The 287,089-nt window shown below is 43.1% G+C and overlaps 6 protein-coding genes across 17 annotated transcripts in view; 4 read left to right on the top strand and 2 right to left on the bottom strand.

Annotated features, from left to right (window-relative positions):
- PATJ (PATJ crumbs cell polarity complex component) overlaps window positions 1-89,820 on the top strand; it is a 141,759-nt gene extending 51,939 nt beyond the window's left edge. Inside the window, exons 24-47 of the mRNA XM_032192027.1 lie at window positions 75-231; window positions 1,312-1,383; window positions 2,251-2,428; window positions 3,324-3,434; window positions 4,528-4,605; window positions 7,591-7,705; window positions 30,903-31,099; window positions 38,601-38,692; window positions 47,388-47,460; window positions 50,808-50,900; window positions 55,293-55,364; window positions 55,822-55,939; window positions 56,523-56,656; window positions 69,188-69,271; window positions 71,213-71,406; window positions 73,183-73,330; window positions 74,528-74,614; window positions 77,319-77,436; window positions 78,868-78,908; window positions 79,187-79,309; window positions 80,388-80,492; window positions 83,639-83,742; window positions 85,386-85,509; window positions 87,220-89,820. Of these exons, the coding sequence (XP_032047918.1) occupies window positions 75-231; window positions 1,312-1,383; window positions 2,251-2,428; window positions 3,324-3,434; window positions 4,528-4,605; window positions 7,591-7,705; window positions 30,903-31,099; window positions 38,601-38,692; window positions 47,388-47,460; window positions 50,808-50,900; window positions 55,293-55,364; window positions 55,822-55,939; window positions 56,523-56,656; window positions 69,188-69,271; window positions 71,213-71,406; window positions 73,183-73,330; window positions 74,528-74,614; window positions 77,319-77,436; window positions 78,868-78,908; window positions 79,187-79,309; window positions 80,388-80,492; window positions 83,639-83,742; window positions 85,386-85,509; window positions 87,220-87,366 (2,765 nt within the window). The 3' untranslated portion in view covers window positions 87,367-89,820. The remainder of the gene's footprint in view (window positions 1-74; window positions 232-1,311; window positions 1,384-2,250; window positions 2,429-3,323; window positions 3,435-4,527; window positions 4,606-7,590; window positions 7,706-30,902; window positions 31,100-38,600; window positions 38,693-47,387; window positions 47,461-50,807; window positions 50,901-55,292; window positions 55,365-55,821; window positions 55,940-56,522; window positions 56,657-69,187; window positions 69,272-71,212; window positions 71,407-73,182; window positions 73,331-74,527; window positions 74,615-77,318; window positions 77,437-78,867; window positions 78,909-79,186; window positions 79,310-80,387; window positions 80,493-83,638; window positions 83,743-85,385; window positions 85,510-87,219) is intronic.
- A 4,392-nt stretch (window positions 89,821-94,212) lies between these two features.
- Window positions 94,213-112,863, bottom strand: KANK4 (KN motif and ankyrin repeat domains 4). Of its 6 annotated transcripts, none has more exons than XM_032192755.1 (10): window positions 112,803-112,863; window positions 105,494-105,576; window positions 103,292-105,202; window positions 102,242-102,353; window positions 100,649-100,879; window positions 99,973-100,060; window positions 98,810-99,029; window positions 96,926-97,068; window positions 95,585-95,785; window positions 94,213-95,413 (listed from the first exon to the last, which is right to left on the bottom strand). In XM_032192755.1, the coding sequence occupies exons 2-10, from the start codon at window positions 105,507-105,509 to the stop codon at window positions 95,315-95,317; spliced, it is 3,021 nt and encodes a 1,006-aa protein (XP_032048646.1). In that variant the 5' UTR covers window positions 105,510-105,576; window positions 112,803-112,863; the 3' UTR covers window positions 94,213-95,314. The 6 variants fall into 6 exon arrangements, with proteins under 6 accessions (XP_032048646.1, XP_032048648.1, XP_032048650.1 ...); XM_032192757.1 differs by lacking the exon at window positions 112,803-112,863 and adding an exon at window positions 110,307-110,727; XM_032192759.1 differs by lacking the exon at window positions 112,803-112,863 and adding an exon at window positions 108,561-108,582.
- Window positions 112,864-121,609: 8,746 nt separating this feature from the next.
- USP1 (ubiquitin specific peptidase 1) lies at window positions 121,610-133,793 on the top strand. The gene is made up of 9 exons (XM_032192070.1): window positions 121,610-121,629; window positions 121,782-121,973; window positions 122,761-122,884; window positions 123,243-123,350; window positions 123,708-123,868; window positions 124,390-125,108; window positions 126,232-126,402; window positions 127,320-127,521; window positions 132,193-133,793. Exons 2-9 carry the CDS (start codon window positions 121,804-121,806, stop codon window positions 132,923-132,925), a joined length of 2,388 nt encoding a protein of 795 aa, XP_032047961.1. The 5' UTR covers window positions 121,610-121,629; window positions 121,782-121,803; the 3' UTR covers window positions 132,926-133,793.
- A 2,940-nt stretch (window positions 133,794-136,733) lies between these two features.
- On the bottom strand, window positions 136,734-234,597 carry DOCK7 (dedicator of cytokinesis 7). Of its 6 annotated transcripts, XM_032191918.1 has the most exons (50): window positions 234,464-234,597; window positions 226,343-226,448; window positions 212,387-212,562; window positions 212,124-212,192; window positions 209,335-209,464; window positions 209,016-209,228; window positions 208,522-208,607; window positions 206,152-206,218; window positions 204,777-204,926; window positions 202,784-202,864; window positions 201,038-201,203; window positions 200,230-200,372; window positions 198,308-198,401; window positions 196,539-196,701; window positions 181,332-181,449; window positions 180,395-180,465; window positions 179,417-179,555; window positions 179,138-179,239; window positions 178,755-178,841; window positions 177,737-177,968; window positions 176,267-176,431; window positions 174,841-175,010; window positions 170,978-171,070; window positions 169,668-169,757; window positions 168,585-168,680; window positions 168,320-168,460; window positions 168,031-168,144; window positions 167,352-167,522; window positions 166,149-166,288; window positions 162,336-162,505; window positions 161,384-161,538; window positions 160,307-160,489; window positions 159,704-159,839; window positions 158,468-158,564; window positions 155,943-156,039; window positions 155,323-155,457; window positions 154,431-154,583; window positions 153,514-153,672; window positions 153,146-153,246; window positions 151,951-152,143; window positions 151,256-151,399; window positions 150,158-150,289; window positions 149,083-149,097; window positions 144,130-144,255; window positions 143,062-143,151; window positions 142,118-142,354; window positions 141,199-141,342; window positions 140,222-140,328; window positions 138,988-139,155; window positions 136,734-137,493 (listed from the first exon to the last, which is right to left on the bottom strand). In XM_032191918.1, exons 1-50 carry the CDS (start codon window positions 234,499-234,501, stop codon window positions 137,451-137,453), a joined length of 6,396 nt encoding a protein of 2,131 aa, XP_032047809.1. In that variant the 5' UTR covers window positions 234,502-234,597; the 3' UTR covers window positions 136,734-137,450. The 6 variants fall into 6 exon arrangements, with proteins under 6 accessions (XP_032047809.1, XP_032047810.1, XP_032047811.1 ...); XM_032191919.1 differs by lacking the exon at window positions 149,083-149,097 and having other exon boundaries at window positions 144,130-144,264; XM_032191920.1 differs by lacking the exon at window positions 170,978-171,070.
- On the top strand, window positions 186,249-194,385 carry ANGPTL3 (angiopoietin like 3). Its single transcript, XM_032191924.1, has 7 exons — window positions 186,249-186,746; window positions 187,740-187,850; window positions 188,714-188,831; window positions 189,520-189,633; window positions 190,734-190,829; window positions 192,601-192,873; window positions 194,204-194,385. Exons 1-7 carry the CDS (start codon window positions 186,249-186,251, stop codon window positions 194,383-194,385), a joined length of 1,392 nt encoding a protein of 463 aa, XP_032047815.1.
- A 7,052-nt stretch (window positions 234,598-241,649) lies between the features above and the next one.
- ATG4C (autophagy related 4C cysteine peptidase) lies at window positions 241,650-267,325 on the top strand. Of its 2 annotated transcripts, XM_032192496.1 has the most exons (13): window positions 241,650-241,714; window positions 242,076-242,154; window positions 244,020-244,155; window positions 244,778-244,908; window positions 245,927-246,010; window positions 246,675-246,908; window positions 249,638-249,968; window positions 251,927-251,997; window positions 253,480-253,616; window positions 257,811-257,889; window positions 258,551-258,627; window positions 262,885-263,004; window positions 267,115-267,325. In XM_032192496.1, exons 4-13 carry the CDS (start codon window positions 244,833-244,835, stop codon window positions 267,283-267,285), a joined length of 1,380 nt encoding a protein of 459 aa, XP_032048387.1. In that variant the 5' UTR covers window positions 241,650-241,714; window positions 242,076-242,154; window positions 244,020-244,155; window positions 244,778-244,832; the 3' UTR covers window positions 267,286-267,325. The 2 variants fall into 2 exon arrangements, with proteins under 2 accessions (XP_032048387.1, XP_032048386.1); XM_032192495.1 differs by lacking the exon at window positions 244,020-244,155.
- The last annotated feature ends 19,764 nt before the right edge of the window (window positions 267,326-287,089 follow it).

Below are 287,089 nucleotides of genomic sequence, written 5' to 3'. Positions count from 1 at the left end.
TTATTTCTGAAGGTGACAAGAAGATGCAGAGACAGAGGAAGCAAAAGTTTACATCCACACCTTTACTTCTTCAGGTACGAAGCTTTGGATCGACTCTAAAGTAACTGAGCTTGCCGTTGACCTAGAAGCTATTGAAAAGGAAGAACTAAAAGGGGAGGATTTTGTTTTCACCAGCAACCAGCAATCTGGGAGAGTTACCACATTAGCTCAGCCTAGAAGAGCATCATACAGGTATGGAGAAACACTTCTGTTTTCAGATGATTTTCACTTAATACTCGTAACTTTTTTCCTTCTTTGCTTAATTGACTAATTGTTGAAATCTTTGTGCTGCTCTGATATGTACTTTGGTAGGGGCCAGTTCTGTGACTTACAACCTTGCTGAATTCTTACTTTCCATGTTTCTTCCTGAGTACTGGGCCACCTAACCCACAGAGAGGAGAAGCCAGAACAGATGAGACTTGGAGGAGAGGGATGTAGCTTGCACTAGCAGTATTGGTCTTTACTTCTTAAAGAGTTTCCCTTTAGTTCCTTGCTATATCTCCATCCTCTTGCTTTTTCTTTCCCTCTCTTCTTTAGGGAAGAGCAGTTCAGCTATGACCATCAGGCCTGTGCTGGAAAGGTTTAATCTTGCCAGTGCTGCTGGGAAGCCTTGAGCTGGCACTGGTCACAGACAGTTGCCACACCTTTAAATTGTCCCCTGCTTCCCCCACTAGTTTTGGGTGAGTGGGTCTACAGGACAACACTCAGGTCTACCAAAAATAAGTGCAAGCATGGATTGTTTCAACCTTTCTGTGGGGACATGCAATTTGATACTCCCATTCCTCTGCCATGAAGAGATGAGTCATATGTAGTATAAAAGTTTAATTATACCCTGTTCTGGGGTGCTTAATGGAACGCCCAGGATCTGTTCTCTCAGTTGCATCACACTAAGATTTCTGGTAAGCTAGACTGGCTTTATCATGTTTATATCCTTCTGTAAGCATCACAGCATATTAATCAGAAAATAAATGTTAACTGCCTGAATAGCCATTCAGAATAAGGTACAGCAGTGGAAGTGTGTATATCGCAGAACAGCTAATAAATTCGGCCTGCCCATCATGTTTATTTCTGGTGCATTCCTGAAGTACATTTAAACCTAAATACAAAAATTCCTGTCTAGTCTGTTGACTGTGCACATTTGATTTAAACTGGACACTCTGAAAAGGCGTTGCTGTCACACTGCCAGATACAAAATATGCAAGGAATTGTGACCTGGCATAGTTGATGCTTTTTTTTTTTTTTTTATTCCCTCTTCCCTCTGCCCCCAATTAGTGAACTGCCTGAGAGAGAAGAAGGAGAAGGAGAAGAAACTCCAAACTTCAGCCACTGGGGACCACCACGGACGTATGTTGATATGTTTACATTATTTTTCCCCATTTACCTTATGTCTTTATTTCTGAGCCTGATTATTTCTTATATTTTTTTTTCTCTTCCCTCTTCTCTCAGTAACTCAGGGTACTTGTGTACCTTGGGCTTTCATAGATACAGTGGATTTTTAACAGATGTTCAACAGAATTATACCTTCTATTTATAGAGCTGACTTGGGAAAGTTTGGTGGGTTTATATTGTGGATGTTCTGCAAATTCATGTTCATTCAGTACCTACTAGGTGTGAACCTGTGCATAATGCTGCTGTTTCCTTTTCCATGGGTTCTCTGCTGAACTTTGAGGCATAATCTGAATTGTCATCCAGCTCTTACCACGTTCTCATTGTATTGTTAACATTTTTAGGTAAATTGACTTTATGGTCCTAAGTACTGTATTAAACAAATTCTGCTTTAGCTGATGAATATGCAAATAATACTCAGAAGCCAGTGTTCAGAAAGTTGCATGAAGCTTTGTTTATTTTATCATTTGTTTAGCATACCACTTGCAGTTTTTGCCATTTCCAGTCAATTTCCTTAAACTGAAGGAGGCTGAGTTTGTTCACTTGAAGACCTGGCTGTTTTACCCTGACTTTCTCTAAACTGAAAGCCTATTAGAAGCACAGTGGGCATGGACTGGCAACAGGTTTTTTTTCTTTTTTGTGGGGTGAAGACTACTTGAGGGTAAAAAGCCACCTCTGCTGAGAGCATTCTTAGGCTTCTGGCTTCATCCCTTTGCTCTATTAAACAGAATTGAAAGACCAAAAGCTTACATTTATTTAACGCTTTGCATTTAGTAGCTTAAGAAACTGTTTCAAGCTGTTAGACTTCTGTGCATATTTTTTCAGTGTTGAGATCTTCAGAGACCCACACGTGTCTCTTGGAATCAGTATTGTTGGTGGACAAACCGTCATAAAGCGCCTGAAGAATGGAGAGGAACTTAAAGGGATCTTTATCAAACAAGTTTTGGAAGACAGCCCAGCAGGAAGAACGAGGGCTTTAAAAACTGGAGATAAAATACTTGAGGTAAATGCAGATAGACCTACCTTTTCAATTTAAGAAATAAAGTTTGTCTCGGCTTTGGGAGAATGGAGGGAAGAACAAAATACTGCCACCATTTATGTGAAGTATTGATGACAATGCATTTCGAAAACCAAAAATATATATATCCGTACTGTCATCTTTTCTTTTTTAAACGTCAAGCTGTGGAGGTCTTTTAACATTCTTCTGTATATTTAAGAAAAGATAGCTATTTGATGGGGAAATGAGAAGGGGAAAAAAACCTTCTTATATAAATGAATAATAAGTAATAATTTATGCCCTGACTTGTTGGCCTAAATTACAAATATAGAAGTGCATACTGAAATTTGGGCTGTTATTTTGTCTGATAATTTGGGGTAGTTAACAATCTGGTTAACCACAGTTTAAGGGAAAATCCTGAGTATGGGAAGTGGCTTAGGTGTGAATGGCATTATTGCCTTGGGGAGCCCAGATTCAGACGTATTCATTTGGAGAAAAATAAGTGAAAATCAGCACAGCCAGAGATGACAGTCGGGAATGCCATTTTTGTATGTGCTTCAGGGTTGTATGTGATGTTTTGAAAAATTGTTTCAAAACGGATTTAGTTCACAAACAAGTAGAATCTGAAAGAGTTGTACTATACCCAGCATTCTGCGAGAGTCTTACTCATTATGTTTTTGTCTAGAATTACTTTGCGAAACATATGGCCATCTTTATTATGAATAAATTCTAAGCAGTATGCTTTTCCTTGAAGTATCATGGAAAAATCTTTCAAAAATAATTTCTGTTGACTGATTTTGGTACCTTCCTCATATACACTAACCTGTGAATGTTTGTGGTCCCTTGTAAAGGCTCGGTGCAAAAGACAAGCTACCTAATGAAAATAAACAATATTTTTTAGGTTTCTGGGATAGACCTACAGAATGCCACACACGAGGAAGCAGTAGAAGCTATCAAGAATGCGGGAAATCCTGTTGTGTTTGTAGTTCAGAGTTTGTCTAACTTACCAAAAGTGAGTTTATTCCTATTTTTTATTCCAAAAATTAATAAATGTGTATTATGCGTCTTCTTTTAAACTTGGATAAATTTCTTTTTGCAAAATCTGTCAATTTTTATGTCTATCCCTTCTGTCAGAGTTTCTGCTTATAGACCATATGATTACTTATCTGGCCCGATTCAAAACCATGTTCTTCTGATGTAAGTTGGGTAGAGATAAATTTGTTGACTAGGTGTTAATTCGGTTCTCCCATCTGTGCAATTGATTCTGGCCGTGTGCTTTCATTTGTTTGTATTTCATCATCTAAAAATATAGTCTGTTATCCAAATGAACAAAAGCGTGATGAAAAGTAGCCAGATTCCCTCTAGCAGCTCCATGTAAAATGTACCATCCGAGAAACCTCAAGCAGTGCTTTCAGAGCAAGTTAAATTTCAAGAGATGTCGGTGTCTCCTCATCTTCAAGGCTAAGGCAAGAAACCTCTTAAAGTCTGTCTAAGAAAAAGCACACAATTCTATATGCCTTGAAGTATATACAAAAAAAAAAATAAATACAAGACTTCTATATACTTTTGATATAATAAGAGCTATTACTTGGGTATTTTGGTGGAACTTAATCTATGTGCATGCCACCAGCTGTAATCAAACTACCCTAAATATTTCCCCTTGTAAGAATAAAGAACAGCAGGGAGGAATATTATGGAGTGGCTAAATGTTTTCTTTTATAATGTGTCTATGTGCATGGACACTGGTCTCTGTTTTCTGACGCCCTGGGCAAACATATTAATCAGCTCTGAATAATTAATGACTGATATTTTAAGAACTGACTCCAAACTGAGGTTTATATCAAGTGTGTGCATTCATATTGTTGACTTCAGAGTAATGCTTAATTGAATAGAGAGATGGGGCTAGGTATCAAACAGTGAGCACTAAAAAAACAGAGCATGTTTATAACTTCAGTAAAAGCATGTAACTCAAAACTGTACTGCAATGTACTTCTACATGGGACAAAATGAAGTGCACTGGATAGAGCTTTATTGGTGTCATTACCTTAGATGTTTGTTTTGCAACTGTAATGCTAATTGTATATAATACATACATTGTTTTTCAGGTGGTTTCTGCTGTACAGCCTAAGGGAATCAAAGTCAGCAAAGATCAGGATGCAAACAAAGAAAATAAGAGTGAAAAGGTATTTATTTCATTTAATGCCAAATTTTACGAAATAACAAGCGTTGTAACTGTATGATGAGCCCCAGTGAAGACTGAAGTGAAATTTGAAGTGCTTTGTTGAAATATCTTTGATTCAAGTACCGTTTGCCAAATTTCTGCCAAATGGAAGGCAGGTTTCTGATTAATGTTCTGTGGTCTCCCCTGGTGCTGAAACCCTGCACTTATTACAGCTCTTCGTTGGCATTTTTCTGGAAGTACCTGTCTTGCTCCATAGGGAAGCAAATTGATTCTCCTTGTGCAGTGGAAATAGAGAAATAATAACATGTAACAAATAATATCCTTAATGTGAGGCTGCCTGAAATTCAGTAAAATCATGTTATAGGATAATTAAATCAGCTAGGTCTCTTATGTTTCCTATTGCTGTGTAAAACAAGGAAATGACCAAGTGATCTGTAGCTGGCCTGCTAATTGTGAAGCAATTACTGCACAGGAACTTTTGAAAAACCTCACAGCAAATTTTTTAAAAAGGAAAAAAATATGTTTAATATAAACCACAGTTTTAGTCACTAGAAAAAGGGGAAAGAATATCTTTTAATTCCCAGCCAGGTTGCTCTAGTGGCCTAAGTATTTTCCTCGATGCCTTGTTCCTGGGAACTGTGCTTACGAGTGTAGGTCAGGTACAACTTTGAGGGTATCTGGACTGGAGGAGCAGAGACAGAGTTAGTGTGGATGATAACTTTTGCTTGGTGTGGTTTAAATGTCAGCTATGAATATGGTGAAGTTTTGGTTTGATCCAACTCCGTGTAGTGTTCGCTGTACAACCGAGAAGGCCCTCGGTCTCTGAAAGCGTTTTTAGGTCTTGTTTCAGATCCTGTCAGATATGGATGCTGTGAGGCTCAGTTATTCCAAAAAATCAAGAAAGGTGTTGAAGTTGTGCTTTCATGCCAGTGAATAACACTTATAATGAAGCAGTTACGGTCCCTTTTTCATGGTTTTATTGTTTGTATTTCTAATCTGAGAAATGCTCATGCACTTGCCATGCATTGCCTTTAATCTCTAGGACTACAGCGTGTCACTTTCTGTAGCGTTTGGAGGTTAAAGAGGGAACCTAATCTTTTTCAGACCTTTTTCGTCTACTGGTCCTGTAAACTGGTGGGTGGAATATAGAAGACTTTCATTGCCTACATACATAGCTCCTTTTTAGCTTTGAACATTAATTCACAAAGCAGTCACACTGTGCTGCAGTAAGGGCATCTCTGAGTTGGAAAGATTTGCTATTAGTGGATTACTAGTCTGCTTCCCTATGGGAAATCACTGATATTTCCAGTCCTGTCTTCAAAGTGGCACAAAAGAATTGGGTTTGAAAGCGACCATATCGAGCTGAAAAAACTGCCTGTTCCTGTGTGATGAGTTATCTTTTCAATACTGAAGGTTTTTCTACTTAAACACTTAAAACAATTGAGCTTCTTATCGACAGATACTGAAGTTATTTTGCTGTTTGGCTGTTTTAAGCTGTGCTTTTGCCTTTGTGTTGGAAGGAGCTGTGCTAATTCAAAACCACGGTGTAACAAGGTGCTACAGCACAATTTATACACCTGGGTTTTCAGTGGGTAAGAGAAGCTTGACTTTCTGAGCCATAGCAAGCTAATGGATAAGCTTGGGTGTCTTGTGTAATTTCACACGGATTTTCTACCAAACGTTTAAGGTCTTACAAAGACAAAGGGTCAAATTTTAGACTCTCTGTTGTTACTAAATTGCAGCGATACTGGTTTATCATAGGCAGCTGGAAGCAGGGCTGCAGGTTTTCCATCTTTACCTGCTGGTAACACAGAACAGGAGCCCTCGGAGATTTCTTGGGCCTTCTGGATTTCGTACAGTTCTGCCTCTACTGGGATCAAACAAAAAGCAGGCAGCTTGTTTGGTGTATTGTGTACTTAGGGGAAACAGCTGTCATGTCTCCAAGTGCTCTTACTATACACTTTAACTACCATTGGCTAGAAATCATTTCATTTATTAATGTTATGCTGCCTTCAGTGCAGCATTTTTCTGTAATGCTTTTTTTTTAAACCAATGGGACGATGCCAGTCTTAGGATCTCAGAAAATGTACTATGCAGCTGGTATTGCAGCTGGCTACTTGTACAGAATAGTGTAAGTTTAGGCTCAGGATTTTAGAAATCTATATGCAGGTTTAGCTTTCGTCGTACACGATGGAAAATTTGATTGTAGGCTTGGTGTTTGGGTGCTGAGATGTAATTCCTGGCTATAGCAGAAATTTATCACGGCGTTCTGGCTGCCCTAATGGCGTAACGTACTCGGTGTTCCCTTTCTAAAGTGCATCCTGCTATTAGTAGTGGGGTTGCATGGGATACACTTGAATGTAATTTAGTGAAACCGTATAGCAAACTAAGGCACTCTCCTGTTACCCTGAGCTATAAAAACACTTGTTCAGGCGAACAAGCGGCTGTTTTCATTAGATTCTGAGCCTATTCCTTACGCCTGTTATGCGCCGCTATATGCATCATTATCGGAGCTGCCTGTATTTATGTGAGGTAATAGAATTTTATTGTAAGTTATAATTCAAATTATGTTTTAAATTTTAGCCAAAATGGAGGTGAAATATGTCTGAATATTCTTGTAGCTGCATTGAGTTCTTGCTTTGTATTTAAAAGTTTGTTGACTGCAAACGGTACGGGGATATTTTGTTGTCAAGCATCTCTAATGAAAAATGGGGTATAAATTAATGTTTATTTTTAACCCTTGATTAATGCTCATACTTTCATGTTTATGGTACACAAGTGTTTTGTCAACAACTGTGCATGCATGTCTGTATTTTCTTTCTTCGGGTTCAGTGTCTCTTCTTGTTCTGATTTCTTGCACAGAAAGGATATCCTGCAGATTTTAGCTTTGTAATTAAGTGCTGTGTATGTACACATGTAGCTAGGGCTTTTTTTCTTGTGCACGGAGGATGCAAAGCATGTAATTACTTTATTTTGAATCCATTAGAGAAAGCATGGGGCTCCACCTCCGATGAAATTGCCACCTCCTTATAGAGCACGTGAAAGACTGCCCTCAGAGGAAGCTAACGTGGATGAAGAGGAGGAAGAGCCTTCTGCAGAGAGTGAGTAGTGCTGCCATCGTTACGTCAGGTTATGTTTGTGGGACACAGTTGGATTATGTGATAAACATATCTGCCGTTTTCTGCTTGTGTTATGGAAGTGGTGCTGTGTGGCAATAAGCTCTAATCCTCAAACCTGTTCTTACCAAGGGCTACTGATTGTAACTTAGATGGTCTTCTCTTACCAGCCAGGCTCCTATAGCTCCCTTCTGTAACGAGATGTAATCTGTTTTGTCTCAAAGTTTCTAGGTGAGGTCTAGAGGGCTTGCTTTGGCAGTGCTGTCAGCAGAGGAAGTCAAAAGTTATGCTTTACCATTGGAATTGGGGTGGCAGTTGAGCAGGCCTAGGTTGAGAACCACAGGTGCGTAGTCCTCACCCTAAAAAGTTGCAGTTGATTTCTGGCATTGCTGTTCATATTAAATATTTGCCTTTAAAAAGAAAATTTTGCTAATTTGTTGATTCAGTGCTGTTCAGAGAGAAACTCCAATTTTTGTAGTGTCTTTTATGGGAAAGGTTCTGCAGCTCTTCAGCCTGTTTTATTTATGCAGGGAATCGCAATGATTATCACTCTGCAATCATTTAGGGACCTAAAAAGTAGGATGTAGTGCAATTTGAAGCTTCCCACAGCATGACTGAGATTCCAGGATACTACTTTGTTAATTCCAACGCTGGATAAATGGGATATTATTATCCATAGCTTGTCTTCCAATAAAATATTTAGGGATATTAAAGTTGCAGTTAGGAATCCTAAATTAGTTTTTAATGAGTCACTTTGATTTTTTGATTATTTTTTTTACACACTATTGTACTAAAACAGCATACGTGCTTGTTGTTTTTTGTTGTTGTTGTTTGTTTGTTTGTATGTTTTTTCAACTGTGATGTTGCTCCTCATCTTGCGCCTTGGAGTGTTATTTGCCCTAGTATGGGCAAGACAAAGCTGAGGGACGCTGTGGTCGCTTTTGACCTTGAAGCAACTGTGGCTCCCACTCAGAGTGGGATTTCTTCTTCCTTGCTGGCAGTGGTGTGCCATTGAAGCAGAGATGATTAATGAGATTGGTTAGTTTGTCGCTCTTAAGGTCTTATTGGTGGGGATGAAAAAGATTTTGAAATGTATTTCTCACGGAAACTGTGATGAGGGCACAGAAGCAGGGTTTTCATCTCAGCGTCTGTTAATTTAAGGGAAAGTTGGTAGTTCTTGGACAACTGAGATTTTTCCAGAATGTTTTTACTGAGTTTGCCATCTTATCTGTTTGCTGTATGTAAGTTAGTTACCTCAAGAAGGTATTTTTGTATTTTGGGGGGTGATAGTCACAAGGAGCATTTCACTACAAACTCAGTGAATGTCAGATTAAATGTATCCTGTACTTCCAAACCAACTCTGTTTCTAAAACACCAATTGTAGCAAACTGATTTCAGCTTATTAATTATTTATAATTCCCAGTTAAGGATTATATTTGATAACTAGCCTCATACCCAGTTATGTAATTAGGATCTTCCTCTGTCAGTGTGCCTGACAGACCTAAGTTAATACTTTGCACAGAAGTAATTTCTTATTAATGGGCTTGATCATTTTTAGCTGTTCTGCAGTTCCTAATGATCTTGCCAGCTGAGACCAACAGCTGAAAAGGTAAAGCTACTGATACTAAATTCATCAATCTTAGCAGATTTGGCAGCAGCAAGCAGGTCTGTTCAGATGACTCTCCTTCTCTCTACCTTTTTTACTCACTGAAGTTGAATGTTTTGCCATAACTGTCTTAGCCATGAATCCTGGAAAACCAAGATATGCATTTACCACTTTATTCTTCCCCATCTAATTCTGTTTTTTGAAAATAAAAATCAGACTATGGAGTCTTAAACTGAATTTGTACCTCAACCTTTTAAGCATGTTAGAAACGACCTAATTGTGCTTAACAATGGTATTAAGCATCTTGGCAGCTGGGGAATGAGTTTTACAGAGTCTGTTTTCTGTGATCACTTGAAGTCCTCTCTCTAAGTTCCAGTACAGTGGTATTTATGTGATCGACTTAACGTTGTTGAATTTTATCCAGATTTTTGAGCACCGTTCCCAGAAATCTCAGTCCAGGCCTGTACCTGCCCTTTTAACAATGTCTATTTGTTATTTAACATTTTCATACTGGTCCATTCCTTACCCATTTAATCTACTAGCTCTACTGTTTTTGTACATTTAACTAATTATTTACTGAGCTTCACTGAACAATAGTTGAATTACATTTCTTGTTTTCTGTATTTAGAAGATTCAGGTATCTTAAAAGGCGTAAGTGTTGTCTCAGGTAAATTCACATCATAGTCCCTCCTTCCTTCGTTTACTTTCTGCAGTTCTCAGTCTGTGCCAATAGTGTAGAAGGTCTTAGGAGGCATTTTGAGGTGGGACAGCTGTTAAAGCTATGTACTCTGATTGCTCTCCTCGTGGATATTTTATTTTTAGCATTCTTATTAATGTAACTTCAGAGTTGTGAACCTACTCATCAATTTCCTTCATACTCTGGAAGTAGTTCACTTGGTATACTTGATGGTTTTTTTCCTTGCTTGTCATTTGTTCCATCCCATCCTCCCATCTTTTGCCTCATGCTCTTCATCATTCCCCATATTGAAAACGAAAACAAATCACTTAAGTCGTCCTGCCATAACAGAGGAAATTTTTCTTTCCTTTCTGTCCTGTCCATATGGCATCGCAGTCTCCGTGTTTTGTCTGTTTTCTCTTTAAGGTGTCTGAATAACCTTTTGGTATTGATTTAATTTCCCCTGTGGGATCTAAATCCACTTGCCTTTTGGCAGTGCTCCCTTTTACTTCTGCTTTTCCAGCACTGAAACTGTAGCATTCATTGCTGACTTGTAGCAGTTATTTCTTGTAAATGTTCTGCCTTTTCATTTCAGAGGAGGTTTTTGATCCAAATAGGGTGAATCCTTGCTGGATATAGAACTTCTGCATAGTTCTTGGTTTAGAGAAACCCCATACATCCTCCATGTTTCTGTGATTTAATTGCTGAACCCTGTTAACTTTGCAAAGGAGGTCCAGCATTTTATTTATTTATTTTCAAATGTCTTCTTGTATCCAAGGCCCTTAGCTTCAGACCTGCTTCACCTTACATTTCAGATTAATGTAAGCCACCATTACCTCCAAGATCATTACAAGTTCCCAAATAGTGTTTTGCCAGATTTTGAGGGCAAGTTGAAAATACCATTTCCTCTTGTTCTGTTATTTTTCTTTCTAGTGATGCTGTTGAATCTTTGTCAGCATTCAGCTCCAACTGTGTAGTGTGCTTCTTGTTTACTTTTTCCTTTGACTATGCTGTATTGAAGTGTTAACTGGAAGCCTTAAAACAGTTTTGTAAAACTTGAAGCATGTCAGCAGGAATGGTAGTTACATTGATAATAGCTGGAGAAGGAAGACCAAACTTACAGGACTTGTAGAATAATTTGTTTTATTGCTTTCTTATTTAACTCTTGGTCAGATCAGTTTATTAATTCTTAATCCTGCTGCTGCAAAAAAAAAAAAAAAAGACTTCAAAATGCTTCGTCCTATAGACCCGGAAATATTACAGTGTAAGTTCAGAGTTTTTTCCTCCCCATATTAGAAAGTCCATAAGGAAGAGTTAATAACTGTTAATAAGAGTTAATAACAGAGGTTATTTTGGAGGACGTCACTTTCCAAGAAGATTTTTTTTTAAGGTTTCCGAAACCTTAAAAACATCACGTTTTGAATAGGATTAAAAAAAATGAAAACAAGTAAAAGGAGGGAAGAGCACACAAAGAAGCTATTTGTACTGGCAAGCAGCTGTGCTCCAGGCTGTGTCAATAGGCAGGGGTGTGTTTTCCTTCGGTGGCGGATGGCTGTAGGTGTGCGCTAAGGCTCTGCTAATAGACTAATGTGCACCCTGGTGTGGCTTATTGCAGTAATGAGGGGTTAGTTGTAAAAAGAAGTGGAGGAAATGGATGGGCAGAGGAGTTGGTAATGGAATGTTTTGTAAGCTTGTCTTTGGGGCATTCCTAACTGTACACTTTAGATATTTTTTTGTGATAGAGTTGAAGCAATCATAGGTAAAGACCTTAAGAATATATAGAAAACTAAAGAGACATCTGCTGAAAGAACTTAGCCCCCTTAATTTCTATAGATATTTTATTTTTTGGTAAAACTCCTTGTCTAGTTAAGAGACTGAGATTGATCTGGTTGGTTTCAAATAAGTTTAAAATAATAAAAATAGATAAAAATTTGTGAAAGGTGACTTAGATAATGGACTAGATGCTTCTATGCTCAGACTTCCTGTCTGCAGGGATATTTAACTGTATCTAATAAGGGGGTAATAATGCCCCCCTCCTTCTATTTTGTCTGTAGATAATGCAAAAATCAATGAAGCTGTAAGAAAGCATAATGATTAATCTTCTTAAAATGCTTTTGAGGAATGGTGGCTTCTCTACCAAAAGAAGAGATTTTAAAACTTCTCTAGTGTTTTGACCCTGCATTTCCCATCGTGATAAATCTGTGGCTGCTTAGGGTGGAACGGGTGAGTGCGTGTGGGAGTTGGTTCACACAAACCCTCTGCCCATTGCCCACTTGGGGTTGGGTTGGCGTTAGAGAGCACATGGGTATGGCAGCAGAGCACCCTCACCATTCAGACCCGAGGCTTTTAGCAGCTTGCATAGGGTCACAGATGTCCGTACTCCAGCGTGAGGATGAGGGCTTTCATTAAAAACAACAGGTAAAGTGCAATAGAGCTCAGCTGAGATGTGACAGAGGGTATGGTCAAGTATGTGGGGTGTGAAAATATGACCTCAGGAAGTCTCTGTGTCCTGTTGTGGGTGAAGATGACAAAGCTATCATTGTCACTTCAGAAAAACACCAGAGTTATTAACAGTAACTAAATAAAAACAAAGAAACATTCATAAATCAATTTAAGTCTTGAGAATCTGACATTATGTAAAGCAGTGCTACAACAGAGGAGAAGCAATTTTGAATTTCATTTTAATTTTGGGGGGAGGGTGAAGAAAACAACCCCAAACCTGGGATCTTCAGGTGAGGCAGCTTGTGTAGCCAAACACTGCCTCTCCAATAGATGTCACTGCAATCAACAGCAAATAGAGATGATGTTCAAAGAGCAAGATGTAGCCTGGAAAAATGCTTCAAGCATTAAGAAAATAAAATACTGAAAACATGATAATTAAAATTTTTAATTTTCTGAAATCTAGAAACAAGGATATTTAGTACAGTGCATTTCCAAAGATCATGCAAGAGCCAGGATTTGACAAATAAAGCGGTAACATTTTTTTTTGCTTCGTGTTAATCTCTGTTTAATATGACTCTGTACTGCTAATCTTCTTTCCCCATACTTATTCTGACCCATAATTAGATAAAATATTGAAATTTTGTTACCAGCCCTAATGTAGCATCCAGAAAGGTTTTGCATTCCAGGCAGACTTGCAAGCCGTTGTGCCACATGAGGATAGATCACAGCGTTGGTGTCACTGTAGTTAGAGGTTGGGGGTTAGTTTGGGCTTTTGTTATTTGGCTCTTTCTATTTATTTTTTTTTTAACTCTGTTTGTGAATCACATACACAGTTTTCAGCATCTGATGAAGTATTGCAAAAGGAAATTACATTTTTGATGAATTAATAGTAAAATTGCAGCTGGGACTTCTTGTATTTTTTTTTTTTTTTTACTGTGTGCTTGTACATAATGCACTGAACAGATGGCTTTGTGTGTGCTGTGATACATATTCTAAAGAAAGGACAATGAACTTTAAAAATGAACAAATTAATGGTATTAACAAAATAACTATTAGAGTATTTTGAGTTGTTTAAATGTACCATTTGGCACAGAGAATTAGTAAGGATTTCCCCAAATGAATAAGTACGTTTATAAATTGAGAGAGATTTTTATCTTTTTGTAATTACTAAATGAGGGATTTTGCTTCTCTTCAATATTTTGGTTCAACAGACTCATTGTTGTAAAACTGATACTGCTTATTCAGAGTTGCAGCAAAATGCAAGTTATGATGAAGTTTGAATTTTTCTTGTGCTTCTAATAACAGATTGGTTTTGTTTTCTGACACGTTAAAAAACAACAACAACAACAAAAATTCATGAATGCATATCAGTGTTGGGAAACTGCAAGATTTGCAGCGTTGGAAAACAACACATTTAGTGAAGCCATTTGACTGAGAAATTCTTTTTTTTTTTAACCCCTGTATTTGCATGAAAAGGATGCTTGGATAAATAATGTTCATTAACTGTTACTTTGCCGTGCAGTGGGTCATTAAGCGTGATAGTACCTGCAGCGAGCAGTGACATAAACAAACGTTTGAGGTGACTCGTGTTTGGGGACAGAGATGTAATTCGAATGCTAGCAGAGCAAGGCAGTGCACAAACAGCAGCCGTAGAGCATCAGTGGGTCAGATGTGGGAAACCAGGGAGCTGCTTCTCCCTGCATACTTTCATAGGCAGCTTTCATCTGCTGGCAGATGTAACTGTTAGCTTGTGGGTAGCTTGAAATTAATATAATTGATGGCATCTCATAATAGAAACAGACAGACGGTTTGCCCTTAAGGAGAGAAAAATCTCAGAAAAATAGGCCCAAGGTCGTCAGAAGAAAGACAAGCACTGAGTCTGTGTATGATGAGGATTTGAGCTGCTTACAGCATTGAATGTTTGTCAGGAATGCAGATATCTTGAAGTACATGCTGGTACAGCAATGGTACAAGGGGGTTTCCCAGGTAAGGATTCGGATCTATCTCTATATTGTATTTGTTTCCAGCAAGTCATTTTAAGCATTTTTAGTGATATTTTAGAACTAGTGAAGTGCTGGAGATTAGAAAATAATAGCACAGATCTTATTATTTTTTTTTCCTCAGTTTAAAGCATGGACATTTAGCATGATTAGAATACTGAATGCATTTAATGTCTTTAAAATATTTTGTCTTGTGTTTCCTTATAAATCACTGTTTCATTGTAGGTGGGTGTTCAACATTGTTATATACAAAACTGATGCACGCACGCCAGTGCTTAAAGTATAAGAATTCCTAGCATTAAATTTCTTGCTATATAGAATAATCTACTCTTCCATAACTGTTATTGTAATGTAGAGACAGATGGCTGAATTTTCTTCACTTTGCTTGTTAAGAATGTGTTAGGTAAATGTTTTTAGACTAAAATAAAAAGCTGCTGGGGAATCTAAACTGAATATTCAGCATTTTCTTAGTATAAGGAGGCAAAACAAGAATAAAGCAATGTGATAGTAAACAAATGAGCTATTTGCAATGAAGGATAATCTAATCTTTAAATATTGCCTTAGATTGCATTTGTTCTTAGGTATGATCTTTTCTACCAACACAAGCCAGGTATCCAGAGAATAGCATTAAAATGCTAGGCATGAAATATACTGATTTGATGTTTTAAGGTTATTAAATTGTTTCAGGCTTGGTGCAGGTAGCTTATGTTTTTGGGGGTCTTTGATCTTATGCAGGTGTTACAGATAAGCAATTTCATGTAACTCCCATCATAGATGGAAGATGATGTCTGTGGTATAAATCTGCATACACAAGTATCACTGTACAAACTTGCTAAGAGAGGATAATAATACAGGTAGATGTTTATATTACTCTCATTGAAGAACAATATCACTGCAATGACTTGCAACTAAAGATATATAAACAAGAATGCAAATATTTAAAGAAATAAATGAAAGACAAATACTAGCCCATAAAAGGTGGTTATGTGTTTATCTTCTTGAACGTCTGGTTTTGAGATAGGAAGATATCTTTCATCATTACCATCATAAATTATGTTGCTCCACTGCACAAAAAAAAAAAAAAAAACCTTCTGCTTATGCATCATGTCTTGTCCAGACTAGCAAAGAATGGCTTTTAGTTGGAATACAGAATAGATTATTTGCATAATAGCTCTGCTCCAAAATGGTCTGTTTGGTTTAAACAGTAACTCCTCCAAATATGTAGTGGAAGCAAGCCTCTAACAGAAGGGGAAGTAAAAATGTGAAATGACAATAATTTTATTCCTTACAGATGTTACTTAATTTTCTGCAATATTATACTAATTGAGACAGCTGTCCAGAATAACTTCTTTAACTGTTTGAGAAAGTTGAAGTTTTTTTCCTCCTCAGTCTTAAGTCTTGATTCTCTCTTATTCGACACAGTGGCTTAGGGGCTAGTCATCAATTTACCTTCTGCTTTGTACAGATATATAATTGCTCTTTATCAGACTAGCTGGCATTTAAAGAGCGATCCAGAATATTTATCTGTAGGTATGCTAGCTATAGTACACCACAAGACTACCAAACTGTTTCATGGCATGTTGTAGCTACATGCATGTTGAAAACCACTTGCAAGCTAATGACGTGAGGAAGGATACACACACACATATGCACATGCGTGGGTGTGCATGAAAGCCTTTGATATCTGCATCAGATGAACATCTCTATTTTATTAGCAAATTCGAAATATTTCTGCTATATTGAAATTAGAAGAGATGTTGTGGTGATGGGCTAAAGGGCAGGTAGTTCTTCCTGCTATCCCAGAAGCAATAATGAGACTTTTATTAGTAGTATATTTACAGGCATGTCTGTTTGCCTTGTCAGTGTTTAGAGATCGCAGCTTGAGCTCTTCAGTCTCTGTCTCATAACAAAAAGTTATTAGGGGCAATGTTAAAGCATCGATCTTTTGGGAATCATCAAGGAAGCAACAGCTTTCTGTTGCTGTGAATGTAAAAAGTGCGTGTCTGCTGAGAGGAGGTCTGAGGAGCAAAGCCCTCCGAAGCTGAGGACCCAAGGCTGTGCTGGCATCCCTCTGCAGAGAGCTGTGTGTGTGGGCAGCATCTGCGGCTGCTGGCTCCTGTTCTGCATGGGCCTGCTGGTGCTTGTTGGCAGTGAGGGGTGAGTGCCTCCATCGAGACAACCATCGATCCCGTTGTGCGCTGATAGGTGCCTACACACAAGGAGCCCGATCTGCCTGTGTGCAGTTTACCTTTGGAAAGCATTTCCAATGGGCAGGTGGCACATCAGTCTCTGACCAGTGGCTTCTTGGTGCTGTGTGCTCCCTGCTCTCCCACTGCCCTGGATCTGTAACCAGCCAGTGCCAGGATCCACAGCTGTAATTCAAGATCCAGGAGCAGAGTCAGCCTTGGCATCATATGCTGGGGTCGTTTTGAAGAAGGTAAGGGAGAAGGGGGAGCATGGTGGAGCAATGGGATTTGTTGGGTAGAGCATGCAACAGGAGAATAGGGCAGGTAAGGGGACTGTTTGGGTCTTCGTCTGGGGGAAGGACGAGGCTGAAGTGTGGAGGAGGACCCCAGTCTTCTGCACATCTTTGTGTGCACAGAGTCCAGCAGAGAGCCAGCAGCTGCTGCTATTCCTAAGAGCAGTGCCTGAGCAAACTGAATTTGGGAATTGTTGTTCAGGTAATGAGAGTAGTACTGCCAGGTGACAGAGCTACGGGTGGATTACATAGCTGGTAAACCTTGACTTCCTCATACCATTTTGTGGTTTTTCTGTAGATACCAGATGCTTTCAACTTTTTTTTGTTTAATGCCTTAGGTATTTTCAGAGTTTTTTTGTATCACTTACCTGAAAACCAAGTGCATTTGCTATCACGTATATATAAATATGTCTTTTATCTGAAAATTCAGAACCATAAGCTTAAGCTGTGTTATTTGACCTGTCAGTGTTAAATTTATGTATTATACTGAACCAGGTGCTCTGTAAAGTGGGGTGGGAAGTTGCCGTTTCCATGGCATGATGATCCTGGGAATATTGTGAGATATTGAACCTAAGTCTCATATCTGTAACACTTGGTTGCTTAGGGTGGAACCACATACTGGAATTAGGAGTAATTTGGAGGGAAATGCCTTAGTGTGTAGGCACAAGGCATTCGTTTGTGTGTGCACGTGGCATTTAGTTGTGCCTATTTACAATCTGCTTGCGCGAACAGAGAGTTTTTACTCCATCCAACAATTCCTCAAGATATTATACTGTGTTTTCTATCCCTCACAGTGTTTTGGCAGTAAACAGCAAGCAGTAGCACTTGCTGTACCTTAAAACAACACCTGAGTGTATATCCCATAGTGCTGCGGCCTGCAGCTGGCCTGGCAGGGCCCTGAGGGCCTGACCTGCGGGGCCGCGCAGCCACAGCCATTGCTGGGCAGGAGCAGGGAGCAGATCCTGAGGAGATCCCTCAGCCCCTGCCACTTGGCCCTTCAGACCTGGGTGTCTGCTCTGTGCTGGATTGTAAACCTTACTGCATACTGTGTTCTGAACCAACAAGTATGTTTCTTTCAGGTGTTCGGCAATAAACTCAATTTGAAACCACGCAGAAGTCTGCCTGTGATTTCCTCCATTTTGTAACCTGTTATCCTCTTAGGGATATGACAGGTTATTTGGGGATTATCACAGTATCATTTTGTTGTGTATCGTTACTGTATTTGAATAGGCAATGCAGCAATTTTACAGCGAGACCTCATTTCGGGATTGAGTTGTTAGGTGCGGAAGATGTGATTTTTGAAACACTGCTTTTCAAGGGAAGAAATCCATTAGGTGAACAGCCTGACAGAGTGGCGAGCAGTCAGCGAGGTGTCATTGAAGGGGCGAGAGAAGAGTAGGAGGGAAAGAAATGAGATGAGACCAGGACTTGATGGACGAGGGAGTAAGTAGAGCTGTATGCAAGGATGAGCACGGGCAGCTTATGAGCGAGGGCCAAGAATGCCATTGAAAGGGATTTTATGAGGAATGGGGAGCGCAGCAAGGCCTGTCGGCCACAGAATGATGCAGTCATGCTTTTGTGCATGCAGGAGGCACGTTGTGGCGTTGTAAATGGGACGGACTCGCACAGTGACACACGGCAGGGAGACAGCCTCCTCCAAGGGCTGAGCCAGCAGCAGCTGCCGGCAGCGCAGGCGGATGGCTCTTGGCGTCGGAGCAAACCGAAGGGCTAACCCTTTTGGCACCCCTTGCTGGGTCGTTACAGCAGCCAGTCGGTACATCTGCTCTGGCCCTTCCTCCCTGTCCCTGGAGAGCTGTGTCGGCAGATCCCTCCTTTTCCAGCTCAGCTGCTGCCTGCCCCCTGCACGGAGGGGTTGAGGATGGGGTACCCATTGGGTGCTCTCTGTGCTGCCTGCAGTGAGGAGTTGAGTGTGGAGTTGTGAAGAGTTTAACGAGTACTTCTGTGAGTACTGCAGCTAATGAAGTTGGATTCCTACGGATTTGTGTCTCCTGCTCGACTGACTTGGGTGTCAAGGAAGGTGTGAGCTCTGATTTAAGCTTTTCCTGCAACTGGAGCATTTCTAAGGGCTTTCTCTCATGTGAATTCTTTGGTGCTTTAATAAAGTGTGATCTCACACTGAAGCCTTTCCCTCAGTCAGGGAATTTATCAGCATTCTCTCCTCTGCACAGCTGCCTATTTTCATGAACCTTTTATAGTACCTTTGAGACCTCTAGTCCACCGTCAGACTTGCATCAAATTGGCCAGCAGGTTCAAAAGTTTTGGGGCAGGAGCTTGGATGCACAAGGTGTGATTGCAGAAGTTTCCTTTCTAGAGGAAAGCGGAATAAAATGATTTACCATCTTAGAATTTAACTTAATGTAAATTAAGGGATTAAAATATAAGGAATAAACACTGGAACATAACCCCTGGACCGCAGTTGGGTAGACCTTGTGTCTGTTCTAGCTTGGTTAGTCTGTTGGATGTCTTGGTTGGCCATGTGTGGTAAGATACACAAAGCATCTTGACCCATCTGGAGCATCATGCCACAGGCTCTGGAGGTTAGGTGGCCATTTAAATTTTAAAAATAAATAAAAGGCAGGATCCATGGAGTTCCAGCTTACCTGAAAGACACTGTTTATTCATGAGGACCAAGATTTGGAAGCCTCTGGATCATCCCTTTTAAAGGCTAAATTCATGCAAATGAAAAAAACAGTTGAATATAAGCTAAAAAACAAACAAAAAAAAAAAAACAAAACAAAACAAACAAAAAAAAACAGTAAAAACTACCATACCCCAGTCTTATTTTTCCTTTTTTTTTTTTCTTTTTTTTTTTTTTTTTAACTCTCTCTCTGAGTTGATTTCCTCCTCCAGTCAGAGTGGAAAAAGTAAGTCTATTTAATATGGTCAAGTTTATCCGTTTAGCTCTTCTCCTTTGGATAAATCCTTGGAGGTGGATTTCTTTTTTCTTTTTCTAGAAGGAAAAAAAATGTGCTTGGCATACTGACATATTGCAAGCATTTTTAAAATACATCATCAATTTCATGATTATAATTACTCTTATTTAAAAATGCCCAAGACTTAATGCATTAACATCTTTATTTCATTAAATACATTAAAGTGAAGCTATTTTTTACCTAATGGCATATTTTGATACTGAAAAAAAATTACTGTTAAAATAGTCTGTTCACTTGTTTGCAATTTTATTTTTATTCTGCAGAGAAGTGAATGCCGTGCTCAAAATTGCTTATGTGAAATGTGGTATAAGCAGAGATGCCTGCTAATCCTTCACTTCGTTTTACTCTTTGAGAAACAGAAAATAGGTCTGTCGCACTCTGTCCTTTGGAGAGATTAAAAAAGTCAGAATAGAATTTCCAATACAAAATATTCTCTTATTTAATCAAGTTATTAAGTTGTATGATGTCATAAGTGTAGCTTAAACCTGATTAACTGCTTGGATAGACTCTCAAGACAGCTGATTAACTAAGATGTATGGTTTGTTTGTGGAGAGCATACAACTTTTAGGATTTCACAATGATTTTAAATAGTGTTTTTTGTGTGGTGAGGAATTGTTTATCTATTCATCTGCCCAGGTCCCCTCACCTTTACCTTGTCACCCTCCTTTAATGTTTTGTTATTTCTCAGGCTGAAGCTCCACCACATGATGTGATATGACTGCAGACAAAAAGGGGGATCGCTGTGTGCATGTCCCCACTCCAGTTGTTTAAGGTGTTGGGGTGATTGTTGCCCTTCCCTTCCTCAGCCTGTTCAGCCAACTCATCCAGCAGAAACCTGTGCTGCCATTAAGCAGGACTGGTTTTCTGGTGGGTTAGTGACCTGCACTCTCTCAGCCCTCCTGAAACAGGAGAGGAGAGAGGGTTTGTGTTCAAGGTGGGAGCACAGCCAGGCACCAACGCTTGCTTTTGGCCAAGCCTTGTAGTTCTGTGGCTGGCTCAGGAAGGGGATCCTGTGGAGTAAGATCACTCACCCCGGGAGAGTTGAGATGGGTATTAAAAATCTCGTTTAGAAACGTGGAAGTAGGTAAGTAGGTCCCTGTCTTTGTATGCCTCTCCTGGACTTGAAGCTTTATGTAAGGAGCCAGTAGCTGCCAGCTGCTGGCTATGCCATCAGCTCATGTCTCTGTTTCACTTGGAGTGCTGTGATGAATGCAGTAGGCATCACGAGCAGGATATATGCATCGTAGCTGAAGACAGGAAAGATACAGTAGAATAATTATTAGTGGGTAATTTTGCTTACAGAAAAGGTTTTAGAGTGAAGTTATGGCTGTGCAGTTGTTTTGTTCTAAGGTACATAAATCAGAAGTCTCCAGCACGGTCAGGTGTTGCAGTCATTTTCCTTCTTTATTCTGCATTTTACCTTGGCAATCAAAGGCAAGCCGTGACATTGGGGAACTCTACATTATGCTTAAAAGACAAACAAAAACTCTGAGCATTCCTTGGTGTTGCAAAAAGCTAGAAAAGGTGACTCAAGTGCAGTTTGATAGCTCAAAGACCCAGGACCTAGAACCGACCCAGGGTTACTCTTCTGAAGTGTTTGGGCTCTGTGGGGGTACTGCATGACGTGGGGAGGTGTGGGGTGGGCTGTGCCTCTACTGCTTATCGAACACGTTGCTTCCTGGCTGCATACCCAGAAGTGTGCAGTGATGGGACGGACATGGAGCACATCAAAATGCAGTGCAGGGCTGGCTTTAAGTAGCTGAGAGCTCTCAGAAAGAAAGGGGAATGGGAGACCATAGTTTCAGTGTCCTTTGCAAAACCAGGGGATCCTAAAAGTCATCTGATAGCTTGGGAGTGTTTGAGCAGCTGTAATCAGTTCGGTGGAAGACTGACAGTGTGTGAGCCTAGCAAAATGCTGTTTCTTAATAGCTCCCTGAATCATGGAAATGGAGAAGACAAATAATACTAAGCAGTGTTGTGGGGACGGTCGGATCTGCTTGTCTGCTCTGTCTGCAAGTACTCCCTATCCCATTAAGTCCTCTCAAAGCTGGATATGCATCTTATTAATATTAAGCTGCTTTTTATTTAAATTGTATTTGAACTAGTTTTCTGCTTTCAGACGTACATTGTAAGTCTTCAATAGCAACTTCCATAAAGATCTGAGCATACTCTAATCAATTAACATAACCTAAATGACAAAAGTGCATATTTGGGAAATGTATGCATTCACCCAGAGAATTAGGAGAAATCTGGACCCGGAGTTGCCTGTAAGAAGCCAGCTCTTGACTTTTTCTTCAGCTGCCTGAAACAAAGACCTATTCTCTCCACAGCTTATTCAGCTAATTCAGTGGGAATAAAAATAGCTTATCGAACCCGAACAAATTGTTAGAAGCTGGAAAAGGATATTTTTCTTTTCAAGTCCGTGAATAAAAACCGAGAGTGTGAAGTTGAGAGTTGTCAGTTTGAAAATTATGGAAGTGTTTGTGGCCGCGGCGTGATGGCAGAACCTCCTCTGAGGTCCCTGCGCGGCGCTTTTCGTTAACTAGGTGTCGGTGAAGGCCCAAAGACAGACAGAAGGAAATCTTTGACAAAGTGGGAATTGGACCATTTAAAAATGTTTTTTATCACCGTGGAACCTTTGGTGCAAATCGGTCTCTGCTGTGGGCAACAATGCATTTGTTTAATGCTCCAATTTTAAATGACTATTTATTTTATTAAAAAAAAAAAATCTTATTAGTCAAAGTTGGCATATTTGAATGTAATATTTTTATTACAAAGCTGTTTCTTGTGTTTTAATTGCATTCTAATTCCTGTCCAAATACAAATGGTGTATTTCACTAGGAAATGTATATACTGTAAAAGAAATGTTGTTCAAAATATCTGACGTACGTGATAAATATTGAGCATCAACAGATGTATATTAAGTTGTGTTTCCTTAAGTGCTCGTGTAGTATTTTATCTCCATAGTTGGCATACAGAAGGCACAGACTATGTAAATACCATCTTTTGTCACAGATAAATGTATTTTTAGTGGTAAATAACCAGTAGTAATCATTATTTAGCAAAAGAACTGAAAACTTTAAAAAGAAAACAAAATACTAAACAGGGTTAAAACTTACTGTTAAGATCCCTGCATTAAATCACATCTCAAATAGCTGATTTTATCTGCCTTCCCTGGGCCTTCTCCCTGTTCAGGCTCTCTTTTCTATCACGTGGCCGTGTGGGTATTTTCCATGGCTTTACCCTGCTGGATGACTCATCCGACTTTAATCTTTTCTAATCATTGTCACAGCATATTTTAAAAATTGCTATACAAACAGATTTAGACTACTGTGGTGTGGTTTTTTTATATATATAAATTTAATTTAGCCTGTGTCAAGTCTGTTACCTAGCATTGCTGCCTTGCCAGGCCGTGCTTCCCCAGCAGAGCAAGCGATCGTGTCAGGGTCATCCCTCTCCAGCCTGCTCTTTTCCCAGCCAGGTCTTTCTTTATTTTTTTCTCCCTCTGTCCTTTTTCCTAGGATCAGTTTTCAGCCAGTTCAGCGAGTGGGTGGTATTGTGGCTTGTTATTGCAACAGCTTTTACAGAAGCTTTATGTTTTTTGGTCTACATTTCACCAGTAGTGTCAATTCCTCTGAAGGAAGCTCTTCCTTTAAGTCCAAAAGTTTCATTTTTTTTTTTTTTTTTATCCTGTCCACCTTTAGATGGAGGAGGTTCAGGATCCCATTGCAGATTCACAGATTCAGAGTGAATCACTGTGCAAGAGATGTCTCATTGCCTTCTGAGAGGTGTTCCCTGTGCTCCCTTTCCAGTTACTTACAGCTGGGAAAGTGGGGGCTCGGCCCATGGGAGCCTTCGTTAGGTAACAAACTTCCAGGTTTTGACCACAGTCTGATGCTGTTCGCTTTAATGAGACTTGGTGCAGAAAGATTCCGAGATAATGACTGTGCTGGTCTTTTTGTGGGAACATCATTATTTAAAGATGAAACACTGTCAGGTCGAGTTACTCTGTTGCTGTCAGGGGAGGAAGAATTTAAATTTCACAATATTAATTTGTTAATGTGGAGACCAAGCAGAAAAGCAGTGGATTAGAGCTCTCCCAGTATTCCTTGTTCAGACTCACACACACTTGATCTTCCTTCTAACGAGAAGCAGCTTTCAGATGCAGGTGTAGAGGAGAACGGACCGCACAACGTGAGCAGCAGCAAAATGGGAGCCAAGCAACGTGAGCAGGAGCCAAACAGAAAGCCTGCTCCTACTAAAAAGTTGCTTAGAAAAGAGATCTTTATCCAAGTTGTGAGTATTTTTCCAAAACTCCATTGTAAAATGGGTCATTGAAACATCCTCTGTCACAGCCTCTGTGTATCTCATTGTCTGAGCACGTCGTGCACCCTTCCAGGTCACCCTGACAATCGGGTGCAACAGCCACAGTGCAGAGGCCAGAAGAATTTCAAATTTCCTTGAGACTGAGCAGATGGGAATCAGAATTTGAGTCTTCTGACACTGCTACCACGTGCTGGCTTCCCAGAGAGCTGTGTTAGGTCAGCCTCAGCTCTCCTCGAGCCCACCGGCTCCAACAACCGAACCTTATCTCCGGGCTGCTCTGTGCCATCACCGCTGGCTCAGCTGACAGCCCTGGTATTTTGGTCTTAGATGACTGATGGCACAACATAACACAGTGTGATATTACACAGAAGAGTATTTTTCTCTGGGATTTCTTCAGCTACCTCCTCAACAGCCTAGAAATGGGGTCTACGTCGGCTGTCTTTTGAGGCTGTACCGTGGTTTAAGGCTGTAATAAGATGAAAATGTCTACACCTTTCGTGGGCCCGAGCGTCAGCTGTGACGTGATCTATTTCTATGCATAACTATTTGCATGCTCAAAGAGGGTTTTATCAAAGGGAAAATGTCTTTGTTGCTGTTTGACTGCATGTAATCAACCGGTGGCAGTAGGAAGCTCAAGCAGCTACTCGTTCTGCGCATCTCCTAGCCAGATAAAAACGTTTCTCAGACACGAGGAGTAGGCAAGAAACATGCGGGCAGCTTTTGCCAGCCTTTTCTAGCACAGTCTGTGAGGTGGTGGCATCGTCAGCTGGAGCTCAGCAGTCAGCGCTCCGCGGGAGTGACTGATTGCTGGATCACAGCACCCAGAGGAGGTCACTTCTGAGTAAACCCGAGCGCTTTGATGAGGGTTAATGCATAATTTGAAAGGCAAATGAGTGGAAGTATTGTGTGCAGGGGAGAGGAGATTCCCTTATAATCAGCGGTTATTAGCATCAGGATGTTGTGTTCAGCATGCTTTCGCTAAATCTTCTTTTAAGTGTTGAGGATCTCACATCAGTCTGAATAGACTCGTCACGTCCTTCTCATCTAATTAAAACCGCCGAAAAAGATGCAGCATCCCTTCCTCCCTGCTCAGAGAACTTAAGTGCTGTGTAAAGAAACCGTGGCTTCTAGAAGGAAGCTTTGGGCCTGAAATGGGGGAAAAGTAGCTGGCAGAAGTCTGTCTGTTCAAAATAAGGTGGTGATGCAGGTCCGTGGTGTTACGGGCTGCAGCTGGCCTGTTTCTTCAGGCAGGGCTCAATGCCTCTTTAGATATCCTGTTCTCTAGGGTGTGATGGTTCCTTGGTTGTAGGAAGAAAGAAATAATGATTAGATAACTGCTTCTAAATGCCACCTGCTCCTGGGAACAAAACAAAATGGTATTTGAAGTGGATTATGGAGATTCTCATTACACCCTTGTTCCTGGATTAGTCAGAGATTACTAGGAGAAACTTCTACCTTCTCGTGTAGGAAGGGTGATGTGAGGGACAAGTAGGATTTAAGGAAAGCATTGGAGGAGACAGGAACTTTTGGTGAGCCGCAAAGCAGTGCAAGCATTTGTGTGGCACGAGAGGAGCAAACCCAGATGGGAACCTGAGCTGACGGCAGCGATCAGAGGTACCAAATAACTGCCTGAATCCCTTCACACACAAATGGAAAGAGGCAGCCTTCAAGCGAGGGTAAGGATACTGGTTTGGGAGAGTGTAACTTGTTTTTTGCTTGTGCTTGGGTGGGTTGCATTTGTAAGGGTAGGAAGCCCATGCTAGCTGCTCATTTAGAGAAGGCTTAGCCAGCGGGGCACCTAATGCACGCTCCCTCCCCTGTATGTTTAAGCTGCTGAGCTTTGGGATACAAAGGGAACCCCACAGCTGCCCCATCCCACCCCCAGGTGCTCCCTGCCCACCTGGCTGCAGATAAGAGCACCCCCAAAGGTACGAGCTCCAGCAGTCGCCATCCTCTCCTCTCCTCCCCCCAGGGAGGGGGACGGGGCATAGCAAGAGTCTGGCTCTTCCATTTAGGGTTGCCAGCGTTGAATACAACTGCCCTATTTTTCTCTCGTGTGCTGGTCACTGAGAGAAGAATGCAAATTAAGTTACGGAATTTAAGAAAGCATTGCAGAAATCATCTTCCCTCTATCGGTTTAAAGCTTATGAAAACAGACAAGTGCATCGCTTCTGAGATAAGGTTTGGAGAACTGCTTGCCTCCTCAGAGCTGAATGGAGAGCTAGCGGGAAGATTAAAACAATCAGCTTATTATATTATTAGTAGTGGGAGAATTCTAAACCCCACTTGTTCAATTACGGTCCCTTAAATATGCTTATTTGGGTTCTTGTAAATTGTAATCAGTAAATTAGACACGCTGCCCTCGCAGCTCCAGGGTTAGCTTTCAAGGGACTTCCCACTTAAAAAAAAAATAAAAAAATAAAAAATGTTTAGAGTGAAATCAAGAAGGGAATTAGTTGTTTGATATGCAAGGATGGCTCCGCGTGGGGGATGCCGGCTGCATCCTGATAGCTATCTGCCGAAGGCAAAGCCGCGCTGCTGGTGCTGCAGCGCTGCTGGCCCAGCAGAGGAGTCTCGGAAATGCACAGGCTGTGCCCGTGCCGTGTGCCACGCAATGGGAACGGGAGCTAACAACGTGGCAGTGAACACGGGCTGATAAATGGGGCCGTCATCGAGTCTCCAGAAGCCAGCCGACGTTGCTAATAGTTGTCTGAGGCGGCGCAAGAGGAATGGAAAATCCTCGCTGTCGCCTCCTACACGCAAACATCAGCTGTCCGTAATTTCTGTAGTGTTTTGCCTCTCCCCCCTCTCTTTTTGTTTTGTGTCAACAGTTTTAATCAGTTTTAATATCAGGCATTCGATCCCAACACCAGTCAGATGGCCGAGTCCAGGGCTTGTTCTGCCCTCTTCTTACTTTCCTGGGCGGGCTGATTGCATCGTGCGGAGACAGCCTTCAAAGAGAAATCCCTCTTCCCTTTCAGCTCCTTGAACGGGAGGTTTCAGCAGGTGTGGGAAGCGGGCTCCTCGGCCTTTTGCAAGTGTTTTGTGTGGCTTTGCAATGCAAAGAGCCTCTGGTCTTCCTGGCAAGCGACGTGTTTCTTCAGTGCAGATAAATTGTGTGTTTGTAGCAATGCTACATCAAGCGAGCTCAATGTCCTGACCATATCTTCCCCATTTATTTCCCTTATCTCTCTTTAATATAATAGGGGTAGCGGCTGAGGCAGGGAAACATACGCAGCAGCATAATAGTACATTGTCTGAGAGCAGTTGTCTTCCATTTCCAGGGTTTCTCTTCTGAAATGCAATTGTCTGCTAATGTCACCGGGAAACGCGACTGCAGGAGCAATGGCTGGAGTGCATGCCTCTGCTTTTGGCTCACGCTGCATCCGTACAGTATTTTTAAAAGCAACTGGCTACAACCTTGGCTAATTAAATGCCGCTGACGAGCTGTGTTTGCAGAAGTTGTGGTAGGCACGTTGTCACCGAGCGGGGAAACTGCTCCGCAGCGCCAGCACAAAACGCGCCGCGTCCCACGGGCACGGCAGTAACAACCGAATTACAATTGCCTCGTGTAAAGGATCTGGTAATGAAGGCAGATAATGGAATTCTTCGCCAAAGCAGATGCTAACTGGCTCCCCGATGCTAGGCAGGGAACTGGAAAGTGAGACCAGCTGGGGGCAGAGGGAACAGCTGAAAAAGGCATTAAAAAGGAGACGCCTTGGATCCGCGTTTGTTTAAGCAGTAAATACTTGTTTAAAAGAACCTTATAAGATTCTTATTAAGAGGCAAACTGAGAATAGGATTACACCCTTACAGGAAGGCAGCGGGATGCCCAGAGGAAAGCCGTGTGTGGATCGGAGGAGGGAGGTACCGGCAGCAGCAGGAACAGCGCCTTGCCTTGCCGCTCGCACCGCCAGGCGGGCGGCCGAGGACAGCCCTGGGAAGTGTGTGATTGTGGGAGGTGGCGCTTGTGCCAGCCACAACCTTCTGCTGCTCCGGGAGGAGACGGCGTGCCGCCTAGGGGAGCCCTGGTTTTAAGGGTAGGGCATAGGGCGGGCTCCTCTCGTCCCTCAGTGTGTGAACGCGCACATGGCTGCAGCTCCTGTGGCTGCACGCGCTGGTCGTGCCCTCCTGCCCCGCTGGAAGAGGTTTGCTTGCAGCATTGCCTTGGCTGTTCACATAATTGCGTCATAAATTAATGTGATGATTCAATGAAGGGCTTCGTACAGGCAGAGGTTTCCCTCTAAGTATGGATTGTCCAAACAAAAACACGTGGTGGGGCAACCCTTTTAAAAAAAATAAAATAAAAATGAGGCTGTGTTGCACCCTAGGAATGGCCCCACCTGCTGATTTTTGGAGGGCTAAAACTTCCTCTTCGTTTCAGCCCAAGCTGGAACAGGAACGCACGTGTACTGCTCAACAGCAGGCGCTTTTCCCACGTGAGAAGAGCAGCAGGAGGAAGCTTTGCAGAGCTCACAGACTTCCAGGTGCCGAGGTCGCTGTCTGCGGGTTGGGGCTGGAGCGAGGGGTCTGTGTGCGGTGCTACTGCACTGCTCCTGGCCTCAGGCTCATGTGGGGCAATTTCAGGGAGTTTTTCTGACAAACAAGAAGCATCTTTTGAAGCAGTCCCTCAAGATGTGCTGCTTCATCTGCACAGCGTTGAAGCGTGCATCTTCTCCTTTTCTCATCTTTTCTGATGCACTCTAACAGGTTCGGTTTGCTGTCAGCTTGTGCTAGGCAGAAAATGATGGTCTTCAAGCCTGGACTTCATTTAATGGGAAAAAAAAAGAACATTAAAACCCTGGTGCTGTATGAAACGTGCACAGCTGTGGTGCTGCTGGCGCCTGCCCTACCTCCAGGAGCAGCACTTCCAGGACCTTCCCCGCTTGCTGCTTTTTGGCAGGAGGCGTCCCGCATACCAAGCAGAAAAATCACACTTCCCAAATTCAAGTAGCAAATCACACCGCTAATTACTTTTTGACCCCATTAGTTAGGAAATATATTACAGGGCCGCGCAGCTACACGGGTTGCCATTTAATGCAGTTCTGTGAACTTTTGGCATGTAATTGATAGTAACGAGCAAGGTTTCTAATTTGTCATGATATCCTGAGTTTGTGCAGACCTCTGCAGGGCTTTACAAGCTCAGCTCTCCGGGGAAAGCGTCTAGCCCTTAATATAACCCTCCCAAGCTTTTAGGCTCAGGCTCCAGGCCACCAGGGGTTTGGGACAAGGCAGGGAAACGCCAGCCTGGAAATACAGCAAGGGGAAAGCTGGTTGCTGCCCTGACTGTGGGTTTTACCCTTGGGTGCCTCTGGGGCTGGAGATAGAGGCTGCTTGGGTGCCCCTGCCAAATCGTGAGGGGCTGCTGGGGCTGGGGAAGGACCTTGGAGAAGGGCCAGGGCTGGCGCTGTCACCCTGGCAGCCTGCATCTGCTTCGTCCAGTCCTTCCAGCCCTCTTTATTCACTTTTTGGTGCTTCCCTCTCACCTTCCCCAGCTCCTTTCCCCTTTTCTTTGTTGTCATGGAAACACACTACGGTGGTTTAAATCGTGCTATCGAAACACACTTCCCGTGGTGGAATGGTAATAGCTAATATTGATCTAGCTGCTGCTGACTCAGGGCTATGGCTGAGCATGTAATATCTCCTCTCGCTCTTCTTAATGCATAATGCAGCAGTTTCCTTCACCTTGGGCTCTGCGCTGAAGGTGATACCCAGGCCCAGCAATGCCCTGCGATCTGCTGTTTTAAGATGTGGCCCAGCTGTGGTGGTGGGTGCAGCTGGTGTTACAGAGCTGGCTGCAAAAACCACAGAGGACAAACAGAGAGCAAAAAATACCCTTGCTGCATTTGACCCTTGTAAGCCAGAGTTACAGATGTCCACATGCCGGCGGTGAAAAGACAGTCAGATTAAACTGTCAGTGTGCTCTGTTCCACTGATGTGCAGTGTGCTCCAAATAACTTTGTGAGTATATTGCATTCTGTCACAGAAACGCTTGAAACGTAGATGAAAGACAAATAACGACCTTAATATCAAGTGAAGCTGCCTTTAAAGCCATAATCATTCACCTGCATTGTCACTGACATCTGCACAGCAGCACGTAAGGCTAAGTGGAGCATCATAACTGTATTCCTGAAGCACCAGAAAGAAGCAAAATAAAAGATTTTATCTCGAGATGTGGATTTGCAGTATGTTTGTAATGTAGGCTTTTCCATTTCCTACAACAGGTAGTTAACCAGCTCCAACTTTATGAAGGTTTTTGTAAGGTGAGATTGGGGTACCTCTAGAATTCCCTTGTTTACCCTCTTTTCAAAACATTTCTGTTTTAGAAACAGTCTATTTAATACATAATTAAAATAATGCCGTTCTCACGCGGACACAATTTGCAGCTGATACTGCATTTTGATCCTTTAGTGCTACAGGGACAACCGGATGGCTTCCTGCTGTCCAGGGATGCCCAGGGTAAAGATGCATCACTGAGAGCAGTGTCCTGTCTCTTTTTGTGGCCTTAGCTGTTTGGAAAGCGAGTGGAGGGAATGCAGGGGTTAGGTACAACACGTCACCTTGGATTCTCTGCTGCAATTACCTCTGTTAATAAAGTCTAGATTCTGTGAATTCGTCTATCTCTAGCATCTTTGTGTGTCTGTGAGCATCTGCACGTAGATTATCTTGTATCACAACTCATTTTATGTTTCTTTGTAGAAAAAATCAGGCAAAGATATGCAGATCTACCGGGAGAGTTGCACATTATTGAGCTTGAGAAAGACAAAAATGGGCTTGGACTGAGCCTTGCTGGCAACAAGGACCGATCTCGTATGAGCATCTTTGTGGTTGGGATCAATCCAGACGGACCTGCGGGACGAGATGGGAGGATGCATATTGGCGATGAGCTTCTAGAGGTGAGTGTCTTCCCTAACTACTAAATAAGGATCATATGGAGAGAGGGAGAGGCATATGTGAGGCCATCAACTGAACCTTAAATAAAGCCTTCAAGTGGAATTGGGTGACTGAGGCAAGGAACTGCACTGATTTATGCCAACTGAGAACTTGCCCTTTGGCAGGTAAATGTGTTTTCAGTGAAACAAAAATCATCGGCCTGTGAAAACTAATGTCTTGTCAGTGAGGTCTGCGCTCTCAGCATGTTCACAAGCTATGCTCAGGGAGGGACTGTTGAAAGGCAGGAAGGGAATAGTAAATCTGTCCTTGTAGCCTGTATGTGGTTTTGCAGGGAAATTCACACCTTACATTAAGAAAGAAAAAAAGCTAAACCCCCTCAAAGTTACCATATGTGTTTTTACAGATGATAGGGATATCCCCCATCCTGAAAATAAAAGCTCATGCTGTAATCTGTTTTGATTTGTTGTAACTTAAAATACTTATTTTCTTTAGTCGTGTCTGGCACAAATTCGCCGACAAGGGAAAAGAGCTCATCAGCAAGCAGAGTATTTTGTCTTCTCTTTTTCTGCTTTCTCCTTGCTTCACCTTCGGATAGCAAACACACATTTCCTGCACTTCATCTGATTTTTGGCTGCTGCCAAATGCCACTTTTCTGCAGTACCTGCAGCGGTTCCCCATGTCATGATTGCTTCAGCAGTTTAAAAAATCAGCCGTCCCTGGGGATCTTTCCTTTAGAAAGAAGCTTTCACAGAAGAGCAGGAATACAGCGACCTACCGCTCTCCATGGGTGGTGATTTTTGATCTTTCAGCAACTCGCTGTGGCATCAGAGAACCAACTATTTTCTCATGTTTCTTGACTTGAGAAAAAGCAATTTGACTGCCTGGGGATACCTTGGGAGTACTCAGAATTTTCTAAGCATTTGTCATTGTCTAACAGTTCTATAATTACAGGTTTTCAATGCACGTGGTACAAGAAAGGTTTGTTTTTGCTAGAATAACAGCACCATCTGAAGCTTATTATTTTCTTCTTAAGTGTGATAAATGGTATGAAGGTCTATACCTTGCTGAAGTCGTGTAGGTAAATGACTTTTTCCTTCAAATTTGTTTCCTTTCCCTGGCACCAGATTCTAATGGTAGAAAAAAAAAAGATAAATTGTTGAGTATTGGCATATACCAGTTGAAAGGATCTGTGGGACTGTTTTTCTGTATGTCATAGGCCAGGTAGTTAAAGAGAAACTTGAAAGGACCTTTTGTATTGGTACGCTTCCCTACAAAGAGGGATTCACAGAGGTTTTCTTGTATCTCATGAGTAATTCCTTGTGGTGATTGTTTGATCTAACGCTAAACGTTGCTGTACGTGAAGCATCTGTGATTAATCACAGGTATCTCAAGGCTTGGGGTTTACATGCATGCGCTGTGTTATGAGCAGCAGTTTCAAAAATGTTGCGTTGCCCGAATTCCTCCCCCTGTCAAGTCGGAGATAAAGTGGTTTTTCCTTCAGTGGAAGAGAAGTGATGTTTGTTATCTCAAAAACGCAATATTTCAAATAAACTGCAGTTCAAAGGGCCTTCAGTAACTACCTCTTGTGTTTACCTTTGCAGTCAAATTAAAGGTGTGTCACGAGCGGGCAGAGGTGTGAGTGCTTCTGAAAGGATGTGGTGATCTCATGCCGGTCCCCAGTGAGCTTGTATCCCGTGTCAAAACATCCTGCATTACAAAGGAGCGGGCTGTGTATTAGTCATGTACAGATGTCTTATGTTCACACCAGCGGTCAATTATTCAGAGCTCTGTTTTTTGCCTTTTGAAAGCATTTCGGTGTTGGATGTGAGCAGCACTGAGATGGAACTAATGGGCATGTACGCTGGCAGGTTTGTTCAGTAAGCAGGAGGTTCAGTATCCATTTCAGTAACCATCAGGAATCCCCGTGTCTGAGAAATATGCAGGTCATGGAGGTAGGAATATGACTTCGTGTTTCTTCCCTGCCAGTCGTGTAGGGGTCGGGGCAGTCGGCTGGCTTCACTTCCAGAGGCAGTTAGAGCATCAAAGGCTGCTGGAGGAGCACTAACAGCAAACTTAAAGCGTTCAGGAAGTGACAGGGTCCAGATTGTTTGTTTTTTGTTTTTCTGCTTAAAGACTTAAAATTGGACTGTTAGTACAAAAGCGCTTGTCTTCCATGGAACCCTCACCTCATTCATGGCCCTGGACAGTCTGGTACTGAGGAAGGAGCCTCTGGTCCTTTGGATGGTGCTGCCCTGCAGGTAAGGTTTCCATCACTCTGCCTGCAGGCTAAGCTGCTGCTCATTGCCCACTAATAAAAAAAACTTGAAGCCATTATCCTCGGTGTTCTCATCAGTTTGTCAGCAGATAGACCACCCTCAATTCTCTTCTCACTGAAAGTTTTAAATGTGTTTGCATCTGCAACTTTGCTCATCAGTTTTGAATATGTGAACATATCAGCAAGGGAAGGATCCACATCTTAAAAAAGCATCTAGAGTGACTCCTGTTGGCCAGTGTTGCTCCGTGAAAGCAGCAGACGCTGTTGCAGCACGTGCAGGTTATTCCTCTCGGCTGCTGGGGGAAGGTTAACAGGTACCTGTATGGATCTTATCTATTTTTTTTCTTTGAACTGGAGTTTGACTGAACTTAGCTGAAGGTTATGGGATGGTGCCAAACCGCCTCTGCTCCTTATTCATGAAATCCTCTGTCACTGAACTAAAGAAATATTATCTCACTTTTAGCTTCTGCAAACAAGCCTAGTCTTTTAGGGGCATGATCCTGACTCATTTTCAAAGTCAGTCTGGCCTATATATTGGGTGAAATGCAGGTCAAAATAATAATAATAAAAAAAAAGGCACATGATCTCCCTTTTTTATTTTTTAATAAGTCTTCAGTGATGTATTTTGGATGGATGAGTGGCTGGAGAGAGCAGCCATTGGAAGGAGAAGGTCCTTTCATCTTGCTCTCATACCCTTCATGGAGGAAAAGTATTTGGGGCAGAATTTGGTCCCTGCACAGAAGGATGTATTTTTACCATGGCACAAGCTCTGCTTTTCTGTTCTGTTTCCAAGTAAAGAAGCCATCTGTGGTGTTCCTGCCTGGCAGTCATGCTGTTCTAGTGCAGGTGTCTGCACTGCTTCGTGTCTTATTACTCCAGGCTCCGTCCTGCCGCTGACAGTGCCCAGCATGGCCCGGGGCACGGCCCCGTGGTGCTGGACCCGTGCTGCTCCTGAGCACTGCATGGCTCTGTCCTTCTGGTACGTTTTGTGCACACTGACTAATCCCCCTATTATTATTATTATTGTTTTTGCTCCGTAAGGGAGCCGACTGGTCTATTAACGGAGTGAGCTGTTCAGAGCCCTGCTGGGCTGAGTTACCCACGCTGGGATCTTCTGCCGGCTGTCCCTGCTTCTCGCTGGAAGATAGAAAGGAGCTGCTCTTCTGTTTTGTTATTTTTTTTTGCACAAGGAGGCCACATCACTTCTTGAAGGATTGAAAGAGCCTTCACAGTCCAGCAGCAGCGTGCGAGTTCCCCGACGTCCCTCCCGGGCAGCGAGAGGCAGTTCGTGCTCCTGCTTTTTGTCGTACCCCAGTGCTGGGGCCCTTCGTGCTAAACGTGGCTTTACTGGGATTTTGTTTGAGACTCTTAGGGAAATAGAAGTGATGCTATAATAACATACCAGATAAGTCAGTATTCTGCCCAAGTAAATGAACGGCTCAGCCAAAATCACGTCACGTCTGTCTTAAAATTGGGGGAATTAGTGCTTTGCGCTCGGTTCTTGTTGGGGCATTATTGTTTTTGTCCTCTTCCAAGATTATGACTCTGGATTAGGCAAGTAGCATTATCCCTCCAGCACAACAATGACTAGAAAGAAGGGTTTCCACGTGAAAAAAAATCATCTTAAATGATTAATCCCAGTAGTGATAATTGTTTTTTAATTCCTACTTTCAGCACAATGCTCATTTTTCATGTACTTAGTATAAAGCTTAGCAATTAAGGTTAGACAGCAGGAGGCTGTCCTTACACCATCGTTCTGTCCATCCAGCTGAGGCAATGTTTGAGCCTGTGCTGGGTGAGAAATCTGGGCAGGAAAGAAGAATTTGCATTCAAATTAATTATTTTATTTTTCTTCTGTTTTCCTGTGTCTTATTACTTTGGGTTTTGGTGCTTTTTGTGGGTTTTCAGTTTATGCAATTTGATCAAAAACTTCTGGAAACATTTCCTGTTGTTTCAGAGATTCTGATTAAATCTCAAAATGTTACAGTTCCTGTGATTAGAAGACAACTTATGCGTTGTTACAAAAAATAGTTGTAGAAAGCTGTGTCACTCCTTTGAGGTACCATCTGACTTAATTTTCATAAAAATCAGATGATGCTAATTTTATGGATTTCCATTATTGCCCCATTGTTTAAAAAATAAAAAGTTTATTTTGGAAATTATCCAAATTTAACATTTTTCTTCTGCAAATTAAAGTTTGAGAAACAAACAATCCTTTTTAATGTTTTTCTCTTAATGAAATCTCAATTCCTAAATTGACTTTGTACTTTCTGGTGTTTTAGTGTGTGTAAAACTGTGAAACAAAACTTTTGTATGTGAAGGCAACAATAAGTTTGGCATTGTGGGATAAAATTTGCAATAAGGCAGTGTTGAGTTGTATCAAGTATCCAACTTAAGTGTGCTGACCTGGCCTCACACCTCACTTTTATCTTTCTCTTTGCTCTCTTGTCTTTCTGAGATGTTTTACAAAGAGGCACTCAAAGAAGAGTTGAGGCTGGCATAGGTCCTTTTGTTTCTTTTGTTTGGTCAAAGCTTTGTTTTGCTTTTCCAATCTTTAACGAGAGAAGTAAAGTCCAGATTTATAGGTTTTGACTCCTGGAGTACTATGGGGTTAATGTGACATATTCCTTTATTTAATCTGAAAGATTTCGAATGGCATTGCTTACGAAATCCTAAATGTTCTTTGTTGGTTTATATAAGTAGGCTTTCGTGCTTTGCTCATCACTGTGGTATCTGAAGCCAAAGTAACATTAATTTACTTTGCAAAAGAAAGTAACCTTTTTTAAAAAAAAATAATAATAATAATAATACTGGCTGTAATAACTATGTGGGACAGTCCAAAATTGTGGAGATATATTACTTTGATTACCCATTCATTTTGGTATAATTAAATAATTATAACTTACAGACCTAGCTCAGAGTTAATTAAATTTTGGACTATTTGATACATCTACCGAAGAGGATTAATTTAGCCAGAGCAAAGACTATAAATTTTCATCTAAGTCTGCTGTTTAGAAAAATTGATGGTAATTTAACTAAATCCAAACAATTTGTAAGGCATCCACTACTCCCAGTGAACAAGTTATTTTTGAACCTAGCGGAATTAAGTCAACAAACATACTGAAAGTTGGAAGTCCGGCCTGAAGCAGAATGCGAGCAGGTATTCAGTTTTGGCACCAGATGGTAAAGTTGCCCTTGATCAGAGAATCACAGAATCATTAAGGTTGGAAGAGACCTCCAAGATCATCTGCTCCAACACCCCCCTACCACCAATGTCACCACCAAACCCTGTCCCCAAGCACCACGTCCAACCTCTCCTTGAACACCCCCAGGGACAGTGACGCCACCACCTCCCTGGGCAACCCATCCCAATGCCTGGCTGCTCTTTCTGAGCAGAAATGTCTCCTCATTTCCAACCTGAACCTCCCATGACACAACTTGAGGCTATTCCCTCTAGTCCTATCACTAGTTATCTGCGCGAAGAGGCCGACCCCCAGCTCCCCACACCTTCCTTTCAGGCAGTTGTAGAGAGCGCTAAGCTCTCCCCCGAGCCTCCTGTTCTCCAGACTGAACAACCCCAGTTTTTCTCTTGTGCTCGTGTTGCCTATTCAACTGATGACCGTGCCAGTTGGTTTTGACCCACTGAGAACTAGAAGGGAGCATCAGCAACCTGCCACTGCAGCCAAACTGTGTGTGTGACACCAGGCTGTAAGGCTTGGGCCAGTTGTTACTTCTTCAGATGAAAAAAATCTTCTCTGAACACAAACCCTAAATCCAATACAAACATTTTCAGCAAGGCGAAGTCCAGGAATCACTGGTAGGTTGTTCCTGGGCTCGATTATCTGTATTGGTTTAAACAGAGCTGTTGTATCAACTGTGAGTGCACATATTATGCTGTAAAGGATGAGTGGGGAAAAAACTTGTAGGGTCTAAATGAAGCTGGCTGCTCCCTTTGGAAGGTCGTGTGAGCAGTCCTGTCCCAGAGAGCTGCATTAGTAGAACCAAGATGCTCTGAGGGAGGGTTTTGACACGTTAAACGGCAGGCTGTTGTGCAGCCTGGGGGCATCTGATGCTCGCTTAGATGCCAGGACACTGCATGAGCTGAACTGTGAACCTCAACTAACATCTCAGCTCCAAATGCCATTCCTTTTGATTTCTTTTTATTCAAAGTTTGATTTTGCCTTGGGTTTGGTAGCAAACACCAGAGCAAGCAGAGGTGTTCATGGGTGCAGGTAAATAATTGCTCTTCCACAGATCATTGTTTTCTTGATGTTTATTCCAGTGGGAATAGTCAACGCTGAAGACAAACCTCGTAGTCCTGCTCCCTGCTGTCATGGGAGGATGCATGCTTTCCTTCACCACCTTTCTGGGTGTCTGGTTCAGAGTTTTAAACTCTTCAAGTCTAAGAGTTTTAAACCTAAAAATCATCAGGGTGTGGCTAATAGACTACTCAAAGGTTTTGTCAGTCTCCTTGACATAATCTTCTTTTTGCCATGGTACTCAGCACAGCTTCCCCTTTAAATTGTTGTGGTATGCCTGGCTGCCTTACGTACTGCGTGTGATCGTCGTGGTTGTAGCTTGTGCAAGCCTAAGCTGAAAAGTGAGCGTCCTCTTGGGGTACCTCTGAGGCAGGGGCAGTAAAAGGGGTGCTGAAGCCCAGAATATTGCAGCCACTGAGGTGCAGCAGGGTGTTAAACAACAGACCTGCCTGTGAAATGCTTTCTATTTTACCCTGCAGGTTATTTTTGTGATAGGTTACTGAGTGTGCTTTTGGTTGGCTTAAGAGTAGGTACTCTATTGATCTCAGAGGTCCTGTTGTGCTTGTTAAGGTCCCACTCACTGAGCGTGCACTGGGAGGCATCAGGCATCGTATTTTCCTTTAACTGAGAAAGGATTTCTGGTACCTACAGACAGAAAATTCCTGGAGCATGTACTGAGCCGTGCTGTTTCCCTCTGAAAACTACGGGATTGTCTTGTACTCAGAAAACATGTCCAAAGTAGTACCTGGTGTTTCTTGCCGTGATTAATTGTTCGAAGCTTCACAGGCAAAGTAATGCGGTATGTCCTGACATTGCCTTCTCTGTCTCATCTCCTTTGCTGTTGATTTTATTTCCTTCAGAGGAATGGAGGAGTCAGCACAATATGGAAGTCTTGGTGGTGTGAATTACAACAAAGCATACATAATTTTGAACTTCATTTACATGAAAATCTCTTTTTTTTTTTAACAGATAAACAATCAGATATTGTATGGAAGAAGTCATCAGAATGCTTCTGCAATAATTAAGACCGCCCCTTCAAAGGTCAAGTTAGTTTTCATACGGTAAGAACAGTTCTCATCAAAACATTTGTTCATAATTTTGCCTATTCTGTTACATATTTACATCTGTAATTTACACATTTAGCCTGTTCTGAAAATGACGGACTCACTCAGTTCTTTGTGGAGTGATATAATCCTTTTCCTTGACTGTTCATCTCAGGACTGCTCAAGAGTTCTTCTTAATGTTTATACACACACACACACGCATATACATAAAAATTCATTTGCTTATTTTGGGGTTACTGCTGAAGGCTTGAGATGACCCTGACTGATAAGGCCTTTCCCCTTCCAGCTTATTACATGTGGGCATCTTTTCTTTTACTCCACGTATGAAAATTTTTAATGATACCTCAATTCATTCACTGTAGTTCAGGAGACGTTACTGTTATGACCCTTGACACGGCGTTGGGAAGAATCTGCCCCTTTCCCAGATTTCGTATTTCCACTAATAAGTTGGAACTTCATAGGTGCCACTGTTCCTGCTGTGACTTCCGTTGGCACTTACAACCATGCCAATTTATTAATGTGGTCTTCTGACCAGCATATACATCATGCCTGATATTGTTTTATATTCTTTGCTCATACTCAGCTTACCTGTGAACAATCTAATAATCTGTGGGTGAATGCATATAAATGTGTACATTTACTCGCATGGCTCTGTCTGGTACAGCACACACAGAAATGATGGAAGAGCAGCATTAGCTCCGTGAAGAATGAGTTGCTATACTTGGCAGCACATAGGATCTGGGGGAGATTAATGGTCTTGCCTGCAGCTCCCGTGTTACTTTTCCCAGCTATTGAAAATTAAATGTCATGTACGACAACTCACTCACCATTACTTAATTGCATGTGGAAAATGTGCCTGGTATGGAGGCTGTGGAGGCAGAAGCAGAATGTATGAAACCAAAACCCAGGGCTCAATTTAGTGCTGCCAGGCAGCACTGAGAGCACGGGCTTCTGGCGATCCTGCCCTGCTGCCCCGAGCACCACAGCTGGCTGCTGAGAACCAGACTCCACGGGGCTGTAACAGTGTGTGCTTGTTAGCTCGAGTCTCCATGGGTATGGAAAGGAATAAAAGCCGTGTGAGTTCTTACCTGTATTTCCCATTTTTCAGGTTATTTATGTAGCAGTGGATTTCAAGGCAAAAAGTTGTCATGATGATCATAATGAGTAGATACTGAAAATACCATTGGATGATTCTCGGCGCTCCCTTTAGGGCTTAAAATCAAAAAGTCTGCTTTATATGCTGATGTTGAGGTTACGAGCTTGTCTTTGCACTTCCAAAGAGAACACATCTCACCCCTGTGCTCTCTGCCGTGCATTGGAGTGCGCTGACAACTGACACGTCTGTTCACTTGATCCAAGCAGCCGTTCAAACCGCAAAGAAAACAAATTCTCCCACCGAGAGAATGTTATCAGCAGCTAGGCCACTGTCTGTAGTGCTGGGAAAAAACAAGTGTTGCTTTCTTTCCGTTTTTTTTGTTTTTGAGATCAACTGCTTTTAGTAAGAGGGGTGTTTCAAAGTGTTACCAAAGCCAGATTAGGATGTTTCTTAAAGGAGAAATTAGAGTAATTTTCCTGTGCAAAATATATTCCATGAGCCCATTCTTCCAGTTCCTACTCTTTAGACATCAAAATCAGTGGATGTGATTGAATGCATGAACCAAAAGGCTGTGCCATGCCCAGAAGTCTTGTGCACAACGCAGTTTAGAAGAAGTTTTTGCTTGCTTTATCAGTTATTTTAAAACTATAATATAAGATGGAGTTACTGAAATGCCACTGCTTCATGCACTGTGGTGCCAGCTCTACTAAATATGAAGAGTTACGGGCATCATGAATCTCCATCCATCTCTTGTGCAATAGCTTTTCCAGCCAAGAACAGAGTGTAGCAGACTGAGAGCTCTCCTGGTATGTTTGCTGCTTGCCTGATCTCACACAGTGCCTCTCGGCTCTCCAACGTAGAAGGAGCAGGGTGCTGTTAACATCTGCTATGCCCTGAAGAAGCAGAGGAGCCAGTTACAACAGAAATACCTCCCTCCTCCTGAGCACCGTTACTGATGCAACCTCCTTGTGCAGGCAGAAGGCTGAGAGCATGTCCTGGAGCATGTGGGAAGGAGAGGACACAACTCCCCCTAGCAAAATAAGGGACACTGCAGGAGGTAATAGGGAATTGGTCTTCATAAGGATGTTCATGTTTTGATTTCAACAGCAAAAGGCCTGAGTTGGTTACGGTTTTCCAGAAACTCATTATTTTACAGCCTAAAAAGTTCCTCTGTGCTTGACTGAGTTGATCTAGGACAAAAAAGCAAAACTGGTGGGACTCTTGGACACTATTAAGTGTCCTCTTTGATATCCTGGGGCCTTGTTTTCTCAAATGAAGGATGCTCGGTGATAAGCATGCTGCTGCTTTGCTTTGAAGCAGGAAACTACATCAAGGTTTTCCTCTTCCTGGTGTTTTGGTTCACGTGCAGGGCAGGGGGATGTTTCCATAAAGTCTTTAATCAGTTACAAAAGAAGCCCAGGAATTCCTGGCCACAAGAAAGAGTTTCTGTGAGATGTGTAATATGGGTCATTAAGTAACTTGGTGTTTTGTGAATTTATTTTGGGGGGTGGAACAGAAAATAGGCGTCCTTCTCAGTCTGTTTTACTTTTTAGTAAAATCCTCACTGATTATCTGCACTATAAATATCTGCTCTTTTTTAATACCCTGGTAGTGTTACAATTTCATTCCCACACTTTCCTGAAATTTTTGCTGATGCGACAGTGCAATATACGCCGTGAGAATCACAGTCCCCTTGTATCTGAAGGTTTCTTGCTCTGCTTCGTGAGCATCTTTTCCTCGACTAAATTGACAATGATTATTTAAAAGAGTTGATCTTGGCTGGTTTCCAAAATATAGGTCTTAACACAGCACCATTTCCCAGTGCTCTCATTAATCACATAAGCTTGTAATAGCATCTAAAAGATTTGCAGTTGTAGTGTCACTTTTTTTTTTTTTTTTTTTTTTTTTTTGGTGCATCTTGCGCTTTGTGGCTTTCTACAGGAACAAATTTGAAACGTTTAACCTGCTTACATGGCTAAGCAGACAAACCAATCACCCAAGCACAGCATGGTCTCCATGAGACAAAATGGCTCAGTCCACGTGTTTCCTCTGACCAGTGCCCAGCATCGTTTTACCTGACCTCCTAGGCTTACAGATGCAACTTCCAAGCTACTATGGCTAATATGTGCTGTAATAATCTGACAAAGAGCTTTGTTTCTTGTAGGAATCTCTATGCCCTAGTTCCCAAAATAGAATGGATTTCGTCCATTGTATTTTTGGTTCATGCATTAAATGTTCATTCTTTTAAGATGCAAAATAAGACACTCGGGTTTTACATTTGTAGGAGAAAATCCAGTTTATATCAGAATGCTCTTATACAGGGAGAATTGTATGATTCAGCACATTCAATGTTTTGTCCATGCTCAATTAACTGCCTTTAATCTGTTTTGGTGCTCCACTGTTGGTATAATAAGCAGATCAAACATAGTTTGAAGGCTTGAATCCAAGTGAATGCTGCTGATTTCAAACCCTCGTCCTGTTGTGCTTAGTTCTTTGATTCATTCGGTATACCTTTTTTTTTCCTTAAAATAAAGTTGTTTTATGCTGCAATAAAACATGAAAAACGCTGTAAGAATACAGTACTGCAGGGTTTTGCCTATTTAAGTAGCATCTGTTGATGGTCCAGAGCCGTTTTCCCACACTGCAGGCATTTGTTCCGTGACCCTCGCTTTCTGATGATGGGATTGCAGCTTCTCAGGGAAGCCCACAAATCTATCAGCTTACCACTCCTTCCCTTTCTAGGGGTAATTGTGAAGACGAATCTCTTGCTGTTTACGGAATCTCCTGTTATTTATGATGACATGCAAGGGAGAGAGATCCCCGCTCGGTCTGAGGATTGGCAACGCGAGGGCAGTGACTGGGTTGGCCCATTCTCGGTGCTGTTTGACGCTCACCATCGCTGCACCTTTGGCACCAAATCTTTGCTCTTTTTTCAGAGCTCTGTAGGTACCATTGTGTACTGCACACCAGTCAGCCTGGGCATTTTCATGCTTTAGAAATAATTTTTGCTTTCTTTTTTTTTTTTTTTCTAGATAACATATTTGCTCGTATTTTAGTAATATAAATTTGTTTTTTAGCTGCTTTAATTGTTTAGGTTCCTCTGTTTGGGAAAACTCAAATAACCTGTGGGATGCCATGTGTGCAAGTTGGAACTTCCCTCTGGTTTTTCATAGCAGATGTGAACAAGTGCACAGTTGAGGAAGTTAAGTAGTTCGGTCTCCTTCAAATCTTTCATCACCTAACCTGCCATTAAAATAAGGAGTTATTCATTTAAAATAGCAAGTGTGCATTTGGATCTCACCTAGCTAAGAGTGAATGGAGAGGAAATGGAAAATAAGAGTGCTCTTCTTTCTAGTGGGAGAGATCTTTTCAAGGCGATGCACAATAGAAAGGTCTTGCCTTGACCTATCTGAAGGAAACACTCAGTGTGGCTTTTCAGCATTCAACTTGCCCGCAGCTCATCTTCTCCAAAGGAGTTTCTGGATGAAAACAAAGATGAGAAAATATGAGATCCTGGACGGATATCATTTTTCTTGGAACCAAGTCGAATGTGCACAATCCAGGTTTTCAATAACCTGCAGGAGTTCGTGCAGCCGGTGGGAGGCCTGAGGTTATGGGGCAAATAGCATTCACTCGCTTGCTCTCCAGATTTCTTCCAACTAAGGTGTCATGCAACTGCGTACAAGTTACTGATTTTTGCCCTGATCCTTGGAATTCTTTGTGCTCCTGAAGAGCATCCCCAACCCCCTACAGAGCTTTTTTGAAGTTTTAGTGTTGACAAACCCTGTAGTTGCCGGTGATTTGGTAAGAGGTTCATCTCCATTCGTTGAGATATCTAAAAGTCACCCGGACCTCTGTGATAAGTGAGCAGTTGTCAGGAGCCTCCAAGAGAGGAACTGAGTTCTTCCCAGCCTAAATGAGGTCATTCAGTGCTTGGATGAATTGCACTTCTGAGTGGGTCTGGGTTTGGAATAGTCCTGTTTTGTCACTGACTATGAAGGAAGTTTGGATGTGAGATGCTCAGCTTTAGACAGGTGATGAATGTCATTCAGCACACTCACCAAGTATTTCCTTGGTATTACATGGCAGAGAGCTGTACCATCACAAATCCGGGAGATGTATGAGTAGTCACAACGGAAAAGAGCAAACGTCCTCGAATGAAGGCAGGGAACCTGGATACAAAAATTGCAGATATGAGACATGGCTGAGCAAATAAAGAAACCTGAGTTTCAGCCTGTAGCTTCTGGTTGTCATCTTTAGAAAGATAACTGTCTGAAACGCTCCACAGACCGCTCCATCCATGTGTGACATTCCTCCGAAGTGCCAGAGACAGCTTCTGATAAGGGCAGCACAGCGCCAGCTTCCCTTCAGCTGTGTGGAATGAATCATCCCTTTAGGTTTATATTTGCATATTGATCTCTTTAGGTTTTTTATATGCCACGTGTTTATGGTAGTTAACCATTAGTCAATAATAACGTCATTTGTCTTTGCTTAAGCCCCAACATCTCCCCCTTCACTGGAGGTGCAGATGTTGGAGCAAAACTTCCCAAGTTCTGCTCGTCAGCCGGTGCAGAAGGACGGGGAGTGTCCAGGGGTCTATTTAGACTAGCAAGGAAGAAAAATGTAGTGAAATATGGCGATTTAATCAAATAAATCTGAAAGCGTATAAGCTTTGCTAAACTTTAAAGGGTCTTTGCCACTTATACATTGCTTTGATCTTGCTTCCCGTGACCTCTTGCAATGAGGACAACTTGTTTCGTCGACGCTGAGCGACGCTGGTGCAAGCAATCAGCACTTAACCTTCAACCAGATCCAATTTTGGTTTTCACTCAAACTCATCCGTAGAGGTTAGAAGCAATAAAAGTACTTGCGGGAGGAGTGAGGAACTCCTTTCCCGTTCGGTTTCTTTGTAGCTGATGAGATACAAACAGCTCCCTGGTACGCAGGCTCGGCAAGGAGGTGCCTTCCACAAACCCGGTGGCGCTGGAGCAAGAGCAGTGGCTTTTTATCCTTCCTGCAGAGAATGGAGGGAAGTGATGGAGCCTCCCTGCCCTATGGATTGTGTCGTGCATGTCTTTGACCCTGCGAGTACCAAGCTGTGTCTTAACTGCGAGGGGCTCAGCCAGGTTAACCTCGAGCGCTGGTAACTGAGGGCAGCTTTCTCGGAGGTGGTTCTGTAGCAGCTATTGGCAAATAAATTGGATGTTCATTTGCAGTTACTGTAATTTGAATATGATGTTCAGGCTTCTAAGCTGTCTGCTCCAGCATCAAAAGAAAATGATTGCTCCTTTTAGTTGTAAATAAATTCATGTTTTAGTTGAGGACACTTATGGAAGTGGAGAGCAGAAAGAGCAATTTATTATTAGATCTGACACTTTAAAATATGTTCCCTCTTTGATTCTGCTTTGAAGCATTCTCTTTTGAAGCAGCATTAAAGTATTCAAATATGTACGAGCCCTAGCAGGGGGAGATTACAAGTTGAGGCATTTCTTAACCTTGTTTTTATTATTATTATTATTGCTCTTTTTTCAAGAGAATAAGTGTAAGGCGTTTTGTTACTGCTTGGAATAAAATTGCCCATCCATTTAAAAATGCATAAAAATGTTATCCCATTGATGGGAGGAAAAAAACATCTTTTTGTGCTAAATAGAAACTGATTTGTATAATTAATTACCTCCCCCCCCCCCCCCTTGTAATGCAGTTCATGAAGCTTATGTCTTGCACTTTGGAATGGTATTTCTTATAAAGGTTTGTACACACCTTATTATTTCCAAGTTTACTCCTAATTGCAAGGTATGCAGCCTGCATTGGAAGCTACACAAGGGTTGTCTTTCACCCTGTTTGTGCTTCGTATAAAACACTGTCAGAAAAATTTCTATGGTCAAGCCAAAATTGCTAAGCTTCAGAGACACCTTAAGTTTGCTGATTTGTTCTTATAGGTTAGACCAGCAATGCAATTAAATTGGTATCTCATGAGAATAAGAGGAGAAAAAACAGCCTTGCCTAATGTGCTTTATGGGGCAAAGCAAACTTGAAAATTGTGAAATGATTATAAAATTCATGTTCTTGGTTCAGTGCATTCCTCAGATTTCTTTCTGTCTCGGCCCTCTGTGCATGTTTCTGTGTAACAGGGCACTCTGGTTCTGCTCATAGCTTCGAGCAGAGCCAGGCAGAGAGGCTGGGAGCAAGCACAAAAATGAGTGGCATAGAACCAATTCCTCGGGATTGTATGGCTGTTTGGTTGAAGATAAGTAAATGAATTCACCAACATTTGCCTGTAGGATTTGTCACGTCAAATGCCTGTGATTGAATTTCCCACACGCTGCTCAGCTGAGAGCTGTTGATTTATGGTGTTGTCTTTCCGCAATCAGGATGTACTGGCTTCAGGTATTTAACTCTTAAGAGATAAAATGAGACTTTTTTAAAAGGCATTTCTGTGAAGTGCTTTTAAGCATGTACTGGTCGAATATTTTATTCTAGAGGTTAGAGGGAAAAGTTGTGCTTGTGTTACAGTAACCTGGAAGGTAGGACCAGAAATCAAACCCTGGAGATGCGCTGCCTGGAAAGTCAGAACTCGAGATGAAAGGCATTGTATTAGCAGAGAGGCAGGATTACTGATTCCTTCTCTGTCCTGTTTTGGCAAGCAGCCTGTGTAGTGTTACTGAATCTTTGGCAAAATAGGGTTTGCATCATGCTCCTGACTTCTGTGTTCAGTGAGAGGTGTTCAACCCGAAGATAAAAAGGCATGCTAGAAAAGCTTCTGAAGCAAATTTTGGAGTCTTTTTTTTTTTATATGCCTCATACTAGCCTTTAAAAATATATATCACTGAAGTCATATTTTACTTGATTCAATTTTACAGAGGCCAAAGAAATGCAGAGCTAATTTCAAGAGCCAAATAATTTAAAAGGCATTTGAGGAAAAACATCAGCAAGACAGAATGCTCTATAATAAGAAAGGCTTTTGGAAGTTAGAGTAATCAAATGTGGACTTAAGAATGAGTTTTAAAGAGGACAGAATAAAAGATGCCATACATGATAAGCAACTTTGGAAAAATAATGCACATGTGCATAGAGGGAATCAGTGTTCATCTTTTTTTTTTTCTCTCCTACTTTTTCTAAAAATTCATTCAAGTTTTTACATTGAATTTTTTACAAAAGACCACTGCAAATATGGACAAAAAAAAAAAAAAAAAAAGCAATCTATTTCATCAAAAGCAGGTTTCATAGTTCAGCAATGTGAATGTTAGACAAGTCTAAATAAGCAGTTAACAAGTATTGACATTATTAGAAGCAGCTAACAAAGTATTAACACATCTGTTGATGTGTAGGGGCCATAAACTCCAACTGCAACCTCTGATAATCCACATTAAATTAGATTTCCAAAGGAGGTAATGTCAAGATCTCCCAGATGAAACTACCGCAGTCCCAGGAAGGGATGTAATCTGCTAGCAGAAAACACAAGCGAAGATGAAGTGCTTTCCTGAGCTCTGACTCCTGATAAGAAGCAATTCTTTTGCCAGTAATAATGTTTTCCTAACGGACAGAAGTTTGGTCATTGTGGTTAACTGTGTAATACATCATTTGTTTGTTTTGCAGAAATGAAGATGCCGTCAATCAGATGGCTGTTACTCCTTTCCCATTGCCTTCCAGCTCCCACTCTTCTATTGAGGTAAGGCTTGTGGGTTGTTGTTCCTTTGGTTTTGCTTTTAATTTGGGGTTGCTAAATTAGGCTGATTGTCATTAGCAGATCATTATAAATTCAAGCATCTTCTGTAATTAAACCCTGAATCATGAAATGCATTGGGTAGGAGTTTGACCTAATAGTTGTCACTTTCACTGTCACTTTTCTTTGTTCTCATCATCACTGGAAGGGCTGGCATGGCACTAATGACAGAGATTAAACAGGTTATTGCTGTACAGGAGGAGAAACAGTTTCTGCATGCAAACTTTGCTGTCTCCTATCCTGCTCCTTTTCCTTCAGGTTAGAGTAGTCATGGTCTTTTGCCTGGAATGTGGATATCCTCCTAGTGAAAATAAACATTTTTCAGAGAAAAGCTCACACCCTCTAAAGTTCACTTCCCCCAGAATATTGTTTGCATGTCTAAACATGGAGTAGGGGTGCCAGCAACTAGCAGTGGTAAGGAGGTCTCTGTATACGTGGCTTCATGACAGCAGCATCTTGGGGCAATCCCAACTTCACTGGGAGCCTTGGCCACAATCTGTCCTGTGCCCTGGCAGTGGTATTGTACGTTCCTGCTCATTTTTTCCTGTAGGAGCAGATGTGAGCTGGTTGGGCAGGGAGCACTCGTATACGGTGTTGTAGCATGCAATCTAATGCAAAATCTTCCTTAGTCCAGTAACGTTACCAATGTTCTTCTTTACTCTGCTTGCTGCCTCAGCCCCAGTGTAGGCTGATTGCTCTCCTGTGCACCATGAATCCCTGCAGTGTCACCACGCTGGTAGCATTTTGACGTCTCAATACAGCATAACTACATTTTCTAGATAAAGCACATGGTTAGCCTTGCTGTTGCTTTTTAATTCTATTTCTATTTGAGCTAGTAAAGCAAAAGACATTTTATAATTCAGTTGGGGTTTGGTCTTGCCTTGAACTGATGCATTCAGGTGCACTAAACTCGTGATACTTCAGTAGGCATCACTGTGATCCTGCAGCACTGGGCCACTCTGGGTAGTGCTGGATGCATTTCCTGGCCGCACACTCACTATTGTTGTCTGGATTATATTGCCACTGCTGGCTGCTTCCCTCCAGGCCTAGCTCTGGTCAAGAGTTGCACTGTACTGGGTGAGAGCTGCTTGTTTTTTGTTTGATCTGAGTCACCTGGGGGCAGTGCTTTCGCTTTTCTTTTTCTCCCCCATCAAAGCGGCACGCTCCAAGTGAAGCTCAGGGATTGCAAATTACTCTACGTATATTTGTGTCTTTGGGTCGTACTAAGCTTTGTTTAGTCACATTTTGGTCTGGGATCAAGTGACCGTAACTAGATTCCACCAGCACATGGAAACCAAAAAGCTCGGTCTCAAGTGCGATGATCGCCTTTCAAGGTAGATGCTTATGGGTTTAGTTTTGTGTTTTATTGGCAAGCCCTTCTTATTTACATTGTGTCTGGTTTTAGAATTAAATGCTGGGTTTCACTTCTAGTCTAGTACCTTTTTATTCCGTAACATAAATGTGACCAAAAGATGTTGTATAGAACTTGACGTTGCTTTCCTTTGTCAGCTATTTGTATGCTTAAAAAAAGGACTGTGCTTTATATTTTGAAATACCAAATAAATATTTAACATTGTGGTGTGTATACTGAACATGAATCTTGTCAGATCGTATTAAATAGCCTAGCTAAAGTAACAGAATATCAGGGAGCCATAGTTACCATATGCTATTGTGTTAATCTTCATCTTATCTTTCTCTCTTCATCAAGGCATTTTAATTTTAATACAGAACATGATAAGCAGCAAATATGCCTTAAAACAAGGTCTTGCTTCATTGCAAGACAGGATAAGGCTATGCTGTGGTGTAATGGTGCGGGCACACCACCAAAAGCAAAGTAATGATTCATTGTGCTAAAAGATTGGTTTGCAAAACGTTTCATTGATCAGAAAGCCACCCCACCATCATCTGTTTAGTTGGGGGAGTGACACGTTCTGCTGCGGTCCTGAACAGAGTAAGCCTTGTAAGGACAGAGGGTGGTTTACTCCTTGTGCAGTGGTCGAGGCATTTGCATGATTATAATTGTGCACTGTGAAGTAAAATGTCTCATGACAATTCAGAAATAATTTTTCTTCTGAAGATCTTAAAAATGGGTTTGTTGTATATAGTTTATCTTGCATTGGAAGAGAAAGCAGCTCCAAAGTTGGATTAAAGGCTCAAATATACCGAAACTACTTAAAGTAAATCAGAACCAATGGATCAAAAATATCAGATTCAGGACCCGGTCAGTTTTAAAAAGGGAAGGAAAATTACCACCTTAGATTTTGCATGTAGCCAAATTAGTGAGAATTTAAACTTTAAATTCTATCTTAATCTTTTCATGAAGATGCCATTTCCTCTCTATCTAAGCTTTATCATTGGTATGGGAAAGATATTTTTTCTTGCCAATACATGCTTCTTAAATACATGCTTCTTATTATATAGAGAAAATAGCAGGAAGTCCTGATCAGAAAAGCTTTTTTACCTAGTATGGTGCTATTTTATGTTCTAAAGGCCGTTTTTGTTTGGAACTCTCTTCAGAAAGGGAGAAACTTGTTATACCTTGGGTGCAGCGTAGGTGTGCAGCACAGGTTCAAAACCAGAGCTCATGTAGGAGGTGGTTCTGGAGCACATCTTGGTGAAAATACTGATGTCATTTGGCCCACCGACATCATTAATTTGTTCTCCAGTAGTTGTACTTGAATGCTGTTTGCAGCGTTGTCGAGTAACGCGCAGACATAATTGAGTCCTGAGGTCCCATTTGCAGTTGAGGTTGGAGGCAGTGCTCCAGTGCTGGCTTCAGCCTGCAGAGCTTGGTGGCCACACACTCTGTCCAGAGGAGCTTTGGCTTGGTGATTCCTCCAGGGCTGATCCATCAGTCCCTCTGCTACCAACCCTCTTGGACTGCATGAAGGAAAACTTGGATTCCTTCTTAATGCATTGAGCATGTGTGAAACTCATCCCCTCTGCGGAAGTCTGGTGGGGGTCCCTTAATCCAAGCTCAACAGTTTGCACACTCGATGTGGTTTGGTCTGGCTTTGAAAATTGACCCAGATCTGCTCCAAAGTGCTAGCTCATGGTATTGGACCACCTCCTGGTACTTGGGGCTGGCTGGAGACTGAGGTCTGTCTTTCAAAACTTGTATCGCTTATTTGTCTCCTGACAGTAGGATGCTTTAATTGTGGATCTTTTTACTTTTTCATGCTGCTACTTGTTTAGAAAAACAAAAGAAAAGGTAAAACTGTCTATTTTTTTTCTTTAGCTGTTATGGGGGATCATAGCTCTGTATAAAAACTGTTATCAATCCTTTCTACCAGGATCATGGTGGCACCGAAACTGCAAGCAGTGAAGAAGACCCAAGCTTGGATGTTGTCATGAAAAGCCTGACTGATGAGGAATCCAATAAAACTGTAAGTGACTTACAGCAACACTTAGTAACAGTCACAGCTTAGAAAATGCCAGCTCATTGGCTTGGTTTGCATTTTAGCTGTGCTTGGGTTGGAGTATTTATGGCATACTTTTGTTGAATAATATCCAGAACATGTAAGAGCAGAATCCAACTTCTTGCTTTACATCTATTTGTTCTCTTCACATGTTTTCATGAATTAAGACCTCAGTATAATTAGTAAAAATACTGAGGTTACGTGTTTTTATGTACCATTTTGTCTTTCTCTTGATCGCTTTCTCAGTTAGAGGATTCAGTTTCTACTCTTGCTATCCATGTGTGACAAACTTCAGAAAAAAAGCATGGTCTGTAAATCATTTTCTTCTTTATATTCATAGCTTCATAAATTCTAAGGCCAAAATGACTATTATCATAATCTAGTCTTGCCTCCTGAATAACATAGCTATAGAGTTACTTTCAGTAATTTCTACATCAAGCCCATAACTTCTGATTTAATGTGTTACTGTCAGTATGCACTGTAATAAATACTGAACTTCTCGTTGATACAAATAGGGTTTTTTGTTTTTTAGTATGTCAGGATCGTGCGTTATCAGAAATCAAAGTCCTTCAGGGTTCAGCTTTAATCTCTTTTTTTTGATTCAGTATTAAAAGTTTGAAATGGAAAACTACTAAACGTGCTGGAGAGTGACTAACCTAGAGGTACATAAAATTTGCTGAGGCAATCTTTTTGCCCAACAGTCCACTCTTTTTTCAAGGAGTGCGTTCACTGAGATTTGCTGTGTGCGCAGTTTGTGTGCAGGCCTCCACAAGGGAAATCTGATACTTGTTTTCCTAATTTTTTTCTCCCTGCTCCATCATGTTTTTTTGCAAATATAAGTTGAATATATATAATGTCCTGTAACTAGTAAATATTTAATTAACGAGTCCATGAACTCTAAGTGTTAGGAAGTAGTACGTGGTATTCAAGCATCAGAATTAACCAAGCATGTAAAATGGATTTGTGTTCCAAATGGGTTACTAAGAAGTTTTAATTATTTGTGTTCATATTTGTTTGCCTTGTTCAGAGTTCTCCCTTGATGGGCTAGAACATAAATGAATCAAGGATTTTCTTGTATTCATTTACGGGTATAATTCACCTTTTCTTCTTGCTGGTCTTGCTCAACTTGGCAAAAAAAGAAAAACAATGGGTTACAAAGTAATGTGAAAAACTTCACAAAAGTGGATAAAAAGATACAAAATATGTTGTAAAGAATGAACTTGATATAGGATATGTGCTGTGCTGCTTTTTGGAAGCTAATAGAGGGAGTATGAATTTAATGCAAAAAATAAAAATGGGAAAAAGAAATGCAGCAATCCAAGATAGGCACGGAGGGAAGACACCAATGGGACAACAGAGGACAGAATATATTGGCAGCATCTTTTCAAATGTGGTGAATCAAGAAGGAAGTGAACTGTTGAGCCAAAGGGTAGCAGTTTCAGTATTTTAGACAGAAAGATAAAAATAAAATCAAAAGATAAAGCGTTGGTGGTAAGAGTGGTTCTATATAAGACAGCAGAAAAGTAAGAGAAGACAAAGGGATGCATTTGTTGAGAGCATCAGGATAGTACTTTATTTATTTTTTTGTTTTGACTGTCTGTACCAGCTTATCTTTCCACTTAATTTTTTCACGTAACAGCAACCAGCTGCTGCAATTTGCCATTTATCTTTGGAATTCAAGCCATGGTGTCCAGCAGGCCCATAACATTATCCCTGCTGAGGTGTAGAGGGGAGGCAACCTGTCCCAGCTCAGTAGTGATACCAGGATATTACTCAGTGGCTATTTGCATAGAGGGAACTTCCTGATTTTTTTCCCATCAGATAAATTGCTGCTGAGAAGTTTAGTAGGAGGTGGAGTTAGAAAAGTATTTGAATGCCTCCAGATCCAACTACTTAGTTCCTCGTGGCTTCAGTTGGGCCAGCCCGCAAAATGGAGGCACAAATAAATGAAAAATGCTAGAGGCTAGCTTCAGAACCTCAGATATTGCTTTCAATCAAGATTTTAAAGTTTCGTGGCAAGTATTTCTAAGGAGTGTATCTTATTTTTGTAAATGCTGATGGAATTTGGTTGTAATCAGTCCCTTCAGTGGATATGGGTCATAGTGGCATTAAGGCTTCAACACTGCAGTGCAAGATATGACAGCTCATTATTTTTAGGAAAAAAGATTTCTGTCTAAAGATTTTTCAATCTTTTAGTGACCGAGGCAAAAGAAAATAATGCCTCGTTTTCCACAGTGTGTTGCTACCAGAGCCTAACACTTACTTCACCATTGTTACTGAATTTCTCAGGCATATGTCAGGAGAAATCAGGAATGTAAAAGTCAACGTGTAAGATCAAGTTCACTGAGTAAATAAAAAGTATGTGCTTATCAGCAGATCTTCTGCAAGTGCATACAGCTCAAAGCACAGACAGGACGGCTCACCAAATGACAGCAGGAATAAAAAAAAAATGAAGTCATTTTGTGTTGCTGATAAATTTGTCAGTCTCTCCCAAGATACTTTTTATTGTCACTTCATCACTTTAAAAAGTAGAAAGTTGTATAATGGACATCATTGTAGACTCGGATGATAAGAGGGGGAAAGAAAACAACTTTATTTCTGGACTGGAGCCAACGGAAGTGTTAGGCAAAGTCTTGCACACTTGTTAGCTGCCACGTCGAGAGGTCCTGGTGGCAGGTTACGGTTTTCTGAGGATGGTTGCTGTCCTGGCCTCTACAAGGTGTTGTTGGAAAAGAATTGATAGATGAGGGCTTTGGGAGAGACTCAGAACTTTTAACTTTACAGAGGTGAAAATGGCTTGAAGAGTCGTTGGATGTGTTCTGAAACACCTCACATCATTAATGTCCTAGCAGTTTGCTGTCCTGTAGGTGGACACTTAATATTATTAGGTGGATACTTAATATTATTATTATTTTATTGTTATTAATAATAAATGCTTAAACTGATGTTAGGTGAGAACAGACTCATTTGAATTATTGACAAAGAGGAGGAGCTTCACAAAAATGCTTCTGGATGTACTTGGGGGAGTTGAATTAAATTAGGCTGTTGGGTCTCAGGCATATGACAAATGCTGAGTGCACAATTCAGTGTTTGAACGCCTGCAAATCTTCTCATTTTATCCAGACACCTCCATCATAGAGAGGACTAAAGGGCTTTAAAGGTGATGTACAATGCTTACGTGATGTGCAGGTTGAAGTTTTAGGCACATATCAGAATGAAAAAGGGAAGTATGAAATTTTTTATTGCTCATCAAAACACTCTCTCTAAGGTGACAAAGCAATCTTCCCACTTCTCCCCAGACACTACTGATAATACAATGAGATCACTTTATCTTATTTTCTTGTTATCCATTTGGATAATAGTTACAGTTGTATGCTTAGAGTAAGAAAAAAATGCAGAAAAAAAAAAAGCCTGGGGGGCTTGGCATGTTTTAATGTAATAAAACTTCAGGAAACAAGGCCAGTATTTTCAAGCTTGGTTACCTAAAATTTGATTTATGTTTTCTTTTGTATGAATTGTCATCTTAATTAGAAATTCTTCTGAGGTGCAGAATATCTCCGTCTTTTGAAGTTGGTACTCAGCTTTTCTGAAAATTAGGCTGTGATCAAAGTGACCTAAGTTTGGTGTAGAGGTTTTAAAAAAAAAGGGGGGGGGGGGAAGGCACTAACTATCTGGAGGCAGTTCTAAGACAAAAATATTCTTTAGTGTATTGGAAAGGTATAGAAAGAAATTAGGATACAAGTGAAGGTCGTGATTGAAGTGCCATTGTTTGAGATGCTTATAATGAGGCTGGGTGATGCATTTTAAGCAGTTAGTTGAAGTGCAAGCAGCGTGCTCAGTGCTGCTGAGGATTACCACAAAAAGAAGGAAGGAGGTGAGAGTAGATGACTTTGAACTTCTTCCAGCTGTAGGCACTATATGGTCTATACCCGTGTGCCAAAAGACAGACACGTGAGTACCTGTCCATTTCAACATAGCACGGGAATTGCTGTCCTGGCCACCCTGGAGAGTGGCCTTCCATCTTCTTTATCACTTCATATTTTTAGGAACTATATAAACAATGTGTGATACTCTTCTCCCAGAAAATCCCTTCCTTAAATTGTACGCATTCAGTAATTCCTGATTATTTCTGTATTCATACTATTTTTTAGTAATTCTAAGTTCTGTTCTAAGTAACTCTAAGTTTTTCTCTAAGTAATTCTAAGTTTTGGATTTCAACTCCGTGCACTAGAAGTGCACTTGTATGATGAAATGTCACAGTGTTTAACCAGACCAGTAATTTCTGATTTTGGAAGATACTTCATTAAAGCTGGTATAACATTTTCAATACATCTCGCTTTCTTTTTTTTGGCCTTTTAGGAAGTGAAATGTAAAACTGACAAACCAGTGTTGGCGGATCAGTCGGAAGCAGAGGAGCAGCTCCCAGAAAATGTTTGTGTATTCTTCTTGACCATTAAGGGGGGCTGGATTTAGTTGAGGGTTGCGTGATTTATGGGAGAGAGGGGCTAACTGGAGAAATACTAAAATAATTTTCTTGGGGGTAAACTTCAAAAATTACTTTATTCTCTTTAAGTATATCAAAATAGTCCTACAGGCTAATGTCAAGGATGTTCTTTGCTCTTTAAAAGAAAAAGAAATTGTTTGGCATGAGAGGCACCACTGAGAAAAGTCCTACTTCCTACACATGATTGCTGGAAGCACAGTTATCCAGACTTTCTGATTTGCTATTTATCTTCAAAGTGAATGTTTTCAGTTCATCACCCATGCTTCTTACGTTTCCTTTCTGTTGACTTAGTAGATTTAGTAGGGTGCACTAATTGACAACTAATGCATAATATGCATTTCTGTGTTTGATAACTGATCTGTTTTGCTTCTGCTTCAATTTTAGGTTCTCAACCAGATCAAGCAATCTAAATCTTCAACAAAAACATCCGTCAACTTGCAGGAGATACCCCTGGTGTCAGCACCTACTTATCTTCCTCCAGACACAGAAGTCACCAGCCGCAGTATGAACCAGTTTCTATTTTTTCAATATTATTGTGTGGATTAAGTACCCTAACCCAGGATGTTTTATTTTTTTTCTGGAGAACTTTTTCTGATATTTTTTTTTACTATGAGCATCCAATGTACTACTTCAATTTACTTTATAAGATGTTTGTACTTTTCTCTCATTTTTATAATTTTTGAGAGCCTGAAGATGTGTTTGCATGCTTCTCATGACTTTTGTGTACAGAGAGCTTTTGCTCCTCTTTTTAATTAAAAATAAAGACAGCAATAAAGGCAATCTGGGACATGACCTTATCTACCCTGAATGGAATACACATTGCCATCATGATCTGAATTGTATAGGTTGTATCTGAATTGAGTCCTACCAGACATTCACTCTATTTACTCCTAGAGCTTTGGAGATGGTCTAATTTAGAGACTTCAGAAGTGACTCAGAGTAATTGTCAAGTTTGGTTTAGATTTGTAAAGATGAAGAGCAAAATAAGAAAGCTTAATTAGTTGCTGTCATATGATTCCTTTTTTATTATTATTATTTTCTCGCGTGACAATGTGACTTATTTCTTTACTTTTTCACATTCCTAGGTGTCTTTCCACCTCTATTGCCTGTGGATCCAGCAACATGTCCTATTGTTCCTGGGCAGGAGATGACTATAGAGATATCCAAGGGTCGGTCAGGGCTTGGACTCAGCATTGTCGGAGGGAAAGACACTCCCCTGGTGAGCTTCTTTTAAACTAATATATTAATGTATCTGATAAAGAATAAGAGGTAAAGAAACAAATTATGCCATTAGTCTGTTACTACCCTACTGTGTTGGTCAGTATGGGGAAGAGAAACCAGAAACCGCAATCTTCAATAACACTTTGATAATTTTGCCTTGTATCACATCAGTCATTTTCTATCGCATTTAAATTGAAAGGTCTGTGTTTCAGAAGTGCTTTCTGCTATGGTCAGAGTTTACAAATATATGTTATGTTTTTAACCAGTGTGAATTAAGAGTTTCATGTAGGTAAGTTACCAGAATGATTAGACTACAAGAGTGTGTCACAGGGGTAGAACTACTTCAGCAAGGTTACACCTACATCTTCAGAATATGTTTAGTAGATATTTAAATAAACTGTGATACATCTCCCAGCCAGTTGAACAGAGGTAAATCAAAGGCAATCTTTTATTGTTTTATGCGTCTTTTAGTTTAATCTGCCCTTGACTATGTTGTTTAAACAAAAATTATTTTCAGCTACTTTAAAATTTATCAGTTCAAGTGTAAACTCAGCAAGTTAATTATGCTAACGCCATTTCTACCTCTGCTGTTGCTGTTTCCACTCCTCTCTACATTTAAGAGATGCTGTACTACAGTATAAGAGAATGTCAGCTTTTTTTTAAATGTCAAATTCAGTTCTTTCATTAAACTAGTCTGTTGCAGAGGTTACTTTATTGCATTCTCCTGAATCCATTGCAGCAGAGATGTAAGGCAACAGAGCCTGCTCTGTTATGTGCAATTGTTCCATTCCCCAAAATATCATGGTTGTTCATCGTTAAACAATAAAGTGCTTTGAGTGTCAGCAGCCAGAGATTTTAAACAGTTGCAATGTAGCAATCTTTTTCCAGACCAAGAAAAAAAGTGGAAGTAATAAGGTGGTTTTATTTTGCAAAGCATAGGCTGTATCTTTTACAGCATTAAAGCTGAAATTGGAAAAGGTTCAGCTTTCTATCCCACTTATCCAAGTCTCTGGATGTGTGGAGTTTGGATGAATTGCTCTGTTTCACATGGAGATAGATCTGAGTTATGCCAAAGGTTAAATCAGCCTGTATGGTTTTCACTCTGTCCAGCCATGCACTGGTTTGTATCTAGTCCTTTTTTCCTCTAGCTTCTCAGTGTTGAGTAAATTCAAATAAGAATTTCAGTATTAGTCATCTCTCTGCTTTTTCATTTAACTGGAATTTGGAAATAAGACATGGCAGTCTGTCAGACACAATCTGGTACATGTCTTTCATGAGATTTTCATATAAATAAATGAAAATTATAAATATCTACTTTACAGAGCAGATGAGAAAAATGCAGAGGATTTTGTTCTTTAAGTTGAGTAAATGGTTTTGGTTAAGTATTGTGATTTCATTACTTTATTCATTAAAGTGTCTTTGTAGGAGTTTATGATCTATGCAGTTGATTGCAGTAACCGTGAAATTCATGGAGGGAGGGAGGTCTGATTTCCAACATTTCTAATCCTTGCATTTTGGACTTACCAAAATGAGTCCCTGTTTCTTGTCATATTTCTTCATCTGCTCATTCAAAGGCAATCGATGTTATTTCATAGGAAACAAGTTACATTTGTGAAACCACAGTCTAATCTAATAATTTACCATGTGCAGAGACCCTCTCTGGGATTCTCCAGAGCTTGCTTGCTTATCCAACCAAAACCGTGCATGCACACTGTTCTCCTTACAGCAGGTAGCCAGGGAAGTGTCTTCAGCTGGTGGGATCAACATCACTCTGTCTTGTAGTAGTGACCTCCCTCAAATTATTCCCAAATTATTTTGATGCTTTTTTTCACCATGTATGCAAAAAGAAAAGAAAAAGAAATAAAAAAGGGAAAAAGAAAGAAAGAAAGAAAAAACTTTAGTAAAGATCTGAAATAGTTTACATAACAGAATGGAGAGAAGTAGAAGAAGATGCTACTCAATGCCTGTCTTTTGGGATTTCTTAGAGTAGAGGACAAAAGAAATTACATACATACCTGGAACTGAGTGATGTATTTTTTCTTACTCTTCTTCATTTGTTCTTAACTCTGATATAGATGGGCATCTGTTATATTTCAGAAATGGCAAAATAAATTGACTTACAGCTTCACTGCCTATGCATGTATTATGCCCAGGTGTCATAGAAGTTTATCACTTCCAAAGGGCTGGTCGTGGCAGAAACTGAGTATCCATGAGCCACTGTTTTCTCCAGTGTGGTGAAGTTATATTAATTAAGCTGTAATAGTTATTAGTTAAGTTAAGCTGTGATTGGTTTCAGCAGTTTTGTGTTTGTTTGTTTTTCTGAGATTTTTTTTTATTTATTTTTCAAGCTGTTTTTGAAATGAGAGTTGTCAAATCCAAGTCAGAGGAATGGGAATAGAGCCACTCGTAGCTTATTTCTGCAGGCATAAGATAGGGATTTACTGCCTTCCGTGCTCATATAGTTGAGGCAGCACACACAGACCACAGAGGTGAGATGCTGTGATGAGACCATGGAAATGTGCTCCACCAGAGACAGAAAGTCAGAGCAGGAGTAAGTCCATGGGCTTGGTGCCTGTGTGTGCCACATGGCTGCAGAAACTTGTTCTGCCTGGTTGTCCTGTGAGAAAACAAGACACTCACACCTGTGTCTTTGTCCTTTCCTATTGTGCTATTTATTTCATACCTGCAGAGGTGTGCAAGTGACTGCTAAAAGCCAAGGCTTTGAACCCCAGTCCCCAGTAGCCCAGAAGTCATTTATCAGCCCTGGGGACGGAGGGAGGCTGTGGTAATAAAATGCACTTCATCTAAAAATGCTGAACTGGCTGCTGGTAGTCAACACTGACACACAGCAGCAGTTCACATGTGATGGGAGGGCTCATTTCAGAATATTTTGGATTTTTTTTAATTAGTCCCAGCTTTTGGAATAAACTTGGCAGGCTGCTAACGGGACGCTTCCTAATGAAACACGGAGTGTGGCTTATAAATCGTAACCTTGGGAATCCCGTCAGAAATCACCAAGTAAAGGTTGTTCAGGAAGTGGGAAAATGATGTCTTAACCCCCATAAAATGTTTTGTTGTTGTTGTTGTTTTTGAGATGACCATCCCATTAACTTGCAAAACCTTTCGAGTTGCCTGTATTTGCAAGCAAGGATTGTGGCTGCATAATGAGGAGCCAGAGAGCATCAGCTGGAAAGATGTGCTCCTAGAAAAGGCACGGGGAAGAAAGGATTGGCCTGGATAGTTGTCTTCATGTTGCTGGGATCTAGACTGCTGTAGCTCTTAAGCAGTCCTATTTCCTTTTATTCGGAGGGTTGATTTTTTTTTTTTCTTTTCTCCAGTGTCTTTCATTTCACCTTCTCCTGCACCCCGGGGAGAACACAACACATGGCCTCTCCTTTAAAGCAATTAAACTGCGGAGTGGAGCTGGCTGAGGTACAGGGCTTTCAATTTGTGAGAAGATTTGTTTTTTGGTTATAGTCCAATCAAACTTGTAAAAGTAACTCTCAGAGTGGGAATTAAAAAATATAAAAAAAGCAGTGTTTTCAGAAACATCCCAAAATGAGGTTTGGGGGCTCTAACTCCGCTCCCCAGGACACCATCCTGCCCTCCCGCCCCCCTGCTTGCTGAACGACCCTATAAAAGCTCGTCAGCCCCGCCACTGCTAATGGCAGCCATAAACCTGACAGGAGTGTCATTGTCACTCGGCAGCTGCCAGCGCTCCCGGGGCGCCTGCACTGCTCCAGCCGTGGGACGCCCGCCGCTCGGGCCCCATCAACGCAGCAGGGCCTGCCAGAGCATCAGGGGGGCTCCGGGAGCTGGGCAGGGCTCTCCTCGTGCCTGGGCATCCAGCTCCGAGCCCAGGACTCTTGGCTGGACGTGGAGTTGAGCTTTCAGGCGTCAGCAGTCGCGGCAGCCAGCCAGCCTCCATGGCTGGGTGCCCCAGGATGGAGGGGGCAGCCTGGGGCACAGCACCAGTGGCACCGCACCGTGGAGCTCACCATGGAGCTAGGAACCTTTCCTTAGCTATCCCGCTTTTGTTTCGGGGCACTCTGTACAAGTTGTTTCCAGGCAAATGGTTTGGTTTCAAGTACTGGGCTTTTTCCTCTGAAACTCCTTTTCCAGAAGGTTTTGATGAGGTTTTCAGTTTAAATCATCTGATTCCCAGGGTATCAAGGAATTGTTTGAAAAAGTTGTCCGTGTGCTCCTGCAGATGGCGTGTGGGTTTAATTCATCCTAACCCCATCATCACCACACAGTGGGCGAATACTGCAATGTTCAGTCCGGTCAGCAGCTTGCACTGAGCCATTTTATATAAAATAGGATTGCCACTTTACAGGGATCTTAATCTTGGCAGTACCCAGAAAAAAAGCATCACTCTGAGATAAAGACAGCTTGTTGGTAAGGTGGGAGAGCTACTTTGCTCCACCCAAGTAATTTAGTAATGGTCGAGTTGATTACGAGTTGATTACGTGTAGTTTGTGACTCTGTGCTGTCTGGGCGATGAAGGTGCTGGGATGTGCCGGGGGGCATTTGGGGATTTTGGGGTCAGTGGAGGCTGGTGCGTGGATGTTCCCTCTGGGTTGAGTTACAAAACCTCAGGAGGGGAGGAGAGCGCAGGGACTCAGGTGGGGCCTGAAACCACAGCTAAGTGCTGAGGAGGCACCTACAATATAAAAGGAAAAAAAAAAAAAAAAAAAAAAAAAAAAAAAAAAAAAAAGCATTGTAGGAGTGGGCTCCCGTGTATTTTGTATTGAAAATGACAACAAACCTCTTGTGCAGAATTTTTATGCTGGGCTGTCTACTTCGAATTGGATATATAAAAATGTTTTACTTTTGCTTTCAGCTGGCTTTAATAAAAAGCATTTCTAAGGCAATTAACAAACCTTAAGGTACTCCATCTGTAAATTAAAGTGATCCACAAAGCCAGGGAACTGGAAAACTCGAGCAGGGCTCCAAGAAGTAACAGAATATGCCTGCGCTCAGCTCTGACACCGGTTGGTGCAAGAGCTGGTCGCACAGGAGTCAGAGGAAAATCTTTCCTAATCGCCTCTGCTAGCCCAGAAGGCTTTCTGGCTTACAGCATGGCTGGGGGGCTTCGTGGTGGTTGGGATGCAGTTTGACAGCAGCGTATTTAGATTTATTCTGTCAGTCCAGGTGAGTCAGACCTTGCATAAACCCCATCTGTTATGGAGGGGCAAGGGAATAATCAAGAAAACTGTGACTTGGAATTGCAGCTGTTAGGACCCGCTGTTTGCCCCTGGAGCTGTGCGGGCTAATTACCCTGCGAGGATCTCAGCGCTGCCAAAGCCAGGCTGGTGCTAACGCCGAAGCCAAGCGTGCTATCTGTGCTTTGTGCCGTGCTGCACGTTCAGCACACCCGAACGTGAGGGCTGGTGCAGCTCCTGCCTTCCTAAACAAACAGGTTCTCCCTTGGTGGAGCTTTCTCCCACCTCAGTTATATTTAGATTCAGGCAAGAAATAACTCCATCGGTTACAGACAGCTGAGGGCTGAGCAACTTTTTATACGGTCATCAAGTACAGCTAAGGCTGCAACCGTTTTAGTGGAATATGCTTACCTTGTAACTACAAATGAAAAGCAAGCTATTGGCCTCAGGAGGGTTTTAGCAGTATATTGGCTATAGATACAGATGCTGTTAAATCTATTAACAATGAATGGAACAATAGAAGAAAAAATGGTAATAGAAGTCCGAAGTTTTTAATCATGACTTGGGTATTGTAGGGGAAAAGCTTGTGGTTGGGAGGGAAAAACATTCAGTCACTTGTTAAGCATCACCGACGTTTATAAAAGAGAAGGCAACTTAATGACAGTGGTAAACATAGTTAGCTCGAAATTGTGAGGAATTGCTTTGACTCCTGGTTGCATAATGTAAAAATGAAGTTGGTGGATTCATCATAATTCCAAGAGGACATTAGCTCGCAGCAGCATGAAAAAGCAAACGGCTTTGTACATGAGTTATCGCAAATGGGAATTAAAGCAGTAAGTTTTGCAAATCGTATATTTGATAGATCTTTGGCAAAGGTTTCGCTGACTGTATGGCGAGCAACGTCTTGCTTGAAGAAGCTGGTGTCTTCCAGGAGTGTAAATCAACCATAAAATTTAAGCTAACAATATACAAAAGCAGTAGGACATATCAAAATGGACTTCATGGGTATCTTGCTTGCTGGTAGTTGAAACCACCGGCTTTTGGCTTCATGTCTCAAATGCATTCAGGATCTCGTGCATTCTTTATATCCCGTGTTATGCACTGTGCACTGTAAATTTTCATTTTTTTTATTTATTTAATAAAATAATGAGAGTGAGAGAGTTAACATTTTAATATGTAGCTCTGTGTTTTATTATTCCCTCTAAAATGAGCATGTATACTTTTTGAAAAACTTTTGGTTTGCTTTGGCATGTGATTCATAGAAACATAGCTCTTTCTATCATTCTAACTTAAGTCATATATTTTTACACTAAACATCTTATTACCTTAGTTTTATTATTTCAGAATCAAAGGAGAGCTTGCAAATGTCTATGACTGCAGACCGAAGGAATGTTAATGAATAGTGCCATTGAATTTTCAGGTTTGAGCTTTTCTGATCTTAGAGAATATAACTGTAAGCAAAAATATTATGCAAGCCGAATAAAATTTAAATAAATAAGGACCAGATGTAACTATAGGGGCCTATAAAATGTAATACAAATATTATCCACTTCCTTAAAATAAATCTGTATTTTAGTATGAAAAATTATATTCATATTGATGTTGTGGATTAATCTTTTTTATGAAAGTTGGCAAGTGAACACCATCTCTTGCAAGGGCTTGTTCTTAAATGGGAAACAGACCTTTTGTTTTGACCTTGAGTAGAGAAGTTTTTCAGTATCATGCAATGGTAAAGCATTTTTACATTAACACAGTAATACATTTTTACATTATATAGCCTGTTTTATTACAGTAGTGTTTGGCTTGGGATTTTGGGTGCCTGTTAATGGTTTGTGAACGCTAGCAATTGCAAAATATTTGAGTGTTAGAAGGAGGTACATGCAGCATGATGCATTAGGTAAACTTCTGTAAGAAGTCAAGTGATTTGCTTTGAGTTGGCCTTCGTTTTTTGTTGCTGAACTGTTATCTTTTAGGTTCCATTTAGATCTGCAAATGGAAGATCATAACAGAGCTGTTGTAATTTCCTCTGCCTACAAGGAACCAGCAGCTGGATTTATTTTAACTACTGAAAGATTCTTATATGGGACTAATTCTTCAACGAAGCACACTGTGCAACTAGTTGACTTCTACTTTATCTGTGAACCAGCCTGTAAAAACGAAATGACAATTTTACTACTCCGGACAAAGTATTGTAAAAGTTGAAAAGGAAATAACTAATGATATTTTACTTGCCCTGGGAAAGAGATAAGTCTGTAATCCTGCAGTCAGCAAAAAGCCTCGTAGCTTTATTATCTATACTAAACGTTAATTTAGTGTAACGTTTGTGGCTATGTAGGAAATCTGTTGGAAACGTGTAATATTATCTTAGGAAAACACAACTTGTCAAGTAAATCCAAAAACATTTTTTCCTGAATGTTTTTTTTTTATATGCAGCTTACTTTTTTGCTTCCTCAGGAAAGTAATTCTCGCAGAAGGCCTCATTTCTTACACCACATACATTATTATGGTAGCGGTAAGATTGCACCTAACTACAGACCAAATTGTGATATAGCCACTTAAAATTCATATCATTCCAACAGTTTGCTGTCTCCTTTCTATCACTGCTTGACCATATAGGTTCCTCAAAACCTGCTCTCTCTGTGTTCTGACCTGGACATTCAGCATTACCTGTCCATACTGCTCAGAAGAGTCTGTTCAGGGAGGACAGGTACCTCTTCCCCGTGTAATGCTCTCCTGGTCTAGGACAAGTGGCTGGCAATGTCTACAGGTCTAGAGAGAGCCTTGTAGCTGTAGGGGACAGGGCTATGGATCTGGTTTCTACTCCCATGACTGTTCTGGTTTTTGTCTGATGTTTACAACTTTAAAACTCACATCTTGGAAAATGCACTTGGGGATTTTGAAACAACTTATTTCCAACAGAGTACTCAGTGCTGTTTTGTGCTGGTGGCTTTTGCAGTCCTCCGTGTTCGCCTCACTCCTGTGAAGTGCCTTTGATCCTGCCAAAATAATGGCTGGGTGTTGTAGGCTGAAGTAGCACAGCAAAGATGAACTCAAATTTAATATTAGCTCAGTTAAAGGAATAGTTTGATGTGAATGATCTGCAGTAGCTGTTCACTGCTATGGCAAGAAGCCTCTTTACCAGAATTCAGGCCTTTTTCCTTTCAGATGCAGTCAATACCAGGTGTGTGGGGATTTCTCTGTTCCAGTTATTCTGAAATCCCCCCTCTGGCATGCTCCTACGCCTTTTATCAGATGATACAACTTCATCAAAATATCCACAGTGTTTAATGTTGAGCCTTCTTGCTGTCTTATGCCCATTTAATCCCTCTGCTTCCAGCGTTTGCAAATAACATAGTAGTCTAGGGTTTGATTTTCAGTGGAAAAGGGCACCTGCACGGAAAACTGCTGCTTGTCCTTCTGAAGAACAGCTGCATAGAAGAAAATAAACTGGCTCAGATGCTATAAACTTGCAGCAAATATGTGAGCAGTCCCAGCCTAAAGCCAGACAGCTTGTGAGCCTTTCTCAACACTGTTTATAGTCCTGCAGGCTTTTAAGGTTTGCTTGGTCAGTGATTTTCCTGAATAGGCAGCTGACATCGCCACCTTTCTCCCGAAGGTTCAAGTAAGACAGTGCTATGTGGTCATTGCCTGAGGTCTCTGCCTTAGCGGTTCTTGACATTTAAGATAGAGGGATTAAGCTGTCACTCTTAGCAAATGTAATTCTTAATGGGAGCATTTCTATTTGTGCTCTCTGCTGATGGGTGCGTTGATATGCTTCCCCTGCCGGGTCTCTGAAGTTGTTATAAATCAAGCAGAAAAAATATTCACAGTTGGGGTGGAGTTGAGATCCAATTTCCCAAGAGTTCAGGGCTATTCCCCTCCCTTAAAAGAAAACACAATGTAGATCACACTTAGCATGTTTTACAAGCTGTATTTCCCCTACGTAGATTTAGCTAAGCAGTGGCAGACAGCTTCCCTTCTACTTGGACTGAAGTTTTCTTGGTCAGATGTTCACACCTGTGAGCATGGACTTTGTTTAGCATAGAATTGTGCTGGTTTTATGCCCTAGCTTGTATTCTGCATCCTGCCTTCATGGACATGAGATGTTAAACTTTGCATTAATTCCTGATTAATGGTGCCAGACTGATGGAGCAGTCAAAATATACAAAGATGAAAGCTTTAAGTTTTTTAATGTATCTGTAAACCTTATGATGTGTGTGCTTTCAGCAACAAGATATCTTTCTTTAAATAGCTGTGTTCTTGATATGGTGAGCATTTTTATTTTCCCCTTCTGTGCTGATAGTTTTTGTGGACTGCCGTTATCTATACGAAACTAGCAGTGAGAGGAGGTTGTGAGGGATGGGAATGAAAATCTGTCCACAGCCACCATTAATTCACAGCCTGTAGTTGGACATTGACACCACTTTCCCTCCCTCTCTGTTTTATTGATTGACTGTTGGGTGGCTTTTTTTTGAACTATTAAGGACATGACTTCTCAAGATGCTGAGCACAAATCTGAATTTGAAGCTGGTGAGTAGGAGCTGCAGATGTCCAGTAACCGAAACCCATCCTTTAAATAAATGTTCTGTATTGGTTTAGTCGTGATAGATCCCAGGTTGTTTTCTGATGCACTGAGATGAGTGTTACAGCTTAAATCTGTCATTACAGATCGGGGCTTAGTTGTTAGATGGCTGGAATAATACATTAAATCACTTTACTGCATGTTCAAGCTCTTTTTAAAATATAGGTATCAATAAAATATTTAATAATGTCAGTAATTTCTAGTGATTTGTCATGGATGATCAAAACTAATAGGGCCTTACCCAGATCCCACTAGGTTCAATGGAAAAAGATTACTTCTGGGTTAAATTTATATTGAGCCGATGCCAGAAATAACAGAGGTAAGACGTCTTTTGTCACAGTTTATAAGCTAAGGAAGGTAAGACTTATGCTATGGACTATTTTAAAATCTTGAGAGTACATTGCAGGCACATTTCTTCATTCTGCTTTTAATTGATTTGATAAGCCTCTTTCAACTATGCTGCTTCAAAAAAAAGCTCAGAAAACAGTATTTTGGCAGGTCAGATGGATGTTTCCTTCTTCAGAGTAGGCTCAGACTGAACAGGAATGTAACTTTTCATGCCTTATGTATTCTTAGTTCTAGGTCTGGCTTCTAACATGTGCAGGAACTGCAGAGTAGTACTGAATTGTTACCTTTGCAAATCAGTGATGCAGGTTATTCAACTGAAACCACTTGGTAATTCCTGAATCTAAGCCATAAGTATATGTGGTTTTACATTCAGTAATGTGGTACTGGGAGAAGCTGGTAGCTGTTACCAATGGCACATGCAATTTTTTCTTCTGAACCTCTTATTCACCCACTGCCCTCATGTGCCCTACTTGGATGATGCTGTCCTGGCAAGCTGGTCAATATTGTGTGTTATCTTGTTGGTGATTTCTAAATGCCTTCCATTATAAAAGTGTTTAGAAAAGTAAAAGTGAAGCGTGCTATTGAAGTTCTAAAACCAAAGACTCAGCTTTTTCTCAAACTTACCCATGATCAGCCTTAGGTGAAAAAATATACATAAAAATATACATCACTGTCACCGTATTGGCTTCCACCCAGACAAAAGTCTCTTGTGTTGACTAGAGTTACAGGATCAGTTTTAAAACAGCGGTAACAAAAGAGGGGGGAAAAAAAAAAAAAAAGGAAGATCTCAGATGTGTAGCAGAGAAGTTCAGCAGTGCTGAGACGGACGTGAATGTGTTACTTGGTCCCACTGGTAATTGCTGCTCCAGTTATTTCAAGCAAACCCTGTGGTTGCCAACGGTATATTTTTTTAAATCAAACTGTTCTTTTGATTTTCTTAATTACCATGGTACACAGCTCACGGTATTTTGCCTTCATTTATGTAGATTGAAATCTCTCTTTCCCCATCTGGGACGCTTGTATCAGCTGTAATCCATTTGTGATTAAAATCCTTCAGGCTTTTTTCAGTGACTGGTGTACATGTATCAAAGATGAAGCTTATGACAGTGGTGCTGTGCTGCAGCAGCAGCAGAGCGGCTGTAGATACAAGTCCACATCATTAAATAAGGTGTAGTGGGAATGAAAGGGAATAATGCTCTCAGTGTTGTCTTGATCAGAGCGCTAGCTTTAGGGCATCCGCGCTCTCTTTCTGTTCAACATACACCATGTGTGCCGGGGAAGTATCACAAGGCAACATGGGGGAAGCTAACTTGGTGATGAGAGATGTAGTATCTCACAGTGTTTGCAAAACACGAGCGTGCTTTGTTCTGCCACAGCAGCTATTTCCTGCTCCAGGAAGGCTGCGCACAGTGGGCTTGCACCCTGCTCACCTCACAGCCTCCTGTTGCACACACCGCAGAAAGACGCGTGTTTGACTGCTGTGTCAGACTTGACAAAGGGACTTCACAGCCACAGCTTTTTTGTTGGTCGTGTTTGTCTGAGAATGGGTTATCCGATAACCTGAGTAGCTAACCTAATCACAGAGTATTTATCCAGAGCAGTTTTTAAGTTCTTCCTGACATTGGGGATGCCTTTGGAGAGGGCAGCAGCCTGTGCACGGTGCCCATCTCTTTGCGAGTGCTGGTGGTTGTCAGAACCACAGCTGAAGTGCTGTAACAGGATGTTCACCTATTTGTTTCAGGAGGGAAAAAAAAAAAAAAAAAAAAAAAAAAAAAGAACAATGCAAAAGGAAAGCACCAGCAAGAGAACAGTATGTTCTTTGTAATGCTTTTTCTTCAGGGACATCTATTGCTGGCAATAAGATTAAATCACTGAAACCTTCCCTGAAGCTACATCTGCCACTGACTACATTTTCCAACCTCAGTAATAAACTAACATTTGCCATTGTTCGTTTCTTCTGGATTTCATTTCTTACAGATTTAACCAGCACTATTTACCACAAGGCATTCAGCTCTTGCTTAAAGCTGAGTTCTATGCCAAGTCCCTAAAAATATTCATAGCTCCAAAGAATCTGGTTTTAAATAATATCATAAAAAGTAGATGATATTAATACCCCGGTTCACACCGAGTTCAAGTATTGCTGATGCCAATGTATAAAAATGATAGAAGCCCAAGAAGCTCTAGGCGAGCCTACCCTGAAGTGGGGAACAAGATCCTTTTTACCCTATTATTAGCTCTCTGTATTGTGACTGTGGCAGTCATTTTCTTATCAGAAACTCTTAGAAGTGTCTATATATCTATGTGAATGCATTTTCTCCTCATGTGCTGTGCCCTCTTGGTGCAGAGCCATTGATGGGCTGTGGCCTGGTCCAGCACTGCCGGTGCATGGACGGGGCGTTGATGAGGGAACTGACTCAGCCCTCTCTTCCCGCAGGATGCCATCGTGATCCACGAAGTTTATGAAGAAGGGGCAGCAGCCAGAGATGGCAGGCTTTGGGCCGGAGATCAAATCCTTGAGGTAAACGCTTCTCGTCATTGCATGCACTTGCTTGCGTCTTTGTGGTGTAGATTTGTGTTCGGTTCAGCATAGGTTTCCTTCAGCGAAAACAGAGACCCTTTGCAGGAGCTGTACTTGAAGTGGCTTTTCTGCCACTGAGACCATCCTGACAAATTCCCATTTCCTTACATATTCACATAAACTGAAGGGACAAATTGAGAATGTATTAAATTTAATTGAGCACGGCAGTTCTCGAATTACATAGTTCAGCTGTCATGTCCAATAGCTCGGCGTTATTCATCTGTTTAATCTTGCATTCGGAGGCCTTTCGTTCGCTGCGGCCGGAGCTGTGGCATCTGCTCTGCCCGTGCACAAGGCTCGGGGCAGGACGGCGATGGCGGCCACAAGGCCTCAGGGCCGCCGCCATCCGCGGCCATGAGCGCTGCCGGCTCCCTCAGGCCAGGCCTCCTCACGCACGGCACTGCTTTCAGCGAATAAACGTGGTATTCCTGCAGCAAGGATGGAAGTCGAGGTGGGAAGGGGTTAAGAAAGAAGTGCTGGTCTGCAAATGAAACTTGCGTCAGGCAGCGGGTGCGCAGCTGTTTACAGTGCCTCGCTGTCAGATCAGGACAAATTCCCAGCATGGCCATTAAGGCGTTAGTGTGTAGGGTTAGAAAAATAGTGAGGGGCACTTGGGGAGCTGTCTTTACAGCTCTTGCACAGAAAATGTTTTTTTTAGCGTTAAGGCTGACTGTTATTTTCATTTTATAAATAACTGTGTATTAACAGAGTACGATAATTAGCCAGGGGATAAAAATGGGGAAGGTTAATTAATTCTTCACTGGCCAAACAGGAAAGTGCTAATGTTTGTGTGCCATAATATTGTTATTATTTCAGCTTTTAAAAGCTGTACTAATGAAGCAGAAGGATGACTCTGAATGAGTTTCAGATTGGTGTGATAAAGCACACATAGATGCCATGTCAAGGAAACAATACTGAGGCAGTGTATAAATAAATGACTACAGAGTTAGTACAAAAATAAATACAATTACTGTAGATTAGGGTTAATTATCTTAATGCAAAATCAAGTATGATTATAACTTTGCATATTTAGAAATACAGAGAAATATTTCCATTGCCTTAAAACTTATTATTTTATGTAAGTATACTACCATTTTATTGTTATTCAGCTACAGTCCATGCTGCTTCCTAGCCAGACTTGGAAAACATTTATGCGTTGATATTTGAAGAAAAGGGATTTTTGCCCAACAGAGTATGAGCAAACACCTTACAGGGCATCTCTGTGTCAGATATGGCAAAGTTCAGAGATCAGATTTCAAGTTTTGATAGTTTTTTCAGGTACTTAAGCATTCAATCAGAACTTTTTGTTCGATTTGATAATACTGAAACATTTCCAGGTTACTGTAAGACAAATGTAATCAAATGCTACAGGAGTGGTCTTGTGTGCCATCTATTGGAATAAAGCAAAATAACCATTTAACATGTCCTGCCTCAGCTTCACCATGGCCATTTGCTAATGTTTCTGATTCCTGGTGTCGTTGGCTGGACAGCGTTACCTACCCAGGGGAGGAGGAATTCGAGCACTGGTACCTGTAAGGAGGAGTAGAGGCATAGGAAGGTTGAAGGGAGCACGTCATGTGTTGTCTAGTTGTAAGGATGTAAGCGCTGTTCAAGATTCCAGTATTTAAAAAGAAGGACGGAATACCTACAGAACTTATATGCTCCAATGTTTTGATTGTTTGAGTTTAATCTAGACGGTGGCAGAACGCACACAATCTCATTCAGCAGGAAAGCAGACGCTCAGCCCTCTGGAAATCGGAGCACTAAATTAGAGTGCCAAGCGGTGTCAATTTGACAAATTTGTCCTGTCACACAAGGGTAGGATGTGATGAAAGGATCATTCGCATATGTCATTTGGAAAGAAAACACTGATTATTTCAGGTGAACGGGATCGATTTGCGGAACGCCAACCACGAAGAAGCTATCACTGCGCTGAGACAGACGCCTCAGAAGGTGCAATTGGTTGTTTACAGAGATGAAGCTCATTACAAAGATGAAGAAAATTTAGAGATCTTCCATGTAGATATTCAGAAGAAAACAGGCCGGGGACTAGGGCTCAGCATAGCTGGAAAACGGTAAGAGCTTCTCTTTGATCAGACTGCACTACAAATGGGAAATACTTTGCTTTTCGCCATGTGAACAGCTGTAGCCATTAAATGGAGTATGAAATAAAGGAAAAAGTCCATGAGCAACAAGATTTTGTATCTGAGTATCTTCAAGGATGTCATGGGGTTGCGATCCTTACTTCTCTTAACAGAACAACAGCAGACCTGTGTAATAAAGGCTGCTATTCCCTGGGAAAACTCCCAGCCTGTGGCACTGTGTCCCACTTTGTGCGTGCCCAAGTGAGCACATGCAGAACTGGGGAAAACTCTGGTGGCTTAAACAGAGCTGTGGCTGAGCCCTTCTCTGATTTCAACATGGGAAGAAAACATTCCTATTTCAAAATACGAGGATGAACATGGATTCATCTGTTAGATCTATAGCCTGCTCAGTTTCAAAATGACCAGTTCTGGTGGAAGGTAAGAGGCTGGTAAAGATTTAGACCCAAATCATGTAAGACATGTGAGTGACCATACAACACTACAGACAGTGGTTCTGTGAATAGAGAACAGAATCCAAGATGCTGCGGTAGGTAACAGCTGCTTAATAAAATCTGACTTCTTGCTGATATATTTCTAAACCAGTGATATTAGATCATTCAAACTGGAGCACTGATAGATTTAATCTTTCATTGCTAGAAGAGATTTACAGCACGACACAGGCGAGCACTCATTCAGCTCTGGTGGGTACGAATTGTATGGTTGCTCTCCTGCATTGCCAAAAAAATTTATTTTCCCAATTACAAATCATCATGTCGTTATCCTGACTGCGTATGGTCAGTGAAGTTTCCACAGCAGTTTTTTTTTCTTTTACAAGAGTGGTGATGTTTAACCCAGGTGTTGTGAGCAGATTGCAGGTTGGGTAATTAATATAGCTTATGTAAATTACCCTACAGATGGTAATACAGACTCCAGCCCTCCCTCGGCTGCTTCTGTGCAAAACTTCCTGTACTGTTGCTAACTGCTTGCCTTGTGGGGGTTCCCACCTCCAAGGCAACCTCCGATCTGAAGTTGATCTGATGATGGCCAGCGATCAGCCAGTGAAACCTTATGTCCTGCAGGGTGAAGGATCCCAAGCCCGTGCATCTCAGCCCGTACCAGCCCCACAGCGAGCCCTGGTAGCTGGGGCTGGGCACAGATGGGTCCTGCAGCATGGGAAGGGAGCCTCCTGCCGAGGCTGCAGCTTGGGAATCTGCTCACATGCCCCTCGGCTGCCCGACTGCTGCTTTCCAGTTCTCGCAAGCCTCGCTGCAGGCGGACAGCCACAAAGCTGGATTTTCTGCTGCATAACTCAGTCCAAACTTAAAAGTCTTCTCTGCAAACTTCTCTCCGTTTGGGGCCTCCAGGGTTTTAGAGAAGAAACCAAGCTGAACCTTTAGGGGGAATATAAAAAGTAAAGTAAAAAAATCTGAGGCTGCATAATTCAGATCAGGCACATGAGGGGATGGTTTAACTCCATTTTAGTCTGATCCTTGGCTTTTTTATTTATACAAGTGGTATTTTTCATGAATCTTTATGGATTAAGCAAAACTAACAGAAAAAGGGGAAAGACAGCATTAAACGCAGCAAAACATGCCTCAATTTTAAATTTCAGATTTTTTTTACACTCAAAGAGTTGAATGGGGTATAAAACTTGTTCGTGCTCTTCTCACAGGTTTCTTTTAATGTCTCTTAAATGCAAGTAATCTAAATTGGTCTCCCAAAGAATATTGGATTGTGTAATTAGCCATATGCTTCTTGCATTGTTAGAAATGGAAGTGGAGTGTTTATCTCTGACATTGTTAAAGGAGGAGCTGCAGACCTAGACGGAAGATTAATTCAAGGAGATCAGATTTTGTCTGTTAATGGAGAGGATATGAGAAATGCCTCACAAGAGACTGTTGCCACTATACTTAAGGTGAGTACATAATACATTTAAGATATGGAATTGCAGTTACTGACACTGTGCGAGGTAATTATCCTGAAGTGCTATTTACTCATACACAGGACAGCTCAGACTGATTACAAAGACAGGAATTTCATCTGAAATTACTGCGAGAGATTCATTTAAAATCACTTCATGTGTATTTAGAAGTGGAATGGCATGAAATGAGAAAACAAAGACATGTATAATATTTAGACATTTATTTGAAGATGCAACTGTATATTTCATGAGCTAGAAAAATATTTTGAAACCTGAGAGGCATACAAATGAGAGCTGCCCTGAAGTAAAGTGCCTTTGGCTTTGCTGTACTAACCTGCAACTATAAAACTGCAACTTCAATCCGTTTCTGCACAGCTTTTCATCTTGCAGGGGTGGTTGTATACTTTGAAGTTGTGTGGTCTGGGAGAGAATTTGCCTTTTTCCCTTAGAAAGCATGTGGCTGCTGTCTGGGCTTGAGAGGGAGGAGAGGACCCAGGATGCCCCAGCCGCAAATTCCCATTGTCAGCTCCTTCATCAGGGCTGACAACCTGGACCAAGGGTGAAATGAAGGGTGGGAGCGCTGCTGTGGGACCCACGTGTATACAAAACTGTATCTGGAGGCGAGGGCTTTTTCCCTGCCATCACCACCAGTGTTCCTGCATAGGATTCCTTTCTTTCTGGAAAGGGAAGGCTAATTATTTCCTTTTTTTTTTTTTTTTTTTTTAATTTTCCTTTCAGGATTGGTACTTAGCCAAAAGTACCTATTTAAGGATTGGAAATAGGTGATATGAGGGCATAATGTGAAGCTGAGCCCAAATTTGTTAAATTCACCCTTTTCTGTGGCTTTTCCCTCTGAAGTCTGTTTCACGAGTATTGTTTGTGACAGACTTCCGTGGAAGAGTCAGGGGCTTTTTATTTGTTTTAATTGTGTAATTGGCCATCTGCAGTGTGACCTAAGAACCCTTTGCCAGTAGAAACATTCATACTGCCTTCAGCAACCAGGATAAACCCCAATCGGGGGACAGGTACTTCTTATACATCCAAATGAAAGTGTTAATATTTTTAGCATTCAGCACATTGTGGTTTTCTTCCTGGGGTTGTGGTGCTGAATATAAACACAGTTCTCTCCAGGAAAGCATGAAATATTATATGTCTACTTAAATGCTGTACGTTGTGGTTCTTTTTCCCAAGTGTGCCCAAGGCCTAGTGCATCTCGAGCTTGGGAGGTTGCGAGCTGGATCGTGGCTGTCAGCACGGAAAACATCCCAAAACAGTCAGGTTAGTGACAAATTCATATGTATAAAATGAAGCTGTGAAGGGCAAGGAATGGGAACAGTGCACGAGGCTCAGTTCTTCTTCTATCATTTACTGCTGAGGATGTGGAACAAAATACTTTATCACAATAATTTGCGTTGCTCAACTGCAGAAAAAACATCGTGCTGAAATGCTGAATAAGTGGAAGAATTGGTTAATGATTTTTTTGTTTGTTAGTGTCTTCCTGAAACGCATCAGAAATATGTAATATCTTTCTCAAATGATGATGCCCAGAAGTTTTTTCGACCTGCAAAAAGCGCTGAATGCATTTGCTGCAGCTGTTTTGTCAATCAAAATGAGTTAATGAAACTGAACTGTATCTTCGCCTATCTTATGGCAGAACCACATGAGAGCTGCTTTGCTCTCAAAGAAAACACAGAGCAATTTCCTGCTTCACTTGCTTTTTACCTGAAGCGAGGACAACAATTCATTTTTCAATCAGTGCAGGGCTTTCCCCCTCTTCTCTCTTCCCCAATCCACTCAGACATTGATACTATTAGTATTAAAGTCTAAGTACAGCAAGGAGGAGAAGCAAGGCTTAAATGACTTAGAAAACTGTTTTTTAATGGATTTTTCCCTCTGAAGACTGACTGTTTTGCCATGATATTGAAGTTTCAAATGTCCCAGAGAGAGACAAGCTGTGGTTCACAGCAGTGCAATTGCTAGGGAGTGTTTTGCCTGCCCTCTGCACCAGGGCAGCTGCTGGGGACATGGGGGACGTTGCCAGCACGCCTCCCTCTCCTCAGCATGCAGAGGCTGAGCACCAGTGGGATCCAGCCCAGCCTCCACAAATGCTAAGAGAAGGGGCTTAGTTTTGGAAATGGCGAGGAGCAATAGGAGACTTAGGTATGTACTTTAAAGCAGGAATGTTTTTAGGGAAAAAAAACAATCCTAGTGATCAGGTTGGTAGGAGAAGAGGCTTGTCCTTGATTTCGTGCATGAACAATCCAAAAGGGTGCCAAAAAATCATAGTCATGTGGCATGATTTCTTAACTTTATGAAGGCCAGCAGTGATCCGGTCTGCTGTCTGTGTGGGTGAAGTGTCAGGAAGGGCTAAGGAGCCCGTAGCCATGTGGGAACAGCTGTGCTAAGCCCAGCTTTAAAAATAATGCCTAAATATTGTTGGAGAAACATCTGCATTCAGGCAAGGAAAAATGAAGCAACAGAGGAACGTGATACTGATTGCATTAAGTGAAGACAGCGGTCGTGATTATTACTTTTTGGGTTGTTTTATCAACAGTTAGCATAAGCAAGAGCTCTGTAATCAAAAAGTGATAGTTAAAAATGATTGCATATTGCAATGTAAACTCATAGCTGAAGCAAAATGCCAGAATATTTTTCTAGGTAGAAAATAAAATCAAATGCTAATGATGTCATCTCCCTTTCTAGCATTTTGTAGCCTTTTCAGGAACCTGTTCATTTCTGTATTTCTTTTAATACGAGAAGTCTTAGCTGCTGCTCTTAATGCAGAGTCATTGGAGAGCCTGCATCTCTCTGCTCCGAAGTGACTTGGTGATTTTGAAAATGGAATAAATGTTTCTCAGCAAAACAGTTCCAAGAGTTATAAAAATCTTGGCAGATAATACAGCAAATCAGCTTGAATGATTTGCACAACTGTGAGCGATGTGTCAGAAGCTGCTGGCCAAGAGCATCCAGAACTTTTGTCCTCGCTTGGCTTTTTTTTTTTTTTTTTTTGGTCTGGTGCATACCTTTAACAGTAGAAACATAAGCCTCGTGGTGCAGGACAGTGATTTCTTTCACGCACATTGCAAATTGTGTTAAGTGACCCATGAATTGGCAACTAGACGTGGAAATTGTGCTCTGCCTGTTGTTCGTCACTGACAGCTGCACACTGGTCAGTTAGGATGAATGCTGCCAGAGCTTTTGATTCACCGCCTAATGCATTTAGGGGAAGAAAGCTCTGCTGTGCGCCCAGAAGTGTGGAGCAGATCTTTGTTTCGTATAAGCCAGCTTAGTCAAAAAGGTCTGGCTGCAGTGAAACCTGTTGTTCAGACACATTTCCTAAACTGATAACGACGTTTTCTCCGAGGGGGAGCAAGTCTGAAGATAAGGCCAGATACGGAGATAGGGAAAAGCAGTGCTGCAAGGGAGTGGTGCAGAGTTGATAGCGTGCACGAGCAGCTATCTGCCAGCTTGTCCCTCCTGTTGGCAGTAAGACACGGGCGTCCTGTGCTGCATGCACCTCTGTTGTTATTCTGGAAGTGGGGGGGGATCCTGGTTAAATGGTCATGGGGAAGATGCCCACCAGATTTATCAGCAACCATTATTTCCCCTTGTCCTCAAGCTTGGAGAGAAACTGGGAGTAAGCGATGGAGGAGGTTAATCCTTCGTTATGACCTCTAGAGCAGATCACAGAATCGCAGAGTGGTTGAGGTTGGAAGGCACCTCTGGAGGTTTTCTGCCCCCAAAACCCCCAAGAGCCATTCTGTAGTACCACTGAACAACTCTACACGTGCACCCACAACGCAGAGACAGGTTGTGGTAGGCTCCATCAGGGGAAATGAAGCTGGAGGTTTCCACTCGTGTGGCTGATGTGGCATTTCCACTCTGATTTCCCAGAGGACAGCTGCGCCCGTATGTCACAGGAGCTGGTTTGAAGTTCACGTTTGGGTTTGACTCTCAGGTTCTGATTTACGTTTAATTTCAGGCGAGCCAACAGAGTGCCCACAGCCACTTCCACCCCACACTCGCTCCGGTCCTCTCTACCTTGCAGAATTTTGTCAGCACGAAAAGGTCTTCAGCAGATGTCTCTCAGAGAAACTCAGGTATTTTCCGGACAGCCGTCAGAATAGCTGCATGTTGCTTGCACTGTTGCTCTTTTTGTACAAAAGAATACTTGAATACTTGAGTCTGGTTTTCCTACACAGCATCCCAGAAGACGCACCACTGATGTTGTAAGACCCTTAACACTTTCCTGCAGATGACATTGCTTTCATGTCTCATTGTAGAGTAATGGCTCCTCTATTTTAAATGCAGAATTCTTGCACCCTGCTATTCCCCAGCGCCCTTGTCAGAGGCTTAGCACAGGCAAGGTTCTTATAGAATAGTTTTTTTCAGGGAATAAAGCTGCCACCACTTCATTTATATCTGTGTTGCTCTTGAACGTATAAAAGGGTGTTTTGTAAAAAGTCACAATGCCCAGATTGCAATTTGCAGATTTAGCAAGTGCTGAATCTACAACTTGCAGGAACTTGCAGAGGGCCTGCACGTTTGTGTGCTCTGCACTGAGTCAGAAATTTGTAACCTTAGCTTGTGGCTGACCATGGGCAGAAGACGTTTCTTCTGGCTTTTTGCATGCACTGGAGGACACCTGGCTTTTTGGGCAGCCTTCCTTGCACCGTGTTGATGAAGGGCCCTACAGCTCTAACAGTGCACATCTGTGTGTCCTGGCTCAACGTCCCCAAGGCTGCGCTTCCCGTGGTGTCAGACCTTGCAGCACCTCAGCAGTCCTGCCTTGAGCACTCATAACAGATAGCTGCACAAGCACACACGTGGCAGTAAGGAATACTGATATGTGTTAATAAGAATCTTCTAAAAGATTCTTAAAACAAGTTAATTAAAGCTGGAACAATTACGGATTATTCCAGCAGAGCCCAGGACCTGACTACTCCATCAGCTCTTAAGCTATTTAGTCCCAGTCAAATGATTCATTTGCAGTGTCCCTTTTTCTTCATTTTTTTGAATGTTTTGAGTACTTTTAAATGTCCTGTGGCTAGATATATGCCAGCCAGACTTCCTGACTGTCTATTATTTACAAATACGGCACAGATTAGAACAGGAAATCAATGGAACCTCAACAGTCTGAGACCAGCCGTGTGCCCTACCCTTTGTGGTGGGGACACTGATTTATGAATAATAAGGCAATCTTTAATTGAGTGCAATGCACAATAGGGCTTTTCTTCAGGCCAGCAGAGTGCTGCTATTCAAGAGATTGTGGTGAGCAGTGGCTGTGCTACAATGGGTGTCACAGTGGCATCCGTCAGGCAGAGTGATTGCATCCGTATTCATCTCCTGGTGAAACAGCAATCCTGTCCTCCTCACGTGAGCAGTGCTGCCTGATTTGGCACAGGAAGGGCTGTGCTTCTGCTTGGTGATAACTCTGACTAGGCAGCAAGGGACCATTGTCACCTGACAGTGTTATCTCTTAATTATATTATCTCTTAATTACAGAAGCTAATTGTTTGTTTCTTTATTAGTAGGAGCAGATACAGGCCCAAGGACTGTGGAGATAACAAGGGTCAGTGAGTTATTTTCTATCATTTCAAAAAGCTGACACCTTTGACTGAAGTTGTTAATTTTTGTAGTGTTCCTCAGAATTAAACTGCATTTTGTTTGCAGTAGGTTGTCAAATGTATGTCTGTGTAATGGGACCTGTATGTGCATGTCAAACGTAGCTATTTTCACCATATTGCATAAATCAGACGGGTCTGTTATTGCTGTACCCTAAACATTGACCTCTGTAAGCAGGCCCCAGTTAAAAATGTGTTTTTGTTTTGTTTTGTTTTTTTCTTTTAGGGACCAAATGATGCACTTGGTATCAGTATAGCAGGAGGGAAGGGGAGTCCTTTGGGAGATATTCCCATCTTCATTGCTATGATTCAAGCCAGTGGTGTGGCTGCACGTACCCAAAGACTCAGAGTGAGTAGAGGGCTCTTCTCAATACCTTCCATTTCATCTGTTTTGTCTCAGAGAAGGAGCCTCAGGTGCTTCTGCATATGTCCTCACTTTGATAGTGTCTCATAGGCTACTCTGTCTCTGTTTAAAAACAAACACACAAAAAAGCTCTGCCCCTCTCTTCCCCTTTTGATTATATTGCATCTGGGGATAATTGTGATTGCCTACATGGCAAAGATACGTTAAGAGAACGTAAATACATTTGCAGTAGTCTTTGAATGTGTTTGAGCAAAAATAAATAAGCTGGAAGATCTACAGCATATGTTCATCCAGACCCAGGGAGGACAGCAACAAGCTCTCTGGAAGCAGCAGATGCTCTGGAGACTTCAGATTGGGCATTGTTTTGGAGCTCAAACAAGACAAACAACATCAGAAGTTAGTTGTTTGATCTCAAAGGCCTGATAAAGGAATGCAAAAATAAAATGCTTATATCAGATACACAGGATATGCGGGTATTTCTAGGAATGACCACGGTGATCATTTACCAAGTTTGGAGAGCATTTCAGGGAATCATTAATATTGAAGAGAACTTAGTATGCAGTTGCATAGGAAAACTTTGGCCCCTGAGGTTCAGTAGCAAACAGTGCTATATCCATGCTGTGTCTCCAGTAGAAATACACAATAGTGTTAAGTGCCAGGGTCAAAATCATTTTTTTTGTGTAAAGAGAAGTGCCTGCTTTCCTATAGTGCTTTCATCATGTGCCTACATAATCTATGAGAAAAGAACTTGTTCGCACAAATGGCCACAAACCCTTTTTGGATGGGAGAACAGCAGTCAATCTCACCCTCTCTGTTTGCAAATAGAAACAATAAAATACAACCCACCTTTGTTTCTCTGATCACATTGTTATTTAAAAAAAAAATTGTATTGTGCTTGCTCTGAAGAATGGGAAATGATCACTAGCAATGTAGAATTCTCACAAAAGCGATCCTGCAAAAGAGAAGCATGACTGTGCAGTGCCAAGTTCATGAGGAATTTTAAGCATTCTTAATTTTAATTTTCCTTAATGCTAGTAATTTTCCATTACTGTTGTACTTTTAGGTTGGAGATCGGATTGTCAGTATTAATGGGCAACCTTTGGATGGGCTGTCTCATGCAGATGCTGTTAATCTACTAAAGAATGCTTATGGGAGCATTATCCTGCAGGTATGGTGATAAATTGAACATGCAGCTGCATGAGGGTAGATAAATGGCATTCAGGAAAAAAAAATAAACCACTAAGCATCACTGGCACAAGGCATCACAGAATTGCAGGGTGCTTGCTGATGGGAATTACACGGAATGAAAGCAAGAAATAATTTTCATTCAAAAATTATTTATTGCCACTCATACAGGCTGTGAGCATGATTATATAAAAGCGTAACAAAGAGAACAAAGTAACTTGTTGCTACACATGATAAATCAACAAGCTTCCAAGGTTTTTTTCATCTGAAGTTAGCAGGAACAAGAAATTGTGTGTGTGTATGTGTGCGTGCATGCCACTAGACTGTGACCAAACTGTCCACAGTGTTAATTTCCTTGCTCTTGAAAGGGGGAGAAGGAAGAATATTAGCAGCACTTAGTAAGAATGATAGCATCATCATCAAGACAGTGCTGTCTAGAATTAATTACTCTACAGGTAATGAATAATAACACTCAAGAGAGAAGAGTTTATCACTGCCACATTTATATGAAAGGAAGACGTGTTCTACCACTTTGGTTCTAATTGCTGCTTGCTAGTATATCCGTCTTTAGTTTATTTTTATGTTTACATGAAGAAATGGGAAAAATACTCACCAGAGAGAATTCAAAATACTGCTCATTTGCAGAATTATTGTAACAATTGGAAAATAAGCTTAAGACGTACCACTAAAATCTAATCTAATTTTATCATCAACATATTGGACTTGAACACATCTTGAGAAATTTTTGCAGGCTTCTTACTTTCATTACAACTTAAATGTTACTATAAAAAAAAGGCAAAAATGCGAGAGAAGGGGGAAAAAAAAAGAAGAAAAGGAATGATAATAAACTTACTTTTAGACTCGTTTATTCTTTGTTTTGTCTGTCCATGAACTGCTGACCCCCTAAGTGATGAGCCAGTTCCAGAGCAGATGGTGTATTTGTGTAGTTCCATTGAAGTCAGAGGAACTACACAGATACACACCAGCTGAGGATTTTCTGTTAAATTATAGTTATCATATTGTTACTAACGTTGAGTAATTTCACTTTTCATGTCAACAGTATTCCCTGAATAGAAAATGAAAGCTTGCTGCAGAACCCCAAATTGCTAATCTTGAAAGCTGTAATACAGCGTATCCCACCTCATCATGCATTTAAAAATATTCCTGATGAAGCACGCTGTCAGTTGTTCGCTCACATAAACAAAGAGGTTGTTCTAGAAATGTCTTCGCTTTTTGTCACTTGACAGTTTTTCTTCCACATTTTCGCTGTCTGGCTCAAAACGTGTTGAATACTTTTACAGATGATGCAGGGTTTTCTGATCGAAGGGAGTCTTATTTTCCCCTGTTGAGAATCTGCTCTGGCAGGCTGTGTTTTGATCTAGCAGCAGGGAGGTAGCGGAGCAGCCCCGCCGTCAGCGCGGCGATACGGTCAGGTTACAGGCTAACTGCAGGTACTTCTCAATCACCAGGCTGCTTTTTTATTAAAACAATCTAACTGAAATAATCCTATCGCTGCGATAATCATGACTGATGTGTCATTAAGTAATTCTGTTTATTATCGGGTTAGACCACTTCATGGCAAACCGCTCTGAAAGGTCAGATAATTGCGTTCAGTGGTGTGGAAAGGCTTATTATCAGTACGTCCTGGGAAGGATGGTAAAGGAGTTTGCAAATGCTGTTTGCAAATGGGAGATTAGGGTCTCAGGGGAACAATCATCCCTTCCGGCTGTTTTGATGCTTTGGTTTAATTTAATTTCTTTTCTGCAGGTGTAGTAATGAGATAAGGAGAAGCTTTTTTACAAGGTTGTTGAACTCTGATACATTCTTACTGCCAACTGAAGATTTTTGAATACAGATTTATTTTACTCTATTTTATTTAACAAAATATGACAAATACTGGCTGGCACTCTTTCCCCTTCTGCAATGGGAAGGAAAACTTAACGGTGCCTTTGCTCTCGGAGCCAGGTGCAGCTGCCTCCTCTGTGGCCCCTTTCATTAAGGGCATCTGGGATCCTTAGTCCTGGGATGGGAAATTTGCACTAGAACTAAGCTTTTTTCCTAGAAAATGCTACCACCCTCTTGGTTCCAAATGATTAGAGAGAGGGGAATACTGTCATGGCAGAATTGTGAACGTTCATTTAAAATGGGGGATTTATATAATGGATTTATTTTTTTTTTATTTCAGAAAGGTATGTTTCCCTTCAGCCATGTTCCCAGCAAGGAGTGGAAAAAGTCCCTGTTAATTTTGATAAAATAAGGCCACAAATAGCTAGAGAAACTACTGAAAATGAACTTGCTGGGTACTCGTCACTGTCTCTGAACCAAAGCCCTGCACAATAAGCATCAAGCAGAGATGAGCATCTCCTCAGAGTTAGGGATAACCACTGCACGTAGCTGTTAGGAATTGTGTGTTTAGCTGTGAATTCTTAAAATCAAAACACTTCTAAGTGGCTTCCTCAAATGTTTTCCAGAAAAACAACAGAAAACTAGCATACAGTGAAAGCCAAAATCTAGAGTGGGCCTCGACACTGTGTCTTTAATGATCCCCATCAGGCCTGCAATTGGCCTGCGAGCTATTCCCTGGGAGACCAGCTCTGGGACCAGCAGACACAAACTTTGGAGTTCAAGGCACCTCTTTCTCAGTGCATCTCCACCTGGTTCCTATGAAACGTCAACATGGTTGTTTTAAAAAGCCTGAGCAAGCTTGCTGCCTCATATCCCATCTAATGTTGTTAGCTCTATTAATTAGTGTGTCGTGGTAATTCCTGCTGATTTCAGAATGATGCAGGGCCATAACTGGGCAGGTTTTCGAATCGTGTTTGTTGCGTTTAGTTGAAATGCTGGAGAAACTGCAGAGAAGCTGAAACCAAGGATTCATTTCTCCCCCACTCTGCAAACAAATCAATCTGAGGTGTTTCAGGACCTTTGCCTGATAGAGAGCTCCAGAGCAAAGTTTTAACCCCAGAAAAAGGTGGCTATCCATGATTTTTAACACAGTTATTTGAAAGTATTGCATTAGTAGGAAATTTAAGAAAGTAGGGCTTGTATTTGAAATTTGATTGAAAAACGTAAGATGTCTCTCGTACTAAGTGAGCACACACAGCATTTCATTGCCTCCTTTCTGCTTAGGTTGTGGCTGATACCAACATCAGTGCTATTGCGACCCAGCTGGAGAGCATGTCTGTGGGATGCAACCTCAACTCTTCTTCTGAGCATGCTTCTGAAGATCCTGAGTAAGTTTGTAACAGTCTGCATAAGTGAGATGGATTTCTGTGCCTCATACAAGGGAAAAGCCAGGGTGGCGAAGGAGGTCTCTTCCCATTGCTTTTCTCTCTAATTTTCCATCACCTTTAAAATGGTAACTGTGATGTTCTCCAAGCTGATTACGCACCTTTGTCCATCTTTACCTGGTGACGGAAATTGGCTAAGTAAGGACACAAAACGTGTTTCCAAACACTTGCCTTATCTTGTCCTTTCTGATGGTTATGCTGACATGGTAGTTCTGCATTTGTCTGCTGGCCTCTGTGCCTGAGAGGAGTTCTGGTTATAGCAATTCAAAATCATTTGTCATCAGCAGACCAAGACAAGAGATATTTAAAAAAATGGTATTGGAGACAAATCTTTCAAAACATGTCCAAGAACTTTGTCTTTTTTTTAGCTTTACAGTTCTTAAAAAGTCTCACTGAATTTTTTCTACCTATAGCACTTCTGTATGGTGATAGAAGTTAGAGACCAAGCCCTCCCATGGCCACGCATCATTACCCATCACGTGCTTTTTAGGGTGGCTCATAGCATTCCAGTTACCATTTTGAAATTCATTTCATTTTCATTTTGGTTTATTAGCTTCATTATGTTCTTCATTTTCATTCTTTGATTCATTATATTTACTTTAAGAAGCTGAGATGCAAGTTGCTGCCCTACCTCGGGGGATTTTGAGTATAAAACTTGAGCTATTTATGCTGCATTCACTAGTTGTACAACGGGAGGAACTGTTTTTATTGCTGCTCTCAAAGGAGAATTGCTTATTTCACAAAAAGATCTGTATTCTCATTTTAGATCAAAATAGTAAGGAAATTTAAATTTGAAAATAGGAAGCAGAATTAGGTAGGCGCAGGCATTCAGTCTGTCCTAAAGAAATGGCTAGGTACAAGTCTCCATGAGCTGCGCCTTTAATGAGGCAGATGCCAAACAGAATTTGTCCATAATGGTTCTTTCTAAATATGTAGAGATTACTTTTTCATATTTGAGGTAGATACATAGATAGAGCAGTCTGGACTCCACCAAAAACCTTGCGATGCAGACATTAACAGCCACTGCAGGGTCTAAGCAAGGTGCTGAGTGAGGGGCTCTCTGGAATCAGCCCCTGGGGTTACGAGGCACAGGGATGGAGTGCGATGAAAGTTCTCAGAAATCACCCAAAGAGCTTGCAGTAGAGCTGAGACTACAAACACGAGTGTTACTGGCTGCAGCCTCATCCCAGTGAAATCATAAAATCAAATGACTCTGTGAGGAAGCTGCTGCAGTCGCCACTTTCCCAGAGTGAAGATGACAGCCGGGCTGGTAAGAAAGCAAAATTTCCTTTATGTATGCACAGCTACTGCAGATTAGAGAAGCAGCACTCCTGCATGAGAGAGAAGTGCTCTTGGTGAGCTCTTTAAGTATTTTCAAGTATTTTTTAAGGGAGGAGCTGAAGCCTGCGGAACAGCTTGCAAGCTCAGGGCTGTGCAGGAGTGTGTCTGAGCCCAAGGCCGAGAATCCTGCTTGGTGACTGTGTGAAAAACTTGTTGGTAGATAAATATCTCTGTAAGTGTTCCTTCTGCGGAAAGTCCCCAGAGACAGCTGTTGTTATTCTAAGTGATATTTATTGTGTTTTCAGAGCACCTCAGCCTAAGATTATTACTTTGGAGAAAGGCTCTGATGGACTGGGATTTAGTATTGTAGGGGGGTATGGAAGTCCCCATGGAGACCTGCCCATTTATGTCAAGACTATATTTGCCAAGGTATCTCTTTTTGTTTTGTTTTCTCCCTTTTTCTTTATTATCTTTACAAATAAACGTAAGATTTGGCTTGGGTAATATATATGGAGTTGAAAGCAAAATGTACTGTCTAGGTACGCTGATGTGAGTGGCCCCAGAACGCACAGCTGGCTTCTCAGTTTATATTTCACGTTGCTGCTGGCTGAAACAAGACACTTCATCTCAGCAAAATTGGTCTGTGTACTTTGGAAACTTGGGTTTATACGTTAAAATATTTACAGAGCAGTTTTCTATCTGCAAACCTCGGTGCCTTCCAAGCAGTGTGGAGGCATCGTTTTCCTGCTGTCCACGAGAGGAGGCAGTTGCAGAGATGTCGTGTCCTGGAGCTTCAGCTGCAAAGCCCTGTGCTCAGGCGGTCAGATCAGTGAGAAGTACACCATACCACGTGGCTCGATGATGAATTGGCTTCCACATCAGTCCTGGCTTTAGTTATTCTCCCCTGCTTCCAACTTTGCTCTCAAGCCCTCCGTGAGCGCTCCCCTCTCTGCTTGTTTGCTGCCTGAGCTGCTCGCGGTGTGGCTGCCGCAGCTGGTCCTGGCCCTGAACATCAGGGGAGGGCTGCCAGGTACAGCAGTGGCTCCAGCCACCAAGGAACCTGTACTTTGCAGCCTTGTCTCGAGGCAAATTGCCCCAAAATGGCCACAGGTGTGGAGGGTGAGATGCCCCCTTCCTCCCCTCATCCTGCTGCTGTGAATGCTCTCTGCATGTGCCAGCAACATCCTCTCATGGAGCCACGACTGATGTAATTCTGGAAACTGGGGGAAGAAAGTGGGAATTAGGGATAGTTTACATAAAGTGACTTCTCAGTCAGTCACTCAAAATTGTTTGTCCTGTGCCCACTTGCTGTCAGTTGTGCCAGCGTTTCTGACAGGGTAGGTGATATTAAAAAATAAAATTAAATTAAATTAAACCTTCAACCTTGTGTTGAAGTTCAAACCACAGATATCTGGTCTTCTCACAACTTGCACTTATGAGAAGATTCTGTGCCTTTAAATGGATGCTCAGATTTACAGGCTCACAGAGGTGAGCACAGCTGAGAAACCCCCAAATCACAGCTGGGAAACACCGCAGCCACTGATGGGGCCGTGGGACAGAGCCAGACACCACGAGCCAGCCTCTGGGCAGGGCAGGGGCTCAGGATTTGGGCAAAAGAGCTGAGTTCAGAGCTCAGAAGGAGAACAGCCACTTCTAAAGCTCTGTGCAAGCTTCCCAGGACTTTCAGTTGAGCCCAGCTCTGTCTGGGGCTCGGGGCAGTGCCCAGGCTGTTGTCTCGCACGAGCTCTGCATCTCCCTTCCCACATTTTAACCCATTTCTCAGCTCAACACTGACATACTGCTTTAACAAGTGTCTGCATGATCATAAAGGACAGAACCAATCTTTACACTGCGTTGTATGCAGGGACTGAGCTGATTCCCCTTTTCCCCGGGGTGTAATTCCCCCTTGTGCTGCCCCAGAGCAGCAGGGGCTGGGTAAGCAGTGTCAGCAGAGGGCAATGCCCAAGCCTTCCCGCAGATTTGGGCACTGCACAACAACTCTCTCCTTTTTCTGTGTCCCCCGCCCAGCTACGCTGGGATTTCCAGCGCCGCATCCCTCCTCATTTCATCCATCAGCATCAGGAGAGGCGGGAGGGCTCGGTGCTACCAGCCGCTAACGTTTCCTTTTGCCATTTGCAGGGAGCAGCTGCGGACGATGGCAGACTGAAGCGTGGCGATCAGATTTTAGCGGTTAATGGGGAGGCTTTGGAAGGTGTTACTCATGAGCAAGCTGTAGCTATTCTGAAGCGCCAGAAAGGAACTGTGACATTAACGGTGTTATCATGAATGTCATTGCGCTCGCAGAGATAAATACAATTATTTTAGAACATCAGTAGAGCTATAATAATACCGTTCAGCCCTGAGCCGGATGTAAAGCAAACTCTGGCGAAAATTAATCAGTATTCACCCCATTGCCAGAATGGGTAGTGTGCATCTTGAGCTTCATTTAGCCTTCCCCATCGATCAACGTTTTCCCCACCCTCCCTTACTTCTGGTGGCTTTTAAGTTTCCCCTGGACAAGTCTAATTAAGAAACTTCAAAGAATAACATCAGTTTTACGTTCTGCTTCAGTTTATCCCCACCGGTCTGAACCCAGATACAACTGCTGAACCTGGGCTCTGTTCGCACACAAAAGAGAATTTAGATCATCAGCTGATCTCATCTGATGAGCAGAAATAAACGCTGAGTGACTTGTCATCTCACTCATGATTTACTTATGCTAATTGTCCTTTCAAGTATGCCAGAAAACATTAGCAATGTAATTAAATTACCACTGTTCCAAATGATGAAATATCAAATTCTCCTCTGGGAAATTATTTGTGCTCGGCACAGTAAGTCTGATAGTCAAATGTGAACTTCTCATGTTTATCTCTTTGGGTAGGTCTATGGAAGTTAGTCAGAGGTAATTACTGTGATGTGTCAATTTGCAGCCTTTAGCATGAAAAATAAACTAGGGGAGAGGCGATTTTTATTTTTTTTTTTAGGCTTTTAAAACATTTGAGCCTTTTCAGATATTTAAGCAGCATGAACAACAACGTATCTCGTTCTAATTATATTTTTAAAGGAGAAATGTGCTGATACACACCAGGCATGTTGCATACAAAGACAGTTGTTGTTGTGCCAAGTTGCAGCATAATTGTTCATCCTGAAACTTTAATGAAGACAAAAGTTTGCTTAGGCAACGTGATCCAGTAATTCTAGTAATGATGGCGAGCTGCCCCTCTGCACATTGTCTTTAAGGCTAGATGAAGTTAATCCAAACCAGCAAACCATTTCCAGGAGGCTCCTCGGGAACAGATAGCGCAGGAAGAGGCTGTCATGGATCACAGAGGATGGCTCCCTCCTGGGGGTGCCGGAGCTCAGGTTTGGGTATTACCACGTAACACCGGGCAGCCGTGAGCTCCCCTGGGCACAGCATGCTGCAGGGCTTCCCAGCCTTGCCCCCCAGGTGCAGTCGAAGCCCCTGACTTCTGTGCTTTGACCTCAGCCAGGAGAGAGGGCTCTGAATCCTCCAGGAGCCCTCCCGGGGCCCTCTGAGCGCTGGAGGTGGGGTGCAGCAGCCTTCAGATGAAATTCGGTGACTGGGTTACGTGCCGCAGCCCTTCCTGCAGCGATTAGACGGCTGTGGCCTTGGCGATTTAGAAAATGAGTTTGGCAGGCGGATGGATGGCAGTGCCAGCCATTGTGGTTTAATCTGCCCGTGCGGAGGAACAGCGGGGCTTTGGAGGAGGCGGCCCAGGCTGATGCGGGCTATTTGGTGTAATTTATAATGATGATGTAGCTGGGAGAAATGAAAAAAAGGAGGGGGGGGGAGGGATCAAAACTGGCTGTTTGATGTGAAAAATCCTTAGAAATAAATGGAAGGAGAATTCGGAAGCTGTGCTGCAATAACCGAGTAGCCCAGGCTTAGCATTAGAAGCGCAGTTGGTGCGCACGCTGTAGCTGGGTGGCTCCTCCCTGGTTTTGTGGAAAGCACACACTGACGCGGGATGAACCACGAGGAAATAAGCAAGCTGCGATTCGCCCTCGCTGCAGAGGTTTTCCTTAGTTCATTTAAAAGTTTTCCTTCGGAAATCACAAAGTGCATTTAGCCTGCTGGGGCAGTCAGTGGGTGTGGTGTTAATGGTATCGAGCCGAGGAATTCGTAGCAGGCTGCTCTGGGTCGCAGAAGCGTCCGAGGCACGCAGAGGTTGAGGCAGGCAGATGAGATGGGAAGAGGTGCCCTCAGAAACAGCGTGTGGAGTTTATGAACAAAACGTAATGATTCCTCCGATCGTTTTTATAGCCGTTGCATTCCTACCTTAAGATGTTGCTGCGTTTAATCGATGAAGTTTTACATGGCTATTTGTTAGCCTGTTATGCACATCCTGCTCATACTGCACATAACAAATAGGATTTATGGGCTGGGATATTTTGCACTTCTCATTGCTCAGAATGAGATAACATTTTCTGCTTCTTGTAATTTGCACTTTGTGTCTTGAATATATTACTGCCAAAAATCATATTGCAACTAATTGATAAACCAGTGACCATGCGGAGAAGCGTGTGCTGTTGTACAGGACCAAGTTAGATAATTAAATTTGCATTACGCTTGTCTGGGTTGAGGTGTTCTGGTTTGTTTAAAACTTTATTTCTGTGCAAGGGAAAAGCAATTAGACCTCCTGATTGTATGTTTACATATATCACTGAAATAAGACATTTTATGACTTCAAAGATTCTAAATAAATCTCGGTTACCTAAGTAGCTGTGCGTTATTTATTTTTTCTTAATCATTGCAAAATTGTATTGCATGAGATGTCTTTGTTTGCTCGTTATTGCCTTCCTCGGGGAGCAGGAGCTGCTGCAGCTGCAGGAGCGACCAGAGGCAGCGGTGCCAGCCGGGGGCTCCTCGCTCCGGAGCGAGACCCTCACGGGGAGGGAGCCCCCCTGTGTGCGTCTGTGCTCCGTCAGAGGGCTGCTGCTGCCTTGCAGGTGGTAAAGGCTTTGAATAAGGAGAACTTCACAAAAGGTGGCTCACGTGAAAGAGCAAGGGTCCAGTGTGCAGGCAGCAAAACTGGGGGGGAGGAGAGGGGGGTGAAGGCAAAGGCCCAGAGCGACTGGGTTGTGACAGGAGGGCTCAGACTCCACGAGAAGGGTGCCTGCAGCAGGAACATCTCTGCTGTGGGTGTGCTCGCAGCCTTTTGGAGGTGCTACAACACTGCTCGAACTCATCTGTGCTGGTGGTATGCTCTCCTGCCTTGGTCTGAGGACTCCCTTGGCAGAGCCTCTTCTTTTAGCAGGTTCAGTCCCTCCTTTATCAGCATCAAGCACACCCTTAACAGCACCAGGAGCCACCTCAGGGCTGTTTGCATTTCCAGGCCAATCCTTCCAAAAAAAAGAGCAAGTTACATCTCCTGTTAGACTGAGATTTGTCATCCCCCGGGTGAGCTCCCTGCACGCCAGGGCGCGGAGCCTGTCCAGAAACCACCCCGCCTGTGTCAGACTGTGCTGCTGCGTAAGGAATAGCTGAAATGCCTCTAAATTCCCTGTAATTAATCAAAGGGCGATTACCACCCTCGTAGTGTGACACGTAGCGAGCCCGCTGAGGTAACGTGATTACGCTGAGATGGAGCAGTTAATGTACCTTCGCCTGGAAGAGCTGGACTGGATTAATTTAATGTTACACACCTATAAAAAAAGAGTTTTTACAGTTGTGCCGAGCATTGATAAATAATTCCATTATCACTTTTTCCACGGTTTCGTACTTCCACATCCATAATTTAGCTGTATTTACATTCTGTTTCAGCATTGTCGTGGTCGTTGTTTCCCAGCAGCAGAGGGCCTTTTGTTCTCTCAGGCTCGCAGCCCTGCGCTGCCCGCACCTCTTCGGGTTGCGACGCAGCGGAGATGCCCCGGTTCTGCAGCACCCCGGGCTGAAAAGGTTTCAGGAGCACCTCCCCTTCGCCTTCAGCCTCGTCGCAACGGGCCCTGAGCTCGCTGCTCCCTGCACAAATGCAGCAAAGCCAAGGGCTTCGAGCGGTTTGTTCCCGAGTCCTGCACAGGAAGGCGCAGCGGCAGCACGAGCGCTTCTCATCCGTCCCTGGCACCGCGGCCTCTGCTGGAGGTGCTGTGCCTCTGTGAGCGCTGGCTCAAAATTAAAAATTACATCCTTATCAAAGTAATTGTGCCAATTAAAACCACATTTACGGGGGTTATTCCGCTGTGCTTCCCATCCGGGCTGCCCTGGGCTGCCTGCACGCCGGCTGAGCACAGCACAACGCTCTCCGCCGTGCCTGACGAGCTCTCTTCTCTCCCGGCACCAGGACGCAGGGCTGCAGCTGCTGCTAGAGGCTCGCCAGCGAGCTGCCACAAGGAGGAGATAGAACAAAAAAGAAGAGGGCTGCGAAGGCCCAGCGATGGGTTTCTTCTGAAAAAAAATGTGGGTTTTGGGGAGGGCTGCTTGTTTGCACTTTGAGTACGAGGGCTCTCTTCAGTCTCAAAGCTTTCTGGCTTTTTTTTTTTTTCCTTCCTTTTTAGCGCTTAAATGTGCTTAAACATAGAAACTTAGTAAGTTTAGAAGCCAGGTTTGGGATTCTCCTGGCATTCTGGGAGCTGTTTTGCTGCAGGTCCTGGTTTATTTGTGCACGATAAAGCAGGAGCTCCAGCTATATCCCACGGTAAAGCAATAAAAGCCAGAAACTGCATGGATTTGGGGAAGGGAGGGCTGTCTGCTTGTGTTTTGCAGTTTTCTCCAAGCTGCGTTTGGGCTTGAGTGGGGCCAGTGCCAGCAGCCCCTGCCCGCTTTCTTTGCAGGATCCTGCAGCTTTTTCTGCCGGAATGTCACTAGATGGAGCAATTGACAAAATATTTAATTTCCGCTGCCTTCAGCCCCAGGGGGATCCCGCTGGGTGGCCCTGAGCTGCTCCTGGCCTCTCGCTGCGGCAGCGCCTTCCCCTGCAGCAAATAAATCTGCCTGCGCCGAGAGGCTCATCTCCTGCAAATATTAAACCCTAAATTCTCCTGCCAGTCACCGAGCTGCCAAAATCCAGCCTGCTGACCGGGCGCTTTCTGCATGATAAACGGGGAGGTTTGGGTTTTCTCCGGGTGTGGAGGAGGAAGCAGCACCCGGTGGCTGCGCCCCGTGCTCAGCTCGGCCTCGCCGCAGCACCCAGCTGCTGCCCGCAGATGTCGAAGGAGCAGAGCCAAGGCACGGCCCGCAGGCTGCCCAGTAATTTAATTAACGGCACCGAGCCCTGCGTGGGGGTCAGGGTGAGGTGCTGGATGCTCCCCGAGCTGCCTGGGCCCCTTTTGGGGGCTGCCCATGCCAGGAGGGAGGTGGAGAGCTGGCGGGCGCAGCACCAGGAATGAGCTAACCCCTGACAGCAGCCAGCCGCGATGTTTCAGGCAGCCTGGACAATGTTAGCAAATTACTGCGATCGTTTCACCCCCTTCCCTGCAATTTATGGTCTCGAGGCCGTAGCAAGCAGTGGTGGTGCCCCTGCGGGACGGACGGAGCCCAAATCAATCGCAGGGGCCGAGCTTTGCCGGGGCGATTCCATTCCTCGCATATCTCGGGGCTGATGTCACGGCGGTGCGGGGGCCTCCAGCCTCCACAGCCCCCCACAGACCTGGATGTCATCTCACAGCCCCAGCAGGAGCCCCATGTGTTGGTCCCTGAGCCCCCAGGGGGTTTTGTTACTCCCCTGGCATTTCCCCGTCCCGTACTGCCACCCACCAGCTCCACGGCTAGCACACGGACAGACAGCCCCGGTGCCCCCAGGACTCCTGACGGGATCATGTTGGTGGGGCTGGGGGACAAAATCTGTGTGCCAGAGGGCTTCCTCTGAAGGTTATCCATGAGCGAGAGGAAAAAAACAGCAAATCCTTGGCAGCCGGCCCGTTTTCATCCTTACTGCGACCCCGAGGAGCGATGCGGTTCCCACGGCCGTGGAGATGCTCCAGATGGGGCCGTCGGGTTCCCGGCTCCCCTGCATGCCACCGAGGGAAGGGACACGCTCGAAATGACCGTAAGGGGAGTGGAAAAAGCACGTGCAGCTGAGTTTCTCACCATTCTTCCCCTTTGGAGCTAATCAGCTCCTCGATGGTGAGCCTGCGAAGATCATTAGATTAATTTCTTTCCTTGCTGTGACTTAATTGTCTCCATTTGTACTGCTCAGAGCTCGTGCTGGGGATGTGTTTTTGCTCGGCTATATTTAGTTCGATTTCCACCACGCTATCAAAATATAGAAATTTGGGCTGGCTTCGTGACATTGAGATGCTGGGGATGATTTTCCAACTGGGAGCTGCTCCAGGCCTCCCCCACCCCCCACCCCCCGGGTCCCACGCTGGTTTTATGGCTTTTGCCTTATTTTACGTAGCACCTGGGCTGCTCCTGCCCTGGGAGCGTCTCGCAGGCTGAGAAATCCCCCGGGGAGAAAGTTTGAGGGGAAAGGAGGAAATACAAAGCCGAGGAATGAAAATAAACATCCGGGGGCTGCGCGCGTTGAGCAGCCCGGGCTGCGGGGACAGAAACGCGAGGGAAGAGGGGAGGCAGGGGAAGGGCTGCAGCCGCTGCGTGTCCTTGGCGCAGAGCCACGCTGCACGCCTCGAATCGGGTGTTCTGTCCCCAAATTGTGCGGGGGTGAGCTCGGCATCCCGAGGGGTCCTGCAGGCGGGCAGCTCTTCTCGAAGCAATCCCAGTTCTCCACGGAGGCTCTCCCACGTTCCTCACTGGAGCCAGGAAGTTCAGCTCCCGCTGGGGGGCGGTGGGGTCAGCGCTGCATCCCTCCCACACCCTCGGCACCAGAGCCACAGGGAAAACTGGGTGGAAATGGTCATGAAATGGGGATTGCGGATTTTTGTTTGCGGCTGGGACCTATGGTGAAGCTACACGGAGGGGCAGCGGGTGCTCAGCACCCAGGAAAGTAAATAGGGTAAATGAAAAAGGTAAAAGAAAAAAAAAAAAAAACTTGTCTGTGCTTGAAGACACTAAAAAGTGAGAGATTTAATGAAGTGTGTGTATGTGCAGCATGCCAGGGGCTCCCTTCTTGCCCCTTTTGCTTTTGGAGGTCTGCCTGTATGTCTGTCCATCCCTTCTGCCTCACACCCGGCGAGCGCTGCCCTGAGGGTAGCAGGTACAGGAGCAACCACAGGTGGAAGTTTAACTCGGGTTTATTCATACAGGAAGGAGGTAACTCCACTGGGGACGGGGTAAAAAAAGGCAAATGGACATTCTGCGTGGCGAGCACTTCTGCCTTAAAACAATGATAGAAGCAGTGAGAATGGAGCAGACACCAGATGTCAGCTGAAAGCAGATTTGATTTCAGCAGAGGAGATCCACCTTCAGGGTGCTGTAGTGCGAGCTGTCAGCTAGGGGACAGTGCATCCAGGCCCTACAGGGAGCATCCAGCGGGTGCTGACCCACTGGATGGAGGGGACGAGACCCCTCCATCCTTCCCCACCTCCTGGGCTGAGGCCAGGGCGAGGGGAAGCACAGCACCGTGCCCACTTGTCACCGTGTCACCCCACACAGCTGCTGGGTGATGCCAGCAGGGACCTGGCCGGGATCGCTGCTCCTCACACTGCGCCCGGGCTCCGCGCATGCCGACGGGTGACGTTTCCCTGTCGGCTCGAGCTTAATTAGAAAAAAATTAGAGCCATATGGTTATTACGAATCCAGGCAAAACAATGTCTGTGTGTTTGGGTCTGCTGTACTCAAATATTTTCCTACAGCATTAATTTTTAATTCTTACACCGGGCCCGCATAAGCAAACACGAATAGGATTTTGTGTCTCCCGTAATCCATCCAGCTTGTGTTTGTTGTTACCTACACTGACTAATCACCGCCACCTTCTACACAGGGAAGAGCTAATAATAAATATTAGGACACAAACTTACAAGTTAAATGCGATACAGGTAAGTGCTTGATTAAAAGGCCAGCCGCCACCTAAGGCTACCACGACTAAGTGTTTTTTGTCTAACGGGCTTTTCTCCTTCGATTCGGCTGCCGGAGCAGAGCACAGTGAGCGTTAACACAAGGCAATATGGAAACTGAACTCTCCAAACCATCATTTGAGCCACTTGTGGCAACAGGCACGGCTAAGGCTACAGAAGCAGGTTAATGAGGAGAATGAGGCTCTAGGCATGGCTGCAGGTCACCAGTGCCATCAACCCCGGCATGCTGCTAGATCCTTGGTGCTGTGAAGCCGAGCCTCTCCGTCCCACTCCATCTCGGCCTCCTCTTCCTCACTTGGTGTCAGGCAGAGGCGCTGGGGCCGTGCTGGGCACGAAGCAGCAGCGCGGCGATGTCCCCATGGGCGCTCCGCTGGGCGAGGGACAGCGCCGACTCTCCGTCCTGTGGGAGGGACAGGGTCGGCGCTCAGACAGCCAACCCGTGTGGCTGCAGCCCACCCAAAATCAATTAACCCCAGCCAAAATCGATCAGCCTGGACAAAACAATCATCCCACGAGGGGTGCAGCCCTGGGGCTGTTCTGAGGGGACCGCACCACGCCGCGCGCGCCTCACCTTGTCCGTCAGCGCGAGCTGGCAGCCGGGCTGGGCCAGCAGCAGCCTGACCATGTCGGCGTTGCCCTGCCGGCAGGCCACCATCAGCGCCGTGGTGCCCTGCTCGTCCTGCAGGTTGACGTCGGCCTGGCAGGACAGCAGCGCCCGCACCATGTCCTCCCGCTCGTGGCTCACCCCCAGCATGAGGGCGGTCTGGCCTCCCTGCGAACACACCCACAGCTCAGCACCGCACACCTAGTGCTGCCCACTCACACGGGTGTTATTACAATGCATATATAGTAATATATACTTCATATATAGTAATAGCGCCTGTTACTACCACATATATATTACTACAAACCACATTCTTGTTGCATATATACTAGTGCATGTTATTGTGTACTGCCTACTGCATTTATATTATAATCATGCATATTATTTTTTCATACCATGTGTTGTTACATATTGGTGTTATTATTGCACATTATTGTATATTATTGCATTCTGCTATTAAATAACACTGGGGCCTGTCAGGAGGTACTGGCAACAGACATCTCCCTTGTTAGCAGCATGGCCACACAGAGGCTCTTAGCAGCAGCAAAAAATCACCCAGCTCCCAGCTTGTCCCAGCCATGGGTCCCCCTCACCCTGCTGGACACTTCACCTTAGCCCTGCACTAATTTTTAGGGCTGTTTGAAGGCAGGGCTGGATGAAGGCACTGCCACTGCTGAGACCCAAAGGTGTGAATCTGCAACAAAATGGCCGCCTGCCAGCGAAGCGGGCCCAGCTCCCATACCTGAGGGCCACCCTGAACCACTCCTCCCTGCTTGCAAAATTTTCAGCCTTTTTTTTGTTGTTGTTGTTGTTTCTTAATATTTATCCAGCTCTCGCCTCACTTCGCAGGGAGCTATGGGGTGGCCACTCTGCAATTTAGCTGGGGTTGCTTTCATTATTTTGGGGAAACAGCAACTCCTACCCAATATCTACCTCTCAGCCTCAGCCTGTGGTTCCTTCACTACAAGCCACTGGAATTACACCCCCTGGAGATGTGCCTGGGGACACAATGGTGACAGGGTTTATTCTCTCACCACCATGTTTTGCTCAGCCACAGGCTGAATTCGTGCCGCACCCGCCCCCTGCGCTGCCCCCCCGCTCAGATTACACCAAACCCTCATCAAACATCTCCCAGGGCTGCCTCCTCCGGCCAAACCTCCTGGCTCTCCTTCCAGCCTGACCGACTGTGGGAACAACAGGAATTTGGCCGTTGTGGTCATAAACAATGAGCAGGAGCTCGGCCGGCTTCTGTTTGGGAACATTTCTGCCAACCACGCGAGCCCTGCAGACCCCCTGCACCCCACGCACCTGAGTGGCTCGCACGTTGACGTCCCCCTCCTTCAGCAGCCTCATCACCACGGCCATGTCCTCGCCTGTCTCGGCGGCCGCCAGCGGGGTGAGCATCACGGCCGTGTAGCCCGCTCGGTTCGGCAGGTCCAGGCGGCAGACCCCTGGCGGGGGGCACAGCGGGGACGGGCAGGGTTCAGCCCCACCAGGAACCACCCAGAGGAGGGAGCAGAGGGAAGGGAGAGCAAAAGGGAGACGCGATGTGTGGTGTTGAAGAGGAAGGTGGCTGTGGCTGAAAGGCTAGCAGTGCTGTCTGCACTGAGGGGGAAGGATCTGACCGAGAACCAAAGCTCAGTCAGCAGAAATTTCCATAGTTATACAGGATTGAGCCTTATCTGCATTGCATATCCATTCATTAAGGGTCTTGTGAGCACAGCAATAAATGACTTGTATGTATGTTGCTACATTTAATTACAATTCCTGAGGTCAACTCAATTAACTTTGATGACCAAGTTATAGCCTAAAACAAAAATGATAGGGGATTAATTTATGCCCTGGGCACCCACCAGGTGTGGAGCTGTTTATTTTACCTCCTCGAGGGAGGGAGCAGCAGAAAGGTGAAGGTCACCTAAGGGCACTGTACACCTCATCTTGCCATGCTTTGCTCATCGCTGGTGTTTAGCAATGTCAGCTCGGAGGAGCTCTGGAAGCATTTTCCAGGCTACGTCCTGGTGGCTGGCACGTCCACAGGGGATTTGGGAGCTCAGCGCCATCACGTGCATTGCCACCGAGTGTCCCAGCAAGGAGCACTCTGTGCTGAGCCTCTCGGCACCAAAAATCCTAGAGTGTTTTATACTCTAGGATTTCAGTCCTGGTTTTTAATCTGTTTAATTTCCAGGAAAGGCTCTTATGCTGGCAGCCTGACCACCGGATATCTCCACAGCTAATCAGTGAAGATATGGATGAATTTCACAGCAAAATGCAGTTTTTACTGAGTCCTTTCTCGTGCTGTTCTCAAGCACTTTATTATTTTTTTTTTTTTCAAATCGAGGGGCCTGTTTCCAGTTACAAGGATCCCGCTGGCACATGCTCTCCAGAAGCACGCTGCTCCCCGTGTTTTGGGTCAGGGCAAGCTCCTGTGACAACAAGCCAGCAAGCCTGTGACAACAATGGGCACATAGATGTGTATGATAATATGCCATTTCCCTAACATTTAACGGATTGTCTTGCCCATGAAAAGAGGCCAAAGTGTCTCTATTCTTTCTGAAAGCGCGTGCATTTTTTTTTTCCCCCAGTACACTCTCAGCTGAAAGTCTCTTTCTTTGCAATGCGAGCTGAAAGTTCAATAGTTGAAAATGCAATTTTCCTGTGGTGCTGTGGGGTTTGTTACACTCAGGTCTGAGCCCCCAGCTCCAAGCCACAGCATGGCACTGGCTGCTACAAGATGCTGGGGGAGCCCCTGGAGGGACTGAGCAGTGCCCCATCCCATCCATACCCCTTACCCACAGCAACCCTGAGCCATTTCCAAAGCCCTCAACACTAATGAGCCTTAATGCTCTTGATGAGCCTCAGCTGGGACCCTCACACACACCCATGAGCTATGCAGGAGGTTGCTGGTCTCCTGCTCAAGCACATCTCCTGGGTGGACCATTGCCCCAAGCTTGTCTGCTGGAAGGCTCCAGGGCATGCAGGTTGTAGTTGGTCCCCAGCCCACCTCCCTTTGCTCCTGACTGGACTCCCCGGGAGGTCCTGGGACCTCATTCACCATTTGCCATGCATCGATGGACCCCTCTACCTGGCTCTGCCCACCACAGTCAGACCAGTGGGACCTTGCCCCATCGCTGAGAGCAATCCAAAACGTCCTCCACACCCATACCCAACAAGCAGCAGCACTGCTGCTCCTACCTGTGTCCAGCAGGAGCTTTGCAATTGGGAAGTTGGAGTGGGAGACGCTGTAGTGAAGGGCCGTGTTGCCGTTCCTGTCAGCCAGGTTGACCACCGCCTCCAGGAGCTGCGGCTGGATGGCCCCCAGCGCCTGCAGGTAGGCTGCGACTGCCTCGGGGCTGGAGGACTTGCGACTCGACACCCGGAACCACTCCTGGCAGACGGTGCTGAGGACGTGCCGCTGCAAACGCCACCGTCACCTTACCCCCAGGCTTTGGGGGAGCCAAAACCCACTCCCCGCCTGCCCCAGTGTCTCACGTGCTGACTGTGTGGTGAAGCACCCATCCCTCACCCAGCCTAGCTCTTAAATTCATTCATTTTATCAAAATAAAAGCAATAAAACACCCCAAAATTGCTCCACCACCTCAAGTCCCCGGTGCCCACTGGCCCTCCAGGGGTGGGTCAGGGCTGTCCTGCCCCAGGAGCAGCCAGGCCACAGTTTGGGGCCTGCACCCCACATGGCACGGACCACGGACACTCCTTCTCCGCCTGATACAGCAAAGCACCTCGTGAGAGAACCACCCTTAAAAAATAAAGTCCAAAATATGTTAAAGCTTAATGAGCAGCCACTGGAACCAATTAGTCACAGGGAGTCTCCCTGTAACTGTCTGTACAGCCTGTGCCATCACTTCGCAGAAGGGCTGAGCAAATTGCTTGCTGTCCAGATGGAGAAAAATGGGGGAGAAAATGGTGCTCTGGGTGGATTTGGAAGCATGGTGCTAAAAATCCCTTCCCAGCAGGGCAGAGGGGTTGCCATCCTGCAAACCTGCCGCTGCCCCGGCTCCTGCACCACTTTGTCCTGTGCTCTGGCATCCTCCAGCCAGTATTTAGCTTGTGGTTTTGTGATTGCTGTTATAACTTAAGGGGGAAAGGAATTTCCTGTGGTAACATGAATGAGCAATCAGAGAAACCTTTCATCTTCTTTTTTTTTTTTTTTTTTTTTTTTTTCCCCCCTTTCTTTTTGGCTATTCTGAACCAACTCAGAGTTGTCCTGTCCCATCTCCTGACCAAGCTGTCCATGGTAGGGCACAGCCTGCAATGCACTGTTTAATGGATAATCTTATCCATTAAACATAACAGAGAGTGGGAACTGCATTTGAAATTTGATCGAAAAATATCTGTACCAGATGCTTGTCGCTTGTGGTCCTTATTTCTGAGAGGTGCTGGCTGAGCAGCTGGCAGTCGGCAAGGAAATCTTCTGAGGGTTTGCATCTAAAGGGAAAATACTTTTGTAAGCCCAACATGAAGCAGAACTTGCAAGTGGCATTGAAGTGGGAAGGATGATGCTTGTTTTAGGTTTGAATGCTTTAAACGCTTATTTAAACACTTAGTTTTAGGGACACAGCTTGTCCCATTGACCTGAATCAGATTTCAGATACAAAGCCAAGCACTTTTTAAAGTCTTTAAGTCCAGAGTCTCATATCCGTATGAACTTCATCTTTTACAAGAATCCTGAAGCTAGAAAAAAGAAATTTTATCCCTGAATCTGCAAAGCACTTGACTTAGAAAGTTTACTTGAGGAGGGAGAAATGAGCTAATTCTCACCAAATATGACTCACTCCGCCTTTTCCACAATCAACTGTTGGGCCTGAATCAATCCCCACTAGATTGTGTAGTAACTCAGAAAATATTTAGCTCTTTAAAAGGCTTTTCCCGTGTCTCCAGAAGCCAACAACTGCCTTTCCACTGAGGACATGAAGCACCATCCCCAGCCCTCCTGGAGTGACCAAACAAAGCGCCGTACCTCCTGGGGTTTCGAAATGCCATGGAAAGCACGCTCACTCTTGGCTTTCTGGTTACCTGTCAGCCTTGTGCTCAGCATCAGGCATTGCTTCTGCCACAGGCTCCTGCCGGTCATCATCTTCATGTCTCTCCTGCGAGGAGGGCCCCGATGAAGCCCCCTCGCTTTCTCCTCCGCCTTCCTCCTGTGTGGGCTCCAAACCGCCAGCTCTCCTCTCTGTCTCGCTCTCCGCGTCCCCCTCCGATGGGCTGTCTTCACAACTCGTGTCCTCGCTGGAGGTCGTTTCGTAGCTATTTGAGGACACCACATGTTACTCACTCCTCTCCCATCGGCAACCACAGGGCCTGACCAAGGCTCATTGAAGACACCCCCTGACTCCAATGGGCCTTGGGTGAAGCCCGGCGTGATACACAAGCTAGAAGGTTAGAGCCACAGCCAGACCTGGGGTTAGTCTTTTTGTCTTCTTAAGGCAGCAGGAGCACAACAGAAGCAGTTAATTAGCAGCAGGCAAGGTTACTTCAGGGACTGCCCGGTTGGTTTGAAGGGATGGCCACCACAGCAGCCCCAGCATGGCCAGGCAAGGGCTCCGTGTCATCCACCCACCACGATAAATATGGGTGGGTGGCATGTTTAGGGGTGGAAAACTTGAAGACCACCAGGCAAAAACCACGCTTGCTCCTCCAGCAGGGACTTGAGTCCACCTTTCAGGTAGCCCTGCTAGAGACACCTCTCACGTGGTTGTCTGAGAGTATCATAGCAATAGTATTTTCCATGAGACAGAACATTAACATTTAACTCTGATGGATCCTAAAACCTCTCAAACTCATCAGGATTCCTCTACTTACTACCCATTGTACCCGTGTCAGTGACCGTTTGTAGAAGCTCGACTCAACAAGGGTGAGGAAAACCTGATGAAACCAAGAGCAGCAGCCACAGAGCTGGAAACTGGGTGGGGAAGTGCCTGTGAGCAGCAACCAGCATTTAAACCTGCACACAGCTGTGTGCTCAGGGAAGGGAAAGTGAAATGTTTCCGCCCTCTCCAATGCCAGCACAAGGGTTTCTTGGTAGAAGAGGCGCCCATGCTGCAATCAGAGCCGCATCTACAGCACGTTTTGCTGGCTCCAGTTAGCTCAAAGGCCAAAGCAAATTCGGTACTGGATACACAGGGAACTGCTTATTGGAGCACAAACTAAAATACAGATCTCCTTCACCCCAGGACAATTCCTCGTTTACTGAAATCATTTTTTCTCTCTCCCAGAACCAACTTTTGTTGGCCGTTGCTGGGGTGCAGGGGTAGGTTAGTGGCATCGTGCTCACCCAGGCAATGCAGACCTCCTCCAAACCCACCCAAGTTAGTGGGCATCGTCCCATGGACCCAGCTGGGTTTTGGATGAAGCCCCAGAAGATTGGTGCGCAGAGCTTCAGTCCCCAGAGAAGTCTCTCAGTGCCCTGAAAACACCAAGGTCCTGGTCTTTTCTACAGGGTTACTTACAGGTTATCAGGTTAAAGAAGGGAGAAAAGAGGCTCCATTTCAAATGGCCTTTTAATCAAGAGGTTTGGAGAGGAAAAGAGGAGAAAAAGAATGACTTCTTCAGCGATACAGAGGACGTTACATGTTAAAAGGCAGTTTTATCTTCTCAGCGGATGCTTACCCACCATTTACCCCAACAAACTGAAGATTCTTTTTGGTCCCATTGCCTCCTGCATGGAAACCATAACCTTTCTTTTTCATGATAGATTTAAGACTTGTGGTTGGAGAGATTTCTAGCAAAATACAAAATAACAGATTAATTAAGCAGATGTGCCATAATTATCAGTGATTATTCCCAACCTGTAGCAACAAACTACAAATCGTAACCGTAAGCATCTTAGTACTTCATCTTATAAGGTTCCTTTTACACTTTGCAAAAAAGCTGATGCATCTGGCCACAACCTGAACCTGCCCTGACACCTTAAAAACACAGGTCTCAAACCTCTTCAGGTGGCTGGGAATAGGAAGTGACTGGGAATTATATATGTGTTCTGCGAATATAAGTAGGCTTTACTCTTGTAATATATTTTTTTTCCCAATATTTATGTTACAGCCCCGCCTATAATACTATATGGATGAGTCCTTCCATCGGAGTTTGAATCGTCTCACTACGTATTGCTATTACAGGTCACAGCTATTTGTGAGGTCCTTCTGACAGTGAACAGGGAGCCTTCAGTTTTGGCTTCTCAGCTTCATATAAGCTAAAATGAATCGATCTGAGCAGCTGTGTGACTGGGACAGGTCTGTTCCCAGCCCAGCTGCTCAGTTAGCTTGAACTGGTTCTGGTTCTGGTGGACTCCTGATTTACCCCAGAGCATCTGATCCCTGCACGCTTGCAAATTGAGGTGTCCAATTGAGAGAAATGGCAAGCGGGGTTATTTGGTGGGACAGCCACAAGGACGGCCACTTCTGGAAGTGATCCTGTGTATGACTGAGCCACAGCTTTTACTTGCTTTTGTTTCCTTTTCAATTTATTTATTTTAAGGTCGCGTGGCTTATGAAGTGCGGAGATTCGCCTTCCTCAAGCACACATTTTTAGGAGGGGCTATTTCTGATCTCTTGGCCACCAGTCACACCTCTGAGCTCCACTGCATCGCCCCTGCCTGACGCTCCATTAAAATGGGGAGAGATTCAGCCCGGACACGTTGAAACCCATGCCAATGTTATTTACCCAACTGTTGATAGTGCGTGTTCGAATTCTCCTTATCTGCTGGCCTCTGCGTAGAGTAGGCAGACAGCAACGAGTTTAAGGAATTAACTAATTGGTTCTGGATGGAGCTGAGCTTGGAGGCTGGCTGTTTGATAGCGCTTGCTAGCTCGGGGTAGCCGTGCTCCAAACACATCCACTGCTCCTGCAGCAGCTCCTGGATTTTCTTTACGTATTGGCCTATGGGGTCAACAGCAGGGAAATCTCTGTGGTCAGGGTGACTGTCATCTTCCATCCCGTCTTCAGGTTTGTCTTCATCAAAGCCTGCCTTGGTTTTGCCTGTGTTTGAGTCAGTTTTTGTTGCTCGATAGCTTGCTGCAGTCGCTGCATGAGCAGCGAGACCCTGGGTATCGTAGTTATTTCTCTGGTTTTGGTTGTCGTCGCTGAGGTGCTCGTCAATCTTCAGCTCAGTTAAGCACGGGGCGTGAAGGCCAGGCTCCAGGTCAGCTTCGGTCTCTGTGAGCTCAGCGAAATGTCCAGCTCCCTCCGTGCCACCACCTGCCCACCCCTGCTCTCCCTGAGCACTCACCTCCCCGGCCGGTGAGTTCACGTTGTCCACCCTGTGCACACCACACCCTATGGATTTGGTGGAGAGCGGGATGTTTACATTCACACCCTTGTCGTGGGCTTCCTTGGAGCCGTTCACGTGTGAGGGCTCGGTGTTCACCGCAGCATCGTAGTACTGCAGCGTGCTGCTGCGCTGCCCAGATGGTGCCGAGGCTGCTTGCGCGTTCTCCCGGCACAGCTGCTCCTCCAGCTGGGCTTTGGAGCTGGCCAGGAACCTGATGCTCTTCTCCTTCTCCTTGATCTCATGATCCTGCTGCTCCAACACCGCTCTGATCTGCTCCAGCTCCTCTTTCTTCTTGCTCAGCTGCTCCTCCAGCGTGGCAATGTGCTGCTTCAGAGCAGCGATCCCACCAGGCTCTCCTGCCTCTCCTCCCCGCTCCTCCTCCCCTTGAGTGCGGGCACCCCCGTCTGCATCTTTCTTCGGCACATTCGGGGCGATTTCACTCACGCTTCCCTCCGCTCTCCCAGGGCTCGTGCTTCCCTCTGCAAACCGAGGGGCACCCAGCGAGGCTGACACCACGTCGGCAACATCACCCTCCTCAGCCCTGCTCTCCACCACCACCTGCAGCTGCTGCACTGCAGCGTGCTGGCCCTGCCACGGGGGCTGTGCGGGTGCCCTCTCCTTGGGGACATCCCCGTGCCAGCCCTCCCGCACGGGGCTGCCTTTCCCCGGCTGCTCCTGCTGCTGCGAGGACGAGTCCTGGGGCAGGCTGGAGGTGATGCCGTTGGGTGAACGCAGCGCGGGACCAAACGTGCTTTCTGGGCAGCTCTCACCGTCACCAGGCTGGGAGGGTGACTGGAGGGGACACGTCCCATACCCATCCCCAGCTGGGTGCTGGCCGGGTGGCAGCGCCGCGGGCATGCTGGAGGCTCTCAGCAGCTGTGGCCGCCCCTGGAGCTCATCCTCCCGGCGCACCAGCTCTGCGTGCCGCCGTGTCTCGGCCAGGAGGGCTTTCCTACGGTAGCTGGGCTCCTCTCCGGGCACGGGGAGCCGTGGGGTCTCCTCTGCCCCCAGCGATGCCTTGCGCTGTGCGCGGCACGAGGTGGTCAGCCAGCCCGGGCCGGCAGCGGCCGCGTACCCGCGGGAGCCGTTCTCGGGCAGGCTGAAGTTTCGGGGCAGCGTGCTGAATTTCGGCTGCTTGGCTTTGCGGTGGATGTGGACCCTCCTGATGGTGTTCCCTTTCTCGATGTCGTCCACGTACTTCAGGAAGTCCAGGTCCAGGTGGAAGCCGTACGGCGTCTCCACGGAGTAAGGGAGGCTTCGGGGCTGCTGCCCGTCCCCATCGGGCTGGGGCGGCTGGCCGGTCGCTGAAAAACCACGGGGAAAAGAAAAAAGATTGAATTTTAGAAAACTGGTAGGTCAAAAATAACAAGAATTAAGTGTTCAGAGCAGGAGGGAGATGACCACGACAAACCCTGCTTTGATACTCCTGGCCCTAGTGTGCACCTACAGAAAACAGTTAATCTACGGTATTTCTGGTAAGAAAATTACTTCTGGGCTTTTCTTTTCTTTTTTTTTTTTCTTTTTCTTTTTCTCTTTTTTTGGTGAGGGTTTGTCAAGAAACAAACGAGGAAACAAACACCCCGTGACAGCCGTACCATCTGTCTTCTCCATGGTGTGGTCTGGTCAGGCTGTCAGTGCCCCATCCTCTGACAAGCTGCGGCAGATGAGCTGGTTCGCCCTTGAAAAAAAAAAAGAAACAAATAATTTTAATGCAAAAAAGCCCCATCATCTGAACTTAATCCATCCTTAAAGCCTTCCACTTCTTCACAGGACCCCCCCTCGCTTCCTGTGCTCTGCAGCCCGGCTGTGCCTGCTCAGCACTTCCAAGCGTGCACGAATCAATAGCTCCTTCGCCAGCGGGAACCACTTGCAGCCACATCCCGGGGAGCTCCTTCTGATGAAATATCCCCGCATTACGGGTGGTTTTCGCTGTGAAAGAGAATGGAGAGGTGTTTAGGAGAATTTTGGTTGGGTTTGAGAGGTGGCACAGGGACTGTTCGCTGATTGCTGTAAGCTGGATGCCGTCTGCAACGTATATATCCTATGTGAGGTATCATCTCCTCTGAAAACAGCAAGGGATATAAACTACACACAGAAGTCACTGGATTGCCATCTTAAGGAGAAGTGCTTAACAACCAAAGATTTTAAAATAATGTTAAAATAAAATTAAAAACAAAGAGCATGAGACCTCGCCACGTTGCGCTGAAACTCAAATTTCGTTCCCGTCAGGGAGGATCCTCAGGTGGAGATCTGCCTTTATTCCTGCTACAGGGCAAAAAGTGAGTTTTCCTGTTGGAGATTTTCCTTCAAGTATTTAACACGGTTCCAGGCCAGCGATGGTCACCTAGCAGCTGGAAGGCTTCTTGTCCAAGCACATCCATGAGCCCCGGGGAATGTCAGGACAGGGCTACGCAGCCCCCAGCCCGCGCCAGGCTGGCCAGGCAGCTGGGAAGGTCGCTGGGGCTCCTCGTTTCGGAGCTCTCTGCTCAAACTCGCAGGGTCCGAATTCATTTTCTGCCTCGCTGGCCTTCTCCAGCCTGCGTCTTCCCCATTCTCTTTTTTTTCCACGGTCATTTTTGCATTTTCTAGCTCCTTTTGTAGCTCCTGATGGAAACGGCGAGGTAAATGGCTACGGTATACAGAGTACAGAGCTGCTGCTGTTATTCTCTCCTGGAAGCACCGAAATGACTTTTTAATGGCAACGTGTTTTAATGAGCTTTTAACTACGACAGCGACCAGGCGGGAAAATGCCGTCACCGCATTGTTAGCGCGGGATGGATGCTTGGAGAGAGGAGAGCCTGTCAGAGGAGCCATCGGCTCTGTCCTTACGCCACACAAGCTCACGGTCAGTTTATAGCCCAGATGGGAAGCTCGGAGGGTCCCCAAGGCAAGGAGAGCACCAGAGCTCTCGGGAACACCTCCGGGGCCGGCACCTCCTGCCCCGTGGAGCCAGCCCCGCGCAGACCGACAGACGCCTGGTGTGTTCCCAAACTAACAGCGCTTTTGCTGTGAAAGGCAACGTCTTCTGGCTCCTGCCAATAAATAGCAGGCGCCAAAAACGAGCGCTAATCTCTTCCTCGAATGTTTGTTTTTTAAGTTTTCTGATTGCAGTCAATTACGGAGCAATTAGGAACCCCAGCTACAGTCCAACCGGCCACATTTCACTCCTCTAGGTCATTTACTTAGAGGGAGGGGGGGAAAAAAAAGCCAGGCAATAGGATGCTTCTTAATATCTAGATAATTACACCTAATTGGTTCCTTTATGAACTGGCTGGGTCCCAACTCTGCAGTCCAAATCGCTGCTACGACTTTTCTCTTTTGACCGATCTACTCCAAAATCACCTCGGAACAGGACATGGAGCATCCCTGGCAGGCTCACTGGTACTCCCACGTCCCCCCTGAGCCATCCTGGAGCAGCAGCAGCAGCGCCCTGACCCCCCTGGGGCACTCGGTGCCTGTTCTGGTGCATGGCAATGTCCTCGTGCATGGTGGTGTCCTTGTGCATGGACGTGTCCTCGTGCACGGCGGTGTCCTCACCCTCTCTTCTCACCCCCTTGGCTCTGGGAGCGCTCATCCTCACTGCCACCAGTCCGGAGGAGCTGGCCAAGACTCGAGGAAGCACTTTCTAGTAAGTCTCCATCCTGCTACGCTGAGCCTGGGCCAGATTTTGGGTTTTGCTGGCTCTCCCCTGAAGGACACTGCTTTGCTCTCCGGGCAGGCAGCATCACGCACGCTGCAGCGCTGAATTTCAGCTTTACCGGGCAGAAAGGCAGCGGGGACAGCCAGCCCAGGTTTGAGCGGCGTTCCCTTTCTCAAGGCAGCACAAATATACACACAAAAAGGGAAATCAAGAAGGCAGCAGTACTGACCGAAGGCATCTCATGGCTCGCAGTGGCGCTGTGCCCTTTGCAGCCACATTTAACCCTTCCTTCCCCTGCACCCCTCCCTCGCTGTTCAGCCCCTCCCGCACGCCAGCAGAGATGAGAGCAGCACCCACAGCCTGCAAGATTTACAGAGCAAATTAACTGAGCCGCAGAGGCGAACAGACACCGATTTCATCCGCTGTGAGCATCTTGCTGCTGGTTTGAAACGAGCAACACTTAACCCTGCGACTACAGCAAGCAGATAACTCACCCCCGCTGCGCGGCGCGTTAACACAGCCTCATTAGCCACAACACAACGTATATTTTTTTTTTCTTTTTCAGCTCTGCTTGGCGTTTTCTCCTGCACTGCAGCAAGCAAGCGGCGTTCGCACCTTGTTGCAGAAGGGGAACGTCTGCCAGCACGGCGGCGTGTCCCGTTCCCTGCTCGTGCCGCCCTCCCCGGGGTCCGTCCCCGCGCTGCGGGCAGGGGCTGAGCGCGCCGTGCCGCAGCCGCGCGGCTCCAGTTGTTAGAAAGTTGGTCAGCTGAGCGGTGACCTTGCTGGAAAAAGCAAACACAAGTTCACGACAAGGAGCACAAAAAAAGGGTTTCATTCTCCGGCAGCCCGGCGCATCGATCTCACCGTGACCTTCCTGAGGACAGCCCGAGCCCGCTGCATCAAATGAGCCGCTTTTCACGGCGCGCTCAGTCTGCTCCACAAAGACCACCGGCGTGTCCCCCTTACCAGGCAAAATAATGCAGAAAAAAGGTCAATTATTAACGAAACGCCTCCTGTTGTACCTGATGCTGCAGGCTGCGCCCCGGGCTGGCTCTCCGCAGGCTGAAGGCATTAGTTATTCTGCTCGGCGCCGCGCGGGGAAGCGCAAGCAGCTGCCACAATTAAAAGGCAGCCTCTTGATTAGCAGCCGCAGCGGGCTCGGCGGTGCCATCAGTCCTGCTGCAGCCCCAGCGCCGCCGACCGGAGCAGGACGGGGCGAGTGGTGACTACAGGGAGGCAAGGGCACAGCCCCGTGCTGCTGGGGCCAGACAAATTAAGGCACCTTTTTGCATCGGGGGTACGGGTGCCAGCTTAATTTGGGGTGGGGAGCCGGCCCCTGGGGCGGACACGGCGTGCTTTTGCCGGCTCGTGCCGGTGCACATCCCGCAACCCTGGGGTTTCTGTAGGGTTTTGCTGAATGGCTGACACCCCTCAGGCTGGCGACAGAGAAATAAAGTCAGCTTTTGCACTGAAGTTGCCCAAACCTGGTGCTTTTCAAGGCAGAGCCTCATCCAAGTGCACACCCAGGACGCCAACGGGCTGGGACAGAGGATGCCCGGAGCGGGGCTGGCAAAGCGGGCGGCTACCAGCCACAGCTTCAAGACAAGCAGAGCTCTGCCTCTGCAGGAAGCCAAACCGCCAGGAAACGTGCAGAAACGGAAGCAGCGCGGCCTTGCGAGCTCTCCCCGAGGCACGGACGGGTTAATTTGCACTCGAGAACCGCGGGACGAGCCCCGGAGGCTGCCAAGCGCCGTCCTTCCCACGCCGCCACCGTCGTTGCGCCACGCAGCGCTGCTCGCGCAGCCGGCTGCTGCGCCCAGGGCTCCAAGCGAGCTTCGGAGCACGCTGTTGAGTGCTTCCTGCAAGTATTTTGGGGCGGATTCCTCTGGTTTGGTTACACTCGCACATCTTTTCTGAGTGTATTCACGGGGGTTTGTTGGTTATGCTCACCGTACAGAGCAGCAGGACGGGGAAAGAAACGCATTTCTGCGCAGTTTTAAAGTAACACAGAACTGGGCTTTTTTTTTTTCAAAAGACCTAGCAGGAAACTTTCGTTCGTAGCGTTTCCTCGTTGCAATCACACGCATCAGACCCACGTTTTCTGCCAGATTCAATCCCCGTGGGACTGGCGAAGGTCTTCAAGCCTGTGTCGGCTGCTCCCATGGATGACAGGAACCAGACGTCCCCAAAACACCCCCCGGTCCCTCCCTGTCCCCGCTGGGCCCACCGCAGCCCCAGGGTGCTGGATGCTGTGGCAGGGAGCTCTGCGACCACTCAGAACTCCATCCAAAAACTCCGTGGCACTAAAAGAAAGCAGTCTGAAGGCCCAGCTTGCCTTGCTTGATGGCCGGCAGACAAATAATTCACCCAGCACCACTTATGGAACATCCCAATCGCTTCCAGCGTAACCGTGCAGCCCGCCGAGCCGCCCCAGGCACCCTGTCCCACAGCGCAGGGAAGGTGCGGATATCCCGATTTTATTAAGCTGTTTAATAACTGCAGCGAGCTCCCTGCCAGCACCTCCATTAGGGACGGCTCAGGACGAGACGGGGAGTATCAGATGTCCCGGCTCCCCCTCTTCTATGGCTCACTGGCAGGGGAAAGCAATCACGTCCATCCCCTGCTCTGATAACCTCTGCTAGCTGACCTTCAGCTCGCTCCAGCTGCGGTCTCAGGAAGGCTTCAGTCGGTTCTCATGGTTTTATCACGATCCTTGAACCTGTGGCCACCTTTCCCAGAGCCAGGTAACCCCAAAAAGAGAAAACCACCTGAAAACACAGATCCAAAGCGCTCCGAAACCAGAAGGCAAAGAAATTCGGAAGTTTTTTGTTTCTCCTGTTTCCTCTTTTTGCCTCATTCCCCCCAGTTTGGAGGCTTCTGGCCCTGCCCAAGCTGCTGATTTCCTTCTCCTTGGCCAGGGACACGTTGTCCTTCGCTGCCCTGTTGCCAGGTGTGGCCATCCACGGGGTCAGAGAAGCTGGTAGCGACCCAGCGGGGTTGTCCTCGGCTTGGCTAAGATTTGGTGCCCCCAGATTTGGGGGCGGAGGAAGGCAAGGGAGGGTGCCCTGCTGCATCCGTTCCCCTCGGGGCTTAGTCAGAGATGAAAACTCTGCGTTTGTGGAACTGGACAAACCCGCAGCGATACATAAATAACACTTCCTAACCCCAGACTGAGAAAGCTCAAAAAAAAAAAAAAAAAAAAAAAACACTTGTGGTTGCCCAAAGCGAGCTGTGGAGCCGGGCTCTTTTCTGCCTGGCGCTGATAAAGGTCCCTCCATCAGCACATCCCATCAGCTTCGGGGTGCTTAAACCCAGAGCAATCTTAAAACCCTCTCTGCAGCTGCACAGGACCCCGGTCACTGGAAACCCCTCTGCAGGCTGATGGGGACAGCAGGGGACGGATGGGCAGGGGGGCAGCAGTCGGGGCTCTGCGCTGGGATTTTTGTCCCAGCTCACGCTGCCGCTCCCCTCGGTGGTGCTGAGGCTCCTGTTCAGCGGAGGAATGGGCTGAAATTATAGATTTAAACCAAGCTCATTCAGAAGACCGGAGCCACCCCGTGTTTCACATTTCTGACTCCAGCAACCCTTCATTTTGGCAGCGCATTATCGTAATAACTCGGTCCAGCTCCGTTTTCATGTGAAACCTCAGATGCGTAGGACTTGCAGACTCCGGAAACATTAATTCCACCGAGGCCTAAAATAAATACGGATTAAGAAGGAGTTCTCTGCATCTGGTTCCTCCCCGGCGCTTTGTCTCGGAGACGGCCGCGTGCGAAAAGTTGGAGCTGGGACTTTTTGCTCCCGCGCCCCAGCCAGGCTCACTGTGTCCTTCGGGACCGACCGAAACCTGCACCTCGCTGCTCCCGGTGCCAAAATCGGGTGGTGTGCAGGGTGAGTCCCTGCCCCTCGTCCCTGGGGGCTGGCTGCTCCCTTTGCTTTGGACCCAGAGCCACAAAGAGGTGCTGTGAGCTAGGAGCATCCCCGGCACTGCGACGTGCCAGAGGGATCTGTACCTCCATGACCGAAGCAGCGGGGCACGGCCCGGGTTCCCCCAGCTGTGGGGCTTGTCGCTGCTCTTTCTGTTCACAAATAACTTGGAAACTCTCAGAGCGGGGAACAGGAGGGCCCCCGTGAGCACAGCACCAGGCTCGCTCACTTTCGTATTCCGGTTTCAGGATTATTTTAATTTATCCGCCACCCGATCGCCCCTCAACCGCAAACTCTCAGGCAGCGAGCCGCTCACCCCCCAGGCCGTCATTCTGGCCGCTGTTTTTACTTCTGAAGTATTACAGCCAAAGCGACAGCTAATCAATCACGGAGCTGAGGGCACGGGCTCCCCCCTCTGCGTGGCCGTTTCGGGGAAGAGATCAGATTTTTTCCGCCCAGCCCATCCCGACTGGAACGCGAGGAACTGGGACATCTGCGAAACGGGCGCGCAGGCGGACGCTGGCATTTCCCCCGGGGCTGCCCCCCGCCCTGCCCTCCGCCGCAGTCCCTGCGCTGCATGTGATGGATTTTTGGATGCTCAACCTTTCACTCGGAGCTTCGCGTTTGATTTCTGGGTTAGCCGGCGGACAAAGGAAACGCATCCCGGCGGTGCCATGTCCCAGAGCAGTGCGCTGAGGGTTGTCTGCGTGTCCTGAACGGGGACACCGGAGACAGACCCGTGTAGGAACACCCTTGGGGAGGTGAGCATCGCGCCTCGAGCCCACTGGAGTTGCTCTTGCAGCCGTTCCACCTCCTGCTGCCACCACCCCACGCCTACCCAAAGCACTTGGGTGCTCCGAGCACCCAACCTCTGCCATATGGACCTCAGCGACCCGACCACGGTCCAACCCCACTTGGCAGTGGGATCCACGCGTCCCGGAGAGCTGAGCACCCCAAAACTCGTGTTGGGGTGGTCGCTGTGGGGAGGCTCTGCTCGCTGCAGGGTGCCACGAGTGGGGTCCCACTCAGCCCCCCAAGGATGCGATGCCTGCGGCCAAGCCCCACGGGACAAGCAGCTCGTGGAAGCAGAGGCAGCAAAGAGTCAGGGTGCCAGGAGTTTCCTTGGGGCACGGGGAGAGGCTGGAGGACACCGGGGACACCCCCCCCGCACCCCAAAACCCCCCGGCAGCATCCCCGCGCGCCGCGCATCCCCCTGCGCGCCCCCAAAAAGTACCCCAGGCACTTCTCCCCGCCCCTCCCCGGCCCCAAACGCGGCTCCCCCCGGGACCACGACCCCCCGATCGCCCCCCAAAATCCACCCCCGGCCCCGGCCCTACCTGGCAGCGGCCGTGCCGCGGCCCCGCTGCCTCCTGCGGGCGGCCCCGGGCGCGGGGGGGGGCGGAGCGGGGCGGGCCGGGGGCGGGCACCGGGGGGGGGCCGGGGGGAGCAGGACAGAAACGCACTTTTTTTTTTTTTACTTTCCTCTTTTTTTTCTTTCTTTTTCTTTTCCCTTCCTCCCCCCTTTTCCCCCTTTTTTTCTTTCTTTCTTTTTTTTTTTTTATATTTTTTTTTTTTATTTTTCTGAATGTGTTATTGTCCTGGGTTCCTTTTTTATTTTAATTTTTATTTATTTTTTTATATCTTTTATTTATACTTTTCTAGCCCGGCGACTCATCCTGTTTGCACACATGCAGATCAAAAGCAGCGGGAAGGGGAACCAGGGCCCGGGCTTCATCTGCGCCCACCCAACGCCACCCGCCCCGACTGGGTCCTGCACCCACCCTAATGGGGTAACATGGAGAAAACCTAAAGGCAGCACGACGTGAGCCCTGAGCCTCCTGGGGCATTCGTCTCACCCCATGCAATCTCCCTACTTGTCAGCTGCCTGCCTGCAGCTGGCCAAAGGGCCAAGGTGCTGGGCCCTATGGTGCTGGGCCTTATAATGCTGGGCCCTACAGAGCTGGGCCCTACAAAGCTGAGCCTTACAAAGCTAGGCCCTAAAGAGCTGAGCCTTACAAAGCTGGGCCCTACAAAGCTGGGCCCTATGGAGCTGGGTTCCACAGTGCTGGGCCCTATGGTGCTCGGCCCTATGGTGCTGGGCCCCATGGTGCCGGGTCCCATAGTGCTGGAGCTACGGGCTGCAGAATATGGCCCCCAGCCCTCACGATGCCTTCATGGAAAAGGGCAACAGGACAAGAATCAGTGCCCAAGGAAGGGTGTCAGCAGGCGAGTGATATGGTCAGGGCTCCCCAAGCCAAGCTGGGAATAGTGCTCCCATCTCCCCATAGCTGCAAAGAGGGTTTTTTTTTCACCAGCATCACCGTCTGTGGAGGTGGGAGATGACTCCCACATAACTTTCTCCTCCCGTTCCCAAACAAACACATCCCAACAGCGCAGCAGGGCCCTGAGTTTGTTCAGCCATCGCCCGGCCCCGGTCTCATGCCCAGAGCCCCAGTGGGTCCCCGAGCTGTGCTGAGAGCGACGAGGCTGATGCAGCAGGCACTTCGGGCACCTACAGGAAGCCTTTGTGGTCGCTGGCATTCGGCTGAGCTTGTGTTTTGTTCTCCTTTCCCAGGGGTTAGATTAAAGTGCTAAAAAGTGTCAGGGGGAGCTGTGTGAAGAGGTAAAGTGGTGGCAGTTCGCAGCTCTGTGCACATCTGCGAGCGGGCCTGAGGCCGGCCGGTTGACAGCACATACCCAAAAAAAGTGCTTCTGAGCAAACCAAATAAAAATGAGTTCCCCTTTTCAGTCATTTAGGTTTTACTCGCCCGATATCCTGGAAACAAAGAAGCTCTCTTCCACGTACACAATCACAAGGCTTTAAAAACCCCCTGTCCCGTTTGTCTTGGACAGGCCGCCCACTCCTAGGAAGGGTTGGGAGCCATTCAGGGCCGTTGGGATGTTTATTTGTCAAAGCCCCGGGCCCTTCACATTACTTCTGGAGCCAGACAAAGCCTCTCGGAGGATTTTTCTTCCTGCTGCAGAAAATGCTGGGTGAAATTCCACGGGAAGAGGTCAGCCCAGCCCCTGCCGGCCCCGCTGCCCCAAACCCTGCGGCCGGATCCTTCCAGAGGGCAGGCACCAGCCCATGTTTGTAGCAGCCTCAAAGGTTGATCTGAGAGGGGCAAACACCACTGACCAAACCGTGGGTCCCTAGGGTCTTTCAAGCCCCGGTGAAGCTTTTGTTAGGTGTGTTTTTTAAGGGCTTGGCCGTATCCCCTGCGGGTAGGGAGCGAGCAGGCGGGGCAGGAGCAGCGGAGGTCAGAGGTGGGGAAGCTGTGGGCGAGCTCCAAGCTCTTTAATAGCTTTCGGATGCTCGTGGTGGTGTTTTTCAGCACAAGCAGTGCTAACAACCAAACCGGGTGTGTGGTGTGTGCCACGCAGAAACTGCATGGCCTTTGCCCGTATGGAAGCTGTGGCTACCAATTTTCTTTAAAAGCAGCAGCGGTTTGGATGCTAGGGAAGGGGTTCCCTGGAGAAATTGTTTTCCCTTGGGTGGTGGGATTCATTCCTGCAGGAGACCTGCCCTCGCCTGCTTTGCAGTGGGCTTTTTCCTGGCATCTCCAAAGTGCAGGTGGACAGGAGCGGGCTGAGGCTGGGAGGAAGGGCTTTTCTCCATGCGGCTTCCACACTCTGTAACAACGGGACCAGGGGCTGATGTGATCGCGTCCTCTTGGCAAGGCAGCCCCAAATCTCTGTTCTATAGCACACTGCACTTGTGCCAACATCCATTTTTGTAGCAAAAATGCAGACTGCTCCCCCTCACAGCACGAGCTCTGCCTTTTACGGTCTGCGATGCTAAATCCACGTTCACCCATTTGGCATGGCCATGGGCTTCCACGGGCACTTTTTGGTTGGGGCAAAGGGGCAAAAGGCTGCTGCAAGAAGGATCTCAGTGCTACAGTCCTATCGCTCTTAACCTAGCGAGGTGGCTCCATTTGGGAGCAAGCTGGATGTAGGGGGAAAAGCTCGGTGGGCAGCTGTGGCCTCTGCAGCTGGGAGGAGAAGGTGAAGCCACCAGGAACCAACCTCGTGCTCCATCAAACGCCAACAGCCCGGTGCTGAGCTGTGCACGTCTGCTGATCCCCAGGCAGGGATGGAGAAGGCTTCTTTTCCTCATAGCACATGGGTGACTCTTATGATGTTCAAACCAAAACATGTGAGCCTGCCTGTCAAATCAATTCGCTGCAGCCCTAAAAGAAATTGCTTTGTCTTTGCAAGCACAGCCAATAAAAGGCATTGCACAGAGCATGGTCAGCATCAGTGCAGCTGGAAAACATCCATCTGCAGACCCCAAATCTACTTAGGGAAAGGGAAATTTTTATTTCTGTTAAACATGCATCTTGTAAAATACAATGATTTCTTTTTTTTTTTTTTTTTCATAAATCTACTTTTATGGTTGTTTTCTGTTCCTGTTTTCCATCAGCCTGAATCTCTGAACGCTGCTTATCTCTTAGGGAGTGGTTGTGTTTCATGTTTCTGCACTAAAATGAGGGTAAATTGGGGTGAAGCCAAGCCAGTTTCACGTGTGTTGCACTCTTCAGGTGAAAGAGACCACATCAGTTGGATGCCAGGAGGCTTGGGGGTCATTTTCCCATAAGAGTATTTCCTCCCACCCCCTGCACTTCCACCCTCCACCCTGAAGGATGACACACGAGCCCATGTCATTGAGCCCATGTCATCACCACCGAGCTGCTCCCACGTCCCTTCCCATCACAAATACTTTAATAAAGTTCCTCTTGTACCGGGGTGCTTCATCTCACCTCAAGCACGGTGTCTTTGGCAGTGACACCGGCTGTGTTGCGTTTTCATGTACCCGAAGTGTCTGCGAAGGGCAAGGAGCCCAACGAGCATCACTGCATCCCACCCCTGCGGTCCCCTCCGTGGTGTGGCCGTGCGAGGTTCATGGAGGGCCTTTTGTGGTTTCCTTACAAACTGCAGAAATGGTTCTTTGCAAACTGAGTGCCTGAAGTTTGCTTTTTTACAAACAAACCATCTCACCCTGATGTCTCACACCTCCGCATGTGGACACACCACCCGGCTTTGAGACGAGCGATGGCATCTGGTGGAGGTGGCTCCGTGCGCGGAGCTGCAGCCAGCAGATGGTGCAAGAAGGCTCGGCTTTGTGTTCGGCAGGGCTTACTGCCTGCTGCTTCGGCTTCCCAGGGAAATAATATCCCAGTTTACACAAAAAGAGACAAGGAGAGATTTTATTTTGATGCTGTTTTAATGATGGGTTGCAAATACAGCACCTGGCTTCTCGTTTCTATTCCTGTCCATAACGGAGAGCTGCACCTCTGCTGCCAGCGGAGCTGTGGAGCCAGATGTTACATTCCTCTGCTCAGCAGGCTGCAAGTTGTGAAATAAAATATGCCTGGGCAGACAAAAGATGGGGAAAATACCCTAACAATGCAATGAGACTGCTTATAGAACATATATATATATATATTTTTTTTTTTTCTTTCCTGCAGTACAGGACTTGGTGTTCAGGAAGACTCAAGGGGAGAGGATCTGTCTGGGACCGGCTCACAAAACCCTCTCGTGTTTGGCAGATTTTCAGTGCGCAGAACCCCACATGTGTGTTATTATGACCTAACCTGCTTTATCTCGATGCTATGGGTGTCATTGTTGTTATTTTCTTAGGTGTAATAGATGCACGTGCAACTCGAGGGGGTTCACAGATCTCATCCAACTGTGTTTTCTCCTAAGAGAGAGAGAAACGAGAGCTGTGGCTGTGTGCTGCCTGTGCTGTCAGGAGCAATGGATCCTGATCTCAGCAACAACAAACTGCAGCACGGAGGAGCACACTACTGAAAAGCTGAAGTTTGTGTACTGAAAAGCTGATGTTTTGTGGCTCAAGGCTCCAGTTCTCCAGTGGCTCAAGTTCTCCGTTTGGCAGCTGAAACGAACAGGAGCTCGCTGCAGGCTTTACCGTGGAGTTTACAGAACCGTGGCAAGTTCTGATTTATGATTTCCTGCATTTCCTAAAGTCTGTATCTTTAAGGGTGCCTAATCTGAAGCTCGTTAGGCAACAGCTGGCCACACTCAGGTCAAACTTTCTGGCTAGGTTTTAAAAGGAAGGGACTGGAGCTGGTATAACCCCTGCCTCCCTCCTGGTGCTCGTGCCCTGTGCAAGTGGCTCTGCCCTCAGCATCAGCCAGATCTGGTGGAGAACATCCCATGGCCAGGATGAGATGGCAGCTCTGCTCCTGCGGACACCAAGCCACAAAAAATGGACCTCCTGAGTTACTGCAAACCGGGCAAAACTCTGGTGAGTCTCCTCTTTCAAAGGCTCTGTGTTTCTACAGCAGCCAGATTGTTCCCATGTGCACCCACATGGTATTTTCTGGTCAGTATTCTCATTCTTGTAAATGGTTTCGTATTTTTCCAGCCATAGGGCATTTATCTAAGAGTTGTATTCCTCAAGAATGAAATAGATTTTGCAATTGTGACTGCTGGGCAGACAAGGGCAGGTTTCAGATCTTCCTGCTCTGAGGTCCCCAGGAGATGCCAGACTTCTAATTTATGTAGCTCAGCAACAACTCGAGGTCGTGGGGCTTTTCCCCTGCAGGGGACAGTGCTTTGTAAGGGAGCCTTCCTCCAAGAGTCCCCCGAATCCCATCCCCTGGGCATCTGTTCTTTCCAGGCATTTCACCTGGTTATTTTGGGCTGTGTCCGTGGAGATTTCTCATCTCCCGGCGTGGTCACTTTTATAACACACGGCTGCGAAGTCGATAGTGCTAGACATAATTCAGTCTTGCCCATGTGAGCATCTCAGGACCGTACACACGCAATTACTGCCTCTTGCACCTGCTCCCTTGTCGGGCCCCGTTCGAAACACTCCTTCACTGTAAGAAGCCTGAGCTGCAGAGCCTCTGGACAACAGCTCCTTTATTGAGCTTGCTAAGCCGCCATAAATATTTAATTAGGTATTGCTCTATTTCTGGAGAGATACAGAAAAGAAACCAATTTCCTTACATTTGAACAGAACAGCACCCCGCTGGAGAGACTTCCCCGCATTGACTGGTGACAGCGAGCCATACATTAAGAGGGTGCATAGAAATTTGTGCGAAAGGCTGGCGAAGAGGAGGTTTCTCCTAAGAGTGGTGGTGTTGTAGTCGGTCTGATCACCTGGTGTGGGTAGCCTGCCTCTGCTGTGTCCTTGATTTCTTGTCCTTGGCTTTCCCCCAGAAAAAAAAACTCATCTCCGCGACATCTCTCTTCATCTTCCTGATTCCTACTCAAGAACCATCTGATCATTTCCCCGTCCTTTTTCATGGTTGAAAAATAAATAAGGAGATTAAAGAAGCAAATCCTAAAATGCTGCAACTGCACTGACCTCAAATCATCATTTGATGTCATAGAATTAAAATTAAATGCACTAAAATCAATAGTAATTAATGTTTTAATGATTATAAAGTTTAGTTTAAAAATATGCTCTTTGTATTGTGAACAGTGAGGGGAACTTAAAGATAATTCATCCAAAATATCTCTTTTAATTATATTGACTTTAGAAAACATAACTGACTTAAAAGTAAAGATTAAAAATTATGTTTGGTTTGGTCAAAATGATGCTGATGGGGAATTAGCTAGCAGTTTATAAGCATGTTAAGGGAGAGAAATTATTTAGGAGGAGGTTTATAAATGATCAGGTGAAATTACCAGATGAAAAAGTCCAATGCATTCAGGAGGAGACCTGCCACTGAGATCTACCATGCTGCACATCACGTAAATGGTCTTGTATCATGTTTGTTAAAGCAGACAGCAAACCACGCACTTGACAGGGTAGACTTTTATTGAAATGCAGTACAAATAAGTAAGAAACCACTTCAGTCATGCCATTTGACAGGGATGTGCCAGGAGCGCTGTCATACCAAACCTAAGGCTGCCTGGAATGACCGACTCCTGCCCTTGGAGTTTACTCCAGCCCAGGATTGATTCAAGGTCCAAACACTGACAGATTTCACCCGGTCCCAGTTGCACGGCCTTGTTACTACCATGGTCCTAATTGCCCAACAGCTCCCAGCTCCTGCTGAAAGGGCTGCTCAGCTGGCCACTCAAAAGGGCAGCATGAGGCAGATTTAATGAAACTCCTTATTAAGGAACCAAGCAGTTATGTGGCTTTGGGGCACCACCCACACGGACAAGACTTCCTAAGACTTCTTGTCTCATATGAGACAACCTCTGCAGAGCTGGGTTTCCATGAGCTGATGGGGTCAACAGAACCCATAGGGGATCTGCCCATGGGTGCAGTGCAGGGCAGCAGACCCCAGACCCCTGAGGCACTCGGACAAATGCAAAATCCATTTAACTTCCACTGGGAGCTCTCTATCTGGCCAGCTTTGAGGCTTTGTCAGTCCTACTGGACAGATAAGTAAGTTTTTAGCTCAATATCTACCTTGAGCCTCTGAACCTTGGTTCCTCAGGTGATGGGCCTGTCCGTGTGCAGGTATATGAGTGTATTTTGCCCTGTAAGGGATAGCCAAATATGTGTAGCTTGTGTGTGCATGGCTGTCAGAGTATTTATCATTTCTGCCATGATTCAAATGTATATTTAAGGATATTGATCTACAATAATAATTAATTCATGTAGCAAGGTAAAAAAATCCAAAAAGACTGCAAAGAACTTTTCAAAATTAAACTGCTATAAAAAACACTCTTTCATCTAAGAGGCAGGCTTCCAATTTTGTTCCATCACTTCCACATCTGCCACAGCAAATTGCAAAGTTATCCATTGCTGTGCAGGAAACCCAAAGACATAAACGTGAGCCTCCGGGGAGCTGCCTGAGGGGGGGAGTAAAACACAGGCACACAGCGAGGACGGGGCCAGCACTGAGACCTTTTGGAAAATGGTGTGGATCTAAGGCCAGTGCCTGGGTATGGCTGAAAGTCAGTTATGAGACTAATTGGGTAAAATATCTTAGTGAATAATTAGATTTTATTTATTTATTTATTTATTTAACCAAAGTTTTCCTGTGAGTCACGGGTGTGATCCCAACAAAGAAGCGTCCTGCCTTACCAGGCTTTTCTCATAATGCGACTGGTAACACCAGCGCCTAAAAACTCCACCTGCCACACAGAACCCCTCAGTTCTCAGACAAAAAAGTGAACCTTTGTCAGATTTCTGACATTTTGGGTCAATATTCAATTCCACGGCGTTGTAGCCTACAGACCTAATATAGCCAATTTATGCTTTGTTAAGACATGTGGTGACATCGCTGCCACAATTCTCCCATCTCATGCTAAGTCCCACGAGAGAAGAGCTGTGAGGAACCGGCCTTATAAGGCGTAAATATGGACCAATTCTCACAAATTTGTGAAGCGTGCGAGTGGCAATGGATGTATGGGCGAGAGCTCATCAGCAAGCAGAGCCACGAGCGGATTCCTGGCTGAGCGGGGCGGTTCTGTGTTGTGCAGGTGTTCGTTTCGTGCAATGCTTGGGAACAGTTTTTTTATTAACAGTTTAATTATTTTTTTATTAAAACGCTCGCACCACGCGCGTCCCCCCTCGGGCTTCTCCTCAGGGCGGCAGCTGCCTCCCGCCCCCTCCCTCAACCAGCCGCGGGGGGGCGCTGCGGGCCGGCCGCCGCCTCACGGCGCCTCCCGCCGTGATTGGCTGAGGTGGGAAGGGGCGGGGCTTCCCTGGACCAATCCACTTCCCCCTCCGGAGGGGGGGCGGGGGTGTCTGTACGGAATGGTTCGGCCCAGCCGCTCCCCCCCCCCCCCTTCCTGTTCCCCCGGCGCGAGTCCCGGGCCTCGGCCAGGCCTTTACCAGCGCCCGCGCGCGCTCAGGCAGGACCCCGCGGGCTGCCCTGCGCACTGCCTGATGGCGGAGACAGCGTTTCGGCGCCGGTACCACCGGCAGAGCGCTCGCTGGGGCATCTCCTCCCCTCCCTCATACAGCGAGCGGACGGATCCCTCCTTCCACCGTGCCTCCGCGCTGCCTACGCGCTCCCACCTCTCCTCCTCCTCCGGCGTTTGACGCGGGCAGCCCGCGGCGGCTGGGCGCGAGGAGCGCGGCGGGCGGGGGTCCTGGCGGCAAGGCAAACGCGCCAAGTTTCCCGTGGCGGGGCGGGCGGCAAGGCCGGGGCCCGCGGTCTCCATAGCGACGGGCGGCGGGGCCGGGACGGGCCGGGCCGGGCCGGGCGGGGCGGCCATGTAGCGGTGAGCGCCGGGGGAGGGCCACGGGGGCGGCGGGGCCGGGGCCGAGGGGCTGAGGGGGCCGTGAGGGACGCGGCTGAGGGGGCTGAGGGGTCGGTGTCGGGCTCGGTCTGGGCCTGACGCCGCCCCCCCCCCCCCTTCCCCGCTCGCCTCAGGCGGCGTTTCCCGTCCGGGAAGATGCCCGGGGTGCTCCCCAGCGAGAGCGGGGCGGCGCCGCGGGGCAGCCCGTCGAAGCGGAGCCGGCTGTCGCTGAAGCTGTTCCAGAAGAAGGAGGCCAAGCGGGCGCTGGACTTCGCCGAGCCGCAGGACGGCGGCGGGAGCAGCCCCGAGCCGCGGGGAGGAGACGTGTACGTGGGGACACCGTGTGTGTATGTGTGTGGGGGGGCTGCCTCGGGAGGTGCAGGCACGAAGTTCCCCTGGGTTACCTGGACAGAAGGCGGTTTTCTTTATTAGCTTTATTTTAGCTATCAAACTTTTTACAAAATGAATTCTGCTGAAAGAACACCGAATATTAAAGGTCCCTGATGCTGGGAGTAAAAGCGCCGAGCTCGCTGCTCGCTGCTGTGGGTGAATTCATCCACTCGCCTCCCTGCAGCTTGCGGGGATGTGGGATGGGAGGAAGAAAAGTTGCCTCATCGCTATCAACCTGCTGGAGGCTTCGAGATGTGGGTCTGGTGTATCAGGATAGCACATCTCTATGCTATGCACATCGCTATGTGTAATGCGCCAGGTTTTTTGTTAGTTTTTTTACCCCTTCTGTATTTATTCTCAAGTTGTGCTCCCAGCAATGAATGATAAGAATCTGGAGTGAAGGGAAAATATGAGCTAGACCCATCGCACTTCTCTTGGTGCTGCCCTAGGAATGAACAAAAAACACGCAGAAGTATTGTTCAGAGAACTTTGCTGATTCCCTAAATCACTCCACTTCTTGAGAGGTGGGCGTTGGGATAATTGGCAGGCACACTCGCCTTGTAAACCTGCCTCTTTTTGAGTAGGTTACTAGAAAGAAGGGTTACGGTTGAGTTGGCCTGTCTGTGAGTACTTAGAATAGCCATGTGGGCATTCTCGGAAATGCTTTGACACCGTTTTTATTTGTTCTTATTAGTCATTGATTCTGTTTGCACTGTTTTATAGTGACCAGGTTGTTCCTGCAGCACAGCCTCCGTCACTTGTCAGCTGCGAGAGGAAAGACAACATGTTGCCTTTTGTGGGCCTGAATAATCTCGGTAACACTTGTTACCTGAACAGCATCCTTCAGGTAAGAGCATGTCACGGGGCCTCAAAAAGATCCTTTTGTTTTGGTTTAGATGAGATTCTTAGTTTGACATTGCATGGAAGATATCTGGGTGTTGCATACAGGGAATGTAATTACAGTTAGGGGAAAAAAAAAAAAAAGAGGATAGTGCAGGAAGTGGTGTGTACCATGGATTGCCTTGAATAATTAATTTGTCAGTTTAAATACTTGAGCCATGTCCCTGCCCTGAATAATCCCAAATCTTTGCGTGCTGTGCAGCAGCCTTGGGAGATGCAAAGCTAGGTGGATTGTAAGCGTGGACGTGTGATGTCAAATAACTTAGCTCACCAGTTATTATTTTGTTTTAAACTGTTGCTTTTAGGTGTTATATTTTTGTCCTGGCTTTAAAACTGGAGTAAAGCATTTATACAACATCATTTCAAAGAAGAAAGAATCTTTGAAAGAAGAAGGCGAGCAAAAAGCAGACAAGGTAACATATCTCCCTCCGTGTTCCTTTACTTGTATTTGTGCGGGTGAGGCTATGTGCCAGGGCGGTACTGAAAATAGAGCTGTTTCCTTCTGTTCGTAAAAAGTTTTGAAGTATCGGGCTAGTTCAGGTAAAAATAAATTTGAGAAGTTTTGAACTTGTGTTCGAACTTGGCAGTGCTCAGGGTTTCTTTTCTACTGCCAGAAGAGCAGTACATTGACCTAAGCTTACTCATTTCGCATACAGGACAGAAAATCTGTCATGTTTGTTAGAAAACTAAGTGGGGACAGGAGAAAAAGTTTAACTGCTTGTTACAGACAAAACTGCAAGTATTTTACTCCTTTTACATTGTTATTGCAGGGAAATTGTAAAGAAGATCCCCTGGCAAGTTATGAGCTGATCTGCAGCCTGCACTCCCTGATTCTTTCCATTGAGCAGCTTCAAGCCAGCTTTCTCTTAAACCCGGAGAAATACACGGATGAACTCGCTACTCAGCCACGAAGGCTACTCAATACCCTTAGGTACAGGTTGTCTTAAACACTGTCCGAATTTTCGCCTCAAGTTTGGAGGTGGCTGTGATTGTACGGTACAGCGATAGAGACGTGGGGGGTAGAGGATCTTAAATCTGGGGCCTCATTACGTGATTGTAGGAAGGAAGTTTTCCTACATTTCAAAGGGGAGGTTTGTGTTTATTGTTACCTCTATGGTATCATAAGTTTGGAAGTAAATTTTGTTTTTGTAAGAACGTGGTTTCAGTCCCACAGTGGATTTAAAGCAGTGGTTAGCCTGAAGTATGTAAGTACTGTTGTTGTCCTGGGAAGTACCACTGCGAGGCTGCAGCTGAATGTGTGTTAAGTGCTCTTTGGCATGAGGCTGTGGCTACCTTCCCATGGGAATCTGTGAGAGGCGACTTCTCTCTAGGCCTGGAGGGGATCCTCCCCTGCTTTTGTAGCGAAACTTCTCTAATTTAAGCATCTGGTCATGTTAGCTAGCTGGTAATCTGCTCTTCATCCCTTTGCTCCTTTACTTTTGCCTTTAATAGAGAGCTCAACCCTATGTATGAAGGCTACTTGCAGCACGATGCCCAGGAGGTTCTGCAGTGTATCCTAGGTAACATCCAAGAAACGTGTCAGCTACTGAAGAAGGAAGAATTGAACAAACTCCCTTTGGAAGAGCCCGCAGCTAAACTGGAGGAAAAACTTGATGAAAATGTTGAGAGCAACGGAATTGGCAACTCTGCTGAGGAGGAGGACAGTGAGCCGAGCGGCCCTGTGGGAGAGGTGGCCGAAGACAAGCTGCTCAAAGGGAACGGGAAAAGAAAAAGCGATGCCGAAGGTGGCAACGCAAAGAAAAAATCCAAAGTATCGAAAGAACAAATTGCAGCAGAAGAAAATCAAAGACAAACCAGGTCGAAGAGGAAAGCAACGGGAGAAAAGCTCGAAAATCAGACCGATGCCATTGCCAAGTGCTCCACTGAAAACGAGAGTGCGAAGCCCACACAGAAGAAGTCACGACTTCGGTTAAACTGGTTAAAATCTTCGTGCAAACAACCCAGTATTCTGTCCAAATTTTATAGTCTGGGAAAGTTGACAACAAATTTGGGATCCAAAGACCCAGCGAAAGAATACGATGACTGTGAGCTTGAAGAGTCTTCTGTAAAGAGTGAAAATGGCAATAACATTAAAGAAGAGGGTCATGAACCAGCATTTCCTGTGGAAAGCCATAATGAAAAAGGAACTGAAAAAGAACCAAAAAAGGAAGGTTGGTGAACAAGTGTATGGGCTTAAAATTAGAATGATAAGGGAATTACTGTGCATTGGAAGTCAACGTTCAGACTGCACTGCGAGCAGAGCTCTCTAAATACAGAATTACACTCTCAAAAATTGAAAAAGATGTTTTTGAAATTGTTTTATACACTTGTAATTTTTGTTCTATGCCCTGGCTTGTTTAGCTTAGATTTAAATAGGCCTTTCACTAATGTCGTGTAATCGTTATTCAATATATATATATATATTTTATATATATATTTATAAAAAAACATATTACCAGGTTTATATTCCCACTAACATTTGTCATCTATAGAAATAGGAAGTGAATTCGAAACATAAAGAAAACAGAATGAAACCCTGCAGGCAATGGGTGTGTGTCCTAAGCCCTTACAAGCAATATTCTCACCTTCCCTTCCTGTTCTTTAGTCCTTCCATATTTTCAGCCTTCCCAGGAACTAGGAAAGCCTCAGGACATGTGCGAATTGGCTGGCAGGTGTGAATTTTGAGTGTCAGCAGAACAAGGTAACTGTTGAGGGAAGGGGCACAGTATGCGTTAGTAGTCACTAACGTGGAGCTTTTTTTCTGATCTAACCACCAATTTTTATGAAAACATCTGAAGGAATGCAGAATCTTTCAAGATCCTCATTTCTTCATCAGATTTGACTAAAATTGGCCAACTAATCCAGGTAAATATTGGAGGAGAGGAAGTGAGACCAAATACAAAGCAGGCAATAATACAAGTGTGATGCTCCTTGAGGAGGCTGACGGTCTGTACAAAGAAGGTAGTGAGTGCACTGATGGCAAACACTGTCTAGAATGTGACAAGTGAAACTTCAACTATAAAAGAAGGATCTAATCTTAGAACTTAAAAGTTTGAGAGCAAAGAGAAAGAAGCTTCCTGTTTAGTAGTAGGTAGTGATACTGTGAAAACTCATGTGATAAGCAGGTTTTGTTTTTTTTTTTTTTTTTTTTTTTACATTACACCTCTGTAGAATCCCTGAGGCACCACATATCTGACACTGTGATATTTTTTATCCACAAAGAGTCGCCAGGTTCTGTAGTGTCTGTTGAACAAAGCACGCCTAAGTAAGCTGTGTGGCATGTACTCTCTCTAGGTACGGAGCTGGCTGTTTTTGAACTAGTGGAGAAATTGTTCCAGGGCCAGTTAGTACTGAGAACAAGATGCTTGGAGTGCGAGTGCTTCACTGAAAGAAGAGAAGACTTCCAGGACATCAGCGTTCCAGTGCAGGAAGATGAACTTTCTAAAACTGAAGAAAGTTCTGAAAGTAAGTAATTACCGAAAAGGGTTGTGGTTTGTTTCTGCTTCAGACAGCCATTGAGGAAGGCGTTGTTCCTTGACAGTGCCGTATCTGTCCCTTGTTTGTGCTGGTTAAAATTAGAGGCTGTTCTGTTATCTCTTGTCCTGATTATCAGCGTTGTGTTTACAAGGTCTAAAGTTAATGCAGACGGATCCAGACACTATTAAAATCGCCTCAGATCTTAACGCATAACAGGCTGCTTACAGTCCTTCACTCATGTACATATTTTCCTGCTTATAAATGAGTATTTTCTTTGATTTGGGTCTGTCCTTTCTTCCGTGGTAAGATTCTTATGAATGCAAGATTAAGCAGAAGAAATTTTTTTCTTTATTTTTCTTATAATAAATAAATCTTGCTTTAAAAATCAATATTTATATTATTTTTAGAGAACATTTTTGTCGTTACCTTAGTACTGTGTGCTTTACATTTGGAAACGTTAGTCGTCTGGTGTGAGCCACAGCTGGTAGCGAGCCGTGCCTGACTTTTACCTACTCTCAAAAGTAAGCAGTCAGCATGGCAGCAAGACACTGTGAATTTCAGAATTTTAAATAAATCATTTTTAGTGCTCGTAGACTTAATGCAGAGCAGCTTCCACTATTTTTGCCCACCCTGTGTTGCTGAAGCGCTTCCGAGTTCAGTGTGTGTACGTGGTGGTGTTTATATGTGCGTGTATGTTTCAGGTAAGAGCATCCATTGATTGGTGGCTGCATAATTTCCTGAAATGATTCAAAGATTGGAATACATTTTCTATTTCACACATTGGGTATTCTTCACAGTGTTCTTGGTAGTTTTTTGTTTTGTTTTGTTTTTTTTGTTTTTTCTGATGGGATGCATTGGAAATACAAATAACCATGTGTGTATGAATGTAATGATTCTCTTTTCAGTTTCTCCAGAGCCAAAAACAGAAATGAAGACTCTTAAGTGGGCAATTTCGCAGTTTGCATCAGTGGAAAGGATTGTGGGAGAGGATAAATATTTCTGCGAGAACTGCCATCATTACACAGAAGCAGAACGCAGTCTTTTATTTGATAAAATGCCTGAAGTTATAACAATTCATTTGAAGTGCTTTGCTGCTAGTGGCATAGAGTGAGTATGCTGATTCGCTATGTTATGAAACAGTGCTGTTGAAAGGGAAATCTTATCAGAGGAGATGAAAATGCCTTAAATTCTCCAAAAGCAAGTTTCTAGATTGAAATTAGGGGCTGTGTCTCACTGACTTAGCTTCATAAGGGCTTTTTATTGTTAGAAGCAGTGACAAAAATTTATCCTCAGGAAAAAAGACTCTTAGGAGGCTTCTTGCCAAAAAGCTTTACCGCTATGCTTAGAACAGCTCAATATCCCCATGCTTCTTTTAACATCACCTGTGTGTGAGAGCTTAGAGGCATTTTTAAGTACTTCAGCAGAACAAGTGATGAGAACAAAACCGAATGCTACGCTCACAGCTAGCGGTGCTGTGGTCTTTAACTGAACAGCAGTACTAAAACTGGGAGGGGAGGGCTTAGATCAACACTTTGAAGAGCTAACATACTACAGACAAATTGCTAATGCTCTATTTTAAAGGAATAGATCAATGGCATTCATGTTCAACTGCCAAGCAATTAATTTGTTATATAATATGAAAATCCTTGGTTTTTCTACCATTATTCATACTGAGGAGTTGAGAGATTTCCTTTAGGGTGAGAGACATGATTATATCCCTGCAATAGGATACACAAATAAAACAGTGCCGTGACAACTTACGGCACAGCATTTTGCAGTAGCTCCAGTGAGATTCAAATAATGAGAAATGAGAACTTTTAACTGTACGATATTCCCCTAGACCCTTTAGAAAATTGTTAATACGACTGATTTGCATTTTTGAGTGATAGACGATTTCAATAACACTTGCAGACTTGATCTTTCCTTCAGCTTTTTCCAGTACTCACTAAAACGTAGCTTTTGTGCTCTGCGTTAACTTTGCTGGATGCTGCAACAGAAGAGAAATGTGCTGGTTGAGCATCCCCCCGATGGCATCTGTTTGAGAGAGCCAAGCACACTGCGCTGCTGCAGCCTGCCTGGTTTATAACCCTGCATAAACGGAGTGTTCTGGTGGCACGGCTTTGTTCTGAGCCTTAACAGAGCTCCTTTGTGACCTACAGTACATTATTTAGGCACCAATTGGCTTGGCTTTTTATGCACCAACTTCCTGGTGCTTAGCCATTCCCTGTAGGTTGGCTGTAGACCTTCAGAGTCATCCTGACGGCAGGAAATTAACACACGAAGCCTTCAGTGGCATTTTCTAACCATTGTGTCACCACTGGAAGTGGGTAGGACCTTTGGCACTAGACACAAAGTATGAGTGGAGTGACTTGTCACAGGACACGCTGTGAACTGATAACTGAGATCAGTATAAATCCCATTTGTGAAGAACTATTTTCAGGGATTGTATTAGATATTTTTTTACTAGTAGTTTACTAAGATTTTTTGAAAGTGGAGTTCTCACCCTCAATTTTTAGTGCTTGTTGTTAGGAGTATTAACTTTCTGACTTGAGTGGAAAGGACAAAACTTCCTCTTTGTAAGTCTGCTAACATTTCTTCTGACAACTGTAATGTTACTGGATAGCCTTTGATGTGAGGTGGAATCATTATCATTAGAGGTTATTCAAAAAACACAACCTGAGAGAGAGAACCTGGACGTTATCTTCAGCTTGTGCCTACCTCTGCTACCTCTCTGTTTCTGTGAGGAAGCACTTGCAGCTTACAGGCTAACCTGCTGTCTGCTGAGTCACTTACCTCTTCTGTCCTGGCACTCTTCAGGTCCTTGCTCCAAAAATACTAAGACCTGTACCCAGGTCAGAGTGAATCCAGCCTCTTGTGGTCTTCCTCCTGTGCCCTTTGAATGTGTCCTGTGTTTTCTGCCAAGCTCTAGCAGCCAGAGGTTGAGGAAGTAGAAGTGGAAAAATCGAACGTAGTCCTGGAGGCAGTGATGAACCAAACTGCGTGGAGGATCGCTTCTCGGTTTTTGGCTTGGACTTTTTATCTTGGACAAAACCATGTCACTGCTAAACATACTGATTTGGAGTAATAACACGCAGCTGCAAGTCAAATGGGGAAAGAGCCAAAAGAGCCAAGGCTAGTAAATAAAGTGCTGGCTTCCCCTACAGTAGCTGGAGTTGCTGTTATTACGGCGTGTTTTGCACTACAAGCTTTGATGGAGCTTCCCCCAGTTCAATTAACTTGTAATATTTATTGTAAAAAAACAAAAACAACAACAAAAAAAACTTGTTCTCCATGGACAAGACTGCCGTAATTTGTCCTTAAAAGTAGTACCAGATGGTTTTGCTGCTTTAACTAAGACGCTTAAACTGAGAATGTTCCTATCACTGTTCTCCTAGCTCCAATAAAATCTTTGAAATCTCGTCTGCTTCTCAGTCATGCTCTACTGAGTTCTCTGACAGCTGAGTTTAATAAGTGAAGAAAAATAAAGCAGAAAGCAGTGGTACTGTAAATAAATATTTGAAGTTAGGAGGGCTTTGCTCCATCTTTTTTAGACTGGCCTGCAAAGTGGCTTTTAAAAATAAAGCAGCCAGTGTGAACATCTACTAGCCTGGGGCTGAGTAATGCTGTTTGGCAAGGGTGGGGAGAGGAAGTACTGGGTCAGGGGGGTAAACAGCCCCGCGCTCAGATGAGGAAGCTATTAAGTGAACCGTGCACCTGGTAACATCTCATTCAGCCTGTTCACGATGCACAACTGGCATCTAAGAGAAAATTGAGGTATTTGACAAGTGAAATGGTATCAGGTAAGAGCAGGTGACTTACTGGTTTTAATGAAGTCTTACTCTGAGGTTTTGTAACTGTCACATTTGCTAGTTAGTGAAAGCAGAGCTTATGCCCTGGAGAATCCTTACTTGGCTTATTTAATGTTTTATGTGTCAGAAGAGTTGTAGTAAAATAGCTTAAGCCTTTAAGGTCTATAATAACTTGAGGTATTAAATCAGTACAGTGGGTAAAGTTCCACGAATTTATGCCTCAGAAATAGAATTGCAGAAGTCAGGTTTGTTGTGTATGAACTACTGTGCAGCAGTCAGAGGAGGCAGAGTACTTGGCATGCAATTTTTCTGTCTTCAGATTATCATTAAGAAGAACAAAAAGCTAATAGGAAAAGATTTCCTCTCTTATTCCCTCCTCTCCAAATCTTTCTGATGCTGGATCTCATTCAGAAAAAAAGGTAGAGCCTGTTTTTTAATGTTTTATTTTAATATGATTGTCATAGTGTGCTTGAGTGGGACTGCATTTCTGATCTTAGACTGTCAGTAAGCACTTTGAGTATTCTCTTCTGAGTATCTCTTTCTGGCTAACAATAGGGATTTCCAGAAAATTTAAGATTTATTTCTGATGATCTGCTGTTTTTCTTTTGGTGCAGTCAAATGTTCACTATAAACCTAGGTCTAAAATGTGCTGAGGTTGGAGTTGAGTACACGTGAGTGACTGAGGGCACCTGTGTATGTGTGAGTGTGTTTGTGCTTATGAAGGTTTATGGCTGGGAACATTAGCAACACATTTAAAAGTACAGCAGGATCAAAACTAAACCCAGTAAAACCAAAGCAATATTCTGTTATCTCCAATTATGCCTATACTGTTGTCTGTTTACATTTCCATTGGATTAAAAGTAATTATGAGACTTTATTATGGGAAAAGTAAAGGTGAATAACAGTAGTTGGCTCTTTGATGCCCATGTTTTGCAGAGTTTGTGTTCTGCACTGCTTTTCCCTATGACACCCTAATGTTTGACTAAGGCTGAAACATCACTGAAATCTCCTGGGACACCAGGAGATATTGTTAAATAAAGGGGTTAATTATATTGGCTATGCAGTATGTAAATCATGTAAAAGCTGAATGATTCAGAGAGGCTAATATGCAAAAGAGCTGATTAAGTCCCGACTCTTTTTTTTCTTTCTAAACTCCTTAGAATTCTGTCCAAACTCTATAGAAGATCCTAAGTGAAAGGACTTAGGAATTTACAATGAGAGAAGTTTGAGCTGAGAGCGAGATGCTGTGTGTTTATGGAAATGCCAGACGCTTTTCCAAAGTGAATCAGCGAGATAATTGCATAAAGAAACTAAGATAGGACAGTTAATGAACAATCCCTAGCAAAAAGAAAGTTACTTAATTATCCTTAGATAACTGTCCTTCGCATACCATTGGCAATACACTGCAGGGCATTAAGGTGATCTGAGAAAAACTGCCTACTATAGTAAAAATTCCGTTTCTTTGAGTGACATTTAGCAAGTGATTTTTTCAAAACCTTTAAGGAAAAAACCCTGCTTACTCTGTACCTTGGATGCTAAAGCTTATCAAAGCTGGTAAGCAGGTTGATGTCTGTAAAGAAGTGGAAGTATAATCACAGAAGCATGAATGATAACAATGAAAAACTCGTTTTTGTCACTATTTAAAGCTTACTTTAAGTAAAGAGGCATCAGCTTCTGAAAAGGGAAGTCCCTTAGTTAAAATACACGGCTATTAGGTTGTAAGACTTACCAGTACGCATACCTGCAAAAAGCTTTTTTTACTTAATTGGTGCCTAGGGCAGATGCTCGTGATAAGCAAGTAGAAAAAAGTAAGCAGCAGCTTTTCACATTCGTATCTCTCTGTCTCTCATTCATATCTCTATGTTACTAATAGAAGAACAAGAATACAGGCTCAGTGTGTGGGCCTTTTAAAGCAGGATTTATTGTGTGCTGAGGGGGCAAGATGTCTAACTTTGTTTTTCTTCTGAAGGTTTGATTGCTATGGTGGGCTGTCCAAGATAAACACTCCCCTGCTGACGCCTCTCAAATTGTCACTAGAAGAATGGAGCACGAAGCCAACTAACGACACCTACGGATTATTTGCTGTGGTAATGCACAGTGGCATTACAATTAGCAGTGGACACTACACAGCCTCTGTCAAAATCACAGATCTTAACAGCCTAGAGATAGACAAGGGAAACTTCATCACTGACCAAATGTACGAAATGATTAAGCCAGAACCACTGAACGAGGAGGAAGCGCGAACTGTCGCCGAAGACTACGATGACGGCGAAGTCTCTTTTAGAGTCAACGGGAATGCACAGCCAGGGAAAGTTCTGAACAAAAAGAACATGGAAGCTGTGGGACTTCTGGGGGGACAGAAGAGCAAGTCTGACTGTGACTTGTACAATAACAAACCAGCTAACGCTGAGAAGTTTCTTAATATAGTTACCGAAAACAGAAACCCGGAGTCTAGCAATACTAACGGAAGCGTGGAGTGCAGTACGGAGCACAGCGATCAGAACGGGGTTGCCTTCAGCGGACTAGAAAACAAAGCTTTGTACGTATTGCAGAGCCTGAAAGAGTATGAAGGAAAGTGGTTGCTTTTTGATGACTCTGAAGTAAAGGTCACAGAGGAAAAGGACTTTCTGAATTCTCTTTCTCCGACATCGTCATCTACGTCAACTCCTTACTTACTGTTTTATAAGAAAATTGTAGAGTGATACTGTATTTTGACTGTAAATATTAAGGATTTGCATACACCTATTGCCTGATTTGCATCAGGACTACCTGGAAGAAACAGAAGTTTGTTTTTTTGAAGCTACTGGATCATAAATTTTCTGGTCTTTGCGTTCTGTGTAAGTGGCTCAACTTGAATTAATAAACCATGCCCTAGAACTTAACTCACATAGTAACTTTTATGCTGAATAGCGATATTATCTTTTAGGAATACCGATTTGTATAGTTCCTGAATGATGCCTACAATACATGGTAGTGGTTTTAACACAGCTCTAGTTCTCAGACATGCCTCTTGTATTATTAGCTTTTTTTTAATAAAAGTTATTTGTATTCATATTCTGGAGTAAATGTATATTAACTAGCAGATTTCATCAGAAGTTGTGTATTTTTGTAACTTGCGAAGTAATACTTCATATATAGTCTTTGAGTAATCGACGTGGTTTGCTGATGGCATTCTCCTTACCCAGTCCTATACCGCTCAGTGCATCCCAAAGCACAAGAAAAGGGGCTTACAGCTTTGTTTAGTGTATTGGAAGGAGCTGAACTTAATAGAAATGTTTGATGTTCTAATTTACATCTTGTTGCATAGGTGTTAAATGGGCATAAGTGTAAATAGGTGTGATTAATACTTCAAAACAGGGAGCGTGTAGTGTAATTAAAATACTTTTGTACTTCTTAAGAGTAAAGCCCTCTAATATGCATATCTGTTTGGGTGGATTTGGAATTTAGTGGTGATCTTATAACAGTTAATTTGTACTTCGAGCTCACTGAAAGGTGAGCAAACGAAAGCATTTGGCTTGATGCTTTGTTGAGAATGTATATATGAAATAAAAAAAAATATGATATGCATCAGAGATGACTAAGTCAGACTTTGTCTTCGGAGAGGAAAAAGGGGGAAGTGGGAGTGGTTGGGCACCGTTACAGAATGGTTGGGAAATGATCCACCTTGAAAGGGAAGATGAGAGCGCTCTAAAGTAGCAGCATTTTGTGTTTTTAACTGTCTTGTACCACATCCTAACGCCACGGGACTTGATGACTACAGTAAGGTTTGGAGGCAATGGAAAAGGAAAACTATGATTATTGTAAAAACAAATGTTTGACATTTAAATGCTAGAGATTAAAATCCAAACTCATCTATTAGATGCTAAAATGTTGAGCAGCGTCCTGTAAACTGCAATCAATCAGAATTTGAAATACATGGCATGACATACACCAAGCTCTGCTGACATGACGTGAAGTGCTGCTGCACAGACAGACAAGGAAAGATACCCAGCATGTAAGCACACCCTATTTTTCAGAATATGTTTAAGCTTTTTCAAATATTAATTATTTATAAGAAAAGCCCTAGAAACCTGTACCTGTTTATTCTCCCTTTTTTTTTTTTTAACAATCTTTTAATCTTTTTTTTATAATGCAATAAACACTGAGATAAGTCATGAAAATATATTTGGTGTATTTTTCATGATCTGATGGACTGCTGTTTTTTGTACAGGCCATGATTGCAATAGGTAAAACATGCTTCAGCCAAGAAAACTTGTACTTCCATTATGAAAGTGTAAAAAAGGCTGGACTACCCTTGGAGCTGCCTATAACCTCATGCTGAACAGCTGTCTAATAATTTCTGCGGAGGAGAAAAATCTTGAATTACGAATTCAATGAGATACCAAAACATTGTAATCGTACTAAGTAATTTCACTGTCCAAAACAAGAAGTACTTACACTTTAAAAAAAAAAAAAAAAAAAATCACCCAAAATAATTGTAATCTTACCTTGCAAGGATAGCCAAATCACATCAGAATGCTTTTTTTTTTTTTTTTTTTTTTTTTTTAGGGAGTTTGCTGAATTTCAGCCTGCAGAAAAAGTTTTATTTTCCACACTTGACCCAGGACATCTTTTTCTTACCCAGTTATAGGAACAGGAAATGTTCCGTGGAAACAAAATAGGGTTATATGCAGCAAAATAGTGGCTACAGTGCCAACAAAGACAGACCCGGCTGCCTTCCATCGTACCGTACGGCTTGAGAGGACTGGCCTGTGTAAGCGCTTGAAGGCAAAATGTCACCAGCTGGAATATGCTGCAGTAAAACCAGTCCCATGGCATGAGGATATATAAAACGTTCTTTCATGGTTTTTGTTCTTTCATGTTGTTTTTTTTTTTTTCCTTGTTTTGAGGTTTATTCAAATAAAGCACTCGCTGCCCTTCCTGAACTAGTAATACACCGCAGTAGCCGATGTCTTGCACTACACGTGACCCCTGGTTTGCTGTAACTGAAAACAAAGAGTGACTGCTCAATTTTAGCCTTCACTGATACAACACTCGAGTTTTACATAATTGCTGAGCTGGCTGTACTGATAAGCCATGCGGATTTATGCTGAAGGGGGGTTAGACAGTGCTAGCAAGGGACAGTTGTCCACAGTTTGTATTAAAACATATTATTTCTTCAGCCAGAAAAGCATCTACAAGAACTACAGTGAGTTAAGGTTTCATTCTTTCATGGCTATTGGGATTCCAACCTCCCCCCAATCTGTTTGTACATATTACTAGCAATATCTTGCAAAGTGACCTTCCTCCCTAATATCTTCCATTATGAGAGTCCCCAACTCCCCTGCTACCTTCAACACCTTCTTAACATCTCCATGCTCTGCAATGAGCTTTTGAAATGAGGGCAAGGAAAGGAAAAAAAAAAAAAAAAAAAAAAAAGGATTAGGTTAGAGGAATAGTTTTTCTTCACATCGGAACTTCCATGCTGACCTTTCGGTGTTACAACCCGTACCACAGACCTAGTTCAGGATGACGTGATCAAGGGAAACACTCAAAGACCCGTAAGCTGAGAAGAGCACCACCACTACGCAGCTGTTGGGAAAAAAAAAGAGCATGGGAGAAAACGAGAATCATCAGTGCTGCTTCCCCTTCCTCCTGGCACCCGCTGCGGGCTGCAGAGCCTCAGCCCCTGTCCCGCTGGGGCTCCCAGCCCTGGTGCCCTTCCAGCCCTGCTCAGGAGCAAGAGTGTGATGGGCAGCCAGAAATAACCAAGTGCGACAAGAACAAAAAAAGACCTCACTACTGTGGCAGAAAGGTGGGTGCTTGCTGCCGCTACAGGAGCTCAAACAGAAAGGGGGGACCCAAAGAAACAGCACCTTGGGGATGGGCACAGCAGAAATCAATATGAAAGGTATTTAGACTGGAAAGGTCAAACTTACGATTTGGAACTGGCGACGTGCAGTGTGATTGCAACCTTAAAGGCTCCTGGCTAAAAAGCATATATATTTTCTTGTATGATTACATATATGCTTACAGCAGTACTCTTATCTATTTGTTTAACCTATATATACATAAATACATGTTTATGTATGTATATTTAGGTATTCATGTAGAGTGAGTAAGCTCGTGTTTAATCACGTACCCTTTTTTCCAAGCGACCTTGTTCACTATAGAGGAAAAGACGAAGGACTAGATTTAGGAGTAATGCAGTCAGCTCCAATTCTGTTTCCTTGAAGTGCTGTCTTAGCCACCAAAATAACTGCCTTAGAAAAGACTTTTTTTTGCTTCCTATAAATAACAATGTGAGGAATGCCCCTGTTAACTCAGTGAAATTGTTTTATCATTTTTGTCCTTATTTTCCCACCTTTCACCCCCCATGAATTAGTTTTTAATTTGAAAGAGGGCCAGAAGGAGCAGCCTAGTTGTAAGCTGCTAAATCGAATTGTACATTTAAAGTATGATGGGGTTACTGGACTGTGTCTGGACTCCCTAGCTGGTGGAAACAGCCATACACCACACAGTCATCATGCTGAAACTCGCCTTCACTGGTACTGGCAGAGGTGAAGTGGGAACAAGGCAAGCCTTAGTTCTTCTGATGGTGACAGACAGAATTACTTTTCTTTGCAGCAATTTGTATTCAGAGTTACAAAGGAGAAAGGATAGAATAAGTAAAAAATAAAAAAATACCACTTGGTTAAGAAGCATTAGGGTTAAGACTTACCTTACTCTGAAACTTTTTCCCAAGGATGGCAAGCTCTGAAGTCCAATGCACAGGAATTAAAGTGTAAACATTCACATATTTAATAGTACCATCAAAATAACCATCATCACTACATTAAAAACTTCAAAAATGCATTTGCGTATGGTCCTAATATAAATTAAATATATGAACTAAAAGTAAATAAATTTAACATTAGGTAATGCTATAAATAAGGTAAATGCGTTTAGTGTACCTTTGAGTCATAAAAATGCCTTAAAAAACAGGTAAGTTTACAGCTTATCACCAATACTCTGGATACCACTTTCATGATTTTTTTCAAACATCAATAAGTCTACATTTGACAATTCAAAATGATTTTTTTGGCCACTGAACACTTTGATGGAGGAAGAGGTGTGTGGGATGTCCAGGATGAAGTCCGAGTTTTATTTCACAATAAAACTTCTTTGATTCCCAGCGCTGATAGCAAGGCTCTCTCTTTTCAAAACCTTAATTGTAAGTGCTTTTTTTAATTTTGGTTTTTAACTCGTTTAGATATCCATTTTGCGAAGGCTCATCCTGCTGAAGGAGTCTCTGAGGGAGAGAAAATATAACGATGAGCTCGTATTTTCCACGATGAAATAAGAAGTATCTTAATATGAATGATTCTTTAGATATTTCCCAGTATTTTCTACAGCTGGTTACTACAAAAGTTAAGTCCACTGACATGAATTCATTGCAAGTGAATTTGTTAGGGGCCTGTGTCTGGGATCATTCAACTGCTCAACGGTTACCAACAGAAAAAGCTGACAGAAAACTGAATTCATGTGTATACAAAACAGCAGCACAAACCATCTGCACTACTTAAATCCTATTGAAGTCCTTCAAGTAAATATCTAAGTGGGATTTGCTTGGAATAGCAAGTGAAAAGTGACTGCAGTTGAGGAGAGCTAGCAACTCATACATGATCTGGGGAGCATTTAAAGTCAGGAACTCAGGTAATGAGAAAGGCCACCTTTCTGTAACATACACCACACAGAGAAACACATCAAATCCAGCTACAGAAACACTGCTGAGCGTTTCTGTGCAAGCTGGGAACACTCACTTCCTTCTTCATCCTGTACCAAGTCTTGCTGTGTTTAAAATGTGAAAAGAGAAATTCAGAAAAAACACAATTTTGATCTTCCTTGTTGCTCTTTTTCTCTGAACAACACCTACACGAGGACAAGTTCAAAACCAGGGTTGTGTTCTCCTAAACCAACTGCATGTACACGAGCTGAAGTCCACCTGCACACAAATATTCTAAAGGATCTGTCACTAAAAGTACTGTCACTGTCCTGCTAACACAGTGCTTCCAAAAAAAACTCACCAAAAACCAACCCACGACACCCACTGGTTTTAAACCAAGATGCCAGGGCAGTCTTGCTGGGTTGCTTTAGCCTACCTTGCTAAAAGAAGTCATGGCAGAGTATTTTTCAATAGCAGAAAGGCAAAGATTATGTGCAGAGTACCTGCTGAAAAGTACTTCTGCCCTATTCTTGGAGCCAGAACTTGGTTAGAAGCTGCATCCAAAGTCCCCCTGCTCAGGCACAGCTGGTGCTAGCAGGTAACAGCGCTAAGGGCTCCGAGCTGCTTCACACACTCCCAGTAGGTTTTTTATTTTCAGTCTCATCGTGGAGGAACAAAAAGCCCTGACTCAGCTAACCAGTCCTCCAGAATGTGAAACGCCAACAGTTTTTCCATTCACGTCACGCTACGTGCTCGTGGAGCTCCTCATCCCAGTTCCACTGGGAATGCACAAGTGTCAAAGTCCCACCCCACTGAAGGTGGCTTTGAATCTCAACAGAAGCAGCACAAACAACAAAAAAAATCTCATAGATCAGAAACAAAAGGGACCGAACACCACCTACCATAACTGCTGGGATGGGGATGTGTTCTGAGCTCAGGAAAGAAGGAAAGAGGGAAGGACTCAGGCAGAAGAGAGACACAATTAAAAACAAAGAGATTTCACAGGTTCACCAGGAAGATCAGACAGCCCGGTTTTACACCCTCCTTATCTCTGCTGAAAGAGTAAAATCAAATATCCACCTGTGGCATGTGACTGGCAACACTGCCTTATACAACTGTGGGATCTTTCTGTTTATCAAGGGTTGGAGAGCTTCCTTTAACCGGTGATAATTCCTTTCAAGTTCTCGCTGGTATTCCTTTTGATCTGGACCGATCAAGCTCTTGTTCTTGCGCAGGGCATCTTCACATCTAGAAAACAAAAGCCTGTGAAACCTGGGCATGTAAAAAAGGACATGCTTGCTACAGACTTGTTAATTTAATAGCACAAAAGCTTTCCTTCTCCTCCTCTGGGATGGCACATAATATCCTTTTCTATCTTGTCTTTTGGGTAATAAAGGCTCAGTTAAACCAGTTGGTCTCCATGGGGAAAGGAGAGGATGTCACGTTTCCAATTTCCATTTCAGTTCCAGAGTGGCAACTTCTTTTTTATTTTAGTTTCACTCTCCAATTACATGTATACTTGCTGAAGAGAAATGAAAAGCTTATCTCTACATAGCTACTTCTAGTCCAAGCAGATTTAAAGATTGATAGACCAACTGCTCTCCCCAGCAAAGATTAATAAAAAGCAGACTATGAAATGTTCATTGGGAACTCTTCTACTTGGAAAGATGCCATTTAAAGAAAGGGTTCAAAAAGAGTTGTATCACCAACACCACTCGTCACTTATGGAAAAACTACATTGCCACTGGATCTTTTTGCTTGGAACAGTTTTATTTATTTATTTATTTTATTATTATTATTCCCTGGTGCTTACAAAAGATGCTGGATTGAGGCTGTGGTTTGCATTACTCAAGAGGGAAGTACAGCAGCCAGAGCAGTTTCTTGAGAGAATTCTGCCAGCATGCTTCCACTCGGTTTGGAGAAATTCACTTCAGAAGGAAATTAAAACTCCTGGCCAGCTCAACAGTTTCGCCTGACCCTGCCAACCTGTGAGTTCATTCGTGCCAATGTGGCTCGCTGTGTTTCCTGAACCAGAACACTTGTTCACAGCTGAGCTGTGATCACTAATTCCTTCCTGATAAACAGCAAAGCCAAATGACTCCAGCACTTGATCTGAGTGAAGTCATGAACCAGCAGTACCACAGGGAACCAAAAGGGCAGCTGAGGAATATAGCTGCATATTGAAACCAAACAGATGAAGTTACAACGTGAAGACTCCTCTCTCTGGATAGCCCCTGTGTTATTGTACAAGCTCCTGCCTGATGTGGTAGCAATAAATGTGTCTGGCAGGCAGTTTGAAGACAATACTCCATACCTTTTTGTGAAGTCTTTGAAACAGAGACGTAGTTTGTTATGGTGTCTGAAGAGCTTTGGATCATTGGGTATTTCAGACAAGAAAACTTGTGCAACTTCTAATGGTCCCTTTAGGAGCAAAGACAAAAAGTACATTTTTAAGAACCGTCTGTCATATCCACTCGCTGGAGAAAATTCTTGCACGTAGACACATTCACAAAATGCAACATTGCCTCACAGAATGCTTCTTAAAGAATTGCAGCTGTAAATCTGGCATAAATCACCAAATATCATGACCACTGAATGTCTTCTAGGCATTTTTTAAATAAAACTCTGCTTTTGGAAAACAGTGTGAGAAAGTACACAGATTCTGCATTTGTTTTCTCTTACAATGATTCTTGACAAAGTTTGCTCAACTGACAACTAAGAAAAAGTTTAAACAATGCAGATGGAACTAGGGAAGCCTTCGCCAGCACTGTGAACTCAAACCCAGAACTTGAAACTCCAGCCCTGTTTTTTCCAGCTTGAGTATTAATAGAGGTTTGCTCACATTCCCTCAACTTTTCCTCAATATTTCTCCACTCCAGCTTTGCTTTCCACTTTGTGCAAAAACCACAGCAGGACACAATCTTAGTTCCACCCACCAGAGCCTGCCTAATTGAAGGTAAAGCAATAAAACTTCCTTTTTATTTTTTTTAACAAAGGAAGAAGAAGCAGGTGGGAATGACTGCGGATGTCAGGAAGGAGCAGGTTACTGAGGGAGAAGGGCTCTCTCTCCTCAGCCTTTTTCCAAATCTGTGTTTTCAGGACTCTTACTCAAATTGTAAAGTCACTGAGAGCATCTGGTCTAGACCCAGCAGTGACCTTAAACACATCCCACAGACTAAATGGAAAAAAAAAACACACAAGGTAACTTAAAAATAAGGCCCAATGCTGCCCATCCACTGAACTGAGTGATGGGCACCACCCCAGTGTCTCCAACTCAAAAAGGATTCTCACCTGATTTACTGTGGTACCTACTGATCCTTGTAGCACCATCTGCAGCATCTTTGGGTCTGCGGGGTCTTGGTGAGTTGCAAAAGCTAATTCCTGTGTTTTCTTCTGCATGTCCTCTATGGCAACTTCAATAGGCGTCAAAATGATCTAGGCAAGCAGACAAAATACGGGATGCTCGTTATGGCTGAGACTGTCAGCCAGACAGACGTTCAGAAATGCTTTGGGGTGGCACCAACAGGACAGATATCCTGGAGAGAAGCACTCTAGAAATGGCATCCTCTCAATCTTAATTTAGAAATATTAAGAAAAAGGTTGGTTTTTAAACGTGCTTCTACATCTGAGTACTCAAAAGCTTTCTGAGATTGCTCCTGAGAGGGCAGGCTGCAGTGTCCCTTAGTGCTCTACCAAATACCTGGGGTTACAGCACTGTGTCAGTGCCCAAACACCTGCAGGCTCCCTGCCTTGCACGGAAATGCATTTTCCATTGTGTCCGCATACACTGGTGAAAAAGGCAGTAGGACATGCTGCATCTGTACGTTGGTCTGAATTTGGTTTAAGTTGAATATGAACAGGAAGCAGTTCAGCAGGAATGAGCCGGTCTGAAGATCAAAATGAAGGGATGTGACACTGTCCCTGAAGTGAACAGTCAGAGTGCCTCAGGACAGCACTGCCTGCTCTTGCCCTGTGTGAAATTTATGCATCTTTAGCAGAGAAGGGAAAGACGGGCTAATGACGGCCAGAGGGTGCACCTGCATTTGTGTCACGGTGTGAAGGGATGTGGCCGTGGCATTAAACAAAACGTACAGGGGTACATTATGCAAGAGTTTCAGCAACATCCACTTCCCTCAGTCTTGTATAATATTTCCCTTCAGACGGAGGAAACCCCTGGGGACGTCTGCCATGCAGAGAGCGTGCTCCTCACCTCCTCTTTGTGGATGACGTTTATCCTGGTCTTAATGTACGGGAAGGCGTGGGACGTCGTCAGGATTGTTTTGCGCTTGAACTGCTCGTGCAGATCCCCGTGAGCTCGGCCGTCCAGCGTGAAGGGCGTGCAGTACATGAAACGCCGCAAGTTGTAGTTTTTGTCGAAGTAAGTTATTCTGTCCTTCATCTCGTACGTGTCAAAGTAAGGCTCCACGTAGGTTATCTGGATGTACGCCTGCAGGAAGGAACCCAGGTTTGTACAGTCAAGTACGGTGCCTCGGGAGGCCACACAGACGAGATGATTTCTACTCCTTCCTTTCTAGTAGTGCAATAACCCAGCTGGCTTTAACTCCTTCCTCCGAAGAACTAGGACTGCTCTTTGTCTTTACTCCAAAAAATCACGCTCATGTTGACGGGGAAATAGGGGTGCCTGGTAGCTGCTCAGCACTTTCTGGACTAGATACGGCACACTGCCCCTCTCCCCTCAAGTGTTTCCTTCTTTTCTTTGCAGATAATGCTTTGCCCTCAACTGGAGGCTTGTTTTCTAGGCATGTTCCTGTTATTTTTGCTATGCTTAAAGGACATAGCACAAGAATGACAAAACGCTACAGCTGCAAAAAAGCCAGAGGCCATTGAATGGAAAACTCCCTTCCTTCCTTGCATTTAGCAGAGATTACAGAGAAAGGCGAATGCAGCCTGAGTCTGAGCTGTCCCTTTGTCTCTTAACCTTCCCTTCCCACCTTCCCAAAGGAAATGGCTAATTCTGCACTCCTTTGCTGGGATGATTTTCCCCAACTCTGTCCCCGAGCAGCCACAAGATGCTCTCTAGCTCTCTACGTGGATTCCATTGCCTCCTTGGTGGAATTCAGGGCAGGATTGGGCCCATTACGTTTTTGTACATTCAGGACCAGTGATACTGCTAAACCTCTGCTTGTATCTTACCTTGTTAGGATCTAGTTTACATTTGTCCACAGGGTTTGAGTCCTTAATCACTTCGAGCACATCTTCCCCAAACCGTTCTCCATAAAATCCCTACAATCAAGAGCAAACACATTGCAAGAGAACATCAAATGCAGCCATCAAAGATGGAGGCCGGGGAGACAAAAGCACATTCAGGAGAGGTGAAGCCCAAAATGCCTTCAACAGAAGCTGTGCCAGGGATGAATGGGATCTGCTGAACCTAGGAGAATTAAATCAATCACATTCCAGGGGCAACAGGAAAAAAAACAAGCCCAACGCCCTGGAAGCCAGGCGAAATCGGGAGCCTTCCAACAGCACACACACTGCGTGGCTTTTAACAAGCCTCTGAGCTGGCTGCGTGTCTGGGAGCTCAACTGAAAACCGGGGTCAATACAGGATCTGCGTGGAAATCAGGTGCCACATCAGAGCGTGGCTTTGCTGGCCTGGATGAATGGCCGGATCTGAGCTCAGTTTCATGTGCTCAGACCTCAAATAACACCGCTGCTCTCAGTGCCACGGGACAGCAACTGAGCTGTGAGCAACAACAGGACGTCAGAGCTGGTCTAGCAAATAACACAGGGCCAGGTCTGAGGAACACTTAGCATGGCACCACCCAGAGAGGTGCTGCTGAACTCTTTGCATCTTCCAGAGGGAATGGCCTCATCTGTGCACGGTGCTGCCGGGAAGTCTCTGACCCAAGACATTGGCTAGGTGCATGTTAGTTGGCACCGAACCAGATTAACAACCACACAGTACAGACAAATGATCTCTGGGTGGTGCCTGGAAACACACCCAAGCCCCAGTTAGATTCATCAGAGTTGCCTTTGCGTGTCCATGGCTGAAACAAACTTCAGAGACCTGAGATACCCCAGATTTGGGGGCTCTGAAAGTCAGACTCCTTCAAGGGCACAATCTCTAGGAGCAGAGAAACATGGTGTGGAGGTAAGAAACCTGATGGTCCTGTGCTTTGGGAACACAGCCCTTAAATGGCTGATGGAAAACAGTAAAAGTGCAATTCACAGAGTTTGAGGTCAGCCACAAACATCTCACCTCCAGCCTATGGGAAATCTCAGCTAACTTTGTTATCGCCGGCTCCTTGTAAACAAACTCTTGTTCATCCAGGTCTCCAAACTTAGTTCCATAAAAACCAACGCGGAAGTAGGTGCCAAACATCCTCTTTCCATCCTAGGTTTGGACAAACAAAAGGTTATTTCAGTGTGGAGACGAGCACACCGTAAGCGTGGCTGCAGACGAGCTCCGGGTTTTATGCAAAACCAAAACGAAATTAATAAAAAAAAAAAAAAAAGAAAAATAGAAAGGAAGAAAGAAAAGAAAAACACACCTGGAACTCAGCATGAATGCATTTAGCAGCAAACGCCACGATGAAATTATGAACTAGCATGAGATTTATGGATCGGTTATGACCATTAGCCCAACCCTGCAATGACTTTTCCTACCCCAGAAGGAGCCTGGGGCTGTTGGGACATCTCTGAGGAACGAAGGCGAGTTCCTTTGCTTGGGTCATTATTTCAGGCTCTCCAAAGTCTGCAGACACCCCTTACCCTGGTCTGTAGCTGCTGAGTGCCTGCAGCACGCAGGGAGGATGCTGCACACAAACTCCCCTGCAAAAAACCCTGGCAATCACCCGCACCGAGCCCCCGGGATCTGTGCTGAAGTCATTGCAGGATTGGGCCGATGTCAGTGCCCAGCTCACTCACACACACACACCAGGTGCCGTTTGGACAGCACGTCCACTGAAGGTGTTACAGTCTTGTCTAGGAACTAATTTCTAAAACGGAGGGCCAAAGTCACTGCTGCTGAAAGCAGATGCAATTCACTGCGTCATGTACCTGCTTCCTTTTGAGCCAGTGGTGAGTTTGGCCCAGAAATGCAACAAAAGAAGAGAAACGGAAAGATTTGTGCTGGAAAGTAACAAAGAAAAATCCGATTAAGAGAAGGAGGAAAAATGCTTTAAAACTACACCACACCTCTGCTTTTGTTAAACAGGGCACTCCGCATGCACAAACCAGAAATGCCTTTCAGCGAGAAACTCTGAAATGTTCACCTTTACTCTCGTGACAGAGTGATGTGGAGCGTAGTGCTCACTGCTCCTTGCTTGGGGTTAGTGATAGGTTTCAGAACAGCCCCTACATGTGTCCTGGCTGCTGTGTATGATTTTTATTTGGTATTTTGCTATGGCAACACTGAGCTCTCGTGTTGATGGTGTACATGATTTACAGAAGGCAAAGAGGGCAAATAAACCAAACCAAAAAAAAAAAAATTAAAAAAAATCAGGAAAACTCTGGAAACTGGAAAAATCACAGCAAGCCACTGGCCTGAAGGACACACTGTTATTTTTCATTATTCTTCATTATATTTCCATTATTCCTCAGTGCCCTGCCTCCAGACCCGCACGGCAATGACCAGCCTTCTGAACCCTTCATTTACTTAGCACTACCTTTCCAAAGCCACATTTTTGGACAGTATTATGCTAAAATCCCTCCCTGTTGCTGCATTTTACAACTCAATCTCGGTGCTGTAAGGCAGAAGACTGCGATCTTTCAGGGTATGAAGCATCTGCAGAACCCAGTTCCTATGAGGTATCGGCCACGTGGACTTGTGCACACACAGCTTTTTGTTACAGCCAGTGTACTTTTGTGTTGCTGTGAAAATAACAATGAGGGGGGAAGAAAATGCTATTATCAACATCAATAAGGAGTTCTGGTACTAAAATGGTACTAAATGCCTACAGTAAGAGTAATGTGGCCTTGTCCCAGGAGCAGCTGGGAAGCCTGGTGAGATCCAGCTCCCAGTATACACACGTTTCATCCCCATTAACACCAGCTGCACTGGCTTTTCCTTCTCAACCCATTTGCTGCCATTCGGGTATCATAAGGATGCCAGGGAGAAAAGCCAGCAGTGAGGAGCCCTGGGTAGCTCTGGATGTGACAGAAGCATCTCCCCACCAAGCCATGATCCATCAGCCATTAAACGTACGTGAGCTGAGCAGTGACCGCTCCCAGCAAGCTAAACCATCAAACCCTTTCCACTCCCTGGGGTTCTGTGAGAGCGTCTTTGGAGATAAAGAAGGGTCTGTGGTGGGAGGTGCAGAGGAGAAATGCCTCCAGAGTGAATATCAGGCGCCTGGGGAGAAACCAAGCAGCCCTGGGCCAACACCACGACTTCTGCTCTCCTCACCCACCAGCTTTCTGCTTCTCAATCCTGCCCAGAGCAGGCAGGGTTGGCCTGGTGAAGTCCTTCCCCTGCTTCCTTCCTGCAGGTAACTTCCCAGCCTGTGGCCGTGCCTGGGGACCTGCACCTGGAACACACTCCTCGGGGTGAGCAAAGGCCCAGGGGCTTATCCCTGCCTCACAAACACACTCAGGAGCTGGATGCTGCCTGCAATGAGGGGAGCTCCACTTCTTGCCTGGAGTTAAGGGCTGGGATCGCTCTGCAATCCTCACCAGCAGCTTGTCTTTCAAATTTAGCCAATTTAACTCTGCAATCACAGTACCGAAATCAAAACTGGTCACTTAAATATACTCCATGGTCTTGTTTCTGAAAAGAGCTAAAAATGCAGGTATGAGGGAGAAAATATTAAAAGCATTTTATCTCCTATTATTTTTTTTTTTTGAAAAATAATAGGTCTTTGGGAGAAGAAGAGAATGAAGGTGAACACTGAATAGCCATCACAGAACTGGCAGAGCAGATAACAGCCACCATGATACATGAAGGTTCATGATTTGTTATTATGCATGGTAAATACCTTTCAAAATTGCTGGGAATAAAGTTTTAGTTATCTCTTGCATACACACAAGAAGCTTTGCCAACAAAATTTGGAAAATCAGACCCAAAAGTTATCATCTGCTTTCTCCATCAAGACCACCACAACAGCAGCTGCCAGGAGGCAGAACCAGCCTCAGGTATGTATGAAGGAAAATGAAGGAAAGCAACTCCTTCCTTCATACACACTGTGCAGAATGCACCATCCAACCATCTGCACCAAACCGAGCATTATATATTCTTGCTCAATTTTAACCCAAGGTCCTTTGCAGTGTTGCCAACTATTGCAAATCTTTCAATATTGATTTTTTTTTTTTTTTTTAAGTACCATTCCTGGAGTCCTGCTATTCAAGGCAACCTTACTGTGCATGTTTTAAAAAACACATTTTTTGAATTCTCATGGCAAAGCATGAAAAGCTTTTACCTCAGAATTTCCCTAATTATGAAGTAAACAAAAAGAATTCAACATTTATTAAACTAAAACCCACCACTTAGTATTGTTAAGGTCTCAGAATTGCATTGGTGTCAGACTCAGGACACAGGCTTGTAGTTGGCAATCCTGCTTTTCCTGTGACACAAGGGGTGAATCCTGCTGTTGGCATAGCTTGTTGCTAAAATTAAATTGGGATTTTCACAGAGTAAAACAAAAAACAAAAAGGGGAGGGAAAAAGAAAGCAAAAAAAAAAAATCCACAAGTAGGAACTTACCACAACAGACAATAGTAAGAGTGGGGAGGAGGGTCAGCAACCAGGGCGATAGAGGAGAAAACAGAAAGTATTTAATTAGGGAAATTCCAAAAAACAAACAAGCAGCAAATTGGCAGCAAATAAATTTTAAAACAAAAAAAAGGGTGAGCATCAATTAAGGTATTTAAAAATAAGGGAAAAGGAAAACACATGCAACAAATCTGGAAGCTACAAAGCACAAAGATCAGAAGTGTGGCAATGGAAGAGCACGATGACAGACGAGAACATAAACCATGGGTGTCTTTTACCATGCAATAAAACATGACTGAGTGATGTTAGAATCATAACCAATGACAGGATTTTCTTCAGGGGTCGATTTAGGGGCAGACTAATCAAAAAAGATGCTCACAGGCTTCCACGTTTGTCAGCTATTGAACGTGTATCATCTCCATTCCTACAACATGTACTGCAGTTTGCGGTGTCACTTCACTTGCTGGGATCTCTTGCAGGAATATGCAAACAATTTACAGGAGCAGCCCTTAAATGGTGGGGGTTAATTTAAGCTACTGCTAGGCCAAAACTCAAAAACTGTCATTCGGACATCATCAGCCCAAATGATTTATGTCACACGATGCAAAGGAACTTTGATCTTGGCCCCAGTTCAGGAAGTGTGGTCTTAAATGCTCTCCTGTGTTGGAAACTTGGAGTGAGATGGCTCATACCGAGTCGCCTGATTTGCAGAAAATAAGAGATTAACTGGACAGCTGAAGTCTATGCAAATAATGTATGACAGTCACAAAATGTTCAAAATGTCTTCTAGGACTTCTCAACACTCATGTACCGACTGTGTCAACTGGACTAGGGCCTGATTTACCAGACTCGCTGTGCTGGGTGCAACTTCAGACAAAGATGACTGCTTTGCTTATATTTTTAATCCAACGTGTGGTTCTCATGGTGTATGTTGTAGAAATGTGAACAAACAGCTTCTACAAAAATGAAAGCAGCAAAACTGATTCCAGTTAACACAACCAAGCTATTTTACTGCCAGAAAAAAAAGCTACATAACAAATTGATTGTTCTTAAATGAATAGACTGAAGGAGCCTATTGTCTGGGATATGATTTGCACATGCAATAAACCAGTTTTGTTTTTTAGTACCTCTGAGCATTATTGCTTAAATCGACCCCTGTGGGTGGGGTGAAAATATGGTATGAAGGGATGATATTCTGTGTCAATGCTGATGAAAAGAAATATAAACGAATTATAAAAACAAACTAGTGATGATACAGTGGCTCATTCACCAAAGAACCTCATTAGTGGAACACATCAGCATCCATGCACTACCTACAGCTTCTTATGAAGAATTTCCTACTACAACCACAATTGGTTTATTGGTATTTCTTTGGTTAATGAATTCAGTTTTAACAGCAGACAGCAACAGAAATACCCACAACTAGCACATGTGGGCAAGCATTGGCGTGAGTCATCTGATAAATCTATTAGTGTTCTTTACTAACTAAAATGGAGTTACCTACCTCCCAGCCAGTACTCTGTGTAATAAAAAGTAAAAAGCGCATGTCACAGAAACCAAAAAAAGAGTTTCAAAGGCCAAAACATGACCATCAATATAAGGTACTGTAAACCTGAAATGGTTTCAATTTAAGACATCATGCAACAAAATAGACTCCTCTGGCCCAGAATGACACTCAGTGATTGTCCTTCACTGGTTCATTTAACCTTACAAATCCAGCAATGTCAGAACATGGAGAGCAACCAGACACTCAGCTGCTGTAGACCTGGTGGATTCTACGAAATTGGTGCACTGATCTTCACCTATTGAGGAGGTGATGTTAACATAAGGGTAACCACACCAACAGACAACAGTGACCCAGCAGTTCACAGCCAGACAGCTGGTTGGGGTAGGGGACTCAGAGTTGCACTGGCATGTCCTGGAGGAGGGTCTGCTGAGCACCTGCCCGCCTGCAAGAAAGGCAAGCACCCAACAGGCCTCTCCTAGAAGGTAAAGTGCTTCTAGAAACTTGCCATGTGCTCTCATCTCCTGCTTAGCTGAGGTCTGTTGAGCTTTGTGAGAGTTAATAATATCTGACATCTCGCACCAAATACTCAGCACTTAAGCTGGTAGGGTTTGTACCATCTAAGTTTAGAAAGGTTCCTTCAGCAGCTTAGCCACCATTTGAACAGACAAATAAAAACCCAACGTTTCTCAGTGTTACCTACCAGGCTAATGGCAAAATACAATGTTGTTTTGTTTTTGTTTTTTTTTTTTTCCCCAGAAATACAGCATGTAAAACACATTTTAAAATAATATCTGAAAGAATAAACTGACGGATGATTGGAATTTTTAACTCTTGGATATTTCTGAAGTTACAACAAAACTTGGTATGTGATGTTCTCTCATGCTTCTCAATTTAAATGTACAGAGGGAGAAAAATCCTATTAGTGATCCTTGCATCTACTGCGGATCACCATTTGACAATTCTTGTGTAATCTGATTAAAATGTTTTTTCCTTGAGAGGTTAGTTTTTATTTGAACTAAGCATTTGAAATTTTGTTGCAATTCACATTACAGTGGAAAGTTCAAATCATTACCTGGTGAACAATCTTGCTGAATGCTTCTTGGAGTTTACCATGAATAGTAGATAGCTTCTTAGCATCTCTGTTAGCTTCATGAATAGGAATAAGGACTTTGTAAACCTCATTAACTGCTTCATACATGCCAGCCTACAAAAATAACATCCATCAGATTCCTCCAGCAATTCAACTGCAAGAGTGATACATACTACCAGGGTGTACATCGCAGGATTGCAGAGGTGGCTTACATACCAAAAGGCACTGTGATGTAATCAGTACCTTTTCTTAAAATATATACACACATACATGGAATAAAATCCCCAGTTACCTTAGGAATTAAGTCTACTGCATTACACATTGCTACTAGTAAATGAGATTACTGAAAGAAATAAAATTGGGTTATTTTGGTTGGATATACGCACAAGAGCACAAGCTAAATAGGATTCTAACCACATCTATGGGAACTGAATATGGAAGCTTAAGTGCATAATACTGCTCATTCTGCTTAGTGCATCTTCAACCTAAGGGACTTCTACATCCACTTTTGGCACTCCATGAAATGAGCTTTGTGAAGTTCTGTTAGGATGTCTCTAGTGAAGGTGACTCATAAAGAAGAGACACTGCATCATGAAACTTAGCCTGCCCACAACATCGGTTCTGAGTCTTTGCTCTGGAGTTATAGCTGCTTGTACTTAAACCCACTGAATATTTGATATTATGCTGTGGGAAATAATTCACTTGCTTTCATTCGTTTCAGATGGATACACTACCACTAGCTCATTAACACTGCTCACACAAAGCTCTCAGCCCACTCTCTTCGAATAGACGGAGAAACAGTATGGCCTTTCTCTCCTATTGTGAACTCCAAAATGGGCAGTCCTGAAGTGAGAGACGCTGGAAACACACAAAGCCCTCTTTGGTTCCAGACTCCGTTCACTGCAGTTTACTTGAGAGGGCAAACTGAGCTGTCTTGAACCGCCAAAACTCCCAATGCTCCATGCGAATTAAGCAGCTACAATAGAGCTATACAGACTCATAGAGAAAATATTTTCCATGATATTGCCCAGCAACATGAGATTGCTGAAGGAGATAGAGAAAGAAATTAAAGTTGTCTACCATGGAGAAAGATGCTGCAGCCTGTTCCAGCAATCCCACCAGACCAGCTTCTGTAAAATACTTTCCAGAACAGATACCTTCTTCATCTGGTGACACAACATCATCAGAAACTGCCGACTCTTCCAAAACATTAGAAGATATGTTCTAAGGAGAAATAATGTAGATAAAATATTTAACTCAATTTTAATAACAGTCAATACTTTGAAAGCCAGCTGATTTTCAATCAAGTACTAACATTTTTCACGAGCATTTTATGTCATCTCCTTCTGAACCAAACCAGCAGGGTGCTTCAGCACACGCTTAAGCTAATTGTACTGGACCACCTACATGCTCAAAGCTCAGTATGTGCTTGTTTGCTCTGCGCAGTGGTGCCTTGCCTAACGGTAGTAGTCACAGGAACCACTTGCATAAGTTACATCAGAACAATTGCACCCACTACAAAGGCTGGACTAAACAGAGGGTAAAAAAGACATCTTACATAGAGAAATAAAAAGAACTGGATTCATTCAGTCTACTCAGCGGAACCAAGACAGATTTTAAGCGTAAAAAAAAGTTTTTCTGAACTTGCTGTAATGCATTCTCCCCAAAATAAACTGAGTAAATGCTGCGTGAGTATCTAGGCACAGCAGTATCTGGCATATAGGAGATAGCAGCAATGACAGAACCCCAAAATACAAAAATAGCACAACTCCTACCTGAAACGTAACACACCCCACAGGGAGGTATTTCCGGTCTTCAAGCATGCTTAGGTATTCAGCCACCAAGGCTGCGGAGTGGACCAAGCACTGGGCTGACTCTGCATGATTGCTCCTCTCTGAGTGCTTTCCAGCCATGTTCTGCAACCACGTCAAGCGCAGGTCAGGGGAATTCTGATAGCCCTTTGCAATCCTAATTAAAAAAAAAAAAAAGAGAGAGAGAAAAAGACCCAAAAAAAGACCTTTGCAATTAGTATTTAGTTACTTCTGCTTAAATACCAACCATCTTCAATGCTAGGCTACCTAGAAATATATGAGATAGTAAGCAGTACAGATGGAAATTACCCTAAACTACGCCACAGATTTCTCAGCCAGTTCCTCACAGGCAAGCAACTGGAGCTACCTAGTAATGGCAAAATGCTTTTAAGGGTAACCGCTGAAACTCTTGACCAAAACTCACATTTCACTTGGAGAAAGCCAGAGGTAGCAAGCCAGAGGTGTGGTACTATTGGAACAGACCTGTCAGGTTGCTTACGACAAAATCTCTGCCTTCTAGGAAGCCTTCAGGACCATTTGTGAAGATGATACCACACAATTTGGTGTTTGGATTCTTAGCATGGCTCTGGAATATTTTTTGCCTATGGAGACCACCACATGTACCACCACTATTCAGCCTTTTGTCCAAGTAGGTCCTGAGAGGTTCTTAAGTTTTTCCTGATGCAAGCCGGGAATGATGCCTTTGCTCAGGTGGAGGACAAGATTGTGAGAAACTACTGAGGAATGGAAAATACCTTTATCCATAGTAAGCTCCACAAATATCATACAAAACCTAAGAACATCACAGTGAAACACAACAGACAGGTGCATATTTTTCCATGAGCACCGAGGACGGGAACTGCTGTGTAATTGCTCCAAACCATGCTCTGTAAGGGCTCAAATGAACAACGCCTCAGTCCAAAACCAACAGCAATTAGCTGTGTTGATTTCAAGTGAAATGTGAGTCATGGCAAGCAATGCAAAAAAGGTTTAAGTTCAAAGTAAAATAATTGCTAACGAAACATGCATAATCAAGGTTTGCAGCAATACAGCACCTGATGCTGTAAACAGAGAAGTGCTGTAGGTATCAAGCTTTTTGGAATAACAGGTGGAGTACTGACATCTACTGTCCCTACTGTGCAACAGTTATGAGCTCTACCTGTACATCAGGTCAATCAGCATTTCTGGATCTTCCTGATGCTCCTTCATTTTAACTGTATCAGAGAGGATCATATGGAGGTTGAACACGAGATCTTGGACCTGTAAAAAATACATAGTGCTGTAATGAACTGGCAATGGGAATCAAGCTACTTACTGCTATGTCGGGGTCAGAGTTCCTCTGAACCTTTGTGTGTTTACATTGCTGTCAGAATTAATCAAGGAGCTGAGTTTTATGTACTCAGGTCGGTCATTAAAAAAAATGTACCTCCTTCTGGGAATGTATGCAAATTCCAGCTGTAGAACAGGAAGTTTAAGACCAGCCTGCTAATGAACTACATGCCACTTCTCTTGTGGTATTTCTTTTACCTGATCAGGAAATGTTGTCTCCCTGAGTTCCAGATCTTCTTCAGCATACGTCAAAATAGTCTTCAGGGAACGTCGCAAAAACTCCTCATTGAAATTCTGGGATGTCCCCACCAGGGATGAGAGAGACATGGTCACCTGCATTTTCACTCTGGCAAAGTTCTGTAACAGAAATTGTTACTGCATTTCAACAACCTGGAGATACTCAACTGTCTGCTGCAACATCAGTGCTGTGGTCATTGTACCCTCCTCCTGACACACACTTGATACAAAAAAGAAAACTTTTTTTGTGAAAAGGGCTGTCTCAGTATAGTGATTAAAATAATTTCTGGTGCTGTTAGCTTCATAATCTGATGACAGCTTCATTTAATTCCATGTGAAGGTTCTCCTGCAAGTTTTGTTTTTCTCTCCTTCTCCCTCTTCTCCTCTCAAGCACCCTGAACAAGATGATGCTCAGCTTCCTCTCATGAACTCTTTATTCCAGGCACTTCCTTTTTGGCTGATCTAGCCTAAAATCTGGAGTTACTGTGAACTCACTGCTACCTATTCCTGGGCCTAAGAGCAGTGAGCCCCTCCAGCTCTGCTGCTCAGCATAGGGGACTGTAATCAAAGTGTGCCCCTTTGTGATACACAGCTACGTGGGTGCTTGCAAGACAACAACTGGAAGAGTTAAGGGAAGAGTTAAGGCTGAGAATTCTCTTGACACTTTGAAGCAACGTGGGTTAGTCAACCCAAGATCTAATGAAAGATTAGCAACATCTGAGTAAAACCAAAATCCCAATATTTCTAACTCACTTTCATGCTTGTCTAGATGATAAGCCTTCCAACAGCCTATTTTTCTCATGAATACAGAGTGCTCCACCCTGCAGACCCGGACAGTTTACATATAATAACCTAAAGCAGGGCAGCAAGATACTCACATTGCCAATCTCAAAGTTTTGTCTCATCAAAAGGTAAAGCGAGGCACTCGCGTGTGACCGTATTGTGCTGATGCTGCTGCTACAGTGTCTCAGGAGCCTCAGGCACAGATCTGCACACTGCTCAGTCTCTTCTTCAAACAGCAGCTCAGGGAACTGGAACAACAGCACATGAGAAAACTACTGCCTGGACAGACAGAAACAAACACTTGTACAAAAATGCCATGGTGATCCTCAGCAGTGAGCATACACCAGCATTAGATGAAGTCTAACACCCTCTAGTTTGAGGGGGATTGTGCTAATCTGAGTCACTTCACTTTTACAGTTAGACAAAAGCAGAGTCACTGGCAGCACAGGAAGATGAATAATTTTACCTCCTCCCCCCTGCACCTTGCTCCACCCTTGGACCGATTTACATCAATTCCAAAAACTCAGGCTTAAAACTTTGAGCTGTATATCTACAGAAACAGATAAATTGTTTAAACTACGGTCCCAATAAGAAATAAAAGATCAATTCTAAGTGAGAGTCATCCTTAATTCCACCTGTTCTTTGTGCTGCCTACTAGCTACATACCTCTGCCATACCTCTACTTACAGCTGCCAGTGCCACTCTGCCAGTACCTTTACTTACAGCTTGCCAGCAGGATCCCACAGCACACTCAGCCTTTGTGAACTGTACCTCTGTGCACAGCCATCAAATGCAAAGTGCAAAGATACAGGCACCTATCATGAAAACCATTCAGGCTTTATCCACCTCTAGACCCCATTTCCTGAAAATTAGTACTGCACAACACAATAAATGTTTGATGAAGTGACACCAATGCAAAGGAAAAAAACAGTCCTGTCTTCCATCAGTACTGCTCTGGATATATTACAGCATCTGCAGAGAATTCACCTTTGAGACCAATGCCCTCTGTGTGGCGAAGCAGTGTTGGAGATAAAGTGCACTTTGGTTGCAGGCCATGCTATGCAGAAGCACCTTCAGCACTCCACCGAGGATACTCTCTTTGGATTCCGTCACAGAAACAGTCTGCAGACAAAAGTAAACCAAAAGGCATATGAGCAAAAGCAAACCTCCTGACGGGGCAGGAAGAACTCTGCCAAGACAAAAAGTTGGCATGGAGAAATTACCCACTTAGCTGGGCCTGCATAACAGGCACATTTCTGAATCAACCCCAGATGATGAAAACCTGACCCATGAGCTGAAGCTTGGGGAATGATGGTGCTTTCCATCCAGTGAGCCTCTGACCCTGTGGGACCTTGCTATACTAGAGGGAAAGAATGTAGCTGTCCTCGAGGGGCATGATTCAGGTGCAGAGTGCAAGCTTGGGATTCCTGGAAAAGCCATGAAACTGGGACAAAACCCTACCCGTACTGAAACCCTCAACAATGGACTTGAACAGTTTTGACAGCATTCAGTCAATTAGAGTGGCAGGAAGGTTTTTTTTTAACTAACTGCTGCCTGGCCAGGTGATCCTAATGCTCTTACATCTCTATTTTTTTTATCATCCTTACCTGTACAACTATCTCCAGCGTATCCAAAATAATGAGGTTTGCTTCCGTTGCAAGATTTCCATCAATAAGTGCTTCATGTTCTATCTCTGCCCTGGATCTATTCAGAGAAAAGAAAGCAATAAGATTACTTCCTGTTTAAGAAACAGACCTGCACATTCCCCTTTCAAATATATTTTCTCATTAGCAGGAAGCCCCTGGTTACAATGCACGTATTTATACTGGACAACACTACAAGGATATTTTAGTGCACCCATTAAGAGGACAGGAAGAAAGACTTGCTTTTTAACGTTTACAAACTTACACGTGATTTACAGTCATCATGCTCAGCAGAGATCACGCTACTTTCTGACACTTCACTGCTCTTCCAGGAGCACAACAATGATTTAGAATCGAAGTCCAACTCAAAACTGGTTTAGAAGCACTGTAAGGCATGCAACGGCACAACCAGGACCAGAACGTATGGGCTCACGTTAAAGGCTATGGACACAAGGTGGTGCTGCACGAGCTGGTATTTATGCACTGCTGATCCCAGCAGCGAAACTGCTTGTAGCACAGAGTGCATACTGTGAAGGTGTGATCTTTGTGGTTTTTTTATGCTACATTATCTTACAGTTGTTGAAGAATATCTTCCTCTCCAAGAACAACAAAAATACACAGTTTTGCTGGTAAATGACAGGCACTCACTTTTCTCAAAAGGCTTACAAAGTTCATACACCAACTCACACCGGGGGTCCCAGGAATTCAGCAGAAATCTCCCAATTTCAGTGACAGGAGCTGCATTTGGCAAGGACCAAGCAGTGTATTTAAAGAGCCCAATGACAGCTCGCCCTACGCAGGTGCTATCTGACAGACTCAAGGCAGGCCAAATAGCGCTGGGGGTGTGACCCATGAGAACTCACAAAATCCAGGCAGAACACACACTGAAGACTCAGCTGATTCAGCTCAAAGTGTTCCTGGAACTGGCATTGCAGCAACCCTCCTCTGCCCCACACTGCTTCCCCTGGGAGTTGGGCCATACACAATTATCTGCTCTTCAGATTCCAGAATACGAAGGCTTGGGGCATGGCCCTACATAAAATTGTACCGCCTGCATTAAATACCACCTGCAATTAGCTGTGCACAATATCTCGCTGTGAAACAGGTCTTGCTTGGCAGATCTCAATGGGTCAGGCTAGACCTGTGCATGCAAGGCACGCCTGCAGTGTCACAACTACCAGGGGGAGTTGGGTGTGTTGGCTCTAGGCTCACAGTGAGCAAGCATGGGTTAAAAAGCAGGTTTCCAGAGTTATCTGAGCACATTCTTCTGAGGGGCGAGATACCATCCTTTAATCGCTGTGGTATTCCCCAGCTGTTTAATATGAAGTCCTTCTGGGAAGAGGAGAGGGGCTCAGACCCAGTGCTAGCAACTGGTGAGTTCTGCAGGCCAAATTTTATTCTGGTGCAACTCTGCACAGCTCTGGAGTTGTACCATGGTGGAACTTATACCTATGTCACTTCATCAGCAGGTTGAAACACACTGGTCTTTTGGCTTTCCTGATGCCTCAATCGGACTTGGTTTTTGTCTCAGACAAAAAGCCACTACTTGATGTAACAAGAGATTATGTTCTTGTCTTGGACACAGCAATTAGAAGCTGTGAAGATGTACTTTCAAATCCAGGAATCATCACTCTGTTTTTGTGGATAAAATTTGGCCTGATCTCCAACCTGGCTCTGAGGACCCCACTCCCCAGTTTCTTCAGAGTTTCCCTCGGGCGAGGATTGCATTCCTAGGACTAGGAACAATTCTTTTGCTGGGAGGATGGTGACTGAAGGTTGCAATTTGAGGAAACAGAAAACAAGCACAGCAAAGCTCAAACACAACTCCTGAGCCCTCCGGATTAAACCACACCAAGAGAGGGAATTTTAAAGGAAACGAGTGTAGTAAGCAAAAAGAGCTCATTCCAACCAGTTGCACACACACACTGAAAACTTCTGCCAAGCATCACAAACAAGGCTGTGATGATTGAGTCTGCAGATGTACAAAATAGCAATTTATAAGAACTGCACACCAATGCTACAGTACCTGGCTGGCTTGTGGCTTCTAAAAGCACAGCACATGTGGAAAAACAATCAAAGTGATGGATTAGGACAGGAAAGGAAAGTGAGCTTTGAGAACTCCAGAATGCTCTTATGGAATAAAGGAAATATGACATGAGATATATCTGCTATCTGTGACTACTGTTCATGGATTTCTCTCTAAATTACAGCTTACTACAGGATTTTAAGAAGGCAATGGACTTGTATCAGTCTTTTTTTATCTTGTTTTAAAATACTAAGAAAGCAAGGGACAGTGAAAAAGGAGTTAGACGAGGCAGTGTTAGACTAAAAGTTATTTGCACACTGCCAGCCCTGCTCCAGCTGAGGGCCCAAACGTGCTCACACGAGAGCTCAGTGGACTGCTGCCATTGACCTTCTATGGGGAAAGAGACCCTGCATAACCATAGGCAGTGTGACATTGTGAAAGTAGAAGGATAAGGCAGAGTTACTTGTCTAGCTTTTCTGTGTTTTGACGCCAGTGAGTCATATCCTTTCTCCATCTCAAATTCTCTTGACTTCCAAATGCGCTCCCAGAAGGACTTCTCTCTGTGGGACAATATTAAAACAACAGCAGTCATCTAATATTAATTTTTTTGCATGAGTAGCAACTCTAGATTGTTCACAATGACAGCTGAGAGCGAACTATAACTTCTTAGAGCCTGAGGCCATGGCACTCACCCAAGATGTTTATATAGCCTCTAATTCTGTCTGTGCTAAGTGGCCTGAGAGACAACTTCACCTGCAGTAGTTTTCATCCCAGAGAACAATGAACAACACAGACCACTCTGTGTGCTGCCACAAAGCAGCTCACTATGGAGCTAACAGAGAGAGGTATCTGAGATACTCAAATCAGGGAGGGAGCTAACAGGGCTGCTCAGAAAAGCACCTTCCTTGGGCTACATAAGGGGCCGATGTATGGCAACCCTCTGCAGTGTGACATTGCTGTCCTCAGCTCACACACTGTAGTGTCTCCACGATGGTTCTGAGATTCCCCCTTTCCTACCTTACAGCCTTTCTATCCTTATTGTCACTGCTGGGAGGGCAGGGGAATTTCACCATGCAATGTCCCAGGTAAGTGATAAAGACAATAAGGGCCAGATTTGGAAAAAAAAAAAAAAAAAAAGTACAAAAGTCTCCATCTCTCTGAAATGATTCATTAATTATGCCTCTAAAATATTTATTCAATGTAGCCCATAATAAGGGCTAACATGTATCAGGACGCCTGCAGCCAGTTCTGATTCTTGTCCTAATCCCTGGGCCCTTCTTTCTCTCAAAGAAAATAAATTGCACCATCACAAGGCACACGTTATGCAAACTACTGACTATTTTATGTCTCACTAACTCAGTACAAATATCCAGATGTTTTCTGATGGATCAGAGAGTTTGTCTTCCGCTCTGATCCCTGCACAGGACATACTAGAAGGTGGCATCCCATCAATGAGGCATGATCACGCATACACCAAAGCAATCAAGTAACAGCTGTCTGTAGATTGAACTCAAGAAATGAGCAGAGATTTTGCAGACCCAGTGAAGGATGCTTCGAACTAGAAATGGCATTTTCTAAGGGCCTCTTTGCAGATTTTGATGGATAGTATCCCACACCACAGACACGTGCAAGTAATCACTGGGGATGGGAGTAGTGGCTTTTGGAAAATGGGTAGAGCACAGAAGCCGTCTTTACTTACCTAGCTGTCCTCTGCTTCTTCGGACCATTTCCTGCCTTGCCCCTATGCTTCCCAAAATAGCTTCTTCAAGTTTGGCCCTCATGTCTTTTGACTTTTTGAATGTCAAACTGTTCATTCTTTCAAACACTTTCTTGCCCTGCAAGTTTCAAATGACAATGAGGGAAGAGTCATTCAAGCTGGGTTATTTTCTAAGCATCTCAAAATATCTTTCCTGTCTAAAGACATTCAGCAAGAAAGGAACACAGATTTAGTTGCTAGCTAGATAATCTACACAGACTCCAGCATCACTACAGAAAGCTCTCATCAACAGAGCAAGCAAAATGGCCAAGAGCTATCCCCTTTCCCTGCAGCAGTTCCCACATGAGCAGCAAGCAGCAGAAACTGCCTAAGAAATGGAAGGAGACGGACACACTTACATGGTTGAAAAGTGAACGTGGAAGAAGGCTAGAGGTTGCACAGAGAAATGCTTAGCCTTGGGATTTAGATTACAGGAAATACTTTGGGGAGAGCAGGAAATGCCTTTCTGGAATTGTGCAAAGGAGTAGCATGTAAAATTCCCCTGCAAGCCTTAGAAGAAACTTGGGAAGGTTTAAATAGCAGTACCTTGTACTCAAAGCAGGATACGCAAAGGTAAAGCAAATCCAGGAGGCGATTGAGCTGCAATACTGACAGGTCTGTGAACCACTTCTGTAAGACACTTTCATCAGCGTTCTTGAGCACCCACAAGAGACAGATCAGAAGGCTGCGGCTGGACTCTGTCGAGAAGGTGGAGTGCTGCCTGCCACTCTGAAACAGACAGGTGAAGACATTTGCCACACTGGATTTCATGTCCAAACACTTGAATCCTCGCTAAAAGGATCTTCACAAGCTGCCACTCTGGCCTAAATAATTACCAGATAGGAAATAGATGTTTCTTACTAACAATTAGGAGATACACATTTCTCCTTCCCAACCTAACAGCTCAGTGGAGCCCACAGACACACAAACCTCAGGACTGAAGCTGCCACAATATGTCTGAAGCAAACTCATCACGTTATAGGGATGACTTTCTGTTCAGCCAGCAAAGACCCACTTCCCTCCAGATGCCTTTAATAACATGCAGCAGGTTAACAGAGGGGCTCCGCTCATCTTCTCATGTATGTACTTGGGTCTCATCCAGAACAGTATTTCACTCTGAGTGCATGTAACAGCAAAATAGGGTCCTGAGGCAGGAGTAAAGAAATGGAAGGACCTGCCTGCTACCAGAATCTGTTGGATTCCCTCCCCTGTGCAGAGAACAGCCCATTTATGGGTTAAAATGGCCCATTTATGTCTTCAGCTAGGTGGGACTTAGATCTTTCACTTAGAACTTATGATTGGCCATTGCACTTTGTGGAGCTTTTATCAGATTGTCCCAGAAAAAGAGAATCTTTATCAGAAAATGCTTCCATTTTCTGACGTTTGTTGATTTTTATTCCTGCTTGGCGTTTAATTATACACCCTATGAGAAGGGCACAGCAACATGCAAACGTGATTTGTTCCCACTTGTCTTTCACCCTCTGCCTCCCTGTGTGACACCCAAATCTACAAACTGATATGAGTCCCTACCGCTCACTGATCAGCCCTACAGGGCATGCATGTGTAAATATTTGCTTGTTGACATAGGCTGAGGGTCAAGGAATAGGCAGGATAGCTTTGTACCGATGAGGAGAGTATAATACTGCTGGGCCGGGCGAGCTGATGGACCGATGTTCCTGCGATGGCCATGGCAACTGTCTGGCTTATCATGCTGCCACCCTCGCTTTCATAATCATCAACAGCGACGCAGCTTGGCCTCCCTCGCTGGTTGTGACTCTCTGCCAAGAAACACGTGCATCCCAGTTAATCCCCAAATTCCAAGTGTCTCTCCCCAGCACTCGTTTCATTGAACTAGCTGTGAATGCAAACTGAAAATCATCACACTCACAGACAGGGTCCTGCAGCTATACAGGACTATTATATGAAGCTATGCAAAGCAAAGAAAATAACCATCTTCAAATGCAACCTACACAACTTCAGTATCCAGAACCCTTCTGAAAACTTTTACAACTTTGAATACTCCACTCCAAATCCTTACTTGGAGCTTTATTGTGTCATCAAACTCAAAGGACAGCGATGACTCCCAGTTTGAAACTCCTCTAGAGCAGACTCCCTTGCCCTGAACTGATGCATCCCACCTCTGGGGTTCTGCAGGACACTGTGCAAAGCACACCTGAAATGAGCTGCTGATAGAGCACAGTCTGCTCATCCTCTGCAATTTTTCTGAGACTTGTAGAGTACATGGGATGATATTTTAGGCAGGTCAGAGCAGGGAGGCTGGCTGGGCACATACAGACAACAGCCAGATGGCAACTAAAATGCACTGCTGTTTTTTTAATTCATGCAAACAAGTAGGCAAATGCAGCTTTTGAGTGTGCAGTTGTTGAACTTGGATATATTGTTGGATATATTTTGCAAGTGTGTTTTCAAAAACATGTCAAAGTTCTGAATACTTCAGAAATATAAACAAACTCATCCAACAGCAAAGGACTCTGTTGTTCAATTTTAGAAAAAAAAAAGACAACACTCAAATCTTGTGAGCAGATGAATATTCAAGGCACAGAATGTAAAATACCTGTAAAGTCATAGAGCTGAGGCACGGTTTCCATGATCACGCCAATCAGAGGTAGGTACAGCATTGCAACCCGGGCCTTTACCTGCGGGTCAGCGTACCGCGGATCCGAGTCGTGACTGGACAGTAAATTGTGTACCATATTGATGACCTTCTTATGCAATCCAAATAAACTGTTAAAAGAGAGTTGGGTCACACAGATTAGTTAATACCTTCAAAGCAAACTATACTTTGTAACTGAGAGGTTTCAAAAAAAGAAAAAAAAAATCCCCCTTTTTTATTTTTAACTTCACTTAAACCGCCATTACGCGTATTCTTTGATCTCCCCTGGATTTTACAAATGGCTGGCTTTTGCCCATGCCACATAAAATGTACAAAAATATCTTGCTGAGGTGCACACGCAATGTAATGCCAACACTCATATCTTCCATAAAAAAAAACAAAGCCCCAGCTTCTGCTATGTTGAAGGACTGAATCAACTGGAGAATGTTAGGAGAACCTAGAGAGTAGAGAAGACAGGGAGAGAAACTTGAGAGGACAGGGGGTTTAATGAAACTATTTGTAGTGTTCTTTTTTTTGTTTCTATTTAACACTATTTACAGAGAAAAGCCCTCCTAAGACAGAACATTGCTTTTATCAAATGATCAGTAAGTTTCTGCCTCAGTTCCCTGAACCCCCATGCAATTATTCAGCCAAAACAGTAGACTACAGATCAGTAACTCTGAATTAGAAATGTCAAAGAAATGGAGGGGTAGAAGGAAAAAAACAGCAAGAAGTGGTCTTCCCTATTATTAAGATGCAAATCACGGCAGAGCCCCAGCACCACTTTACAGGACACCTTGCGTGAGCCCGCTTGGTGCTCACAGCTTGTGAACACAAACTCCTCTGAATCTCTCAAGAACTCGCTCTGCTCCTTCCAATCCCCTCAGCCACCACGCAGAGGCAAAACTCTCCCAGAGCAAACAGCGTGTGGCTCTACGGCTATTTGCTTCTGGAGGCAAACCAGCCCAGGAAGACAACTCTACCCCATGCATGAAGCAGCCAAGGAAGCTCATACATTATGCAGTAGCAAAACATAAGCTTCAGTGTTCAAACCTGAGGTATTAAAACAAGGGCCGAATTTCAGGCAGTATCCACTTTACCTGAAAAGTAGAGTTGAGTTCTGGTTAAAAAAGATGAGAGATTCTGGCTGGGTTGTCTGGGGGTTAAAATGATTATAACGACATCAGTAGAGGTTAGGAGGACATTAGCTAGTTGCATCTACGCTTCTGTGTTGTTTTTTTAATCAAGCTGAGATAATTCCTACAATTGCTTGTTTGCATTACCAATAAGATCTTAAACAACTAGGAAGGAGATGCTTATTTAACAGACTGACTCCTTCAAATCAAGGTTAAAGAAAAGTCTTTGTGTTATTCTGAAGGAATGGGATCTAGGCCACGTGTAAACAGTTGAAAGGAAGCTATCCTGCAGGCCATGGAGGGGAATGTGTTTACAGGGAAAACACATTCAGACAAGGCAATGTCATTAAAACCTAGGGCTACATGGATATTTTCCCCCCTTTTCCTGAACAGAACAGGTACTGCAGTAGATTGATCTGTATCAGGGAGGAAATGTGACCTGCTAATCTTTCTGGCTGATAATGCAATGAATTGACCTTGCCGCCTTCCAGCCGGCCCCTCTGACTTCTCAGCCCTGGCATGAATTTGGGTCAACAACACACACTTCTGGAAAAACGACTTCTGTCAGTGAATACTGAGGGCCAAATTTTGATTTTCCCACTTCTGACCTGTAACGTTGCTCATTATGGGCAACGTAGGCGCTATGAAATGAGCAATAATTATTATTATGCTCGAATAATCAAAGCATCACAGCACTGAGTGCAGAGAAAATCTCTTCAGGCTCTAGCTGCCTGACCTCACTCTCTGTTTTCCACTTCTGCACCTGTCAAGTTCAGCTGCTTTGTCACGTCCACATGCTGGCTCATCTTTTAGACTGCAAGTGCTCTGAGTAGGACTGTAATATGTTTTCTTATTGCACAACACCTAGCGCAGAGGGGTCTCACTAAAGCATCACCTTTAGGCAAAAGGACACTGCAGGCTTTTCTGTCCAAGGGAATCCAAGGAGCTCTAGTAAAATGGGTGAGCTAAAATGTAACTTATTTTGCTAATGGAACAAAAAAGATCAAGGAGAGAATAAATGTAAGGCTCTGCGTTTATCAAGACCTAAGACCTAAGATTCTGCACTTATCAAGACCTAAGGCAAAGCTCTAATGCAATAAGCAACTAGATGGACATCTCTTTCCATTCCTGCTGCACAATAATGCAACTGAGAACTTTTTCCAAGGGTGGCCAAAACATTTTAATGGCAAGCATGTCTACGTCCTTTACTAATAATCTGATAATGATCCTACTGGGCCATTAAAACTCTTTGCAGACATGGGAAGACCAGATCTTAACAGACTGACATCCTTCACGTGGTGCATTTATCAGGGCACAGGCAGAAGGTTTAACCCTGAGAACAGTTAACAGGCTGCAAGCTACAAGTCGTTCTGGGAAATCATAACAAATGAATGCACTACTGATACACATCTTCACCAAAATTCAGGAGCTTTGGGCAAAATCGATCTCCAGTGCTGAACCACTATCAGTGGACTTTTTCTGTCTACACAGGGTTCACGACAAGAGCTGTATCCCCAGGGGAGATGACCAAGATGATACTGACAGCTCCTTTGTGCTGCTGGGCAAAGATTACCATCCAAGTCCAAGCTAAGGGTTTAGAATATCAAGATGAGAGAGCTCAAGAAGCGGGTATGTGAGAACAGAAAGTTTGTGAAGAGTGAGCAAATATGAACAGAGACAGGACCTGATTTCTAACCAGGGAGCAAGATGTTCCTATGCTACAAAAAGGATTTCTGCAGACGCTGTATGGGTAAAGATTTAGTGCTTTTTCCAACTCAGACCAAACAAACAGGAGTACAGTGTGTTATGTACATATACAAGAAAATATTCTCATTTATGGCATCACTTTCTTCTCCAACAGAAAACAGAATTAATGTTTAACTCCTGACACGGCTTTGTAAAGGGGCAGAATTACCCATGAATTATCAGTATTTGTCGACTCTGCTGATTATTTCTGGGTCCACCTTGAGAAAATGGCTGTGAGAGAACTTAGGACTGCAGAAGCAATCAATAATTTCCATTGAAATCCATTTTAAAGCAGTTAGGCAGACTACAGCCCTAAATAACACAAGTAACAGACTGGCTGTCAGGACTACAGGCTACACTCCTACTTCAGAAAATTATTTGCTGCACAACCCAGACAAGTCACTGACAAACTCTGCGTGCTTGACTCTATTAATCTATTTATGTAACCCACAGGGCTCTCACTGATGCATAATTTATGTTTATACAGAGCTGGGAGGGCCACAGGCAAAATGCATTACAACATTTAAAACCAGCAGCACCAGAGACTTCCTACATGTTGAGAATTATCTTTTTGTTACAATTGAGAATAGCTGTTTTCCTCTTAGAGCTCCAGAGGTGCCCTTGTGGCCAGCTGGGGGCTCCAGTAGGAACCTCTTTGCCTTTTTCTTAGCTGGAAAAATGTGATTGGAATCATGTTTACAGCATCAGTGGTGAGGAAGTAAGAAATACAAGGGGCGTGGAGAAAGAAGATTCTCAGAGTTAAAGAATAGGTTTCTCACCTTCTCAGCTCACAAATATAAATCAATTCTGGTCAGACCAGAACTTGGTTGTTATCCACCATTTACTTGGAATTACAGAAAACTCTTGGGAGAGAAAAGTTGTAAAGATTTACCCTTCTGCATCAGGATCTAAAATGACAGCCAGTTCTGTTAACACAAGCCCAGCCAAGTAGTGCTGCTGGCGGAAAGGCACAGACAATTCAAACATGTTTGCAATCTTCTGGTCTTGGACATTTGTGGAGAACCCAGAACTCTGTGGAAAAAAATCAAGTTTCAGAAGTTGCATAATAAGACCTCTTAGAACACAGAGAGATAAAGTCTGTGAAACACATCAGAAGCAGTTTTCAGAATTAAAGATAATTCCATGTAAACTACCTTTTCACTTCCTTTTTGTTTGGATCTGGGCACATCTACTTACACTACATCCAAGCGTACTAGCTCTCCTCTTAATTCTGTTTGTCATTATTGCCTTCTCACCTACAGGGCAAGCCTTAAGGAAGTTAAGCCAAATAACCTTTAAAAGTGGATTAGTTAAACTTTTAACTCAGGTATGGATGCTTTTATTCAGGCTTAAGAACACTTTAATTTGATTTAGTTTACTTAATTTTTCAACTAATTAATCCGATTGAATGACATACTTGTTACTTCAAATTACTACAGTGCACAGAAAGCCAGCCCCTTGTTTTCTAAGAAAAGGGTGACACTACACAAAGTTTTTTTAATAGCTCATTATTAAATTATATTAAATTAAATTAATGCATAATATGGAAGGGGGCTATGTACCTAGGAACAGAAGGATGTTTGGACACTACAGGAATATGGATATGGCTTTTATTTTTTTACATTATAAGACCAAATAAGTCAAAATCTACATGGCAGGAAAAACTGTTAACACTTGCCTCCAACATTCAAAGTTTCGATGTCAGAGACAATTCCAGCTTTTACTGCTGAAACCCACATATAGGTTCAAGATGTTGCAGGAAGAAGTAAAACCAAGATTGCTGTATCCAAAGCCACATCACCCAGACTGCCAGCAACTCTTGTACAGTTTTCCAAACCTGTTCCACACATAACACATCCTCCACTGCAACCTTTCCCCAGCATGTCATTGGCAATGGGGCCTTTCAAGTGAGAGCTGTGTTTGTACACTTAGCTGTTTACCTGTTCTTTCTTTCTTTAAGTTAATTTCTAAATAAACATTTCCAATACTAGCAGCCAGAGACTGAAAATGCAGGTGATACATCTGCCTCCTATGATTTAAGCCTCAGACAGAGCTCAGCTTGCATCTTCATAAAAGATCCCTGTCACCAGGGTACCTGAGACGTTGCTGAAGACACAGATGGTGATGGAGATGCAGGTGGTGTGAGCAAGCTGCAGGGTAAGTTCAAGGTCACGTAGTGTTCATGGCTGCAAACGATGCGAAGGAAGTCCAGCCTCAAAGATACCAGGTTACTTGGGTTCGGTATGTTATAGAGCTTTGTTGACACCTGGAAAGTTTAACCCATAAGACTGCGGTCAGCACCAAAACAGAGTATAAGTGCAGCCCCAGCTCCCCAGTCCCATCACTGCTCCCAAAAACCACTTCCAAAGCAAGAACTAAAGAACTTGATATCATTAAATGATCACATCCACATCACTTCTTTGTGCTGCTACTGATTAAGCTTGACAGGCCCACTGAAAAAGAACATGGTAGCCTGAGCTCCCTAACAAAACCTCCCACTAAATTTTGGTTCAGTTACTCTGAACATGATGAGCAGAGGGAATAATTCCTCCTTCACGCTGCACATCCATTGACCCAAGGGAGTTATGCTTAATTCTTACATGTAAGTGTGTAATCAGAGGGGTGTAAACTGCAAACCACCAGGAATGCCTGCTTGCTCTAGAGACCTGAATAGAAAATTTATGTGTTCATACTTCACTGTCTGTCCTAGAAAAGTTAGAATAATAGGCTATGCTACAGTTCTCAGCTGAGTCATAATACTTATCTGCATTCACCTGTTTGTAGCAGGTCTTAATAAGACTAAAAACAAATCCTCTGTCCATAATAGACAATAGATCGTTGAGGAAAAATGCGAGACTGGTATTGAGCCTTTCAACCATTTCTGTGTCCTAGAGAAAAGGAAAAAAAAAAATAGGAAAGAAAATGACAAAGAGCACACTGAGCAGTAGTATGGTAATATCATGTGTTCAAATGACAATTCCTGGTCTAGGCACCAGCAAACAATATGCAGGAGGTCTGGTGCCTAAGCTCTGACCTGCGCTCACTTTAATTGTTTGCCATTACCTTCTGAAACCGAGAGACTATATCACCGGCAATTGTGCTGACCAAAGCATTTACATCATCCATGAAACGCTCAGGAAAACGATGCTTTCGCGAACCCTCCAGTTTGTCAGCAAAATACAAATGATGCACCATGCTCTTCACCTATAGGAATATAAATTACAGTGGAGTCACTTGCAGAAATGAAGGAGGGAAGCTCAATTGTTGCTGCTTGTGTTTTAAACTACGGATTTTAAGACAATAAGCAAAGTGTTTCCAGTTTGCTCACCATCAGCTCGAAGAAGAACCAGGCCTGCTGCAGCGCTGCCTCCCGCACGCTCCCACTGCACACAACCCACTGTAAGGCCAGCTCTTCGTGAAAAAGCTACACAGATGCAAATCCAGAGTTAGTCCGAGCCTCACCATCAGCTCACAAAACAGTCCGCATGAGAAATGGTAGCACGATCCATGGGAAGTATGGCAAACAATGAGGTTAAGCAAAATAATAACTGAGAACATGACGGCAGTGGCAGCATCCCTTAAAGAAATCCCCAACTAACAATGAAGGATGATGTCATGATATGTGATGTGAGAAACGTTTCACAGCAGCTTGCTCCGAAATCGAATTTCAAGTGTCAAAAGAATTTTTCCACCCACCCAAAAAAAAAAGTTTGGTGCTCAAATTAGTTCATTTTAAAAGTCTACCTTTCTGCCTGGTCTGATTTTTGCAGGAAAAGGGAGTAAAAAGTGGACATATAAAGCAATTTGTACAAAGATGTATGTTTACTGTGAGAAAGGCCTTAAAACAGTAAGAAAGAAACATGGCACTAAGAACCAGCTTTTTGATTTCTTTTCTTGGGAGGACCAATCCACAGACTGGACACTGTCAGTGATCACATTGTCATTACATAAAAAGTCAGGCATTTTGTCTTTCTGACTTGTTTAATAGGATCTCATCACCTTTAAGGGAGTGCACTTCCCAAGTAACTCCCCTTCACTTTCTGGAGACACTTTGGATTGAGCATACACTTGCAATGCTAACCATCTAACGCACTGTAATTTTGCAGGATGTATCATTTACATGTCTAGACAGTGCTATTCATATTTTTTGAAAGCCAGAAATACTTTGGCTCCAAACAGTATGGACATTAAATCAGACAAGCTACTCCTGCTCATTTTAATTTTCCCAATTCAGCTCTGTCAGAATACTTCATATTCGCTACAGCCTGGACATTCGGAGGTGCTAAGCAACAGCAGTTCCTAATGACCTCGGAAAGGATCAGGCTATAAATAAAAGAATAGATTGCATCATGTTTTCAGAATGACTTGACCTCCCTGCCCCACAATATCAATTGTCTTCACTGAAATCTACCTTTTTAGTTGGTAATCGTCCTGTTAATGTTTGTAAGAAACTTGACGTCTCAGTGTGCGAAGACATACGATTACAACTTCGATCCGTAGCCTACGGAGTGGAGATGAATGAATGATGACAGGACATTAAAGTTTGCTGTGGATGTGTTTTGCAGCTCAAGGACAATGTACGTTTACAAAAATACTGTTCCAACTGTAGGCTTTTACTGTCTTTACACCTTTTTATGCATTCTCAAAGACTTACTCATTTACAGATCTGGTTTAAACAAAATGACAGTACTTCTTATTGACATATAGGCTATTCAAATAACTGCATGTTCTTATGCACAAAGACACTTAATGCTGCAAAGCATGAAACCTTTTCATCATTCTATTTTATCAACATGCATATGTCAAGGAAGTAATACTCGTAATTTCAGTGCCATACCTCTCACTCTACCAGAGACCAAGCACGTGGGGATGCACCCCCCACGGCGACGCTGCTACTGGCACAGAGAATCAGAAAACTACTCAGGTTCTCTCCATGTCTCGTGGAAATAATTTGCCGTGAGTGCAAATGAACTCAGTCTAAGTATTTCTGGAAGACTGGTAAACTTGAAAGCAAGTACAGTTGAGAGGTATGTTCGAGGCAACCATGCAGTGGAAAGCAGCAGGCAATGGGGACTGAATAAGTTAAAGTCTTTGGACTGAAGCTGCTATAAAGTTTTCATACTTTGCAACACAGAACAGATAAAATTGGACCTAGCAAGTCACTGGTTCCAGCACTTAAATTTACATCTTTCAAGAGAGAATTTCACATGTGTATCAATTTTTGTTTAACAATATTCCACTCAAACAGTCATGACTAGGTGACTATGAACACTAAATGCTTGATGAAAATGGGAAGATGGTTCACAACGTTGAGAGGAATGGCAAACATGGACAAAACTATGAAGCTGTGATTGATGTTCCCATTTAGAAATGTGCTCCATCTGAAGCTGAAACTAATGTTAACGAGAAACAGAGAAGGTAAAAAGAAAAGAAAAGCAGTCACAGCATTTACATTTCACAGACCAGCAACCACTGAAATGAAAGGAGGGGACACAATCACGCGTTTTGAGGATTTTCATGCAGTGTAGTGAGGTGGTGGGGGAGAAGATGCTAATTCATAAAACAAAACTCACAAAGAAGTTTTCAAGGAATATTAAAAAAAAAAAAAAAAAAAAAAGCAAAAGCAAACCACCAAATTCAGAGTATATACTGAAAAGAAGATATTCTACAGGGAAACATCAGGGAAAACAAAGCCAGAAAAACCTCTACTGAAGACACCACCTGTGTTGACTCTGCACTTGGGCTGGGGTTGGATCCCCATGGGGCTGCTTTTGGACCACCAGTGTTTACCCAGGAATTGGAGCGGTCTAAACCCTGAGCATGTAATAGAAAGCAGTTGGGAAAGGAAAGAAATATTACATGTTGCATGCCATACAGTAGTCAAATTGTAGTCCTTAAAAGCAATCAAACTGGGTACATTGCAAACATATCACCAATTAGAATTGTTAACATTGCTTGAATTCTCAGGAATTTCTTGAGACATTTTAGTCCAGAGGATTATTTTTGTCTCATCACACATTCACCACACATTAATACTGCCAACAGCTCTGGCCCAGCCTGTCCTCTCTGGAATTGTTGACATTAAAAAACTGTCCAGATTTCTCAGATTTTTCTCAGATCTTTTTTTAAGGTAGACTACTTGCTAGCCCACACACTATAAGCTCTACAAAGTCTATGAAAATACTGAGAAACTTTGAAAACACTGCCAGCTCTCACAGGGTTTCCTATTCATGGACTAAAAATCCTGCAGTGTTTGTAGAGCAACCCTGTGAACAAGATTTCACATGGACATTTGGCCATTTTCTCTGGGCACTGGGGCAGACAGAGGAAAGAGGACATACCTTTTCTGGAACCAACCTGCTTCACTGAACAAAATATTTGAAAAATCTTTTTTTTTTTTTTAAAGCTTGATCTCGTTTGTACTCCAAATTCTACTCCTGCAGTGTTGCCATGTGTGCAAAATTACTGTGGCTCCTTCCTTTCAAGACACTCAGAAAGAAGGAAACTGAGAATTAAATTAGTGTTTGACACCAGGCTGCTCCCCAGTCAAGACCATTCAGTGGGATACAGCGGGTACCCGGGTCTCAGGATCCAGCTCTATCAGAGGCAGCTGTGCAATGCCATAGCCATTCCTTAAAAATTCCACAGATTGTTTTCAACCCTCATCTGAGAGAGCTTTTATCCTACTTTCTGTGCCAGCCTAGGCCTTTTCCCAATATATGAAGCAAAGATGCAGCCCACTTCATCGCAGAGATTACCAGCTGCAAAGTCCATCATGCCTAACTGTTCTCACAAGGGCAAATCTCCCCAAAGACTGGGCCTGGGATTAAAATCATTAATGCACTGAGCTATCCACTACGCGAATTACAGCAATGCTGTAATTTTGCTTAAGGTTCCCAATAGAAATGTACTGAACACACAGAAGGAGAATGTTTTAATCTCAACTACTTACTGGAAGAGAGAAATCAATCCTCTCTGTCCTGCTCAGGCCCATAGACATGCTTTATTTTGCTCACCAGGAATTAAAGTAAAAAAATTTTGCAAAACATTGAACTAAGATCTTGTTTTGTCAAACCAGGTCTAATTCTGCTAATGCCTTTTAATTTCTATTCACGTTTTCTAATCACAACATCCTGTTGGTTCTGAGGATAGCCACATACAATGGTTACAGAAGCAGATTTTGTAAATGTCTGAAAGATCCCCCTCCGATTTCTTCCCTCTCTGGAAAATAAGAGAGTACAAGGCCTTCTTTTTGCTTGGCAAAGTGCCCCAAACTCCTGTTAAATTCTGTCCTATTTCTGGGGTTACACCTGCAGCTGGATCTGTGCAAGTACATAACACACATCTGTGAAATCCACTATCAGAGCAATGGAACTCCACAATCTTTTGTTTCTTACCAGCACATCCCCAACATTTCAGGAACTCTCTAAGCGTAAAATCTCATCATAGGTCTTCTTAGACACTCAATAAATTCACTTTAGTAGGGAATAAAATTTACATGGCTTCAATTCACAAATGAAGGCAAAATAAGTGACAAGACCTAAACCTATTACGCCTAAACCTAAACCTCCTCTATTATGCAAATACACCAAAATCTTCTAAATCCTGTAAATGGGATGACTGTTTGAATTTTCCCAATTAAGTATTATGCCGATGTGAGTGAGATTTACAGCAAGTTTACCAAAACTATCAAATACCTTGTATTTCAGTAAAAAAACAACACAAGACCGGACTCCAAAAACTTCTAAACGTTTTTTGTCCTTTCTAAAAGCAGAAAGACTCCCACATAGATTCATTTTGAAGTGCAAGTCCCTAATTTGGATATAGGTACTTAAATCATTGCTTGGAAAAACAGAATAGGAATTTTTGCACCCTTATACACTTTTCAGCACCTCAAGAAGTATCTCATGTTTTTATTGACATTAACAGAAATAATTACATTTAACCGAAATTTTGTGTAAGTCAGACTGAGCTTAATTTCTGATACTATCTGGCTATCCTGAAGAAAACTTTCCCATTAGCAATTATGGACACATTAGTATTTTTAAAGCCTGGACTACCTCTAGAAGAAAATCTCTCTTAATTTTGTACTGTGACATTATTCACTAAGCCAGCACATATTAAGCTTCTGATACCCTGTGTAAATTCCATATGCACATTAGTGCCTATGGCATTTCACAAAAGGTCACAGTTGTTTAATTAGCAAGATACTGAAGTGGTCTTTAAAATATTTTAAGACTTTCAGTCCAAACTTTGATGTAAGAAATAATGGTTTGCCTACCCACACTTCTTCAGCCTCCTATTTGGTCAGGAAATCACATCATTATTCATTTAAAATTAGCAGTCTCTTTCTCATGCTGTTTTTCTTGTTTTTATAAAACCCAGATCTGGTGTCAAGCCTGCCTGGTTGGGTTGATGGCTTTATTAAAAAACCTTCACTGATTTTGCCACAGGATCAAATATAATAGCTCTCTGAAAGGGCTCAGAAATTCATCTATACTGGAAAGAGTCAAGGAACGCAGGTGGGAAAGTGTCTCATCTTGGGTAAATTGTCACAGTTTAGAGACGAAGAAAAGAACCCAAACTGAACTAAGACACTTCTCTCAGGCTTGGCCTGGCTCATATCACCTATGTTAGGTGAAAACTGAAGTGCTCAATCTGGGACTGTAGCAGCCCTAAATAATCGAAGTCACCAAAGGGGAACAGGCACTTCTGCATGTGATTCCTATCTTGTGTGATATAAATTGTCTGTCAAGGAGCTTTTTTCTCTCTGTTGACTATAAGGGACAACCACACTTCCAAAACAGACAACGTACCTGAGGCTGAGCAGTATGAATCTAGGCCCAAACATGCCATAAACATGTGTATATACACCCTGAGAACCTAACACCTGGAGTAAGACCACACCAGATGCTCTGCATTCATTTGCCACCATTCACTGGAAAGCCACTTTTAGCAAGTACTAAAGGTGTGGGGAGTCATCGTGGGTGCTCAGGTTAGCACACCATAAATTCACTCTGCAGCTCAGCTGGCCAGACTATGGCTCAATTACTAACCATCCAAAATATCTCTGGCCATGAAATATTCCTGCTGTGTGCAAGGTACCTGCTCCGGACATAGGTAAGTACAGAAAGCATTTGAGCAGCCGTTAGTGCTGAACACAGAGGGGAAGAGAATTTGGGTTTGGGAGGTAAGAAGGGTCAAAGAGTGGCAAAGTAGGGGATGCAAAGTTTGGGGAGACATTACAACTGGTCAGAGGATACAGGTGCTGGCCACGTGAAAACTGAGGTAGTAAAACCTTTCTGTTCTTACTAGTCTTGGAGAGGCAAGTCCAGAAGGACTCTTGGCCTGACTACCATGCTTGTGAAACTAACACTGGCAGGATGTCTATAATGTCAGAGAGATCAGCAACAATTTTTAGGGAGTGGAGTGTCAGGTATGCTACCAGCAACCACCAGAAAGAGCCTGAGAAGGCTTTTTTGTCTTTTTCATAGGAAAACACATCAAAACTTCCCCGTTCTTTCTTTAGATACTTAATAAAAGATGCTGAAGGCCCCCTAAAACCCGCAGCAGTGCATTCATACCTTACTGCCAATGATGGAGCGAACTTCATCATCAGGCGAGGTGGGGGTCCCAGATATGTCTGGGTTGCTGTTGCTGAGGCTCCGTGAGCGGTTCAGGTTGAGGCTGGCCGGCCGTACAGCAGATCGAGCCATGGTGGCATAGTGCACTGATCCCCCTAGGCCACCAGGACCTACGGTATTGAAAAAAACACCATCCTGTTACACCAGCAGCCTTAGTGTAAGCTTTATACCAGCCTGTTACAGCTAAACCTGTGTATAAGCAGTAGGTCTGGCCCATCAGGAAATCTTCCCCGTGCTTCCCCTGCCTGGTGCTCCATGGTAAGCACCAGGGTGATGGGATTAAAATCCTATTGTATTCACTGATCTGTGGCAAGCAGGAAGATCGCAGTGGCTTTAGGCAGCCAGTGTGAGTTATGTCTTTAGCCAGACTAAAGACTAGAAACCACTGAAGAACCACTGGGGCACAGTTTTAAGCACGCAGCTTTTCCAGCCCTCCTCAGACATCTTCCACTGCAGGCGAGAAGCAAATGCTGGGAACAAGAGTCCTTCCAAAGCCTAGTTTCTGGCCTTTCATTCACACCATCTCTCCACCCATACAGATTCCTCCCTTGTTCCCAGCAGAGGTGGAACTAGCTTGTTTCCCTCCTGCACCCAGACACCTGTTTTCAAGTGTTTTAGATGCCATTGTTAGTGTGTCTACTTTTGCTGGAATGGGATACAAGTCCAGAAGCACTAACGAAGGAGACTGGGAAGCAAAACAGGGCAGAGTGTACCACATCCATGTACTTGCCACAGAAAACAATATTTAAATGGGGTTTATAAAAATGATGAAGAACAACTTTTTTACTTAGGCAGACCATGACAGGACAAGGGAGAACGGCTTTAAACTAAAAAAGCAGAGATTTAGATGAGATGTTGGGAGGAAATTCTTCACTCAGAGGGCAATAAGGCAATGGAACAGGTTACCCAGAGAAGCTGTGGATGCCCCATCCCTGGAGGTGTTCAAGGCCAGGCTGGATGAGGCTTTGGCCAACCTGATCTAGTGGGTAACATCCTGTTCATGGCAAGAGGTTGGAAATGGATGATCTTTAAGGTCCCTTCCAACCCAAGCCATTCTGTGATTCTATAGTTCTATGATTCTACAAAAAACATCCCTAATTCCTAAAAAAAAAAAAAAAAGTATTTTGCCATAATTTCACCTTGTGCTCCTTCATGAGTGACACTCAACAGCATCAAATAGTTAAATCTCTGACATGGCTAACTGTAATTAAACTCATCTTCTAAATGGCAACACTGCACCATAAAGTTAATAAAAAGGCTTGGCAGGGAACCAGCCATGCAATTGGAGCTCAGAGCACCTGCCAGCAAGCACTTTCTGCTTGCTTTTAACAAATTGTGACATCAAATAAAATGAAAAAAGAGCTACCTGGTGATGGCGAGTTGGGATAGGTATTTGGTAGGCGGAAAACATAATAAATATAGGAAGCAAGAAGGCTGTTTCTGCCATGCTGGTCCTGGTTTCCATCCAAGTTCTTGTGAAGTCTGTTTATGATCGATGCCATTGCTTCAAAAGATGCTTGGCCCAGGTTAACTAAAAGTAGTAAGAAAGAAGTTCAGTTTAGATTTCAACAATAGGCACAATCAAATCCTGAATATGTACTTCATCCACCTTCTAAAGGATAAATGGTGAAGCTTGCTAGAGCATAGCAAGCATCTCTCAAGAAAAAATGAAGCTGGTATTTGAAGTAGATCTAATAAACAGCTTGAGAAGAAGACAGGTGTGGCAGTGATAATTTTCTATTCATTTTAGTAACATTTAATGAATATAGGTCCGATTCCTGGAATTAGCCCAATTTTGGCCAGAAACTTCAATGGTAACAAAGTCCTTGTTTAACTGATGAATAACACCTGTTGGATATTTATCATAAGTCTTCTCAGTCAACTATTTCCTCCAAAGAAATAAGAGGAAAACTTGAGGAAAGAAAAACAACAATTTCATTCTGTTCTCAAAAAAGAATTCTGTACTAAAAATGAGCACAGAAAACCACACACGGACCTGGCTAGATATTTAAAGCAAATTAGGGATGAAGCAGATTGCAGCTTGAGACTGTAAATCTTAGTTTTTTTCAAAGCTAGACACTAATGTCTTCAATCCTCCATATAGATAAATTAAACCAAACCAAAACACTTAAAAAGTGAAAGAGCTTTAAAATAAAAAATAAAAATTCAAGCAAAACTCTTCCTCCTTTCTAAGGGAGGAAGATAACCTTTCTAAAATAAATGACTGCTATTTTCATAGTAGTGTCAGTTACCTATACTCCATCATGTCTAAACTCCAGTTTCCTGTTAAAAATCCCAATTACCATTTTAAATAACAAGAATTTAAGTTTCGTTAAATGCTCAGTTATGCCATTTAGGCATAGCCCATAACAGGGAGCAAAAGAAAGGATTGTTCATACTGGCTGCATCAGATCCACAACAGCTACAGGAACATACAGCATCTATATCTTCGTAACTTACCTACTTCAAGGTTTTCCAAGGTGACTAGTGAGGTTGAAAGGCTTAATTTCTGAATGTCAGTATGGAGACACCCTAACAGGCTCCAATGCTAAGAAAGTGCTGGGCATCCAATTTACAAAAGTCAGGCTCCTTTCTGGTACCTCAACTTGGACAACAAATTACTAGCCATTCTTGAAAACCTCTGCATTAAATATTGCTCCTGTGTATGTCACCACTGATCTGGATGCCAGCATGTTTTATTTTGAAGATACATGGTATATTAGTGGCACTAAAATGAAGCATAAAAATGGACTTCTTTATTTCTACATAAATATGATAAAATTGGAAGTGTCAAACTCTCAGCTATGTAATTCTCTATAAAACTTAAATAAAATACCTATTTGGCCTGCAATGACAGGAGGTCTTACTACCAGAAGAATCAGTTTGTCAAGCAGGAGATGAAGAAATCGCACTACCGGCTCCAGTTGAGAGGAATTTAAAGCTGAAATGCTGCTCTTCAGTTCATTTTCCAAGTTGTTTTCCATAATTCTCATGTCTCCTATTCGCACAGGGAACATGTGCTCATCCAGAGCATGGACAAGTGCAAAGAACTTGTCAAGATAAGGGTCCTACACATAAGCAAAAAATAATAATCAGCAAGAAGCTTCCAAAGGAACACTGCTTTCTGTGGACTTGTGGCTCGTGGGTGGATTATCTCTATGTCTTTCACTGTCTTCTATCTAACTATTTAATCTCACAAAATTAGCAGAAATACAACATCTGAGAGCTCTGCCTATATATCTTATTCAACTAAAATCAACCAATGTTCAGAAATGGTCAGGGCAAAACTAGAAAACCCACAGACTGCATTTCTAAGAATTTAGAAAAACAGACAAAAATGCACTAAAGCTATGGTACTAATTACAGCACAAATAAAATACACAAAAAAAAAACATCAAAATGAAGTATGAGGAATTAATAAACTAAAAGCTGAAATGATTAGTCAAAACGATTGCCATCTTTCATTTTGGATCAAAGAAAGACAGACAAAAAATACACAGAGAAACAAAAGAGGCAGAGGGGAAAAGGCAAAACAAGAAAACGTATGCCTAGAGTGCATGTTAGATCTGTTGTAATAAAAAACAACAGTCTGAGGTCTGAAAACAGTGTTGGCCATTCAACCCTTGTGAATAAAGGCCAAACTACTCATGTTTTTCAGCAGAACTTCTCAAATATACTCACAGCAGAATGTGGAATAACAGGTCTGCTGGCTCAGAACTGAAAATGAGATTGCAATTTCACTACAAGTAATTACTGTACCCTTCAATAGTATCAACTTTGACAGTATTTTCAACTGTCAAACGATTATCAGGCTCTTTATATTCCAATGACTAATAACAGCACAAACTCAGTACCTGAGTATGGAGGGATGATACAGCAACAACCTCTACATTGAAAACTCCTTTGTGATTATCCACCCACTTCATTCCGGGAAGCGGAACCTGCAGGTTAACACAAAGATGAATGGGGATGTGACAGAAAGCAAAGCTACAGTAATTCTCATTAAAATTGCCATTTCTTTTCATTTTACTGTCAGATCATACACCATGATCTTGTTGTGTTGTTACCAGTTGATACCATGCATAAAGACACACATCTGTCTAAACTTGGCATTTAAGAAATAAGAGTTAAAAATACACATGCATGCACACATAAACATATAGGTACACATATATCCTCTCACTTTTTTTTGACAGAAGAATTATCCTCCTGATTTTCAACACAAAGAACAACTCACCTCTGGAGAAAGCACTGAATAAGCCTGGGGTGGTTTTTCCAATGAAACAGGTAGGCAGAACTGACCAGTCTTTAACCGTCCATTTTGAAGCATTGGTATCCACTTTAAAGAAAAGGAATTAAAAAATAATAAAAACCAAAAAATTCTCCAGGCTTTCTTGAACTTTGCAGGCTTGACTATCTCAAACTCTAAAATACATCGACAATGATGCTAAACAAAATGCAAATAAATGCATTATGGATGTATCCTGAGCTGAAAAATAGATTGAAAGACACTCACGGTGTATCCAACTGGAGTCTCTAGGGGAGTGTTTTGCTTTTGTTGGCAGCTGACATGGTAGAAAGTAAAAAGCAGATGGTGGTGATCGGTTAAAGTGGCAGGAAGCTTAATCTTGATTTCCTCATGAAAATCAGGCGACCTGTGCAGAGACCAGACACTCAACTGAGTCATCAATATAAGCAGCGTGGTTTACTATCTCATGCTTGAGATCTTTTAAGTATCTGGAAGGAAAGAGTTTTATGGACTACCCAAAGAGATTAAAAGCTTCACTTTCTAATTACCAAGGACTGGAAAAACTTCCAGTGTGCATTTCCAGTGCATAAAATATGCAAGCAGCAGCCTGGTGCTTGCTGCACTGCAGTTCCCCCAACCCCTCCCCTCACACAGGGATTCTGAACTGCACTGCTCCCCATGAGCAATGAACTCTTGTCACAGGGTGGAGATTGCCACCGTACCCAGTCTGAAAGAGAGGATTTTCTCCCTGGTACAACCACAAAGACAGGCAGCACAGTAAGGCCAGACTCGACACTCCTTACCTGAGCTGCTGTGATGCTGTTTTCAAGACCAAGTATTTCCAATTTGTAACTATAGCCTAAAAGGCTCTAAGTACCTAATTGCTCAACACAATAATAAAGCACATGCTAACAAGAGTTTATAACATAAATCATCATGCCTAACTTGAAGCTTCTATATAAAGCATCTGCTGACTTGAGCTAAGTGCTCAGGATCAGGGCCTCTGACACAATGCTTTTGATTTGTACCAGAGCACACAAAGATTCAGTCTCCTCGTCGCTGCAAAGCTCTAATGACATCAACTGACACTGCAGGTGTTGCTGTAAGTGCTATGCAGACAGTCACTGCTCCATAAATAACATAAATAACAGTGAGACAGATTCACAGTGGTAAAACTTCTTTTTGGTGGAACCATGTTATATCCATTGAGAGCCACGTCTGTTTACATGCTGCCGTATGTTTTACCTGTTGTGATAGACTACAGCTGTGTAAGCTTCCTTGGAAAATTCAGGACAGCTAGATTTGCCAAAGATGACCTGTAAAAAAGAAAAAAATCAACAGAAATCCCCAAAAAACCATGCCAAGAAGCTGTTCCACAATCCTATTTACAGCTCTATTAATGGGGCTGTGCAGCTCTGTGCGGTTGCAACTACTTGGTACGTGCCCCTTCACTTCCTTGCAACATTTTACCCAGTCACTGAGGAGTTTACAATTTTAATAATCCCATTTGCACATGCACACAGATACAGCTGAAGAACTGATGCATGTAACCATCGCCAGCCACAGCCAATGAGAGATTTTCCCCGCGATTTAGCAGATGCGAAAGGGCAAAAATCAGGGAGATCATGAATTCAGGAGAAATTAGAGGAAAGGAGGGAAGGGAGAGAACATCAGGAGAATCAGGACAACAGAGCTCAGATGAGGCAAACTAAGGAGAACAGAGGAAATTAACAAGTGAGTAACAACAAATAGGGGATTTTCTGCACAAAGTCTCAAACCACACTACAAGGAAGGGCAGTTTCACAACAGCTGTACAAGTACAGCCTAAGGGGGAGGCACCTCACACCTAAACCTTCACCAAGTGCTGATCACTTCTGGCACCGAACACAAGTATAACTATCACCCTTCCATTTCTCAGGCATGGAAGCAAACACTACTCCAAGCACAGGGAGTCCGCTGCCAATTTCTTGGGTTAAAATACTACTACATTGTTATTTTGCATACTCCATACAAATGCCCTCTATAAACACCTTGAGATGTTCTGATTGCGTGCTTCCTGGAACTTTGTGTTTTGAAATGTATTTCAGTGAGGTTTCTTTAACACAGGGATTTTATGGCTGTAATGTGCATCCTGTCTTGTCGGCACGCAGCATTCACACTGAGCACAAAGCTCTCCCCTCACCGGCATAGCATTGCTGGGGTCCTCTCCATACATGAACTGGACTTTGACAGTGATATTCCTGGCAGATCCTTGGCGGTTGGCGAAGTTAAGGCTCTGAGGATAGACATAAAGAAGGTTCCTGCAAGAGACAAAGGCACCTCTGTTAGAATGACAGCGTTCACACCATTATTTAATGCTGTTGTTTAACCCCCTAAAGAAACAGAAGCAGCGTGAAGGGTTTGTTATTTTCCATTAGGCAGTGGTTTCTATTGAACACACGTGCACACCCGCACAAGTGACTTGATAATGACCTCTTCTTTTAGACATCAGAAGTCTTAACTCATGTGGTATTTTGGAACAGTTCCTATTTACAAAGATCCTTGAAAAATACATCAAAAATTTCCCAGTGATTACACTATTTAGCAAGTTCAAGTGGAGAGAAAACATCTCAGGAGAGTGGCTGGTTTCTGTTGAATACCTTCTTTGTTGTGACTTTTTTTTTTTTAATTTCCATTCATCACGATAAATTCAGGTTCCAACTCTCCTGTGACAACGGACTGACCTAAAAGGACATCTGTATTCTTGTATTTTCAGCAGATAGGGAACCTCTGCAATGCCTCAGAGGAGATGGTGTTTTCAATTCCACACCCCAGTACCCACTCAGTGAAAGACAGGGATCAACCAAAACTGCCAGCTGAGATGCCAGAGTTTTGACAAACTAATCCCACCCAAAGACTTGGTTCTGACATTCTCAGCTCCGTTTGCTCCCTGATACCCTGGGTGCTCCCCTCTGTGCCACCACCACCCAACGCTGGGCTTAAGGAAAGCTCTAAGGGCCTGAGAAGGAACCTCCTCAAGGGCAGTGTGGCTGCAGAGCTCCATCAGGCTATGTGGGGCCGCGTTACGGAGCCAGACTTCTTCACCCCTCCAGGCAGAGGAATATGCTTAGTTGGCACATGGGAAATTTATTCCCTTTCAAGTCCTTCATGCTGAATTAAGTTCTTGAATCCCAGCCCCGTTGGTCGCTTTGCCTAATCAATGTTCTCTTACTGTTTCAGAGTGGGCCTGTGCCGTTTTTGTGGCTCTACTAAATTACTTTGTTCTGGCATGAATACATTTGCTCCTTGATGTTCTTTTTAAAATGAAAATGGATATGAAAATTTACTCTAAAATGTACATTGCTCATAAAACTTTTATTAAGTATTATTAGTGCTTAAGAGAAGGATTTAATGTATTTGGGAAGCCTGGCTACAGGATCCCTATACTAAGGGCGGTCCTGTGCTGGGGATTGATTTACGCTGGATAGCAGGGAGGAACCTAAACCAAGCCTGCAGTTCTCCTACCAGCAATTCTGCTGTGGCCTGGGAGAAAAGGAGTCATTTCAGCAGCTTGATGAGAGAAATGCTAAGACCTTGGAAGAGAATGAGATAGTTTCACCTTGGATCTACCAGGAAAATAACACTGCAGCACCAACAACCAGGCCAGGCATACAATGACAAAACAAAAGGACAGCTAATCCTTATGCTTCCAAGTAACAGCTACCTCCTGATGATTATTCACTGATTCCTACCAATAAAAGTTTCAGCCAAAAGCTTTAAACCCAAGGACTTGTGTCTGGAGCCGTTATTACAATGCCCTGCAAAATGTATGCAAAGCTTACATTATTATCTCAAACAGATCTCAAAAGTACTTTTACCTCCGTAAAAATGAATGGCTAAAGTGCAAAGGCTTCCCAAGCCTTGGAAATAATGGCACCAGGCACTCTCCTAAATATTTATATGATGTGATTGTAGCCATTTTCCAAATTTCTTCATAAATGTATTAAAACATTAAGAGCTGGTCCTAACTCATAAAGGGGATGTCTACCCGTTATTAAAATTCTCCTTTTCAGTAAATCCCAGAGACCTTTTTCTTTGCTTTATTCCTACTATAAAAATCATTTAAAGCCCACTTAAAGAAGGTCACCCAGGTGCATCAAAGATCTTTAGGACCATGTTTATTAAATGCATCTTTTCTTGACTGGGCTAACAGCTCTCAGGGACAGGATTTCTCCTTACAGTTTCCACAGCTCCCAAACCTTATGGTTTCACCATACCAGAGGGCCTTCCTTCCCCTGTCTTCCTGAGTCTCGCTTTGCTTGTGGGCTGTGTGACTGTTGTGACGTCCAAGACCTGGAGGGTGGCATTTTCAAGAGCACTTAGCACTGCCTGACTTTATTGGCACTGGCATTAATACGGCAACATCTACAGCTGCATGTGCTTAGCAGCCAGTCGTGAACTTTTAACACTTGACATCAGAGCATTTTGACTGCCTTTTCCCTTCACAAAGCAAACCTTCCCACAGGGCAGTTCCACATCTGAGCAGTGCTCGGGGACAAGCAAGGTCCCGTTTCATGCTGTTGGCTGAGCTGTGGTGGCGTTGGTGCACGGGGACATGCAGGAGCTTCTTCAGCTGCAGAAATCTGGTAAAATCATCTCTAATTGTTTGTTTATTGGCATTTCTTGAGCAACTTCCTCTATTTTTCTGAAGACTAAGTCAGGAACAAAGATTTTTGGAGGTGGACAATACAGAGCTATTTAAAACAGAACTAAAAAAACTCTTCAACACAATTTCTTTGAAACCACAAAGCCACCCCAAGTATTTTCAAGTGGATTGTGGAAAGTTATTTTTTTTTAATTTATTTTTTTTTCTAACTTTTGCAACCAGTTCTTCAAGTTCTGTAGCCCCAAATCCCTGTGTCAGATGCCAAAGGCTGGACTTTGTTCCCTATTACAGAGCAGTGTCAGGCCCAGATAAAAACTTTACCTAAACGTCATCTACACAAGTGACAGTCTGAGGACTTTCCCTACAGAAAATACCTCTACAATGAAAGCACATTTTATCTACTTTTTAAACACTGGAATTGTTTAAATGGGGTTATCAGGTAAAACGTTATCTCAGTCTATCATTCAAAGTAAAAACTATCACGTGTTTCAGGGGTAAGCTCTTAAGATCCCCAAGAAATCCCCACATAGGCACAATATGCGAGCAAACCAGATCTTGCATGTGTGTGGGGTTTGGTTTTTCTTTTTTGGTTTTTGATTCTTTAACTCATTTGCACATCTCTTCATGTATTTCCATTGCTATTAAGAGATGAGAAAATGCTGCAGGAACGATGACTCGAAGCAAACCTTTCAGGCTGATCACCACCCAGTGAATAACCCTAATTGTTCTAGCAATTTTTCTAACAGATTTTCATCAGGACCGGGTAAACACAGATTTGATGAGTTTCTTTAATGACGGCCCGTAACCAGATTCCTTGTTGCCTACAGGCTTCCAGTCTCAAATGAGCAATTAAGCACGGAGCTGCTCCCTACCACGTGCTACACCTGCCTGCAGCGAGCAGATGCAGCCCAGGATCATGCAGGGGGGCTCAGCTCCTGCTTTGCAAAGGGCAGCAGCAGAGAACCAGCAGGGCACTGCATTGGCCAGAACCCCTCTTTCTGCACTTCCCAAGTGCACGCCTCCAGGCTGCCTTAATGCGAGCTGTATGGAACTGCAGAGAACTAGGAGGGCTGTGAGGTTATCTCTGCACTGGTCTGTACGTATCTCAGGCCTCTTTCCAGTTCAGAAAGGATTTCGAGGTAAAAGGATTGTCCAGCTGAAATATCTGAAGAGCTGCTCAACACCACGCTGCAGTTCAAATGAAGCAAAGGCTGCTCAGACAGTACAGTAAGCCCAATCATGCTGGTACAAAACATTCACCAATTAATCAGAGATCTAAAATACACTCATGTTATTTAATTATTAGGGGGGAAGGGGCAGGTTACCTGCACATTATCAACCCTTGATCACACAAGAAATTCATTGTATGAGATAACAATTTTGTAAATAGTTTTTCTATCGATGCTTCGTATTGTACACATATATGTACATGGACAACAACAAAAAAACAGTCCAGAGGAGGAATTGCTAGAAGAGTCTATCAAAAACCTGAAAATCCTCCAAAGTACAGGCTATATTAAGCATGGACTGATTTTTGGATTGCTCTAAGAGATTCCAGAAAGAAAAATACCTTTCATTCACACTGCACTACTCCTTAAGAAATATACACGCTTCCATGCAGAGACCCAGTGCAGAACTGGACATTTATTTCAGAGTACTTGTAGCCTTGTCTTATTCAGTGTGAATTTTAAACAGCAAGGGAAATGGTAAGGTGAGAAATGTAAGCAGGGTATTATTTATCTCACCCACCTCTGGAAAGCAGCTCTTAAAAAATAAGCTTTATATGGTGTAAATTACTGCACAAACCTTAAGACAGTAGAATCACATCCAGACAATCTCTGGACCTAATTCCCACTTTCTCACTTAATCTGAACTAGCTGACAAGCAAATCCACAGCGGTACGATGAGTTACATCAGAACACGGTACAAAATGAGAATCAGATTGTGTGAATCATCTGGGAATATTGTGCCCTTCCACAGCTTATCAAAGAGCTGCATAACCTGAAATGCAGCATCCAGTGCTCTTGAGCAGCGTAAACCCTTTTATAATCCTAAGGGAATAAAAGGAATCAGACAACACAAATAAGAAGCAATTTGGACCTTATCGAGATTATGACCCACAATTAATCTATTAAAAAAGCCTTGTGTCAAAAACACGTCATACGTCATCATTAACATTTTATAACAGCACGTCTGGCAGATGGAAAAGTTCAGAGGCAGCTTAATCAGCAACGTGCCCGGCTCTCAGGTTTCCCAGGTATCAACCTAGATTCGAGAGGGGTTACATTCGTTCAAATACACACAGTTTAATGATCAACTCGCTGGTCTGCCTCTTCTAAAATGAAGAGGAGTATATATAGATTAAATTCTTTAACACAGAACAGTCACACAGTGAAAACTATTAGGAAAAGTCTCTGCATCCTGAACAACCAAAGCGTAGCAGGAGCAGAAATCATGAAAATCATTCTTATCTTTCTGTTCATTGCCCTACTTGCTCTCTCAGCTAGAGCTGAGAAGGACTTTTCTGCCCTTGATTCGGCTGCATCTCCTGAGACAAAATCAAGATTTGCCATGCTAGATGATGTACGAATCTTAGCCAATGGACTCCTCCAGCTTGGGCACGGTCTTAAAGACTTCGTGCATAAGACAAAGGGGCAGATGAACGACATTTTTCAAAAACTTTACATTTTTGATAAGTCCTTTTATGAGCTCTCACTGCAAACCAGTGAAATCAAAGAAGAAGAAGAACTGCTCCGCCAAACTACTGCCAGACTGCAAATCAACAACGAAGAGATAAAGAATCTCTCGCAGGAGATGAATTTGAAGATTGAAGACCTCATACAAAACAAAATCCAGCTGCAGGAGAAGGTGTGGGGACTGGAGGACAAAGTCACTAAGTTGGCCATTACCCAGCCTACAGTGCAAGAGACAAATGAAATTTCTTCACTCAAAGTAAGTAAATCTGTAAGAACCCCTGACACACAAAGCCAAAGTAAATCGTAATGCTATTATCGGTAGTTATACAATAGATGCTCATCTTTTCCCTGCACCCTCACTGTAGTGCTACCGTGTATTTTGAGAAATAAATCACTGCAATAACCTTCTAAGAATCAGTGTTGTAATTTGACAAGTGGTTTGTTTTACAGTGTAATTCCCCAGTGAAATCAGTGAGAAAACAGTGAAGTGATAAGGCTCTGTATCGTTTTCAGTTTTTGCAAATGCGTTTTTAAAAAAATCTGTAATTATAATGAGGGGAAAAAAATCAGGAAAATGATTTGATTACGAAGCCCATAGCTTCTTATGTCATCAGCTCACTACAAATCAGTGCACCAGGAACTGCCTGCTCAGCACAGAAGCAGGAAGTTTAAACTGAGGGACATTTGTAGTGCCTGTGGGGACCATCCAGGACCAAAGAATTTTGCAGGTGTTAATAGACTTAATGCCAATACATGGAAATACGTAGGTGGGTACAAGGTTTCCTATGGAAAAGGAAGTAGTAACTGTATTCTGCAAAAGCATAAAACACTGGATGTTCATCTCAGAGCAGAAAGTTGAATCCTGACCTTCCAAATCCCAAGCTAATACCCTAAGCACTGGGCATCATTCCTTTTTTTTTTTGTCAGTGCCATATTTTTAGTTTGAATCAAGGATCAGCTTCACAGAATGTAAACTTCACGTGAAAACATAAGGAAAATAGCAACAATAGAAGTCTATGAAGTTGCCCGTAGTTTGCCTCCAAAAAGGATCAAAAAGGCTGGGTGTCCACTTCAGAGGCAAAGAAATTTGGACCTTTAGAAGAAAAGCACAAAGTCCCATGGAAAAGGCAATGTTAAATGGTTTGTGCCTCCCAGAACTGCCCCTGTGATGAGTTACTGAGGAAGTGCCCCTGTGAAGGCCTTTTGCTGCCCCTAACCACAAACCCCTTCCCTCTCTTCCTGTTCTCAGGCTTTTGTGGAGCGGCAGGACAACCACATCAAGCAGCTTCTCAAAATCGTGGAGGACCAGCACGCACAGCTCGACAAACAGCACAACCAGATCATGGAGCTGGAGGACAAGGTACAGTAACCATCACATCTCTCTTTTCTGAATCTGTTGCCTCTCATAACACTGAAGGAGCTAACGTCCCACCATTCATTCTGGTCAGCCATCCCTCTCTTTGATGTTTTGGGAGCGCAGAGGAGGCTATAAGCAATTTTGACCACAAACAAGGACCTTTTTGGGTGAAAGATTGCTGTGCTGCCAGGCTGGGGGCTGTGGCTAGAGCACACGGCTGAGGCCTCAGCTCCAAAGCACTGTCGATCAGTACCAGGCTGCTCTATTTCCTGACTGCTATTTTTCTTTTTCTTTATTATTATTATCATCTATCCTATTATTCTTGTTCCCTTGGTCTTCTAAGCATCATTACTTTCCATCTCTTTCTTCTTTTCCAATATTCACTTCAATAGGGAGCCATGTGCTGCAGCTCAACATGTGTAACCGCAACGCTGGGTAGAACTGACATGCCCATATTTAATTTATTAATTTATTCTAAGAGGAGGCTATAAAGGGAAAATGCCTTTTATAAAAGGAACCGTGGGTTCTGTGCTCTTAGATCTCGGTATTATTCGTCTAAGTGATGTCACCTGAGGGAATAAGTTAAGTCTGTTTACCCATTAAGGTGTACCTTGTGAGAACTGGTCACTTCCTCACCTCAGGAATCCTGTGTTGTCTGAGCAGATACATACACCTGAGCAGAAACATACACCTGAAATCCACCAGTGTGGTTCTCAAGTTATTTTTATGTCATAAGTTGGCTATTTTAAAGGGTTATGGTCATATAAAAAAATTACTCTCTGCATGACATCGCTCAGTTTGATACATGAACCTCATAACTTCAGAGCCTTGGGAAATTAACAGTCTGTAATTATGCTTCTTCCCAGCTGAACCACATCGAGCTCCAGGAACTCGCAGAGAACTCCTTCACTGGGGAGCACACAGAACCAGAGGCCACCCCCTTTTTTCTGCGCAACTCCACAGCTGTAACATACAAATATGAAGGTGAGACCATACGCCTTAGCTGCAACTACACACTACAGTGCTTTTGGTTTTTAGTAGTCAGAGACCAAAAGCAAAATGCTTTTATGTTACATAGAGTGCTGTTGGAAGGAGCTGGATTTTCTGCTTTGGAAAATGCCATAATCTGTTTAGCCATGCTGTATGTATACTTGTCTCTGGGGTGGCACATGGAAACAACATCCAATAATGCCATAATCCTGGCCTCAATCTTCAGCCTCCATTCACTCCATGTGGCAATCCTTTTACTGCCACTTGCTGATGCCTGTCTTAGAGAGTATGAACTGAGAACTAATTTACTTCAGCTCATTTCATGATTTGGAAAAGCTTTCTTTAAAGTTGAGATGCATTTCTGAACTGCAGAGATGGGAACAGCATTAACTGGGAAATTTACGAGTCCAGTCTTAAGCCTTACAAATTTTCCAAAATTATCTGAATTGAAACCTTGCCAAACCCAAATGTAGGTGGTCCAACGTACATACAACGTGGCAGTGCTACTACCATGCCCAAAGCAATTTGCCCATTTCATAACCTTTATTGTGATAATGACCAAAAAGATTGTTCCAGGTTTTGTGTTGGCGCTACTCTATAGAATAATTCAAGTCACAAAGCTGAATTAAAACTTACCACATCCAAAAGAGGGTTTGTAATTGTCTGGTGCTTGCTTTCCTAGGTGCTGCACCTGACTGCACTGCTCTTTACAACAGCGGCATTCAGACCAGTGGCACTTACACTATTAAGCCTAATGGCTCAGAAGCTTTCGATGTCTACTGTGAAACAAAATTCGGTAAGACAGCTGTGCTAGCAACAGTCCAATTCTCAAATAAGTAGTTTTCTATAAGCCAAAAAGCCGTGTCTAATCCCAAAGTACACAATCACTTATTATGTCATGTGTATCCTCTTCTCTTACTGTTCTGTATGTTCTTTGAGCACCTTCCTTTCTCCTAAAGTCCCCACAACACTGCCTTTCTTCTAGGTTATCTGTTTATACTGTGGAAAGTACTTTCAGTCATGGGATATTTAGTATATTCATACTATTCTTATCAATATGCATACAATTAATATGAAGCATATTAATATTAAAAAGGTAACCCCCCTTTAGTTATAAAGAATAAAAATGGAGATTATAAAGTCCACTACATTGCAACACGAAGTAATATTTCCTAATTAAAGCAAATTTAAACACCTTAGTAAAATTTTGTTTGATAGCATGGATTGGTGCTTATGACTTCGGTATATCAAACCAACCCAAAGAGGTGAGTCCTGGAGACAGGATTCCTGCATCGTGTTTGGGAGAGGCTGCAGCTACAGACCAGATGTACCCAGAATCACCACAAACCAAACATAAAGCACCTACCCAAGCTCTATCTTTGTAAGAAACCCATTTGGCTGTTTCCTTTGCCAACGTGGCCACACGTAGTTTGGCCAGAGGACTGTTCCCCCATTTTGGCATCCTGCAGTGCTGCTCTGTCCTCTCCAGCTTCCCCGCGCAGCTCCTCGCCACAGCTGGCTGGGAACACGCTGGTGCAAACGTGACAGGGTGATGGGATATGTTTGGATGTGTACACAGAGCGGCATGGGCTTGCCCTGTGCAAAACCCTCCTTTGCTTACATTTGTTGAAATTTGTTAAACAAGGTTGTCATGACCTGGTCAGGAGCAGGATCTCGGCCGTCCTAGCCAGCCGTGGCCTCCAACACTTCAAACCTCATCTGGAGTTGGGCTCTCAGCAGTCAAACACCACCAGCTAAAGGCAGGCAGCAGAAGGGCAGCCACAGCAGCACCGTCTGTGTGTCAGGGGCTGGTGGACTCTGTTATGCTGAATTTTCTCCCCAGTACTTTAAATACTTAAGCCAGGTTTGTGACTTATTTCCTCTTTGCATCTGCAGGCACTTCCTGGACCGTAATCCAGAACCGAGTGGATGGATCACTGGATTTCAACCAAACCTGGGACGCCTATGTCAAGGGGTTTGGTGATCTCAACGGTAAAAATGCTTCTTCTGTTTTCTTTGCTTTGTATAAATTGATTTGAGAAGCTGAATTTTCCCAGAAAGGTGTTCACATAGGAGCAGACAAAATCTACAAACAAATCTAAGCAGCTTGCCTCATTAGTGGAATACTAGAAAGCACTTATCAGAAAGTATAATTCACTAAAATGCTCCAAGACACATCTTCAAACATGTCTAGAAACTTTTGCTGAATCAAGTCTGAATCAGAGCATTCTGAATGCTATTTTAGCTATTGAGATTTTATTATTTACAAAAGCACCCCACAATGCTTTGAAGTAACACACAAAATACTACCTCACTGAGGTACTTTCACTACTTTCTCTCAAACTTTCTGCAACCACGTTTCCCTTAGGACCATCACCTGATTTGTGTGTTGTTTTTTTTTCTTTTTTTTCAAGAGCACCTGAAGCTGTGGGTGCTCCCTTACACAACCACCTCCAGCTCCCCACGTGGTGGCCAATGTCCTCACCTGGCTGGCCAGGCTGAGGAAACACCCACATTTAAGGGTTAATCATCAACTCCAAAGAAGTTTTTTTACCAAGAGATGCCTACCAGCCTTCCTACCCAGAGTATTTTCCTTGTTTTTCTCTTACAATGAAATGATTCTACTTTGGTTTAGAAAATATTTTGACTTTCTAGGCAGAGCAGAGATGAAAACATCACCATTTTGGGACAGTAGCTCACAACTGAGGTTGACTTTTACCCACATAGTTTGTCTGATCGTATTGAATGCTATGGTTGCCCCTTTACTGGCCTCCAATTCCCATACATTAAACCAACATGAGGCCACATCTTTCCAGTGTCAGAGGATGCCATAATGCTCAGCTCCGTACTGGTCAGTTTGGTGCTGCATGCTCTAAGGTGAGAGAACACCAGGCTACTGTTCCACACCTGTAATTTGTGGGGTGTTTTACTCATCTTGTATTCTATTGCTCTAAATGCCACCTGCATGTATGGCATTCAGATTCAGCTGTACTATTTCTACATGGGGCAATTACCTACCCTGCACTGACACCAGTGGCTCTGATAATTAGTTACTTAATGAGTATAATTTATGAAGCAATTAATCAAGAATTATAGCAAAAGAAAAATGCTCAGGTTAAATTCACTCTGTATACAAGGGTATCAAAACCTCAGGTTAGTTTTGCAGCTCTTTTGTTAAAAAACAACGTTTGCAATTAGGTTTTATGTATGTCATTTGCTTCATTTGTCACGCAGTTCCAATCATGCATGTTTTAAATGTCTTGAGCTCCCACCCAGAGTTTCACAAGAGGTGGGAGAAGCTCCAGTTCATTTATATCTCTGGCTTTTATTGATCACCAGTGTGCAATTAGGAAGAGGTAAACAAAAAGAATGCAGCAGGAGACCTCTGAAAAGATCAACAGTTCCCAAGGCTCATATTATTGATTTAATTAAAGCAATGAATAAATCCTTTTAAATACTATATTTTCACATATACCAACCACAGGTTATCTGTAAAAACAAATTCAATAGCAGGGGGAGCGATATGGGTTTTTAGGGAAAGTTTAGCACCTTCCCCCACTAACTCTCCGCCTGGTAATTTCTGTCCCCAAATCCTCACCTCTGACATTTGTTGATTCTCACATTGCACTGTTTACTTAAATACATGTTTTCAAATGATGATATTTTAAAGGTGAATGAGGTATGGGTTAGGTATCTGAAAAACATGATCAATGTTTTTTTAAAGGCTCCATATTCACAGCATCTATTTGCTATGACTTTGCAGAGGAATTCTGGCTGGGCCTGAACAAGACCTATTCCATTACTCAACAAGGGGACTACATCTTACGGATCGAGCTGCAGGACTGGAAAGATAATAAACGTTACGTCGAGTACGCATTCAACCTGGGAGGCCCAGAGACAGACTACACGCTTCAGCTTTCACGGATCTCTGGGAGCATCCCCAACGCGCTGCCCGAGCAGACAGAGCTGCGGTTCTCAACTGCAGACCATGACCTGGCCGTAATAAACAACTTCAACTGCCCAGAAAACTACCTAGGTATCAGTATGCCAGCCGGGTACACTAAAGTGGCTGTTTCCTTGTTAAGTGAAGGACGGTAGCATGCTTTAGTGGGTGGTTATCAGTATTTGCTTGACTTTAGAAACAAACAGGGAGGGTAACAGCATCTTTGTCCTTGCAGGAAAGAACAGGAGATGTTTTTTTTGTTGGGTCCTACAACGAGGCATCATCTTTGTGTTTTATAGAAGGCAAAACTAAAGCGTGGTGAGGCTGTGTAAATGACCAGCATTAGAAACAGAATCAGCAACATCAGCTGAGACAAACTCTTGGGCTCTAAAGTAAAGGGCAGGTCCTCTTCTGAGGCCTGCTCCAGTAGGGCAGCCTAGGTTAGATTGTTTCAACCCTTCTTGCAAAAAAAAGAAAAGGCAAACTGACTCTTGGCTCCATTTTGGCTACAAGCCAAAAGTTCAGAATGGAAACTCACCATCATTCAAAGACAGATTTTAGTTGTTTGTCAACACTATGCTACAATCACTCTCAAAAGAGGAAGAAAGAAGAGAGGCTGAAGACAGTTCTCTTTAATGATAATGCAATGAAAGGGTTCCTACATTCTTTGATTTTAATGAAGCTTTTATGTTTTGCCACTTTATAGCAAAAAGCAACCAATGCAAAAAACAATTAAACATAAAACTACAGGATACAGAACTGCCCGCCAGGCACCTACTTAGTGCAGCAAACGTTTTGTGCATGTCATTTGTAGCTTGAACATTGTTGATGTCTGAAACAATGCTGAGCATGTTACACAGCTCTAATGACCACAAAGCAGATGGGCAATGACTTCCAAAGTGCTAGACTTTCATATTTAGCACAATGGTCATGGCCAGGCCTTTGCCAGCAGAACTGGGCTCACAGTTCTAGCTCGTGGTTAAGGACATGGGCCAATAAAAAAAAAATAATTTGTTTACCAAAGGCTCTTCAGCCTCCAGATGTGGAGATTTGCCTGTTTCTACTTGAGAAAAACATTGGGAAATCAGGAATCTGCTGGGCAGGGTCTCAGGAAACATGAAAGAGTGGAGGTAACCTCCCAAGTGTCCCAATTCAGTGGCAGCATTTGTGCATGCCGTTTTCTGTGCAGCACCACTTTTATGTGAAGCTGACAGTAACAGGTAGCAGCACAACATTTGTGTGGTGGCCTTCAAGTGGCAAGTGTAAGTGGGTTTATGTGCAAGCAACATTTCATTTGGGTATACAGGATAATTGTCACTTCTGCTGGAACTGGACTAAAGAAGATTTGTGTTGCAAACAGAAACTCTGTACTCAGAAACTGAGCACAATAGGGTACAACTGACGTTACAATCTTTTTTCTTAGGAGGCTGGTGGCACAGCGAATGCGAGGAAACCAATCTTAATGGGAAATACGTCGCACCAAGGTCAAAAGGAAGACTAGACAGAAGAAAAGGCTTATACTGGAAGCCTAAAAAAGGAAGATACTACTTGCTCAAGTCAACCAAAATAATGATACACCCGACAGATCTAAAAAGCTTTGACTGAATGCTTAACCTGATGCACGTGAATTCAGAACATATACACTGAACACTGCTACATCAGAGAAATTCGTGTTATGCTTAGTAACAGGTGCATATCCAAATCCATACACTGTATGGTGTATTCTCCAATGACATAAACCCTGAGGCATATGTGATGGTCTTACCACATGTTTGGTGAGTATTTTCCTTCACCCTAGCCCAAATGTCAACCTGCTATAAGTTAAGTAGGGTTTTACCTCCCCAGGATCAAACCCTAATGCCTAGGAATTGGCTGCCTATTCATGTATTAGATAATACTGCTTGGGGGAAAGGGTTTTCAGGCTGTTGCATTTGTCTCTGGGTTGTGTAGGAGGGAACAGGAAAAGTGTTTCAGCAAACATAAAGGGCTGGCAAAATGCTACAGAAGACATTTAGGTATTAATTTGTAGGAAAAATAAGAAATTCTGTTTCATAAAGTGACTGATTTGTTGTTTGGTTCATGTTATTGTTGTGGAATGTTTCTGTGGGCAAACAAAAGATGAGTAACTCCCCATTTTAGGGATCTGTGCATTTCCAAACAAACTTTCAGTGATGTAGGTCAGGCTGATCTTTGCTGAAGCACTGTACTCACGCAGCTGTAGATGTGTACACACACATCAAGTAAGCCGGAGCACCGACCTAATCTTTTAGATATCACACTTCAAAGAATAGGTTAAGAACTGTGTTTACAAACTGAAACTTAAGGGCTAAGCTTCAAAGCTTTCTGAAATGAGTAAGAGATTGTTTCTTCTCATCTGGAACGGATTTAGACCCATCCCTTTGTGACCTTTTAGTATAGCTCACTGAGAAATGAAAGGAAACACCAAGTGAGCACACGACCAAACACCTTTCAAATAGAGAACAGCTGAGTAACTGTGCCTGGGGGCAACTCCAATGGAGTCAATGGTGCCATCCGATGAACCCTATAGGCAAAACCCATGCGATAGGACAGTGCTGGTCCTGCTCCTGAGGACACATTCACATTTGGTTAACTTCAGCTGCCTCTGAGGCAGTAGGACTGTTGACATGCTTGCAGGTGGCTTGCTGCAGAAGTGTTTATTGACAAAGACCTCAATTCTGCAGTTATATTGAGTCATATTGACTTGTATATTTTGTATAACCCTTGTACAGTACAGATTTTTTTTTTATCTCTACATTTGCAACCATCCAAAAAGCGGTCTTAACTTGTAATTTGTCAGAGTGAAACAACTGTGAATTGAATGTGCTAATCACAAAGAAGCTGCTAAAATACTGTTACTTCTTATGGATTTATCACAAAGAAGAGAACACACAGTGCTGCTTATTTGTGCTGGTGTATTTTGTGGTGTTTAATTACCTGTTGAACCTCTACCGTAAATAAATAAATAAATCTTCCAAAAAGACATGAGATGCGGAACTTGAATAAACTCTTTCTTGTAAGCTTTGTTTTCTAAGAATCTGGTCTGTATTTATCCAGTTTTTGTGACAAGAAGTAACTGATCTTGTGAGTAAGATGGTGAAATTACTCAACTGAAGATGAAGACAACACCATTCAGAAGTGTATTATCTTCAATGATTCTGTGAAAGAGCTTTAAATTAACAGAGGAAAAATAATGAAAAGAAATCTGCTCACTGCCTACACTTAGTTATAGAAAGGTTATTGTTTTCTGAAATGCTTAAAAAAATATTCTTCCAGATCTTCATAGTTGTTTTTTTTAAAGCATTGTAAACAAGGAAATTGCCTTTAAATCAGAATGGAAATATGAAAGAGATTATGCATCTTCTTCATTTTTATCCCCCAGTGTAAAGAAAAAAATAAGCCATTTAAAGTGCCAGGAAGCAGTAAAACTGGTAAGAGGATACTGGCTTTAGCACACAGACAAAATTTAAAACAAAAGAGAATTCAACCAAATTCCACTTTGAATTTTGCAAGATAGAGAAACCTCTCTCATGTCCCTGTTCATAGCCAAGTTTTACACAACCATGTTCATCCCTAGAGAACTGTGAATTTTCTGCTATGTCAGTCTGGACCCTTTCTGTCTCTCTGGCACAGCAGATCTACTGATGCAGCAAGTTTTGCAACAAACCAGATGATAAGATAGGAATTTTTGGACCTGCCACTCTCAGGCCCTGAAATGTGAGATGTATTTCAAAACTAACCTGTACGTGGTATTTGGAACGTAGACATCCCTGGCAGGAAACTCCAGGATTTCTCTTGTAGGTCTAACTCTGCTGTCTGGGTAAAGTTTGACTTGCAGCAACTCTGGAGTTAGACAGTAATGGGGATTCTCTGGAGCTGGAGATATGTCTATCTTTAATTGAGCTGTAAGAAGAAAATGGTTTAATTATAATAAATATAAATTAAATATACATCAATAAAGCTTGTTCATGCTTTCTTTAGGTTAATATCCTACATATTAATTTCATAAATAAATGAATGACAAATTACAGCCAATATGGATTTTTTAAAAACAAGTAACAGTGAATGAAGCTGAGTACCAGCTAATAAGAACCAGCAGAAAAGAGGTATCTTAAATCTCAAATGCTGTTCTCATAGGCAGGCTGGGGAATACAGTCTACATAATGCTACTAACCCAACTAGCACTAAAAACAATATTCAAAATCTCATCAAGAATCTTGCCCATCAAACTGAAAGGGTGTATCAGAAGTTGCTGAAACCTAATCTGCAACAAGATTTTTGAATATTTTCCTTAGCAAGTCAGCTGACAGTACTGACAACACACACTGGTGGATATCACTGAGGTTAAAACGTTTGTAAAAATTTGGAGGACAGAAGAAGTAGAGAAACAGCATCAAATGATGAAGGTGAAACTCAATAAAGAGTGAAGGGCTTGCATTAGGAAGACACCACTCATACAGACGTTAAAAAAAAAAAAAATGTATGGATCGGTTCTGTAGAAAAGTGCTGTTTGACAACAGTGACAAAAGGCCAATGTCCAGAAGAAAGCTACAACCATTACAGAATCACAGAATATTCTGAGCTGGAAAGGACCCACACGGATAACTGAGTACAACTCATCCTAGGATATATTAGTGCAGTTTCATGTGTAAGACACTGGAGACAAATTCCTCTGCTCTGCTTGGTACAGAGGAGGTCTCAGAAGAAAAGTGTACCCTGATAAAGAGCACCATGCTTGAAGAAAAGCATGGATAGATTAAAGAAGCTCTGGAACAGAGTAACAAAACCACAAGCAATTTTAAAATCACAACCTTTATCAAAGGGCTGAAAAAAACCCCTGCCTGCTTAGTCTACTACAAAATGGATGTGAGTAAAAGGGAACTAGTAACAGCATTCAGGTACCAGAAAGGTTGTGATAACTGCCCTAAGAGCAGGACAGGCCATAATCAGGTTACTTTTCAGAAACATAATTTTAGAACATTTTCTTAATACCTCATCTCACCAGAGAGACAGAGGAGTGCTGGGAGAGAGAATTCTACAGAAGCAGTAGAATTGCTGTCAATGGAGATTTTCAAGAGCAGGTTAAGTAAATATTGTCAGAAATAGCATAGGTCAGGGACTGGTGATGTTTCAATGCTGGCATGCTGGTGTTTCTATTTTTCTTTCTCAAATAGAGATGAAGTCTGTTCCAACTAACCAAGTGATAGCCAGCAGAGAGACCTCCCCTCAGCTGGAGAGTAGTGTTTTACTCAGGGAAACAGAAGTTCCTCAGTCCCTGATGGGTTTAGGGCTTTGGGATTTGTATCCTCTTCTCACAGATGCTACTCAGTGTGGCAAAGCTGCATGTGAACATCAGTGAAAAAAACTGCCAAAATGCCACTTCTAGGATTGCCATCGACAACTTCCCAGGTTTTCTTTCATCTACTTGCTTATAAGAATTGGGTGGCATTTAGGAAGGACTAACTTAACAACCTTAATGTGCATAAGCCAGAAAGATCTTGTTCAATACCTGTAATGGGTCTCAATCTCCGTAATACTGATGACGGCCGTCTCATATCAGCAAGGAACTTGTACAAATCCTCATCGCTCAGGCGATCACCCTCCTGTTGGGAGTCAGGAAGAAAATGATTATCTACACAATCCTTGAGGGCTGCAAGAGCATGAATAAACCATCTGATACTGTAGTCTCCTCTGACATCAAAATGTACCTTCCCAGAACAAGGTGTTAACATTAACATGCTAAATTACAGTTAATTTCTCCATCCCTTTTCCTTTCCTTTTTATCTTATTAATCATCGTGACAGCTGCAGGAACTTTTCAGTGAAAACCTTTTGTCTCCTCATCAATATTATCTTTTTTAAAACTGAGAATGGTTGTTAAAAGATTTCCCCAAAATATCCATTTTTTAGCAAGTATAATGGCTTGAAAAAATATCCATCATTCACATTGTGATCCTCCTTCCTTTTCCCCTGCCTTTTCTTTGGTACAAGTCTAAAAGAGTCTTACTTGTCAAGAGGAGTGTTAATGAACAGTGGGAACTGGAAGGAGTTTGCTGTCAATCTTCCTTGTGCCACATTCTAGTAGCTCAAAATTTTGTTATAACAGTATAGAAAATGTCACTTTGCCACCCTTTAACTATTCAAAAGTAGAAGATACCTGATTATAAAGGTAATAAAACCCAATATAAAAGAAAAAGGAAATAGAAGGATAAAAATGCTCAGTAGTATATTACTTTATTATTACAGTTAATTGTACACAAAGATACTAAAGGAAAGGAAGATAAAAAATAAAAGGTAAGAAGAATTAAAAACTTAAAATCTTAAATCAACATGTAGAGATTTTTAAATAATAAATTAATAAAACAAACTGTCTCAAGGTAGTCCAGAGAGAACAAAGTAAATATAGACATAATGATCTACAATTCTGTAGATCATTATTTATTTAATTGCCACATTTAAACTGGTGTGTATTACAAAAAGGGCTGCAGAACAAGGCCAATGAATGGAATAGCTACATTAGCAATACTGTAACACTTTTTTTCCCCTCACTTTCTAAGTTTTTGGTAAATACAAGACATAACTAGATTTTAACACCCCAAGTTAAAGGTATTTCCCGTACTGTTCGGTGTCACTGAGACCCCAAAGATAACATTTGCAAACCCCAATTTCAGTCATACTGAGTTTCTTGAAAGCACTGAGCAGAAGAGGCAGGAGTCACCTTCCATTTATATGGTTTTCACCAGTATAACTTCATGCCCCGGATGACATTTCTCCTTTACACCACTGAATTTAAGAGCAGACTTTGGATGGCTACCCACAGTGAAATTGGCAGGCAACCAAAACAATCAGAAAAAAGAGAGCTTAGTCAACTTGCAATATATAGAATACACATTTTTGTATTCCCAGTGATCAAGGAATCAGTCCAAAAAATATCTGGTTGTACACTATTAAATCCATTTTATACACAAAGGTGACATTCAAATAATAATTTTCCTTAACCAGATGTGGCATTAAGCAAACCTTAGAAAAAATTAATGAACTGAAACCATTTTCTAAGCTTAACTACAAATTTTATGCTGTTTAATCATGTTTTCCAATGATTCTAAGGGAAATCCCAAGCTCTGGCTCGGAAGAGCTGCCACTCAGCAAAAAAGGCATGAGAAATGCTTTGTTTTCTTGGGCATCACTGGATGTGTTCAGGGAACTGATGCCAAGCACAAATCACATTGATGAAACTGTTTCTGAGCCTCCTGATGGTTTAAGGGGATTTTCTATTACCCAATGAAACCAAAGGAGTCAAGTGAACATCATGACAGAGGATATGCAACTCCTAGACTAGGGAAAGTATCTGGAATACTTTTTGGTACATGCTAACCTAAAAAATAACTCTGCCCAAGAAGCAACTTCCTAATTAAGTAGCTTCATACAATACCTGTTTAAAGAAGTTTGTCACTGTCAGAGTAGCTGGTCTAAAACTGGTCAAATTGCAAGCCTCGTCACCACTTGTGGTTCTCTCTAACGAACGCCTCCCAACAATACTGGAATTCCGTCTCTCCGACCACGATCCTTTGCGTTCTTCAAAAAAAAAACAAAAAATAAAAAGGGAGAGATATTAAAAAAGAAAAACAATTGTCCAAGAGTCTACCTCTGTTCCAAGCAGGATTTTCTACAAAAGAAGATAGCTGCTGCCTTTGGAAATTATGCAATAAGCATGATAGAAGAGGTGGTTATGCTAAGACAATCACACTCCTGAGGCATCAGGAGGCTATGAAGCACAGCTGACTACTTCTGCTCCTCTCACAGCAACCTCACCCCAGTGCCTTACTGCTATTATAAAAGTCTTTATCATGTGGAGATTTATGTATTTCTCTTGCTCTGAAAGATGATGAAGTTGGCAGTTTTGGGGATGCTGAAGAGCAGTTTCAGATGAGCCGTGTGGTTCACAAAGATTAATCCACTCCTTTGGAAAATGTTCATCAGCCTGTAACACTCTCTCAGTTAGAAGCCTGGTTTTAAATAATATAACAGATGGTTTGCTTGTAAAATCCTTGAAAGATAAATCCATTTGTTATGATGGACTTTTCTGTTTTATTTCAACCACGACCCAAGACTATCAGAAGGCCTAGAGCAGGGGAGGGGAAGTGATAAAAGGAGCAACAGCAGACAGAGTGCATGAAGCAAGGCTTCAGTATACCCTGGATTTGACCGCACTCCCTTCTGCAGATGCCATAATACTGTACCTCCTGTGCCAACTTCGACTTCCGTGGAATCTCTTTCCAAACTTCCAGCGCTACTCACAATGTTCATTAAATGAATGGCTGTCCAGGCAAAAGGCATGCGGTATTTGCCTAGTCTTTGGCAAAACTGTTCTGCCTGGCATTTCAGTTTTTCCAACTTTTCTTTATTCTGTGAAGAAAGTTTAAACCAAGACCATTAAAAAGAGAGGAATACAAACAAAGGTTCAGTTAGCAAAATCGCTACGTAACAATGGCATCTGTTCTAACTCGAAATTATTTTGTGCTTCAACCATGCCTTCTGAAGGAAGATCACTATTATACAAACAGACTTCTGTTTTACAACACTGCCGTCAGGCCAACAGTAGCAGGTACAGGACAGCCTCACAGTCAGAGCAGCCAACTTTCTGCTCTTCAGCTTCCTGAGCAGCCTGTCAAATCCCAGTGAGCACATCTGGCTCACTGCTCTTTCAAGAAAAACTGAATTTTACTCCGTGAGGTCTGAAATGGCCTCTTAATCAGCTGCTCGGATCATCTGGAATTGCATGGGAAGCAGAAAACATTCCTCAAAGAAGCAGTATCATACCCGTGTTATTGAGAAAAAGAGGCTATGAAAGGACTTTGCCATAATTCAGTCCTTTAAAAAGTCCACAGACAGGGAGCTGGATAGCAGACAGCTCTGCTACTTGCATTCTTCTCGCATGTTCAGCACATGCTTGTGCACCTTGCTGCGAAGGAGACCTTGCAAAATCAACCTTTTAACCTACATTCCTAAGCATCCTGCAAATCCAACTCCGAAATTTCACATAAGCACATTCCAACTTGTCAATCCCAGAAAACACAGGGGTTTTTACTTCCGTTATCTAAACATTTCAGGTGGAAGATAGCCATTTTTCACATTTTGGTGCAGTGATGTAGAGACAGAGATTGATAAAAAATGTTAGCTTCTTCAGCTAAAAATAAGTTAGAACTTTAGGAAGCACAACTTTGGAGCATTCTGGGGGCAGGCCCATGCCATCCACTGCACTCTAGAGGATGGTGTGCAAATTGCTGAAGACAAGAGTTAAAGGAGATTGATAATGAAAAAACAAAACAAAACAAACAAACAAAAACACTAAAATATATTTTTTCATCTACCCTTACTACATGTAAAAATAGCAGCTTTATCCTGTTGTTGAGTATGGTCTTGCTTTACAATATTAGCAAAAATAAAACTTGGGAGAAAACAGTGAAAAAAAAGAATCAGAAATGCACTGTGATTGAAAACCAGACTTGATGGAGAATGTCCTGTTAACATATTTCATCAGCTTGTAACCCTTCTAGAGCAAGGGAGAGGCACCATGATGGAGTTAAGCTGCAGATGCAATGGACAAGTTGAAATTTTACTGCAAATTCACATCAAAGGCTGCCTCCACTTGACCCAGCCATAAGCGCACAGCTGATCCTTTGGGACAGGGAATTACAGATGACTGAGCTTGATGCTCACCACCATGTCTCCCCTGTCAGCTACAAAAACTGATGACCTTTAACTACTCTCCCCCCATAAGGCATCAAGATTCAAGGCTCTTTGACTCTTCTTTGGCCTTTAGAATTTGACTAGCTTCTTAATTAAAAACAGATCATTTTAACACCAGGAACAATATCAATGACTGTTGAGTCCAAGGTGAAAGAAAGTTATCTCACTCCTTAATTTGTTAATAACAAAATGCCTTAAAATGCTCATAGCCAAATTTAAACTTCAAAAAATCTTACCTTTGCTGCATCAGACTCTTTAAAAATCATGTAAGGCTCTGCACATTCCCCAATATCTCCCTGCTGTAATACTTTTTCAAGCTGAGAAGGGAAAATGAACCATTATAAGGACATGTATCCAGCAAGGATTGTTAAATTAAACAAACACTAGGAAGGAAAAACATTCTTTCAAAAGAATTGACACTTGATTTCCCTTTGTGAGTCAGGAACAACCACTACACTCAATTTGTTAGAGCCATTAAGTTCCCAGATCTCCAGCTATAATTGGATCACAAGTGTAAAATATAGGTTCAAAGGGAACATATACCAATTCACTTTGGTTTCCTATGTTCTAGAGCCACTTTCAGCTCATTTTTAAGGTTTTATCGACAGCTTACATTGTCTTCAACAGCATCATTTTCAGAAGACTATTCCTATTTCTGATCTGCTTATTGAGGAGCTATTGCAGCAGCACAAGACAGTGTCTCAGTTGTGTTCAGCTAAACCAGCAGTATTTTAAATCAGCATGTTTTCAAACCAAATAATGGATAATAATTTTAAAAATACATTTAACCACAGAGTAGATATTTGTTTCTGAAATACTTCTCCCCCTATCACAAACACAAAGATTGTTTCTTTTAGAAGCATCCTGTCCCTCCACTGCATGCCTACTACAATGCACATGCTGTTTTTAAACTAGAAAATCTTTAATCTTCTCCCATGCTTATAAAGTGTCATTCATACTCATCAATTAGTACAGCTACAAGATACACATTATAAAGAACAAGACTACTTCCCATCAAATCTTGCACTCCCTGATGAGTTTATGCTAGCAATAGCAGCTGTCTGAAAAATGGATGCATAGTGAGTAACAACAGCAAGTCCCATGCAAAAATTCACCTGGTAAGGCATGCTATGCATCTGTTTTCTTTTTCCCTGACTTTATCCTTTTCATCATCAAATCAAAAAACCACCTAAGCAAATCTCTACCAGCTCCTCTTGGATCACTGGTTTGACAAGCACTGATGTGCAGTCACAAGCTCCTTTGGCCAGATCCCCATCTCAGAAACATGGCGTTATCTTCTCCTCATATCTTGTGCAAATCAGAAGAGTGAACATGTGCACATGGGGAGAACTTGGCTTTTAGAAGGGACTCAGAGACTTGCACAAGAAATGGAGAACAGATTATGCCCCAAAACTCTGAAAGCCTTTTTCTTACCTGGGACTATTCTGTCATGTCAGAAAGCCCAAATTCATTTTCAGAATCTTACTCCTCATCTAAAATGCAGTACATGAAGAACTTGCACAAAACAGAGTCAACAACATTCTCAAAAAACTTTACTAGGAGGCAATGTAACCACTGCCTGTGAACTGAAAGTATGTATCGAAATCCCCTTTCTACAACAGGATAATATTTATGCAGAGACTGGCCAAAAAAATGGATTCAAGTGCCAAAATAAACTAGTAACATTTGTGTGCTCTTTCAAGCAAATGAAAGAAAACTTCCATCTTTGTATACTTTATTCCAGGAGTGACCAACGTAGCATTTAATTTTAGATATAGATCTCACTCTGTTAGCAATTAAAATGTGTAAAGACATTTGAACATCTGGCTTAAGGGCATATATCATTTTTGAAATGAGATTCAGATCAAGATGTATTTTTGAATCACTCACTTATCCCTAATTTTAGGAAGTCAGCACATTGTTTCACCAAAGCCAAGGTCAAAACCCAGAAAAACACTCTGTATCAAGCAAACATCTGTGCTTTTTTTTTTTTTTTTCAGTTTTTCAATAAAAACAATGTATACCTCCATTGAACGTTACAAAAGAACTTAATGTACCAAATGAGAATATTTGAAACAAAACAAAATTTTGAGGTTCCAATGTTTATATTTTTGAAAATACAATCCTGCTCTCCAAGCGTAAATAAGTTGGATAGCCAACCACACTTGGTTTTATTTTATTTTAAATAGAAGAGACAACAGAAATTAAAATTTCTCCAGCATTTCTTACCTTTATTACCAGAAAGACATCTTGAGAGGGGTAAGTGATAGAAAATATGGCAGATCTGGCCAGTGTGGATATAGCAGCAGGGGGCACATGTGGACGAAGCATTCCCTTCATTTGTTCAGAATTTAAATCAAAGTAGAAATTTTCTGAAATCTAAGGAAGAAGTTTGTTAGCTTCAAGCACTAGTTATACATTGTATGTTCCTTGAAATCTTCACAAACATAACAGACGACTTCAAAATGCATGCAAAAGAAACCCCACCAACAGTGCTTCCTTTCAAATCCAGGCATAAAAATGAAAAATAATTACCTCTTCATTAGGAAATAAAAGCAGAACAGTAGCAAAAGAGAAAAGAAGCGGAGCAAATAATAGACACTGCTTGTAAAGTTTTGTCTACCTCCTCTAAGGTAGTTACAGGACTAGAAAATACAATTGCTATCTAAATTGAAAGTATCAAAGTATTGAAATAGTAAATGATCTTTAAGATCCTTCACAGAGAAAAAAAAAAAAAAGATGAAAAAATAAAAGAAAAAAATCTGGGAGGAAATAGTGAGCTTTTTATGCTGAAACACAAAATCCTCTACTATATCAAGGCTTCAAAGCCAAAATGAACGTGAGCTGGTTGTCAACACCAGAGGTCACTAAAGAACTGACTACGTGAGAGAAAAAAATGTATTCACAAGATGATAAAATTGGCTTATGAAATGTGATTTAAATATTAAACAAAGTTCACATAATATTCTGCATACTCTCATCCATACAATTTAAAACTCAATGCATTAAATTCAAGTCTTAAAGAGATAAATGTCAAAATGCATATTAGCAATAGTAGAGAGAAAAATGTTGGAGATATCTTGAATTAGAAAAACTAAGAGCCTTCAGATGTTAAATACAGAACATAAATAGGAGAATAAATGAATTTTGCATTCCTCATAACTTAGATATTGAAGAGACTGCTCAGCTTTATTTTGACTTTAGCATGTATTAAAACGTTACTCGGTCACAAACCACACTGAATCACAAAGAAGAGAGGAAGAAAGTCTTAAACAGAAGAAAAACTTACTGAAACCTCTTATTTAGATTAAGTTCTCTCTGGGGAAAACATCTTTGAAAGGCCAGATTGGAAACTATATACAGTCTTATTTCAGGCACTCACATATTAAATAATATTTTTAGAAAAGTGGTTATATTTCAACTATGTTACTAAGCGGAAGAACACATAAGAAGGTTCATGGAATTCCTTCATCATTCTTCCAACCACTAATTATGTCACTATCTTCTTAATAGTTTCTTTTCAGAATTAATCCCCTCCATTTTTCTTCAACATAGGTTTATAATGTTTCCATTGGTAATAAAACAAGGTAATAAAACAACCTACCTTTTTCTTTTCTTTAACATCATACAAAGCCAAACTTGCAAAAATGGGCTCAATTTCTATCTCGAATCTTGATAGAAAGAAATAGATAAAATCACTTGACTTGCATTTTGCTAGAAAAAAAAAAATAACCAAACCATTCCCCAAATCCTTTCTGGGTAAGGTGAGAGCTGACCACTCTTAGCTGAAATGTCAGAAATAGGTGAGCCAACCTAAAGGTTTCCACCTGCTAGAAAAGTGGGAGTGAGACCTCACTTTTCACCTGTCCTGGTTCCTCTGCATTGCCTCTACTCCTTTCCACCAGGACACACCTTTCTAAAATTTCAACTAATTGACCAAACAGGAAGGTATATTTTATGTCCTGGGAATTTAATCCCAACATCTATAAATTCTTTTATCCTCTACTAGTGTTGCTTGAAAGCTGAACAGAACAACCTAAGAGCTTCCTTAATGAAGGGAAATTATTACTTGGGATAGCTGTAGTGCTTGCCTCCTCCGATTACCTCGAGAAGCTGTGCTGTGTGCTAACATACTACAGCTCACGTGCTGGTATGGCTAAATAGCCAACTGCTCCTCTTGGCATTACTGACAAGAAAGCTCCTTCCTCTGGAGAGCTGGGGACAGTCATTGTGTCATTTTTCTGCTTTTCACTATTTGTCAGCAAATACCAGTATCTCAAAAACTTTCAGGAAGATGTCAGTTTTTCAGAGTAACTTTTATCAAGGAAGTTTTTCACGCAAACCAGAACATCACGCAGTGCAATGGATATGGCATCCATCCCAGACAGACTATAAAACTAAACCTTTTACTCAGTGCCACTGTACCTTTGGCCTAAAGGCATCCAAGTATTTGTACTATCTGAACCAGTTTCAAAAAAAAAAAAAATCTCTAACTTACCAAATTGCACTAAACTCATTGTACACTCACCTGGGATGCTGAAGAAATTAAAAAATAAATAAATAAAAATGAGCAGGGACTGAAATGCTATTCTCCTGCCTGCATAGCTTCTCCATGCAACTAATGCCTGATCCCTGGTGGCATCTCCCAGCACCTGGCATCCAGGTCTGAGATTTTCAGCCTGGAACTCTTTCTGCCACCAGGCAGAGCAACATACAGGACCACATCAGCCAACAGGTATTTTCTCTAGTTCTGCAACAAAGGTGAGATTAACCTGAAAATGACCCTGCTTAGGTCATCTGAAATAGAAAGGTAATCTTTCTATTTTACCCACATTTCTCCTTAGACTGAAAAATTCCCTGGGGAAGAGGCCACATACTTCTTTTTGTGCCATTACGATAGCACAATCTTGGATGCTAGCTATTAAAACAATAAAGTTTCAGAGATTATTGTGGTACACAAATAAGCACGTACTTGGCAGATTTGCTATAAATTTAGAGTCAGCAAGAGGTGCTCAAATAGCAGAAATTATTAATTTCCAGAATTTAACTTATTTATGCTAAAGACACCATTCTTTGGAGATGAAGCTCCACTGCTACTGCATATTATGTTGTTCCAGTTCATAAAAGGCTGCAAAATCAGTTCATCTCTACGGCTATATTAGGTCCTGGAGTACTCTATGAGTAGGAGCTATGTCCCACACATATATCTCAGTTATGAGCCGCAATGTAGTCTAACTGGAGCTCTCTAATAAGAAGGGTTGACCTAACTGAGGACACAGAAGATGAATACAGCAGTGTGGAAAATCAGTTTTGTACTTTATTTCTCCAAGGGAATAACAGTAAAATTTTACCTTGTGTTATTAGAGAAGAGTTATAGGCAATGAACCAGCTGCAGGTAACCCTATATTCAGGAGCTTCACTTCATTAAACTTGTTTAACAGGTCTCTATTCCTCCAGTTAATGCTGGCTAAGTATATAAAGTCCTCACTCTTAAAGGGACACAGTCAAGGTTGTTGAGCCTAAACTTTGGCAAATCTTTGGTTTGCTTACGTTGTAAAGCGTTAGTCTTACGTTTTCAGGCTCAAGCGTTTTTAAATTTTATTTTTGCCCCACTTAAATATCCTTCTTAGAGCTGAACACCAATGGCTGGTTAAGTGCAGAGCCCTGTGATATGGGACAGGTATAGCTACAGACTCACTGAAATAGAATGCAAAAAAATGCCCAGGAAGGTAAATACCTTCTACATCACACCAATATAAAGGAAGTGTTGAAGATAAACTGAGTCTGATGCACACTGCCGTGTAAGTTACCCTTTACAGAATTAACCTTTAAGCCTATGACTAAAGTAAACAAAGTTACATCGCTTTAAGGGTAATAAACAAGGCGGCAGAGTATTTCCAGGTGCATGTGGATACAACAGCAGATTTAAATTCTCCATTCCTGTAACACAGCTGTTTGTTGGAGTGATACTTACTTAAGGGACAAACACTTCACCAGGAGTCTTTGGCCAAAGTGTTCTTTGGGTACTTCGGGGACACTAAGTCGTTCTATAGGCTCCTCCTGAAATTTGTCACAAGAACAGCCATTTAGACGCAAGACTTGTAAAAACCACTAATGCCATTATGAAGCAAGTACATTCATCATTTTTTTTCTCTTAATACCCTAGCACCAATCTAATCTAAGGTTTACCAGTGTATTGCATTCTCCAGTAGATATGAATATGTTAAAATTCCCCTAATGTTTCTACATTAAAGGGGACTAGATAACGGTAAAGTAAAATCTTCAGAATGTAGTATGTATGGCAAGACAGCATGCTGAAAAAAATATGACTCCAGCAAAATAGCAAAGGTTCTCATTGAAATTAAGCAGAGATGGTCTTAACTCCTTGAAATAAATTGCAGACTGACAGATTTCACATTCCCTATATCCTCCACTTTTTTAATCTCACCCACATCCATACAAAAATACCTCATCTGGTGCTGGGTGTAGTGCAAAAAGCTCCTTATGCCTATTGGACTTCCTCTGATCTTCGTTGTGGTGGTCGATCTCTTCGTTTGGGGTTCGGTCCAGTAGGTTTGGGAGAAGTGCGTCTGGAAGGGAGTTCTTCAGATCAAAAATACTGCATGCCCAGCTGCCCCGGGGAGTGTCGTCAATCGACATTGAACGTCGCTTAAGGTCATCCTGGGATTCAACAAATTAAAAGCAACTCATAATGGGAAAGGGACTGCACTTTTAAAATGCAACTATAAATCAGGTTTTATGTAGCAATGTTTCAAAGGTACATTACTTGTTCGTCCTGGTAACTGTTGCCATCTGGAGCTTCATCAGACTCAAAGACCTGTTTCGGGAGCCCCTTTTGCCTCTCCTTCTGTTTGTCTAAAGTGTTGGGATTAAATCCAGTTCCCAATTTGTGATACCTAAAAACGAAGTATTGCAAGTGCACTGTTAGCATTTTTTGATCCCAAACCCAGAAGCAGAATTGCAGAACAAGCCCAGTATTATCAGCGTGGGGCATCTCAAAGCATGAACTGCTCTGTGCAAACAGTATTTCCAGTCACTGTCCGCTGTAGCTGGGTAACAATCCAACAGCCAGTATTCCTGTAGTACAGTGTGACTCTGTTCAATTATAAAGCCATGCTGGGTGATGTCCAGGGAAGCATTATCAATGCCCAATTATGGGCATCATAAAACGTGCAATTGTAGTGCCAAGCTTAAACCAACAATAACGCGGGGATGGAAAGCCAGCGGTTCTGCTGAAGCAGGAATTGGCTGGCAGCAGAGAATATTAATACCCTGAAAACCAACACATCAGCTTCAGGTAGGACTGCATGAAGCCTGAGGTCCTGAGCACGCTGGAAAACATTTGAGTTTCTGACACCAACTAAAATGAGCATCTTCCCAAAGCATCTCTATAAACAGGATCGGGCCCTTCAGAACAATGCAGAGCTTAAGAGCACTTGTTAGTAAACAGTCTGTCTGCTGTTGCTGACAAGATCAGACCTCTTTGACTAACAAATTTTTGGATACCAAATGGCACTGTGTCTATATTTACCCACACATATGGCCACAGCCACAGCATCCTTACAATACAAACTCTTAAGTCAGTTCCTGAAGTAGTGCTGGGGTCACATCTAGAATTAATTGTTCATATCCTGCCCTGTTACTAAAATTAACACAGAAGGATAAACAGGCATGGCAAATGCATGGACGTGCTAGCAGTGAATAATGAAAGGGAGGTGAAAAAGCTGGAAAGTATTTTTCTCACTAGGCTATACTTCCTGAGACCTGAACAATGCAATCTGCACAATCCTTAGCCAAACATTTGCATTTCAAAAACTTAAATTCGTTCTAAGCCAGAAATGGCTTCAGAGATGCTTGTAGTCATTGCTGTCATCAGTCTAGCATACAGCAACTGATGCCCTAAGGTTGAAATAACATTCTATATTTTTTTCAGTCCAACAAAGAAAACTTATTTACCTTTTCCAATACCATGAAACTATTCACTTAACGGATGGATTCCTCTGTCCCCCAAAATATTTTGGTTACAAAGAACTGTAGACAAAGATTGAAATAAAGAATTTTTGCCCTGGGGTGGGAGAGAAAGGAGTATGGCACATCCGAAGTCGTGTTCTTCTAAAGCTAGAAGAGCTGGATTTTGTGCCCCCAGAGCTAGCCAAAGCACCTGTAAGCATCCAATAGGATAGACCAAGGAAACCTGTTACCACTATCAAGTAACAGATCCTTGGTTTCCTAGACAGCAAGACTTTATGTGAAAAACAATTCAGTTCTTTCCAGCCAGGCTTTTGGGCTTCTCCTCTGTTCCAGCAGCAACCCCTTCATTTCCACCCAGTGCATTGACAAGATTTTATGGCAGTAAAAATTGCTGTGAATGTTTATAGAAGCGCCTTTCCTCTTCTGAAGGGGTAAGAGTCTGACTGTGGTAATCACTCAGTACACACCCTCAACCCACTCAGGCAATGCTGATGTCTCTACCTGCACTCTGTGGACACAAACCACAACCTGCAGTTGATCTACACAGGACAGAAAGCTTTACTGTTTCCAACTACAGCTCCTCAGTGCAGGAATCACAGCCAGGTACTACAGATACCAGTGAAATTCACTGAGAAACTGAGACGTGTGCTTGCTGAGTGGGTCACAGTGTCCAAGCCTACTGCTCACATTGGCTGGGAGTTAATAAAACATCTCTCTCTGCCAGGTTCCTTTTTTTTTTTTTTTTTTTTTTGTGTGTGTGTGTGTGTGTGTGTATGAGATTGCAAACCACATTTTTATTAGGTCATCTTAGCACCGCAGAGCATATCTTCAGCATCCCCTGGAGTGGTGCTCCGGACAACATTAAACCAGTGAATTGTAGCAACTGCCACAAGGGCAGAGCTGTAGCCATAGTCAAGTCATTTTTAGGTGATGCACATCACATGGATCACTTACTCCTTGACAACAGCTCTTGAAGTCATCAGACCTTCAATCATCTGAGAGAGTATATGTTCAAAGTAAAACTACTCAGAAACTTTCCAGCTAATTTGCATAAAATAGTCAATGCATGCATGCTGCCTAAACAGTTAACTCATTATGTAGACATTGTGATAGTTTAAATATTAACAATCATTTCTTTAAACCACATACTTTCTCAAAGTGTCTTTGTGAACAAATAAACAGGGCAGAATACTGTGCCTTCCAGTGCTTGTGCCTGCACGTGAACCTTACATCTTTACAAAACTGAAAGAGCTAAAAACATAAGAAAGCAAGCACGAAGTAAGTGATGACAGCAATTTTACTTCCCTAAAATAATTTTACATTCCTTAGTTTCCCTATGTTCTAAAGGAGCTGCAGTTGATGAAAATGGCCTAGATTTTCAAAACTGTCCTAAGGGGTTTTGATGTATATGAGATCCAATTTTCAGAACACAAAGCATCAGTTCAGCTGAGCTGGGCAACTAAAAGCCAACGTACATGAAATCAGTACCCAGGTCAACCATTTTTGAGCCTCCTCATACCAGTTAGCCACCCTGAAAAAATTTGAAATATGAAATCAAGCTGACAAATGTCACAGGGTACTTACTTCCTATTCACAATTGCCCAGTCTTCCGTGTAACTTCTTACACAGTCCCTCACATGAGGGTCCATCTCACTGTTAAAAGAATAAAAACAAACATTGTAAAATCACAGAAATGATACTGCCTTTTGACCATGCTGGTTTTCCCTTAGGTTTGTATGTGCTGTTTCAGGCATTTATGGACAAGACGTCCAGGCTTCAGCCTTGCAGATGTTCCAGTGCGGAACAACTAAATCTCTTGGGTGAGCTGCAACCCTGTCACCTCCTACCTCTCTTCGGGAACAGCCGACACGAGCGTTCGACATTCTCGGGGGGTGTACACAACCTCAATATCATCAGAAGGAAACTCAAACAAGTCTCGCAAGGGGCCAGACTCGACTGGCATCGGGTGTGCACTAAGGTATTCCTCCAAGTCAACTGGCTCCACAGCTTCTGTAAGTGGCACCTGGGAAAAGACAAGCAATAGAAGAGTCTTAAAACAAGGAGAAAGAAAAAAATACACGGATGCATGCTACTTGATTTCTAAACCAGCTCTTCTGCCTTGTGGAAACTTAATCAGACTATAATTAACCCCAGTGATTACCTATGGTAACCTAGTGGTAGCAGTCTTAGTAAATACATCTCATAATGCTGTTTTTCATGTCTTATCTTTTATCTGCTATTTCTCTAGATATTCCTATTATGCATATCATCAAAATCTCAAAAACAAAACAACAACAAAAACACCCACCTACAGATTTCCCTCTATTTTCAAGAAATTCATCAGAGTTTGCCTCAAAAGCAAATATTACACTTCATTTCCCATGTGTGTGTGACTTTGGATTTTTTCTTACCATGCTGCTACTCTGATGCAAAAGGAACCTAATTCAAGAAGCAAAAAACCCTTTCACCCTCAGGCACAGCCCACAGACAGGAATTCAAAGCATGGGCTGATTTACTAGGAGCTCATGAAGTCACAGAATTCTGAAGATTAACATTATTTTGAATTAAGTGACATCTCTGGGGATCACAAAACACACTGTTTGTCCACCAATGGTGCAAGTTTAACTACCTCTTCTACCTGACGTTAGGACCTTGTGCACCAATATGACTGAGTCCACACCAACAAGGGACACCACTCTAAGTGAAACAGATGCTTAAAAAGCTTCTCCTAGGCACAAAGCTGGCACACAAAGCATGAGGAATGATTGAGCAATCACACGTGCAGAGCAGCAGCAGGTTTCACTGGATGTACTGATCTCACCACACTGAAAAACAGTGATTTTTTTAAGATACTTAAGAAAAATCTGCGTAAACTGAATATATACATTACATAACTGTGATTTTACATATGTATACTACATAGATACATACATATTCTGATTTAGGCACATTATACTATAAGGCTGCACATAAACATAGACATTAAGAAAATGAAACACTAACAGCAAGTTTTGAGGAACCTGTTTCTACAGCAACTGACAGCTTTCCTAGAATTCCCTGGCTCATTCCAGCAAGACTAAATGGTTTCATATGAGTCACAAAAACACATCAAAATTCAGCAATTTGTTCTCTACTACTTCCTCTTTCCTGTCATCCAGATGATTTCTGTGGAACAGTAAGCATGGCTTGTCTTCTATTGGAGATGACTTTTTAAAGTAAGTACTAAGTGTTCTTATTAAACATGCTTCTCAAAAATTTTGTTATTTCAACCTAAAAAGTCTACTTCTTAAACTTTATTGCCAAAAAGTTCTAAAATAAATGAACTTTTTATTCAGGGAAAAAGACTTGGCTAGCACAGCAGGTATTGAAAGAATCTCTCCTGCCACAGCCAACCTCAATGAATACTGTAATTTTCTTCTAATACAGAAGGCCAAACCTTCAGCAGGAAGGTGGCATGGCTCCAACAAAGTCAGGTGAGTTAGCCCAGATGACTTCATGCCTGATAAGAATCTGGTTCACACAGAAAAGTAGAATAAAACATGTCTAGAAACCCAGTATTAATTTCTGCAATTTAAGTAAAAGGCACAACTAATTTCTGTGCAAAGAGATGCAATGTAATCATCGTGTATCTAACTTCAACCCCACAACCTTTTTCCACTTCTAAGCTTTGATTTTGGAAACAAAGTGAAAATACATAATTGCAGAACTTTTCAAAGGACAAACCACATACTTTTAACTGTTTTTATAACTGCAAAACTCAAGGCAAGCAGAACTTGTCTTTGCTCTTTCCCACTTTGCAGGCGACATCATCACCTCACACTATTTGTTTCTTTTTATAAGTGGATAGACCAGCTCCACTTCGCACAGACAAGTGACAAAACTTACAGCAGTGAAGTGTGGCAGTTCATTGTTGAGGAATTGCTAGAAATGCATGCTTTTTTCCAAAGAGCTGCTACATACTACTACCACTACTTTGTGTGCACTCCTTTGTGTGCACACAAAGTAGCTGAAAAATCCACAAATTCCACTGAACCTCCAAAGAGTAAGAATTTAGAAAGGGAGACTTCTTGCAAATGAAGACTAAAATAACATCACTGGGCGAAGGCCACAGAGCTTTGGGGTGACAGAGATGTGGGAAAACCTTCACTCAGTCCCTCCCGCTGCCAGTCCAGTGCCACAGCAGGCTGGGGGAGCCCCTCAGGGTGACTTAAAGCTGCTTGGCTCACCCTATTTATAAGCTCTAACATTTTAAGACTTACTTTTGCTCTTCCTGCTGACCCCCCTTCCACACTTTCGGCTTCAGAGCCCACCCACCATTTTCGTGGGCTGCCTCAGCAGAGCGGAACTGACCGTGGAAACGTTAAGTTTAGATCAGCACATATTAATTTACCTACACATCTTCCCAGGCTAATAAAGAGGCACCTTTTCCTCATTCCCTCTAGTCTTTCACATTTCCTCATTCACTGATTAAGTACAGAAAAATACAGAAGACAAATAAAAAATTCTCTCTGTATTAATGCAGATGCTGCACAGGACTGAGCGGACACAGGGCAGGGACTGCCAAAGCTGCACCACTTTTCCCAATTCCTGGCATTTTACAACCCAAATTTCATTTGTCCAACAGCAGCATCGTGATGCATTTGACAGAAGGAGAACCAGCTGGCTCTCTAGCGAAATGGCAGCAGTGCTAGTGGGGCGACGCAGTGCCAGGCTCCAGGGATTTCCAAGCCCTTCGTACACCTCAATTCTAGGCCCAAGGTTACACTTCACAATTTTCCAGTTTGTCTCTTCAGATAACTATTGTACCATGAAGATGTAAACAAACATAAAAGTCAAACCCAGAAGCCTGTATTAGACTCACCATCTGTGCAGCCAGAAATACTGTCTAGCACCTGAGTAAACAGGCCAAACATAAATTCATGGCTATGAAGAGGAACCACTTCGTGTCAGACTATTGGCAGATAAAAGGCAAGCACATTATTTTAAGCTTTAGATATTTGTGGGGGAAGAAGTGATGAAAGAGGAGGAGGAAAAAAGGATGAACTAGCGCACCAAATGGAAAGTGAACCCAAATGGCATCCCTGCGTTTGAGCTGAAGCACCACAGCTCCTCGATGGCCGCTCACTGCTGACAGCTTAACTTGGCCCATCCTGCTACACACTCCTGCATCCCTCTGAAGCTGTGGATGAGACCAAGAACAAGAACAGTATACAAGAGGCTATTTTTCTATTACCTGCAACCTAGCCAAAGCATCAGCTGTCTGAAACTCTTAAACAAATCCATCAGGTCCAGGGCGCACACTGAAGGAGTCAGATGAGTTCTGATAAAGACCAGGTTATCCAACATAACCATCCCAGCTTCATCGCTAACCAAGGTGCAGAACCTGTTTTATCTCATCGCTGAGTCTCCAGACCTTGTCTACCTCAACAGCCAACTCCCACGGCCTAAGATGACTGTGATACGTTCTCAGCATATGGGAGTTTCGTCCTTACCCTTGTGCATCATTCTGATGTATGGCTGATCTCCAGACTATCACAATACCAAGCCCCACTTTCAGCTGCATATGAGAAGGTTTTGAAAACTGCTGCTGCACAAATGCAGGGAACATGCGAGGAGCTACAGAGATGTCCTCTTCCAATGTCCCTGCCCATGGCAGGGGGCTGGAACTGGATGGTCTTTAAGGTCCCTTCCAACCCAAGCCGTTCTGTGATTCCACACTGCTGTTTGCTGACAGGCCGGAGACAGAGCTCCATCTTGCTAGGTGCCGCCAGAAAATGCCTTTTCAGCTCGCCCTGGCAGCTCCTAGAAAGCAGCAGAGGTGCCTCCTCCATATGCAGATGTTCTTTCTTCATCAGACTCCAGATAACACAGGGACAATTTCAGTCAAGTATCTGCCAGTGGGCAGTCCACCTACCAACCCGCTAATTACACCTTGCAGGAGAACGAATACCAGAGCACTGCTCTTAGGAAATTGCTCACAGGGTGTCTGGTCCCACCAACAAGGCTTTAGGAAGCACCTCCAGAAACTGAAGCTGTGCAGGAGCTCTGGCCATCTTCTCAGCTAGGACTACAGAATGATTTAAGTTAACAGCAAATACGTGCTAAAAATATGCAAAGGGAAGCCTGCTCTCAGCATCGTGATTATTGCTCTTTTAAAAAGTACTCCTTGATTTTGCACAGCCTGTAATTAAAGATCAATTTTTGGATAGACTTTCAGATAATTCCTTAACACAGCTTTCACTCAGTCTTGATCCCTAGGGCCACTTCACTCACAGCAAGAGCTCTTCTGGGGCTACAGAAATCAATAGGACTATACAGGGGGAAAAGGGACACTTGGTGTGACTACGAGGGGCACAGCCTGCTCCCTCGCCAACCTAACACCCAACACGACATACCGGTAAGCTGCTGGTACAGCAGAAATCAAACAGTCCATATTTCACACTTACACATCCCAATCACCCCAAATCAAACATCACTTGCAAGCCATGGTTCTGTAAATATCCTTAATCTGACCAAGGGCACACACTCTGTCGGCTTAACTAATACACCAGCCCCATTGATTTGGCTTATATAAATTATTTAATGCACGTATTCCATATGTCCATCTGTGCTGCTGCAGCTCTGGCTCTCAGTAGTTGCACTACAAAACCCTATTTCAAAGGTTTATAACTCTCCTGAAACAGGGACAGTCAAGCTTTCTTCTTTAAGGCTGTGTTATTCTTCACTGTTATATCCCCTTAAAAGCTTGAAAATAAAATTTCGTTTCCTATCGACTTTGTCCTTCTCTAGACAGTAAACATAGTATTTTGCTGTAGTTTTAGTGCGCCACTAGCCAAAACGTGTCTCCCTCCTATTTATTTGTTCTTCTGAGCACCCGTGCCATCATCATCAGTTACAGAGGCAGCACCTGCACAAACCTGGTGACAGGGGCATGAACCTCTGCTGGAGGACAGGGCAAAACCCCACAGAAGGTAACACAAACTCCCACTTCAGCCACGCATCTCACCCAGGAGCTGCAGGGACAAAGGGCTAACACACAAGGAGCTCTGCACCTGGGGCACCACGCTATAAGGCTCGTGGCCTTTTCTGCCCCACCAAGGAGGCAAAAAATAGGAAGCAAAGGGCAGAGCCACCCTGAGGTGCCGGCCTGGTGTGGCTGGCAGGGACAGGGACAGCAGCAGCCAGCGGCGTGCAGGACAAGGCAAGCACTGACCAGGCAGCAGGGACACTTTCCATCAAGGCACTTTTCCATCACGCTCAAGGAATGACCAAAGGAGAAGTATTTAATTAGCTTACCATTTCATTAGCCATCATTATGGGCCCTTGCCTGAACAACCTTCCCCTCCAGTTTGCTTCCTTAATGAAGCAATTACATCTAGGCTAGTACCTAAAAAATTAAGGTCTGTTGTCCTGAGGACTGCACAGAAGCCCAATAAGGGATCACAGCAGCAGCAAGGGCAGAAGAAGGGAAAATTACCATCTCCATCTCACAGACAGTGACTGTAGCACTGAAAACAGCCTGTATAGATCACTGCTGTGCAGCCTGATGCCCACAGGCATTCAGATTTTTGTCTAAGGGACTTGAACCTAACTTCTTCCTGCACAAACAGCAGGGCAGAGGGGAGATTTCTAGACCCTATTCATTTCTAGACCCTATTCCAACAGTTTGTTGCCTAACTCACGCATATCATACAGAGCACCATGGGTAGTCTTGTGGGACACACACTCAAGTCCAGCTATGATTTTGCAGACTTCCTGCTAGCATATGTCAACACAGCCATGAAAATCACAATTTCCTTCTCATTTCCTCCTCCCTCCCCTACTCACCCTCCCAAGATGCTCATTCTCATGAGGGGTCACAGCAGCATTTTAATTGGTTATGGCACGATGGCTTGGCAGGACGCATCCAGCAAAACAGGGATTTGAACCCAAGTTCCCCGTGTCCCAGTCCAAGACCAATTTTCTTTTTTTTTTCCTTTTTCTCCTTTTTTTTTTTCCTACTCTCCAGGGGCACAGACCCAGTCTGCATTTGTCTTTGAGGATCACAGTACAACTTAGGGCCTTGTAAAAACGATATTGGCAAAGACTGGAGGGTTGTGTCTCCTGTGTGGGAGTAAAATTTCCTTATCATGTGCGGACATGATAAGGGACCTTGAAAAATTAACCTCGCAGAGCTCCTCATCACGAGGAGGATCCTGACTACTAGTTTTACTTGGCACTTTTTCAAAATCAGGGTAATTCTTGGTAATTTTGAAAGTAGGACAAAGTTCCACCTTAACTTCAATACCGCCTTAAATATTAAACAATTTATAATGTGCTAAAACTGCAGCAGATTGCGCCAAAGCTTCAAATTCTAAATTAATACCAACTTCCCACCCACGGCCTCCCTGGGCAAAATCTTGGAAGGACAGAAGAAACGGATTAGCATTTCAAAGCTGAGCCCCAGCCTCCTCTGAGCTATCGCTGGGTCTCCAGGGCAAACAGGCACTTCCCTTGCGGAGCATTCAGGAATGCAGATGGCCTGCTCCTGTTAGGCAGAGTCCCCCTGAAAGGCACACTGGTATCTCAGAGAGCTGCAGGAGCAGGCAAGAAATCTATCTGATGGACTGCAGAAAGGACTCGGTGCAAATCTGGGAATACGGGAAATGTGCTGCTAAAAAAAAATTAAAATTGCAGGCAAGTTAGAGGAGGTAAGGGTTTAAGTATATTTGCTAAACAGAGACATCTGGTTTGGTTTTAATTGCAAACTACAGGCCATAGTTAATCTAAGAGGTTCCGAAACATGAGCAATGCAATATTAACCACTGACAATGCTCAAGGAATTAAAAAACATGTTCTGCTTGTGTAAACTACATTTTGCTTTGCTGTAACACTTACTCCAAAAATGGTCATCCCTGGTTCTAAATTCTAAGAATCCCATTTTTTTAGAATCGTCGTTTGTCAGTGCTGCAGTTCAAGAAAATCCATACACCTAATTTCATATTCCTAATGACTGGTGAGCACAGAGAACTCCTGCATTTAAATTCTCAGCTGCATTTGTAATATATGGAAATATTCAAATGAGCTAAGGAGATTCCTAGGCAATCTCTGCTTTTCATCAACCACAGCTGGCTACCAACCCTCAGCGAGGATGACACCTCCTCAGCCAGAAAATGCAGTCCCTACCACATGCATGCAGGCTGCCTCTGGAATGCAGCTTCCTATCTCCTGCTTTGCCCTCAGCACTTCTTTTGCATGGTGTTTTGAAATATGTAAATACTACAGAGAATAGATAATTAAAAAGTCCTTTATTTCAAACTGCAAACGTACTACCGCTGGTGAAGCTAAGGTCCACTTGGTCCAACAAAGAATCTTCTTCAAATAAAGGGTATCTTCATCTTACTCAAGACACTGGTCTAGGATAGATAGAAACCCTCTAGAAAAAAATACATTTTGCTTGAAAATGTGTTTGAGAAAATGACCTTTGTGTAAAAGAATATGAAGGTTATGTTCCTTAAGGAAATTCAGTGATATTTAAGGCACACTGTTGTAAATCATGAATCAGTTTTCCTCTGTGCAAAGGAAAAAATATCTATTAAATTCCCTCAAAAGTTTCTGTAAGCATTCTGTAGGCAAAAATTTCTACAGGCACTTACCATCGAGTTTTGGATTATTTTTACAGACAAGACCAATGATCTGTAACTGGTGTCAAATTCGTATAATGTCACAAAGCTTGAAATGTGGAAAGCCTCTAATGAAAGAAAATATCTGTAAATATACCTAATACCTATCTAAAGAGGATCCTACGTATAACTAACACCCAGTCTCAAAACCAGTCAGAAGTTTTATGTACAAATATCACCAGGTTATTTGCTATTATAATTGGCTGCTAATGTAAGGAGCCATTAGGGTATAGAAATATTAATCAGAGATTAATTAGTTATCTGGGAATACCAAAGCAGCTTCTTACAAAATGCAGAAAACACGAGCTATACCTCCAAGGACGGGTAAGAAGAAAGTACCTTCTTTGATGACTAAGATTTATGTAATTTCACCACAGGAGTATTTCAAGAACGGAAAGACTTTGATATAGAAAATGCAAGTGCTGAGACAGATCTGAAAGAGATCGCTACCCTCTGATAAACTGCACCAAAACCGAGAGCCCCGAAACCGAGACAAAGGAAACATCAAAGCTCTCTTCTTAAAGAGATGAAAAAATCAAGCACAGTTTGACCAGAGCCTGCAGAAAACTCACAGACGTTTGGCAGAAACAATACATCAGAGCAGCACAGCCAGATCCCTCCGGACCTTGCTGGTTTGCATTTGTGGGGAGCGAAGCATCAGCTAACGAACCATGCTTTGGGTACGGATGGGCACAACATCTCAACGCTGTCCTGAGCTCCTGGGGAAGCCAGTAGGAAGCACCAGCACCCAGCCAAACTGCTGACCGACGATGCTCTGGGAGCACGTTGGACCTTCAGCCTTGGGTCTCCTGTTCCACTGCTCAGAGCTGGCTGGTTTACTCCTGAGGATGTGTCACAACGAACTTGAATAAACAAAGACCAGGATTTAATTGCATTTTTAGATTCTGAGTATTTCTTAGCAGGCCTGTCGTAACGCTTCCTGTAAGTAAGTGAACTGACTTGGTGTAATAGCATTTAGTTAAGATTAGTTATCTCTGCTAATGTTTAAACTGCTTAAATTATTGCAGACAAACGAGTCTCAGCAGCCGTTCTGTGAACACCAGGCTCACCAACTCTATGTAAAAAGCTCAACTCCTGCAGCAGGACTCTCTGCTGATCCTATAACCAGTTCCTAGCAGTTTGGGTTCACTAAAGAAAGCGGCTGCACCAGAGCAGAGTTAAATGTGAGCAAGCCCCAGTGGGAGGAGGCAGGGAAGAGGATGTGGATGCCTCTCCCATCCTCCCCTGGCTGCTGAGGACAGACCATTCAGCCAGGCAGGGCACAACCTCCAGGAAATACATATAATGGGAGTCACTATTAAGCCTTAATCAGCTTTGAGAGAACATTAAGACTTGGCTCATTTTCCTTTTCATTTTAGTAATTTTGGTGATAAAATTACTTGGCTCTGAACACTTCAAAACGCCCTTTTCTATCCCGCATAGGATATTGTCAGATTTTCCCTTGCAGTGTTTTCCATTCATTTGCATAAATTATCTTTTCTTCTTCTCTTAAATGACGCTAAAATAAACAATGGAAATATCCAATTACAACATATTCTCTTATTTAATAATTAGATACTATCTTTGCACTTACAGAACCCAAGCCTGACATCCAATAAACCCACGACAAAGCTTCAATTAGCCCTAACAATGCCCATAAACCTGGCGGTGCTTTACAAAGATACATAAATGTCAGCACCTTTATTGTACATGAAGAAAATGGTGCGCTGAAAGCAGCTCAGATGCGTGGTCGAATCACATCATGTCCAAGAATCCAGCCCCCCTTTATTCCCTGACTAATTAGCATTTCTCACACCAGTGTTCCTCCTCTTAGCAGTGCTCAGCTCTGCAATAACACACACCAGCAGATAGGAAATATCACCTCTAGTCCTTTGGAAACAGCTGTCATTTTACTGTAAAACTATTGATTATACATACCTCCTGCTTCTTTGCAAGTTCTGTGAAACGCTGGTCTTCTAATTAAAATATATCGCTAGAGGGCTTGTTTTTTTTTTAATGAAAAATTTCTTTTTTGGAGAAAAAAAGTCAACCTTCGGACAACCACCAAAAACACATCAATGACTATGTTTAGCACTCAGAAATGAAGTATTCAGAAATCCAAGATTTTACAAGTCATTGGCTGTGTTTAAAAATATCAGTGTCATCAAGCAACAACAGTTGCAGAACACAGAACAAGACAACAGCTCAACTACACATCAGGAAAGGAAGAGAAGCCCATGTACCTAGTGCTTATTTTCTGTCCTTTGATAACATCGTCTGCTCTCATGAAAGGCCAGCAAACACAGGCGAAAATTGGAGTATGGGCCCATTTGCAGCTACAGTCCTAAACTCTACTCTTAAACCAGAGCAGCACAACAGGCAGCCATTAAACAGCAGCCCAAGACAGAGAAATCAGGATGCTGAGAAAGCTTTGAGTCACTCCACCAGCAGCTAATGGCAGTCTGACCGCTGCCCAACCACCCAGCTGCATCCAGGTAAAAGCATTGCAGCATCCTCAGATGCTCCATCACACCGCAGCGTTCGGCAGAAAGGAGAGGTGCAAGGGTCAGCAGACAGAGTTAACAAGCACCGGAGCACAAGGAGTTGCTCAACAGAAAAAACAAACTTGAATAGAAATGAAAGTGGTTAGTCACAAGGGACTATAATAGCCCGTAGTAAACAGTCCGGTTCATCAAATAAACAAAGTAAATATCCCGTCCTGCAAGATGCTGGGGAATTCTTTGAAAAGGAAGCGAAAGATCTCTGTTTTCAGTGAATTCAGTCCCATAAATTGTTCTTAAGCAGCTGTTCAGTGGGAGCTGGAGAAGCCCAGGCTCCCACAAGGGAACACCGAACCTCTCGAAGCACAGAAGATGAGCACGGCCCATGGCTTATGATCCTGAACCCAAATAGCAAGGTGTAAACACACACTCTACATGCCAGTGGATTTAGAGGGACTTGCAGAAGTAGCTTCAGAAAATAAAAGCTCCTTCATCGTACTAAGACCTCACCAGCTCCAATTTCTCCATAACAACCTGTCAGCGCCTCCTCTTCTGGATTTCAAAAAGAAAAGCTCCATGCTGCAAAGGTTGCGTCCTGTGAGATCCATTCAGCATGTCAGGGCACACAGGAAAGGCCTCTGAAGGCTTTGCACCTGTACTTGTGCTTTGAGGGACATACAATTAAACTCAGCTGCTCTCAAAGTGGCAGAAGGGCGGAGGTTGACAATAATAAAATTGCAAGCTCCTGTACAGTCAGCCAAAAGCAGCATCTCCTCTCCAGCTCCACCAGATACAAAATTAGAAACAGTTCTGGCAGCATTTTGGCTGTTGCTTGTGAAGCAAAAGGAAAGAGACTTGCTAAAATTCAGCTGACAGTTTTTGCATTTATCCCGGGTTCAACCACACCCAAGTCTGTTGAGTGTGAAAAGTTCCTGCACTGGCTTCAACCAGCAAGAAACAGAAGAGCCAGGCACATGCAGCACTCGGCCTTTCATTCACAAAACCACACATTTCTGCTTACAGATGCCTACATCACACTGGATATGATCAGATAACACCAGACTCACAGACGTGTTACCAAAAGCAGCTGCTGCTGGCAACTCCCAGCAGAGACTCAGTGGTGTGACCTCATCTGGACTCATCTATCCACATAAATGCTCAGGATGATGAGCAAGATGCACTGGATAGGAGACACCACATCTGCTTTACCTCTATGAGTCCTCCAGGTCCGTGTCACACACTCAGCAGTACAACTTGGTGCCATTGTGGGCATATCCATCTGAAACTCCATCACTGCATTATTAAAATGTAAACCCACGCCACGAATCCTACTGTGGGCTTTTAAACCCATACGGCTATGCAGAACTGCCATGCAGACCCAGGGCCCTCCATTTCTTCACCGTGCCAGTCTTATGACACAAACTTCTGAACTGCATGGCAAATTGCTATTTCAGTTTAACAGCAGTAATGCTTTCTCTCTGCAAAATGTATGTTATCAAACAGAACAGGCAAGAACAGCAGATGCTGATGATGCTTAAGGGAGAGAAATTAACCCAAAGTTCCTTAAAGGAAACCTCTGCCATACTATGCAGCCTCAGGACAGAGATTCATGGCTTGCCTAAACACACTTCTCCTACAGAAAATCCCCTACAAACTATCTCTCCATGTTAATTGTACTTCTGAAAGCATCTCTGCTCAGCACAGAATTTAATATGACAAACCAGCAGCTAATCCCATCAGCCGTCACACAAGGCGGTTTGATAGGGAAGGTTCAAAGACTGCTTCCAGTTAGCATGACCTTTGCCAGGATTTTTAGAAATTCTTGCGTAGATTTACCAGGAAACACAACAGCAACAGGGTAATGAGAGACACGAGAAGCCAAGAGAGGGCTGACAATGTTGGGACTGATAAATCAGATCTGCATGAAGAATTGTATGTGCAGATCAGCAGGGCTGAAGCTTTGAGCATGCACACTGTGATGCTGGCAGAACAGAAAAGATTAGAAGTAGAAAGAAAAAGTGGAAGAGATGACTCATGGAGAAAAGGCAATACAACCAATGAATAATAATTATCAAAAATAAATCAAAAATATCTTCTGGCTGAAGGACAGCTTGGAGAGGTACACCGAGGAGATCCAGCTTTATGAGAGCAATGGGCAGCAGAAGGGCAATTCACCCAACTTGTTCCTGGGTGAGACCACGTGTGAGACCAGTGAGGCCCAGAAGTCTGTGGGATGGACTCCAGTGGGTCCTTGAGGGGCAGCTGCCTGCTCCTCAGCTACCTGTTGCTGCAGGGAAGTGGGCGCGTGACGCAGAGCGCTCCACCCAGCCCCATGCTGCAGTGCCTCCCTTTTCCCTAATGACTGGATTATGCAGAAGATAGTCAGATCCACAAAGTCAGGGCTTTGCCTTATCGTTCCACACCCCTGCAGAGACTGCTGTCATAAAGCACTAGCTGGACACACCGCGCTCGTTAACCCCTCCTGCTCTGTGCTCACAGCATTGAGGCTGCACACACAGCAGTGTCAGCCTTCTGGTCTTCTTGGACACAGCTGATGTTTGGGGAATCAACACCAATTCCAGCCCCTCCAGTCCCCAGCTATCCTGGCACAGCCCTATCTCCTCAAAGATGAACTTGCAGCCTGCAGCGAAGTCATTCTAGTTGACTAGAGGTCAAGTTAGTCTTCGAGATCCCTTCTGAGATGGTAACAGCTTTAAGGATGCGTGTGTCTTCTAGAGGAGAGAGCTTTAATGCATTACATGGGACACAGCAGCATACGAACTGATGGAACTCTGCAGGACACTACCCCAAAATGAGAGCAGAACTCCTGTAACCTCAGAATGCTTGTACAGATTACCAAATTCAGGGCGTATTTCCAGCACTGCCTGATCTAATCACCCCTCTCTGAAGAAAGCGAGATGCTACAGTATTTGTTTTCGAAGTGACTGCTGCAAAAGAAACTGCTACGACCCAGAGCAACAACCCAAATCCAAGTAATGCTTCCAAAAATACAGTTCCAGCCTGAAAAAAGTTTGCTTGAAATTTATACCACCATGCTGAGTAAGTTTTGAAGGTTACTGGGAGGACGTGCAAGGAAATGCACTTTCAGAGAGGGCGAACCTCACAACATCACCTACATTTCAGCCACTCTTGAAAGGGGACTGTAAACACGTGAATAAATACACATTCCCAAAGAATGACCACATTCAAACTTTCTCCATAACATTTTAAATTCCTCTGAAGACCACATGAGCCTCGTAACTGTGGTCCCAAACTTGAGAATGATGAGAACACAGATACCTGAAGAGCACGAGCCTGCAAGGAGCTCTTTGTGGGGAGACCAAGATGTGCACGTGGAATTTAATGTCCAGTGCAAGCTGCTCTGGGATAAAGCAACCAAGATCTGGTCAAGGGAGCCCCTGAGTCCTACAAAGCTTCTGCAGGAACATGAACTCCCAACCACACCAAGTGATTCGCAGGACACAGACCTCCAAAATTAGCATTTTTCTGCACAGAATTATTTACCTTGGTGTTATCAGCTTAGGTCAACAACCTGTCAACAGACCCCGAACTTTCTTTTCAAACGATAATCAAACTGTGCACATCTCTTTCACTCTCCCGTGTTCCGAGAGTTACTTACAGTTGTGTGATGAGAGACGCTGCCTCCGATATTGAGGTTTTTGAGGAGCTGGGGAGACCCTCCATACTGCCCTGAGATCTGCTTCCTGACTTCAGCAGCTACGGTTCTGAAACGAGACAGGGACAACGTCATCTCTGGAAAAGAATTACAACACAGACCATTTTCCTCTGCTGCTGGAGTGAAACCAAGCCCTCAGTGCGCTGGTTGGAGTAAGAGCATCACCAGACCGTGTGTATTAAACTCCTGGAGAATCACAGAATTACTGCAAGGCTCCACATCCATGTTCTTAACAGCAAGTGCATTTTTTTTTTTCCTTTTGCAAACTGCTCTTTTGTGCACACACGTGGCAATAAAACACAGGACACTGAGCACAAATAGATGTGTTCCCAGCAGGCTCTCTCTGATTCTCACCAAGGCAAGCTCTCCTCCAGGGCTCTCGATACCCCTTAGCAGTTCCAAGCCCGGCCACACATCTGCTCCTGTGCTCTGCTCTCTCTTTCTCATCCCTCACTAATTCTTGTTTGCTGCAGCCCCTTCCCATCCAGCACCCAGCCCCTTCGGCACTCAGCTCCGCGGCAGGGTGGGCTGACATGCCACGGGACCAGCACAGGGGAAACAGTGGCTGGGTCACCACAAAAACCTTTCCCTTTTCACAAAGAAAAGGCAGCAGTGGACTGGTGACTGGATATGCAACTAGCAGGGCACACAATGCCTTGTGCCCTCCACCGGACAGAAATCCCAATGCCGGGCAATTTTTCTCACCAGGGAGGGGAAACGCACGTCAGTCATCCCACGGCTGGAGGGTGAAACACATCCAGAGCCTCTCTTGGGGTTTTCACTTCCCCCAGTAAAACATGCACCAGTGAAAGCACAACCTCGGGGCAAAGCCAGCGAGGGAAGCCCTCAGCAAGCAGCACATCGGAGAGGGAAATGCCAGCAGCCACGTGCCACGCCGCAGCTCGCCTCGGCACAAATGCTTTTGTTTCAAAGCGAAGCCCAAAGCCCGGATTCTTCCCCCACAAAACCATTTTGCTGTAAAGCTGCTGACCAACCCCCTCCCCGCGCCCTGGGCAGGAGGAGGGTGCTGCTGCTGTGCCTGGTTTGTGGCCCACATCGTGCTCCCTGCAGCAGCACCGCAGCCCGCCCTGCCTCCCAGATGTGAGGTGTCCGGCTCCACGGAGATGAGAAGCAGCAAATAAACCAGATGTCCCCATCTGCAAGGGCACGGCCCTGGTCAGGGGGATTTATTTCTGCCAAATCAGCGATCTTTGCAGGAACAGCCATGGCGCAGGGGAAGGTGCTGCGTGCCACCACGGTGCGAGGGCTGCTAAAACCCTGAAAGAGGGTGAAATCCACCCCCTGCCTGGCCCAGCCCAGGGATTGATGCGGTGGTGGGCAGGGATGGGGGCAGGTGGAGGCATCTGATGCCAATGGGACAGAGGGAAACTCTAAAAGGGAACTCGCTGGGGCAAGGAAGCCTACCGTGGGGAGCAGATGCCCCTGGCCCTGCTCCCCCCGAGCACACACCCCAACGTGCACACCCGAGAGCAAACCACGCGTGCTGCTGGTACCTCCAGCACAATTTGGGATGCATTAAAATGGCTGCTTGGCATGGAGAACGTGACACATCTGGGATGTAAACGCTGCCCCGCGTTGCAGGTGATCTGTTTTAAACCTGATCTCTCACCCCGTGCAGCTCCTCACGGTACACGGAGGATCAGGACCTAGCACAGCGCTGGAAAAACTGAACATCTTTCCCTGCTTCAAGGGACACGCGCTGTTTCCAGACGGAAAGTACAGCCCGAGGAGGAAATTTGTTCTCAGCTGTGCAGGCACAGCCGATGAATGCCCACACGTGTTGCTCGGCGAGGCTCCTCCTGCACGCAGCAGCTCTTTACGGACCCAACGTGCCTGTCCAGAGGTTCTCTGTCCTTTCTTCTGGCCCAGCTGGGACATGTCAATGCGCCTTCACTCCCCTACAGTTGTGTTTTACCCCAAACTGGAGGAGAAGCAAGCTCAGCTATGATGACAGCGCTGCTCAGGGGCATGAGTCTGCATGGCTGCGATCCCACCGCTCAACATCATCCCTGCTGGGAAGGTCTCTTGATGCCCAAGGGGGAAAAATGCTGTAAAACCCAGGGGAGGCACTGCTCAGCCTGGCTTCTTCCCGTGTGCTGTGCGTCGATGGCTGCTCATCTTGGCATCCCATTAAAAACCTCAAGGAACACAAAACATTCCCCTGAAGGACTATCGCAAGGACGAATCACAGAAAGTCCTAGCTGAACAACATCCAGTGTGACCACGACTGGCATCGTTACCCCCAAGTCCCGATGCTCCCCCATTTAGCATTCAAAACAAGCAACCAAACCCAGCTTATGTGAGCAAGGTGGCTATGGCCAGGCCTCAAATTCCTGATGGGTGCTTCCAGGCCTTCCTACACCTCACTCCAACCCCACAGTCCGATCCACAGACCCTGCCAGTTACCTTTCTGTACTACTGCATTCGCAAACCTACTGAACTGCTGGAAAGCACCATGCTTCTGATGCTTAAAAGCCATCTTCTAATGTAATGAAGACACCAAGTGTATTTATGTCTGGTTTTGTGGCAACGTCATCGGTTCGGTCCAAGAGCCCTGTGGTCCAGCTGGCAGCCTGGCCTCGTAACACACTTCTTCATCCCCATCGCTCACTCCAGGTGAGGCCTGCCCAGCGCTTTGCAGAACCAACCCAACCCTTTTCTGTCGAGCAAACATCTTAACTGACAAATTTTAGGATGGGTTCTTTGTGGCTTCATCGCATGGGTTCACCATCAGCAGTAACACAGGTGGCTTCCTCTCCTCCATCTCCAAAATCTCTTTGTCCATGAGGAGTGCCACCTATTCATGACCAGTAGGTCACGTTAGAGTACAACCCTAAACGTTGTTTCCATTACAACCAGAAGCTAGGCTTCCTACACCAACTTGGGTACGCCGAATGCAACCAGAAAAAAGAAATAAATCTCCAAATAGTCTCCAGCTGAACAAAAAATCCATTTGGCGGAACAGAAGAGCCATTAAAGCTCCTGATAATTAAAAGGACACATAAAAAACTGCCTCTTTAATAGCTGTCTTATATTCAGCATGTAACCTGGGATCCTTAGACAAACATTCCAGTTAATTACAGCCCGCGGTCTCGTGAAGCCCAGGGTCTCTATGTTTAAAGCACGCCTTCCCCAGTCACTTCCTTTCTGACCTCCTTCACTGGTTAATTATTGTGTGTGCATGTGGTTCACACAGGGAAAAAGAAAAAAAAAAAAAGACAAAGGAGAGGAAAAAAAAAAAACCCTCGGAGCTGGCTTATACAGCAAAACACGACTGGTCATTTTCTCAGCGCTCAGAGCCGCGAATGAAGTGAAGCCATTGGTTTGCACGTCTGTCTTTCCTCGCTGCACACAAAAATATTCCTGCTTTTATGTGGCTCACACCCTGCCAAAACCAAGAGATGTTCCTTTTTGTTTTTAGCTTAGGAAACGTACTGGAAATATCAGTTTTTCTTGTCGTCCCAAGGAAAGGCTCACCGAGACCTCGCAAGGACCTTAGCATCCTTTTGACACTGGATGCTGGGTTGTGCCACTCGAGGGTTTAGGAGCTTTTCCCTTTCACAGAAACAAATAACACAGGTCAAACAGAGCTGGCAATTTTTGCCCCAAACGGAGCTTAGCAATGGGTCTCCTCTCAGATTTGGATGTTAGCACAACTCAGTGCTCACTCAGTGTCCAGCGACTGACTGCCATGCAGCGACAGCTGTCACTTCTCACTCCTCTGTGAAAACACTCAGCTTTCCTGCCCCCATGTAGCAGGAGACATCGTTCTTTTTCCATATACTTTGTGGAAGTCTCTCGTTTCCAACAGACGGCTCCGTCCAGGCTGTGAGTCACCAGGTCCACGGCGTGGTGCACGAGGGAGAGCTCTGGCCCCGAGCTGCCGTGCCCTGCACGCAGCCTCCCTACGAAACCAAAAGGCTCTGCTTCCTCCGGAGTGACTTCCTCTCCTTTCGAGCAGAATGGGTTTGATTTACAATCTGAAGGGGAGGAAAAACCCTGCCCGATGAGTGCTGCGGGTGAGTGTGGGTTTTTAATTGGCAGAGAAGATGAACAACAACATGTTCCCTTTTTCCTTACCACTGGTTAAAGCAGCAGTCACCGTACAACGCGACCTGTGGTGCTCTCCTGACAACATCTGGGTATTTAGGCAGAAAGGATCACCCCCAGGCTGAGCTCCCAGGAGACCCGACTGTGAAAACCACAGGACTGGATCCTCCAGAACTCCTTCACGGCTCACGTTAAAGACAAACAAGGAAGCCTAGGCCAAAGCAGCAGCTCTAGCTGAGCCTCAGAGAGGAGCTGCTCTGCCTTCTTGCCTGCACCGAGCAGCCGGGGATTTCCGTAAGCCTCGCAGAGCACTGCTGACTCCAGCACGAGACATCCACAGCAGCTGAACAGGGCCAGCAACGCAGCTTTTGGAGAAGAGGGAAGAAGCTCCTGTTAAAAAGACTTTTAATTATCTGTGAAAGCGTTCTGACAACGCAAATGGCATCTGGACAAAGGGGGAGAACAGAGTGCTCGAGCACCCTGCCGAGCCCAATGTACAAATGTACATTTAGCCTTCCCGAGGCTCCTCTTGCAGTACCCCATCAGCGTGAAGGGAGCTTCTCAGAAATGAGGCACTAGCTCCGAATGTACCAAATACAAGAGTTTTGCCCTCAAAGCACGGGCATAAAGACAACAAGCCGAGAGGACTCCAGAAATCTGTCCACATACAATGTGAAACCTCGGGAAGGTGGGAAATTTCTGGATCATTTATGACACGAGAGCAGGGCCAGCTCCTTCCAGGCAGGGCTCGGCTGAGGACTGCGGCCCCAGGCAGCAGTGCCATGCAGCTCCAAGTGATTCCCCTTCATGCAGAAGCTCCTGGGGGCAACCTGAGGGTGAAAAGTGTTTTCTCCCGATGCCACCAGAAGCCAGGAACAGGAAAGGTGAAAATCCTCAGCAGGAGAATAAAAAACACCAGTAAAAATCACACAGCTTTGCGTGAGGCTGAAAGGCATGGCAAAACCGAAGGTAAGGCAGGTGCATTATGAGAGGTCAGAAGGACCCTGATCAACCACAAACAGGGAGCAGGGAAGGAAGAACAAACTCTTCCAAGGATGGACACCTTCAGAATGGCGATGGTCTGACTGAAGCAGCAGCTCTGGGCTATGTCTCCCAGTCTCGAGATGGCTCATGAGCAACGCGAGGGCACTGAAACAGGGACTTGTATGAAAGGCTGCATTCATTTGCCTAGCTGTGTATGCTGCGTGATGTTGAAAGAGAGATTTTTCCTTTCTCTTTATATGAATTCCAACCAAATCTGCAGGTCCTTTCCTCTGCCGGCCCCTGGGAAGACTGGAGATCTGGGATCCAGCCTGCTTCAGAGCCTGGGACGTTGAGGAACTCGGTACTGACCTTTCTGGAGGTTTTGCTTCCACATCCCATTTCACATGCGACACCATAACCAGAAAAAATATGGGGATAAGGGAAAGGGGATACATGTAGGGGACAGCACAGCCCCAGAGGGGTCGCACGCAGCACTCAGACAAAACACTCAGCCCTTGGTGAGGCAGCTTAGCTGGCTCAAGAGTAACACACTGGTGCTTGTTTGGCTTTTACTGAAAGCTCTTAATGCTCGTAGTTCACCTGGCTGGTGAGGATCCTGCCTTCTGCTAAATCTTTCTAGTCCCTCAAAAACCATATGAGCTGAACAGAGGCACTATGTAGAAACACGTCTGTTCTTACACAGGGATGGCAAAAATAGCGTACAAGCAACTACAGAAATCTTATGATACTCTAGAGATTATTCCAATAGTTTAATAAAAAAATCATTAACAATATATTTTCAATTAAAAATTAACAATTTCAGGCAAGATTTCAGGTATTGTTTACCCCTTTATGGCAAGTTTAACTTGAGAGTTTCTTCTGATAGGGTCAAGAAGAATGAATAAGTACATGGGGTGGCCAAAGTTCAAGCTAAAAATCTCTTCTGGTTTGAAGCCTTCCAATAAAAAAGCAGCCTGACCTGGTCAGAAAGGTATCTTTTAACAGGCTGCCTTCAAAAGGTTTTTTCAAACTGCCGCAGGAGTCTGATAGCTGCTAACCCTAACATTTAAACGTGCCAGGAGTAACAAACAGCCACCACCCGACCCCGGAGTCCTGCGTGCACCCTTGAGGTTCACCACACTGGTTAAAGAGAGCACAGGCAGTAAATCAGTGTCGTGAAGACCGCATCTGTGGTCTTTCTAAGAAGCAGAACAGCCAACCTCCTGTCTCGTTTCTACTGTAATAACCAGCTTAGGGACTTGCATCTCTTTGGTACACAGGCCTTAAAGTAATTTACCTTCGGGGACCTGCAGTCCATCCCATTTGAATTACACACTTTCAGCCAGACCAAGAGCGGCATGACCATTTCCCGTGAATAAGACAAATGGTATGTCTACCTCAACAAGCAAGCCAAACCGGAGGGCAGAGCGTGAATATGGGATGGATCTATTCTTCTTTAAACAATGGAACGGGGGAGGGCTTCCAGCAGCCACCAAGGCAGCTCCTGGGACTTCCGTACGCTGCTTGCTGGGGAGCAGAGCCCAATCTCTCAGCCTGGGGAACAGGAGCAAGCAGAGCAGCACTTTCTGTGCCAGCATGAGGAGGGCTACAGCTCAGTCCGAGCTCCTCTGGCTGCATCTTCTGCCCACAAGTGGGACTCAGCCCACCCCTGCCCGCACGCACACGCTGCTGCCATTTGGTCGGCTTGAAAACACCCCAGGCGGCTTAGATGCAAAGGTACACAATGGTGGCACAGCTGCAACCCTGACAGCCACCACCCCATGAAATGAACGTGTCCGTGCTGCTGCGTGATGAGCTGACTGCGCTGCGAGCAAGGCTGACACAGGCGGAAGAAAGAAGCACCATGATGGTGACCCCAGGGCCCTTTTATTTAACCCCAGGGCCCTTTTATTTAACCCCAGGGCCCTTTTATTTCACTTCCCACAGGGGCAGCGGGACTCCAACGCTCCTGCTTCCAGGGTTTGTCTCTCATGTGACTATTCCTGTGACTACAATCCCAGCTCAAATGGTGTGGCAGCAAATCCAGCCCTCTCCATTCCTCAGACCTTGACCTGCCACGTTAACCCCTGGCCGGAGCACACCCAAAACTGCAGAGAGGTGTGAGAGGAGCAGCGTTTCCCCCCCTGCCTTCAGATCCTGCGTGGGGTGGGATGGACGCTGCTCCTCTACCTCCTTCCCAGCCTCTTCCTCTGACCGGCTTCTTTTCCAGTGGCCTCTATCACGATTTCTGCAACTGCAGCCGCCTGGACCTGCTGTTTTATCACTCAGTGGAACAAAAACGATCCTCTTTTCACTTCTGCCCACAGTGAAACCCACGGCTCCCACTTGAACTCTGCCCCAAGCTCCAGCTGGGAGGGGAGCCAGGGGCACACGGGGCTCCCCGGCCAAGCCTGCCTGGGGAAAACCCACAGCTCCCACCTGGACCTGGAAGCCTAATTCTTACGGAAAATCGCAGCAACCTCAAATATTAACAACAACAACATCTAACGCGGCGCTGCTTGGCATCAAACGGCTCCACGGGGCTGACAGCAGCAGCCCCCAGCCGCCTTCCCCCCCATAGCCCCCATAGCCCCCCATAGGGGCTCCATTTCCCCACGGGGCCGGGGCTGCAGCAGCGCGGCCCGGCAGGGAAACGCCGCGGGGCGCCCGGGAGCGGCCGGCGCGGCCTTTGTTCGCGGGCAGCCTCCCGGAGAGCCGCCCCCCGCCGCCCCCCTCCGCCACCACCCGCTTGTAGCGGGGGAACCGCGGCCCCTCAAGCCCTGCCCGGCCACCCCACACCCCGCCGGGGGCAGGCGGCGCCCCCCGGGGCCGGCACGGAGGGTGGTGGCGGAGGGAGGGAGGGAGGGAGGGAGGGAGGGAGGGAAGGGGGGGGGGGGACACGACCGCGGGCCGCGCCGGGCCCGGCTTCCCCTCAGCGGCTGGAGCCCATCCCCGCAGCCATCCCCTCAGCCTCAGCTGCTGCCAGCCCCGGTGCCGCCGCCCCGCTACCTGCTGATCTTCTGGGCGAAGGCACGGCGCTCCGCCATGGCCGCGCTGAGGGGCCGGGGCCCTGATGCTGGGCGGAGGAGGAGGCGCGCACCCGAGCGGCGCAGCCGGCCCAGCGCCCTCCTCCTCCTCCTCCTTTTTCCTCCTCCTCCTCCTTTTTCCTCCTCCTCCTCCTTTTTCCTCCTCCTCCTCCTCTTCTTCCCTCCTCCTCCTCCTCCTCGCCCTCTTTCCTCCTCCTTCTTCCTCCTCCCTCCCTCCGAAAGGTCCCGACCCCTCGGCTCGGACCCAGAGGGGGCTCCAACTCGTGTGTTTTTTTGTTTTTTTTTTTTTTTTGGGAGGAATGCACAAAAATAAAGCTGTTTCGGGGCTTTGAAAAAACTGTTGGACCCACGACGCGTTCTCGCTGATGATTCCGAGTGGACGCTCCCCGGCATGTGGCGTGGGTTAATCTAACCCAGGGAACTATTAATAGTAATAGGATGTGTCCCCAAGTCGCAAGTGTTAATTCATCCCATCCCATCTGCTTGCGTTGCGTGAATGCTTCCAGCGCGTTGTGCCTGCAGCCCGAGCACACCCATTTTTCCACCAGCGACTTGCAGCTGCACACAGTTATCCTGCGTTTCTGTCTGCGTGTGTTTGCCCGGGGAATGTCAGGCCCCAAAATCTGCAGATATGTACACCCATGAGCAGTCCCTCTGGTGTTAACCGGGTTGCAGCATGTCCGAAGCGGGGCCAGCGGGGATACGGTTGTGGCCTGCCACCAAATTGTGCTGCCACGCATCCCACACGTGCATGCAGATGGAGATGCTGCAAAGCAAAGACCCATTGTGTGGCACCCAGCGAGGGCTGCTCTTCACCAGGGGGAGGGGAGGAAAAATCCCCCAACTGTCCGCCCAGACAAAGACTTCTGCTGCCGGCGTGTAGGATTCCCCCCGGCTAAGTCCGTCACAGATGGTGTACAGGACAGCCAGCCAGCCATAAACCTGACATCCCAATCAGTTCTCGTACACTGTACGTGCTCACAAGAACAGACCTCATCATGTGGGACCACCAGAAACGTTTCCTCTCTCCCCATCCCCCATCCTGCATGGAATTTCCTTTCCAAAACGACATCGGCCTGAGATGCAGGAGGACTCATTTAGTCCTGCCTTAAGGGAAGCTGTCACTGCCTGGCTCTTTTATGCTGAAACTGAGAATCCTGCATCTCTGAAAAGGGGGATTCTTATCGCTGCCCGAAGGTGCCGAGGGCGATCCAGCCCCATGAGCCCTCCTACAGACACAGAGGAGCTCAGATCCGTCAAGAGAGCTCTTGGATTTTAGGATTCTCCAGTCAGTTACTACTACTGAGAGAAGAACTTGATTCATTGGTGGCACATGCAAATTTGGCCAAGTATTATCCCCAAAAGCTGTATATACCTTATTTTAAAGCTTTCTACAACTGCTTTGTTAGCGTGGGCTGCTGAAAAGCAGAGGGTATGCCCGCACACCATCTGCGCCGCGTGCCAGCTGGTTCCTGCACCTCCTCAGCGTGTGGCACAGGGCTGGAGGTAACCGGCTGTGGAGTTCTGGGGTCAGCTCTGCCCCTCTGTCAGCACCTTTTGGCCAGATGAGCTCAGGCAGCCCTCCCATCCCTGTGCCGGAGGCTGCCGGTGGAAGGGCAGGCGGGTGAGACGTGCCCGCACCCCAGCCGCGCCTGACGGATGTGCTCTGACATGGGAGGCTGCGGGCTGCGAGGAAGGGAAGTCTGCGTGGATACCAGGGCTTGAAACTGCTGGCTGAGGTGGGGACAGACATCCTGCTTTGCCACCCCTGCTGGAGAGGCCTCCTGTCCTGGAAGAGCAGGATAGGAACTGGGAGCAGTCAAGGTTTAAGCTACGGCAACAGTCTCTGCTTGCCAGCAAAGGGCCTTTGTGCTGCTTGTACATCATCACTGCAGAGCTACACGGGGCAAGGGACATTCACCTCTTTGTCAAGGATTTGTTATTTGTCTTGTTGAAGCACGTAAATGTACAGAAGTATCAACAGAGATGAAAAAAAAATGACTCTACCCTACCTAATGTGGAACATCTAGGTACGAAAGTGAATTTCAGAAAAATAACAGAAAGATTTCTCATTACTGAGAAAGCCCAGCAACAGTCTACAAAGTTGGCGCCGATGACTTCAAATGCTATGAGATCACAAAGGGGAACAGAAACATACACTTGGAAAGGGCTTCTATAGATTGACCCTAAATCTTGCAGTGTGTGGAGCAATAATCAAAAGAAATCGAGGAAAAAGTGAAGTACGAGGAAAAGACGCAGTCTTTCACAATTATAAATTCAACAATGCCAGACATTACAATTCATAGTGCCAACAAATCCTTCCTCTGTGTTGCTGACAAATCAGCATGACTGATGTTGTGGCGTCTCATTTCGAGCGCCGCAGTGAGTGCTGCCACTGACAGGCACTGAGTCATGTAACCTTTCTGCCTCTGTTTTCTCTGTACCTTGTAACAAAAACAGGCCACCTATCTGAAGTTCACAGCTCAGACACAGTGCTCTGTCAACACACGTATCTGTGAAACAGCACCTGCCCTTCTCTCCCTCACAGTGAAAGGTTGTGAATGAAGAAGCATTTCAATCCATTCAGAACCATTCCTGTCCAAAACCACACACATCCTCTAAAATAAGTGACTAAAATGCTTAAAATGCTTTTTTTATTATTATTTATTTATTTATTTATTGAGAATGAATTTCACTTAGCTACAATCAAATGTGGCAAAGGCATCTTGTGAACATAGATGTAACTCCTCAAGTCTGATAATTCCTAACGTTGGATCTTGCGCAATAAATATCTTTTGGATTGTAGCCACAAAACATTTAGCAAAAAGTGAACTGATCCCGTGCCTTGTCTCTTAGTAGTCTATGTACTCATTCCATTGCTTCCTTATTCTTACGTAAACTTCCTCAAAGCCAAAACACCAAAACACAAAACACAAAATGTGTCCAGCATAATTCGATAAACAATGAGGTAAATAAGGGACTGTAAATTCAGAGAGCCATCTACTGGCAACTAAGTGAAACGAATTAAACTCATTAAGGGCCAAATCTCTGCCTCTCTCAGGCAAATTTCTTTATAGTTAAGGAACTAAGCACAAATAAACCCGTGTATAATTATCATTTCAAAGCATATGTGGTAAGAGTGAAGCTGCTCGTTCTCAGAACAAGAAGGAGCTGCCTCGTTAGCCCAGTGCCTGGATTCTACTGGGTGAATGAGAAAGGAAGGGTAACAGAATGAAGGAGTGAGGACTGTCCGAGTGCCTGCAGCCTTCACTACGTCCCTTACATCCATGCTATTTCTTTTACAGATGGCTCAAGTCAGGTACAGCATAAGCAAATAACAGCAGAGCTGGAATTAGAGCCAAGGTGCCCTGAGTTTAGTGCTTCAATTATGAGTTTCAGAGATTGCTACCATCAGAAGATCACAAGGGATACACATGGCAAGGGTGCTGCAATGAGTTCCGGACACTGAATCAGATCATGTCAACTACTGCATGACGCACAACAGCTATGCATAAAAGTCTCCTGCCTAGAGAGATATTTCCCAGGCTGAGCCTGACCCACAGCAGGATCATGCTTCCTCTCTGGGGATCAGCAGCTTCAGACACTGGTACTCTCAGAAGATGAGTGAAACCACAGCAGTGTGCAGTTCCTCCCCTCCTCTTGGACTTACCTCCACTATTTTAGGTGGAGTGGCTTGGGGAGACCAGCAGACACTTGCACAGGAATGGTGGCCAGACTCCGTACTTCTCCTGCATGAAAAGCTCTTTTTGGAGGAGAAATGGAAATTTGAATCCTCAGCTGCACTGGCCTTTCTGCAGCCTTCTTCACATGGCAGTGTTTGACATCTGCTTCATTTTTTAAATTCTTCGTCTCTTGGAATGATCACTTGCAGATTTCTTCATTTTGATAGATTCCTGAACTTAAATCTCCTTGGCTACAGACTTGCATTATTCCCAGCTGAGATTTGACTAATTTCTGCTAATGTTTATCACTTTTAGGTACTGTTTCTATTTAACTAAGATCTTAAATTAATCATAGCCTTGACACAGGTTCTTACAGGTATCTGACTGGCACCTCCTCTTCTCTAGTCTCATCCCAGTAAGGAAATCTGGTTTTGGATGGAGTAAGTGGTACAAGCAGAACCATGCTGGCTAAATCAGTGGAGGCAAACACCTCAACAGCAATCTCTGGAGGGGTATGCCCAGTTTGTCACATTCATCTTGCATGACTTCAAGAATGGTGCACAAAGCACTGTCACAATTGCTTCCACAGGCAGACTGACACACCAGGCACACGTGAGCAGATTCACACTTTGGTAGAAAGGTGAGTCAGATCTGGAAAAGGACCTCAGGGCCACCCTTAGCAGATAGCATAGTCATTGTCGAGTCTGTGCAGGCATGTGGGAAGATTTCAGGAAGCAACATGGGAGAATCCTTATCTGAAAGGATTCCTCAAACATACATGCTTTTTTGTTGCTTTATTGCTTGCTTGCATTGACTATTAACCTTGAAGATCCCAACTTCTTTGGGAAACCTGTGACATTGTAGAGAGATGGGTTTGCTTCAGAGACAAAATACTCGTCCATAGCTGTTATATTTTAATCAAAAATGCTTCTCATCTTTATAAAGCTCTGTATCCTTCATCTAACCATTCTATTTCCAGCAGTGTTGCTAAACGCAAACAACCCTGCTACAAGCATGTCTGAGGTTTTCTGTTCTGAAATGAGTGGGAGCGACCTTGGTGTAACCTATTCTAACAAGTAGTTCTGTGAGCAGCAGAATTAACACAGTCTGGATTCCAGTGTTCTCCCTTTATCCTATCCCTGGGTCTCTTTTTACTTGAACAGCTATTTCCACAAAAAAAGAGGTATTTAGTGTCTCCAAGGCCCTGCAAACCTGATTAAATTGCAGAGTGGTTTCAAAATGTTCCAGAGGGAAACAGATCAAACATGGCTTACTTCCCTAGGAAATTAAAAATAAGTGAGGAAAATTTCCCTTCTTTATAGCTCTTTGACCTAAGGTCTGCTCTGTTTACAAAACACACAAATGGGTATTTTGGAAAGCACATAGATGTTGGCCAAATATTTTCTAAATATATTGCAGATTATTGATGAATGCTTAGATGACTTCGAAGAGGCGATTTAGTAGGCCACTGGCTCACTGAGCAGTAGAAGCTGCATTCCCCTGACTGCCCAACAATTTGGTGTTACTTCACCGATCTGCAGTATTTGGTGGGTAACTGTTCTGTAACCATGGTATCTCAAAGATCCATAAAGCAGAGAGTAGCTTCTCTAATTTTCAGTCTTCTTGGCTTTGCCTCATTGTGTTACCTGTTTGGGTTACCTACCAAAAAAAGGAAAGACATATTAAATTTTCCATAAACACAGATTTTAAATATTTTGTTACTTTTACCATATTAATTTAGTACAAATAGAGCTCAAAGCTGCTTTGCATGGCCTTTATGGCATTAAAATACTTAAAGAATAAACTCTGTGATGTTTGTTAGAAGTTTGTTGAATGCGATCTGCCCTCTCCCACTCCCTCTGCAAATCTCTCCTACAGAAATAGGAATTAGTCAGTGTGAAGAAAACTCTTTCTTTACACATAGTTATTTATGGTTACCCATGGAATTATTCTGCAATCAAAGCTTTGTTTTGCATGATCTGACTGATGCAAAAAGCAGAAAATAAATATCTTCATTCTCATAACCTGATTGCCTGAGGGATTTGCAATGTATATCCAGATAGCATATTGTGTGGCCTATCAAATCAGGGCATGGTTATTAAATTTCAGAGCAGGAAGGTGCAGGCAACTAATTTCAGGCAAGGGAATCGTCATCTCATCTGATCAACTGAATAATTCTTTGTTCAATATTTACCCAAATCCAAGCCATGTGAGCTACTGAGCTCTCAATATTCGAGACCATGCACAAACAGACAAGCACATTCATCTTTGTCTTTGAAAATATAAGCAAAGCTGAAACTTTAAAGAACTATTATTTCTAAAATAGGTCATAAAATTCTGAAGGCAGGTCTGTCTCCTTCTGCACTGACAGATTACCCAGGACTGTGGGGACAGTCTTTCAGGAATTTAGTACAAACAGGAAATTATTATTTAAATCTTTATCTTTGCTTGGAATATAAAGATATATGTGGTCTGTGAAATGCAGTGTGTCTTCTGCTTTGCACCCTTACACCCAAGATCTTCTGCCCTTATGGACCCAGTATGTGGAACGTATCATATCCATTTGATGACGCATAAAAAAAAAAAAAAAAACAGCATGAAATACCCGTTGTTGGCATTTATCCTCCTGAAGCTTGATTTTAGATCAGGTGCTATAATCACGTGCTGAATGTAAAAAATTAAACCCAGCCTGATCATCATTGGCCAGCAGAAGGCAGTAAAATCACAAAATGGGGAAAAAAAATCATTAAACTTCCTTCATCGACCCAAACTTGTGCTTCTGGAGTCCCAGGCACATGGAGAACACACCCTTTCTATAGGATGTGAAGTAATAATGTCGGTTACAGGTGTTCAGCAAATTCAAGCCCTATCTTTCCCAAATCCTGCACTTCTTTGGGGGTAGTGTTTCTTTGTTATTGATTTTTATTTTGCTTTGTTTTCAAACATTGGCTCCTGGTACGTCCAATGATTATTTTAAGCAGCTGACTGATGAAGAACCTATGATGAAGAAGCTGCTTTACAAACGAACTACAAGCAATCCCTCAGCACAAGTAGCCTAGGAAGCTGAGAGCAGATGTGATTCCTTGACCATTTTTAGAAAAGGAATTCAAAAAAATAATTAAAAACAACTGGAAATAGTGCTGGCATACAACTAAACACATAGACGTTGAAGCTGGAGGTTTAAATACCACCAGCCCCCACAGAATTCGGGGATTTTGGCACCCTTTTTACTGGAGCGGAGGCACACGAGCCAACAGCTCGCCTCAGGCCTCCCTTCCCGGGGCTTGTCTGCAGCCTCCTCCCGCCCTTGGCCTCAGCCTCCGCCGCCATCCCGCCACGCCCGGCTGTGGAAAACCGCCCTCCCTCTGAACTACAACTCCCAGCATGCCCCGCGCGGGCTCACCGCCCGGCCGCCCGGCCTCCTCCCGCCGCAGCGCCCGCCGGGACTTGTAGTCCTTGGGCCGCTCCCCCGCGGCCAAGGCACCGGGAGGCCGCTGCCGGCCGACCGCAGCACGGAGCTCACCGCGGGGGTAAGCGGCGGCCCCGCCGGGAGCGGCGGCTCGGGAGGGGGTGGCGGAGCTCCGCTGAGGGGGAGCGGTCGTGGGGGAGCGCGGCCGGCGGCGCGGGGCCCTCACGGTGGCGGCTCCGAGGCCCCGGGCCCAGCCCCGCAGCCCCCGGGCAGCCCGGAGCGGGGCAGGTTCGCAACGAGCTGAGGGGAAAAAGGAGGATTTGTCGTGGGTCCTCTGCAAAACCGGGACGGGGGAGCCGTCTTCGAGCCGGGGGGGCTCCGTACAGAGGACCCTATTTCTTTATAAACGTTTCTGTTTTCCGTCAGGGGCTTCTCTGTGAGGTTTGCTAAGTGGTGCTGCTGCTAATGAGGTTTCTTTGCAGGTTGAAGTAAAAGCTGTGATTAACAGAGGTCGTCACGCTCGGACCCGGCTCATCCCTTGCACTGGAGTTGCAGCGGCAGGTTAGGCGCTTTTCCATTGTTAAAAACAGAAAAAAAAAAATAATAAAACAACCCTAAAAGCAGGAACTTTGGTACAGCCGTCCCCTTCCACGGCTGGGTGGGTGGCAGTCCCAGACAGGGTGTCAGTGTGTGCTCAGGCTGTGGTGCCACGCTGAGGTAATAGCATATATTCCAGATAACCTCTTGGGTGAGCCAACTTCCCCACAAAACCATCAGCATGAGGCTTAATAACAGGGCTTGTGTTGTGCCTGTTGGGCTTGGATCTATTCACAGTGACCGTCTCCTGATACTGCTCCAGTAGTTTCAGCGGGACTGTTACTGTTAAGTTCTTACACGAATGGGAAAACCCGGGATGTTTCAAGTGCAATCAGTTTGTCTGCTTTGTGTTAGCAGTCTTCTTTAAAGTCCCTTTCACATCCCTAGCATAACACTGGGGAAGAAATGGAAAAAAAATGTACTGAGATGGCCATTGTCTTTTAAAGGAAAACGAGCTTCTTTCACATTGCATAATTTTTCCTTCAGCCCCTTTAGGAACAGTAGAGTTTGTTTCATTCCTAATTTTAGCTAGAGGGAGCTTTTACAGTTACTGGCTTTTATGGCAGTCACTGTCCTCTACAAAAATGACCATTTTTGATGGATTGCGTGAGGACAGATCAGACCAAACACACCTCCTGAAGAAGCTGGCCTTACCAGCACTGCCAGCTAGTCAGTGATATGTGTCTATGCAAAGTCTTTCCTTTTTCTCCTGAAGTGGAAAAAAAAAAAAAAAAAAAAAAGGCAGGGCAGGGAGGGCAAGAATCAAAACCCAACCTTTAATTGTCTTTCTCTTCCTTCCCCTACAAAAAACCAGTTTAATTAAAGGCTAATTTAAGTGTTTTGGCTTTGTGTTTTTTTTTGTTTTTTTTTAAAGTATTTGTTTTGTATTGCCTCTTGTTTGGTCGGAAAGGTTGTTGATGCAACTTTTATAAAAAATAATACAATAGAATAGCAGAAAAACATGTTAGGGGAGGCTTGGGCAAAAGATTTTCCATGCCTTACCTCCAGATCCCAGAAACAGTGCATCTGTGTGAGTACCTCCAGGCTCTGAAGATGTTGACACCCCAACATCTTCATATTCTCTTCACCGAGAGATACGAGCATCAGGAATTATGCTAACAGGGGTTACATTTTACTTCCTGAAACTGTACTCCCAGTGGAGAGAAGTAACAGGCTTTAGACTTCATCTGCTTTGATCTCAGTTCCGTGGACAATCACGCATGGAAAGGTAGATACAGTTCTTGATTCAGCATCTCTGATGGTGTCTCGTCCTGTTCTAGGTTGATTAATTAAATGAAATAATTTACTTTTCTTCACTTTATCATTTGTTCTTATCAAACTTGGCTAAGAATATGGTGAAGGCTGCAGTGATGTTCCACTATTTATCAACTCCTGATGTCCCACATTAAAAAATATTTTCCACCTACCTATTTAAGGATATGTGCTACTTCATATCATCAGGAAAATCTGTACCAAGTATTTAAAAGTGAATCATTGACAGTATGCATGCAGAGAAGGAAGCTGTATTTTTTAGCAGCAAACTTCCTGTTAGTAAGTGGTGCAGGTGGACTACAAAAGGAGTTTTGTCCTGTATCCTCAGACTTCTAGGGATAAATAAAGGTAGTATATATTCTTTTCCTATTATCAGGAGTTCAGAGTGGTTTTAAGGTAAAGTCTATCATGTCCTGCAACTTAGAGAGTCAGTGAATGTGCATTTCCATGCTGCTGCCACACCTTTTGGACAATTTATAGTATATTTTTTTAACAAAAAAGATCTGCACAGTAGTGCCTTTTACCACCCTTTTACCACTCTCATTTCTGTAATACAGCTGGACTACTGCAGAAAACATGATCAAATCAGAAGGGAGCCTTTTTGCACTGCAAGTGATGCTTCGAAGGGATGTAAACTAAGCATGGATTTGTTGACAGTATTCTGCTCGGCTTCTGATGTTACCCCTCCAACAAGTTAGTTCTGTTCAGAATTATGTCACTGTTACTACACATATTTTCATTAACTATTTTCTGCCTTGTACACATGCAGCAAAGCATCTTGTTCTTTATCAGCCGCTCTAAAATATATACACTTGGGCTTAGGAAAATTCTTGACTACAAATACTAGAAATCTGAAACTAATGCTGTTTTTTTAAAGCCAGGATATGTTTATCAGTGCTCTGACTCCCTGATGTGAGAAAAAAATTACTCACTGTTTTCTTTCTAGCAGAAAATAATAGCATCTAACCTGTAGTAGTGAAATACAGCTCTTTATTACACTGCAAATTAGAACGAGTGTGCTTGTACACCAGCATAGGTTGTATGCCCTAGATCAGTTTGTGGTGCAGTAGAGAGCTGTTGGAGAACATTATATTTTATTTAGTTTTGCATTGTAATTTTATTAGTGGGTATTTGGAATCAAATGTTTTTATGATTTATTCATGGAACATGTGATTGCTTCCCAGTCCCTGGAAGTAGAGGATTCTGCAAGTTTATTACTGTTTCTGGTCATGTTAGGCTTAAGTACCCACGTGTGTGGGTAGTGATACTACTGTGCTCTCTGCCCATGGATATGTTTGTATTTTTCTTTTTACAGCAGCAGAATTTAATGTTTTACAAGACAGCGATGGCTTTTTCTCTGGAATTTGAATATGGAGGCCACAGGGACAGATGAAGTAGAAAAGATAAAATCAAAGTTTATGTCAGCATGGCACAACATGAAATACAGTAAGTGAAACAATGCACGCTAAAATCTCCATTGAATGTCTCCATTGAAACAAGTGGAACTTGTCTTGTTGATATGATCTGAATCGTGAATCAGAAACAACTAATATTAATGATCAAAAATGCAATGTAGCCCTTGAAGCCATTTTAACTTTGATATAATAAGCAGTCTGAATAAACAAACTTGTTTGGCATTCCATTTTAAAATTGATTTGCATAATTTCATTTTTAAATGGCGTATTGCAGAAAGCAATACATGCATTATGTAAGGAACACTAAATAGCACGAGATTAGCATAGCCTTTGTACGGGGATAGTATGGAATGTTTTGCCCAGGGGTTTTATTTTTAGATGTACTCTTGAAAAAATAGGATTTGTGTGAAATACAAACACCACTGACGTATCTACTTCACACGCTTGTGTAACATACATTTCCACAGTTGGATGTCAGTAATTTGTTTAGAAAATAAGCAGATTTTCAAGTGTCCCTTTTACTAACCTGTCCTTAATCTTAATTTGTTGGCTTAATATACATAGAATTGTTTTCTGTATACTTTTTGAGTCTGAAATCTGCAATGTAATGTTGTAATGAGGCATGTTTAATCCTACAGGAAAATTAGTATTCTTCCTACATTTTTACTGGTCATGTGCAAAGCTTTGTGTGTATTATTAGAGGAGTTGGGAATCTCTCAGAATCAAACTACGCAATAATGAATTCACAATGGAGACAAAGCAACTTAAGCTCAGCTGTAGCACTTTTGTATGCTAACAATTTCTAGACAGTAGCACAATTGTATTAACATTCAGATGCTCATACATGGATAACATTATCACTTTCAAGGCAGAACTCTTATCTGTGTTTTGTGATATTAACCTTTTTGTTATTTACGAAAGTAAGACCCAATTTTACTACATTTTCCCTACGTTTCCCTATAAGGCTTAATCAGATGCTATTAGAAATGCGTTTTTGGAATGCTACAGTTACAAAATTGCATTTGTTTTGCATTTTGCATTTATTTTAGGTTGGGTATTGAAAACAAAAACTTACTTCAGTAGAAACTCTCCAGTTTTCCTGCTGGGAAAATGTTACCACTTCAAATCTGATGGTATGTACGTAGCGCTTAGCTCATTCCAGTCTTATCCGGCAAGAACTATACAGATATATTTTTAATCATCTAGAAAGATCTTCATTAACAATTACTGAATTCAAAATGTAAATGTGAAAAACTTAGAAAATTCTTATTTAAGTGTGTTGAACGTCACCACTAATGCAGTCCATCCTAACCTGCTTTATTCGTATTTTACAGTGTAGTCTTGTTCTGTAAACATCAGACCTGTAATTTACACTTTACTTCATTTACCCATCAAAATGAGATTTTCTAAAAATGCATGAATAAAATAGTGACAAGTGTACAAAGAGTCACACACCAGCACCTTTTATCATTTCTTTTGTTGTCATTTTTAGTGTGCAGTTTTCTAAGAATCTTGTCTTTTTTTTTTTTTTTTTTTTTTAATGCCTCTATTAGACCGTTTACGTCTAGGTGAATTAAGCAGTTGTTTACTTGCAAGTTAGCAATTGCATTGACAGTCACTGTCTGTATTAGTCTTTTTTAAGCTGGAACATTTCTGATATATTTTCCTTTCTTGTATTTGAAGCAACTTAATTTTTGCAAGTTTGCCCTATCTGTCTGATAGAATACCTGTATATTTTCATTCCAGTAACAGAAATCCCATGCCAAGTTATAACTTGAATTGTGCTTTGCCTTACAGAGTCTGGTGAACTCTCTACAGATGGATCCAGTTTTGACAATATCAATACAGAGATTTCAGGAAACGTTGACGAGTTTCGTAAAGACTTCATTTCTAGAATATGGCTGACCTACAGAGAGGAATTTCCTCAGATAAAGGGGTCTGCATTAACGACAGACTGTGGTTGGGGTTGCACACTGAGAACTGGTCAAATGTTGTTGGCTCAAGGTCTTATGCTTCATTTTCTTGGTAGAGGTAAGTTACAAGGGAGGATCTGTACATTTGGTATGACAGGCATGGGTGTTTTGTCGAGTGTGTGATAGTCTTTATATGGCCAGAATCTAAAGTTCCAGCTGGTTTTGGTTCTGGACTTCCTTTCATTAACACTGGGATTGTATTGTGACAGAGTGGTGATCTAGCTGATCTACTCTTCCATTTCTGAAAAAAGGAATACCAGATTGTGTCAAAGAAAGACACTGGAAGCTCCACAGAAGCCAATTGTGAAGTCAAATACCACAAAAAATTGTGATCTGATATCTACATATTGCTGTGAGCCATGTAAATGTCCAATTCTCTCAAATCTGGCTCGTTTCTTCAACTCTGAATGTCGAACTGAGTTCCACAGCCCGTAGCTGTGGGCTATAGCAAAAGCAATGTTCTTTTATCAGTTTTTAAGTTGTACACTATTCAATTTATCCTAGTATTAATATTTTGAGTCAATAGAAGGACTTTAATACATCATTCTATGTTGAAATTTTCACTAGTTCGTTTTTTCCATTTCCCTGTGTACTTACAGAGGAAGTTTCCTTTTTTTTTTTTTTTTTTTTTATTGTCTGTCTGAAATTACTCTTTCAGTCACAGCTGTTTAAAGGAAGTAGCTTTAAGATACTTGGAACACTTTGTGCTTTCAAAGGTTTCATGCCATCCCCATTCTTCTAAGCTGTGCCATGTCCTCTGTAGAGGTATTTTTGGTTCTTATGGTTAACCACCTTGTCTTTCATCCTCTTTTCCTCAATCTCTTTCATAATCTACCACATTGCCCCTTTGAAAGAATCGTTCTTATCCTCTGTCACCACTGTTGTCAAAATGATCTGAGCTCTGGGCCTGAAGCCACCCAGACACATTAGTTAGAATATTGTTTACTAAACCATTTGGTGAATCCTTAGGAATGTTTTAGTAGCAGATAGTTCTGAAAGCCTGTTTTGAAAATACTTGGTACTTAATGTGTAAATATGATGTAAGCTGTGAATGTGGTCCCAAGACAGCTGCATCACCAAGCCTTCCTTCTTGGCAGTGTCATGACTGAACTGTCAAACTGGCTTACTGAATATTCCTGTAGGTACCTAAATCATAAAACATTCATTATTCTTTCCAACTGACTGCAAGTATCAAAACAGGTAAAAATTCTTCTGCTGAGAGAACACAAATCCCTTATATATAACTTTTGTTATATGTATATTTAAAAAAAAAAAAAAAAAAAAGATGTCTACCTGTGAATAGGAGGATGTAACAGCTCATTCTGAAGCAACCCAAAATGAAAAAGCCCCAGGTTTATATCTTTAAAATCTATGGTTACAAAGAATTTCTTGCACTGTCCCCCATGAATCCTCATTTGGGAAGTGTTCTTGTTATTCCAGAGTGCTGGTATTTCTGTGGCAATCCAAATATGTAGAAAAGTGGAATATGTATGGTCTTTCTGGACTACTTTTCTCATTACGTAGTCTTCTGACAGCTGGTGAATTATCTTTTGCAAAGCTTTTTATGAGGTCTGGGTAGCTTTTTAAACAGATTTAAGTGTTTACGTGAAGTTTTTCATGGCTGCTTACTCTTTTCCCAGAGATGTTTTCATTATAGTTTAATGGTATTGTTTCTGTTACAAAGCAAAACTTGCCTGCAGTTACCAGCTGGAATACTCACAGTTCACTGCTGTGTGGAAGGTTCCAGATATCGCTGAGTGATGTTGTAAATAAGTTTTTATTTTAAATACTAAGGCACTGGTAAGTGTACTTTTGAAGTGCCTGTGCTCAAGACAGACTTAAATTTGAAGCTCACAAGACAGGAGTAGCAAGGGCCCTGATGCTGCTACATGGAGCACCTTGTCCTTAGGGTTTGTTCCTTGCTTGGCTGTGTCCACCTTCCCCACTGCACTCTGGGGTGCTCCCTGCAGACCTTCAGAATATTTTCTGGCCTAGCAGTAAGTTCGCTGTGTTTCAGAGACTTCCTCACATGCTCCGTGTTGCAAATAGTTGTTCAGACTTGTGGGAGAGACTTTCAGTCATCTGACAAGTGAAACATTGCTGTTCTCTAGATGTGCTGAACCACCATTATGCTATTAATAGGAACGAGGCATGTAGGATGCATTGTAAGAGAGACCTCTTGCTAGAAAAGCACTGTAGATACCGTGCTGAATAGCTAAACAAGTTTGTCTTGGAAACCAGGTAAATATAAGAATTGACAAATGTATTAATTAAAAGAATCTGTCGCATTTTCCTGCTGCTCTGCTTTGTGCCAGGAAGCAGCGTTTGTTTTACATGAGTAATTCCCCACTTTTGCCTTTTTTTAATAACTGACAGACCAAAACAATAAAAAACAGGCTTTGAAGCTTCTTGACTGACTTGAACAAAACTAAATGCTACTTAATAGCTAACTTTTGTGTTTTTAATATGCATGAGTGTTCTGTTCTGTGCCTTGTGATCGGGTATGTCTTTTATATATTAACTAAGTAACCCACTACACCAGGTAGCATAAATAGCTAATAAAATTTACTGTTAGTTGCACTTCTTTTCTCCTGTCATACAGCAGAAAATAAAGCAAATTATGTTGCAGGTTTGTCCTTTGTTTACATTTTAGCAGTGACATTTGCATCTTGGTATATAAAGTACGTATTGGTCTGAGGAACCTGGGGGGAGAAGGGAATGTGCTTTGCTGATTATACCAAAAGTTAACAGTAAGCCTAATCTGCATCTTAATGTTTCCTGCTGCAGCCTGGGTCTGGCCAGATGCGTTGGACATTGAGAATTCAGATTCTGAATCCTGGACGGCCCATACAGTTAAAAAGCTGACAGCATCGTTCGAAGCTTCGCTTACAGCTGAAAGGGAACCCAAGATCCTGTCAAACCATCATCGGGGAACACTAAGGAGAAACTGTGGCGACAATGAAATGAGAAATGAAGTTTATCATAGAAAAATAATTTCTTGGTTTGGTGACTCTCCGCTGGCAGCTTTTGGCTTACATCAGCTGATAGAATATGGAAAGAAGTCTGGAAAAATTGCTGGAGATTGGTACGGGCCTGCTGTTGTTGCACACATTTTAAGGTAAAAGTATCTTTATTCTTTGCTGTTATCGTGCCTTGCCCATTACAGGAGAAGCATTTCGAAGTGTCATGAGATTACTTGAGCTTAATTGAGCATCTAGCTGTTCATTATTGGCTTTGTAAAATGTCCATATTAGCAGCAATTCTAGAGTTTTTTTTCAGAGGCAGGAATGGAAATAGCAGTAGGCACAGGAATTAAACTCTGAGCCTCTGTTCAAATGTATTTCAGGAAAAAAACAACATTCCTGTTTTCCTGTACATTGTGCAGTAAGAGTCCCAAGGTCTCTCCCAAACCTGGGCTTTTAAGTAGAGCTGCATTTAATGAAATGTTCTAAAAACTAACCACTCTTTCAACCTTGGAACATGCATAACATTATAGATTTTTTTTTTTATACTGTAACCTGGGGGCTGTAATGTACTGATAGTGTAATGAAATGTCAGAGCTAAAATTGATGTTTTCAGCATTTCTTTGCACATATCAAATTCTTGTGAAACTGTAAATGTATGGGACTATTAATATTATAATTATATCACAGTAAAAGTAAAGGGTCTGTGACATTCAGTGTGGCTTAAAAAAAAAAGTCGAAAGTCAAATTTCTCCATACAGTGTGCCTTTATATACCATTTCTTTGAATATTACTGATTTGGGTTTTTTTATAGTCATATATACTTAGGTTCTTAGCAGATTCCAGTTTACTGAATCACTAAGAAGTCATTTAAGCAGCAGAAGTCAAAGTTCCTATGTCAATCTATGTATATGTAGAGATGTTAACATATACACGTTAATCTATATGTATAGAGGGAACAATTTGATAATTAGCATCCAAACATACTCATCCGAAGTGAAACAAATCATGAAATGCTCTGATGTATGTGTGCCTACATGCAAACGCACAGAGTGATGTGACAGGTTAGCATTACCTATACATTTTCTTCTATTTTTTTCCTGATAACAGAAGCTGTCAGAATTCTTTTTGCTTGCTTTACGTTTCATCAGCCTGTTTACCTAATAGATAGCGGGGGGAAAATTTCGGCCCAGCATTCCATTTAACGCCAACCCACCGACGATTTTAAACACCACCAAGGTTTCCATTCCTAGATCTCCTTTCCCCTTACAGCAGCACTAAGAACGTATAGCACTCTCATAACTCGAGAATGGCTGTGTTAAACGATTCCTCAAAATATATTGTGAAATAAAGGGATAGTGACCATTTAATGCAAGCATGTATTGGAAGTCAAAGGCTAATCTTCTATTTTGAACAGTTTAATTTCTTTACAAATGTTGTCCTTGATTGATGACCATGCTTCAGACTATCGACATATATTTTCTCTTTAGTTTTTAGGTCCATTACTCTTATTCTTTTGAGGATAGTCTAATACTGCAATTATCTCTTTGAAAGTTTTGGTGAAACCCTATAGCTTTTTATGTGCTAGATTTTATTTCAATAGACGTGGGATGCTAATTTGTGGCTAGTTATACAAATGGAGGTCAACTAAAGAGATCTATCAAGTTGAAAATAATAATTTTGTCAGCAAATTTAGCCTTTATTATATCAATACACAACTGAAAATTGCTATAAACTGAAAGAAATTAAGTAGATGAATATGAATTTCATCGTAAGTTAATGTGTGTGTGTGTGTTTGTGTTTTTTTTAACGTGTGTATGGTTTTTCATTGTTTCTTCTAAATGGCCAGGCACTGTTATCTCTGTTTGGGAAAAAAAAATACTGCCATATGAACTGGATCTGGGTATCCAGTGTTATTGTTTGTGTGGTTTTGTTTGTTTTTGAAAATCACCCTCCATCTGTAGTGATCTGAAATGGAAGGGGTTTTGAATTTAAAAGACAAATAAAAAGCAGAACAATTAAAAACAACCTGTTTCTAAAAATGAAATAATATGTGTTTATTTAATGTTAATTTCTCTAAAATCAGAGATGATAGTTTTGTGTTTGTACTTAGAAAAGCTGTTGAAGAAGCCAGAGACCCTGAGCTACAAGGAGTAACAGTCTATGTTGCTCAGGATTGTACAGGTAAATGTTGTGACTATGTAGATTTTTGCAAACGTTTTAGACACTCTTTATGCCTTTCACTAAGCACTCGACAATGGAGCCATAAAGGAAAAAAATAAATAAATGCAAAAATGGATCCACAAAATAGAGATTATGTAGACAAAGGGGTTCTTGGTAGAGGCAGGTGTTTGTTATTTTGTTTGAGAATCGGGCATCACGATTTGAAAGCCTTACACGTTGCTTGTTTGGTTTCTTACTAAGATAATGAAATTCAGAATCCAGGAAGAAAACTTTTTCTTACAATCTGCCCATAATAGCTTTTTATTTGAGGAGTCTGAGGATTTAAATTAATCTTTTTTCTACTCTGTGTCAATGTTGTTTAAGTAATAAGATAGTAACAGCTTCTGTATTTTCCTAAAAATAACCATCCCAAGCAATAAGATACTTAATTTCAGTTGGAATAGATTTGTTAGCTACATTTTATCTTCTCTTTTGCATCACAGGTTTCTTTAAAAAAAAAATATATGTATGTATCTAATTAAAAACAATACCGCACCAGTCTCTTAGAATAGTAAGAAGTCATTTTTGCTTTGAGTTCAGAGATGCGAGCAGGATAGCGACCCAGAGTGTGTGGTAACCTTTCCTCTGCTGCAGCGTGGCATTTTAAATAATCAATAACAGGCAGAGGAGCTTAGAGCCCTAGATGTTCAAGAGCAGGAAGTGATGACAAGATAGAATAAACATGGGGTGAAAACTTACACTAATGACTGCAGTCTTTCAAATCTAGCACAGTGCATTACTTTAGTAGCCATGTTTAGCTGCCAGAAATTTTAGTTAAATCATAACGGATCTTGATAGGACAGGAAGGAATGGGATCTGTGTGTAATCCATCAGACTAGTTTTAAAGAGACACTGTTTAACTGTATGCCTCAAACCAGTTTCACCTGACTTAACAATGACAATGGAAACTTAGAAAATTCTGTTTATTTTTCATTTCTTTGTCCTGGTGATGATTTTCATATCCTTTTTAATTTGGAGGGAATAAGCAGTAATACTGCATTTAATGTTTCTCACTCATTTTTCAAGGACTGCTTTGTATTAACTTCAGACAGTGAACATGAATATTAAAATCAGTTATTGTCCTTTTTTCCTTTAATGTGTTTGTTTCTGTTAGTTGTAGGCTTGCAAGTTTTAAATTACTCCTTTTAGAAGAAATTGTGAATAAATATTTATTGGCTCTCTCCTTAACCTACTCCTGCTGCATTTTCCTGGCTATGTGTCTTACCTCAGCAGCAGCTGATTATTATAAGATATTGCTGAAAATAAGGAAGCATAACACTATCTTTTATCAGAGTCGCCCAGGAGTTATATTTCAGGAGGACAGCAATATTTTCAAAGGACTACAAATAGTTTGTCAGACTTAGTGGTGTCATTTTGAAGGTGTGTCTCTGTAAAAACTAGCGGATGTGTCTTAAATATGAATATTTCTGTGTCTCTTTCCAGTCTACAGCTCAGACGTTATTGACAGACAGTGTTCTTGTACGGATTCTGAGAAAACAGACACAAAAGCTGTAATTATATTAGTTCCTGTGAGACTTGGTGGAGAGAGAACAAACACGGACTACTTAGAGTTTGTAAAGGTATGAAATGAGAGTTCAATCATTTTTCAAATCGTAGCACTAGGTGATATGAAAAGAGACTTCACGATGGTAATCTTCTACCTATTAAATGTGTGGTGGTGATTTTACAGTTGAAGGTTGTAAAGTTTGACTTTACAGATTTTAAATTTCCCTATTACAAGATCAGACATAATTGCAGAGCACATGATGTCCCTTGGTAAAGCAGTGAAAACTGTTCTGCTCCTGAAGTAGCTACCTGAAAAGACATTAATGTAGTGGCTCAAATTATAAATGGTAATTTAGCTACATATGCTGCCAGAGTTGTGCTATAAGTATCTGTCAGCGTTTTAAAATATAAATATAGCAAACACCTTAATCTGTTTCTTCTTTTCTGAAATGTCAAATGGCTTAAGGTTGTTTCTTGTCTGTTCCTACCTTTTCATTTTCTTCCCCTTAAGAGAGGGGATAGCATTTTTTGACACCTTTAGTCATTGCTTCCACTATCATTTCGCTATGTGGACAGTAGGATGAATGCTTCTAAGGACAGTGATGCAGAAGCAGTAAGCAGTCACCACAAATAAAAATGAACTGGGGGGGGGAGTAAAACTTGAGGAAGGTTTATGCTGTCCTTTTTTTTAGTGGAGGCTCCACTTACGGAGCTAACGCTTGATGCACAGTAACACAATGGACCATCTCCTACACCTTCAGCACAAGAATATTTACATTAGTGAGAGAGGGTTCTCTTCTCCCTGCTGCTTTGTCTTTTTCCATGATGTCATTTATCGTAGGAAATATCGTCTTTAAATTCTGTTCTAATTTTAAAAATTGCATACTTGACTGGTATTTACAAAGTCATAGAGTGACTTGGGTTGGAACGGACCTTAAAAATCACCTGCATCTGGTCCACTCCCCTGCCACATGCAGGATGTCACTCACCCACCAGATCAGGTTTGTCAAGGCCCCATCCAACCTGGTCTTGAACACCTTCAGGGATGGGGCATCCACAACCTCTCTGGACAAGCTGTTCCAGTGCCTCATCACCCTCTGAGTGAAAATTTCCTCCTAATGTCTCATCTAATGTGCTCCAAGTCAGGCTGCACAAGGGCAGAGCAGAGGAGGGCAATCACCTCCCTCCTCCACTGGCCACTTTTGATACAGCCCAGGATGATGCTGGCTCACATCAAGCTTTAGATCCACCAGATCCCCAAGTCTCTCCTTGCAGGGCTGCTCTCGGTGAGTTTTTCTCCCAGTCTGTCCTCATGTCTGGGATTGCCCCAGCACCCTGCACTTGGACTTCTTAAACCTCATTTGGTTCACATGGGCCATCTTCTCCAGCTTGTCCAGGTCCCTTTGCATGGCATCCCTTCCTTCTATTGTATCAACTGCCCCACTCAGCTTGGTGTCATCTGCAAGCTTGCTGAGGGTGCACTTGATCCCACTGTCTGTGGTGATAAAGATATTACACAGCAGTGGTCCCAGACCCCTGAGGGACACCACTTATCACTGGCCTCCACCTGGACATGGAGCCATTGACCACTGCTCTCTGGGTGAGGCCTTCAAGCCAATTCCTGATCCATCACTTGTAAGCTAACAAACAGTTGCTTTTGCAACTTTCCCAAGGCTTCCTCAGCTAAAGAAAAGTGGCTCTGGTTCTTTAACGCTGCCTTTTATGATGGGTGGCAGTGGCCAGATCTACCCTGCTTTCTTCAATTCAGCTACCAAAAGCACTCCTTATGCCAGAGTGAAATACGTTTTCATGGCCCTGGGTTGCAAAGCACAGCCACATCATCCCAGTTTGCTTAGAGGTGACTGCTGCTGCTCAGACACCATGGCTGGGGCTGTCTCTTCCCCTTGCTTATAAAGGAGACTGTGATAAGCGGGCTTTGGATTGCTTGTATCAGTCACTCCGGTCTCTGTCTTGGCTGTTCGCTGAGCAGTGACTGAATTTCTTGGGGTCTGGCTTAAAGTTAAAAATGCAGATTTTACCATGTAGTACAAGAGGTAATTTTTACAAAGGGTTTTATATTTATGGATGAAAATTGATAAATATTTTATAATTCAGTTTCACAAGAGAATTTCCATAGATTAAACAGTTATTCATTACTCTAAATAGCTTTGCTCTCTTCCTGTTTCACTGGCAGAGAATGTGTCCTCATGAGCTGGTTCAGCCTTTGCCTCTCATCTGCTAAACCTTCTGTAATGTTAAACCATCAAAGAACATTTTCTAAAGCAGCCCTCTCTTAACCTGTATAAACCACAGTGAAGCTGACTTTGTTAGCATCTCAGGTACAACGGTTTTTGTTATGTTACATTACTTTATCGTTGTCTAAGTAGGGAAGAAATTACCTCAACAAGAAGCCTTGGTCTTATTAGAACAGGAAACATCAATCATTTTGTTGAGAGAAATGTTCCCTGTTTGGACAACGATAATGTACAGGTTATGATTTTAATGGCTGATCTCTTAGAGGAGAGGATGTGGATATGACCGCCGGCTAATGGAGAGTTCATTTTAGCTCAGGTGATTGTCTTCTGGATTGCTGTCCCACTTTGGGCCAGCCAAGATTTGTCTAGTGCCACCAGAAAGCCCCTGTGATTTACTGATGTTTAAAGGCTGCTCAGTTTTCAGAGTATTTAATGGTCTTGGGCTGCAGTTTTGTTGGAACACTTGGGTTCAGCTTTCAGAACTGCTTGGTGTTGGCAAAATTCACCTCCCTCTGCAGCTGGTAGGATAACTCACGGAGAGCTTTGTTAAGCCAGGACTGAATGCTCACAAAAATCCTAATAAGTCCTGTGAAGAAACAGAGCCTTGTGAAAGGAAGAGCTACGTTGGAGAGAAGGGGGAAGCCTCCATACCTGCTTTCATTCCTTTGTGGGTACTTAATGCAATAAACCAGGTGAGTGAGGAACTCCCAGGTGGTGACACAGCCAGGAAAGCAAGTCTTAATGGGAAGTAGTAGTTTTACCTCAAATAGGAGGTGATTATCCTTTGTGTTTATTTGTTTATTTCCCCTTAATTAAAAATAACAAACCAAACACATAATAATGGCATCTCTCCATTGTTATAATTGTAACCAGAACCTTCACTGTAAGAAATAACGTTAATAATGCTGCTTTAAGAGCTGATATGTTTTTCTTAAAACTATTTTCAGATTAATCTTGCTATTGCTGGTTTTATTTTTTTCTCCTGATACCATATTTAGAATGAGGCATAGGGTATGAGCACGTTTGGTGGTGTGTTTTTGAGGAGGGCTTATTTGGCATTGGGGCTGGCTTAGCGAGAAACCTCTGGGCGATCGCATTATTTCACTCTAAGAATGATACATCTCGGTTTGTGTGATAGCACAGACACGCATTACAGATCCCAACTCCTTTACAACGTGAAGGGACAGAAATTCACTGGCAGCACTGGTGTGACTGTGGCCTGTGGCTCCCCCAGCTCCTGTCCTTAGTAGCTCCCAGCTGCAGCAGTCAGGAGAGTGTATTCCTTCCTCTGCACCCCCAGACAAAAATGATTCTGGGATTTCATCCCACCTCTCCTTACACCCCCATAGGTGTATTTCTGATGCATCTTTCTCAAAGAGGTGAGCTACTGATGGCTCCAATTCCCTATCTTCATGGTCAGAACATCATAACATTGATGGGCTTTTCTGTTCTCTCTCTCTCCCTTTGATCTCGTTCTTTGGGCTGCTGTTTTTAGGGCTGTATCATGTAATTACTGTTCCTTGAACGGCATTTCTCCCTGTGGATGTAAAAATTCATACCCTACTCCAGACAAACTTAGACATTTGAATGCAAAAAGAGGAGAACCTTCAAGACCCCAGAATGTAAACATACATAAACTCTGAAAATCTGAATATTTTGATATCTTTTGACTATGCAACCTGCGCTCAACTGTTATGACATTGTGTTTTGTCTCCTCCCCCAAAATAATACTGCCAATTCTCTCAATGTTCGAGCATATCGGGGAAAAAAAGAGAATTTCTCAGTCTCTCTGGAATGTCTGGTGGCAGGCTTTCACTGTGGTCAGTTGCAAGCTTATAAAATTGAGTAAATTCACAGAAAATCCGGAAGTCAACTGCATTTTTATTTATTTATTTATTTTTAAAAGGAAAAAAGGGAAAAATAATGCCTAAAACAGTAAAATAAGATTTTAATTTAGTTTAACATTTTTTTTCTGTTTAACACTGTTCTAATTATTTAATGTTTTGCTTGTAGGGAATTTTAAGCCTTGAGTATTGTGTCGGTATCATTGGTGGCAAGCCCAAGCAGTCATATTACTTTGCTGGATTTCAAGGTTAGTGTTTTAATGTTAATGTCTCTTCAATATTTTGCTTTAGGAGTTAGGATGTTAATATAGGACCAGTGGGAAATAGCATGATTAAAATAGCAAAATGAGTACCTTATTAATTCATCATATCTACCAAAGTCCAGTCATTTGTCATTTACCTCATACAATAATTGGATTCTGTAAAATGTACATTTAATTTCCCATGTTGCATAAACAAGGCATAATTTATCCATTTCACCAAACTTCAGGAGCCTTTGCTGTTACTGTCTGGCAGTTCTTATTTACATATTTACTTTTTACTAGTTTAAGTGGTGTTAGTTGATGCCTAAATGACAAGCAATAAATTCTTCCTGTCAGGCTGAAGCAGCACAATGCATTTTTCATATGCAAACTCCAGAATATAATTGTGTGTTTGTAAAAGTAATTTTATCACCAAAAATTAAATGACAGTCTCATCACTTTATAAAAATTCTGCTTATACAAGCATATTTGATTATGCAAAAGTTAATCTGTCCTGCAAAAACCTATGCTTCAGTCAATGAATATCAGCCTGGCAAGCAGTTACTCGCTGGCGTTTTTTTCAGCTTTTCTGCATAGAAATTGGATTGTAAGCAGTGTAATAATAAGGTGTTTTTTGAATTACTTGTCTTCTGTTTTGTCCTTGTAGATGACAGTTTGATTTACATGGATCCTCATTACTGCCAATCTTTTGTAGATGTCAGCATAAAGGATTTCCCTCTTGAGGTAGTATGGATATAGACCTGGCACTGTTTTCTTCCCATATGAATCAAACACTAATTATTTAGAGATGTTCTAGCTAGCTGCATCTTTATGGTTTTACAGTTACATGTTATTTATCAAAGTTCTGCCCTTCTTTATAGGCCTATAATCAACAAAAATGACCAGAGGTTAAAATTCAATATAAGATTTTAATTTTTATTACATTAACACTTTTCTGTTTCTTTTCAATGACTGGAAAACCTCAAAACTAGATATCAGTTTACTTACGTATTTTTCTATCACAGAAAATAGACAATACTTGGAGATCTTAAACGTGATTTAGTTGGATTTGTATTGGGTTAGTTTATCTTTTTGGTCATGTTTTTATAAATTATTGTAATTTCAAGTTGCAGTGGACATTATTGAGAGAATTACTGAAGTGCTCAATAGTAGGTGCCCGTAATCAGTTTGGAACCAGAGTTTATATAGGCGTGTCTGATAATTATTTATCCAGGAATTGTTAATATTTCTGAACTGGAGTAGATGGATATTTTAAATGTAATTTTTGCTTCTCACTACTTTGCAGGTCACTTTTATAGCTTCCTACAAGTGAAATTACTGAGGCTTAGCAGTGAGGTTTGTCATTGACTAGATGAACAATACTCAACTCTTCTCAACTGTTTCTTTTAACAAGTTTTATTATTATTTTTACTCCAGCAATCTTTATAGAATAGTTGTTTCCTAGAAACTGACAGGTCTGAAAACATAGGTGCTAGGTTTGTTCTTACTTTCCCTTTCTCTGGGTGCATCAAGGTGTAATGAATTTGTCCTTTCAGGCTATGCGTACTAGTTAAAAATCATGCTTTTTAATTATTACTTATTTATTTACAGTAGTGTTTTCCCTTTTAACTTCTTTCCAAATAATTTGCATTGAGAATAGATGGAGTTTAACAGAGGTTATTAAAGGACTCTATTTATTAGCACCATGGGAAAACATTATCAGTTACAGAAGGGAGTGCTCAGTAGCCACAGAGCTCACAGTAAAAGCACTCACTGCCATCCATACAGACTCTCCTTTTTGACATTGGTGTGGTCAAGTTCTGCATGAACTTCCAGGCACCTCGGAGCAACCCTTCATTAAGTGCAAAAACATCCACTGCTTAGGACAGCATCAACTGTGCTGGAGCAGAGTTGGTTATTAGTAGTGATTCCTCATGCCACGGTGTTCTGCAAAGTTAAGTACTCCTAAACGTAGAAACAGAGCTTCAGAAAAAAACATGTTGCATTTCAATAAGGAAGAGGAATATGGATTTATGTCCACCACCCCTGAAATATGAGTTACTTAATGTAGGATTCTTGCAAGTTTGCAGTAAAGTCTTGTAAAGAGTGGAAGTCACAGCTCAAGAATGGGGTAGGTGATCTTAAACTGACAGGTTACACTTAGAAGGAAAGTCAAAGGGTATGTAATCAAGTTCTACATCGTCATGGCTTCTGTTTGTATAGCAGCTAAGAGTTACCTTAAACTGAGAGAGCAGTGGAGGGAAAATCAGTGTTCCTGTATGTTGCTATCATGAAAAGAAAGAACTGTTAACAAACCACTTTCAAGGAGGTAATATTTTGAAGCTGATCACAACACCTTAATCAAAATACCATCCAAAAATGTATAGGAAAAGAGATTACATATATCAAAGGGCTTATACAGGGCTAATGTTAAATCCTAGGGCTGAGTAAAAGCAAACATTAACATAGATTTCAGTATTTATGCTTAACAAGATGCCTTAATTGGTGTGACATATGATGTGGAAGTCTTAAGGTTCTCTAGCAAATTAGAAGGTTCTGATTTAAAAAAAAAAAAAAAGTTGCTATTTTAGATTCAGCAAAATGAATCAGAAAATATCGTAGGCAGAAACTTTAATTCTTTTCGGAGATACCTTTGAATTTACCCCTTTGAGGTATTTGGAAGAAGGGTTGTCGAGAGTCCCAGTTCTCTACTTATTTTGCTACTGCATTGTGGCAGCAGCCAGAGATTATAACCAAGATCTTTGCCCCTTTATGCTAATAACTGTTGTAAAATACGGTGCCTTCTCTGAAGATTTTACAGTTTAATTGGGTAAGCCAGACAAAAGGTGGGAAGAGCACGGAGATGTAGAGCTGAAGTGAATTCCTTAAGGTCACGCTGGAGCTCAGTGGGCAAGCTACAAAAAGTACACATCTCTTTGGCTTCTGTTCCCATGACTAATCCTCCAGATTATGCTGCAGGCTGGCATTAATATGAATTTCCAAATAATAAGGTTTTAAAATGTATTTTGAAGGTACACAAGCTGCCAACTTGGCTTGATCGCATCCTAATGCTTTTCTGCAGACGGAAAATATATTGCAATTTAATGCTTAGTGCATTTAATAGTATTATATCTTTGTCCAGAAATGTCAAAAGTAAACAGAAATTGCTTTCTTAGTGTGGATAGTTGCTTGTTAGATTTATCTGTGGGGAGTATTTTCAAAATTGACAAATTGTCCAGAATAAGTTGGAAATCAATCCACTCTGTATTGGCTTCCAGAATCCATTTGTTTGGAGGAGTGGAAAAAAAAAAAAAGAAAAAAGCCTCTCCACTTCTTTTGTTGTACAGTGATTGGTGTAGCATTAAGAACACTGCCCTGAGTGGTGCAGCACAAGTGTAGTGGGAATCTTGTTGCAATGTGATGTGTAAGGTGGAATTCAGTTTGCGCTTTTGAGGACTCAGGAATGAATATTCAGCCTGCAATTTCTGCAGAGAAAGTCTGAACAGAATTAGGAAAAAAAATATAAAAATCAGTCTTGTATAAATATTATTTCTAATCTTTGCTTAGATTTTATTTTTTTTAGCAGAGGTTTAATACAAATACCTCTCAGGTTTGTAATCACAAGCTAAGAGCAATACCCTTCAGCAGGTGAAACTCCTGCACTGCCAGATACTCTCCGGGTAGGGAACAAGTGCTGTCGTCTTCTGCAGATTGACTTTTCTGATGAGCAAAAAAAAAAAAAAAGAATTAAAGATTGAATGGGTTCTAGCCTACAGTACAGACTGCTTGATATTGCTGTGGTCAAATCAGATAGCAGCCGAGGAAAGGTGGTGGTGCTGGGGCTGTGGCAGCGAGCTGCCCTGGCCCCGCGCTGTGCCAGGAGCTGCCGACACGCTGCACGCACGGAGACGGGGAAGGAAGCAGCACGGAGCAGTCCCCGGGGAATATCGATCGCCGTGGGAAGTGCAGGAAAAATAAAATCTGTATTTTAGCACGGGGGTGTCTCCGTCACGGAGCGGTGCCGACCCGGCGTGTTAGCGTTTGTTTGTGGTGCTGAGCAGCCGTGGCAGCAGCGCTGGTGGTGCAGCGGGCTGGAGGAGCTGCTGGCCCTGCCTGCTGGCTGCAGAAGCGCCGGGACTGCCTCGCAGGGGGTGGCTTCCACCTAGGCAATAATTGCAGATGATGAGCTTCACCAAAGCTACAATCCCTCTAATAAACGAACGCACATCATAATGATGGTAAAGCACGCGTTTGTTATCTTTTCTCTCAGGAACTGTGAATGAGAGTGGAGGGAAGACTGTTTTGTTGGTTTTGTTTTTTTTGTTTTTTTTTCCTTTTACACCACGGCTGCTGATAGCGTCAGTTCACAGCACTGTCAGAGCATAATTTGTCATGGAAAGAGATTCCACATTAGGGAGAAAAATATTTATAAAGCAGGGCATGCTTTTGTTTTTCATACTTCTGGGCTTCTGTAATGCAGTTTTGCTTTTGTGTGTGCGTTTTTTAACCCGTTTAATTCACTCAAGGAAAATCGATGAGGTTGGTTTATCCCATTATGCCTCTTTTATAGAGGCAGGGGGAGGGAAAGGGGCAATGGGCGGTGGTAGTAAAGCAGTAATTGTAAGATAGTGCAAAAGCTGTTACAAATTCAATTTGCAGAAGAGCATTCACCTCCTCTGCCTTGGGAATATTCATACAGGGCTGCTTGGAGCGGCGGACCTCTGACAGATTTCACTTGCACGTGGTGCTACGTGCAAGTTTGGTGAATGCAGCACAAACAGCAAGAGGCTTTCCACGTGTGGAGAGTCAAATTTCCAGAATCTCTTTGGGTGGGGGTTGGAAGAAGCAACTTCAGGGGCATGTGCTGGGGTTTAATGCAAGTGACAGAGCGGGTTGGGATGTCAAAGCTGTCGGTTAAAGAAAAAGGAAAAAGTAAATGCGTTGGTCTGTGCCGTTCTCAACCTTAATCCATTTCCTGTTTTTTAATCTTGCAAATTGCAGTCATTCCACTGTCCGTCTCCCAAAAAGATGTCATTCAAAAAAATGGATCCGAGCTGTACGATAGGATTTTATTGTAGAACTGTGCAGGACTTTGAGAAGGCTTCTGAAGAAATTACCAAGGTAGGTGTCGAAGTTGCAAAATCGATTGCTCAGCCAGAACAGCATGTGTGTGCTCTGTAGGGGTAAGGGCAGAGGATCAGCACAGCTTTACTAAATACCAGTAATTCTTTTCTTGATATTTATTGCTGAATTTATAAGCGTGAGAAATCCAGATTGTTTTTCGTTTCGTCTGTTTTTACCAATACATAAAAGCTGGGCAGAACCGAGCTGCGTGTTGCGAGGCTGTCGCTAACGGAGCAAAGTGAAGGGCTCCAAACAAAGCCGGAGCCGGGCAGCCAGGATGGCACATGGCAGCTCCACGAGGTGGCACTATTGAAGTGAAAATCCTTCTGCAGCCACCCTGCCGAGGTGCTGGAATTACCCGGTACCTGATGAGGAATTTTTAAAAGGCAATAAATCCCTTGGGAAGATTTTTTTTTTTTTTTTTTAATGAAAGTATTTGATCAAGCCAAAATTGTATATTATTTCTTGTTAGCATAAGTGCTTTTTCTGATTGCATTTCAATGTAAAGCAGCGTGCTCATGATTGGGTAACAATGTTTGGAAGTCAGCGGAGCGGGTATCACCCAGTAAATCTGTCTGATCGTGTCCTTCCACTTGAAAAATACAGGTATAGGTTTACTTAGGTTCAAATCTAATTGACTTCTTTTTTCTTGATTATCCCATATATGAATATTTGAAGTACAGATTTATTAATATATTAACTGTGGTAGCCAATAACCATGCTTTGTGATTTAAAAAAGGTCTGTGAAAGACTCAGTGGCAGTGAAGATATTTGCGATGCTAATATTCAAACCATATTACTTAGCATAAGTATGCAAGAATTAATGTTTGTGCAATATTTTGAGTGTCCTGTTAAGCAGCGTTAGTATTATAGCTAAAGCAGGATTTTAAACTTCTTACCGGGTATAAGGTTTAGTAGGTTTTGACTGATGTTGAAGTTTTTTTTTTGGTTCTCATACAGAGAGGTAAAAATTTAATTACAGAATCACCTGCATTAGAAGTTCTCTCTCTCTTTTTTTTTTTCCCCCCCCCCCACTTTTCTTTTGAATTTGGGCTGAAGTACATTTCTTCCCCTAATAATCTGTTGTGAAAATGGCCAGGTCTGATTGAAGTCTTTGAACTACTCTCCTAGCACTTCAGATAGAAGTTCTTTAATGTTGATGACATTATCTTGTATCAACGTATAACACAGTTTCATAGCAGAGGAAAGTTTGGATACAAATACCACGCGAAAAACATCCTATGATCTTTCAGTTTGTCCTTCACATCCTTTGTTTTTTCCTGCTCTCCTCCATTATTTTTCCCTTTGTTTGCAATTTGAGTGCTCTAACTCGGCACTATTAGCACAGGGTACTCTCACTGTATAGGCCAAACTAGCAAATTCAGATTCCTGCTGCTTTTGTGGGTTATAAGAGGTGGGAGGAAAGATTTTGCTTTTATTGTGTGAGGATAAACCTGATGAGCCATTTATTCAGTGATAGAGAAATTTGAAATCAAGGGCCCAAATAGAGTGAATGGTGAAAATCCATCCAAATTGCATTCTGTACTTGCTAGTTAGGTAGGTGTTAGTAAGCAGTTTAATAATACTTAGAATTAAATAGTCAGTAGATTTATTTCCAGCATGAATACCCAGCAGGCACAGCCACTCCTGCCTGGCTTCTTGGCTCCACGTGGCACATCCAGGAGGTCAGCAAGAAGCTCCAGTCCTGCACAGCACCAGGGAAGGAAGCTTCTGCCTCTCCCTGGCTGCAGCCTCTGCTGCTGCTTTACTGCATTACCTGACTGATACCAGCCTTGCCTTTCTGCTAACGCAATGAATCATTCCCTTACCACAATTCATGGCTGCAAATTAATAATCCACTTGGGCCAAACTGCACTTCACTGTTTGTAGCCCAGGTTCTAAGCAGAAAGAGAAACTTCTCTGAAGAACTGAATTGACTGTGTATTGAGCTTGGATGCAGCTCAGTACAAAAATGAATTATTGCAGTGGCAACAGTGTGAGTCCTGTTTAACCCTGAAATCCTAAAAAAAATATTGATGTTTTATTAAATAAGCTGTAGAAATCATCACAGTGTTACCTAAAAAGCTTGCAAGTGAAACAGATCTGCCCAATGGCATTCTTAATTAGAGAATTATTATACTAAGTTATGGCCCAGGGTCCAACACTTGGTTACTTTGAATTACGTAGGATATCCCCAGCAAAACTGAGAGCAGAAACCATGTTTCTAAAGTTTGTTCACTGGCTTTGCCTAGGGTAATTTCAGCTGTAATGTAAATGTCATAGATCTGTATTCTTAATTTTTGCACTGATATTATGAACCAGTCTCATCCATGGAGCTTCAGAACTGCTGGGTGTGAAGTACTCTTAAAAATCTGGACTTCTGGATGGAAAATGCCCTCTGTGGTGCCTTCTCAAAGTCATAAAGGACATAGCTTTGGACAATTTACTTTTTATAAAATAAATGAAACTTAGTAGGTAAAATCAGGTATTTATTACCTGTGATCACTGAGTGAGATGTAGCTTGATAATCATTGTAGTAACCTTAACCAAGATCCACTCAGCTCCTGCTTGTCGGGCTAGTTGATGTATTTAGTATTTCATCGCCTCCCTGGGTAACTGGAGAGCGATGTTCCTGGCACGGTAAGAAGGGCGCTTTGGGGAAGTTGAACAGACAGCAGCAGCGTTGCTGCAGATGTGTTGCTGTCCTCAGCTGGAGGGACCGTCTTTATAGGTGCTCTCCGTGAACGTATGGCTTCCCTGAGATGCGGTATTTGGGTAAGTTTTCTGTTGCAGATTTGCAGTTAGGAGCTGGCCAGCCATCCAGCTCCTAAGAGTAGTCCAGCCGTCCACTTCACAGACCTTCATATGACTCCAAATTTCGGTTCTTCCTAACCCAGCTTGTATTCAACCCCTAGAAATGAGAGGCTTTGCATCCACTTACCTAGTTGTGCAAGACTCAGAAACACTTTGTTTCCAGACCAGCATTTTTCCTTTCTTCCACAAATACTTGTTACTATTATTTGCTTTTGCTTGTTACTGTGTGTACGTCTTTTCTGTATCTCCTTCCCCTTTTCCCAGGTTTCACATCAAAATAACCAAATGCAGTTAAAGTAGGCTAGAGTAAAGGGGAAAATTTCAGACCACAGTAAAAATCAAGGAATCTGAGTGATTTTTTTTTTTCTTTCCAGCCTCCCGATTATGTCTTTAAAAATAGGTCCTACTCTTTAAAGATTTTTTTTGCTGCTTTACATTAAGTGTTTCTCCTTAAAACAATGTTTAGAGGCTTTAGTTCCACACGGCGGTTACCTGTAGGCTAGTATAGTTCTGCATGTCACTGCATTGTTATCTACCGAGTGTTTTTTCAAAGCAGGTAAGAAATAGATGAATAAAATCAGTGAACAGTTGTCAAAACAGCCTGAAAAGTGGAAATGACTGTCAGTATTTGGAGGATTAGTATCTGCTACTAAATGTAGCTGGTGTGGTGGTGGTTGTTCAAGTATTTATCGTTTCCTACTATCCTCATCCTGTATGCTCAATTCTCTTATTTATAAATATAGATTTTTGGTGCCCTAGTTATCACGGCCTGTTACCATTGTCAATGTATTTTTAACCACGTGCTCTTGTTTGGCTTATTTAAGTATATATATTTATGCTTTTATTCAGTGTTGACTATTGTACATACTGATACTACACCAAAAATATCTCTTGGGTTGTTTAAGTGCTCCAGAATTCGTACCTGTGTCTGAGGAGAGTGTTACGGGCATTAACTGTTTTGTAGATAAATATATTTTAATCTTACAAGATCTCAAGCTGCACTGAAGCAATCTGCGTTCTGTATGTAGAGGTGATCTGAACGAACAAGTTGCAGGGTTACTCATAAAATTGTGAATGAAGCTATTCACTGTCTGAAGGAAAAGAAATAGAAGTAGATGTTTGTTTCAAAGGAGGAGGAGATGTTTAGATTGTGCAATGCTTTTGTTTTAATATGATAATGAAAATAAAAAATGCATTTTTCATTTTACAGTCATAATTACATCAATATTGCTGCTTACTGTATTTCTTCAAATCCAGTTTAACACTTTATCTGGTATGTGTTCTACATTGTAGATGCTGAAATCTTCATCTAAGGAGAAATACCCCTTGTTTACTTTTGTAAAGGGTCATTCTAGAGACTATGACTTTGCTTCCAGTCCACTCCGTGAAGAAAATGACCTTTTCTCCGAGGATGAAAAGAAAAGATTAAAAAGATTTAGTACAGAGGAGTTTGTCTTGCTTTAAGGACATTTTACACTAGATTATTGGCAGCTGTCCAGGAGAACACTTGTCTTTTTTTTTTTTTTTTTTTTTTTTTTTTAATAATAATAATAGTGTCCTTCTCTTCCAGAAAGGCTAGCTGTGCTGAAATTGGTCTATTTTCATAAAGATGATAATGTTTTATATGTTAATAGTCTTTAAAATGTCATTTATAAATGTACTTACTAATTATTTTTGTTCACTACTAGTTGGATGAGTGTAATGTCGCATCGTGCTAGTGAAGATAGATGGCATTGTTTAGAGGCAGGTGTGCTGAAATGTGCCTGCGTCCTGGTCTTGCCCTCGGAAAAAGCTGGGCTGGCCGTAAGCCTGAACGTGATCCTAGGGTTGTTTCGGTCCGGGACAAATCCTGAGCAGAGGCTGTCAAATACGTGTTGGTTTTATGTCATGGGCACATATCCGTGGGTTTTGAGACCATCTTATTTCTGTTTGTAAGCAAAATTTGAGGAATTCTTGTTGTAAGGGTAGAACTCTAACCTGTTTCACTTCCTAAGCCCAAATAATAATTAATGTGGTAATTGCAACATACCTCTCTTCCACTGCGCTGCCCAGGATGTAAGTTTGATATATCAGAAGTAATTGCCAGTTGCAATACTGATATAATTATATAGGCTGAATTGTGAGTTAAGATACTATTTAGCAGTATGATTTTATAATGGTGTCTCATTAAGCCAGCTTTGGAACCTTAATTTGAGGAGTGAAGATAAAGTATTACCTTGCCCCACAATTTTTAAAGGTTATACTATTAAATTAACTGCAACCAATCAAAGCAGCTAAAAACAATTATTAGAAAGGAGTGGTGTTTGTTTCCTGTTTCAGCTATTATAATGTTGAGGCTTCTTTCCTACTAGCGCAGCTTTTAGATCAAAGCAAATGGGGTCTGGATGTTTAAAGTTTTGGGGTGTGAATTATTTTTTTGATATGTTATTACTGTACAAATGATTACTTGATGGTGTGTGTTCTCAAACTGCAAAGAACTGTACATAAATAGTTCCGTGTTTTAACAAATACAATATTTAAACTATGTATTAACACTGCTTGGAAAATAAAAGGTGTGAAAACATTAACTGCATGTGCCTCCTTTATTAATACCAGGTCCACTAAAAGTGAATGTAATCCCACATCTAAAAAAAAATTAAGGTGTAAATACTCTGTTTATGTGTAATAAAGACAAATTTAATTGTTGTGTTGTAAACCAAATGTTAACCCATTCTAAGTGCCATTCAGGCACAGAAGACACAAATCTGATGATTATTTGAATAGATAACGTGTACACATTAAAAAAGCTTATTTTCTGAGAAAAAAAGTGACTAATAGCTAGATGTCAAGCAGAACTAAATCATGTATACACGTCAGAGCTGGGGTGTGCATCTTCAGGTGTTAATTGAGTTAATATTCTGAAAAGCCAAAATGAGATTGTGATTTCACTTGTTCTCAGGAAAAACAAACAAACAAAACAACAACAGCAGAAACCACATACATCATTTGTCTGAATTAGTAACCTCTGCACTGTTAAATCACACTAATAATTGGCACGGTATTTTTACATGCTGCATGTGTATGTGAGGGTGTTCGGATTGGATCTTACTTAGTATTTTCCATTAATAGCCCAGAAGAGGGAGTAAACAACATATTTATGGAATTTAGATGTCAAAAGGAGGGGAATTGTGAATGTCAGTGAGAACCAGAAAATAGAAGACTTCTGTTTAGTGAAGCTCAAGTTAATGTAGCTCTAACAAAAATAATGCAAAAGTGTCAAGTGGTTCCTTTGGGTAACAGTGGAGAGGAAATTACACACAAAGTTGTACTTTGCTTTCCCATTTAAGAACCAAAAATGCAGTTCTATGCTGCATCACTAAAAGCTGTCACGGAGCGGGGGGATACATTTGGCATAATCTGGTCTCACTGATGCTCTCCTGTCTGCTTACCTTTCCGTGAGGAAGGCATTAACTAATTAAAGGTCGCAAAAGAACAGTAAAAATGATCGGGAGCCTGCTGGGACAGATTGAAGGAAGATAAACTTGGAGCTCTGGGCCTTTGGTAGGCTGTGGCTGAAGAGAGCTCGGGGTGAGAGGGAAGCAGGACAGTTTACAAATGCACGCTCTGCCTGCACTGCTGAGGAGGAGTTGGAGGGAATGGCAAGAGGCCGTACATCTTCAGCAGAGGGGAAGACAGCCAAGGAAAAGCTTCCTAGAGGGGAATGCCAGGCTGTGTGCTACTCACACAGCAGTGTCAGAAGTCTTCCCGTGTCAGGCTGTTCAGAAGCAGGCTGGCCCAAAGGCTAACAAATGCACAGTAAAGAGCAATCCTGCATTCAGCACATTAGTTGAATCAATAACGTCTCTCCCATTTACAACTTTGTTGTTGTAGTAATAATAATAAAATATAAAAAGCTCTACAGGCTTTTAAAGCACAGGAGTCTACAATATTTGTAATGAAGTTGAGAGCAACCCTCAGTTTTGTAAAACACAGAAAAATAGAGAGTTGTGCACTGGGCTTTTCCCTGATGGTGTTCTGGTTTTGTTGTTGAAAATGCCAGAACCTGCACAACACCAATATCCATTTTTTTTCACTCCAGACCTACACAGAGGCCTGTGACCCCTTGGGGTTTAACCTCACAGCCTTGCAGGGACAAGCCCAGAGGCTGGAGGCTGGGGGAGGCCGGGCTGCTGCCATGCAGCCCCCTGAGCTCACACTGAGGCCCAGCTGAGACCACAAGGCCTGGCTGAGACCCATCCTTTGCAAGTTTTCCATGCCCAGGCCTTTGTGCCCATTGACCTGCCTTACGCTCACACACAGACCATGGAGGTCTTTGACCCCAGCTGGGAGCCAAAGGATTTATTTCCCCTTTTCCTCAGCTCCACTGGCTGAAGTTCGGGTACCTCCAAAAATCCCACGTGCACGTACCACCGAAGCTAGCTCTGTCTTTGGAAATGCGCTGCTATTAAAAGGGCTTTTGGTTTGGTACTGCTGTAATAGGAATGGTCAAATGGAAATATAAGAGCTACGGTATGTGTGTTAAAAAGAAAAATGTAATTCTACCACCCCAACAGCAAACTTATCTGTAAGGGAGAAATAGTTTCATTTGTCTCAGCCCTCTTGCAACTTGTTCATAAAGAAACATAATGGTTGAAAACCATTGCTAAATTTAAATAGTTTTTTTTTTTTTTTTTTTTTTTTCCTTTTAAAACTAAAGGCAAGGTTTCACTGCTGGAACAGCTGCCATTGTTCAGTGTGCTTCCTTAATCTGTTACCAAATCCTTTTGTTTACCACAGTGCCATTTTATTTGAAGCCAGCTCTAAGTGGCTGATAAAACTAATAGCTATTTTCAGTTGTGTTTTTTTTTTCCAAGTTTCTCATACAAGACTTGGTGTAGACAAGTCCACAAGTTGCCCTGGTGCTGAAGATCCATGTACAGTGGTGACACAAGTTAAATTACCAAGTTACTAGAAATTAATGTTTTTCAGTAACTACAGGGGACTTTAATTGGAAACTATGTTAATCGCATAGTAATTCTCTTTACCTCGTCTGCATTATCTCCTGAAAACTGTGCAATTAATTTGTGTCATCACTGTTGCTGCTGCTGCCTTCAAACACAAACCAAATGAGCATTAGTTACTCACACACCCAGCAGTGGCCTATTTCCTTAAAGGACTGCCGCGAATCACTGACTGATGACTCGCTGGCCTGACTGAACCAGACTGCACGTACCACAGAAGGTGGCAAATAGTTGTTCTTTTCAGAGAAGTCTGATCTTGAATCACCTAATTACCTTTCTTTGTGTGTTTATAATACCTAATATTAGCTTGACACTAATATTAGCAGCCCTAGGACAATAAATGAGTAGCTGGGACTCTTTCTTCCCCTTCTCAGAAAAAGATTGGCTCCATTTTGTGAGTCTGCAGGGTTCCCCTTGACTTGCCTCTCATTGACCAGTGAGCAAAGCCTGTCATGCTTCCCGATCTGCAGGTGAAGGTGCTCGGGGTTGTCCCTCCCTGCTGCGGCTGGGACTGAAGTGTGGGTAGCCCATGGGGTGCAGCACAAAGGACCTCAAGGCTGCCACCCAGTCACTCTTGCTGGTCCCCAGTACTTCTGCAGTATGGAAAACTGAGGCCTCCCTAATTTGATCCTGAAGGTCTTAGAGCAGCTCCGCTCTTGTGGGTACAGCAAGATGGAGTCTTGTTTTTTTGTTTTGCTTTTATTTTAACTTAACCCTCTAAATCAAGAAGTGCTGGTAATGGAAAGCAGGCTGGTGTGTCTTTTAGGCATGGTGCAGCAGTGGATTTGGGGATGCAGGGAAGGTCTCTCCTATTTGTCATTAATTACAGCAAGAAAGTGGACTCACTCTGGAGAGCTGATTTATTTCCAGAGTTATTGACAATCGTTTAAACCAATGATGGAATGAAAAGCAAGCGTGAGTTATGAAAGGTCAATAATACCACAAACGAATACAAACAGCACATCTGAAATCCAGCCCACCCTGCTTTCTGCTCATGAAACATTTTCATCCCAGGTGACACGGGTGGACAGCTTTTTGGTGAGGCTGAAGCAGCAGCTCTTCTTGTGCTACCAGGAGCCTCCAAGGAGGCAGAATACACCAAATAACTTTGTGGTCATGCTGTGCATCATTCGGGAGCATGGCTGCAATCTTTCTTAGTGCTTGGAGCACATTTCCCTCATCCTGTGCTGAGGGCTGCAGATCACAGTTGGGTGGAAATGGCACAGCAGCACTCCTGCTGAGCACTCCTGTGCCATCCCTTTGGCCAGCCCCTGCTAGACTCTAGCTGCTTTCCAGCTGTACAACCGTGTTACAGCCCGGTGCCACCTTGGTTAGACAACACCACGTCATGTAAAGGAGGTCGTAAAATGCTGGTAACTTATCTCCGCTGCCAACAAGATGTAAAAAGGTGTTTGAGTGAGTCAGGATTGAGCCCTGAGTAATCATCATTTGACCGTATGACTGGTTATCTTCATGAGATGATTTCTGTTGCCTAATTGAGGCTAACTGAGCTTTATAAACAGTTCCCTTCCCTGTTTGTAAGCAGTTCACGGGCAGCTATAATTGTTTGAATCCACAGTGTGAATAGCAAAAAGAGCTTTACTTAATGACTGCAGAAGCCCTTCTTGTGTGAGAGCTCTCTGGTATTTATTTACACCAGAATTCACGACGCTTTTGTTTTCTATGAACGCTCCTGCAAATAAAAACTTGCTCACTCTAATGTTTATGAATAAATGTGGTCGTAAATGCCATCAAAGCAAATCAGCAGGGTTTTATTTATGCAAGAAGATGCACAAATAAATGTTTGCTGTTTTCACCTAGTGCTAGTGGGTGTGCAGGCATGTGTTAAAACCAAGGCTTTGTGCATTTTCCCCTCAGCATTCACACATTAGTCTTATTTTCCACCCACTCCTTTCTTACACTCTGATCCTGCCAACGAATCGCCATGTCCCAAGGGAACATTATTAAACTCAATATTTTAAGTATTTATCCACACCCGTCAGTTTGCTGGGTCAGTGGATAAGGTCACCCAGGGTAACAGGACCACCTGGGGGATGCCCAGGACTGGGACTGGGCTCTTGTCCCTATCCGAAGGCAGACAAGAGGCAAAGGGGGTTATAACTGCAGCATCGTGCTGGTCTCGGTGTGCCACACAGCACATGCCCACAGCTTCTTTACTGATGTGGGATGACTTGTGGAGCAAGGTGGCTTGGATTTTGTCTTACCTGGAAGAAGTGGGGGAGGTTATTGCCACCCTGTCTCAATCAGTGCCCTAATTAAGCCTAGGAGAGGATTTTCTTTCTAAAACGTAAATGTCAACTTCTGTTAAAGAAAATTAAAACACAATGAAATTGATGTGGCAGAAACTGTGGAGGTGCTTAAAGAGTCTACATTTTTTAGAAGACGAAGTAGAAAAAGAAGTATTTTCTCTTGTGGATTATTGTTCCTCCAACAAGCACAAATCTAATGAAGCACTTCATACTGTTGGTGAAAAAACACAGCCAACCTGTTCTCCTAAATTGCTGTGCAATAAACTAATCAGAGATCAGTCCTTAGGCTGAGTCCTTGCAAGGTACTTTCAGAATATAAGGAAGTTATGGAGGTTCATAAAGTGCCCCTCAAAACCTGCTATTAGGTTCTGGTTCGAGTGGTAGAGTCTATGCCCTGGCCTCTACAAATGAAAAATGAATATATTCTGAGACTTACCTCTATCCAGGATTCATTTGTAAATTCCCTCTCTGTTACCAAGATCTTTCAGGATTTTGTGCTGGCCATGCTTTCGGGGGGCTGGACTTGAAGATGCAGGTTGTTCCCTTCCATGACCTTGCTCCCTAGAGATCAAAGCACAGTAGCACAGAAATTAAAAAATCTACACTCGGTAATATGATAACCCCCACTTACAAATAACACTATACAAACGCATCTGACTCCTTCAAGCTGCAGAGAGCCATAATCAGAAGTACAAATCTGAACTTTGTAACTCTGCAGTAGCACAAAACAAAGTCCTAGATACAGATGCATTAAGATGGAGTGTTCAAACAGAAAACTGTTGTGTTTTTTTTTCAGAGGTTCATGGAGAAAGAGATTCAGCTGATCACAGAGAGACACTTCCACTATGAACTGTGATCTCAACAGGATCAAGGTCAAAACCTCAGTTCAGACACGTTTCTGCCTCCCCTGGAGCAGGTGAGAGGACAATCTGTTTTATAGCAATGAGGAAACACAGAATAAAGTACTTGTCAAATACAACAAGCTCATGTCTTTGCAAATATATGAAGTGCTTTGGCTTTCACAGTTCAAGCAGTGGTTTGTTGTTTTCATGCTAATACAAATTCTTGTATTAATAGGAGCATGGCCTCGGGTTTCTCCATCCGTATGGGAAAAAGTTACTTGTCTGATGGTAAACAAAGAATAGAAGAATTGATTCACTGTCTTCACTTTAAAAAAGATGGTATGAAGCAATAGTGAAGCAATTTTAATTGTGACTGTGTAACACTTGCAATCAGTAAGATCATTTGTGTTCTGTTTTTAGGAATCGGGGTACTACAGAGTACATACAGCATTAGAAATGCAAAACATGACCGCATGTTCTCAGGATTTTGTCAGTGTTACATGAAAGAGCACTTGTGCTGGGATGCTCAACTCTGAGGGTATTCTCTGTTCAGTGTGTATTTACAGAGATGTATGAATATTTGATTAATGAGTCATGGTCTCTGGAGAAATTTAATAACTGTACTGCTGTACAAAGCCAGCTCCTTAACTGTTAACACAGCTGCCAATAGTGTCACTGACACTGAAGCCCTTTCTGCATCTAATATATTCGGTGGAGTAAATTCCTTCGTTACAAGAGAATCCATTGGACACATTATTCAGTTATCTGTTTTGAACTGTTGCAGGCTCAATTTACAGACCCTGATTTGTAAAGATTTTTCCAATGGAAACAAGCAGTGACACATGAGCCATAAAGCAGCAGTTTCATGAGGCTATGTTGTTACAAAAGTTAGCTGGAAGGTCAGTTATAAAGAAGAGCTGCTTTAAAAAATCTGGTGTGCTTGATCGTACAGTAGGTGTTAGCATTGTCCAAATTTCTATTTTCATCAAATATATTTATAATATACGGTAACAGCGTATTCATTATGTTGATGAAATAAAAATCGTCAAAGCTGTGCATGTGCCTTATATTTGTGTAATCCAGTTTATAAAATGTAAAATGAAAAATAGGTCAACGTATCAAAGTGTGGCAGACTGATCTGGCAAATTCTGACATCCTGGAAAAGTGAGGAAAGGTTGTTCAGGGCTACCTGATTTGCAGGATGGGCAGAAGTTTGTTCCCCTCCATGATACCAGACCCAAAGTGTTACTCATTTTTTGCTGAGCAGTTTCCCAAGAATAATTCACTGCTAATTTTATAATTTCTCCATTTTTATTCCTAATACCTGTGAAGAGATCAATTTTCACTTATGAAGTTAGGTGTATATTTTAGTGGTGTTACTGCAGTTCAACTGCTTTAAATAATAGGGGGAAAATGTCAAAAAAAGATAAATTTAGTGCAGAGGCTTTCACTGGAAGCTTTAACTGCAGGTTAGAATTATACATGCTATGCAGAATTTCCTGCAACACTTCTCCTTAGGGCCACAATGCATTACAGCAGACGTATAATGAAGCTGCTATAAAATCCGTGGTAATTAAGGGGGATTTGACAGTAATTGCAACAGTGAATCAACTTAATTATTACCTGCTTCAAAGAGAGCTAACCTGATGTTATAATCTAACCTTTCCTACTTCTAAAATGAGAGATTAAACAAGTATATGTAGCATTTAAGAATTAAATCTGTTGAGATAGAATTCTATTAATATACTTTTTATATACATTTTATGTATGTGTGTATGTAAGTACAGAGCAGCTAAGCGAAGAGCACCATCAGCTGACAAACTGCAGATACGCTGACTGTATGCATTCATAAAATAAACAGAACCTGGTCTGCATCTCCGAGGCAAAGCAGCCTCTCTGTTATCTGCTGAAAGCGTGGGGACCTACAGAGAGACCCTTGCTATAAAACACTACGACACACACAAGCCTAGTTCCTTGAATGGCCTTGTAAAGGGGATGTGATGAATGTATTGTCTTTCTCGGCTTAATTTTAAGCAAACTAGTCTGAAATACATCTAAGGTGTGCTGTAAAGCTGCAGAAATGAGAGGCTGCTTGGGGTGTTTGTAGCCTTGTCATTCACAACTTTGGTGTAGCTCCAGCAAGGAACCCTTTCCAGGAGCATGCAGAGCTAGAGGCTCAGTGTCACACGGCAGGTTCTCCTTTGTCCAAAATTGGTTTTCTGTTTTTCAGTGACCTGCCCTTGAACTAAAAAGAAGCTTCTTATAATCTCTTTCAATTGTTTTGAAACTAAGAGCAGGACTAGAGAGCTCTATGGCTTACAGAGCAGTGAAGTCCAAACCTCCAGGTGCTTCTTACCCAGCTTTCAGTCATCAGAAATACGAGGGAGAAAGGAGCCTAACATAACATTGGTCTAATCAATTCTGGCATGATCAATTTTGCTTTTTCAACTACAGCATCAGGGATACTGAACCTCACGTCACTCACTCTGGGCCTATCGGATGAGCCCATAAATACGATCACCCCCTTTGCCTCTGTCTTCAGAGCTTTTGACCCGTGTCACCTGAAAGCAGGGGGTCACCAGGACATCACCAGTCCAGAGCTCTCAAAACTCCTCTGCAGGCTGGCACATGCAGCACCATGTCCACAGCATGTGCACTGCAACAGAAGCGCTCTGGAAGAGAAGACGTGAAGTGAAATACCAGCTGCAAAACGCAAGAGTAGCAGACACCATCCTCATCATCGTGAAAACTCGCCACATCAACTTGCACATGAGGTTCATGTGCAAAACAGACAAAATTAGCTTCAACTCTGCTCCGAGGAGGGGCTTGAGAGTCCAGGAGCAGCACTGAGGGACTGACTCATCCCTGCCCTTACAATAAATTTTGCCAATGTTTACTTCTTCTTGCTTTGTTGTGAAACAATAAATTAGAGAGACTTCTTGTTTGTTTTTTGTGTTCTGGCCCATAACACGCTACTATTAATAACTAATTTTTATTACTATGGGCCTCAGTTTTCAGAGAGTTAACAAGCTGGCAGCATTGAATGAGCAAATAGTGAACTGAGAATTATGTTTTTACTATTATTATTTTGTTATTAAAGATGTCACTTCCCATGAATGTGTAATTTAGCTGTATGGCAAGAAGAAAGTCTGTCACTGCATTAAGCCAAAACCAACGTGTCCTTAGGATGCACTATTAGAAGATTATAGCTGTTGAATCTGTCTTAAAATAAACTTGAAAGTCTGCCAGGCTTTGGGATAGTGTTGTGCAGTACAAATGGTGGAAAAAGCCAACTCAGCTTGTCAGGTATAAAAATCTTACTCTACTGCTGGCCTTGTGATTGGAACTTACAAATAAATATCAAACTTGCAGAGGAGAGCAGGCTGTGATTTCTCTTCAGGCATGGACCATCTAACCTCGCCATTGATAACTACACTTGTAGACCGCAGATGCCTCAAGGTACCTGGCAATTAATCTAGGGACACATGCCCAAAGAGCATCTCTCATCTGCATCTAGCTAGCAGAGGCTTCATTTGGCTAAACATCCCTTTCTGAAAACAGCAAGGGATCACCTTCAGTGTCTGTTATTCAGTAAAGAGTAAGGCACTTCAGACTCAGGCTCTGTCTGGACAAGCCAAACACCTCTGCCCTGCCCTCCACCAAACATGCTTGTGACCCTCAGTGAGGATGCCCTTCATGACATTAGCAGCAATGTACTTCCAGGGCGATATTTATCCACGAAGCGCTGCTGCTTATGATCATTAACTGCTTTCAGGTGCCATAGATAATTGGCATTTAAATATCCAGATAAACAATTGCTCCTTCCTTCCACAGTCCCCAGGCAATGATATGTCTCTTGTTGTGTGCACCCAGGATGCTTTCTCCCAGGCACTGACTCCAGCATCTCTCTGGTCTCTATTAGCTCCCCGATCCCTCCTGCAGCCATCCCGACTGCGGCACCCAAGTGCTCCCAGCAAGCAGCTCCTCTGCAGGCACCTAAAACTTGAAGCTCTGACCCTCCCAGCGCTCCCTCCTGCTTGGTATGTGCCTAACATCAGGAAGGCAGCAGCATGTCCAGGGCTGTGCTCCCTGCAGCCACCTACCCGTGCATCCTCCTGCCTGGAAGCTGCTGGAGCACGATTCAAGCTGAGCACTTGTCACGAGCCACCAGGCGCTGTCGTTCTGGTGGCACCAGTGGCCTTCTGCTCGTATGTACACAGAGGAAACAGCAGACTTTAAATAACAAATTTTCACTGATGCCTTTTGCTATCTTTACAACGCATTTTAAAATAAATGAGAGATTAACACAGGGAAAAAGTACTTAAGGTGCATGCTCAGTAACTATTTTTTCATAACGTTTTAATGGATTCAGGGTTGAGCTCCACTAAAATCTGGATTTATTAGAAACGCTCTATGCATTTCAATGGAGTTTTCCTCATGAATCTAGATATTTTACATTATTTCAATAGAGCTGACCCTCTGATTCATTAGAAATGCTTCAATATAACCAATGGAGCATTTCTAATGATTCTGGTTTTACAGCAAATCCAAGGGTCAGCTGTACTGAAAACAATAGTGCTAACCTCTAGGTTTATTAGAAAAATGCTTTGTGTCTCAATGGAGCATTTCTAATAAATCAGATAAATAGGGATCTCCCAGAAAAATGCTCTAGTGGTGAAATAGACAAATGGATTTGTTATTTTTGAGATCCTTTAAAAACAACGATTGTTTAATAGGCTTCTTTGGTTGTTCATTCCAGTGTAATCCCCTCCTACCTGGAGTTTAGCTCTTCAGTGTTAAAAACTTAGTAAATATCCTTGGCAGTGCCATCTGGTTGAGCAACAAGCACTCCTGTTTCAAACCATCAAGTGTTTTTCACTTCACTGAAGAAGAAACGAAGGCATGGTGTGGGAGCTGTAGATGCCAGATCTGGATTTGGTGCTGGGACACGTCCCTTCGCTCTCTGCTCGCTGCCTCTGCCATAGGGACAGGGAGAAAGGGTGGGTGATAAAAGAGCTCAGCAGCAGGTATCACCAGTCATCCCCTACTATGGGTGCACGTGAAATTTAACTGCAGAATATGACACTGAGGTTTTTAAATCTTTATTTTTTTAACTTCCCTTCTGAAGATCTTCTAATTCCAGAGAAAAAATTGTCATGAAATGCATGGTTCACCAGGTAAAGACATAAAAGACCAAAAAGCAACTCTCACACAAACCATCTCAACAGGCCTCTTCCCACTGACCTGAGTCCACTTGCAGCACATCGTGTAGAAGCTGCAGCTCTTGAGCCAGAACTGCAGACACCCATCATCATCAGCTCCCTTTGGATCGTCTTCCACTGGGACATCATCATCTCCCCTTCGATCATCTTCCACTGGGACTCCAGAAGCCGCAGGCAGGCTCTGCTGGCACTCCCAGCTCCAGCCAGGAGGAGTAAATGGCTGTGCTGGGGATGCAGAAAGCTCCTCGGAAAGCTGAGGCAATGTTTTCTGTTTAAGAGGAAAGGCCAGTGAGGTAATTTCAATGACTCCAGATTTGGTTAGAATGATCCATATTTATTGAGTGTACTCTGTGCAGTCCAGATATTTCCCTGCGGTTCAACTGCTGCACATAAACCACAGTTACAGATCTGGGTTCCCATGGTCTCTCTGGGTGAATTGCAAATCCTTGGCTAGAAGCCACTTTGTCTCACTTTGAGCACTTTTCTAGTCCCCTTTACTACCCAGCAACTTCAAGAAATCTGCTGACCAGTTTCTCTGAAAACCTAAAAATAAAACATGCTGCAGCGGTGACAAATCCACAAAAACAGAAACTCCACTTTAAAAATGATTTGTGTCTGAGTGTGTGTGTGTGTGTGTTTTTTTTTCTTCCCTGAAAATTGATCAAGTCACACAGGAGTCAAACAGAAGGAATTTTACCTATGGGATGCTGGACATCTGCCCTTCTGCCTGGTGCTTGAATACAGGATTGTTTTGTTGCCTGAGTGTGGGAAGATGCTGAACCTGTCTGCTCGAGTTCCTGCGAGTACCCCGTCAGGGTTAGGGGTCTGTGACCACCACGGATTTCCCTGTCTTGCGGTTTCTTCCATAACACGAGTTTATGCTGATAGCAAAATTGTCCTCTAAATGATAAGCAAGTTTTTTAGCAGAAATCCCAGGTCTGGGGGGGAGTCTGCTCGGTCAGAGGGATTATAGCAAAAACATTGCTGGGATTTCAAGAGTCTTCCTACCCCAGAGGCACTGGCAATATCACCACCAGGCAACCTCCTCCCCCTACCCGCTCCAATGAGATACAGCAGTTTATCATGTCAAGCCTTGCTGCTGAGTGCTGTGTCTAGGGCCTCTGGCTGTCAGAGGCAGGATTTCATCTTGGGGTCCCTAAGGCCATATAGAAAGCCTAAAATGTTCATTTATGTTTCTTATTGTCTGGCCAAATCTGTGTGTGCTTAAAAAATATCCAGAAGTTTAAAGGCTGATCTCTGCATTATTGTGGCTTAGAAATTTACTTGGTATTTTAAAAAGTTAAATACATTTCCTAAATAGCAATGCCTTTTCGGCTCTTAGTTATTTTACATAAACTGTTTAGCTATGAAATGTTTCCTCCTGCGCCGTTAATTTCTGAGATCAATCTCTCCCATTACAGTTTAGCAAAGCTGCTCCATTAAAGATAAATATTGCTATATAGGTCTAATGCAGAGATATCTGTAGAGATGTATGTGCAGCGCATGCGTATTTAGGCGTACAGGAATTAGTACCTGTTTATCAGAATTTACATATGTTTGTGTGCATGTGTGCCATAGTCAGTATTCCGATAATAATCACCGTGGGCTTATGTGTTAATAATGTGCGTAGATTTATGTGTTTTATATACATGCAGTGTATCCGTAGAGCCATAACTTAATCTGCTGCTCAGAATTTATTTCGGCTTTCCACATGAGCTCTTTTAAACAATGCTAATTGTTTCAGAACCAAAATCATTGATGATAACTCTTTTAGGAATTGTCATGTTGTCTATAAATATTTAGCGACTGGATTGCATTTGCCAATGTAGTCCTGTATTACAGATGAAAAGGTAGCATCTGCCGAAATTAAAAGTGGCCACATTTTCGCTGTAGCTTAATTAAATGCCAAAATTTATCTACATTAACAACAAAGTGGTGAAATTTATTGATCAATTCACATGATATAAGTTGACAAATGGCCTGAGCAATTTCCATAATTTTCTACACGTGTTAAAATTTGTAATGAAAAAAGAATACTATATTAACATTAAATGTGAAATGAAAGGGGGATTTTGTAATGGGAGCGGGTGCCCTGGGGCAGTAAGCTGTGTTTTCCATGCCCTGTCCAGGCCGAGGCTGTTTGAGCTGTGTACAGATGGGCCTTTGACAGTCCTACAGCTGTTCTCCTAATTGTCCATTAAGTGTTCTATTGATTCTCTGATTCGAAGTACATGTCTTTCAGCTCAAGCTATCGTGTGAAGTGGCAGACACATTCCTCGTAGAATGACAGAGCTGCTTGAAACCTAAAAATGTGGGCTGCCAGTTTCAATTGAGGATCCGGCTTTCAAAGGGGAAGGCTTGGTTAAAGGAGCTTTGTAATAGCTGGTTGGATTTTAGTTTCTAAACTTTTAGCATCAATCAATTAAAGCAGCAGCAGCAGCATGGAAAGTTTTAATTCCTAGTTAAGCATTACAGCTCGCACCTCGCTGCTAAAGTCCTTCCTGAGGATAGTAGGTTGCAATAAGAAGGATTAGATCTTGTTTAGCTGAATGCAGAGTTGTTTTTTTTTTTTTTGAGACCCTCTGACACATGTAATGATATTCTCATTTGACTTGCAAGTTCACTTTTAGCATTTTTTTTAAAAGGAAGATCATCTGCAATTCCAGATTATGCCAGTCAGGAGCCTGTTTAAAATCATCTCTCTTTAATCTGAAGACTGAAAGATAAGATGCATATCTGTTGCAAGGACCATAAATCTTCAAAGAAACAAATAGCCATAGATAAAACTGTAAAAGTTATTTAGTTCTCTTCCGAAAGAGGTTTATTAATCTAAAATTTCCAGTCCATTGTGTCATGATTTGGTTGCCGCACTGTATCTCATTTCTTGCAATCGTATAAGCCTTGTGTTTCAAGCAACGAGATGAGATCCTTATAGCTTAAACATGATCAATTGTATTCAGACGTATCACTGGTGCTAGGAATAAAATAAATAAATAGAAACAAAAAATAGCCAGTTGAACACAGACTTGGGCCGTGAATGATTTTTTGTTCAGAATGTTTTGTCTTATTTTACTGAGGTGTGTATGAACTGCTTTTATTATTAAATTTACACTGAATTTTAAATTCATGTTTGTTTGGCTTTTCAAACCGTAATTCCTGATAGAAAGCACACAAACAAACTGTTTATAGACTTACTACTTGGGAACCATCCACAGTAGTTGTGCACAAAATGAGCTTTTCCCATATAATGTCAGTTCCATCTGCCTTTATATTTTTCTTTTAAAACATCCCCATCATCTAAATGAGACATGAAACTGTTTCCGATAAAGCTTAAAATAAAGAGAATTATTTCTCTTCAAGAAGAGTTTTATCCTTTATAGTTAATGAAAAACCACTCTCCTGTGAATGTTTAAGATCTGCTTATTCTTTAATCACCTCCTTCCACTATTGCCCGTGTTAGTTTTTGTACCCCAGCCACCTTTGTGTGGTTGCACTGCTGATGAGCTTTACCTCCTGATCCCTCTGAGTGGCGATTCAGGAGTCCGATTCACCAACGTGGAGGCTAACAGATGACTTCCACCCATCAATCAAATTAGTTACAGCCTTTTAATTTAAACAAGAAGCTTGCTAATTTGAACGGAATTAGGGTTTTTGTTTTGTTTTTGTTTTTAACCTTACCCTGTTTGTCTTTGGGACGTCAAATATACAAGCATCAGGAATGTTTAATCCTAAGTGAACCAACTAGATGGGGATTCTAAGAATACAACCAAAATTTCTACTTATGTATCAAAGGTTGACAAAGATGGAAAAAGAAAAAGGAAAAAAAGGAAAAAAAGAAAAAGTGTGTGTAGGAGAGGAGATGCATTTCACATTTTATAACCAGAGTTTTCCTCCCTGCTCAATAAAAAGGAGTATGTGTCAAATTAGAGAAGTAGTGCAGCAAGCTGTACAACATTACATGGTGCCTTTTGTCATTTTAGGAATGCAAGTTTAGGGTTTGAGGCATAGGCCACTAAAAATGCCTTATGTCAAGGAGACAGTAACTACCCAGTTGTTTTCACCATTGAAAAAGGAAAGTGAAAAGTCTCTTTACTTGAATAAACTATATATTGATACCTGCAAAACATTTTGTGAATCTACTTTGATTCCAGCACTTTCAATTACATTGTTAGCCAGTTTTTTAAAAAGATTTTTAGAAGCTTTCAACTGTAGACTTTTGTCTTGTTGAATGAACTTCAGCTACACTAAATTTTAAGTAAATTTGTGATGACTGAGCAATATACATTGGCTGAGCTAGAATCCAATAACCCACAGGACAAATTAATTTTCAACAAAAAGGGCAGAAACCTCAAGTGCCATGAGTATATGGAATCTCAGTCTATCTCTCTGGAGCCATTTTTGCAAATCACTACAGCTATTCATAATCTAAATCAGTCTCCTTTAGCAGCAGAAAGATCTTTTTTCATGACAAAACAGAAGATGACATTCATTAGTGCCTAACTTGCATAAGCTACCTTAAATTTATTGGTGCTCTTATACTTATCTGGGTAAGAATTCCTTTGTCTACAGCTATAGGAAAATTCCGTATGTACTACTTAAAAATATAAATTGTCACTTTTATCAGAACTTTTGGCAGTTTACTTTATTTTAGAAGTAAAACTGGTGGTTAAGGTTTTAAGACTTCCAATGGGCGTTGTTTCAATCATGGTTAATATGCACCCAGGATAGCAATACCAATATAAGTGAGCAGTTGTACAAAAACCTAGAGAACTGTCGCTGGGTGCTAACTTTTTGCTGTGTTTTAGTACAATTTATGACATTACAGAAGAATCCTACAGTTTGTGTGCGGATTTGGGGAGGAAAGCCAACCTTGGCTGGTACAGATGGAGCAGTACAGCACTGTCTGGTCAGTGTCTCCCTCTTCTCCTCTGATGGACTGCGTCTTACATGGAAGATCTACCAAGCCACACCAATCTGCCTGCAAATCTCACATATCCTGCAGAAACTGCCGAGTCTGATTATTGTAAAAATGCACATTCGAGTCAGTATATAGGAAATAAAATATAAATGGATTTGCTTTAATGTGATGCAAGTGAATACTGGTCTTCATCCACCTGTTTTATAAACTCCATTTCCTGTCTTGGGTACAGACTGTTAATTCTTAAATGCCTTTAGTTTGATGTCTCCTACTTGGGATACAATTGCAAGAAGTACTGTGACCTAAAGATTGACATGCATGTCATTTGTGCAAGTGCTCTTTATTTCTTCGTACAGAAAAAAAAAAAAAAAGTGGAATAAGCATTTGTGGCAGCGTTTGTTAAATCCTGGATAAAGCTAAATGATCACAGAGTGACTCTAGCCTCAAAACATATGAGCTGATGCTTACTTTCAATTACAATTTCTTTTATAGGGTGGAAAGGGACAGGGATGTTTGAATGACAAATGAGACAGAAAATAACGAGAACGTGGGTTGCTATGTCTGCTCTTTCTTTTTGGGTAGAATGACTTTGTGTGCTAAGTCCCACACTGACAACAGATGATGGTAGCTCTACCTGAATGTAAGCAGCAGGTATCTGGGCTTCCGAAGGGAAAGTTGTGATCTCAGTCACAACGGCTGCTATCAAGCTCTAATGAGGATGTCTCATATGGCCAAAGGTCTGCTGTGTTGCTCAAAATATTTTCTGCATTCTATTTCTAATTCTCAATTTCCATTGCTGAGACCATCCCTGAAAAGTAACGAACTAGTCCCAGCCCAAGACAACAGAAGAAAGTTCACTCAGTGTTATTTTTTGGATCCATTGCAGGCTGTTGTAACAGGTAAATGAGATTAAAAAGCTATAGAAAACACATCAGAATTAATGTTTTCTTCATGTATACATAAGTATGTTTAAGGAATCGAGCTAAAAGGAAAAAAAAACAAACAAACAAAAAAAAAACTAATCAAAGACTTCCTGCCAGGAGCATAATGTCTGCCATGGTCATTCATGAGGTATAGATCCTACCTCAGATGGAGTGAGAGCGTTCAGAGTTAGGGGTGAAAAATGTAACAGAGATTTCATGGTAGAGATGGGAAAAATCCTAGGAACCGTCTTGCGTATTTTTTCCCCATATCTGAGCAAAAGCTTGGGTAAGCTCTTAGTTGGGGCCATCCTTCTTTGGAGAAAAGGCAGCTGTATAATTTCTCTTTATCGCCTGCATGCTGTTGCTGGCTCTGCCTCAGTGGATGACCTTGGCTAGTCATTTCCCTTCTATAAAGTGGCAATTGGGCTATTTACTCCCTTCCCATAGGTGCTAGGAAGCTTAATTAATATCTGCTTTGAGATCCTCAAAAGGTGCTAAAGTGTTACTATATACTAAAAACAATCTTTGTAGCTCTAAACACTGAAGAGAAAAGGGACTATTAACTAGCTGTCGGTTTGGAAGGTGCTGTATGAAGCGTGCTGGGTGAGTGCATAATGTACTGCCTCTGCTCCTGAAACCACAGACCTTTCTGCAGTGACCCTTCTGTATGAGTCTCATCTCCATGAAAGTTTTCCCATCCAAGTTCTTATTGTTAAAAGATGACTCTTCTCCAGACTATTTTCTTCAGGAAACTGAGGAGAACATTTGCAGTGGAAGAAAAAGATCACTGTGTGGGAAGGGACACATCTTGCCTCATGAGCTCCAAACACAGAACACAAATCCCATTGCAAGAGCTTCCCTGGTGCTCCTGCACACCTTGAATGTACAATCTGCAGCTTTTTGTCAAAGCACATGATTTATGAAACGCGGCTGGCTATGCACTGACGCCTCAGTGCAGCTTGGCTGTGCTGCGTGGGTCGCTCACCTGAAGAATGGGGATGACACTCATGGCTAGTCAAGAGAAGCTGCCAAGCATCCTTTGATATATAGTACAGAGATTGCAGTGCACAGGACTGGGAACAAGAACAAAATCAGGTTCTTGGCCTGCAGGCATTGCCATGTATCTCAAACCAACCTTCAAAGAAAGTTATTACACTGGAGTGAGAGCAGATCAAATCTGACGGTAATGTTTGCTTATTATTGTCAGTTTTCAACTGCAACCTATGCTGTCTCTGAGCAATTTGTCCTTTGATTTGAAGCTGATTGAGAGCAGAACAAAACGGCTCAATTATAAAGTTACCATAGCTGGATCTTCTTAAAAGTGAGCCTAAAAATCTCAGCTCTGCCTCATTCTGAAGAAATCTCTGCCATAATTTGGCAGTCTTCTCAGGATGGTCCCGGGGGGATGGAATAAAGAGGAAGGCAATTCACTGCCTTCAGGTTTCTGGGTTTTCAGCTTAAGCTGATGGTATTGAAATGAAGGTGAGATTTGTTTAAACCTCTTCTGGAGTGAAACAGCCATTTCCAGCTGCCGCCATATCACATCGTGGAGTGACAGTAAGGAGGGGGGAAGGAGCTGAGCTGCAGGTGGGATGAGAGGATCCATACAAGATTTTGGCATGTTCTCCTGGAGAAGAGTGAGGTTGCTTGCAAAGCGAAATTGGAGTGGTTCAAACTGCCCCCTTCAGAGCATATGTGAATCATATGCTTTAAAAACAACAACAAAGCTCTAAGAATGGAGGTTTAGATTCTGCAAACTCTGCTGTGTCCACACAGCTACTGAGAAAACAAACCAACACACAAGGTAATCAAGCCATGAAAACTCAATGCCTTGGCTCCTCCTTGCTGCAGCTCCATGAGATTTACCCAGGAGCTGCTACAGCTCAGTTCTGCGCTTGGCTCAATCTGGCCAGCTTCAAACTAAATTAGAACCATTACAAAAACAAATTTTCACTGGGTCATTTTCCTAAGAAACATGGAGAGAAGAATATCGGGCCTGGAGTAAACACCAAAAAAAAAAAAAAAAAAAAAATCACCTACAAACAGAAAGATCTGGCAAGAAGTACTATGTGTGGCCCAGGCTGCCTGTTACC

This window comes from Aythya fuligula, chromosome 8, assembly GCF_009819795.1.
Source record: "Aythya fuligula isolate bAytFul2 chromosome 8, bAytFul2.pri, whole genome shotgun sequence".
NCBI classification, from domain to species: domain Eukaryota; kingdom Metazoa; phylum Chordata; class Aves; order Anseriformes; family Anatidae; genus Aythya; species Aythya fuligula.
This window is presented reverse-complemented; position numbering and strand designations above follow the sequence as displayed.

Coding starts and splice junctions, on each gene's coding strand:
- ATG4C (XM_032192495.1), top strand. CDS start 244,833: ATGGAGGCCACAGGGACAGATGAAGTAGAAAAGATAAAATCAAAGTTT. Junction 249,969..251,926: donor GTTGTTGCACACATTTTAAG/GTAAAAGTATCT, acceptor GTTTGTACTTAG/AAAAGCTGTTGAAGAAGCCA. Junction 251,998..253,479: donor TGTTGCTCAGGATTGTACAG/GTAAATGTTGTG, acceptor GTCTCTTTCCAG/TCTACAGCTCAGACGTTATT.
- DOCK7 (XM_032191918.1), bottom strand. CDS start 234,501: ATGGCGGAGCGCCGTGCCTTCGCCCAGAAGATCAGCAG. Junction 175,011..176,266: donor TCCCAACTCGCCATCACCAG/GTAGCTCTTTTT, acceptor TCAATACCGTAG/GTCCTGGTGGCCTAGGGGGA. Junction 140,329..141,198: donor TAGGTACCACAGTAAATCAG/GTGAGAATCCTT, acceptor TTGCTCCTAAAG/GGACCATTAGAAGTTGCACA.
- KANK4 (XM_032192755.1), bottom strand. Junction 102,354..103,291: donor CACGCACTATCAACAGTTGG/GTAAATAACATT, acceptor GTATTTTGCTAG/AAATCTCTCCAACCACAAGT. Junction 99,030..99,972: donor CCACAAGCGACAAGCATCTG/GTACAGATATTT, acceptor TGGCGTTTGCAG/CGGCACGTCCTCAGCACCGT.
- ANGPTL3 (XM_032191924.1), top strand. CDS start 186,249: ATGAAAATCATTCTTATCTTTCTGTTCATTGCCCTACTTGCTCTCTCA. Junction 188,832..189,519: donor TGTAACATACAAATATGAAG/GTGAGACCATAC, acceptor TTGCTTTCCTAG/GTGCTGCACCTGACTGCACT. Junction 189,634..190,733: donor CTACTGTGAAACAAAATTCG/GTAAGACAGCTG, acceptor TTGCATCTGCAG/GCACTTCCTGGACCGTAATC.
- USP1 (XM_032192070.1), top strand. CDS start 121,804: ATGCCCGGGGTGCTCCCCAGCGAGAGCGGGGCGGCGCCGCGGGGCAGC. Junction 122,885..123,242: donor ACCTGAACAGCATCCTTCAG/GTAAGAGCATGT, acceptor TGTTGCTTTTAG/GTGTTATATTTTTGTCCTGG. Junction 126,403..127,319: donor AACTGAAGAAAGTTCTGAAA/GTAAGTAATTAC, acceptor TTCTCTTTTCAG/TTTCTCCAGAGCCAAAAACA.